This window comes from Vulpes vulpes, unplaced genomic scaffold (assembly GCF_048418805.1).
Source record: "Vulpes vulpes isolate BD-2025 unplaced genomic scaffold, VulVul3 Bu000000738, whole genome shotgun sequence".
Classification (NCBI taxonomy): Eukaryota; Metazoa; Chordata; class Mammalia; order Carnivora; family Canidae; genus Vulpes; species Vulpes vulpes.
This window is the reverse complement of record NW_027325680.1, coordinates 47,682-336,039: the sequence shown is the minus strand read 5'-3', so window position 1 is coordinate 336,039 and position 288,358 is coordinate 47,682. Positions and strand designations below refer to the sequence as shown.

The following is a 288,358-nucleotide window of genomic DNA, read 5'->3' as shown; positions in this document are numbered from 1 at the left end:
ATATCTAGATGGTCCTGGGATGCTATACTGGGAAGGAAGACAGAAAAGAAAGGGAAGAAAGGGGACAAAGATGAGAAGAGAAGAACAAGAGAGATGACAAGATAGAAATAAGTAGGAGATGGAAGTGAGAGTGGGGGTGTGGAGGGTGTGACCTGGGACCTCCGGCAGGTTGTCTTAGTGTCTTAGAATCTCCCACTGTTTGAATTCAAAACTTACCAGGCCCCCTTACCAATTTGAATTCTTTTCTATAATTTTAAGAGTCAAAACTCCCACTATATTGTAGGACCCACTTTCCTATGGACCCAAGAGTGCCAGAGAACAATACTAATAACTAACATCCAGTCTATGCACATGAATCCCTGTGTGTGCAACACTATGCTTTTCAAAGAATGGTCACCTCTTTTCCTGTAAAAGCGTGGGCTCTAACTTCTTTCTAAAGTTCTTTCCAAATATCAATGTTCAGAGCAACTTCCAAATAGAAGTATTCCTATTCCCTCTGAGAAAATTTTAGGTGAGCAAACTGAAGATCAGAGAGGTTCTGTGACTTGCTCAGAGTCCCAGAGCTGGCGAGTGGCAGACCTGGGACCTTACCATCATATTCCTTTCATTAAAGATGATGACATTCAACCTGGGGAGGGGCATAGGAGGCCTGCCTTCATACCCCCCACCTCAGGTCTGCTTGTCCATCAAGTGTGCTGGTCCTTTCTCACAGTCAATGTGCCAGGAACTGGAATGTGAACCATGCTGTCAGAAACTGGCATTATTTAACCAAATTGTGGTAACACATCTGTGCATATTGAAAGTGTGCTCAGTGGGACTGCCTTACTGGTGTTTCCTGGACCAGACACCTTGTCTCAGGGAACAAATAGTCAAATAGAGACAGTGGCTCTGCCTCTGGACCATAATCTTGAGCCTTTCTCCACCCTCCCATTCTATAAATGGAGAAATTGAGGCCCAGAGAAATGAAAGAGCCTGACATGGTCATTCAGAGGCTACTGCCAGAGCTGAGACCACAGGTAGGAGCTGGTGGTACAAGGTAACAAGTCTCAAATGCATTTGTAAATCTACTCAGAACATTCACTAAAAATCTAGCCAATAATTGTTAAGTCACCTCCTCTTCCACATCTGGGCCATGGAAGACCAGGAAGATCTCCACAAGCTTCCTATTTGCAGATTTCTACCCCTTGGTGTGGAAAGATGGCACCCAAAAGCAGGTACTTCCTGAGACTGTCACAGATCAAAAGTCAGTGGAGTTTTCTTTGTGTGTATGCTTACTGAGTAATGATCCCATGATCACCTGTAAAACGAGGTTAGTGATTCCTACCACGCAGAGTGTTTTGTAGACCACTACGATAAACGCACTTAGAAGCCAGGTGCCATCGTTCATGTATATATACATAGGTAGAAAATGTACTTACTGTGCAAAAGCTTCATCAAGATAAGAAGCGTTTGCACAGCAAAAGATACAGTCAACAAAACTAAAAGACAACCTACAGAATGGGAGGAGGTATTTGCAAATGCCCTATCAGATAAAGGGGTATTCGAGATCTATAAAGAACTTATTAAACTCAACAGCAAAGAAACAAACAATCCAATCATGAAATGGGCAAAAGACATGAAGAGAAATCTCACAGAGGAAGACATGGACATGGCCAACACGCACATGAGGAAATGCTCCGCATCACTTGCCATCAGGGAAATACAAGTCAAAACCACAATGAGATCCCACCTCACGCCAGTGAGAATGGGGAAAATTAACAAGGCAGGAAACCACAAATGCTGGAGAGGATGCGGAGAAAAGGGAACCCTCCTGCACTGTTGGTGGGAATGTGAACTGGTGCAGCCACTCTGGAAAACTGTGTGGAGGTTCCTCAAAGAGTTAAAAATAGACCTGCCCTACGACCCAGCAATTGCACTGTTGGGGATTTACCCCAAAGATTCAGATGCAGTGAAACACCAGGACACCCGCACCCCAATGTTTCTAGCAGCAATGTCCACAATAGCCAAACTGTGGAAGGAGCCTCGGTGTCCACTGACAGATGATGGATAAAGAAGCTGTGGTCTGTGTTTACAATGGAATATTCCTCAGCCATTAGAAACGACAAATACCCATCATTTGCTTCAACGTGGAAGACACTGGAGGGTATTATGCTGAGTAAAATAAGTCAATCGGAGAAAGACAAACATTATATGGTCTCATTCATTTGGGGAATATAAAAATAGTGAAAGGGAATAAAGGGGAAAGAAGGAAAAATGAGTGGGAAATATCAGGGAGGGAGACAGAACGTGAGAGACTCCTAACTCTGGGAAACGAACTAGGGGTGGTGGAAGGGGAGGTGGGCGGGGGGTGGGGGTGACTGGGTGACAGGCACTGAGAGGGGCACTTGATTGGATGAGCACTGGGTGTTATTCTATATGTTGGCAAATTGAACACCAATAAAAAATAAATTTGTAAAAAAAAAGAAAATGTACTTACTAAATCCCGATCTAAAACCTTTTGAGGAAGTCATAGCTGCGTTCATTTTGCAGATAAAAAGCTAAGAAATCCTTTTAGAAAATGATAATAACAAAAACAACAGTAGATTTCACTGATGGCCCTGGATGAGAACCCAGTTGGTGCCAGTGGAATGAATCATAATGAAAACAGACTAGGAACCTGATGCCCACGTACCTCTGTGTGGCGCAGTCTGCTCTGAAGGTAGAACAAGGAGACAGTCCTCGGCACCCACTGGACTCGATGACCTGCAGCAGTGAGGGGCTCTGCTTCTTGGATGTGGGGTCTGTGAGGAGAGGGACAGGGTACCCTGTGGATGACACTTAGTAGGGACAAAGGATAAGAAGTGAAGGAAGGCATGAAGGTCCTTTACCACTGCCCACCCCAGAGCCCCAGGACAGGAGAGAGAGAGGGGCAGGGACAGGGCTTTGGGGCCGGAGCCCATCTCAGAAAAATCCCCATCGTTTCCTGGAAGGTGATGGTTCAGTGACCTGGGCCTGACAAGGCCCCAAAGCAGCCTTTCTAAGGAAAAAATAGTCCACATAAGGATGCATCCTTATCCTGCTGCAGGAGGAATGAGAGGGAAGGGAGGAAGAGAAGGGCAGGGGGGAGGAAGGGAAGGGAGGAGAGAGGAGGGGAGAGGGAGGGAGGTGAGAGGAAAGGAGGGGAGAAAAGGGAAGGAGGGATGTCTGGGGGCTGGCTAGGTGCCTGTGCCCAGGGTGAGTGACCCTGGATGTTGGCATGGGGGGGGGAGCAGGGAAGGAGAGGAAGACTCAGAGATGAAAGGCACAGCTGCTCTCATCCTCTTGTCCATTCCGCTCTAATTTCAAGGTGACAATGGAACGCCTTGGAGGTGAAGGCACTTTTTCAAAGCGATCATTCTCCTTTGTATTCTGGACCATGGCCTTGGCCAGGGTGGTGGGGAGAGAAGGAGGGGTGGAAGAAGGAGCTCTCAGAAGCCACACTTGCTCCCAGGTCAGAGAATCCTTAGAGCCCATCCCAAGGGACAGTGGCCACACAGTCAGTAATAACAGGCTGTGTCCTTGGCGTGTGCCGAGAGAGCAGATCTCAGATGTCCACATGCAAACGCACAGAGGCAGCCCCAGGAGGTGATGGCCATCTTAATTAGCTTGATGGAGGTGACCATTTCACAATACGTAGGTGTATGAAAGCCTCACATTGTGCACCTGAAATAAAGACAATTTTTGTCAATCACACCTCAATAGAGCCAGAAAGAATAAGCGTAGGGTCCTGGTGGAGGGTCCACCCTCCCTCCCTCCCTTCCTAAGCTTCTCTTCTTCCTTCAGGATTCCTGCTCTTTCTCCCCCAGGCAGCCAGTCCCCTTGGATGCCAGCCCTCCACTGCACCAGTCCTAGGAAGATTCCCACAAACCCAGTATGGCTTTTTCCTTAAGAGCTGCAAGCGTGTTTGAGTAACAGTGGAGGCATTTCTGGGGATGTGTGCGTGTTAACAGGGGCGAAGGAAAGCATCTGAAGGCCAAGACAGAAGCCTTCAGGACTCGGCAAAACTCAGAAATTGCCAAGGGGAGGAGGGCGGGGGGTGGGGGTGAGGGGGTGACGGGCACTGAGGGGGGCACTTGATGGGATGAGCACAGGGTGTTATTCTGTATGTTGGTAAATTGAACACCAATAATAAAAAAAATATTAAAAAAATAAAAATAAAAAAAGAAATTGCCAAGAGCTCTTAAAACATTAATAGTCTTCTTTCTTTCTTTCTTTCTTTCTTTCTTTCTTTCTTCTTTCTTTCTTTCTTTCTTTTCTTCTTCTTCTTCTTCTTTCTTCTTCTTCTTTCTTCTTTCTTCTTCTCCTTCTTCTTTTCGTTCTTCTTGTTCTTCTTGTTGTTGTTCTTCTTCTTCTTTTTCCTCCTCCTTCTCTTCCTCCTCCTCCTCCTCCTTCACTCTTTTTTTGTTACTATTTGGTCCCCCTTTCCCCATCCAACAAAAAGGAAAAGGGAGCACCATTATCTGACCAACATCATCTTAGTCAAACTCCACAAAAATCCCCCCAGAGGAAGTAGTAATGGCCACAGATTTGCAAGGAGGAGACATGCTCAGAAATGGGTGGTTGATGGAAGACAGGTGGACAGATGGACGATGTGGTGGGAAGGCAGCAGGGGAGGGCAGGGCTGAGCCCTGTAGCCCTTCTGGCTGGGTCCTAAACACAGGCTCTCTGCTGTATCAGGATTTCTCCAAATATGCCCGCTAACAAAGATCTACTGAAGCACTAATGAAGGTTCTAGATTCCAGGGTCTCTCCTCTGGGGATTCCGATTCAAGTTCGGGAAGCACTACACTAAACCGCATCAGGAGAGCACTGTGCAAAACAAAATCCCGGAATCAGAGGCTGGCCCCGCAGGAAGGCCAGGGAGGGAGCAGGCCTGGAGGTTCCCTCCACAGGCCCCTCCCGGCTTTTGGTGAGCAGCAGGGGGCAGCAAAGAGCTTCTGCGCTTGGGCTCCACTGAGGCCACAGTAGGATCCTGCAGGAGGGGTCACTGGGTGATTTCTGGGGGCGCAATGGGGCATCAGTGGCAGGGTCTGGGGCCAGTTGGTAGGCAGGGTGCAGATCCGGAAGGATAACCTGCGTCTCGCTGCAACAGAAGGTGGGGAATTCCTGAACAGGTTCAGCTGGGAGAAGTGATAACTCTCCTTTGTTTCGGGAAGTTCATTTTGGCAGCAGCCAGGCAGGTTCTGGTCCTGGCAGGTGGGGGAGACTTAGAGCGTGGGTCTTCGCCTCTTACTGCACATGCGGCGTCGGGCAAGCCACCGAACCCCCAAGCCGGTGTGAAACCCCCAGTTTGATGTGTGAAGTGGGGCAAGATAGCATCCACTTCATGGGTTGTTACTAAGTCAGTTAATCCTCCTGGAGTGCCCTGTAGTGTGTCTGCCAAAAGCTTAAAGACTGGCCCAATGTCAACGATTCGTGGTGTCTTCATTGCACCTGCGGGGACATTTGTGGTCTCATTGACAGCACGTGGTGGGAGGCCAGGAGGGTGGTGGGACCATTTCCGCAGACCAGACAGGAAATGAGGAGGAGCAGATGTGCTGGGAGATGAGCCTGGGCCCTGAGATCATGACCTGAGCCGCAATCAAGAGTCAGACCCTCAACCATCTGAGCCACCCTGGTGTCCCTCGGAATATATTCTTGAAAACAGCTTTACTGAGGTATAATTGATGCACAGCATGCTGTACATAGTTATTGTTACAGTTTGATGAGTTTGGACACCTGCATACACCTGTGAAGCCATCGCCACAATCAAGGTGATAAGCGTAACTGACACCTCCCAAAGTTGCTTCCTGTCCCTTTGTTTTCCCTTTTTTGTTTGTTTTTGGCATAAGTACCCTGCAGTTGAGACCCATGCACTTGACAAGTTTGTTCAAGTGCACAATACACTCTGACAATGGGCATAGGGTTGTACTACGGATCTCTAGAATGGATTCATCTGGCATAAGGGAAACTTCAGCCCATCAAGGTTGTGGGGAGGGGAAAGACCAGAAGAAGGGAGGGGTGGTGATGAAAGCCTGCTGCTGGGAAGGTAAAGGCCTCCGTAGGTCTGGAGACAGGGATGATGTCACCCCGGGGAGGAAACCAGGCGGCCTTGCTAAGCATCGCTTCAGTATTGGGATGCATGAGGTTCGGTGATGAGTGGGGAAAAACTCAAGGTGAAGAAGAGGGCATCCTGTCGGCCTCCAGGGAGGTCAAAGGCTTGCTTATCTGGAGGATCTCAGAGTTGGGGAGTGGTGGGGAGAGAATGAGGTCAGAGGTGGGAGGGTCTCTCGTTGGGCTGTATATGCGTGTGTGCAGTTTAGACAGTTTCTTCAAGGCAGTGTTTGTGTTCCTGAATGTTTATTAGATGTCTCAGATGTATAGAAGATTACAAAAAGCAATACCATGTATTCAGTAACAAATTTTGCTGCTGATATTTGGCCGTTCTTTTTTTGTTAAGATTTTATTATATATCTATTTTATTTTAGAGAGAGGGAACAAGTAGGGGGAGAGACAGAGGGAAAGGGGGAGAGAGAATCTTAAGCAGACTCCACGTGGAGCACAGACCCTGATATGGGGCTCAATCACAACCTTGAGATCATGATCTGAGCCAAAACCAAGAGTCGGATGCTTAACCAATGGGGTTACCCAGGCACCCTGATATTTGACCATTCTGTTTCAGGTTTCTTCTTTTAAAAAAAAAATTTAAAGATTTTATTTATTTGTTAAAGAGAGAGAGAGAGAGCAGGAGTGGGGGGAAGGGCAGAGGGAGAGGGGGAAGCAAGCTCCCTGCTAAGCAGAAGAGCCAGATGTGGGGCTTGATCCCAGGACCCTGAGACCATGACCTGAGCTGAAGGCAGACACTGAACCGACTGAGCCACCCAAGCACCCCCTAGATTTATTCTTCTTAAAACACACACACACAAGTTGGCAGAGATCACAACCCTCCATGGGCCACCTTCAGAGTCCTCAGGACTTCCTACCTTTAAAGAACCATATTATCCCCAGTGGCCTACCATCCACATGGGTGTTCTTATACTGATTTTTAAATAATTGACGTGTTTAAAGTCTGTAAATGTGACCTATTAAAGTTTTGTTCTGTGACTCCTATTTTATCTCTAAGAAAGTTCATTTTATTTGAGGGAGAGCAGAATCCATCACCCCAAAATATGCCTCGTTGGCATAAGGATTATTTTAGGCTGATCATTTTTAAGAAACAGCTTCTCTGTTTTTTAAGTTACAGGAGAAGCTTTGAAAGCCGAGGGCAAGTTACCTTTTCATAAGAGACTTTTGCACGTACTGGGGAGGTATCCATTTGTGAGAGTATCTCCCTCTACATACCAGGAAGAGGATGACCAAATCTCCGGAAACTCTTATCAAAGGAGAAGGCACAGACATACACCTGCAGGATAGCCATACCCTTCCTCACTATTTTGCCTGGAAACCTCCCATAACTGATGACCACCCCACCGCCAACATCTTTCATCTTTAGTGGAAGATGGTATTTAAGGTGGTGGCTTCAGCCATCTGGGGATTTACTGTTTCCCTGAGTCTCCCCTTTGTGGACAGGAGGTGTACATGTTATTAAACTTCTGTTTGCTTTTCTCCTATTATTGTATTTTATTACGGGGGGAGGGAGGGTGTCTTAGCCAAGAACCTAGAAGGGTGGAGGTAAAATTACTTTTCCTCCCCACATGCTCCTATTTTAGAGAGAGCTGTCTTGCATGAATATGTGTTTGTTAATCCTTTTCGTTTCCCATGTGAAGTTGCTCACTCCTTTCCTCTCCTTTAACATGTAAATATGTTGAATCTCATTGCTAGATTTTCTGAAATTGAGCCATCTTTTTCTTCTTTTTGCAGAAATATGTTTCCATTTCAAACAGTTGCTTTTAGAGGCCAATGACCTTAATGCGCTCTGATGGAGCTTTCTGTTGCAGTCGACCAATAGCCATAATTTGTAAGAGCTGCCACGTGTCTTTAGGATAAGACAACATTCCTAAATATCTAATTCTCATTTATAATTCCTCAGTGGCTCTATTTAGCTCACTGAGCTTCAGGCTCCTCTGAGTGCCTCCGTCGTGGCCTTCACATTTCATGATCCCCTTTTCAAATTTATCCCCTTATGTCTGGCTTCTGTCCCAAACCTCTCCTATCCAGCCCATCATCAGAGCTTGACAGTTGTCATCCTTAAGTGTGTCTTGAATCCAGTCCCTACTTCCTATATTGAGAAACCTTTCTTTCGCTCAGGCCTCTGAGCCTTGCACATCGGGAATCAAGAATAACTATTGTCAGGCGTAGACAGGGCTCTGTCACAGAATTGCTCGAAATCCTGGGATGGATCCCCTGCCCCATAAAATGAAGGCCAAACTCTTTAATACCACATGACCATGTTCCTGTCTGCTGGACACAATTCCCTGAAAAGAGCAGAGGACAATCTGCAGCACACACCTGTGTGCATACCTGTGGCTGCATTTTGAAGCCCCTTCTCAAAGGGAGTCCCTCCTCTGTGAAGGGAGTGTGGGTGTGTGAGCTGACTTCTACATGGGGATCAGATTGGGAAAAAGGCCATGTGTCCCCGCCATGGTGACTCAAGTCAAGTGCATGTCTGCTGGGTCTGGAATTCTCCTGAGCATATATTTTCAGGAGTGCTACATGTGTATCTAAATCCAGGTATCCCTGTGATCAAGTTGCCATCACCGCCAGGTTCCACCTGTGAAAATAGGCCCATCTGTGTCTCCTCCCCATGCTTATCATGGTGCTGGCATCTTCTTCACATCTGGGGACCACCGAGGCCCTGCCACCCAGTCTGTCACTCCCCATCCCTCATTCCTTTGAAATTGGGAGCCCGATTTCAAGGCAATGCCTCTCACCATCACTCCCATCACCATAGAGCTGTTCAGAAATGCTGGCACCTCTCACCTGAGGCAATTCTTAGTGTCTCCCTGTGGGCACTGTCCTCCAGGACCTTTGGGAGGAGGCATGGTTACAAAGTATAGAAGCAAGTTGCATATAATAGACTCACTGAAATCTCATCTAACTGGCCCCAGGGCCTCTGGGGCTCCATCAGGGGTGCCCCTGCCCACTGACCTCTAAGGGTGTTTGCTGATGTTGAGCACAGTGCTCATTTATCTAACCAAGCACAGAGCAACTGCCACACCCAATGTATTAAACCCTCATCCTGCATGAGTGCCTCTGTCTGTTCAAGCGGCTATTGCAAAACACCACAGACTGACTGGCTCATCAACTCCAGCTCTGTTGGCTGGAAGGGGGTTGAGGGCAGCATGGGCAGGTGAGTGACTCTTCCAAGTTGCAAACTTCTCACTGTGTCCTCACACACTGGAAGGAGTAAGGGTGGTCTCTGGGCTTTTTTATGAGGGCACTAAGGACTTTCATGAAGCCTCTGAACCTGTGACCTTGGCACCTGCCAAAGGGCTCCAGATCACCTCACCATGGAGGTTAGACTTCATTATATGAATGCTGTGGGACCCAGATGCTCAGAGCACAGCAGCCCCACATCACTGCATTTGGTACAATCCAACGTTCTAGTCACCCCCGTGATCCAATGCCCCAAGAACACTCTCCTGCCTCAGACTGCATCAGCACGGAATAGTCCAGCTCTGGGTCAGACAGCATACAAGGGTGCACCTCCTCCTGCAGCTGGGCCTCCTTTTCCCCACTTTGGCCCCACCACAGTAAAGTTCTTTTTATCAGCCCAGAGGCAAAGGGTGCTGGGGGCTGTCTGGAGGACAGTTGGCATCCCCTGTGAATCCACCACTTTTTGTGAAGCCATCCAGAGTTTGTTTTGTTTTTTTGGTTTTTGGGTTTTTGGTTTCTTGGTAAATGCATTTGTAGATGCAGGGAGAGGCAGCTCCTGCACACGTGACAGAGGACTGCTTTCACTGCAAGCAATGTTCAGAGGAATGAGAGCTCAGTGTTCTCAGCCTCACATGAGCCTGTGTGAATGTACCATCCCCTGGGGCGGCCCTCTCTTGTCATCCATTCTGAATCCTCTAACTAATTGAATTATCATGCAATCGTCACTCTGAATCAGTGGCCCTTACGGACTCTGGGCTTGACCTGCTGCTGTTGGGAGGTAAGGGGTTACTTTGCAATTGCCATGGAGACTTTCTGGTTTTCTACCCCACACAGTTGAGAACTCAAGGCTTTAAGTCTGTCATTTTTCTAGAAAGGCTCTCTAGGCCAGCCCAAATCTGCCAGCACTTTCAATCTTTCCAAACACCACTGTCAGCTCAGTCACCGAGTGTTCTGGTCACTTACTGCATCCGTATCTTGCCCTCCACCTGCGTGCATCATGGCAGGGGCAGAGGAAGTCCGCTGCGCACATCCCATCACCGTCCCACGGCTGCAAAGATTATACGTTCCTGTGTTAAATAAGTCATCAATGCAATCTCGCGGTGCAATTCCAGAATGGTCTGTTTCCTGGGGCCACTTCTGGTTGCAATAACTGGATTGTTCAGGGTACTGCATACCCACGAGGTGCATGAAGGTATTATGAACTATTCTCAGAGTTTTTCCAACAGAGGACAACCTCGTGCTTAGCGAAGCTCTCACATTACAGTCAAAGGTCAGCTCCTTGAGAAAAGGACTTTCTGCAGGTGTTTTAAAATCTCATCTTCCTGGGGTATAAGCAGTGCCCTTGCACGCAGCAAGAGCTCAGGTGATGTTTGATAAGGAGTGAGGAGATGACATAGGAGCCCAAGCAACAGATACAACTCCAAATCAGAATGCCACAAAACATTTTATGATCACAGATCTAGTAACTAAAGAACATTATAAAAATAAGCTTTCTTTTATTTGAGCATAAAATTGACCCCAAAGTACCCAAATGAAAAAAAAAAAACTTGTATGAATTTTCACAAAGTAAAAATGGCCTGTGTAATCACCATCTAGGTCAAGGAGAAAAATAAAGTAATAGCAACCCCTCAAAGCCCTCAGGGGGTCCCCTCAGTCACAATACCCATCCCCAGTGGTAACCACAGTCCCGACTTCTACTACCAAAGGTGAATTTTCCTGTACTTGAAATACACATGCACACTCACACACATGCATAATGGCACAAGCACACTTTCACACACACGCACATAATGCACACGTGCACATATAATACACATGCACCTAAGCTGACATGATCCCCACACACAATACATGTGCATACAAACTAACCTAACACATATACACACATACACACATGCACACACATACACAGTGCCACATGCACACAGGCTGACACGATACACAAACACACCCACACAGACACGCAATATAGCGTGTGCCCCAGTGCGTCTGGGTTGCTTCACTCAACACGATCTTTGTGAGATTTATCTATGCCGTTGTGCATGAGAGTATTTGGTTCTTTCTCATTGTTTCATGTTCCACCGTGTGAATATTCTCCATTTATTTATTCATTTCTCTACAATAAGAACACTGTTTTGTTGTGATGGTGCCACCATGGTAAATCCCACACATGGCTTCGGTGGATGAATGCTCTCATTACCTAAGAATAGAATTTCTGGGAAATGAAGTATTCATTTGTTTCATTTTTATAGATGTTGCCAACCAGTTTTATACAGTGCTTGTGGCAATTTCTGCTCCTGCCGGTTTAACGTGAGCCTTTGAAGATGACACATTCTCACCAGCACTGAATATTGCCAGTCATTTTTACTCTAGCTTTCTGGACATCGGAGGGCCTTTAGTGGGATCTCATTTTAGTTTGGCTTCACAGGAGTAAAAAGGCTGAACACATATTCATGTATATATGTTGGCCTTTGGGATAAAATTTTTTGCTGACTGATTTTTCAGTCTCTTGCCCATTTTTCTGTTGAAGTTTTTCTTTTTCTTACTGATTTAAAAGATTTATTTATTGAAGTTTTTCTGTTGAAGTTTTTCTTTTTCTTACTGATTTAAAAGATTTATTTATTCTGGATAGGAGTCCTTCATCAGATATAATCATCTTCTCTTACTTATGGCCCACATACTTGTCTCACTGGTATGTTTTGATGAATAGAAATTCTTAATTATATCCCAGACAAATTATCTTTTCAAAAATACTTAACGATGAGTGTATGTTTTCCCTACTTAAAATATCTTTGCCTACACCTGGCATTAAGCCACTCTTCAGTGTTACCTTTTAGAATTTATAACAATATTCCTTTTACATTTAGATCTGTAATCTATCTGAAATGAATTTTATGTATACGAGGAAAAAAAGGAATCAATATTCATATCTGAAAAAATATGGATATCCAATTGATCCAGAATAATTGTTTCTTTATTGCATTTATGTGCATGTTTGTGTTAGTGGAAATTTTATTCTATTCCATCCCCGTATTTGCCTGTTTTTGACAGTACTCATTATTGTACTGTCTTAATTATTTAACTTCATATAAATTTTAATATCTGATAATGGAAAATCTCTATGTTTGCTCTACTTCTTTCACATTGTCTTGGTTGTTTTGGGGCATTTGTATTTGCATAAAAATGACTCAGATAAATGAAGCAATACCCAACCCTGTTTTGAACGTTTTTATTTATTTATTTGAGATATATACATAGAGAGAACATGAGCAGGGTGAGGAGCAGAGGGAGAAGCAGACTCCCCACTGAGCAGGGAGCCCAGTGCAGGGCTCAATCCTGGGACTCCAGGATCATGACCTGAGCCAAAGCCACACAGGTGCACCATCCAATCCAGTTTTGAATTTACCTCATTTTAATTTTGTTTTTTTCTATGATTTTTGTCTCCCAAGTCTAATATTCTGGGTAGATTATCTATGCCAACCACCCCCTCAACATACACACACACACACACACATCCAGTGCATTGTACTTTCTGATACATGTGCCCTTTTGTGGTCTCTTTTCACATTGACCTTTGTCCTGGCTTGGTCATGTGACTAACTTTTGGCTCATGAAACACTAGCAAACATCATGGGAACTGAGGCTTGGTCTTAAAGAACACTCACTTTTGAATGCTTCCTTTCAGATCCTAGACTTCATGCTGTGAGAAACTCAACCTAGCTCCCTGGAGAGGCTACATAGAGAATCAAAGACCTGACTGAGGTCCCAGCCAACAACCAGCACTAACTGGCCACCTAGCCTTCCAGAAAATGGATCCTCCAGCCCTCTCTGAGCTTCTCTAGCTGGAGCCATGTGCCCAATTGCAGGATCTTGAGATAATAAACTATTTGGGTTAGATTAAACCTCTAAATTTGGGGGGAGTTTTCTATACATTCATGGAATGTATGTCTATATATAACATATGTGTGTACACATGTATATATTTGAGATGGCTTATTACACATCCACAGAATTGTGAAATGAAGTCTATATATAGATATATAGATATGTACGTCTACAATTCTAGTGATTCTTGGAGGGAATGTTGGTCTAATGCTTTTGCAGTTCAGTAAGAGAGGTGAAAATGTAATTGAAGAACAATTTTCCATAGCGGATGGCATAGAAGAATGATATGGTGGAAGCATCCTGAATAATTGGACACCAAGCCTCATTGATCCAAACCATTCAATAAAGACAGGGCAGGCTAGATCATATAAAATGCATTACGGTAATTGTAGTTTTGCTGATAATACAAGGATTGTGATTGTTCTCAGGTGCTTATATGGCTGGTGGGTAACAAGCCCTTGGAGAAATTGAACTGAAAATTGTGTTAATATATGTTATATATCATGTTTCTTATTTCCTATAATGGAAAGAGAACCTAGGGGAATGTATGCAGATGATATTATAAATAAATTACGTTTTTAAGATGATTATACCCTGAATCGACGTATTTACATTTTAGAAATATTTTTCAGGAACATAACAGGTCATTGTGTTCCAGCTAAGTAGTCTTTTTTCTACACCTTCTCTGATATTCCTAGTACAATATGGTGAGGATCCTTGAATGGATCTCAGATGGTTCAGATGTGCCATCAGCCATTTGAGACTAATAGCCATTAAAATGCTGATGTTTGCAAATTATAGACTTTACAAATAACTTAGAGCAATTCAAGTTTATCTTTGTAAAATTCTACTTGATTGTGTTTTGATGTCCCCTTAAAATCCTGTGCTGTACATTTTCTGCCTACCACTTCTCCCGCCCTGCACACTCCCCCTTTCCCACCTGGCTCTAGCTCACAGATGCTGACCTAAACAGAATGCACCAACAGGCTCCCCTGCCCTCTATTCCTGGAACAGATTTGGCTGGGGGAGCATTGTCAAGAGATCTGAGGGGGGAAAGTGATAAAAATCAGTTTTTATTCTTTTAACTCTCTTCCTGTGAGATTTCTGCAGGTTGACCATGTAGCCTGGCTCATGTCGCACCTCCTCCTAGATGATGCTCTCCATACAGCTTACCTTCTCTGTCCAGTAACTGTCCCCACAACAACCCTGCATGCCTAGGGATGGCTCACCACTCTTAACTAGCTTCACAGTGTGGACTTTCCCTCCTGCCCACCCACCCCCCATCCTGTCCACAGAATGAAATAGTTCCCTTTGCAAATTGTTCTCATGTAAATTTCCCTTGTATATATGGATGTCATCTCTTTCCTGCCAGGATGTTAAGGAAATTGAGATGATTTACCGTTTAGAATAGTTTATTGTAAAATCTGTTTTTTTTTTTTGAAAGGGCAAGTTTTTTTTTTTAGTACAATTTTTATTTATTTATTTATTTTTTATTAATTTTTATTGGTGTTCAATTTACCAACATACAGAAAAACACCCAGTGCTCATCCCGTCAAGTGTCCACCTCAGTGAAAGGGCAAGTTTTTGAGTGAATAAATAAATGCACAAGTTGAGGAGGAATGCTAACAGCGCCCTGCACCACCAGGCCTCATCCAGGCTGGACAGCCGTGAATGCGTTTGCACCTCCCACTACAGTTGCACAAGTGGTAGTGACCTGTTGGCTGAGGACACCAGCTGGTTCTGGCGGATGGAGAAAAGGGTGTCACCGTAGGGACACAAGCGTGGCCTTCAGTTCAGGTTATGATCTCAGGGTCTTGGGATGGAGCCCCACATCGGGCTTCCTGCTCATTGGGGAGTCAGCTTCTCTCTCCCTCTCCCTCTGCCTCTCCCCACTACTCATTCTCTTTCTCAAATAAATAAATAAAATCTTTTAAAAAATTAAAACATGAAAAATAAAATTAAAGTTCAGCCACTGAATCGAGTCCAACACAGCTTTTTAGAAGTAATAAATGATAATAATGGCATCTGTCCGTTATAAGAAATAGTGACTCCTAGAACTTCTGGGTGTCCACACTGGGAAGAGCTTGTGTGACCGCACATGTCCTTTCTTTGTATGGGAAAACTAAGGTCCAGGAAGTGGGCATCACTTTCCCAGATGATGGTGTGAGAAGGTCTAAGTGCTACCGCAGCAGGCTGAAGGCTTCGTGTTGAAGAGAATCATGCCCTGAGAATCTGGCATTTGCATTTTGACCTGCTTACCCACCAAGTAAACACCACACACCAAATGCACGGAAGCTCTGTAGAAATGAATGAGACAGATGTTGCTCCTGACCTCATGTGGCCTCCATCCTTAGGGGAAATCAGAAAATTAAAAGTAAGCCAAATAATTGTGATTCGTCTTTACTGCTATGCATGAGACTAGTAAGGACTAGCAGGGAAACCTACTTTGGGAAGCAGTCAGGGAACACCTTTCTGCAGAGGTGACGTTTATGTCCATACCCAAATGGTCCATTGATGTCACTACTCAAATGTTCTTACTGAGTGCCTACTGTGTACCAAGCACTGTGCTGTGTGTCCTTAATGAGTAAAACCTGCTATGGTATCTCAGTGGAAGAAATGATCAGTTTCAAAAAGAAGTTACTGGGGTGCCTGGGTGGCTCAGTCAGTGAAGTGTCTGCCTTCGGCTCAGGTCATGATCTCAGGATGGAGCCCCAAGTCAGGCTCTCTGCTCAGCGGGGAGTCTGCTTTTCTCTCTCCTTATGTCACTTCCCCCACTTGCTCTGCTTTCTCTCTCTTTCTCAAATAAATAAATAAAATCTTAAGAAAATAAATAAAAACTGAAGTTAGGGAATGACCTGGGTTATGAAGACAGCCAACATGATGCACTCAGAATCCACAATGGGGTGGCTGTGCAGTGGGAGAGGGCAGGGTCCCCTGACAAAGTGGTGCTCACAGTGGGACAGCAATCAATGGACAGAATAGGAAAGAAAGAGCATTCTGGGGCCCAAAACAAAAACAGAGCAAAAGCACACAGGTGTGCCAAGGTCATGCAGGAGACACATAGAAGTGTTTAAGGATGGAAAAGTCAAGGTGCTACAAGCCCAGAGCAAGAGAGGGAAGCAGGGAAGCAGTGACACAGGGATTTCTAGGTTCTGGTGAGAATTTTTGCTGTTACCCTTAAAGCACTGGAAAGTACTAAACAGCATTAGGCATGTGTATGTCATGTGAGCATCTGTATATATGTTTCTGTGTGTGTGCGTGTGTGTGTGTGCACCCAGATACAGAGTTTACTCTGCCCAGAGCATGTGTGAAAGAGGACACACATTACAGACTGTGGTGGGGGGGGAATGTGGCTAGGCAGTCAGAACAATGTGTGCAAAGGCCCTGAGATCAGAAGAGCTTTGTGTATTTCTTCGAGGAATTGCTAGAAGACCAATGTGTCAGAGCATGATGAATGGGGTAAAGGGGGTTTCTAGATGAGGCTAGGGATTGGACAGTGACCAGGCCATACTGAGCCTAGGGCCATGGGAAGAAGCCCTTCTGATAAGCACCAGGGGGCACTGATCAAGTCTCACGGTCATTACTCTCTAGCCATGTGACAGTGGACCAATGCCCGGTCTTCTCAGGGCCTCGGTATCCTCCTCTATGAAACTGGGCAGGCGTGGCCACCATGGCAGAGCCACCCAGAGGGATGAAACAAGGTGCTGTCTGCCAAGTGTCACCATTGAGCTAAGTCTGTGACTGCCATATGTACAGGCATCAGAATTGTCCAGGAGCTTGTTGACAATACAGACCCCATCCTGGTTCAAACTCAGGTCTATCGACCTTGATTTTGCAGGATTAGGCCTGGGAGCCTGTATTTTCAAACAAGCACACTGAGTGACTGGCGTTTGGAAGCCATTTGACAAGACACTCTTCAAGGGCCCTTAAACACCAAAAGGTCCATAAACCAGTGCCCGTAACTCTGGCTCTGGAACCTGCATAGATGTGACCTCTGGAAGTCCCCTCTGCTGCCAGTTTTCTACCTCAGCTTTGTGAGAGCCTCTGCAGATTACATGGGACGGCTTCTCTCCCTCCCCTTGCTTCCTAATCTAATTATCACAGCAACCAGATGTGACAGGCTCCTGCTCAGGCCCATTTAAACATCTCCAAGGACACTATTCAGGACCCAGGCCTTTTTATCATTTGCCAGGCCCTGACCCTAGAAGCCTGGAAGGTCTCCTTATGCTAATTAGCAATGAAATGTCTTTCTGCCAGAATAATCTGATTACTGGGCCCCAGAGCAGCTGTAGACTGTCACAATCAAACCCACATTGAGAGGGCACCTTACGGGGGCGGGGAGGGGGTTCAGCCCACTGGAATGGTATGCCCTCTTCTTCCATGGCTCTGTTTCCAAACACTTCTGTGTGTCTACTCTCATTGTATTTTTGAAAATGTAATGAATATAAAGGTGTCTTTGTTCAGAAAATTAAATGCACACATGCAAATTGATTTACCCATTTCCAATGCTCGTGGGCCAACTCAATCCACGGATGGCTCTTGCCCCACTTTACCTCGTCTGGTGGCTGACATGAGCCTGTCCACCCCTGGTAACTCACCGTGCACAGGTTATTATGTTGCTTCTGGACCTTTCCTTGTAGTGTGCTTTTCTTTCTAAGCATGTGGGATTATACTATAGATGTTGTTCCTCATCCATTTAATAAACAGACACTTATAGGAAAAACACCCAGAACTTGAGATGGAAGACCTGAGCTCACCAACCTTCTAAAGTTGGAAAAATTCCTCTTTGAGATCCAGCATCCTGCCGATTGCCTGGTGAGATTGGGTGATATACCAGAGCGCTCCCCCCAGCAATGAAAGTAGTTTATAGAAACGACCTGTGCCGTCGTGCAGGGCTGACCACTCCCATGATGTTGATGGGATGACGGTGGTTGATATTTGTTGGGTACATACTTACTATATTCCATACATTGTCCTACTGGCTTAAAATGCATTAATTAATATGATCTCAAAATAACCCTGGAAGGTAGGTAAAAACCCAAGGATTATTTTGTAAATCATCTGGTAGAAAACCCTAGATAGAAATGGCATGACATTTTTATGGTTTTCATTTACTTCCTTGTTATGAATATTCATGTCTCCCTGCAAAAAATAGTAATGAGTTTTATTAGGGTCCTGTCCTTGACCTTTTTTGGGCATTTCACAATATTAGAAACATGCATTGTATTATATTAGACTTCTAAAACTTGAAAACATTCTGAATTGTGAAACATATCTGGGCCCAAAGATTTGCACTTTCTGATGCAGATTTGTTGACCTCAGGCGAGAGCCCCTCTTGCTTATCATGTCTTCTTCCAGCGCAGCTGTGCTTCATCCCAGTGTTTTCTTAACAAACATATTGCTCTATTCAGACTCCAGGAACAAGTAATCATTAAGATTTTTTAATACGCTTTTGGGTAAGGTGTCTGTCAGGGCTGGCACTGCCTTTAGGAAGCTGAATTACATTCGGAGAGCTGAACTGAAATCCCTACAAAGGAGGGAATATTTACAGAAGTACGGGAAGCATTAAGACAACTGGTACAGGATGCTGAGTCACCGCCAGACAAGCAAACCTGGGGTGCAGCTCTCCCCGCCAACACCATGCAAGGATGAGGATGGGACAGAGACTGATGAGACCCCAGAAGGGGCTGGAGTGGGGGAGGTTCTATGGCCAAAGTCAAATGACAGTCAGAGGGCAAGAAAGTTAGCAGGTACTCTTCTTAGGATCTGGTCTCACAAAGTGCAGTGAATGGCAGAGAAGAGTGGACAGTGGATCTTTGCGTGGAGAATAATCAGTGCATTCGAGGTCAAGGTCCCTCATGAGCTACCAACTGGTGTTGGGTGGTGGTTAGGTTTGTGAGATCTGAACAGAAGGGCTTGTGTATCGGTCAGCTCAGGCTGCTGTAACAAAATGCAGCAGGCTGGGTGGGAGCTCTCCTCTTGGCTTGCAGATGGCTGCTTTCTCTTGATGCCCTCAGATGGCAGATAGAGCTTTCATGTCTCCTCTTTTTATACAGACACTAATCTCATCAGGGGAGCTCCACCCTCATGACTCCATAATACCTAATTACCTCCTGGAGGCCCCACACTGGGGGATGGAACTTCAACATATGAATGAGAGAGGGTAGGGACACAGTTCAGTCCCCAGCACCTCCGCTGAACTTGAAATTCCCTTATGGCATTCATCAATTCAGCCATTTATTTAGAAATGTTTTGTTTTGGGGAATTTGTAATTGTTTCCATCTTATTTTTCTTTATTTCCTTCTCTGAAGCAGCATTCACAATGGGGCCCACGTGTGTTAATCCCTGAATCATAGCAATGAATCATCTTATGAATGAGGCAGCTGAACCATTGCACTAAATCATTGAATCAAGACTGAGAAAATTGTTCCTATGAAGATAGTGTTATATGATAGTATTATTCTTTTTATGAACTTTCTGAGATAGAAGTGAAACCATAAAACTGTCCTGGCATAAGACCCCCTCAAGGAGTTGTCCTCTGTAAATCTGTGAGCCCCTTCTTTGAAGAACATCTGCTGGTTGGAAATACTAACTGGGGAGTTGTATCTTTTGGCATCATGGGGGTTTGGAAAATGGTTCGGGGTAGAATCTGGAAAGGAAGGGATGCCCAAAAGGGCAGTGTCCATGGGGTAGGAGAAGGCAGGAAAGAGAAGGAAAGAAGCATAAAGACAATAAACCAGCTTTGGCAGAGACATGAGCAGGAAGGGAGTTTGGGGAAGTTAGTCCATTTTGTGAGTTGTGTATTATGTGTGTGGGATGCAATATAAACCCTGCTCAACTTGGAAGCTTTAGGAAAGTCTACTGTGCTCAGAGGCTTCAGTGTAAATGGATTATTTCAAGGAGTCCAAGTTCTGCTCTAGTTTAGCAGGGAATAAAAACTGGTCCAGCACATGTCAGCAAGAGAACAAAAGGACACCTATATAGCCTCTGTTTTATGGAAGAGCACCCTGGATTTGGTAAGTCATTGTCTAAAGTTACATTATTTGTAAGTGATAGAGTTTAAGGTTGAATTTTGATCTGTCTGACCTCAATGATTGAATTCTTTACACTCCTTTACAGAAGAAGTTAAAGTAGTCGAAAAGAGATAATTGCTATAAGGGGATAAAATAGGTGAATCATACAAAAATGCTTTCCTTGAAGAGTTATATGATAACCATCCCATTCCTGCTCAAACACCGAAGGTGACACAAAGCTCATTTCCCCTCCCATGGAGCCTGTTTAATTTTTGAAATTCCTTGGGGTAGAATTAATCCTGTAAAATAAAAAGAAATATCACTTTCAATGTTTGAAACTGAATCTCTCATTCGTAATTCAAAATCTTGTGGTAGCATCAAAGAAGTATTTTTTTCCCAAACTATCAGAAAGTCTTTCCAACTCTGAGACAGGAAGTCACAGCCACAATGACCCTTTTGTCCTCAGAGCTAAGCAACCACAATGTCGTGAAGAAATACCTGTATGATACCATTTCCAAGTTCCTTCTCCAAAGGTTGACTAATCCAGTCAGTGATCAGCATTTAGAGAATGGAAGCATTATTTGAAACAAGCACATTTTTAAAAACCGATGTGTTTGCGCAGGATATGAATTGCCAACAACGTGCCGTCTGCCGAGGCAGAGACATGCTGGGAGGGACCTGAGGAAGAACCTGAGATGCCAGCTTTTGGAACAATGAGGTGAAAACTGCCATCTGGTAAGTGAGAGAGAGAGCACCTGGGAGGTGCCTGGAGAAAGTGCTCATCTGCACAGAAGAACATGGGTCTGGTTCCCACACAATTAAGAGAGAAGACAAATCAAGTAGGAAGTCTGTCCCTAGGAAGGAAGTCGGCGGCCAGTGGGAGGGAGATGGCAATGCCCAGTGTGGTGTGGGGATTCCAGGGCTGGGGACATTGGTTGGCATGTCTTGCCAGGGAGGAATGACTAGAGGCATCATCACCATCTTTTTTATTTCCTGGCTCTGGTCCCTTCCTTGCTAAGGTCCCAAGTCATACTGAATCATTGTCAAAGTGCCCTCAGGTCCCCTGACGAGCATAAGGAAAGGCTATGGCCAAGGACCAAGGGGCAGACAGAAAAAGAACCAGTGACAAATTTCAAGAGGATTCAGCCAAAGAACCAGATGGCACAACATAGACTATAGGACAGGCTGTGAGTGGTTCAAGGTTCCAAAGAGGAATGAGAGCAATGGGCCACTGAAATGATAGCATTAAGGGCAATGGGGCTAGTGTGGCAATTTGATTACGGAGTCGAGTGAAAGTTGTAGATTTTCAAATATTCTTGGGAACATTGACGTATATTTCAGATATTTGCAGAGGACACAAACTACACTCTGGAAAGTGCCTCCAATTTTTCTCTTTGGTATCGTTAAAACATTATCTGTCACATAGGCAATGGCAAACATGCAATACCTAGTGATAAACTGAGACACACTATTTGAAAACAAAAGTTTAAAAATGAATAGAGAGCTATACTGTGTTCCTGGAGAGGCTCACTTAATTTTGTGAAAATTATGACTTGTCTAAAGATAATTTATACCTTGAATGTGGTGCTACCTAAATTTTACTATGATGTTATGCTAGTTGGCAAAGTGATTCTGAAGAAAATCTGAAAAAATAGACACAGGGTAATATCCAAGGCCACTGGAGGGGGTTCTAACCTGCCAGATAGCACATTTACTATAAACCTAAGATAATTGAAGTCCTGTGGTGCTGGTATAGGAGAGGGAAAATGTAATTGAAAGAGACATCGTGTATTATTTAAACTTTAATCTGTGGAAGGGCAGTGGTTCAAATTTGAAGTTAGAATGATTGTTTGATTATTTCTTAAATAGTATTTTAAAATTTGGCCTCGGGAAAAATTCTATACTCATGTAACATATAAAATTAATTGCAGAGAGAGTAAAGCTTTGAGTATGAATGATGTAGTAATAACAAGAAAGTAGAGATCTAAATGAAAACTGGTTTAAGTAAAATTTATAAGAATAAAATAGATGTTAGGGGCAAATGGGTGGCTCAGTTGATTAAGCATCAGACTCTTGATTTCGGCTCAGGTCATGTTCTCAGGGTCATAACATGGAGCCCCATGTCAGGCTCTATGCTCTCTGCAGTCTGCTTCTCCCTCCCCCACTGCTCCTCCCCCTGCTCCTGCTCATTCTCTCTCTCTCTCTCTCAAGTAAATTAATTAAATCTTTTTTTAAAAGGATAAAATAGATGTTTAAAAATCACAAAGAGAAAGTGGACAGAGGGGCACCTGGGTGGCTCAGTCAGTTAAGCGTCTGCCTTTGGCTCAGGTCATGATCCCGGGGTCCTGGGATGGAGCCTCCCTGAGCAGGGAATCTGCCTCTTCTTCTCCCTCTGCCCCTCCGCCTGCCCATGTGAACACTCTTCCTCTCTCTCTCTCTCTCTCTCTGCCTCTCTCTCTCTCCCTCCCTCCCTCCCTCCTTCCCTCCCTCTCATAAACGAATATAATTTTTTAAAAATCTGGACAGATTTACTAAATTAAATATTATTCATATATCTATATACATGATACCCAAGCATACTTATAGGATATGAAAAAAAAATCCCTTAAGTGGTCATGAACAATCACAGAGGTAAAACATTTAATTGAAAAAAATCATGAACAAGAGAATGTCTTTATTTCATGTCCAATAAGCACAGTTAATGATATATCAAGATATGAGTATTGGATATTGAAGATCTTGAATTCACAAGTTTGAATTCAACATTTAAACTGCATGTTTGAATTTCCTACTTTGTCTCATTATGAGAAGCTTTTCTTAAAAATCCATTTAGTCAAACCAGAGATCAAAAGACAATCACCTAGTTAACACAAAGGAACATCTACTTCATAAATGCAGAGCTAAAAACAAAGGTATTTTTTTTTTAAGATTTTGTTTATTTATTCATGAGGGATACACAGATAGAGGCAGAGACATAGGCAGAAGAAGCAGCAGGCTTCCTGCAGGGATCCTGATGTGGGACTCAATTGCAGGATCCTGGGATCACAACCTGAGCCAAAGGTGAACATTCAACTACTGAGTTACCCCGGTGCCCCACATTTGATTTTTTAATTGTTTTTTATTTCCTGGAAAATCTAAGTCATGAAGTATGTTTATTTTATGTCTCAGAATTGATGTTTCTGTAAGTATGGTCTGCTCAACTTGTCCAAGAGCTTGGCATTCTATATGTGAAGGTGTGTGCATGTGTGTGCAGGTGCAAATATATTGCAAAAAATTTTAAAGACGATTTAAGCATCCTGGATCACTTTACATTCATGAACAGTTGCACATTGTTAGCCCCAGATACAGGGTTGTGTTTATGATGCTACCATTATGAAATGTCCAGTTATGTTAATTTAATTCTTTCAGGTTAATGAGAAAATAAAATGAGATAGTTCAATATATAAGTGATGTGTTTGTGTTTCTGGTTAAGTAAGGGGGAACCTGTATCATGGTAAATGACATCATCAGTGTGTGTGTGTGTGTGTGTGTGTGTGTGTGTGTGTGTGTGTGTGTGTGTTTTCTATATTAGGAATGAGAAAAGTGGTGAGGAAAGCACCTAGCACAAAGAAGTAAGCCATGTCAAAATCTAAATAACCCTCCTGGTTAGAGATCATTGCTATGTTCATGTCATTTCAAGCAGGATTTTCTTTTATTTTAGCAAAAACAATTTTTACTATCTAATCAATGTGGATTATTTAAATTTTATTTGCTTTATGGCTTTATTAATGTTCCTGTTACAAATTTTATTTGACTTTCTAGTTGACTCAGAAAGTTTCTGCTTAATCTTCTGCACAAAGTAAAATAGAGCTTTCAGATTTCCTGTCTCTTTGGAATATAATGCATTGGAATAACTGCTGGATTATATCTCAGGATACCTGGGGGGAGACCCCATGCCCTGGCTGCTCTCTCAGGTCAGTTCTTCCACTTTAGAGATCTTAGTTTCTACATATAAAAAAGTGAGAGGTTCGTGTATGAAGTGTGGTTCTCAGATCTGATGGAGTATAAGTATCATGGAGGGAGCTTGAAGAACATGCACCTCTGTGGTCTCCAGCTTCAGAGAATATAGAGGAGCAGTTTGGTGCTCCCAGAGGCACTGCTTTTGAACCAGCACTCCAGGCCTATCAGCTGTAGGTGTATCTGGTCCTCAGGCCACAGTTATTATGCTGGACGCACGTCAGAATCACCTTGGGAGCTTTGAAAGTGATGTCTAAGCCCTCATCTAGAGCAGTGTAGACTTGCCAGGGCACAGATTTTGTTTGAAAAGCTCCCTCAGTGAGTCGGGGCAGTCAGGATGGACAACCACTGCTGTTCATAGATGTGTTAGATTCTTTACAGTTTGAACCTATCACTTAAACAGGTAGGCCTTGGTCAACTAATATGGCAGAAAAGACAGATCCCTGTGCTGGTGGTGCCAGACCCCATGTGACAGAATGATGAGCGGTAGGAAGGAGATGCAAGGGTGGATAGGAAGTTGAGTCCTTTACCATCATTCAGGTCACCTCAGTGAATCCTGAGTTGGAATAATTTTCTTATCATGTGTAACAGGTGAGGGAAACATTTCCACGGAAGTAACATGATTTATTCCAGGTCTTACAGGTTGCAAGAAGCAGAACAAGGATTTGAACCTACATTGGTTGGACCCAAAGCCCACCAACTGCATTCTACTGCCAATCAGAAGGCAGGTGAGAGGTTCCCTCACTATTTCTGGTTCACCTGGTGCATAATCCTAGAGGATAAATTATGTTTCCTCTAATGTCTCTGGGATGGGAAAACAAAACACACAATGAAACAAAGTAAAAACAAGATCATCTAATTGACTAAAGATATTTTGCATTTATATAAAATCATGATCATTTTAATGGCCATATAATCCTGCTTTATTGTTCGATCTCCACAGATTTGGGGTAGCTCCATGGAAGAACCTACATTCCATTTACTTGTGAGGCATACCCCTGTGCCAGAACCATGAGGATTGCCATGTTTCATGCAGTTGTATGGACCTGCCACACGTCTACAAAGACCCAAAGATGTGTTACTTAGAAAACCATTCCCTAGCATGTAGATCTTGGAAAATCTGAGAAAGTACATAGGTGAGTCAGACCACAGGATTCTGGGAATTTCTCAGTTAGGCACTGTTGGGAAATGTCTCGCCTACATACACTGCAAGTGAGCAGTGGCTTCCCTGGATCTGCCCTGGACTGCCTGTGTGTCTATGTGCGGGTGTGGGAGAGCTTGTGCATGTATATGTGGAGTATGTGTGTGTGTGTGTGTGTGTGTGTTCATTTCGACCATACTAGATATATTACCTGATCAATTTTCACACTAAATTCTAACCGGTGTGCCTTAGTCTTGTAGCCGAAACTCTGCTCATGGACCTGTCAGGTGCCAGACAGGATCACCTAAGCTCCTCAAAGCTTCCAGGGAGCCACAGACACTTCTGCTTGGGCTTCGGGGTGTACAATATAACACAGTATACATAGCTGTTTGGGCAACAATTGATACATCTGGGTCTACACAATAGCACCATATGCATTAGTCCCAAATTTGCATAAAATGGTTGGGGAGACTGTAATAAAGATGTTCAGTGGTCATCTCTGTGTGCTTGGATTTCAATCGTTGATTGTCTTCTTCCCTCTCTTTCTCTTCCTCTTGTTCCTCCTCCTCCTTTACTTTCTTTGCTGACCTAGATTTTAACTATTAGCTGCTGTGACCGTGTACACCTGTCTCACTCCTACTTATTTTCCAGAACTCCACATTTCTTCCAGGAGGCTTTCCCAGAGATCCCAAAGTAAGGTTTTCTTTCTGCTCTGTCCTCCCATTGTCCCACAGACCCCAGACCTCCTTACCTGATTTACAGTACTTCACTGCTAATTGTCTGTTTATCCCAATAGAGTATAAGTTCCTTGAGGACAGAGACTCTGCGATCATCCCATTGCCTGTTCAGTGTGTAACCTTGTCTGATACCTATTTGTTGAACTAGTGTCTATCCAACAAGGAAGCTACAACACAGAACATCTCCGGCCAAGGCTGTATTATGCTGTTGTGTGATAGAAGGAACATTAATAGTCATGACTCTGGTCCAAATCATAGATCTACAATTACCATTTTTGTGAACAAGGGCTATTTAATCACTTTGTGTGGCAGTTTCTTTACCTGTGAAGCTGAGGATGCTGATATATACTAGACAGGATGTGTGTAAGTAGTAAATGAGATGTGTACCCTCCTTCTCAAGCTAAGAAGTGAGGCATGGTTCAGTGGAAAATGTGAGGAGACAAATTATATGTGCCCAATATAAAAACTATATTATTTGTAAGCTGGATATCTGTCCTCTCAGCTGGCCACAAAATGCTTACTGAAACAATTGTGGTGCCACGGAAGAACACAGACACTTAGATGGTAGTTCTTCTTCTAAGTAGAAAGATTTTTGAAAGGAGCATTTCCTTCCAGATGAATCTAATCTTCTCTGATAGGGGGACGGTGCTCAGAGATGAAGATCATGATAGGTGTTATACATCTTGACTTGAGTAAAGTTATCAGTTCTTCCTTGCATGACACATCTATTCACATTAAACACATATTCTAAATGACAACTTCCAGGTACATACCAAGTCATGTTTTCTGGGATTATATTTTATAGATGAAAGCTGTCTACTCTGAGTACAAGGAAGGATTTTCTAAAAGGAGGGACTGAAAAGTTAGAATTCAGAACATCAGAGGTCTAACTTGACCCCTCTCACTGGCTTGGCCCTTGTAGCATGCCAATGCTCCCTGCAGGACTCCAGCTAAACTTCCTATGCTAGAGACACAATGTCTCCATAGCAGCAGCATCAGGGAAATAGGCTTCTGACTTGAATGACCTCTGAGTATATCTCTAAGCACAGTAGCAGTAGGAAAATACTTAAAAGATCATAATGGTTTCCATTTGCAGAGTCACAGAAAGAGGGTAATGCCAAGCATTGTATTAAACCCCCTACTTTTCTACAACCAACTGCTGCTGCTTTTGTTGGGACTGGTTTAGTGGACAAGTGTCTGTTTCTAGGAACAATGCAATAGTGTCTCAACCACCTCATGCATAACCAAGGTTCAAATTCCTAATGTCAGCCGCGACTTCTCCTTATATATTGTATGTAATTTCTGGTTGCTTCATCTTCATTCCCAATGGACATTACCACTCACCCACATTACTGGGGGATTATCCTCATTAGTATCTCCCTGCTATTTTGGCCAATATTCTGCTTTCAGGCTAGTTTTTACAGTTGTGATCACATTATTGTTCTATGGAATAGAGTTTCTGTAGTTCTCTACTGCCCCTGAAGGAGTCCACAGTGCTCTATATGCCCTTTTATGATCTGGCTCAAATCTACCCTCTTGTTCTCTGGGTAAATCACTCATCAGCCTACAGTCATTTCTTTAAAAATTCATGAACACTGGTTCTTTGGTGCCTCTGTAAGCACTATTTCCTCTACCCTGAATGCTTACACTTTCCATATTTACGCTTTCCCCAAAAAATATGACTAGGAGACAAGCCAAGTGCTCCTTTTTTATAAAAGCCTTCTCTGCCTCTCCAAGTTGGAAAAAATCTCCTCATTGGAACTTTAAAAATTCAGGTTCTCAGATTGGGTGAGTCCTCTCAGCTTTATAGGCTTCAAGCTCTCATGTTTGAAAATGATGGGAAAAAACTGTGATTTCTTTGCAGGATTGTTGGATAAATCACACTTATGAAAATAAATGAAGTGTTATTTATAACATTTATGAAAGCATAAAGAGCAATATTGTCCCTGAGTAGCTCCCACCCTGCAGAGCACAGCAGAAGTCTATGTAATAAACATTTTTGCTTTCATATCTCCAGTTGGCTCCCCTTTAAGGATGTGACACTTTGTCCAGGCCTCATAGAGGACAATTTATAACTGCAGAAGGAAGATATGGAGGCATTTTAGAGCAGAAAAATGTATCAACTGTTAAGCAAGAGAACTTCATTATTTTAGGCAAATTCAGTGTCCCAAATCTTCCTTTAATATGAGCGCAGACCCAAATTTGAAACGCAATGTAAGGAGTTAAAGGTCAAAACTGCTTTATCATTCCTTTTTTCTTTAAAGCAAATCCTGATTAAGTAAATCCTTGAATAATTCAAAGCTATAATTCATCAATGGGTCTTTAGTGTGATGGAAAAGGTTGATTTTAAGATTGTTGAATTTGTAAGACATAACATAATGAACAGGCAAGCAGAGGTGAAAAATGTGTCCCTCTTTACCCTAAATGAGCCTAGATATTTTTTCTTAGCTCAGATTTACAAGCATTTATGTTTCCATTACAATTTTTACTACCCTATTAGGAGACAATCATTCATGATGGAGAATTTGAGTGACAATTATGGAATCTCTGCAGGCCCACCAATATCTCATAGTCCCAAGTGTCTTTGATGAGCTCATGAGCTCCCTTCCTGAAGTCACTGATAAATATTTTAAATGCAACCTTGACGATAGCCTTGGAATTTCCTGGAAACGTTCTCTGATGAGTTCCCACGAATGAGGCAAGTGAGTAATGTACTCCTAATCTTTGTCCTGGGTAGCAATAGCAAGAGTGTAAGGCAAGAAATGATAGGCATTGTAAGGTAGAGGAACTTGTATAGCGAAGGGTCTGGAGGAAGAAATGCACATGGTATGTTTAGAAGAAAATCCCTTGACAATTTTCTTTCCATAGTATATTGATTTTTTTCATTAATTAATACAATATGAAGTAGAGCTCAGAGAATCCCTCAGTCTTATTTCCCCTTGTCTGTAATTGACACCAAGGCCTAAAGGTCTCCACTAAAGTTAATCATATTAAACCCTCAAAAGCCAAACCATTGAGAGGTCAGTTTTAGGGGGATACCATATCATAGGATAAGTACTCAAGTGAACACCATCCAAGAGAGATGTGTTATTCCCTAAGCTTATAAATCAGAAGTGGGTCTCACTGGGCTAAGATCAAGATGTTAGCAGGTTGTGCTCCCTCTGGGGACCCTGGGGAGGGGGGTCCATGCCCCTCCCTTTCCTTGCTTCTGGAGACTGCCCACACTCCTGGGTGCCTGGTCCCCACTCCATCCTCAGAACCAGCAGTGTGGTGTCACTGAGTCCTACCCTGACATTCCTGCCTCCCAGCCTCACCTATAAGGACCCAACCATAATAACTCAGAATGACCTCTCCATCTAAGATCCTTAATCTAAGGTCCTTTTGCATGTAAGGTAACATATTCATAGCTTCTGTGGATTAGGACATGCATCTCTGGAAGGCAGTTATTCTGTTTACCAGTAATATGTATCCTCTAACTTCATCAGAAGGGCAGAGATGAGAGAAATTATTTCTGTACTTGGAATCAGCAAGGACATTATTAATTCACTCAATGAGTCTATGTTGGGACAAGCATGGTGCTGGACTTCAAAAATAAGGTGAGGGAAATAGGTGTGCCATCTGCCCACACTGAGAATGCAATGTAGATGGAGGTGGAAATATCAGAAGATCACAAAATCAGCGTAGAACCCCACCATGTTGATGTCCAGGGAGCAGAGATACAGGTTGTTATGAGAATGAATGATATAATATGGGAAAAATCTGCCCCAGGCCACAGGGAAGTGTGTGCTGAGGGTCTGGTAAGGAGAGCCTGGAAAGGGTACAGAATGGAAGTCCAATGAGCCTGGTCCTTGGGGTGAGGTATGGGGCATTGTAGGGGGCTGGAGAGATAGGCCACAACCCCACCATATAGAATCTTGCAGGCTAAGGCAAGGATTTTAGTCTTCAAAGAAAAATGGGAAAGTAACGAAAGGGTTTACATCTTGGTTTGTGCGTGTGTGTGTGTGTGTGTGTGTGTGTGTGTAGATAGAACAAAAAAAAATAACATAAGGAGAATGGTGGATTTGGAAAAGTGGATCATATATACTGATTGTGTTGCCCTAAAGTTTTAAGTTAAAGCCCTACTCCCCAGTGCAATTATATTTGGAGAGGGCCTTTAAGGAGGCAATGAAAGTCAAGTGAGGTCATATCGTATTGGTGGGGCGCTGATCCAATAGGAGCGGAGTCCTTGTAAGAGAGGGAGACACAGGGCTGTGCATATGCAGAGCAAGGGAATGTGAGGACACAGTGAGAAGGCGGCTGTCTGCAAGCCAGAGAGGCCTCCGGAGGAAACAAGCCCATTGGCACTTGGATCCTGAGCTTGTAGCCTCCAGAACTGGGAGAAGATAAGGTTCCATTGTTGATGCCACCCAGGCTGTGGTATTTTGTTATAGCAGCCGGAGCAGACTAACATGGAGGGTCCCTGTTCTCTCCAACAATGTGGAGGCTCCTCTGAAGAGCTCAGGGTAGGAGAGGGATCAGGTCACAGATCTTGATAATAAGGCATCAGAAAAAGGGGACAACAGATATGGTAAGTAGTGATCAGAAGGATTTGCAGAGAAGGACACAGAGATTGCCCTACAAGTGTTTGAGTGTATGTGCTATGCATGGTGAGCTTGCACACATTTTAAAATCAACCAAAAAATAAATATGGCATAGAGAAATATACACAAGTCAGATAAAGAAAAAGAGTTTCAAATTCCAGGTTATCTGTACTGTATTAATCAGGGCTCTCCAGAGAAACAGAACCAAGGAATGTATAGATATTCCTTATAATAAGAAAATATAATAGGGTGTATAAATATATATATATATATATTTATATATGTTTATATATATGAATATAAATATATAAAAATATATATATTCCTTATAATCTTCCAGAGAAATAGAACCAAGGAATGTATAGATATTCCTTATAATAAGAAAATATAATAGGGTGTATAAATATATATATATTCCTATTATATAGGAATTCCTATTATATATATTCCTCATAATCTCTCTCTCTCACTGGATTTTGAGGGTAACCATATACCACATTTGGGAATACTTTTCAAATCCATTTAATGGGTAACCCACAGGCTGCAAGTTTTCAAGTGGGCCCTGTACAGAAGAAGGCTCTGCCTTAGATCTACTCTGTACTTTATTTCATTTTATTAAAGATTTATCTATTTATTATTTGAGAGAAAGAGAGTAAGCAGGAGGAGGGGGAAGAAAGAGAGAATCCTGAAGGAGACTCCCTGTTGAGCGTGGAGCCTGACGCAAGGCTCTATCCCAGGGCCCTGAGATCATGACCTGAGTCTAAATACAGAGCTCGCTTTAACTGACTGAGCCACCCAGGCACCCCCCTACTCTGTACTTTAGACTTTGAACCAGCTATTGGTAGGTCTGTGGCAATGCAGCAAGAAGCCTCTGGTAGGCCTAGAGAGAAACATATCAGTGCATGTTTCGAGGAATTTGAAGAAAGACCATGTTTTCTTTTGACTCCTGCCGTTCATCTAGGTTTTTGGTTGTACATATTTTTTCTCTTTTTTATCTTGTTTTCAACTAGGATTTTGTTTTATAAGGACACCAAGATGAGAGTTTTTAAGAGCCTTTCTGTTAACTACCTTGAGCATGGTATAACAATTTTGTAGAGTCAATAAAAAGTAAGACAATTTGATGCTATTTTAATGTTTTCCAGTTCCTTCCTAGACATTACATCATATGCCTTGTGATAACCCCAGGCAGCAGGTCAACATCTTTCTTTACTTCACAGATGGACAAACCAAGGTTCAGAGAAGCTGATTTGTCCTGGGAACAAAGGTAGTAAGTGGCTGGGTCTCTATCCTTGGGGCAGCTGGTATGGCAATAAATTAGACATAACCTGGAGAACCTTCCCAAAATAGCAGGAAATGCATCATGAGAAACCTGAACCAGCATATTACATGCATGTAGTTTCTTTTTTAAAAAAATATTTTATTTATTCATGAGAGACACACAGAGAGAGGCAGAGACATAGGCAGATGGAGAAGCAGGCTTTATGCAAGGACCCCGGTTGGGACTCGATCCCAGGACTCCGGGATCACTCCCTGAGCCAAAGACAGATGCTCAACCGCCGAGCCACCCAGGCGTCCCCATGCATGTACTTTCAATCTCTGCTGAGTCTAGAAATTGCTACAAGGTTTTCTGAAGGTGAGGGATCCAAAGAATGTCAATACATATAAATTCTCCTTGAAACTTATACACTGGCACCACCAGTAATGCTGAAGTACTGGGAAGAAAAAGGGGGGGTATATTAATCAATACAACGTGCGATGGTTATGGTTTCTACAGTTAAAGGAATAATTTAATGAATCAGAGCCTTCTGCCCCACCACCTAACTCATGCCCCCCATGTCAGAAGGACAGTCTCAGTTAATTGGAATTTTCTTCCTGATGGTGTCACTGATGCTTTTATTCACACAGGATCTTTCTTTATGGATTGCCAAAAGTTCCTATTGGTTGTTATTTTGGGGTATGAGGTATCTAAGAAATAGTCAAGTGCATTTCTCAGATTTTACATACTGTCTTTCTTGACCCTATGTTACCTGACAAAGGTTTTTAGAAATAGAACTTCCCATTGGTGATCAGAATTGGTCACACCACCACGTGCGGAGACCCTCTTCACTTCTTGGGTTGCATGACATCATAAGGAGACCATAATGCTTACGAGTGAGTTTCACATCCTAACTTAATATACATTTTACTGTAAATCCTGGTCCACATTGTCATCCTTTGGGCACTAGACATCTAAACCCCCCAAGCCCAGGGCTGCATGTATGGGAAGCAAAAAGGATACAGAGGTCTGGGTCCGTCCTGGCCAGGCGGTTGGCCCCTTGCAGATTTGTACTCTCATGGGTGGCCTGCCTCAGCTTTAGTGACAATACCTGCTCTACAGATCTGTCACCGTTGTAATCTTTAGATGTCCCTTTGTCCCTCGATGGTCATCTCCTATTCTAGCTAGTGATCTTTTATATTAAACTATCCACTTTCAAAACACTGTGTGGTTTCTGTCTCTTGTTTGGACACAGACTCTTGACTAATACAAATAGCTGTTGGTTTAAGGGACACACCTCATTTTGTGCTACAGCATCCCAGCCTTGCAGGGTGTTACCTCAAATCTATGTGCTGAGTCTCAGAAGCTTTGTCCATCCGTTTATCAAGTCAGTGATTTTATTTTATAAGGCACATGGTACAAAAATTAATTTCTAAGTTTTAGCTTATTATAAATTCTCCTTCACAGTAAAATGATTTCCTTGGTTACTGTCAGTGCAAAGTGGGACAGGATGGTAATGACTTCTACACGTTGCTGAAGGATGGTTCTGTTAGACTATTTCCTGCAGGGTAGACAAATGTGTATCCAGAATATGTCTGTGTTTCCATTAGAATAAATTGCTGCCCACTCCGCTGTGGAAGAGAAAAGTGCTACACCCACCAGCTGGTAGCAGGGGAATTGCATTTGGTGGTGACCGTGCAGTTTATTTTCCAAAGTAGGACACTTTTGAGAATGAAGAGGAGCTAATGGTATGTCAGGACAAGAGGGATGAACCAAAGCTCTGGGACAAATTTGAATGCAGGATCACCTATGAACTGGGTACCTAGCCCCAGTCTCTGCAGAAGACAGTCTCAGTGCTTAGCAGTAGCAATGCTCAGTGACAAATGCCCAGCTTGTCCAGTAGCAATCTCAGTGACAAATGCCCAGCTTGTCCAGGCTACACATAGTCTTCAACCCTGATGTCATAGATGTGTTTTGCATAGGCCTGTGGAAAAGATGCCAGGGTCCCTAGGGAAAGAGGCTGGCTGCCGTCCGTAGGATGTTTACCTCATCCCCCTGACTACTGAGGGCTTTCCCATAGGCTGTGTCTCTGGGTGCTCATTTAGTTTTGTCATAATATCTTCATTTACTGTGCCCTTTCTAAGTAATCCATCCATATTGTGCTCCTCTATCTGACACCTAATTCCTAATAGTTATTATTTTTTTAATCCCTGAGGAGCCAACCAATCCATTTGCAATCACTGTAGGCTATGCCTGTTTCAGTGCACAGTGAACATACAGAAATACTATGCATATTCTTCTCACTGAGATCACCTCACTACACACTGCCCTGTTAAGGGGCACTCCCATGGGGGGCTGCCTTGCAGCAGCCATGTGCTTCCTGTAATGGTGCCCCACTGTACACACTTCTTTCCCACTGTGTTAAGTGCCATTGCGGCACACAGGTCTGTAGGTGCAAGCTAGTGGAGAAGTAGTAGAGCAGCATGTACTAGCTCGGGCTGGCATGACAATGTATCATAGATGGTATTTGTTTTCGCACAGTTCCGGAGGTTGGAAGTCTGAGATCGAGTGAAGGCACGGCTGGGTTTTAGTGGCTTCCTTGAAGATGGTCACCTTCCTACTGTGTCCTTACATGGAGTGGAGGGTTGGGGGCAGGGAGAGACAGAGGGAGAGGGAGATATATATTTTTACATCTTTTTCCAATCATTCTACTCCATCCAAACATTGCACTAGAACTACGTATTAGTTGAGCCCCTGTAGGCGAGACAAAACAATGCAGTTGTATAAAAAAGTGAAGTACCTTTATTTCAAGGTTAGTCAAACGCTAAGAGCGAGCCTGCCATAGAAGATGGAACCCTACTGCTAATTTCATTACATCCTGATCTGTGTAATCATGGGGTTCCACTGTATTAACAAAAGCTTTCATTTATTACGCACTTGCTAAGGGACAGACCAGTGTCAGTACTTTTCATGAATTATCTTTCTTAATTCTCTTATCAGATTTATCAGCCCCCTTTTACACCAGAGGAACCAGATTCAAAGAGAGATTAATGAACATGCCCAAGGTCATACAGCTTATAAATAGAGATATAGATTTTATCCTAGGAAATCTTATGCAGAGACCATGATGGAAATGTCTCATCTGTCGCATAAAGAGATAAGGATAACATTATGCACTTAGGGAAAAAAATAAATACATAAAGTGCCCATAACAGGTAGGCTTGTTGATGGATACATTATCTGAAAAGCACTAAGAGCTTGGCACAAGGGTTATTAACATTCAAAGCCAGCTCTTGCTGCCAGCAGCAAAGTCGGGTGCCAGTGCTAGCATCTCCTTAGCAGGACCCCAGCCAATTGTAACCCTCCTGGTGCATCTGTGGTTGGCTAATTTGCTGGATAAATTCTGCCCTGGAAGCCAGGAAATCATCTTTGAAAATGAGCTAGAAGACCTTTTCCAAAGTTTTGCAGAACTGACCAAATGGCAGAGTTTTTCAGGTGCCCATTTGTTCATTTGTGTTACGGGAAAGAGTCAGGCTACAAACAAACAAACAATTGCCTATTATTTAACAGATGCCCTCCCACCATGTGATTCATGTATCAGCACAAGATACATATGTGTACAGGGCTGGGGGAAGAGTCTAAAATTTAGAAATGTATCTGAAACACATAAAGTGTGATTGTTATGAAATGAAATTAAGTAAATGGTGGGAGGCATGAGATCCTTTCCAACAGCTTGAGGTATAAAGTCATTACTTTTCTATCCTTCGCATACCCAGACCCCAGAAAATCCCATATCCATTCTCATCCAAAAACCTCAAGGGCATGACCAGTCTCAAGGTATTAACCTACTTCCCAATACTAGATAAAGAGAAATAGGAGTAACCTGGTCAAACCACAAGGAAAATTTCTGTTCTGGCTCTATAGCTTTCATGGCAGACTGAGGGGGTGCCCTGCACAATCTGCTCTTGTCCACTGCTTTTTGAATGCTGTAACGGACTGCACACTGTCCCTCCAGAAGATATATTGAAGTCCTAACCACTGGTACCTGTGAATGGGAACTTATTTGGGAAGGAGGCCTTTACTGATATAACCAGTAAGAGGAGGTTGTGATGAGGTGGGGTGAGTTGATGGGTGTTCTTGTCAGAAGAAAAGACTCAGAGATACAGAGGAGAGCACTATATGATGACCTAATCATGCCTGAAGTGGGGCATCTATACACAGGGGACACTCAAGACTGCTGGCAACACCAGAGGCCAAGAGAAAAGCATGGAATAGATTCTCCCCGAAAGCCTCAGAGTAAGCATGGCTCTTCAGTGTCGATCTCAGAGTTCCAGCCTCTAGAACTATGAGAACAAATTTCTGTTGGTCAAAGCCACCGGGTTGTGACACTTCATACAGGAGCCCTAGAATACTAACTGATGCCCTGCTAATGTGTTGCCCTACCAATCTAGCTCAAACTGACTTGGACCTGCTTTCTAGCTTTGTTTTGTTTGTTTTTGTTTTTGTTTTTGTTTTTGTTTTGTTTTGTTTTTCTGGTGAAGACAACCCCACTCTCTCCAGTGTGACATGAGACATAGTCATGGTTCCTTAAGCTGTTGAACTATTTAGGATATACTCGCATTCTCAATACAACCCCCATCCAAAAAAATAGGAAGGAAACAAAGCCCTTCCTATGCTGGGCCAAGGATGGAGAAGGGTTCCCAGCATGATAAAGGACAGCCTGCTACGCCCCAGGTCAGAATGGCCTCCCTCTGGTCCTTTTGTGCCAGAGCGGCTTCAGAGTCCCAATTCCATATGCACACAATAGTTGAAAGTGCTGGTGAGCACCCTTGGTTCCCAGGCCTCACCGTGGAACTACTGAGCCAGCCTTAGACTCCTTCCTACTCTCACTCCTCTGGAACTGCAGAATTCTGCTGGCAATTTCACCAAGATTGAAGATTGCCCATGGGATACACCTGAGATAACAACCTTATTGGCTTTGTCAATGAATTCAGTCCGACTTTCTCTGTTTCCTGACATCTATCTGGCTTCCACCATACTACCCTCTGAATGATGGGGTGCGTGCCTGACTCATCCAGTAAGGCTGAGAACAGAAAGCACAGGGCAGCATGTGCACAGGAATTTGACTATCTTTAGGGAGGGACACACACTTCTCCAATCCAGGGAGATGGAAATACATGAAGGAGCTGAGTCTTCTGTTTCAGAAACTGGGTAATTTGTACTTCTAGTACAATGGTACGTGTCCACTATTTATTAGCTGGCCTGTAGTTTGTGCTATTGAAAATTGAGAATCTTGGTTTCTAACTAGCACCACATGGCTGATGTGCATCAAAATATGTCACTCTAGAAGGGACTGAGACCATGGCTCCAGGAACTTACAACTTAGATAACTGTAGTTTGCAGGACATCCACTTAAATATCAATTGCCATCACATTTCTTTATAAGTGGGTTTGGATTAATCATTATAACCAGCTGGTTTTCCATGGCTAAAATGAGTATTTAAACATTTCCATGCTCACTGTTCCATCTTTGACTCGTTATTGGTGATAGTTCTGGGCTTCAGCACTTGATGAGAAAAGCTAAAAATTATTGTGGCTGTTCTGTAATGATACACCTTCCAAAATGTTAGAGGAAATAGTCCGAGACACTCATGAATGTAAATGCCTCTACCACCTTGTGTAAACACACTGCATCTTTAAAAAGTGCAAGAAGGGGGATCCCTGGGTGGCGCAGCGGTTTGGCGCCTGCCTTTGGCCCAGGGCGCGATCCTGGAGACCTGGGATCGAGTCCCACGTCGGGCTCCCGGCACATGGAGCCTGCTTCTCCCTCTGCCTGTGTCTCTGCCTCTCTCTCTGTGTGTGACTATCATAAATAAATAAAAAATTAAAAAAAAAAAGTGCAAGAAGGTATTAGAGTTGGGTACATTTCAATAACCAAGGGAACAAATAGAGAAAGTCTTGGTGAATGTGGTCATATTTGAACTTTGTCTTGAGGGATGATTGTATTGAGGATAAAGATATTTGATATTCCAACTGAAGGAAGAAGGTGAAAGGGGGCAGGTGGGTGTTTTGGGAACGATGAATCATGGGCCGTGGCGCAATCAGGGCATGGAGAAGAGGGGAGGGTGGCGGGGAGGAAGTGGAGGTAGGGACAAATGACCAAGAACCTTCAAAGGCCCCAGGGAGTTCAGTTTGTATTTGGAAGGTAATGCTGAGCCTAGGAGAAGTAGGGCAATCAGCACAACATTTAGAAGGCAACCAGGAAGTTCTCTTTCATGGGGGGCGGAAGGGGGATATGAATTAGAAACAGAGCAAGCAATGAGGAAGTTTTGGAACTGGTCCATGTAAGTGAGAAAGAGAAACTGAACCAGCACTGCAGAAGTGAGAACAAGAGAAGGGAAGATAGACATTTGGGGAAAGAATCAGAAAACTTTATTTTCAACAATTATGTAATATGACCCTTTTGGTATTTTTCTCTTCCAGACCAGGCAGTTGAATCAAAGGGCATGCATAATAGTTGAAGGTATGTTGATGATTGACATTAATAAGATATTGTAACAATGCTTAAAATAGCATCCCAGGGTAGGAAACTAATTAGGAGTGTGTGTGATTAGAGACTCGGCACGGAAACATCATTGTTCTGGGGTTGGTTTTTGGTGATGGTTCCAGTGATGGCGAAGGGGATGGTACTGGAATAGGTGATTACAGAGTATCAGTGATATATCAGGCATTTGGAGTATATATTGTGGCCCTGATACTGCCAAACACTATTCTAGATGCTTAGGATACATCAGGAAATAAACAGAAAAACCCTGCCTTCTTCAAGTAGATATCTGAGAACTTCTACCAAGTACCCAAAGTGCTGGATAGAAAAATAAATAATGGGGAGCCCGGGTGGCTCAGCGGTTTAGTGCCGCCTACAGCCCGGGACTTCAGCCCGGGATCAGGTCCCATGTCGGGCTCCCTACATGGAGCCTGCTTCTCCCTCTTCCTGTGTCTCTGCCTCTTTCTCTCTCTCTCTCTCTCTCTCTCTTTCTCTGTGTGTGTGTGTGTGTGTGCATGTGTCTCATGAATAAATAAATAAAATATTTTTTTAAAAAGAAAAAGAAGTAACCCGTAATATCAGGAAGAGGAACTTTGGACATGGTCCTATAAAATTATGACCCTTGCTTTCTGTAACTCTTGAGCTCCTACCGTGTACCATGCCTGGAGTAAAAGCTCCCCATGCACTGTTCCCTTTGGTAGACACAGGAATTCCATCCTCATGGCATGGGAAGTGGGAGTCTCATTGAGGCTGGCCCCAGTAGGCACCACATCAATGCCTGGGGACAAGATCACCACCTCAACAGGGTGTGTACTTCTGAGCTTGCCAACTGAGAGAGCTTGTTTTTATTCTCTCAGACAACTATTATTTTTCATTTTGTTTTTTTTAAGATTTTATTTATTCATTTGACAGATAAAGAAAAAGCACAAGAAAGAGGAGCAGCAGGGAGAGGGAGAAGCCGTCTTCCCACTGAGTGGGGAGCCCTGGGATCATGACCTGCGCTGAAGGCAGACACTTAACCAACAGAGCCATCCAGGCACCCCTCAGACAATTATTATTGATATGCCATTTAGAGAAGCAGTTGAGGATACTAATAACCATATGATCATACTGTCATCAATGGAAGCCATAAAACCCAAGTCATCAAAGGGAAATTGGCATGTTTGCCTTGACATCAGAGACGGGAGGCTGACTGCTGGTCCAGACAGGACCTTGGTGAGATTAATGAACTCAAGCTCTGGTGCACAGCCTCATATACCTAGAGAACAGAACTTAGAGGGTTTCCAGGGCTCATCTCACTCTGCAAGATGACTTCTTACCAAGCTAATGACATGATACTGGATATCAACATCTTCATTTTCATGGGAAGACATAACTGCCAAAATAATCAGTTCATTTCCTCACGCTGGGGAAATCTATTCAGGAGACCAAATCACGAGACATGAAATGATGAGAGCTTATTTAACATGGGCAGAGATTCTGTGATGCATCTGGTGTTTGACATTTTATTTATGCCATCGCATTTCACTTGAACAAGGACCCTGCGAGCTGAAGTACCTGAGTTTGTGGAGTTTCTCTGCCTTTTCCAGAGTGGCTGTGTAGCAGAACTAGAACTTGAACACACCTCCGTCTGTCCACAAAGCAGTTCTCATAATGCTCCATTCTGAACATTTAAAATCTTCTTGGAGCTCCTTGATTAAGACGCTGAATTTTTTGAAGGGTATTTTTCACTCTTTCAGAGTGGGGGACAGAAATGCAGGGTGATTGAGAACATGGAGTCCAAAGTCAGAGTGTGGTTCTGAGCCTGGTCCTGCTTCCTGCATGGCTGATATTGGCAAATTAGGTCAACACTTAACAGAAGTGCTTTTACTACTATAAAAATGGGAGAAATTATAGCAAAGTGTCTGTCATATGGAAAGCAATCAATAAATATTAATTATTGTTTGCTTTTATACCCAGACTAGTTGTCCATTGTTTTTGAGGGGATATTTATGAGAACCAATGTTGGCCATGTTGAATAAAATAATTCTTCCTTCAGATAATCACTACACATGCTGGCTTCTTCTCCACTTATTTGTGTGTGTGTGTGTGTGTGTGTGTGTTTTTCTCAAGGATTTACACACACTCTGTCATTTTCCTCCTATATCTTTACTTCAGAAAGTTGTATTATGACATAATTCCATGCTGTGAATTTCACTTTCTGGAATCTGGGTCAGTCCATGACACTTCATCAGATGTGGGTGTTTCTTGGATGTCCCTGGCAGCCAGAGGGCCCAGTCACCTCCCATGGCAGTGCCCTCTGATTGTTGCTGGTTACACTATAGGAGCCTCTAAATTGTGTGGACATTCTCATACACAGAAAATACATGGGAAGTTAGAAAGAGCAGGGACTTTATGATCCTCCCCTGAAAGACTGAGATACTAAGACTTATGTAGAAGCAGGCCACTTGTCAGCAACTTGCTCTGGGTCATCATTCATTAGATTTGGAAGCACTCCTCCATACATGATCTGGGTGGCTTACAGAACAGCCTTGTGAGACAAGACATATAGGCATAGTCAACCCCATCTCAGAAGATGTATTGTCTGTCTCTGTTCTCATTCATTTGAGGAATATAAATAATAGTGAAAGGGAATATAAGGGAAGGGAGAAGAAACGTGTGGGAAATATCAGGAAGGGAGACAGAACACAAAGACTCCTAACTCTGGGAAACGAACTAGGGGTGGTGGAAGGGGAGGAGGGCGGAGGGTGGGGGGGAATGGGTGACGGGCACTGAGGGGGACACTTGACGGGATGAGCACTGGGTGTTTTTCTGTATGTTGGTAAATTGAACACCAATAAAAATTAATTTATTAAAAAATAAAATAAAATAAAATCAATTCCCAATGGGATCCCTGGGTGGCGCAGCAGTTTAGCACCTGCCTTTGGCCCAGGGCGCGATCCTGGAGATCCGGGATCCAATCCCATGTCGGGCTCCCTGTTTGGAGCCTGCTTCTCGCTCTGCCTGTGTCTCTCCCCCCCTCTCTCTCTCTCTCGCTCTCTCTCTCTCTCTGTGTGACTATCATAAATAAATAAAAATTAAAAAAAAAATAAAAAAATAAAATCAATTCCCAAAGGGATAAAATTCATTCTCCAAACAGTGTATGTTCTCATTCATTTGGGGAATATGAATAATAGTGAAAGGGAATATAAAGGAAGGGAAAAGAAATGTTGGCAAATATCAGGAAGGGAGACAGAACATAAAGACTCCTAACTCGGGGAAACGAACTAGGGGTGGTGGAAGGGGGGAGGAGGGCGGGTGTTGGAGGGGAATGGGTGACGGGCACTGAGGTGGACACTTGACGGGATGAGCACTGGGTGTTTTTCTGTATGTTGGTAAATTGAACACCAATAAAAATTAATTAAAAAAATTAAAAAAAATTCATTCTCCAAACTGGCACCATGGATTGGTCTCTGCCTGCCTGCCCAATTCATCACTCATGACACGCTGCCCCATTTCTATGGGCCACTCACACAGAATTGCTGGTAGTGCCCCACTGCCTATCTACCTGACCCTACTCACCCCCGTAGACCACCTTCAGGAACTCCCCTCAATGCACATACATGCACAGACAGCTAGTTCTCAGCTGCTCTGCTCTCATGGCCCCTCTTTGTGATGTTCTTTTGTGTACCTTTTCACCAAGTAAGTCTGCCCCCCTTTTTAGGTAAGATATAGATAGATAGATAGATAGATAGATAGATAGATAGATAGATATAACAGACCTTATTTTAAAAAAGGAAAGTTTTAGATTTATAGAAAAATTGAGCAGATACTATGGAATTTCCCTTTCCATCTCCCTTGAGTTGTTGTCCTTATCATTACCATCTTATGCTGGTGTGACGCACTTGTGACACTTAACGAGCCTGTATTACTACAGTATTATTAACCAAAGACCATACTTCTCTTTATCCCATGAGGTTCTATGGTGTTATTTGTTTTGTTTTGTTTTGCTTTGTTTCATTTTTTTAGAGAGAGAGATTGAGTGCAAGTGGGCGAGGATCGAGGAGGAGCAGGGGGAGAGATAGAATCTTAATCAGGCTCCACAAAGTGGGGCTTGATCTTATGACCCTGAGATCATGATCTGAGCCTAAATCAAGAATCAGATGCTTAACCAACTGATCCACCCAGGCACCCCAGTTCTATAGGTTTTGAAAAATGCATGTTATGAATCTACCTGGACAATATTATACCCCCAAAATCTCTGCTTTGTTTGTTCATCCTTTGTCTTTTCCCTAGAACTCCTGGAGACCCTTGATCTTTTTACTCTCTATAGTTTTGCCTTTTCATGGATGGATATAGCCCAGTTGGCTTAGATACTCAACTATTGAAGGACATCTGAGCTGTCTCCAGTTTGTAGTGATTTATAAATAAAGTGCATGTAAACATCTGTGTGTAGGTTTTTGCATGGACATAAGTATTCAAATCATTTGAAAAAATACCTAGGAGCACAATTGCTGAATCATATGTTGACTATGTTTAGTTTTATAAAAAAAGTCACTGTATTCCAAAATGGCTGTGCCAGTTTGCATTTCTACCACAATGAATGAGAGCTCCTTTTGCTCTGTATCCTTGTCAGCATTTGGTGTTGTCATTTTTTAAATTTTAGTCATTTAAATATGTATGTCTGTCTTGGTTTACTTTGCATTTCCCTAATTATATATGATATTTAGCATCTTTTTCAGATGCTTACTTGCCATCTGTATATCATCTTTGATGAGGTGTCTGCTCAGATCTTTTGCCAATGTTTTGACTTGGATGTTTGTTTTCTCATTTTTGAGTTTTAAGAGTTCTTTGGATATTTTGGATACAAATCCACTATCAAAAATGTGCTTTGTAAATATTTTCCCCTAATAAGAAGTATTTTTAATGCTATCTTACTGTTTCCTATTTAACTTTAACAATTGTCATTTATGAAATTATACTGTTCTACTAAAAGAAGTAAATAAAAAAAGTAGTTCAGAAGTGCTGTCCTTATCCCTGAGACCTCATTCCTTTCTCTCATTCCCCAAAAGCTGTTACTAGGAAGCTCTTCCTACTTCTGCTTAAAATTCAAATCAGTGCTCTCTGCTGCCAGAAACTATAACAATTTTGACCATTACCATCTGACATGGGGTGAGCACACAGTAAAGAGGTTTGACCAATATTGTTGAATATATGAATTTGTTCAAAATATTTAATATATTAAACTAGTCTTGGATATATAGATATATATATATATTCCTTGATAGATATGTATAGGAGACTTGATATTCTGCTACTGCAGACTACTTTTAAGACTCATTCAGGGATTTAAATTCTATCTCAAACTGTCACAAATTAATAAAATATACAAAAAAGAGAGAACATTAATATACCTAATCTAAAAATTGCCTTACATATACACATGAAACATTAAGAATTTTGACCAGGTACTCGATCACAAATAAATCTCAATAAGTTTGAAATAACTGAGATACAGTTCATATTCTCTGAGCACAATAAAATCATAAATGAATCCTAAAAATATAAAGAAACAAAATAACCTATAACCATTACAAATTAGAAAAAAAAAAAAAAAGCAAAACTACTCACAACTAAATGACTTAGAAGTTCTCCAAAATTTGCACATATGTTAATCATGGGATAGAGAAACTGACAGTTAATATTTCTTTTTTTTTTTTTAATACCTACCCTTTGCTTCAACATGGATAGAACTGGAGGGTATTATGCTGAGTGAAGTAAGTCATTCGGAGAAGGACAAACATTATATGGTCTCATTCATTTGGGGAATATAAAAAGTAGTGAAGGGGAATAAAGGGGAAAGGAGAGAAAATGAGTGGGAAATATCAGTGAGGGTGACACAACATGACTCTTAACTCTGGGAAACGAACAAGGGGTGGTGGAAGGGGAGGTGGGCAGGGGGATGGGGTGACTGGGATGAGCACTGGGTGTTATGCTATATGTTGCCAAATTGAAATCCAATAAAAATATGCAAAAATAAATAAATAAATAAATAGTCTTTTTTAAGTAACTTTTTAAAGATTTTTAAAGATTTATTTATTTATTTATTTATGATAGAGAGAGAGAGAGAGAGAGAGGCAGAGACACAGGAAGAGGGAGAAGCAGGCTCAACGCAGGAGCCCAACGTGGGACTCCATCCCAGGTCTCCAGGATGACACCCCGGGCTGTAGGCAGTGCTAAACTGCTGTGCCACTGGGGCTGCCCACAAATAAATAAATAATCATCTTACTGAAGATGGTGTTTGGTCAGTTTGCCTAAGTTATAGATTATTACAAATCACAGTTTTTCATCATGTTACACTTAAAAGAAGAGGTTTAGGATATCTCAGGAGTTTTCCAACATATTTCTTGAAAATATTTATTCTCAGGTTCTTCAAAGGTGCCCCAGAGGCTGATATGATGAGCAGCCACACTGGCTGGTCACCAGGAGGACCCTTCTCAATATAAGAATGATTGGACTCCATACAAATAGGCTCCTAACTCAAAATGATTGAAACATAAAGGAAGGTGCTATTGCTATAATTTAAGTCCAAGGGCAATGTGGCACTTCATGGTTGATTGACTCAGTGATTCAATGACATCATCAGGCACCAATGCATTATTTTTTTTCTCCCTTCATATTGCCATGAACTACATGGCTTCATTCTTAGTCTTAAAGTTTGCTGAAACAATACCATGAGTCACATACAAACACTAGGTTCAAGGTAAGAAAGAAGAGTGCTTCATGTTTGGTTTCTCTACTAGACATAAAGAAACTTTCCCCAGAAGCCTCCATCAACCTTCACTGCGTGAACTGGGCGTACTCCAAGTACACCTGCAGACAGCATAGGGTTAGCTTCCATTGAGGCACATTGCTGTTGATACTGAGTAATTGCTTCATGGTTCACCTACAAATGAAACGCTAGTGAGGCTGTGTGTAAATGTGTCCACTTAAGGTTTCATTGAATAAAAAAAAAAGCAGCCTTAAAAAAATAAGTAGGGAGACTACTGGCTTTATCTCAGAAATTATCCTCAATTAGTCTGCAGTGCATGACTATGCATACCTCAGGATTGTGTGAGACAATATATTTTAAGCTCCATGTAAGGGCTGGCACTAGACAGTGGTGGATTCTAAATTTGTTTCTAGGTCCTTGTTGGCTCAATTGGAACCTTACCTACTCCTTGTGCCATTGCTTCTGGGGCTCTTGGCAAAAAGAACATTTCCCTTTCCACATGAAGGAGTTGGAAGCCAACAGAACAAAGGGTACAACTGTGAGGGTGGAGAATCCAGAGAACGGAGTGCACAGTGACCCAGATGGCGAGAAGAAAGACAAGGTGGCTGTCCCAGTGAGAGCTGGGGCAAGGGTGGGCTAGAATGGGCCACACATCCAAGGTCATGTCACTGAGTCACACTTGGGATTCTTGCATTAACATGGCTATAAATAACATCCATGCCTCCAGCAAGTTCCCCATCCATAAGTGTTTCTAACCTTCTCCATCCAAAAATAAATATATAGCTTTATAAAGCATATGGTCTAGAACCCCAGAATCCAAGCTTATTGTTCATCTGGACAATCTTTCTACCCTAATTCTTCATTTTCCAAACAATGAGCAAGGAAGATTCCTCATTATTCTATTTTTCATTGATGTTTACGAAGGAAAGTGAAATTGACCTTTATCACTCATGATTATGAAATTTCAAATACTCATAGAATATAACAGCTGGAATTAAGGGCCCTTAGAAATCACGCAGCCTGGTTCTCATTTTACACACGAGGAATATAAAGGCAGTGAGTTTAAATAAACTATCAAAAATACAATGCTACAATACTAACTTGATGAGCCAAAGCTAGAGTCAGAGATTCCTGTTCTCCATCTGGAACTCTGTCCACCTCAACTACATGGGATTCACATTGTCAGTCAGAGGGACCTATAACATTTTAGCTTCTAGCTTGACTTCCCTGATCACTCCTTCATACAACACCATTGTGGGCTGATCCTGAGATCTCAGCCTGGATTTGGTAAGTGTGGCAAAGTTCTTAAAGAAATCAAGATAAACTAAGTTCTGGAATAGGTTTATTAATATGGGGTTAGAAAGAAAGGATATCCCAGCCAGAGTCAACAGCTTGAGTCAAGTCCCCAAAAGGAAAAGTTTGTGAAAAATCAGCTGCTTTAGTGTGATTGGAGTGGGGGCCAGAGGGAAGGGGTGATGAGATGGATATATCCTAAATGAGCCATTTTGGTCAAAATGCAGTACATCACATTTGGCCTAAATCATCCCTAAGCACTGGGTGTTATTCTATATGTTGGCAAATTGAACAGCAATAAAAAATAAGTTTATTAAAAAAGCAGAAAAATAAAAAATAAAATAAATAAATCATCCCTAAGGTTTGTTTACATGATCACTTTTGTCAAGCATAGGGTCAAAACAGTTTTCAATGTAAACTGTCACATAATAATATGAGATGGCAGAAGACAGAAAAGTAGATTAATATCAACACCTTAATCAAAGCAAATTAAAAATAAAATTCATGTTAAGCCATACAAACTGCCAGAAACTGTTTCATTTCCTGAGGAAAATTCCTTTTTTGCGAAATTCTATTTTTTAAACTCTAGTATATTTAACATACAGTGTTAGTTTCACGCATACAGTATAATGATTCAACAATTCCATACATGACTCAGTGCTCATCCTGATACCCGTGTTCTTCATCCCCGTCACCTATTCCACCCATCACCCCCACACACACACCTGCCCCCTGGTAAGGACCAATTTGTTCTCTGTAGTTAAAGAGTCTGCTCTTTGTCTTCTTAAAGGAAATTCTTAAATTTAAATTACCTTGTTTACTAACAAGGTAAACATGATAGGAATTGAAAGGTATCAGACTTTGTTAATATTTTTGAAGAGTTGTAGCATATTTTTTATCATTTCTTAAAGATTTTATTTATTTCTTCATGAGAGACAGAGAAAGAAGCAGAGACAGAGGAATCAGGCTCCTTGTGGGGAACCTGATGGGGGACTTGATCCCAAGACCCTGAGATCTTGATCTGGGCCAAAGGCAGACACTCAATCACTGAGCCACCCAGGTGCCCCTATAGCATATATATTTTTTTAAGATTTTATTTATTTATTCATGAGAGACACACAGAGAGACAGAGAGAGGCAGTGACACAGGCAGAGATAGAAGCAGGCTCCCTGCAGGGAGCCGGACATGGGACTCAATCCCGGGACTCCAGGATCACGCCCTGGGCCAAAGGCAGGCGATCAACCACTGAGCCACCCAAGCGTCCCCCTATAGCATATTTTAAAGGTAATTCTCTAACGACAATAGGCATTTTAGGAAACTTCATGAGAATTTAATGTAGATTGTGACCATGTAACACTGTCAAATGTTGATAACTTCATGAGGCCAAGTTCATATACAACTTCACAAATTAAGTTTTTTCCCTTGGAACTGGGGTGATACTCTTTGACTCTTTAACCCCTATCAACACTCTTGATGGGCCCTATGAAAGAGCCACAGATTTCCCAAATAGATAATAAACTGCTCAATTACTAAGCCCTGTTTCTTGACCTCCTCTCCACATGAACCCAGGTGCTTGCAGCAGCATGCCTCTGAGCATCTGAAAGGCCCCAGGTAAGCCCTATCAAAGGGAGGTCAGGGAAAGTGCCCCGGGACCAGGTGGACACTGTTGGTTTTAGTCATGGGGGAGGAGCCAGGGGTACATAAGGAGAAGACTGAGCCCTTCCTCATCTTGGTGGGTGGGGGCTGTAAGGCCATTTGCCTCAGTAGCTCTGTTCAGCAAGAATGGGTGCTGCGGGGTGCTTGGCGCTGCTGCGGGTACTGGGTTGGCTTGGAGAGGGCCTGTATGATTTTTCAACAGGGCAAAGTTCCTGCTTTTTCTTTATGTTCTTTCTCTGGCTGGCTCCACCCTGAGCCTGCTCTAACTAGAAGTTTCTATTTTCTACCTCCCTCTAACCAATGCAGGGGAAGACACAGAGGCCTCCTGGCTCTTTCTCTGAGGGGCTCTGGCTCTCTAAGGTCTGCTGCTGACCTCTCCCCAGAGGAAGTCTCCTTTCTCCTGAAGCCCCCACTTTATCTTCAGCAAAGGGACTCTGAGAATGACGTGTCTTTAGCTCAGTGAGCCCAGGTGACATCCAAGTTTCCCTTACTGGAAAAGAGGCAGAAAGGACATAATCTCCTAATGCTCGAGAACATAGCAGACCTGAGTCTGGGGGATTTGTCGTGGAAGCCAAGGCATGGGGTGGGGACATAAGGCTGCCATGGAGCCTGGGAAACCGGGTGTGGGAGTTCCGTGCAGGGAAGCCTTAGCCGGGGGAGGTGGGGGGCTTCTCATCTGTCTTCAATGAGGAAGCAAGCATGGCTGGGCTCTCTACAGACTGTAGAATTAAGAGGAAAACATTATCTTACCTGTTAATGGGAAGACTGGGCTACACTTCCTGCTCTCTCCTCTTCTGCATGGTGGGTGGTAGCTGTCCCTTCAGTGCCTAGAAAATAGCACCTGGAATTTATTAAGTCTCTAAGTGATCCCTTTTGTAGTCGAGGATTAAATAGCCGCCACTGCAATCTTCTCTAACCTTTATGAAGCCTTAATAAGGTCCGAGAGTTCAGCTTCAGCCATCAATGGTGGCTGATCAGCTGTGGGAGCTACGTGGCCTCTAAAGTGGCAGTGATAGGGGATCCCTGGGTGGCGCAGCGGTTTGGCGCCTGCCTTTGGCCCAGGGCGCGATCCTGGAGACCCGGGATCGAATCCCACATCGGGCTCCCGGTGCATGGAGCCTGCTTCTCCCTCTGCCTGTGTCTCTGCCTCTCTCTCTCTCTCTCTGTGACTATCATAAATAAATAAAAATTAAAAAAAAAAGTGGCAGTGATAGGCTTGAAAACTTGGGTTCTTAATTCAACTGGTTAAGTAGCTCCTTACAAATAAAGGAACCTGGACCAAAGTAGAACAAGATACACCTGTGGCACATGGGCAGCCGCTAGTACTGTTATTCTCTCAAACTTGCACAACTAAGTTCCTCTACCAATCCCTAAATAGATTGGTAGTTGCATTCTGCTACCTTGGGCCTGGGGTCCAAAGTGCGACAGCCCCATTGCCTAATTCTACTTCAATCTTGGATCTGGTCAGCCCTTCCTCCTGTGATCTCAGCAATGCTCCTTAGCCCTGTAAGGCTGTAGGGATGAGCTACACCTGGGTGCCCCCATCTTGGCTGAGGACTGCAGCCTCTCTGTGCGGGGTGTTGCTGCTCCTCCCAGACCTGTCACTTCCCCTTAGTGGGGGGTGGTGGCAGTCTGAAACCAGACTGCTGGGCAGAGGGAAGGTTTGAGACTAGGAGCATGCAGGCTAGGATTGCAGGAGACCGAACTGCTCTCGGGTTGACCCGATGTTGTCCTCGGGCAACAACTTGAGAATGGGGTGGAATATATCTCCTCTCTAGACTGACTCTGAACTGCAGGGACCATGGTGCCTTCTGGAGCTGACCTGGGTCAGTATAAAGTGTCCCTTAAGTGTGTAGAACCCAAATCTGACCTCACAGCATGACAGGCCAGCAAGTTGAGACCAGGTGTCAGGGTGAAGAAAGTGCTGTTGTTCAGACTCTGGTCCTGAAGACCCTCTCGCCATCTCTGCAGGCACAGGTATCTTGATGGAGATAGAACTAAAGGAAAAGCGGGCCACAGCCGTCCCTGGGCTTGAGTAGTTAGAGGCCCTCAGCTGGAGCTAAGGATGGTGCTGGTTCGCTTTCCAAATGCAGCATGTTCTGTCTTCATTCAGTGCCTCCATTAAGACCTAAAAGGCCCCTAGTTCCCCTGCCTGCTTGCTGTGTGTTCACAGATCTAACCTGGAATAGCAAGGGAGGGAGCCCAGACCCCTTGAACAACTGGGGCGCTGTCAAGTCCATCTGCTTCTCCTCTGCTGGAGGGTGCAGACCTGAAGGTTTGTGGAAGAACGCATGGACTCCTGTCCCCTCTACATCTTGTGTTGCTAATGCTTCATGACCCACCAGACCCCTTACAATTGTCGATCTACTGGAAGTGTGTGCTCAAAGACTCTTTGCTGAGGGTAGATGTGCTTAAGTCTGGGAGCCACAGAGCCAGAGTAGTAGAGACCTTTAGCCCCATCACTGGCTCGGAGCTGAATTTTTCAGAGTTCTGACATAGCCTGTTCTCCTAATCAGGACGATCCCACTTTGTTCTCTCCCCCACTCCCCACCCTCATCCTGATCATGTCGGGTTTTGTCCATGAGAACTACTATACTAAACATGCCACTTTTTGTGGTTCTAACAAGGTGAGTGTAGGACCTATCTAAACCATAGGGGGAACGGATCACGGACAATAGCTCAGCCTCAGCTTTTCTCATACAGCAATGAGGCTGAGCCACAGAAGGACCAGAGAACACCAAGGCTTTCACTCGGGCAATTCTTAAGTCTAGACAGGATCTGATAACAATGGAGACGAATTTACTTGGACCAAAGGACTCTTAATGCTCACAGTTCCAGTTAGTGACTATTGTGATTTCCTGAGACCCTACGTCCCCCTGGATTTGCCTTAACTTCCTAAATAGGTATGCGTTTTCTGTTCATGCAGGAAGCTCTTTGCAATAGTGAGCCTTGTCTCCTCACCTTGACTTTTGTTAATCTAACAGATGCTTGGTCCTGTCTTGGAATATGGCAAAGCATCTCCATCTCCATAGCAGCTCAGTCATCAAGGGGTAAAGACATGTTCAAGACAGAAGGAAGTCCAGATAGACTTAGTCCCTCCCCACTACCATGCTAGTTGAGTATCCTGGGGAACCATGGCCTTGGGACACAGGTGACCTGGGATGGTCTGGGCAAGCTCCCAGAATCTCAAGAACCCTATAGTGGAACAGCTGAGGGAGGAGGTGGATGAGATGCCAAAAGTGCAGTTCCTGCCTCCACCCCCAACCCAGGCCCTAAGAGGCAGGGTGCCCCTTGTGGAGAATACCTCAAGCATGACCTCCTGATGTTTTTCCATCCATGAACAGGCCCCTCATCCAGTGACTGTTCCTGTGTCCCTGCCTTACTTTGTCAGTTTGGTTCCCAGCTAGAGTGACTCCATACTTTTTTTATTCCATCTGGCCTGAGGACAGGAAGGACCAGAGGTGTCCAGGGGTACTAGAAGTATGGCCTGGAAGAGAAGGAGACAATGTGCAACTCAGAAAACCCTGGAACAAAATGCCGATCAATTTCCCTAAAACTTAAATTCAGTTAACATAGCGTACTACTAATTTCATGGGGAATATAAAAAATAGTGAAAGGGATCACAGGGGTAAGGGGAGAAAATGGGGGGGGGCGGGAATCAGAGGTTTGACAGAACATGAGACTCCTAACTCTGGGGTTAGTGGAAGAGGTGGGTAGGGGGTGGGGTAACTGGGTGACGGGCACTGAGAGGGGAATGGACGGATGAGCACTGGGTGTTATGTTGGCAAATTGAACAATATACAAAAGTGTACTCGTTTCAGAGGTAGTTCAGGGACCCCTCAGTTGCCTAGAACACCTAGTGCTCCTCACATTACGTGCCCTCCTTCACGCCAATCCCCTTCCCCACCAGCAACTGTTTCATAGAGTTGAGTCTTCTGAATTCATCTTATTTTTTCCCCTCTTCCCTTTTGCTCCTGTTTTTCTTAAGTTGCACATGAATGAAATCTTACTGTCTTTTCACTTAGCATAATATCCTCTAGTTCCATCCACATTGCAAACCATAAGATTTAATCTGGAATAATCCATTGTGTATATAGACCACATCTTTATCCATTCACCAGTTGATGGACTTCTGGACTCTTCCTGTTGTTTGGTTATTGTGGATATTGTTGCTATAAACAATAGGGTGCAGGGGCCCCTTCAGATGATCCTTGCACTGTTCTGGATACTTAAATCATCTCTTTGAAATCCTGGGAGCATCTCCTGTCTCAGGCTTATTCTATGGAGCTCATCTTTGAGGACCAGGGGCTCCTTTTCCTATACGTGTATGGTCTTGCAGTGGCTCTTAAGAGCCAGCTGGCCTTGGTATTCACATATGGTTCAGCATGTCACAGGGACATAATGACTGGGGGGCGGGGCTGGAGCTTGCTCCCCACAGGTGGCTGATTCTACTCTGGCCAGCACCGAATAAGATGCCTTGCTAAAGCTGACCTTTTAGGAAATTGGGAAGGTGATCTTATTTGAAACTACAACTTGGTGGACCTGTGTATCTTCAGTCGAATATTCCTTTCCCATAACCTGGGCTTTTCTGATAAGCCTGTCTCTCAAGAGGGGTTCCACTAGCTGGGGGGGGGGATTGTGTGTAAACCATTCTTGCTGAAACAAGCCTGAGGTGGGAATGTGAAGCTCCTCCACAGGTAGCATCCAGGACCGTCCTCTCCTTATCCACTTCTAGGCATTGCGCTGCAGAACCTTCTCCAGGCTACTCCCAACTGACACAGGCCCTATTATAGATCTTTAGGATGGAGCCATAAAAAGTGGAAGACTCCCCCTGTCTTAGATCCTCCAATAAGCAGACGTTTGTTCAGGTTTCAAGGTTTGTGTTAAAAGCTCGGGGCTTCTGTGGGGCCAACTCTACCCTCCACTCTGCTTCTTTCTGATGGGAAGAGTGAAGTCAGGGCAAAGAGACCTTTTCCTGACTACACAGGAGCCAGGAAGTAAGAACTGCAGACCAGTTGGGGAAGACCTAACCTTTAGGAAGGGGAGGGGATGAATAAGTCACATTTGGCTGAAGCCTTAAGGATGTACCAACTGCTCTGCCACTGGCCATGGGTGGGACGGGGCAACACTTAGCAACCTCTACTGAGATGAACAGTACTAGACTAAGTCTTAATGTATGAAAGCTACAAAGGAAAGCTGTGTCCTATCATCCAGGACTGGTCTATGTGGGTTTGAATCTTTAGAGTAGGGACTTCCTCCATATGATTTTAGTAAAGTACACTAAGTCTGGGCTGCCCAAGATCCGCCTGGAGAAATAACTTGGAGTCTGCTTACTCAAAGGGCTCCTTTGCTAACCAGCAGACTGGAGATAAAGATGGATTATGGTCTGCCTCCTCTCATGTATTTCTTCAGTTTGGTTATTAATTGGTTTAAATATTTGGCAGCTCCCACATTCGGGGCGTATATATTGAGGATTGTTAAGTCTTCTTGTTGGATAGATCCTTTGAGTATCCTTTGAGTAGATCCTTTTTTTTTTTTTTTGATTTTTTTCCTCTTTATTGCTAGACACAATGTGTAAACACATAAAACACCAGGGAAGGAAGAGATCCCAAAGACTTTTTTTTAAAATTACAAGACATAGTGCATGAACCAAGGGCATGGAAGGCAGGCCAGAGCCAGCAGACAGCTGGACTAAAGGCTCCTTTCCCTCTTCCCAGAGCCAGGGCAAGAGCGGGGGGTGGGGGGGGTGGCGGCCTCCACCAGTTGCCAGTCCACATAGGCAGAAGGCCATCCAAGGGAAAACTTTCTACCAGAGTCTTCTCCTCCTGGAGAGAGGGCAACACCCAGGATAAGTAAAAAGGTCTTTCCTTTTTCTCGGTTGTAGCCATCCAAGGAGCAAAGATGAGAAGTAGTGTCCTACATCACTTTGACCCCCTCCCCAGCTGCCCCCATACTTGGCATTTACCAAAGCCTGTCCCAGACCCTGACTAGATCCACCAGGTGCCCAAAGTTTTCTGGGGAGGGAAGAGGAGGGGAAGAGACTAGGTGTGAAAACAAACAGATCTTTTATTTGCAGTCGTCACTGGGGCTGTTTCTGGTTGCTTATTTGTTTGCTGGCCTGCTCTTCCAGCTGCATGGCCAGACGCAAGGCCTTGATGACATCTTGCAGGGCTGAGAAGTGCTTGGCTTGCTGGATCATGACAGACTCTGCCTTGTTCACGAAGGTCTCCAGGTCATAGTCTGGCTGTTCAGTCATCTCAGAGAGCTCAAGCCAACCTGGCCCTTGTTGTATAATCTCCTTGAGCTCCTCCATAGCCCTTTCCTCCAGTGTCCCTCTTCATCTCTCACTATAGTCTTCGGGGTAAATTTTAATTTATCTGATATAAGGATGGCTACCCCTGCTTTCTTTTGAGGACCATTTGAATGGTAAATGGTTCTCCAACCTTTTATTCTCAGGTTGTAGGTGTCCTTCTGTCTAAAATGAGTCTCTTGTAGACAGCAAATAGATGGGTCCTGCTTTTTTATCCAGTCTGAAACCCTGCACCTTTTGATGGGGTCATTAAGCCCGTTCACGTTCAGAGTTACTATTGACAGATATGATGACACTAAACTCATATCTATTCAGTCCTTGTTCTTGTGGATTGTTCCACTGAACTTCTTCTTAAAGGGGAATTTTAAGAGTCCCCCTTAAAATTTCTTGCAGAGCTGGTTTGGAGGTCACACATTCTTTCAGTTCCTGCCTGTCTTGGAAGTTCTTTATCTCTCCTTCTATTCTGAATGTGAGAGCCTTGCTGGATAAAGTATTCTTGGTTGCATGTTCTTCTCATTGAGGACCCTGAATATATCCTGCCAGCCCTATCTGGCCTGCCAGGTCTCTGGAGAGGTCTGCTGTTACCCTAATATTCCTCCCCATAAAAGTCAGGGACTTTTGTTCTCTTGCTGCTTTAAGAATCTTCTCCTTATCTTTGGAATTTGCAAGCATCACTATTAAATGTCAAGGTGTTGAATGGTTTTTGTTGATTTTAGGGGGGATCTCTCTATTTCCTGGATCTGAATGCCTGTTTCCCTTCCCAGATTCAGAAAGTTTTCAGCTAGGATTTGTTCAAATACATATTCTGGCCCTCTGGCCCTTTCGGCGCCCTCGGGAACCCCAATTAAACGTAGGTTTTCCTTCCTCAGGCTGTCATTTATCTCCCTTAATCTATCCTCGTGGTCTTTTAATTGCCTGTCTCTTTTTTCCTCAGTTTCCCTCTTTGCCATCAACTTGTCTTCTATGTCAGTCACTCGTTCTTCCACCTCGTTAAGCCTCGTCGTTAGGACTTCTAGCTTGGATTGCATCTCATTTAATTGATTTTTAATTTCTGCCTGATTGGATCTAAATTCTGCAGTCATGAAGTCTCTTGAGTCCTTTATGGTTTTTTCTAGAGCCACCAGTAGCTGTATAATAGTGCTTCTGAATTGGCTTTCTGACATTGAATTGTAATCCAGATTTTGTAACTCTGTGGGAGAGAGGGCTGTTTCTGATTCTTTTGAGGTGAGGTTTTCCTTCTAGTCATTTTGCTCAGTGCAGAGTGGCCAAAAACAAGTTGTATTGGGAAAGGAGAAAAAGAGAGAAGGAAAGAAAAGAGAAAAAGAAAAATGAGAAAGAAGAAATGAAGAAACACCACACCCCCGCCCCCGTGAGTGGGACCAGGCCTAACCCAGAGGCAGCCCATCCAGGCGCCTCCCATGAATTCAAGCAACAAAAACATTCTGTTTTTCCGAGATAAGAAAACTATCCCCCCCGCCCTCGCCCTGACTGGAAAGTCCCTGAACATGGTCGTGTTGACCTTCAAAGAAATCAATCATGTCATAGCCCGAATGCTATGCTACTCCCGCGGTTTTTTGCCTTTAAAAGATGCCTGTAATTGCTAATCGGGGCTCTGCCACCTCTGAGGCGGAGAGCCCGTTTGCACAAACGTCCAATAAACCCTCTTGCTTGTTGCATCTGCCTGTCTGGGGTCTTAGTCTCTGGGGCGTCCACCAGGACACGTTGGCACCCGTGAGCCAGGGTCCAACAGAAAAAAGGGAAAAAGAGAAGAAAAAGAGAAAGAAAAAGAAAGAAAAAAGAGGGAAAAAAAAGGGGTGGGGGAAGCAATTAGAAATCAAGAAGAAAGAAAGAAAGAAAAGCACAAAACAAAACAAAAACAAAAGAACAAAAAAAAAACACGGGGGAGTATCTTCCAATTCTGTATACTTTAAGTCCTTTGACTTCCCCTGGACCTGGTCCGTCTCCCTGGTCTTCTGGGGGAGGGGCCTGCTGTGATTCTCAGGTGTGAGGACTTGGGGGAGCTGCTCTACCCCTGCCTGGTGCAGGGCTCAGTGGGGGTTGTTCACCCCGTGAGGCCCCGGGAGGAAGCCACAGTGGCGGGGGCAGCTCTGGGACCCTGGAGTCAGCTCCCGCAGTAGCTCTGGGGCTCTCCGTCTGCAGGGCCTGGGGGCTCCGGGGCGGGGCCGCTGATCTGCTCAGCTCGGGGCAGGAGCGTCCTTGCTGTCCTGGGCCCTCCCGGCCTCTGCCTGTCCCGGGGGAGGCCGGATCCTGGGCTGTGTCCCGGTGCCCTGTGCTCCGGCGCCTGCGCTGTTGGATTCGCGCTCCAGCCCCGCAGCCCCCTCCGCGGAGCCGCCGCCCGAGCCCCTCCGAGCTGCTCCGGGTCCCGCCGAGCGCTGCAGCCCTTAGGGACCTCGGCGCATCTCCCGGGGCGCAGGTGCCTGTTAGTGTCCCCGGGAGCCCGAGGGCATCCCCGCCTTTCTGGGGATCCTGCTCCAATTCCCCGGGAGGCCTTTCCGCGGGGAAGGTTGGTGCAGCTCCTGCTCCTCCTGGACGGGGCTCTCCTGTCCTGGGGACACTCGCCCCGGCCTCAGCCCGGCTCCTCGCGGGCCCCTCTCCCTTGGAGGCCTTTGTTCCTTTATTTCTTTTTTCCCCCGTCTTCCTCCTTGATAGAAGCGCGAACTCTTCTCACTGCAGCGTGCCAGGTGGTCTCTCTCTTTTTTTTTTTTTTAAATTAATTTTTATTGGTGTTCAATTTACCAACATACAGAAAAACACCTTCAAATCATCCTGAAAATCTACGAAATCGGCCTGATATTTAAAGAGAGACCACCTGTCGTTTCTAATCGCTGAGTAGTATACAATGGAATATTACTCAGCGATTAGAAACGACAGGTGGTCTCTCTTTAAATCTCAGGCCGATTTCGTAGATTTTCAGGATGATTTGAAGGTTTTCTAGGTAACTTGTTGAGGACAGGTGACTTGGGGACCCTGCTCTTCCGCCGTCTTGCCCCTCCCCCTCTGTCTTGGTTTTGAGCAGTCCAGATGTGAGACTCCTACATGTTTTAGAGATGCTGTTTTGCTTCTACAAAATCAGGTTTTTTTTCCTGATGAAACTTGCCTTCAATTCAAGATTATGTCCTTAATCATGTAAGAAGACAACCTTCAGGTCTGGGTTCCAGTCCTGCTTCTGTATCCTTGGATCCAGATGTATCCTTGCCCCTGACCCATGGGTCTCCAAATCACTGAACAAGAGACTCTACCCCATACAAGCATCTCTCTCCTATGTCTCTCCTAACATTGCTGGGCTAGTTCTCAAAATTATCAGAAACCCACCTTGGGGTTCGAAACGTCTGCTGCAGGCGGTGTGGCCAGGCATCAGAAGAGTCCGTCCCTAACACTCTAGTCCACTTTAAGCCTCTGTGAATGCCAGACTAGACCTGACTAGAACACCAGTTGCCCTTCGAACAAAGACCCGTGACTAAGCAGAACTAATAACAATACCAATTTGAACACTGTTTGGGGGGGGGGGACTCGAGTAAGTGTGTATGGCACTCCTTGTATCCTGGGGACAGGACAGCACCTCTGGCAGGACAATGGGACTCTGAAAAAGGATCCCCCCCTACTACTTAGGACTTGGGAATCTGAAGCTGTACTAACAGGGGAAAACCAGTCCCTCCCTTGGTGTGATCAGGGCTATGTCACTGACATTAGCTCCACAACTACCCTGCCTGTGACGTACTTATGGGCTGAGGGAACTTCAGATTTTCCCATAAATCTCCAGGGGATGGGTCCAAACTTCTGTTGTCACATGAAGGGAAGTCGGGGACTGCCATCACAGAGCTTATGGTTGAGACCAAACACCCTCTCCCTTTTGTGATTCTATGGTGGTAAGAATCTAATAGTGTATTTGAGGATTAATTACACTGAGCTGAGTTGTAGATAGTTTCTATGAAGGTTTGCAAGGGGCCAATTCCTCTTCTGGGAGACCAGACTGCAGGGAATCAATCTTTGACAAGTCCAACCTCTGCCTTGCCTCTTCTACAGAATTATTTTTTTTTTATTTATTTATGATAGTCACAGAGAGAGAGAGAGAGGCAGAGACACAGGCGGAGGGAGAAGCAGGCTCCATGCACCGGGAGCCCGATGTGGGATTCGATCCCGGGTCTCCAGGATCGCGCCCTGGGCCAAAGGCAGGCGCCAAACCGCTGCGCCACCCAGGGATCCCTACAGAATTATTTTTAAAAACTGTTGATCACTCATGATTTAATTCTTCCAAAAGTGCAGAGTCCTTTTCCTAGGCTTTCTTCCAGGAATTGTGTTTACAAAAAAAGCCCTGTATCCCAATCTAAAAGATGGAGCTCTACTATGTACCAAAGATGTTCACTAGTTTCAGTCTGGTTTTGGAGTTCTAGTGTCTTCATCCTTGACCTCATGGTGATATGTAAGACTTAATCCAGAAGTTCAGTTGTTCTCTGTACTGCTCAGCCCTGGCTGAGCCTAACTTCCTAGGACCTCTAGGTTATGGCAACATGGCCAGTTGCTTTCCTGAAACAACCCTGAGGAAAAAGCAGCTTAGCAAATGCACGGCCCTCCTCCCTCGTTGAAAGCTGTTATAAAGTTGCTGTGCTAGAGTGGGATCTTGATTAATCCTACGAATGGTTGGAGGACACATCACGTCACCATTTGAAGGTGACCATTGAATGAAAAACACTTCAACATGGTCAGGATTGAGAGAAAAAGGTTTCTAGGGCTCAGGATACCTCTTGAGCAGGAAACTCCTCAGCTAGGACTAAAGCCTGCCTCTCTAAGCAGGAAGGTTACCTGGTATTTCACGGACTTTTATAATTGGTTAGGCATGGAGGGCCCAGACTCTCAGGATTCTCCGATGCCAGGAGCCTACAAGAATTGAGTGTCTACAGGCATCACACTGGGCAGTAGGGCATAGGAATTTGCTCAGCTTTATAACTAAGGAAGACTCTCAATGGGTGTTGAATGTCCTCTGTCACTAGGCCATGCTATCTAAGGTCAGGGAAAGCTGGAAGAGCCTATGATAAGAGAAACCTAAATTTAGAGGTTTGGGTTCTTCAGGGACCTGGTGATCTAGTGATCAAAAGGTTTATGTTGTGACTAAAAGATAGGTGTGAGGGGATAAACTACAGCCTGAACCTCCATCCTAATCCACAGCTTCCGTCTCTGAAACAACAAGGGTTAGGTGAGTGGCAGTAATGCAGTAAGCTGGATCTTCTGGGGAGGGTGGGCTCACTGGAGTAGATGTTCATAAGTCAATCATGTTATTCTAAAAGCCTTTTAGAGAGTAGGGGAGAGGGAGGAGGGGTCTTAAGCAGATTCCCAATGGAATGTGGAGCCTGACATGGGGCTCCATCTCCTGACTGAGATCATAACCCCAGCCATAATCAAGAGTCAGATGGTTAACCAACGTGAGCCACTCAGACACCCTTAAATCAGAATTTTTTTAAACCACTCATGGGACAATGTAAAGGTCCTAGAGCACAAACTCCACTTACTATACCTCTCCTGACTTCTATATTGGTTTGCTGAGGTTCCCATGACAAAAGAACAGCCTGAGTGGCTTATAAAACAGAAGTCTCTGTATGGTCTAGAAGTCCCAACTTCAGTTCTGACCAATCTGGCTTCTGGTAAGACTCCAATCTGGCTGGCTTGTAGATGGCCACTGTATCCTTCTGCCTTCAGAGAGTAACCCCTCTGGTGTCTTATAGGGGCACTAGTCCCATTTAATCAGGGCTCTACCAGTATGACCTCCTAGAACTCTACTACTTAGAGGTCCCATGTCCAAATACCACCACACTAAAAATCAGGGTCTCCACTCTCAAGTTTTGCGGATACAAACTTCCAGTCCAGAGCACTTGCTATTACAATTGTGAATTTGAACTGAGGATTTAGATCATTGACAACTTTGCATATCTCCTTAAATCAGTACCAATCCTAGTGCAGAACAGCAAGTGCAAATCTTCAGAACATTAAGATCACATCTGTAGGGAACTATATACCCTATATGCTGCACTATATATGATACATACAACATACCATTAGGAGTCCCTGGAAATAAGACCGGAAACTCTGGATGACAGCGAATTGGTACAAAGAGCCTTGGGTGTGTCTGACCTGGGAATCACTGAGCCAGTAAAAGATATTTGGTGGTCAACAAACATGTTCTGACTTATCTTTAAAAAGCTATATTCTTACCCTCACTCCCCAGAGCATTCTTCCACTATCAAGCCACTCCGACATTTCCTTGCTTCCTATTCTGGTCTAAGTCCCCATGTTATGCCTGGATTCTAGTGATTGTTTTGTCTCCTTGCCTCATCCTGTCCACAGCAGAACTCTTCTCCCACAGACCCGCAGTGACTTTTGAAGATAAATCCCAACCCTACACCACAGTTGTATCCCCATTGGAGTAATTCTAACCTAAGACCATAAGGTCCTTTTTGTAATCCTCACCCCAATACCCACTACATCTTTGAGAGAGGGGAGATGTTAATAAGCTTCAACCATACCAGTTTTCTTCCTTTTCTAAGGTGTTTTGGCATCCTTTGTTCCTGTCTGGAATCTTCTCTTCCTATACCCATACTGCTAATTCTGCAGTCCAGTCTTTGCTCACCTATTAGGAGGTCTACACTAGAGATTAAACATAAAGCTTACCCTGCCCCATCATGCTGACTGAAAATACCTAAAGGAATTCCAGTGGAGAGATCCATAAGTCCCATGAAAGGAATTTTTCAATCTTTCCCTTTTTGTATACAACTTTCTGCCAAGAACAGTCCTTGCACACAGAAGTCATGCCCTTGCAGTGGGAGTGGTGACCAGGGACCAACTAAGAATCAAGATGGGAGGAGAGAGGCAGACTTGGAAACAAATCAAATTGGACAGGAGGGTGATTATTTTTAGAATCTGATGGACCCTTGAACACCCTGAAGTTTAATAGTATTGTCTTTGTTCTCTGAGGTACAGATCTATCACCAGGTAGAAGGCTTATCAAATGAAAGTCTAGACCTCTTTTCAGATGGAGTGTAGGATGTGCTTCCAGCAGAGGCATTAAGACTTTGCAAGAAAGATTCATGTAGTCTCCACCTTCTGGCTGATTGAAAACTCAAGGTTCCCAGAAAGGAGGTGAGATTCATGTGTTCCAGAGCCCAGAAAAATGGAAAGCCCAGGTCTCCTCTTATGCCTATTTTTCTGGGATATCCATAGAAGACCCCCAATACCTAAAACGAATGAACTGAACTGATTTCCCTTGAGGTCTTGAGGTATTTAGGAAGTCCTGGCAGATTATCAGAACTTGGAAGCCAGTCTATAACTTTTGTGAACTAAGACCCACTGGGATTTAGAACTCCCATAAATCCATTGAGAAACAAATGGAGACTCGAATTTGTGAAAGTAGAAGTAACGACCAGTGTGGTTGTGGGAACAGTACTTCATTTTCTCATCTCCTAGGTGGTCTGACAGCTTTCTGGAAGATGCTGTGGAGATACTCTCGGCTTCCAAGCCTAGTGTAGCACTTTGTCTTAACCTTTTTATCAAGGCTCTTGGTAAGAGAAATATCTAAGACAAGTGCAAAAGGCATGGAGTTGGAATGGCTACCAAATCAATGCAAAAGAAATGTGGAAAGACAAGAAAAATACTTGGGACAAGTACAAAAGATCCAGGGAAACCCAGCTTACAAAACCTGGGTTTTCATCCAGGCTCAAAATAAGAAACCAAACAAAAATGGCAGCAAGACAGAAGTCTGGGATGACTTGCAGCACAAATGGGATGCAACAGATTTTATCTACTCAAGGAAGCCTCCTAGAGGAGGATGTGCTCTGTCTGGACAATAGGGAGGGCCTGCCTGTATATCCTCCCTCCCCATGTGTATCCTCAGCCTGTGAATACAGCTTCTCAGGGTCCTCATGTTGCAGGTGGGAGGCCACAGGAGCCCAAATGCCCTCATGCTTGACTCCCCTCCAGAAACAGGAGGGCTGGCCTGTATTATTAAATTGTAGAAGTGAGGCGGGTCGGGGGATGGGGTGATTCGGTGATGGGCACCGGGGGGGCACTTGATACGATGAGCACTGGGTGTTATGCTAGGTGTTGGCAAATCGAACTTCAATAAAAACATACTTAAAAATGTAGAAGCAAGCTCAACTCCAGTCTCACTCCCCATCTCTAACTTATTCAATTGTTCCCTATTGTCGATATCCCAGTGTCTAAGTTCCCTACTGGGAAATCCTCAGGTATCTCCATTCCTACCCCACTTCTCATTATTCCATCCTCTATTTGCCAGCAAAAATGGGTTGCTTTCACTGTTCAGCTTTTCCTCAGTGACCTTGAGGTTTCCAGTCTCTAGGCATTCCATCCTGGGTGATGCCCACTCAAATGGAGTGCCCTTCTCCCATGATACTTCAGTAATCAAGCTTTAACTGCTGATTCCCAGATGCCACTAAGTCAGAGCCACTAGGGACGAATCCTGTAAAACTATATAAATTGATAGGTTTCAAGTCTCCCCAGGTGACTAATAATCAGACCAGTCATCATTTTCTGTAATCATACTACCTGAGGTTTAGGTCAAACCTGGCCCATGGTGAGCATTGGATAAGTTGTGGTTATGGTAACATTATCCCACTGGGAATGAGGTATCCCTTTGTAGAAGAGGCAGGAAAGTAAAAACGGATCAAGTGACACACCTAAGGCTACACCTCAGTTAAGGCTGCAACTTGAATCTAGAGCTGCCTAACTGCAAGATCTGTTCCTCCTAAAACCTCACTGCTGATCCAGAGGGAGATAGCCCGCTCTCCTCAGAAGGCTCACAGCATCGCCCCGTTCTGCTTTGTCTGATGGGTTTGTGTACCTGTTCTTGTATCCCTCCCCTGGCTCCTGACAAGTGACAACTTCCCTTGCCCCACCTCTGTCCTGTCCCCCCAACCCCCAAGCATTTTGTCCACAGCTAGATACATCAGATATTCAATAAATGTTGAATCAAATCACTTAATCATATGGTTCTACTTTCGAGATTCTTCTGGAAAAGGGTGAAAGAAAACTCTCAATTTGGTACAGTAACTTTTCTCAAAGTTTTGAGTAAATATTCAAATGGCCATAATTCCATTGCAAGCAAGGCAATTACCAATATACCACTTTTTCCTGTATAAACAAGCAACATAACAAAAGGATTCCAAGTTCAAGATAGGTATTCTAGAAAGGTGGAAAAAGGCAAGTAGCTTAATCTTGCTGAAGTCTTATGATTTTCTAGATGGAGGAATTTAAACTATCTCAGAGCATAAGTGAAAAGGAAAAAACCCTTAGAAAGCATCTTGTGAGGGGAGAATGGATGATTCTATATGTAGGCAACGATAAAGAAAAAGAAGATCCTAAGGATGGACAAGAAGTTGGCAATGCCAGCATTACAGGCTCTTTAGGTTCCTAATAGTGTCTAACAGCACGGATCAGATGTCATTATCTGGATCCTAAACTCTGGTCAGCCTTATTGCTGTGAACCTAGATAAATTTTCATACTTCTCTAAACGGGAGTTTCTTCATCAGTAAAGTAACCATGATAAGAATTCTAGCAGTTATGGTGAAGACCCAACAAGAAGCTCAGGAGTGTGATATGAACCTAATGTCAATTAAGCTCATGGTGAAGCCCTAACCCCCTAAAATAGTGGTATTGGAGGTGGGGCCTTGGATAGGTGCCCTTACAGAGGCGATCAGCACTCCCTTGCTTTCCATCTGGTCAGGACACAGCGGGGAGGTGGCCATCTGCAAGCCAGGAAAAGGGCACTCCCCAGAATCCAGCCATGCTGGTGTCTTTCCCTGGGGCTCCCAGCCCCTAGAACCATGAAAAATAAACTCTTTAGGTCCCCTGGGCTGTGATATCTTATGGCAGCCAAAACTGAAAGCGAACAAAGTACTTAGCTCTGTGTCCTGGGGACACCTAGTAAACAATCGTAGTCCTAGTAAGACTACTTGTAGAAGTCCTAATGGTGGACTGCTTGCTATTTTCCTCTCCATGGAGTCCTATAGTTGGCTATAGTATCTGGCAAGTGTTCATGCAAGCTTTGTAGAAAAAAAAAATTTGAGGATGAGAAATGTATTCTTTGACACTTTTTTTTTCTCCTTTCACAAAACAGTTCTGTAAGGTAACTGTTTAAGCCCTACCTTCATAAGTCAAGACTTTTAATTTAATCTGGCATATAAAAAAATCATTAAAATGGTCTTGGGTGCTGTACTTTCAGTGCCCATCTGCTCTGTGCCCAGCATGTGGGGCTGGGAAGGATGTGTCCCCACAGCTCTGGGAAAAGGCTTTAATCTCCCAGATTATCCTTTTAAAAAAAAAGGTTCTTAAAAAAAAAAAAGAACTTCAATGGAAATGACCCATTCTTCCTTGGGAGCAGCTCCTAAGGTCTGTCTGTGAATCGATGCAGCAGGGCCTATGGCCCTGCCCCTCCATCCAGGTCCCTGTGCATGGGGGACACCTACTGCCACCACCCAGTAAAAGTCGTGTGTGTGTGTGTGTGTGTGTGTGTGTGTGTGTGTGTGTAGGGGCCAAGTGAATGGATGAGCTGCTTTAGATGAAGTTAAGGGGGAAGAAGGGACAAGCTGGAAAAGAGGCATTTTGCTTTTTAAGTCCCCACCCGGTCTCCCTGGCTCAGCCTGGAGGCCACAGCCTGAGTCCACATGGACGCTTCAGTTTACACCTACTCTGGGTTCCCATGGGAGCAGTCCCTGAATTGGCTGAGTGACGCTGGTCTTCCAACAGTCCATGATGAACCCAAGCAAAAACAAGCATTCCCCTCCCTTAGGTCCCTGGAGAAGGACACAGAACCAAAGAGGAGCAGCTGCCTATAAGCACCCTCCCGACCTGTCTCTCTACTCTGGACTTTCTGTCCTGCTAGCTTTGCTCTATTCCAGGCCCTTCAGATATTGGAACCTTCTGCCTCTGGGCCTCCCCTAGTGCCTGGCCTGGGTTCATAGTTCTTAACTTGCCATGGCTGCTGGGTGGGAGTCACCCCTGGATTGCCACTCTAGTCCCCTAACTGGCCTTCCTGCCACCGGCTGGCTTGTTTAACAGACTTCTGTGGCTGCTGGGTCTTTGTTCAGATAATTCACTGGCTCCCAGTTGCCCTCCAAGTAGAAGCAGGTGTTACCAGTGACCCCTGGGGCCCTGCACGATATAGGACATCTCCTGCTTTGCTTCTCTGTACAGCTGCTCTGGCTTCTCACTACTTTGTCTGACCATACGTGCTCCTGGATGTTGCCTTTGCACTAGTCTCTCCACCTGAACACTTCCCTGGCTATCTGCATGACCAGCTCTCTCCAGGACTTTCCAATGGCTCCTTGAGAAGCAATATCGAAGCAAGAAAACTACTTGGGCTCCTTACCCTGCTGTACTTAATTTTACTTTTTCTCTTTCCCACCTCCTTTCCTTCTTAAGCTTAACTTGCCAACCTATAACACCTGGTGCTCATCACATTATGTACCCTCAATGTCTGTCACCCAGTGATCCCATCCCCCCACCCACCTTCCCTTCAGAAATCCTCCATTTCCTAGAGTCCAGAGTTTCTATTTGTCCCCTCTAACTTTTCCTCAGTTTCCTTTCCTTTCCTTATGGTCCTTTTCACTGTTACTTATATTCCACATGAGTGAGACCACATAAAGGTCTTTCTCCAATTGACTTATTTCACTTAGTATAAATATCCTCCAGTGTCATCCATGTCCCTGTAAATGGGAGATATTCGTCCTCTTGGATGATGCAGTAATATTCCATTTTGTGTGTATACATATAGATATATACACATATATACCACATCTTTATCCATTCATCTGGACCCTCCATACCTTTCTCCAGAGTGGCTGTACCAGCTTGCATTCCCACCAACAGTGCAAGAGGGTTCCCCTTTCCTGCATCTTTGCCAACATCTGTTTCCTGCTTTATTAATCTGCATCCACATCTGTCATTTCCTTAGTGGTTAATTTTAACCATTCTGGCTGGTGTGAGGTGGTATCTCATTGTGGTTTTGACTTGCATTACCCTGGTGACCAGTGCTCTAGAGCATTTTTTTCATGTCTGTTGGCCATGTATAGGTCGTCTTTGGAGAAATGTCTGTTTGTCTTCCAATTTCTTGAGTAGATTCTTTGGGGTATGGAGTTTGAGAAGTTCCTTTTATTTATGAGCATTTTATAGGCTGAGTGTCCAAAGGCTAGATTAGCATGAGTGAAGTATGTGGGGAGCCTCCAGGTGGAGGAGCTCTCCATCTCGGTAGCTCCTCTGCTTCTCACTAGGTCTTGCTGGGGTCTTCCCCCCGCTCTGGCCTGGCCAGTCTCTATCCTCTCTCACTAGGCCTTTCCCACTCCCAGCCCTCTCATCTGCCTGGGCGAGGTCGTCCTTTGAGCACTCAAAGCACTTTTCAAGCCCCTAAGAGCTATGAGCAGACTCTGCTGTATCAGTTATTCCCATATCTCCTACTTTAACAGGAAGTAGGACTTGTAGAAAGTTTCTCAACAAACCTCAAAGCAGCTAAAAGGACAACCACATTGTAAGTGCTCAGCAGGTGTCTTCAGATGGACAAGGGAAGAGTTCAGACCTTCAGGCCAGCCTGGATTTGAATCCGAGAGAAGCACTTAACTGTATTAACCTAGAAAAGCTTGAGCCTCAGTTTCCCTGTCTTATAATGGGGATAATGTGATCCCTTACATGAATTGTTAGGATTGACCAAACCTATGAATGCAGGGAGGTGTGGGGGACAGAGTGCCTGGTGCATTAAAATCCTAGTGGTCAGAGGGAAAGAAGAGGGGGTTTGAAGAAATGAGGCTTATGTTACTCAATGTGGACTATTAGAAGCAGGAAGGGAATGGTTTTAGTGATCCATTGTTAGCTTTGACCTAAGAGTGGCAGGAAGGACATTTCATTCCCCCTTTCCCCCTACTTCTAAACACTTCAGACACTGGGCAGATAATAGGTATTTCAAATCTAACCACTCTCCCAAACCCAAGACCTAGGTGCCATTATTTGCATCTCCCATAAGGGGGTACAAAGAATCTGGCTACACGGAGCCATAGCTTGCATGAAGCTTGCATCGAAGCTCCCATATAGGCGTCTGGAATCAAGCTGATACTTCTAACACTCAGCCGGATACCTTCTTCTGCTGTGTACTGGCTCGGAAAGAAAGTTCAAATGTATTTGCCTGACTTGATCTTCAAAAATTACCTTGCATTTGACCGATTTAAATGAAAGCCATGTTTGCATTGTTGGGGGAGCACAGCTGCAAGTATAGATGGAGAATCCCACCTGGTTGAACCCATTCCAGTAACATGACAGCTGTGGGACCTGTATAGGTTACTTTTCTCTGAGGCTTCAGATCTCAGATATAAAGTGAGACAATAACACACCCTGAATGGTTTCAAGGATCCTACTAAAAATCTTAATATAAATGGGTTCATATCGTAAGTCATAATGCCTAAAGCAAGACACTAAATTTTAAGTCAAACTCCTGATTCTTGGCCATTAAATTCAAGAGATTTTAATATTTGCGGTAGGTCAGTTCTAGTTTACTCTTTTAAGGTGTGCCAAGCCACTGGCTGCTCACACAGCCCTGAACTGCCTCCTGAGAAACATGATTGACAGCAGGGCTTTAAAGGTTAAATACAGTTTCAGATCTTGCATAGTGATCCAGTAGTAGGACTGGAATTAGAAACCAGATGGCATTTTTCTCCATAACCCAGAATAACTGAATTAATGTTGTACAGTAATAAATGAAGCTTTGTTTCCTCCTCTCCATGAGGAATGAGTTCTGTTGCTCAAGACAGTGTAGGAAGAATTTGCAGGAGCAAACTTCCTGTAAGCATCAAGAGACACCTGGTGCCAGATGACACAGCCAGCCCCACTTATGCTCAACCACCTGATGAAGCCACCAGGGCCTTTTGCCCATGATGGAGTGTTTCAGGATGGGTATAGGACAAGAGCGGCAGGCTGCCTCTACTCCTCCAGAATCTTAATGCAGACTACTGCACAGAGCTTCCATTAAGAGGATGGTTCATTTTTCTGAGTTTGCCAAACGCAAGATCGGAGGTCTTATATATATATATTTTTTCTTCCTGCCTAGAAGTTGCTGATGCCAGCTTCACAATTCAATCCAATATAGATTCTTAGGGCGACTATCTTGTCAAAGGTCAAGTATTCTGCTCAGTGACCTGTTGCTAATGGGTATACCTAGACCTTGAACACGGAGCCTCTCATTTTCAACCCTAAGTACATTCTACTGCTCATGATCTTCATAAGCTCACTGCAGTTGTGCTTTCCTGAGTGGCTGTGTGGGAGTCGGTTTTCTCATGGTGGGACCACTTATCCTATATAACCATAGTCCTATGTCAAATTCTCGTGTGACAGGTGCCATGGTTTTGAACAGAACTAGGACTCTTGAGGATAAGAACAATATATACTTAAATGGCTTCTAATGCATGATCCACCTGTGTATCCGGCTTTTGGGAGGGGATTTTGGCAAGTGACATTTTGCAATAAACTTCCCTTGGAAAAACAATTCTTTTAACTATGAAGTTAAAATACAGTACATATGTTCTGCAGTGAAGTGGTAGCCTCCAGGGCTTTTATAACTGTAGGCAGCTTTCATGGAAAGCAACATTCCAGCATTCTGTGGGTAATAGGTTCAGGATCCCTCCTCATATTCATGTCATCTGTATGAATTATGTCTTAGCCCCCTACTGATCATTCAGAATGGCTTATAATTGAAAGATGGAGATCCTACCATACTCACATGTACATAATCACCTCTAATCCAGCCTTTAGCCATGCTTGACCTTTCTAATACTTGTATGAATGAGTCAATATCTAAGAATCCCATCAATGTCAGATTCCAGAAAGAGGTTCTAAACAACATAGCCATAGTTCAGGTCTCAGGCTGGGTACCAGGCAGGTTCAGGCTTAAGAATTAGAACCTAAAAGTTCCTCCCCACTCTTTTAATATAGGATAACTGTTATCTTCATAGGCATTTAGAAAGGTACCTCCTCTGAGGATTTAGCCAAAAATGCTGACCATCTGGGTGGATGAATTAGGGAAAAAATCCAATGTTGGTGTGGAGAGGGATCAGAGAATCACAATTCTAAGAGATAGGACAGTCACACAAACATGCCCTGGCTCTCCTCTAGTAGGCACTGTGAAAACGACTGTTCCACGACTCCCAGGAGTTGGGGAATGCCATTTTTATCCATGGGGTCTATGGTGAACATGACTAGAGTTAATATCCCAGATGTGCCCTAATGTTTAGACAAAGTCACTAAGATATCTGGAATTATAGCCCATCTGTTCAGCATGGACAGTAACATTGTTTCTTGCATACCCAGCATATGAAATGCGGTCACCTATGTGAAGATGCTCTTGGTGCCCTATACTATTCAGTTCAGGTCTAACTTCTCCAGACATACCTCGAGAGGTCCAATTCATGCTGACAGTGACCAGTGCCAAGTGCTGGCCCTAAGGTACCTTCATGTCTGCTTCAGGGCCTTTCCCAGGCTATAGGGAAGCAGGCCAGCAAGCAGACACATCCTGGGGTGTTTAAAGATTTAGGGTTCCCAAGGCAGTACTAGACAATGCTATACAGGAGACTCTAGGTAAATTCCCAGCCTGTTGGCTTTCTGAAATAAGATTCTGGAAGGCCTTCTGTAGCTCTCCAAATGGTCACAGCAGAATTTTGCCCCTACTGCCTATGGCAATGGTATTGGTGCTACGAACTGGCAAATATGTCTCCCTTCCTCACTGTTCCTGCTTCCTAAGACCACTTCCTAAGTCAACCACTGTACCAGAGCATTTTCCCCAGGTTCTGCTTTGGTGAGGACCTAAACTAAACATACCTGACTTTGGGAGTCCGCTCCCACTTGTAAAGATATTGGAACTCATCACCCCATTCTTCACAAAAAAAACCTGGATAGACTAAAAGCCCATTCTCTGTAAACCTAGTGACTTGTTTTAGGCGCATCAGATTTCAGGTGGCAGCTGTCCTGCAGAGATAGGCAAATCCAGACCATGCCAACCAAGATATGCTTAAAGCAGAAGCTGCTGGGGACCTGAGGTGGTACAGAGATGTAAGTGGTAATCTAGATGAATTTCTAGGAGCCAACTGCAGACTAGCATGAGAAGGAGAAATTTCTAGGGGCTCTACTTTGGGGGGGATTTTTCCCTGTGGGTTCTCTGTGAAAATCCAAGAAAGATTCCCCTTCCACCCTTCCAGTTCTGGCAGGGGCTGGGGAAGAGTTGTCATTATGAAATAAGCCCAGGGCATTCTAATAGCAAAGGACCCGTCTCCAGAGGGAAAAACTTTATGAGCATGTTCCAAACTTTCCTCTATTCTTGCCCCCTCTAGCTATCCTGTCCCTCAGGATAAGAAACATGTGGAGGTCACAGCTCATCAAGGGACTGAATGGTCCCTTGACCTCCCACATCTCAGGTTTACACTTGTGACAAAGGGATTGGAAATGCTTTCAGACTTGCTTGTATAAATATTTTCTGGATACTGATGCTGTAAATGACATCAGACAACCTGGTAAGGGGAAGATTCTGAACCCCTGTTTTCTCCACTGTAAAAACAAAACAATTTCTAACATGCTTTACTCATGAGTTCAGTAAGACGATGAAACCAGATATGAAAGTAGAACTCTAAAAGCTAAACAGATCTATGCAAATATTAGAGGGAAATACTCTCCTTAATCCCAGAGAGAAGGGGGCTCATGGAGTCTCTTCACCAGGATCACCTGGCCAGCTAGGATGCATGTTTTAGAACTTCTTTCCTCTGTCCATACCCCTGATCTTTCCAGGCACCCTCCCTCTACCTCTAGGTAGAGGGTCTACCTAGATCTCCCCATCTTCCCCACAGAAGCCTGATATCAAATTCATCACCCTCACTTTTCAGCACCTTGGGATCCAGGGACTGTCTACCTCAGGGGTCGGACCCTAGGGGTGGGGGGAAAGCCATGTGGAGATGCTCTAGTTTCCTTCAGTTCACTGTAAATATTCATCGTTAAAAGCTCAGAGAAATCACTTCGTTAGTAGTATGCAATGACCCTGTGCTAGAATATTTTATCTGCTTGGAAGAAGATACAAAGTAGGTTGTCTGAGTAGTGACTTGGGCAGATGTGAAGGTCTTCCATGTGATGCTGCTGATCAAAGGAGCACTAAAACGTATTGGGAAGACAGATCTGGGGTCTGATCCAGCCCAGTCATTGGAAAAGCTAGCACTAGCCGTTCAGCTTCAAGTGCAGGTCCCAGAGTCACGAACTCCCACCTGCTCCCCTGTAGAATGCAGTACTTATTTCTTATGGTTGAATTCAAACCACAGAAAAATAACCTGACAGTAGGCGCTAGGAAATAATTTATTTCACATCTCACAATACTATCTTGGGGAGAGGACCACATTCACAATGAGCCAAGGAATAGCATGCCTCTAAAACCCTGACCGGAGCATGTTTCCTAGCTGTCCTCTCTAAGCCAGGGCTTCTCAGGGTTTTACATGCATACAAATCACCTGTGGAGCTAGGTAGAGACGGATTCTGCTTCAACAGGTCGAGCTGGATCCTGAGATTCTACATTTCTAACAAATTCACATGTGATGCCAGTGCTCCTGGTCCATGGACCATACTCTGAATAGTGAGGGCATTTTAACAAGATATCCGCATGATTTGCATGTACAGCAAAGTCTGAGAAGCTGTATAGTACAGCTGAAGCTGTAGGCATTAAAAAACTTTTAGGAATATCCTGAGAGCTATGGCATGATAAGCTGTGGGCTAGCTTCTGGGAATAAGTCATTTTCTCAGGGGAGAGCTGATGCCATTATGTGCATAGAAACATTGGTAGTTCCCCAGGGTAGCAGACAAAGGATTATAATATAGCTGATCTCGAATATTTCCACATATGTGTTACTTAATCCTCACATTAACTCTGAGGCAGGGACTATTATAATTGCCAACTTCTAGATGAGGCTAATGGTTATGTTCTCAGATTCTACAGCTAAGTTTAAATAAACTTATTGTGTTCAAAGTTCACAGGTTTAGGCTGTCCTGAATCCCCTGGTTCAGCACTCTGACAATGATGAGAAGCAGAGGGGGGTCTCCATCGTGCAGGAGGGCCAATGACCTTGTGCTAGCATCCATGCTGGGCATTTCTGGGTCCTCTCTCCCCTGCACTTGAAGCTGAATGGCTAAGCCTCGCTGCTCCTGCTGTCACAGGCCCAATCCCCTTTCTCCTTCCTTTCCTGTTCTGCTAGACTTGGCTGACACCTGAGCATCAGAGGCTGGAAGGAAAATGCAGGCTACCTATTCTATCCCTGCCTGGGGCTGTGAGGTGTCTGAACTGAAAACTATGACATGCCCCTCCGCACCATGGACAGGATCTCCAGCACGATTATTCCCTTCGCATTTTGCCCCCCATCCCACAAGGCTACTTGAGGGCATATAAGCAACCAAACTTCTTTTCTCCTAAACCCTTTAATTATTGTAAAAATAGAAGGCCTTCAACCACAGTTATCCAACTTGATAACCATGAATAATGCACATTAATGCAGAGGCTAAGAATAGGAGATGGGGCTGCTGACTAAGTCAGCCATGAGTAACCAGAATCCAGGGGTTAAACTATGTGTGTGGGGACTTCTAAGAGCTATTTATCCAAATACACACCTCACCTACTCTTTCGATGTAGATACCATATAAAACATCAAATAGGTTGTTTAAAAATCCCTGGACCTGCAGCATCCCTTTGAACGCTGGGCTCCACCCTTCAGAAATTTCAATCTGTTTGAACAAATCCTCCAGGTGATTCTGATCTAAGAATCAGTTTTATTTCAACAAAAGGCTTTAAATATCAGTAATTTTACCAGACCTTGAAATGTCTCAGGATAATGGAAGGAAATAGTATTGGCCAATAGTACTCAACTGGGGTTGAGTGGGGCAGGGGATGGGGTGGTGGTTGGGGGGGTGTGGTTCTAGAGTCAGTCCCACTCAAGTCACCTGTTAGTTGTGGTCTTGGGCAAGTTGCGTCTTTAAAGAGTTGAGGGTTTGGCAGAGGGTCTGCTAATGCTCAGACAAGGATGTCACATAGTAATAGCTCAATGAACAATTATAATTCTCTCCATCTGATGTCCCCTTTTAAGCAAGAAAATCACTATCCTGTGCTACATGAAATCAAAGCATTAGCTAACCAGTTCCTCGTGGCCCACAAATCTTTGTCCTGCTATTGTTAATGCCCCCACTGTACGCACTCAGAATAAGTGAAATGGAATGTATGCCAGGTGTCCATTCCACACCACTTATTTTACTTGTATTGTTACTCCAGGGAAATGGAAATCCTCTTCCAGAGAATCGAACCCACTCACACCTATGCACTGCTGGGGGACAGTCTTTGAGGATAATAGCTACCTGAGTCCCTCTCTTCTCACAGCCCACTCACATACAATGGGTCAGTTGATAGCTTCTACTTCTAGCTCCAAAACTTCCTTGAATCTCAGATCTCCAATGGAAACTCACTTGAACCAACATCTGGATCTTTCTGTTTTTCAAAATCCCTTCAATCATGTGCTGCTCCCACTGTACGAGGAATCCCACGACTCTTTGGGATCTGACACACATCATGATATGCACCTAGCAAAGTAAGACCCAGGGCCTCCCTGTGGACGCTTTGTGGGTGTGCTGTTCGGAGGAAGAACAGCCTAGGGGTTGGCCCATGATTTCTGGTCTAATCAGAAGTTGAGTTGGCTGGAGACATCACCATCAGCTGCTGCCTCTGCCCTATGAGCCACAGACCAGCAGGGTGGCCTTTCTGAAATCCAATTCTTTTGTTTAAAGACTCCTCCACAAGAGGGCAGCCCCAGTGGCTCCGCGGGGGATGTGAGGCAATGTCTGGAGCTACTTTTGGTTTCTGTTACTGGGTAGAGGCCAGGGGTTTTGGTAAACATCCTACAATGCACAGGACAGTTTCCCTACAACAAAGATGTATCCAGCCAAAACTATCAGTGCCCAAATTGAGAAATCCTGAGCTAAATCCTGAACTCAAATGTCCTCTCTTCCAAGAAGCATTCTGGGCTTGTACCTTCTTCCCCAAGGGGCTTGCGTGCTCTTGCTCTGGGCTTCCATAGAGTAACCCAGAAGGCCATCAGAGCACTTACAACCTTTAAATTCATTAAATTACAGTAGCTGGTCACTATCTTCTAGATCAAGAAGTCCTCCCAGGAAAGAACCAACATTGGGTCTTTTTTTTTTTTTTTCCTTTTCAACCTCAGATGCAGAGTGTTCATCATATCAACTAATAGATGCTGTGTAGACCAAAGAAGTTAATTTCTAACAGAGGTTTGACACAGTAGGTAATATTTGCCCACTCAATGATACATCTGGAAATTATAACATACTTCAGTCCTGTTATAATCTCTTATGGTTAAAAAAAAAAATTTTAAGGGCACTGGGTGCCGTAGAAAATACAGGGCTCTCACCCACTGTGAGGAGTGGACTTCTGTCAAGGCTAAGCCGGGGGGTTGCCAGTACTCCTTGGTCACTATGCCAATGGCTGAATGGGGCCACTTGACCTTTGCTATGGACTTTGAGGCAGACAATCTTTGGGAACGATCCTTCTTTGCCTCTGATCTGAAGGCACTGAAGCAACACTTCAGTATTGGACAAGAAGTTTTTGGGACTTCAGGGAACCTGGATTTGGAACAAGTAGACCTAGACCCAGACTTGTCGGAGTAGTGGCACCACGAATCCTCAAGGGACAATATGAACCTACATCTTGCACAACCACCCTAATATGAGCTTTGGGTTTTCTTTCCTCGTTACATAAGTAGTCCCCCCTTAAATATGTGCTGAGCCTTGGCACCTGCTGTACAATACTCAAGCACCACCCCTAATACCATGGACATCCAGCATTTTGTTGGAACACTTGGAAAAGAAGCACCCTCTGGGACACAGAACAGCCCTGACTGTTGTTTTACCATACCCATCCCCTGTCAGGTTTATGGCCCCAGTGAAAACTGGAAAAAAACATAAAAGACAAACTTAAGGGTGTGCAATCCAAAATTCAGGCTGCGGCTGAGTCAGCTAACTCAATAAAATTCAGCTGAATTTCTTTTATTTGCTTACTGAACTTTTTCCAGTGTCACAAGCATGAAATTGGAGCATAAAATCCATATGAGGTTTTATTCATTGCCATATGCATTTTAGTGAAGATGCTGAAGAGGTGGCTTCTAGGTAATGCTGTTCCCAACCAAATCTGAGTTCTTGATCATTGACAGAAACATAGCTTTGTGGGACAGGTTATCTGCTTGTCCCCCCACATCTTCCCTATAAGTCTCTGGATGAACTCCAGAGTCTATTCAGGCACTCTTACACCCCTCCATAGATGTCCCTAGACCTGAGACTCAGCTGTGCAAACCTCAGGCCTGTTACTCCCCATTCTCAAATGTCAGTCTTGTCAAGGAAAAAATAGGATTTCATAAGCTTTCCAGCTGCTTATTTCAATGATTGTCCACTACATGTTACGGCCCACTGACTAGCTATGTGACAGCCGGCCATCCCTGTACCTAATTCTTAACATCTGCACTTGCCAAACATTAATGTTTTCCTCCTCTCAAGGATAGGGATCTCATAATTTAGAAGTTTAAAGTATTCACATTCCTTATAGTTGATTAGCACAGAGTAAGGATCTAATACATACTAGTCATAGATGAAATTAGCAAGAGAAGTGTTGGTAACAGAAAACTAAAATCGGAAATACAATTCCGTGGGGGCATGAGATTCCACAGTGATGAATTTGCTTGGCACACCGCAACTCTGAGAGAGGCGATTCAACAGAGAAGCCAACTCTGAGATGTCCACACAAAGCTCCCCACCTGGAAGAGAGTTTGCCATTCTGAAGTCACATCACATTTTGTCCTCACTCTTGCACAACTGGGAATAAACTGTATCTTTGTTGTTCATCATGTATTAGGATTAAGATCTTCACATAAAAATACGTGTACACCTTCGTGTAGAAGTACGATCATTTTCTTGTTAGCATAAGATACTAACCTCCCAAATCATTGTCCTGATGCATTAGTTTTTTCAATGTGTATATCCTTAGATGCAAGCAGGTACAGCTTTACAGTCTGCTCTTCTATTTGTACCTAATTGTGTATATTCCTCCACTTCTAGTATCCTCCTAACTCTACTTTTATGCGGCTGCATAATCTGCCTGACAAATAGAATTCTACTTACCGTTAGATTACTTCTAGCCTTTCATCTTCTTTATAAAGTCCTGTTAGATGACTTTTTTTCTGGATATGAACTTAAGAACTGTTATTTGCCTAGAATGACTTCTTAGGAGTGTGATAGTGGGTCAGAGAGGGTATGGCATACTTCTTTCTACTTCCTAACCATTCTTCTCGAGGTGCAGTAGACTTACAAGCATTCTGGTTAACCCCTAGGCTACTTTGCTCGCAGGACTTTACTGCCCCCTCCCTCCCTGGTGTGCCCTATGGCTTGGGTCTGGTTATTAGAACCATCACTCCTTTCCTATCTGTGAAGCAAGTATGGGATTATAACTTCCATGCAACTATCTTGAAATAAGTTATTTTCTTGCCTTGCTCCTTCTCTTCTTGGGTTTATGAGCTCCTGGAGGGTAGGACAAAGTTTTAGAGACCTGTGAACCTACCACTCTTCAGCACTCAACTGGCATCTCTCAAGAGAATAGACCCTTCACTTTGGGCGGGGGTGGGGGTGGGGGGCTTTAGCCAATTTCATCTAGTAAAGAAAGGAAAATATTGAAGTTAATGTAACTAATTTTTTAATGTGAAGCTAGGTGCCAAAATCTATTGGATTTCCTCAGGCTACTTCTAACATGCATTATCTGCCCTCTTGAATCTCCAGATCTAATTCTGAAGAAACAGACTCCAATTGCTCAGGCAAATAAGTGCAAGTTATCCTGCAAGTTAGCCCAGATCTATTACATGAGCACATGTTTACATGACAGGAGTCCCCCCTTGTGCTGCTTAGCTCCTAGAGCTACAGATTCCCAAGGGAAGTAGGATAGCTTAGATGATGGTAGTCTCCAGAACATCCCTTCATCAGGAATACCTGCATGAAGGACCCTGGAGTGAATACTTGGGCCCCATGCCCCTAGAGGGTGCTGCATGCCCAGGAAGAGGCAGCCATGCTGTCCTCTCCAGGTTCCTCTACCAAGTCTGGCTGTGGTCCTGAGAGCAGAGGGTCTCTCAGGATTCACTGGAATAGAACTCAATGGAAATAGCACAATTTAGAAAATGCAACCAAACCAGCCAACGCCTTTTTTTCTACTCCTAGATTCCCTATCCCAGTGGAATCCAGCCTCCACATCTAAACCAGAATGACTCTGCTGCCCCCACAAGGCAGCCTTGCATCAACATCCACCTGTGCTTGTTTGCTTATATTTCTGAGGATCCAGAGACTAAACATCTGGAAAGGGCCTACAGAAGGTCCTTGCATCCCATGTCCCCTTTCCCTGCCTCTCCAATGGAGCAGTCAACTCAAGGCAGAGCTGTTGACTAGATCTTAACTCATCATTTATCCTAAGAGAATAATATGAACAAGAGATAACATTTATCCTCCCAACAACCATGCAAGTAAGAACTATTATTACCCTTTTATTTTTAAGATCTATTTATTTTTAAAGGGCATGCATATGTATATGCCCAAGTGGGGCAGAGGGAGAGAATCTTCAAGAAGACTCCTCACTTAGCATGGAGCCCCACATGAGGGTTGGGGGGTGGCACTGATCCCACAACCCTGAGATCATGACCTAAGCGACCATCTCCTGATTTCAGCTCAACAGACTGAGCCACCCAAGAGCCCCTTATTACCCTCCTTTAAGAAGAAACAGACTTAAAACAGTTAATCTCAGTCAAAGCCAGAATGTGAAGACCAGTCTGTTTGGTGCCAGAGTCTGCTCCTTCCTACTGAGTCACTGAGCTGCCTTTTGGCCCTCTGACTACCCTGAGTTCAGTCTGATGTATGGAAGTCAAGATGTTCATTCGTTGGCTCGTTTATTTAGCAAATTATTTGCTTTATTATGGTAACATGCTCTACAGAAACCTGCATAACTCTAGTGTATATACATTTTGAGCTTGGACTCATGCGAACACCTGTGATACTGTCATCACAACAAAGGTACAAAACCTACCCATCACCTCCAAAAATTTCCTTGTGCCCTTTTGTGGGTTTTTGTGTGTTTTGGCAAGAACACTTAATGTGAGATGGATCTTCTTAATGCATTTTTAAGTACACCATATACTGTATTGTGAAGAACAAGTACCATGTTGTACAACAGAGCTCTAAAGTTATTTTGCGTAACAAACTTCTTACCTGTCAACCATCCTCTTCCCCTCCCCCACCATTCCATTCTCCGGGTCCTCTGAGAATCCTTATCTCTGTGGCATCAGCTGTAATGTTTTTCACTTTTGATCACATTTATTTGAATCTCTTGGCTGAGCTTCAAGTTTGTCAATTTTATCTTAAACAGCTCTTATTTCCATCCTTTTTCTAGTATTTCATTTATTTATGCTCTAGTCTTATTCCTTCTGCTAACTTTGGGCTCACTTTGTTCTTGCTCTAGCTCCTTGAGGTACCATGTTGGGCCGTTTGAGATCTATCTTCTTAATCTAGGCCTTTATTGTTTTAGAACTTTCCCCATGTACTACTTTTATTAACAGCTACTGTATGCACTTCTCTCTGAATAGACCTACAACATAATCTGGCATGAAGACGGACCCAAATGGTGGCAAATCTCACACCAGGGTTGTTCCAAGCACTCTACTCAAGACCCCAGAGGACAGAGGAACTCCCAAACATGGGTAGTGAGGCCCTCATCGGCAGACACCACTGAACTCGGGAGATGAGATTAGTTTCCAAAATGAGGGACTAGACTGAGGCATTGAACAGTAGCCTTGGAGCAAAGGAGGGAGAGCACCAAGGAGGTCCAATACCCTGGATCTGGGGGAGACAGAGGTTCTGAACCCTAGACCTGAGACGCAGCTGTGCGAACCTCAGGCCTGATACTCCCCATTCTCAAAAGTCTGTCTTCTCACTTGTAAAGAGAAAAATGAGATTTTATAAGCTTTCCAGCTGCTTATTTCAATAATAATCATCCATTGCATTTTATGGCTCACTGACTAGCTAGCTATGTGACAGCCGGCCCTCCCTGTACCTAATGCTTAACATTTACACTTACCAAACTTAATGTTTTCCTCCTCCTGAGGATGAGGATCTCCTAATTTAGAGGTTTAAAGTATTTGCATACCTTGTAGTTGATTAGCACAGAGTGAGGATCTAATACATACTAGTCATAGATGAAATCAGCAAGAGAAATATTAGTAACAGAAAACTAAAATTGGAAATACAATTCCTTAGAGGCATGAGATTCCACAGTGATGAATTTGCTCGGCACATAGCAACTCTGATAGAGGCGATTCGGCTGAGAAGCTCCCTCCATGCACATGAGTCACCAGCCGCCTCTGCTGGCCTGTGATGCCCCAGCCTCCACTTCTCCAGAGGGGGAGAGGGTAGGCTGAGACTGATCCTCGGGACCACAGGGTGATTGGGCTGGGGGCGGAGTGATTGTTCATCTGACAAAATGAGGAGTTTGGACAAGATGATGCATAAAGGCCCTCCCAGGTGGGGAGATCTGAGATTTGGCAGAGGCCCAGCCAGAGGAAGTGACTCACCCCAAATCATACAGCTAAGCCTAGGCAAAGTTTGAATTTAAACATTGCTTAAAACAATGCCCAACTACAAGTGTCCGTGGGGACCAGGCTGGAAATCGGGGATTTCTGGACTGCAGTGTCTCCTGCAGTACTTGGAGCAGAATGTGCTCACATGCAGGGGTGCAGGGTAGGGCCATGTCTGAGTGCCTGTGTTTTGAATGTGGTGACAAAGCAATGTCTGAAGCCCTCAGGAAGTTCCAGAAATGAAAGCGAAGAATGAGGGGGAGCAGGGACCTCTCTGTTCATCTAAAGGAGGCAAGATGGTTGTCTGTGCCCTGGCTAGTCAGACATGCACAGAAAAGATCTTGCAGAGCAGAAGCGCTGGTCCTCGTAGAACATAGAAGAGAGTCAGAGACCAATGCTTGTGCCAGAAGGTGCTGCTCTGAGCCTGGGAGTTCTCACCCCAAAGACTGCAGAATCACCCTCTGAGGCTGGGCCGTCCTCTCAGCATCCTTTGCCTGGGCCATACCTGTACATGTCCCGGCATTAAGAAAACTGGAATGGTATTATAATTCCTTAATAATAAAGCTCCCGATTCTGAGCACTGGTGATGTGCTTGGTGCTTTATGCTTCTGAGTTCTGTTGATTGGAAATGAGGATGAAAACTACCTTACACAATTTTTGTGAAATAAAAACACAAACTGCTTTTTTAAATCTAGGACCCAAGAGTTAGAAATCGACAGTCTTAAGAAAGGTCTGCCTGACTTTAAAAGTGTATTTTCTAGAGTCGCCTGGGTGACTCGGGTGGCTCAGGTCATGAGCTCACCATCATGAGATCAAGCCCCAAGACAGGCTCCATGCTCAGTCCGTTTTAGATTCTCTCTCCCTCTGCCTTCCCCCTGCCCCCACTCTCTCAAAATAATCTTTTAAAAGTTTTTCTAAGATACCAGTTTCTCTCAAGCTTCTTATCCTTAAGTCCTGGTTTAATACATAATGTGCAAATATACATATTATCAAGTATAGTCGTGTGGACATATATCTTCTATAAGCACAAATGCGTGTTCACTGTAAAGTAAGGAGAAAATTCAAATATTGGCACCATCACCCTTGGATAAATAATGTTAAAATTTTTGTCTGTGTGTGTGTGTGTGTGCACGTGCACGCACACAGTCAATGCATATTTTCTCAATTTGCGTTGTAAAATGAATATATGGTCTGTATGTCGCATATGATCACCTATTTTACCAAATACAAATTTGAATACTTGTCATGCTAGTCTAGTATGTGGTCATACAGCAGCTTAGTTCACCCACTTCCCCCTCCTTTCTCCCCAGTGCGGGGCATTTTAAGTGTTTCCAGTTTGATTCACAAATTAAACTGTTAAAAAAAAAAAAAACACTTGGGCAAATAACCTGAGATCAGCACACTAATATTTATCTTCCTGGACTTGTAATTCCACTTCTGTGGATACATTTAAAGGTTTTGGGAGTTCTTACAGCTATTGGTAAGTCTGCCTACAGGAAGGGAATGGGCTCGGCCCATCAACCTGCATCTCCCCACTGTGACAAGACAGCTTCTTGCCATAACTTAACAAAGCAGCACTTGGTGATGTGCTCCTATGTGATTAGCTAACGCGAGTGCCCCTATGGGCAGAGACACATGGCCCTGCAAGCTGTTGAAATCCTCTTGTGAACCTACAAGTCTCTGGATGCCAGGGAATTATTCAAGGTGGAGGCTCCCTGGTATGACTTCCTGCAGCCTAGCCCAGCAGGGAACTGGCTTTCCTAAAGAAGATGCTCCTTCTCCAGGCATTTGCTGTCCGGTTGGAGCCATTGCCCCAAAAGAAAGCAAACACTGTCGGATCAGTGCAATGGCGAGAAAGAAATAGCATTCATCATGTGCCTCTGCCCTTTGTAAACTCTCATGGATGATTGGGGCAGCTCTTTCCCTCCAGGAGGAGCTTCCTATGCCCTGAGATCAACAGTCATGAATGGTGTACTGAGTAGAAAAGGGGTGGCATTCAGCTCAGGAAAAACTGACAGGCACCTCGGTCAGGCCTCTTGGGGGTGGATGGTCACGGCAGAACCAGAAGAAAGAGGCGGAAAACACGTCCTCACGTACATCTATAAACTGTCATGTTAACCTCCTGTTTCCCAAACCCACCCCTACCACCAGGTGCTTCACTGTTTGCACTGTCCGTTGATAGGACCAGTCTCAGAATTTACGGTAACAGTGAAACTCCTTCAGTATTTTCCATTTTATGTGTGGGGAGGAGAACCCAAACTTTGTTACCCAAGATCCTTGAATCTTGGTGACCAACCATTTGCCAGCTATATTTCTCATCCCTCTTGGGTATCCCCTTGAAGTGCTGCTTCCAGTCATTTGGACGATTCTGTTCCTGAGTTCATTCTATCCATGTTCCTCCACTTGTTTTATAATTTGACTCTGCCTACAACCTGACAGCTGTGGTTCTTTTGCTGGAGCTGCCAAACGACCTGCCTGTATCGGCCCCATTTCTGGAGTGTTTATCAGAAATGCCACCCCCTGTATCGATTTTTTGCATGAGGACTATGGAGTGGCTGGAAGCACAGAGCAGTGCAAACACCAGGAGCTAAGAGCTAAGGGAGGCTGAATGAGATGCTAAGATCTGTTTGAAGGTGCCAGGTACCTATGGTGGCAGCCGGGATTTGGAAGGTGAAGGTGAAGTTCTTGAGTGAAGGGAAATGGAGGAGAAATAAGCCCACATTCTGTACCTGCTTTTCCTGCAGTCTATTGGCTGATTCATACCTCAGGGTAAGCATATGAGAATCCCACATAAAGGAACCGGCAGAGGACCGTTGCTAACAGGCTGAGAAACCAGCTGAATGAGAAATCTCACTTGTGGGGCAAAAGAGAGAAAAACAGTTTCAGGCTGTGGAGGCAGCCAGGAGCTGAGCCCACTTCTCTCTGCCCAGCTTCTCATGAGATCTTGGATATCAAGGCTCAGCTTTCTCTCAGAGCATAGGTGTTCTTCAAGGGAGAAGGGCAAGGATCTAACAGATTCATAAAAATACTGAAAAATGGGCTAACACTGGGCATAATCTCAAGGTGCAGAGAAGATAATGCTTGGGGTTCACCATCCATGAAGGAGAATGGGTCCTGGGAAAGCCACCAGGTTATCAGCTGAGACCCATGAGTCAGGATGACTCTCAAGCTTAAAAGAGTCTTACAAGCCTACAGAGCCCCTGGTTGTCCTCAGCCCCTGGTTGGCTTGGGCAACTTGACCCCACTCTGTCTACCTATTGGGAGGGTGATCTTCTGAGTCTCTTTGTTCCCCAGGCAATGTCGGACAGCTCTTTGAAACCTCACCAGATATGTCCAGAAACAGCATTAAAGGGGAACAGAAAGAGACCACAAGAGCAAGCTCCAAGGACTTAGTTATTGGAATCCTTAGACAAGGTCTCAAAAGGAGCTATAACAAGGATGATTCAGAAAATACACTGCACGGTGGAGAATTTCACCAGATAATGAATAGAAAAGAATAAACCTGAAATTTGGCAATTAAAGGAATTCCTTTAAGAATCAAAAGGGCATCCTGCCATTCGTTACAAGGTGGTTGAACAAGAAGCATATCCTGCTCTGTGAAATAAGCCAGTCACAGGATAGCACAGCATGACCCCACTTAGGGGCTGGAGGCTTGGCCCTGGGGGTTATTGCTCAGTTGAGTACAAAGTTTCATCTGTGCTAAATGAACAAGCTCCAGAAGCTCCTGGTACAGCACGGCATCTGCACCTCACAGTACTGTTCCACGTACTTCAAATTAAGAGGGTGGATTTCCGTTAAGTGTGCTTCCCACCAAAACCAAACCAAAGCATCCAACACCCTCCAAAATTTCCCTCGTGTCCCTTTTTTGTTTTTGTTTTTGTTTTTTTTAAGTATGTTACCTTGGTCGTCCTAATATCACTGGTGTTTGCATCTATCCAAACTTCTCAAATTGCACCCATTAAATGTGCAGTCCTGTGTACATCATACCTCTATGATGCTGTCGAAGAAAACCGAAAATAGAGGTGTTCAAAGGCACATTCAATGGAAAAATAAATGATCTGTAACACTCACTTCTCTCCAGGAAGCCATGAGGGAGAAGGGCAGAAGCTGAGATTTCCAACCAATTTTGGGCAGCAGCAGTAGTAGTAGTGGGTCAGGGTCAAGACCACGCTTCTGGTTACTGTGGCAAGGGGTCCCGTGTTAATATTTGTGCCTGAGTTGGCCACCCAAGCAAAACGACGGTCTGCAGTTTTCTTTCCTAACTCTGCTTTCCTTTTCTTTTTATATATATACATTTTAATTCCCTTGAATTTTTCTTATTGTTTGGCAGAGTTTAAATGTCATTATTTTATAGGAAACAGAGGAATGGGAGAAAGAACTGTACTCACAGTTCTGCATAAAATGAAAAATAATCTTAAAAAATTTTCATACAGGACATACTGTGCATTGGGAGAGTGGAGTGATTGGAGCATCACGGCTTTAGAGAGGCTGGCAGGGAGTCGGACTGCAAGCACCATCTCCGCCTCGCTGGGAGGCGCAGCCTAGTTCTGTAACCCTCCGGAGCTCACTGGCCCATCCTGATGTGGAGCTGAGGATGCATCCCCACCCCTCCAGCGCCACCTGAGAATGAACTGACATGAGCTGCATACAGCACCTAATGTACAAGTCAAAAGTGCAATGCCATCCCCATCATCATACTGTTGTACTTGTAATGGACTATCCTAATCCTTGTCGCCCCTCCGACAGGCAGGTGCTACAGAACTAGCCAAGCCAGGCCCGACCTCCCCAGGGCACATGAGGGGGCTGCCTGTCTTGAAAGAGTCCCTTGGCTTTATCTTCTGAGCGCTTCCTCTGCACCAAACGCCCTCCTTATGTTGCCTGTGTTTGACGTTTTCTTGTACCAAGAGGGTCTTTGATAGAGACCTTTGAGACACATTATTTCATAGTGAAGTGTGCCCTGTGTAGGGGACGGGTCCATGAGCCATGACCTTGGGCTTGATGGGGCTGCTCTCATCACAGAGCTTGGGGGACACTCTGTGTTGAGAAATGGTGGGCAGTCAGCAGCTGGGGAAGGGTTGCAGCCCTGAGTCAGGTGCGTGGCACATCCCAGGTCTGTCACCCTCAGCGTGTGGTAACTTGATGAGTTTCTAGACTTCAGTCAGATGACACAAATTCCTGACTATATTGTGTCTGAACCTTAGTTAACAGCCAATAAATCGGTTTTAATACATGACGATGATTTTACACTTATCAATATCACTGTCCCTTTCACAGAAGGAAGTAGCTTCTAATACTAAAACTCGGCCCAAGGCCTTGTTCTTTCATGTTCTTATTTCACCAGATATTTCTGAGTGCCTTACCATGGAGTGGAAGTGGGCAGCAAGACAAATTCCCTGCTTACATGGAATTTATAGAACTTATTTTGAGAGGAAACCAGAAATAAGCACAGTAACGAACACATGGATAATTTCACGCGGGGATAAGAGCTGGCATCGTTCAGCAGGAACAGGGTTTTGAGATTGATCGGGTGAGGATGGTCAGGGAGGACTTGCCTGGGAGGGGTTGGGGGGGTAACTATGTGTAGAGTCCTGAACACCTTAGGAGCAGGTCAAGCCATGATGATCCATGGAAGGGAGTTCTCAGCAGGGAGAGATCTGAAGCTGCTGGTAGAGGGAGGCCTGGAGGCTGCAGGGCCCCTTCCCATCACTGATTCTCTGAAAAGGACTACAAGCATCCTTTCAAATGGTCTTTTTCTAGATTGTACCATTTTCCAATGGAACTCATTATATCATGGTAGGTAGTTCTGGGACCACAGAGACACAGAACAAGGTGGGCTGTGTTCTTCTCCATCCGGCTCTGGGTGTGGGCAGCAGGAGACCATCGCAGAGCAGGGCTCCCTTCTGGCGGCCTCAGCCCAGGCACAGGACAGCTCCCCCTGGCTCTAAGTTCCCCTTCCCACAGGAAGGGGGAGAAAAGACAGGAAAGGCTGCATCTCTAGTGCATCTGACCACAATTTAAACGGGGGGGAAAGCTGCATTCCCTGCGTACTGAGCGGGAAAAGAAGTGTAGACGTGAAAACCTTTGAATAAGCAATTAACTGGGTGGTAGCACAGGGCAGCGAAAAGAAAGATGAATTGCCCGGAATAAAGGCCGGGAAGGAAGATGAAAAGTGTTCCTGTGGTAAAGGAACTCTGATGCAAGCCACCACGAGATAAAGAAGCAATTGTTTGATATGAGAACAATGAGGTGGCAACTCTCCAGGCCACAAAGGCAGACACCTCTCGTGGCTTCCAGAGGGACAACAGGTGCTTTCACTGCTTGTTGATGAGTTTTAGCTACGCTGTGCCCAGTGCCTACTACGTGCTCCTCTACTCCTCCCTGGACAGCCTGTGCTGAAACCTCTTTCCTGACTTCCTGGCAGGATCGGTTGCTCTAGATGTTCAGTGGCTCGGGATAAGGTGCCCAGGGGCGTAACTTTATTTCTCTCCCTCTTGCTGGTTGGTGAGCTCTGGAGGAGGCGGGAGTGGGTTCAGGGCTTTTACTCATTTCTAAAAGTGTGTTTTCGTTCTTGTTGGATGGAGACATTCTTTTTAAAAGGAAATTGGGAAGATAAGCAGATAGAGATACAAGAAAGGAATCCAACTGACAGTCATCTACTAAGACCTATTAGCTCAGATTCCAGTAATCCGTAGGACAGAAGTCTCTTCTCTCCAGGAGCTCAATATCTAGAGAGAGCAACAGATACGTAAAGCTGCCATTTCAGTATAATGGGTTAAAGGCTTAGCTGGGGGTGTCCTGAATGTTATTGGGGGTGCATGGGTTATTTTTCTTGGCCAGTTGAAAAATCGGGGAGGAGAGGCTTCCTGGAGGAGGCAAGGTCTGATCTGATTTGAATCTAGAAGAATAGATAAAAGCTGATCAGGCAAAGGAGTGGGGTGGGGGGGCACCATGTAGCGGCAGGCATGTGTGCAAAGACCTGAGGGCCTGACTGAATCTGGTTCTTTCTGCCAATTTCAGGGAGGCAGGGGCTCCTGGTAAGTGAGGTATGAAAAGGGGTTGGCCAAATCACCTGGGATGGAAGCAGAGGGAAGAGGTGTCCGGGCCAGATCAGCTCAGGCTGTTGGCCATGATGGGTTCCCACTCCCCACAGGCCCTGGGGAGGAGCAGGAGACCTGATCAGAGTGACATTTTAAGATGTCATTCCACAAGCCAGGTTTGGAGTGAACAGGGCAGGATGAAGCAGAGAGACCATTAGGACACTGTTGAAATATCTCCTGGTGGAATTATGGTGGCTTCATCCTAGGCAAGGGCTAGAAATGAGAAGAGCCAGTAAAGGTAGAGCAATTCAAAGCAGGGATCCATGGTGCAGGGTTGACAGTAGAGAATCCGTGATGTGTGGGGCTAAATTTCAGACTTTCATCATGTCTACATTTGTATTTAAACTTCAAATGAAAAATTTAAAATGACTCGCATTGTGCAAGTTGTATGAAATATGTTAACAACTACAAGTCAAAGAATTAAGAACAATTCAAGTGGAATCTTCTGATCTATGTAACTTTTAGGGCCTGATCCAAGAATATATGGGGCTCTTTGTTTTAAAAAATATATATATATTGGGATGCCTGGGTGGCTCAGCAGTTGAGTGTCTGCCTTCGGCTCAGGGCATGATCCTGGAGTCTCAGGATCGAGTCCCACATCGGGCTCCCAGTGAGGAGCCTGCCTCCTATGTCTCTTCTATGTCCCTGCTTCTGTGTGTCTCTCTCATGAATGAATAAATAAAATCTTAAAAAATATATATTGGGGAAACAGTACTAGTAAATATTGAGGAGTCTCATGCTCTGAGTAGGTACTACCAGGAAATATTCTAAAACATGAAACTTTTCTCCTGAGGTCTCTGCACAGGCTATGGTGTTTTTCCTGGCTTTTTCAATTTTTTTTTAACCTAGAACGACATTATTTGAGTGAATTTTACTGTTCATCTTTGTCGTCTTTGCAACGTGCGATGCTAGTTTTTCTTTTTTTTTCTTTTTTTTTCTTTTTTTTCTTTTTTAATTTTTTTAAATTAATTTTTATTGGTGTTCAATTTACCAACATACAGAAAAACACCCAGTGCTCATCCCGTCAAGTGTCCACCTCAGTGCCCGTCACCCATTCCGCTCCAACACCCGCCCTCCTCCCCCCCTTCCACCACCCCTAGTTCGTTTCCCCGAGTTAGGAGTCTTTATGTTCTGTCTCCCTTCCTGATATTTCCCAACATTTCTTCTCCCTTCCTTTATATTCCCTTTCACTATTACTTATATTCCCCAAATGAATGAGAACATACACTGCTTGTCCTTCTCCGATTGACTTATTTCACTCAGCGTAATACCCTCCAGTTCCATCCACGTTGAAGCAAATGGTGGGTATTTGTCATTTCTAATGGCTGAGTAATATTCCATTGTATACATAGACCACATCTTCTTTATCCATCATCTTTCGATGGACACCGAGGCTCCTTCCACAGTTTGGCTATTGTGGCCATTGCTGATAGAAACATCGGGGTGCAGGTGTCCTGGCGTTTCATTGCATCTGAATCTTTGGGGTAAATCCCCAACAGTGCAATTGCTGGGTCGTAGGGCAGGTCTATTTTTAACTCTTTGAGGAACCTCCACACAGTTTTCCAGAGTGGCTGCACCAGTTCACATTCCCACCAACAGTGTAAGAGGGTTCCCTTTTCTCCGCATCCTCTCCAACATTTGTTGTTTCCTGCCTTGTTAATTTTCCCCATTCTCACTGGTGTGAGGTGGGATCTCATTGTGGTTTTGATTTGTATTTCCCTGATGGCAAGTGATGCAGAGCATTTTCTCATGTGCATGTTGGCCATGTCCATGTCTTCCTCTGTGAGATTTCTCTTCATGTCTTTTGCCCATTTCATGATTGGGTTGTTTGTTTCTTTGGTGTTGAGTTTAATAAGTTCTTTATAGATTTTGGAAACTAGCCCTTTATCTGATACGTCATTTGCAAATATCTTCTCCCATTCTGTAGGTTGTCTTTTAGTTTTGTTGACTGTATCTTTTGCTGTGCAAAAGCTTCTTATCTTGATGAAGTCCCAATAGTTCATTTTTGCTTTTTTTGCATTTTTTTATTGTTACATATATATATTTTAATTTTAATACAGAGTCAGATTTTAGAAGCTGTACAAAGGAGAGCCAAAAACACTTTACACATTCATGATTAGCTTTAGTATTTTTTACGGTACATACTGAAAATGTTATTTACTAGTAAGGAATGCCAAGTGTGTCCATCACCATTTGAATAGCTTGTAGGGGATTTGTGATTTCTTCACAAATCTAGTAACTACCTCTAGGTGCTTTAAGGCCTCAAGAATAGCAGAAAGGTGCTTCTAGGTCAAAAGATAATGAAGTGCAAGCTCAGTTCTTTTGTAAAGTTTGTTTTCTTCTCGAATCTCCCTGTTAACAAGTTGAAGACTTAGTCGTATAGCTTTAATTTTTGTACAATCATTTTTCTTCCTCCAAGAGTATCCTCTCCATAATGCCTGAATTCTACTGATTGCATTATTAAATTTTTCCTGTTTTTTACGGAGGAGGAAACGGCGTAGTGCTTTCTGTATTACTGATGCAGCTCTATTCTGCTGGCTCATACATTCTGGAACTTCATGCTGACTTGTGAGGATGTTAGGGTATTTCTGAGCAAACCTCTTTTGCTGTAATCTTGTTCGAAACCACCTCTGGATACAGATGACTGCATTAACCTGCTTGTTAGCATTCTTCATAGACATGTGATGTTTATATGCTCTTTGAATTTTAAGAGCAGACAGGTGATAATATGCAGCTGCTGTGAAGTGAAGAAGTCTGATTTTGGTTCTTTGTTCTGAAATTCTTTTTCTTAGTAACCAACCACGCACTAGTGCTTGTAGAACAACTGTAGATTTTTTTAATTCTACATATTTTATCCTTTGACATTTTCCGGCCTTTCTGGCTCGTATATATCTCTGTATGGTCAAAGCAGCAGACTTCTGCCGGAGAAAGACCTGCCTTGCTTTGTATCTTCTAAAATTCGCTTGGATCAAACAAGCAGCTTGATGTCTTTTCATCATTAAGAAGTGTTCACGAGCTATTCTTCCAGAAAGTATAGCCCTCCATTTTCTCTGAATGATAATTGTTGATGCTCTCACATTCAGAAACCGTGTTCTCTCCCGTTTGGTGTAGAAGCAAACTTGAATGATTTTAACAGCTTTTAATACAGCTAGATAGTCTTTACGTGCTTTCCAATACCTATACCAGGCTTGAATCTTGCAGGCAGCTTTCACTTGATGTAAATATTTCCTGGCTTTATAGCTCCTCCACACAGCCTGGATTTTTATGGTGCTATCTTTAATTTTCTGAAACCTCCGTTTCTGTATAAATCCTCTCGTTCTAGCTTGAATCATGATAATGCTGCTCCTAATTTGTAAATATACTTGTCTTTGATGTTTTGTAGACAAAAAGGCTCGGTGGTGATTTTGTAAGACGACTGCTGCCTTCCTGTACAATAAAAACTGCCTTCTTGTTTGCCACGTCCTGAAGTACTGCTGGAGGGTCACCGCAGCTCTTTTCTGCTGGACAAACCTTCTCCGACACACGGCCATCTGAAGGAAGTACTGAATGCGCAGGGCACACTTCTGTGTTTCCAATTTCCTTGTGACCATCTCGCAGAAAGCTCTTTGAGTCGCTACTAGAGCCTCTCTCTGGGGGTACTCGGCCTCTTGTGAACAAGTGACCAGGGAAGCTCCACGCCACTTCTGAGTCCTAAGTGCTGAGCCGTGAACAGCTGCACACTGAGCTTCGGTTCTGCAAGAGCAGAAGGCAGACTGCTTAGCACTGGCTACCACGTTTACCTCCGAGAGGGTTTTCAGTCTCTCTTTAACCTTCATGCCCCTAAAAGCAGCCTGAATAATTCGCACAGACTTCTGAACTGCCAAAAAATGTTCCCTTTCCACTTTTACTCGGATATAGGACCTAAAATAATTCTGTATTACAGCAACGGCGGTTTTCTTTGCTTGATAATCGAGTTTGGCTCTGTGCATTCGGTAGAATGACTGAATTCGTGTGGCAGCCGGGTGCCTATGGTGCATGTCCTCTTGCACCTTACAACTTCTATATGAAGACTGTGTACACACGACTGCCTGGGTGCGCACTGCAGTTAGTGCCTGTATCGTCTTTGGACAAAAATTACATTTGCTCTCAAGTGGAGATAATGCTTCCTTACTTTGGAGGCTTTAAAATGCTTCTGAATAATAGTGGCAGCCTGATGCTGTTCCTGAATCGGTTTCCTTAGGATCATGTCCCGGAAATCTGCTTCAGTGCAGGCTGCTGCTGCATTCCTGAGTGCACTGTGTTGAAGAGCTTTCTTTTTATTTGCTCTATATTTTTCTTGTATTACTTTTGTAGCCCACTGGATCTCTTGGTAAAAAAGATACTGCCTATACATTCTGTATGTGCTTTGTATTAGGATAGCAGCTCTGTGTTTTTCCCTTAAAAGCTGTCTTGCTTTCATTCCCTTATATGCAGCCTGAATGATCAAAGCAGAACGTATCTGTCGAACAGAATTTTCTCTTTGCAATTTTGCAGCCCTGTATGTTCTGTAATGTTGCTGAATTAAAATGGAGGCATGTTTCCAGGTCTGAAATGTAACATATGTTCTGTGCATTCTGTAAGTGGCCTGGATGAGAACCGCAGCCCTGTGCATCTCTTGCAGCTTCTTCTTTGCCACCAGCCTTGGGTAAGATGACTGGATTGTAATGACCGCTTTTTTTAATTTCAAGAATTGGTGCAAGTGATGCCTGGCACAAATGGTGGCCCGGGATTTTCTCTGAACAAAAACAGTAGCTCTTTTGAGGGAAATGAACCTTTTCTTCATCACTAAAGATCTAAACGTGCTTTGAATAAGGGTCGCAGAGGAATGCATGTTTTTCAAATGTTCTCTTTGCCTTTGTGGATGTATCTTGCAAGAAGTTACTGTGGCCAAGTTCAAAAAGTGTTCTGCCTGTGTTCTCCTCTAGGATTTTGATGGACTCTTGTCTCACATTTAGATCTCTCATCCATTTTGAGTTTATCTTTGTGTATGGTGAAAGAGAGTGGTCCAGTTTCATTCTTCTGCATGTGGATGTCCAATTTTCCCACCACCATTTATTGAAGAGACTGTCTTTCTTCCAGTGGATAGTCTTTCCTCCTTTATCGAATATTAGATGACCATATATTTCAGGGTCCACTTCTGGGTTCTCTATTCTGTTCCATTGATCTATGTGTCTGTTTTTGTGCCAGTACCACACTGTCTTGATGACCACAGCTTTGTAGTACAACCTGAAATCTGGCATTGTGATGCCCCCAGCTATGGTTTTCTTTTTTAAAATTCCCCTGGCTATTCGGGGTCTTTTCTGATTCCACACAAATCTTAAAATAATTTGTTCTAACTCTCTGAAGAAAGTCCATGGTATTTTTTTTTTATTTTTAATTTTATTTATTTATGATAGTCATACAGAGAGAAAGAGAGAGAGGCAGAGACACAGGCAGAGGGAGAAGCAGGCTCCATGCGCCGGGAGCCTGATGTGGGATTCGATCCCGGGTCTCCAGGATCGCGCCCTGGGCCAAAGGCAGGCGCCAAACCGCTGCGCCACCCAGGGATCCCAAGTCCATGGTATTTTGATAGGGATTGCATTAAACGTGTAAATTGCCCTGGGTAACATTGACATTTTTACAATATTAATTCTGCCAATCCATGAGCATGGAATATTTTTCCATCTCTTTGTTACTTGCTCAATTTCTTTCAGAAGTGTTCTATAGTTTTTAGGGTACAGATCCTTTACCTCTTTGGTTAGGTTTATTCCTAGGTATCTTATGCTTTTGGGTGCAATTGTAAATGGGATTGACTCCTTAATTTCTCTTTCTTCAGTCTCATTGTTAGTGTGTAGAAATGCCATTGATTTCTGGGCATTGATTTTGTATCCTGCCACGGTACCAAATTACTGTATGAGTTCTAGCAATCTTGGGGTGGAGGCTTTTGGGTTTTCTATGTAGAGTATCATGTCATCAGTGAAGAGGGAGAGTTTGACTTCTTCTTTGCCAATTTGAATGCCTTTAATGTCTTTTTGTTGTCTGATTGCTGAGGCGAGGACTTCCAGTACTCTGTTGAATAGCAGTGGTGAGAGTGGACATCCCTGTCCTGTTTCTGATCTTAGGGGAAAGGCTCCAAGTGCTTCCCCATTGAGAATGATATTTGCTGTGGGCTTTTCGTAGATGGCTTTTAAGGTATCAAAGAAAGTTCCCTCTGTCCCAACATTCTGAAGGGTTTTGTTCAGGAATGGATGCTGTATTTTGTCAAATGCTTTCTCTGCATCTAATGAGAGTATCATATGGTTCTTGGTTTTTCTCTTGCTGATATGATGAATCACATTGATGGTTTTATGAGTGTTGAACCAGCCTTGTGTCCCGGGGATAAATCCTACTTGGTCATGGTGAATAATTTTCTTAATGTGTTGTTGGATCCTATTGGCTAGTATCTTGTTGAGAATTTTTGCATCCATATTCATCAGGGATAGTGGTCTGTAATTCTCCTTTTTGGTGGGGTCTTTGTCTGGTTTCAGAATTAAGGTGATGGTGGCCTCATAGAACGAATTTGGAAGTACTCCATCTCTTTCTATCTTTCCAAACAGCTTTAGTACAATAGGTATGATTTCTTCTTTAAACGTTTGATAGAATTGCCCTGGGAAGCCATCTGGCCCTGGACTCTTGTTTCTTGGGAGGTTTTTGATGACTGATTCAATTTCCTCTCTGGTTATTGGCCTGTTCAGGTTTCCTATTTATTCCTGCTCCAGTTTTGGTAGTTTGTGGCTTTCCAGGAATGAGTCCATTTCTTCTAGATTTCCTAATTTATTGGCGTAGAGCTGTTCATAATATGTTTTTAAAATCGTTTGTATTTCCTTGGTGTTGGTAGTGATCTCTCTGTTCTCATTCATGATTTTATTAATATGAGTCTTCTCTCTCTTCTTTTTAATAAGGTTGGCTAATGGTTTATCTATCTTATTAATTCTTTCAAGGAACCAACTCCCGGTTCTGTTGATCTGTTCCACAGTTCTTTTCGTCTCGATTTCATTTAGATCTGCTCCAATTTTAATTAACTGTCTTCTTCTGCTGGGGGTGGGGTCTATTTGTTGCTTTTTCTCTAGTTCCTTTATGTGTAAGGTGAGCTTTTGAATTTGAGTTCTTTCCAGTTTTTGAATGGATGCTTGTATTGCGATGTGTTTCCCCCTCAGTACTGCTTTTGCTGCATCCCAAAGATTTTGAACGGTTGTATCTTCATTCTCATTAGTTTCCATGAATCTTTTTAATTCTTCCTTAATTTCCTGGCTGACCTTTTCATCTTATAGCAGGATGGTCCTTAACCTCCACATGTTTGTGGTCCTTCCAAACTTCTTGTTGTGATTAAGTTCTAATTTCAAGGCATTATGGTCTGAGAATATACAGGGGACTATCCCGATCTTTTGGTATCGGTTCAGACCCAATTTGTGACCCAGGATGTGGTCTATTCTGGAGAAAGTTCCACATGCACTTGAGAAGAATGTGTATTCAGTTGAGTTTGGATGTAAAGTTCTGTAGATATCTGTGAAATCCATCTGGTCCAGTGTATCATTTAAAGCTCTCGTTTCTTTGGAGATGTTGTGCTTAGAAGACCTATCGAGGGTAGAAAGAGCTAGATTGAAGTCACCAAGTATAAGTGTATTATTATCAAAGTATTTCTTGAGTTTGGTTATTAATTGGTTTAAATATTTGGCAGCTCCCACATTCGGGGCGTATATATTGAGGATTGTTAAGTCCTCTTTTTGGATAGATCCTTTGAGTATGAGATAGTGTCCCACTTCATCTCTCACTATAGTCTTCGGGGTAAATTTTAATTTATCTGATATAAGGATGGCTACCCCTGGTTTCTTTTGAGGACCATTTGAATGGTAAATGGTTCTCCAACCTTTTATTTTCAGGTTGTAGGTGTCCTTCTGTCTAAAATGAGTCTCTTGTAGACAGCAAATAGATGGGTCCTGCTTTTTTATCCAGTCTGAAACCCTGCGCCTTTTGATGGGGTCATTAAGCCTGTTCACGTTCAGAGTTACTATTGACAGATATGAGTTTAGTGTCATCATGATATCTATTCAGTCCTTGTTCTTGTGGATTGTTCCACTGAACTTCTTCTTAAAGGGGAATTTTAAGAGTCCCCCTTAAAATTTCTTGCAGAGCTGGTTTGGAGGTCGCATATTCTTTCAGTTCCTGCCTGTCTTGGAAGCTCTTTATCTTTCCTTCTATTCTGAATGAGAGCCTTGCTGGATAAAGTATTCTTAGTTGCATGTTCTTCTCAGTTAGAACCCTGAATATATCCTGCCAGCCCTTTCTGGCCTGCCAGGTCTCTGTGGAGAGGTCTGCTGTTACCCTAATATTCCTCCCCATAAAAGTCAGGGACTTTTTTTCCCTTGCTGCTTTAAGGATCTTCTCCTTATCTTTGGAATTTGCAAGCTTCACTATTAAATGTCGAGGTGTTGAACGGTTTTTGATTTAAGGGGGGGATCTCTCTATTTCCTGGATCTGAATTCCTGTTTCCCTTCCCAGATTCGGAAAGTTTTCAGCTAGGATTTGTTCAAATACATATTCTGGCCCTCTGTCCCTTTCGGCGCCCTCGGGAACCCCAATTAAACATCGGTTTTTCTTCCTCCGGCTGTCATTTATCTCCCTTAATCTATCCTGTTCTTTTAATTGCCTGTCTCTTTTTTCCTCAGTTTCCCTCTTTGCCATCAACTTGTCTTCTATGTCACTCACTCGTTCTTCCACCTCGTTAAGCCTCGTCGTTAGGACTTCTAGCTTGGATTGGATCTCATTTAATTGATTTTTAATTTCTGCCTGATTAGATCTAAATTCTGCAGTCATGAAGTCTCCTGAGTCCTTTATGGTTCTTTCTAGAGCCACCAGTAGCTGTATAATAGTGCTTCTGAATTGGCTTTCTGGCTTGAATTGTAATCCAGATTTTGTAACTCTGTGAGAGAGAGGGCTGTTTCTGATTCTTTTTTTGGAGGTGAGGTTTTTCTTCTAGTCATTTTGCTCAGTGCAGAGTGGCCAAAAACAAGTTGTGTTGGGAAAAGGAGAAAAAAAGAGAGAAGGAAAGAAAAGAGAAAAAGAAAAAAGAGAAAGAAGAACAAAAGGGGGGGAAAGAAGAAAAAGAAAGGAGAGAAACAAAGGGGGGGTGGGGTGGAGGAAGCAATCAGAAATCAAGGAGAAAGAAAAAAAAAAAACACAAACCAAAACAAAAACAAAAAAACACGGGGAGTATCTTCTGATTCTGTATATTTTGAGTCCCTTGACCTCCCCTGGAACTGGTCCGTCTTGCTGGTCTTCTGGGGGAGGGTCCTGCTGTGCTGATTTTCAGGTGTTAGCACTTGGGGGAGCTGCTCTGCCCCTGCCTGGTGCAGGGCTCAGTGGGGGGTGTTCACCGGTGAGGCCCCAGGGGGAACAGCCGCAGTGGCGGGGCCAGCTCTGCAGCCCTGGAGTCAGCACCCGCAGTAACTCCGGGGTTCTCCGTCTGCAGGGCCTGGGGGCTCCGGGGCGGGGCCGCTGACCTGCTCAGCTCCGGGCAGGAGAGTCCTCGCTGTCCTGGGCCCTCCCGGCCTCTGCCTGTCCCGGGGGAGGCTGGATCCTGGGCTGTGTCCCGGGCCCTGTGCTCCGGGGCCTGCGCTGTTGGATTCGCTCCCGCCCGCAGCCCCCTCTGCGGAGCCGCCGCCCGAGCCCCTCCGAGCCACTCCGGGTCCCGGGTCCCGCCGTGCGTGCTGTAGCCCTTTGGGAGCTCGGCGCACTCTCAGGGGCGCAGGTGCCTGTTAGTTTCCCGGCAGCCCGAGGGCATCCCCGCCCTCCGGGGTCCTGCTCTAATTCCTCGCGGGCCCCTCCCCCTTGGAGGCCTTTTGTTTCTTTATTTCTTTTTCCCGGTCTTCCTACCTTGATAGAAGTGTGAACTCTTCTCACTGTAGCGTTCCAGCTGGTCTCTCTTTAAATCTCAGGCCGAATTCGTAGATTTTCAGGATGATTTGAAGGTTATCTAGGTAATTTGTTGGGGACGGGTGACTTGGGGACCCTCCTCTTCCACCGTCTTGCCCCTCCTCCAGCACAAATTTATTTTTCAGAGTCCTGGAGAGGGAAATCCAGGATTCAGTGTCTGGTAGGTATAGACCTGCTTTCTGATTCATAGACGGCTTTCTCACTGTAACCTCACATGGTGGAAGGGGTCAGAAATCTCTTTGGGGTGTCTTTTAAAAAGGCACTAATGCCATTCCTGAGGCCCCTACCTTGATGGTCTACTCACCTCTCATAGCCCCACCTGCAAATACTATCATCGTGGGAATTAGATTTCAACAGATATATTTTAGAAGGACCCAAACTTTGTTTATAACACCTGCTCTGCCACAAATACCCCAATTTGAAAAGTGCCTTTAAATGTTTGATTAACATCTGCAGGAAGAATTAAATCAAAACTGCTAAATATTGGGGCACCTGGGTGGCTCAGTGGTTGAGTGTCTGCCTTTGGCTCAGATAGTGATCCCAGGGTCCCAGGATCAAGTCCCGCGTCAGGCTCTCCTCGCTAGACTGCTTCTCCCTCTGCCTATGTCTCTGCCTCTCTGTGTTTCATGAATAAATAAAATAAAATATGTTTTCAAAAAGCTTTAAAAAAACCCTGCTAAATATTTTCCCAGTACTGTAATCCAGCCAAGAAAAGTTGAGGTGACATTTTTGATTAAGAAGTATTTGTTAGGTAAAGCAATGTTTTTTAAATGTCATTCTTCATTACAACTATATACTGTTGTTGAGATCATAAATTCTTTTTCCTTAGAATGCTTTGCTGAATCTGACATGTATAATCATCTAATTTCACTTATAAATAATTTCGATGAACTTCTGCCCTAATTATGGTCTATATCAATAATATCTTTTCTGTCCATGTTCTTTGCCTCCTTTCCCGTGTCTCTGCTGGAGAGAGACAGCAGAGTTCTATCCCCTGGATACTTCTCCTTTACTTCCATGGTACCTTACTATTATGTTCCTTGGTGGTTTTCAAGGTCGTACCTCCTGCTGTGCACTATTATGTACATTTCTGTCAGTGAGTGACAGCAAAGAGGAATTTCTGGACTCTTGATCTTGTTAAAGTCACTGTCACAAAGATCAGAATTAGAATCCGTTTCAGTTTATTGCCCACTAAAATCAGAAACAAACACGTTGTAAAAGCACACAGATTCATTCAAAAGAAGAGTAGGCGGACCAATTTTCAAATCTTATTAAAAAATTCTGTTATTCTAGAACTACAGGTTATTTAGAGAATAATTTGCTGGAGTACATACTTCCCATTTTGGGTCTTTGCTTTTTATTTCTTTACAACTTTGGTTTTCTAACAACTAAGCTAGTGAACATAGTAAAGTTGAAAGTGTCTTTGTGCAGGATTGTTTAACAGAATTTCTAAGAAATGCCTTTTACATGGCTTTCCTTTGAGGAACTTTATCACAAGAAATATGCACCTGATACCCACAAATCTTGGGGGCTATAAGCAAAAGGGCCAAATATTAAAGAGGATGTTCTAATTTTTCATTAAAATTATTTATTCCCAGTCTGAATTTTCCTTTATTCTCAGTGTATTTGGTATAGAATGACAGGATTTCTAAGAGTTAAAGGAAAATCCACTTTATTGTTTTTTAAATTTTTATTTATTTATGATAGTCACAGAGAGAGAGAGGCAGAGACACAGGCAGAGGGAGAAGCAGGCTCCATGCACCGGGAGCCTGATATGGGATTCGATCCCGGGTCTCCAGGATCGCGCCCTGGGCCAAAGGCAGGTGCCAAACTGCTGCGCCACCCAGGGATTCCGGAAAATCCACTTTAGATGTTTCCTTATTAAGATATAAATAATGTTCTTGCCACTGTGATCTATTGTTACTGGTTTTATTTCCAAAGGTGAGATTTTTTTGTTCAAAGAGGTTATGACTTACGGGGCTAGACATTTTGTGGAAAAGCTAAAAAAGTGATTGGAAGTATTAGATGAGTAAGATAGAGAATTCACCATATTTGGTGAAAGATAAGGATCAGACAGCAAAAATCAAATCGATTTTTGGAGGTATAGTCTTTTGTTGCAATCTGCTAGGCTGTTAGAATTAGAAAATTGTATTATTCCCAGTCTGCTACGAATGTGACTAGTTAGACTAAAAAAAAATAGTTTTCATGATTTTTCTGCTTTGATGTACATATTTCTTACATGATATTTTGCAATAATAAAGGACTCCCAAGGAGTTATTTGGTCTATTGTTATAATAATAGTTCTTACCTTACTGTTGAAAACTTTGCAAATAAAATATAACTAAAATCCTAATTTTAAGCATTAGCCATGGAAATGAGATGGGAATTTATGCATTTAAAATTTTATTATTAAAAAAAACAAATAAATAAAATAAAATAAAATAAAATAAAATACAATAAAATTTTATTATTTACCTTATGGCCTTGAAATGGTTTAATTTACTTGTGTATGTGTGTTTCCTCATCTGTAAAATGTAGATAATAAGCTAATTTGAATGTGTAAATGGTAATTATGCCATCTAAGTTGTAAAAGTAGAGGTTTATAGTAACCATATTAATAATATTTGCAAATAGGATAAAATATTTTTTCAGTTCATAAACTTTTAAAGAAGCAGTTAAGTTGCCAGTTGCCCTTCTTATACAGAGTAGGAATATTGTGGTAACACAATATCTTATGTAGTTAAATTATTGATTGCTGACAATATGAAGAAGTTAGGATTTTTTTCAAGTTGGTCAGTGTTCTTTATTGTTTTTTTTTTTTTTCAAAAATTGTCCAAACTACTTAGAGTTCTTGTTGTAGAAGAAAGAATGAAGGTGCAGTCTTTTGTTAATTAGCATTAGTATCACACAAATAGCCTTTTCTCATTCTTCTAGAATTCTTTCTAGAATTCTTTTCTTTTTAATTGTATTTATTTATTTGACAGAAAGAGTGAGAGAGAGAGCTCACAAGCAGGCAGAGCACAGGGAGAAGGAAAGGGAGAGTGTAGAGCTTGATCCCAGGACCCTGATGCTTAACCAACTGAGGTGGTTGAGGTGGTTCCAGGTGTCCCTAGAATTATTTTCTACTAGGCTCTTGAGTCTCACCAAAGACTCAGTACTCTGTTCATTTAATACTCAGTAAGTATTTTATTTGTTTTAAGCACTTAGAAAATGGAAACCAAAATCAATTAAGGCTGTATCCTCAAGAAGCTTATCCTTTAAATAACTTGGAGAAAAATAAAGAAAAACAATTACGGTCTAAAGTCATACTGTCACGATAAGGCTAGCAGGATCTTTCTGAGGTACATATGTGGTACCTAACCTATGGGTCAAGGTAAATTAAGGTCGTTTTATTGGTAGGCTAATATCTCAGTCGGTGCTTTGGATGAGTGAACATTGGCAGAGCCAATGTTGAATGGGCAACTACTTAAAGTCCATGAGCCAAGAGACGAATTTCACATAACCAGTTTATCAATTAGTTGGACCCAAGATTTGATCCATCTCATGGATCTTAAGCCTTTGTAAGTAGCTTGATTTTATCTTAAAGAATATTAAATGGTGCTCACAGATTTTACAAATTTCAAATATATACATGGTCAATTTTGTCTTTTAAAGCATTCCCTGGAAGCAATTTGGAGTATCTATTACAGGATGGATAAGACTAATGTCTGAGAGATGTAAAAGAATTTGGTAACTTGTTATGTCCAAGTTGAAGTGGCCAGTGAGCAGTTGAGTGCTCCGGTCTGAAGGTCAGAAAACATGTTGGCCTAATGTCATGCAAAACATTTTATGTCAGTGGTAAATTTATAGCCCCTGGAATTAATATCTGGATTATCTTTATTTCCAGTGCTCTTGGTATTCAAAGACAGTAGAACTGACTTGAGACCACCGTTTCAGATTCTAATATTCTGGAGAATCAGTCAGAAAACTTCTTAAGGGCTTTTAGTAAATATTTAGGCTTCTTGGCCTTATAGTTTCTGTCAAAGCTACTCAACACTGCTGTTGTAGCTGGAAAGCAGCCACAGACAAATGTAAATGAGTGGATGTGGCTGTGTTCCAAGAGAACTTTATTTACAAAAGGAGGCACATGGGTCTCTGGCTGTAGTTTGCCTTTTGGAACATGGCTAATAGAATTAAAACCATAATACTTTAATTTCAGTATATTTGGTGGAAGGAGTAGATCTTTAACTTTATTACATACCCTGAAATTGTTTCCCTTTGGTCTCTCTTTTTTTTTAATAGATATAATTAGTTTTACCATGGGCCATGGACAAGAAGACCAAATCATATGGTGATAACCCAGAACAAATATACTAGACATTTGGAATAACAGCATCTTAAACATTCATAATGATGAGCCAGTAGCGTTGTCTGTGCATGTGAAGTCCATAGATGCTTAACATGAGTTATTTTACCAAAAAAAACCCCAAATTATTCTAAGTTCTAAAAAATATATATAGCTTTTATATATATATATATACATGTCTGACATTCATTAAACTGATTTGGATTAGGTCTTGGTTGAGGTTGCTATTATTTTTCTGTCTTTTTTAATGGAATAGTACATTCTATTTTTCAGTTACCAACTCGAAGTGGATTAGCAACAAATTTTTAATTTCTCTAGTTAAAATAGGATACAATTATGACTTTACCATTAAATTATTTTCTTCTGGGATTTTAACTGAGTAAGAGTCTAACATTAATTCTAATTGCAGCTCTATTAAATACCGAAGAGAATGCTCTCCTACTAGTATGTATAGATGTATGGCCAGCAGAGGTAATTGCAAACAGCCACAGGAAAAGAAATGCTTTTAAGGCTTTGCTGAAACACAGATGCAAACAATGTGGCATAGTTGGAAAACTGAAATCGAAACCGCCGGCCTATCAACCTTGCATGCAGCTTTAAGAAATATTCTTTGCTTAAAAACAAACCTGAGTTGACTCTAAGCCCCAAAGAGTTATGAACAGAAACTAGTCTTGAAAAAAAAGGCTGAAGGTTATAATCAAAGGGCATATTTTGTGTGTGCCCAGTGGGGAAAGCACTTTGGAAACTACCTTGGCTTTTGAGCCACACAACCTTAGATCACTTTCACTGTCAGATAGAATGTCTGCAAACCTGGGGAAAAACATCAAAAGGGTCTCTCTCTCTCTCTCTCTCTCTTTCTCTCTTTTTTTTCTAGTGGTATGTGAAAAAATAAAGATAAGGTTTGAAATGTTTTTCTCTGAATTAGAGTTAAACATATGACGGATTCTGGCTTGGAGAAAAAAATGAAATTTCTTGAAGTCTAGCTTTTTGAAATGTAATTCCTATGCATAGATCGCAGGATGTATCTTCATAACACATGCCAGGGACATGGTCAAGGATGGAAATGCCTGGTTTAGTTGTCCTTAGTTTGATTAACTTTTGCAGAGGGTGACAATAATATCTACTGAATGCCAGGCTAATACGTGTACATTAAGATACATAATCTGATCTTCACCACTATATTTCAAAGTTAGTAATGAGTTATTTTTATTAATGAATTATAATTATTAATACTTCTAAAGAACCTATTATAATAATAAAATATTAAAAAGATGAAATATAAAAAGGAAGTCACAAATGCCACTATTTTAATTTGTCTACTTTGTTTAAATATACGAATGTCTTCCAGTGTTTATGAAGTTAGCAGCTTAATTTCTCTCACTTCATCTTGGCCATCCTACATCCTTGCATCAACTATCCCTTAAAGTATTTTTCATCTGCCAATTAGTGTCCAATAACATGTTGCTTAGATTTGAAAGTTTAATCAAATTCATTCTTTCTGCATATTTAATGTACATATAATTAGTGCTGGCTATATATTAGAGCACTAAAATCTTTTGATTTCTTTATGACAATGTCTTCTGTAAATGAGAGAAGCATAAATAAAATTCTAAGAAATATGAAAGAAGATCAAGAGAAATCCATTCACTTAACAAGAATTTTTAACCCCTACTCAAGTAGTTTGTGAGCTTATGGATATGGAAAGATGAATATGGCACAGTATATCTTATTTCAGAATGTCCAACTCTGGTGCAGAGCTCAGCAAGCTTTTCCTGAACAGGGTCAGATAATGAATATTTCAGGATTGTATTATATATCGCAGGTTCTGTGGCAACTCCTCAGCATTGCCACTGTTGCATAAAAGCATCCATAGACAATATGGAAACAAATGAGTACCACAATGGTAATATAAAAACTGCTTACAAAAACAGAGGGTCATATAGGGGCTAATGTACAAAATTTATCAACCAACCACTGGTCTCATGTGTAATAAGGAAATTATTAAATTTAAATGTGATAGTTCTAGAATAGAAATGATTAAAGGATGTAGAGTTTCAATTTCTCTGAGGGAAGGAATGCTTTACATAGAATGTGACATTTTAAGTACGTACTAAAATAATGTGTTAAAATTAACTAACTCGAGAACATAGAGAGTAGCTATTGAAAAGTCCCGAACACAAACCCCCAAAAGACCATCAAGTTCTTAAATCTGGCAATAGAACATAGCATATGTGCCCAGAGGTGAGGCTGGCAGTATTATCGGTGTCTCATATGGAATCCTCATGTATTTGGTTGGTGTTCACTGTCTAACCATCAATGATGTTGATTGACATCAAGAGAGTGAAATGACAGCTCTGTGTTAGGAGAATACTTCTGGTAAGACCTGGAAACTGAAGGACCTGGCAGTGGTCACCGGTCTGGCTGGCTTTATCAAACAAGATAATGGAAGTGTAGAATTTCTGGGAATTTGGAAGTAGGGTTGGATATTCCAGGAAACTTCAGAACAGATCAATATTTCTATGCTGTCTGAGAGGACTGAGCCTGGGAAAAATCCTTGCTTCTGAGATCAGCTGGTTCAGGTACTCAGGACACTGCCATTGGTGCTAAATTGTGTTTGCAGGCAATACCAACTCCAGAGTTTACTTGTTAGTTTTTAATGATGCAATACGATGAGACCCCTTAGCTAATTCCTACCCATAAGTATTCATGTGTGAATTTTTCTATTACTTCTTATGTATATTATAAAAACGTGCATTTTGTTTTTATTTTATTTCAAGAATGCAAATGTGGAAGAGGAGCTTATACACTTTATTCCCAGGTAGATAATGGTCTCATTTGATGGCAACGCACTCATTCAATTTTCAGTTGGATGTTGAATTACCTTATATTTTATCTTTGCTTTCCATATCTGGTCCTAATTGTCATGATGCTTCCTGCTCAGCTGCACACTAAGCCTACTTATTCTCAGAGTCATTGCCTGACACTGTTTTAAACTTCATCGGGAAGTTCTAAAGGTGGATTTTTCATTATATCAAATAGAAGAAAAAAATAGAGAGAAGTGGGGGCAGAGAAAAGACCGATGTAGAAATCAAAAAGAAAAAAGGACCTAAGGACCTACACGATAACAATAAGAGACAAAAATTAATTGACTTCAGAAGTTGAAAATGGAAACATAAGGAGTTAAAGATGATTAAAGCATTTTATTCTATATATTAGAATATATATACAACAAAATGCTTTTTTTTGGAAGATGCCAAGAAGAGTAGGCTTAGGCTCATGTTTTCCATCTCTGTACTTGTAGAATAGAGATAAGCCTGAATGAGGTATAGATAATAATGACTTTCTTCTGCATTTTAGAGAAAGGGTAGCAGGAAAAAGAGCAAGGAAGGTAGTATATTGAGATGAAGGGAAAAGAATATAAAGTGGGTGAAATTTCTTGTTGGGATGCCCATAGTTCTAGTTTTCATTGCTTGTATCAATGGTTCTAGTGTATCTGCAAGATTGAATTAGACCTAGATGTCAGGAACATTTTAGGCCAGGGCTTCATCTCAGAATGTAGATAAGTGGGCCTAAAGTTTCTCTCCTAAGAACTGACATTTCTTCCAGTATGTGGGCTTCCAGGGCTTCTCTAGTCTGATATTTTTAATCCCTCCCTGCTTACGCAGACACCTAGAAATGGAAGTGATTTCAAAAGATTAATAGAGAACAATATATACAAGTTATCTGTGAGTGATGGGATCTAAGTGGAAGACAGATGATTTTTTTTAAAGATTTTTATTTATTCATTCATTCCTGAGAGACACACACAGAGAGAGAGGCAGAGACACAGGCAGAAGGAGTAGCAGGCTCCATTCAGGAAGCCTGACATGGGACTCGATCCCAGGTCTCCAGGATCACACCCTGGGCCGAAGACAGCACTAAACCACTGAGCCACCTGGGCTTCCCTGGAAGATAGATTTTATCTAAATGATGGACCTATTGAAGTTACAGCTCAAGAGAAGTCAGAAGCCCCAGGTTCTAATTTCAGAATTATAACTACCTGAATGTGTAGCTTGGGTAATTCACTTAAACCTTTCTGATCATGTGTAAAGTAAGACAGAGCCAGATGATGGGATTCCAATCACTTTATTTATTTCGTTTTGGGTTTTTGTTGTTGTTGTTGTTGTTCTATTCACATTCCAGCCAGTTAACAACAGTGTAATATTGGTTTCAGATGTACACTTGAACTTACAACACCCAGTGTTCATTACAATAAGTGCTCTCCTTAATACCCATCTGCTGTCTAAATACCAATTCTTGGGCCTAATATTTTAATTTTGAAGGTATACAATTCATTGTCTGGCCAATGTTAAAAGCTACTATATTCCTTATTTCAACCCCCAAAGGGTCACAGAGTGAGGTGTTGACCCTCAACAAAAGAAAAGAGTAACACTTTTGTTTATGGAGAACTTCTCATTATGTTGGTAAACAGAATCTATCCCAACAGGGATTTTGAATAAAGTAATTAAAAATTCTCTTAATTTTTTAATGATTTTTTTTTACAGACACTTTAGATTTATTTATGTGAGAGTGGAGGAGGAACAGAGAGAGAGGGAGAGAGAATCTTCAGCAGACTCTGTGCTAAGCAGAGAGCCTCTCATGGAGTTTGATCTCATGACCCTGAAGTCATTACCTGAGCTGAAACCAAGAGCCATGCACTTAATTGAGTGCACCACGCAGGTGCCCTGAGAATCCTCTTTAAAATGTAAACATCACTATAGAGTTTTAGGTGTTAGTGAAAGTTGAGTAATGAGTAGAATTTGTATTTACTTTTTTTAAAGATTTTATTTATATATTCATGAGAGACACACAGAGAGATAGAAAGAGGCAGAGACACAGGCAGAGGGAGAAGCAGGCTCTATGTAGGGAGCCCGATGTGGGACTCCTGGGTCTCCAGGATCACACGCCTGGCTGCAGGTGGCACTAAAGCGCTGCACCACCAGGGCTGCCCTAAATTTGGAAATTAAACACCAGGTGCATTTTGGGGTGATGAACTATATTAAACATAATATTTATGATTATTGAAATTTATAAAGGATTCAAGGCTTGCAGGAACCTGAAGAACTACCTTTTCCTTTTTTTTTTTTTTTGTACCATTAATGAGGCTTATCTGAAGTCATCATTTTATTTATTTGTATTGGTACTTACGGTAAAACCCTCTCACAGTCAGAAGAAAAAGAATATTGTAACTGGTCCTAATTAGGAAAGAGGCCCCAGGAAACAACAGCAAACAGGTCTTTATTTGGATCAAGTAAACAAAAAGATAAGGATTTTGAGATTATAGCTATGGCTCACATAGAATTGAATTAGCTTGTGACGGCATAGTATACGTTTTAAGCTAAACTAAGACACACTGATTAGATATAAAAACCTCTTTTATAAAGAAAAATAGCCTTGCATTATACTATATCTGTCTATTAGGAGATGAAACTGACAGATAATTATTCTCTCCATTGACAATCTTATGATTAAGAAGTATTTTAATTGGTACTCTCAACTGCCATTAAATATGTGCTTCTATTGCATTTTTATCCTAATCACTGTCAGATATATTTAGTAAGCATCGGAGATGTACAAGACAACTAGGGAAACTTGTTCATAAATGGGGATTTGTTGTTTACTTTAAACAATGATTTATAATATAGAAATCTGGACTATCTGAAATATCTATCTTAAAGATGAATATTTTCTGCGTAATTACTTTTGATTATTATTAATTGAAACTGAGCAATATTTAGACAATCCTGGGCAAATCTGATCTATAGAAGTTGCCCATATTCTGAAGAAATCTAATAATGATGCAGAATCTTGGGCTTTAAAAATGTGATTAGTTCTCCAAGCACTTTTATTAACATAAAAAAAAGTTTTAGTAAATTTTGTCATTAAAATCTCTCTTCCAGAAACTAAAGACCAGTCTTGATTCCCTAAAAAAATTGTCCCATTTTTCTCTATTTTGCAACAGAACCACAATGAAGTAATTTGAGTATTTAAAAACTTGATACAATGCCTCATTCCTCATATCCGAGTCATTTAAATTCTTTCCTCAGTGCCTCTTTTCCACCAGACTGTGTCCAAGTTCAGCAGTTTAGTCCAAAAGTTTATTATCAGCCGAACTTCTGACTCACATAAGTGATTTTCAATAAATTATAATTAAATGTATATCAGAAGATTAGATCTGGTCAGAGGTGCAGTCTCTCTCTCTTCTCATAGTCTTCCTCTTCAATGTTATTACATATTCTTTCTCTGTCTCTCTCAATATATGTTCTTTCTCATGGCATTAACTGCACTAGAAGGAGGTCTTTCAGGGTTTCTAAAATCAAAGCTCTCCAAAGGGAGGAAATATTGTTTACTGGCTAATGTACTGAAAAAGTCAACCATAAGTATCTTATTATATTAAGATAAATAAAATTAAATATAAATCAAAATTCATTACATGGAGTCCTACATAGGTGCTTTATTGGGGTCACAAATTTGTCTCTATGAATTCTACTTCGTAATATAATACAGGAACATTTTTTATAATATTATTTATACTATTCAAAATAACATTTTAAAAAATATGCAAAGGATAAATGAAATCTTGTGTTTGAGGAAGAAATAATTATCTATCATAGGTTACTTTAAAATAATGCTAAACATTTAAATTTCATAATGAAACTTATGTATGTCCAGGCCCCAAAGAAGAGGAAGTAGTCGAGCCTGCTTGACAACTGAGGCAAAATAGGTGAGACAGAAATAGCTTAATAACTATGCCTAGTCTTGGTGCCAGGTGTGTAGTCAGTATGGTAAGAATGCATCCATCCTTAATATGTGATCACCCCCAATATTCAGTCAAATTCCTTATCTTCACTCTTGATACCACATTACCTTGGGCTTCCTTCATCAAGAAGCCTGTTAAATTGCACTAGCAAGAGTCCCCCCTACTCTTGATGATTTCCTCTTCAGTAATTTTCTATCCACTGAAACTTCACTCTACAGTTGTCCATAAATCTCCAGCTATCTTTGCTGTATCTGGAGTTGACTCTGGTCTTTCTCCCATTATAATACTCCTACTATAATAATCTGTAATAAAGTCTTTCTTACTTTTTTTTTAAGATTTATTTATTTATTCATGGGAGACACAGACTGAGAGAAAGAGGCAGAGACATAGGCAGAGGGAGAAGCAGGCTCCTTGCAGGGAGCCTGATGCAGGACTCAATCCTGGATACTGGGATGACGACCTGAGCCGAAGGCAGGCACCCAACCACTGAGCCACCCAGGCGTCCCTCTTTCTTACTTTTTAACCAGTGTCAGAATAAATATTTTATTTAACACCACCATATTTTCTCTCACCTCAATAATCCAGTTCTCATTCAATATTATGATCCAATCAATGTACCTTCTTCTTTAGTTTCTATTTCCTGTTTTCACTGAAAACATTTTCACCTAATCTTTTAGTAAATTTCAGTGCTCCCTTGTCCTGTCAGTCTCCCATGTCTAAGAAGGAAACTTTGAATCTGTATATGATAGACTGGATGTCCAATGGTGGAATCTAATGGTGGAATGTCTCTTGTCTCACATCCGTTCAATTTTAATGAAAATCTGATCCCACTACCACTCAAAAGGTGGTACAGGCTTTGTCACTGAAGTGTGGTCCTTCCTTTACATATATCCTGTTGGCTAAAATTCAACTATTATTTCTCATCAATATGCCTCAAGAATTGCTATGTGTTTCATATATCTATCTTCTAGATTTTCAAATAAATATTCAATTCCTTTACAATTCTGAGATTATCAATAAAAGTGAAAAAAATCACTAAATTTAAGCTTGTCATATATTTAACTTCCAATTTTACATTCCATGAAGCACATATCATTAACAATGACTCTCTGTTTATTTTTTAAATCCAAGATATAACCATAATCAAACATAGACAGCCTATAGACATATTCCTATGAGTAGGATCAAATTATAAGAGTCAAGTAAAATCATAAAATTGCTTATTTTGTGACAATGACCCAGTTCCTTTATTTCTAGATACATATTCGTAATTTTGTCTTGGGTCTTTTTTTTTTTTTTAATTACATGATACTTCAAAGTGTACCAAGAAAATACTTAAGGTTTGAAATATTACCTTGGACTTATGAAAGAAAAAATACGCATTATTTGTAGCTTATGTTCTATTTGTAAATGCTGATACTAAATATATTCTTAGGAAAAAATTTTATAAGCCAGTTGGAGACTGTCTCCACAAAGTGTTCTCCTTTTGTCCCTAAAATACTACCATAACTTATACAAGCACCATTTAGATCCTGCCTTTTAATCAGTGCATATTCAGTATCAATATTGGCTTTGTGGCATGTCAGTACAAATTTTGTTGGACCCTAGAGGAAGAAGTATGCGTGTAGATGACCACATTGCAACAGAACATTCTCATATTTGTAGGCTGAATTTGTACCTTATAATTATTGAAGACTAGACTTATGTGTTTGATTTTTTTTAGGTATTATGTATAAAACAAGAAAATAGCCTTTTATTGATCTTGTATTGAGTTATAATTTACATGCTTTTGTGTGCTGAATTGAGACTGCCTTAATTAACATGTTCCTTTGTACTGAGCAATTCCAAGATCCACAGGCAGCCACTTTTGTGCAATATTCAATGGTTCAGAAATGTATAGGAGTTCTAAGGGTACATTTTGCTTTGTAATAATCAGTCATTCATCATAATCCAAGAACAGATTTTTTTCCCTTCATGAAGTTTACCATATGCCGAACATTAGAAATGAAGTCAAATCATATCTCATTTCTGAGAATAGAATATTGTTTAGACATGACCACAACTTCCAAGTCTCTCTGATAAATCATCATACTGCATTAGGCAAATTAAAATATTAATTGTCTGATTCAGAATGTTATGATTATAAATCTTACAGCCAATTTTCTTTTGCATTCATCTCCTAATGCCCTAAGAAAGATAAAGCATCTGCTAAATGGAAACTGCTTTTACATGTAAGAGGAAATAATATTGATTTCTTTCTTTCCATCAGTATCTCTCATATAATATGAATTTGGAGACTGTACTTTATACTACATACTTTCAAGGCAAAAGATGGGTAGGAATCCTGGTGTCATTCTGAGAAAAAAAAAAAAAAAAAAAAGAAAAGAAAACCCGTAGGTAGTGTTGTAGTTTCTAGACTTAGAAGATAAATTTCTCATAGTGCTCAATTAGAAGACTAAAGAGAAAATGTTCCCAATGTTGGTTCCTTTTGAGTACTGTGAGGGGAAAATCTGTCTCATGCCTCCCCTCTAGCTTTTGGTGGCCTCACTCATTTCTTGGCTTGTAGATAGCATTATTCCTGTGTCTTCAGATCATCTTCTCTCTATGCATTTCTCTGTGCCCAAATTTACCCCAACTTTTATAAGGTCATAATACTGGATCAGAGTCCACTCTAATGAGCTCATTTTAACTTGGTTACCTCTATAAGGACACTCTTTCTAAGTAAGGTCACACTCATAGCTATTGGAGTTAAGACTTCAACATGTTTTTGAATGACACAATTCAATCCACAATAGGTAGTAAAAGGAAAAAGAAAAAACTGCTTAGCAATACACCCTGGGATTATAGTTGTCCACACCTTCTGAGAAAGGTCTACTGGCTTCATGAAATATTCAGGACAATATTTAGCAGACTTGTGTTCCTTCTATTCCTAAATAATGAGGAATTTTGCTAGACAATTTTGAAAATTAATTTATCTTTTGAGTTAAAGCATAAGAAAAAAATAGTCAGGGGGCACTTGGGTGGCTCAGTCAGTTAAGCATCTGCCTTCAGCTCAGTTCATGATCTCAGAGTCCTGGGGTCAAGCCCTGCTGAGCAGGGAGCCTGCTTCTCCTTCCTTGACATTAGTTTTGCAATGAGTTTTTGGATTTGACACCAGAAGCAAAGGCAACAAAAGCAAAAAAACCACATGTGTGAGGTGCTATCTCATTTTGGTTTTGATTTGCCCTTTCCCTATAATTCACTGATGTTCAGCATCTTCTCATATACTTTTTGCCCATTTATGTATCTCCTTTGGAAAAAAGTTTATTCAGGTCCTTGCACATTTTGTGATTGAGCTGTTGGTCTTTTTGCTATTGAGTTGTATGGGTTCTTTATATTTGTTGTATATTAACCACTTCTAGGATATATGGCTTGCAAATACTTTCTCTTTTTCCATAGGTTGTCTTCTCATTTTGTTGATTATTTCTTTTACTAAACAGAAACTTTACAGTTTGATGTAGTTCTATTTTCTGAATTTTGTGTTTGTTGCCTTTGTTTTGCATGTCAAATCTAAAAAGTCACTACCAAGACCAACGTCAAAGAGCTATTTCCCTACATTTTCTTTGTTTAGATGTTGCTTTTCAGACATTCTTGACTATATTGTAAACAAGTTTTTGTTGTTAAGATTTTATTTATTTATTCAGGAAAGACACAGAGAGAGAGGCAGAGACACAGGCAGAGGAAGAAGCAAGCTCCATGCAGGGAGCCTGATGCGGGACTTGATCCCTGACCCCAGGATCACACCCTGAGCTGAAGGCAGATGCTCAACCACTAAACCACCCAGGTGTCCCAACAGGTTTCCTTGTTTGTTTGTTTTAATATATTGTAAACATGTGAAATGTTCATATTGACTGCTTTAAAAAAATGAACCAGAATTTTATGTTGTAATATATAATAGTTAATATTTAACAAAGTACTTAAATACAGATATTATAATCTATATTTGCATGGATAAAGAAGAAAAAAGAAATGATAGGAAGTCTATTAAAACTTCAATGAATTATTTTGGTAACCGGGAAAACACAGCTCATCTCCATGTCATTCAACCTATAATGAAGATACACATCAATATAATTTGTTGATTTCAGGAAATTTAGGTGATGGGATATTAATAAAACTATGTATAACACATATTGTGGCACACTCTCTGTCTTGTGCATTCTCAATACTGTAGGGACTCACACTTCTGGTCTTCAACCAAGAATTTTAATTGGTTTACAGAAAAGATAGCACAGTGATTTAGTCTCTGTTGTATACTACAGTCCATTGTTTCTCCATGTTATTGATATGAGTTGGTCTGCAACCTTAGTACAATCACAATCATTCATGTTTTTGTGTATACTGTGGTTATCCTTAGCATTCTCTCTCTCTCTCCATATATATGGGCCAAGATGAAAGTTGTTATTATAACAATGAAATTTGTTATTCTATTCTCAAATATAGTACTGATTTTATTAGCAAAAAAATTGATGATTCAACTTTCTGCTACACAGTATACCTAAAATTGTATTCTGCATAAGAATCAATTCATATACTTATGTAATTAATAAAAAGAGAGATTCCAATGACCCATAACAAATAAATTATATCAGTACATATGGGATCTAGGCATTGATTCTCTATATTAAACAAATTACCACATATTCTGATTGTTTTCAATTTTCCACTATTAGAAATGATACTATAATGTATAGGTTATGTATAAATTCTTCTGTACTTCCCATTTCCTTGTGATTATATTCCAGAATAGGATTAGAAATATTACCAAAATTTAAAATTAGCAGTATAAGGGGTATAACACATTTGGAGGTTCTATGAATTTTGTTAAAATGATTTTTTTTCCTAGTAACTTAACCAATTTATAATCCCATCATCGAGTTAGTTGCATTCTTACCAACATTAAGAATTTTTACTTAAGGATGCCCGGGTGGTTCAGAAGTTAAGCGTCTGCCTTTCAGCTCAGGGTGTGATCCTGGAGTCCTGGGATCAAGTCCCACATTGGGCTGCCTGCATGGAGCCTGCTTGTCCCTCTGCCTGTGTCTCTGCCTCTCTCTCGCTGTCTCTCATGAATAAAAGAATAAAAATATTTTTAAAAAAAGAATTTTCACTTAAAATAATATCATATGGTTTATAGAATTTAAAAATACATACAATAAAGGCAAAATAGAATATTAATAATAAGGTAAAATTTTATTACAATAATGTGTTAAACTATCAACAACGGAGACATTACTTTAAATTTAGACCATGGAAGCTTCTGTGGAAAAGTTGAAACTTGGTAAGACTTAACAATCTCATAGGATTTTCACTGTAAAACATTAAAGAGTGAGAATATATGATTTAAAAAAGCAGTAATTTTTAACATACTGATTAATATATAGCAAATTTTTAGAGGTATTTAAATGTAAAGGTTAATGGCACAGATTCTGGACAGAAATGCTTTCTTCAAATCCAACAGTCAGTTGAGTATCTCTTGATTTGGGCTCAGGTCATGGTCTCAGAGTTGGGTGGACCAAGCCCCGAGTTGGGCTCTACATTCAGCATGGAGTCTGCTTGTATTTTCTTTCCCTCTCCCTCTGCTCCCCTCCTTCATCCACACAGCGCTCTCTCTCTCTCTCTCTCTCTCTATATATATATATATATATATATATATAGATAGATAGATAGATAGATATAGATATATATATAGATATATATCTCCTTCCCTAAAACAATAAACTTAAAAATGTTAAAGTTTGGGGTGCCTGGGTGACTCAGTCAGCTAAGCATCCAACTCTTGACTTCAGGTCAGGTCATGATCTCAAGGTCATGATATCAGGATGGTAAGACTGGGCCTTGAGTCCCACTCCTCACTTAGTGGGGAGTTTGCTGGAAATTCTCTTACTCCCTTTGTCCATTACTCCTCCCATGCCCACATGTGAGCTCTCTCGCTCTCTGTCTCTCAAATAAATAAATAAATCCTTAGAACTAGAATAAAATGTAAAAGTGTAGGGGGTGCCTGGCTGGTCAGGTGGTAGAGCATTTGCCTCTTGATCACAGGGTTGTGAGTTCAAGCCCCGTGTTTGGCAGAGAGATTACTTAAAGAGGAAAAAAAAAAAACTTTAAAATGTCAAAGTTCAAACACCTTAATGAATGCTATTGATTCTGAGATGTTATTGCTGAAAACTTCTCCAAATTCTATACCTATCTGTAAAAAAGCACTTAACAATCACTTTGATGTTCTTCAGGCATGCTCTTTTTTTTTTTCTCTCTTAAAACAGATCTTTTGGGCAGCCCGGGTGGTTCAGCAGTTTAGTGCCACCTTCAGCCCAGGGCATGATCCTGGAGACCCAGGATCGAGTCCCAGGTCAGGCTCTCTGCATGGAGCCTGCTTCTACCTCTGCCTGTGTCTCTGCCTCTCTCTCTCTCTGTCTCTCATGGATAAATAAAATATATATTTAAAAAAAGCTAAAAGGTCTTTCATAAAGGAGAAAAACTAAAATTACATCTTCACAAGAGTATAATGAGATAACTGAACACTGCTGAACACTCCCACCAGGGTGGTATCAGAGAAAGCACAGAGTCTTGTCTTTGACCATCACTTAGAGATTACAAGTACAACCCTAGTGTGGTATCACTAGAGAATACACACTAAGCCAGAAAGCCAATTCCTGCCAAATGGCAATGGAAAGATCTATTGCCTTAAGTATAGCAGAGGCCAAACAGTGAATCTAGACATCTATGTCTACCTGGAAATATCAAAATAATTTCACCTTCCTCCAGGTGAACTTGTGTCAAATGGCTAGCTAATACAAAAAGTTTAGAAAAGACCCAGTCTTCTGATACCCAAAATGTGCTGGTTTCAGTGAGAAATAACCTGTTATATCAAGAAACAAGATATCAAAATGAATGCAAAACATAATCAATAGATGCCATCATCAAGATGACAATAATGGCAGAATTATGTGACCATTATTTTAAACCAGTCACAACGAAAGTGCTTCAATGAGTAATTATGAACATCTTTGAAACAAATATAAAAATAGAAAACTTCAGCAAAGAAATAAAAGGAAGTAATCAATAAGCAGGAATACAGAAAAATAGAAATTAACCAATGTGAGCAAAAGAGAAAAACGAATTTTATTTTTTTTTATTTATTATTTTTTTAAATTTTTTATTTATTTATGATAGTCACACACAGAGAGAGAGAGGCAGAGACACAGGCAGAGGGAGAAGCAGGCCCCATGCAGGGAGCCCGACGTGGGACTCGATCCTGGGTCTCCAGGATCACACCTGGGGCAGAAGGCCGCACTAAATCGCTGAGCCACCTGGGCTGCCCTCTGTTGGTTTTTGAATAGAAATTAAATAATTCCCCTTGGATCAAATGGTCATATTTGAAACAATAACCTATGATTAAAGGAAAAGAGGATTATGGGGTATGATATTACTCTCAGACCCACTCTAACCATCAAGTACACATAAGGTTTCAACTCCAAAATAATAGGATATGGGCTGAAGCAGGCAAAATATATTTTTTACATATTTTTTCATTTATTATTTATTTATTTTTAAGTAGCTAGTTTGTTTAGCACTACCCAGTCACTATGGTAGAAAGTTAGCAGAGTGTAGATTTCTATGACAGAAAACTACTGGAAATCAGAGTGATCCAGCAGTGTGGTTTTGGGCACATGACCCCACTCAATGCTACAGCAGAAATCCAATTTGGAGCTGAATATACTTTAGGGGAGGCGAGTCCTTTGTGAGTCATAGGGTGATACCAAAACTCCTTTAAGATTACCACATGAATACGTAGGAATTTGAGAGTAAGACAAAACAGAGTAAACTGTAATCCATTAAAGTTTTCCAAAAATTTCTAGAACTCATTCATTCAATTTACTTCTAAATATATTACTCACTGTTCTTCTCTATTATTAGATGTTATACAAGAATGACTTAAAATAAGTGTGAGTTTCTTGATAATGCTGTGTGTGTTTTTGAAATGAGCATGAGGCCTGTACTATTGCAAGTACCAGTATATGAGATTGGTCAGACTGACTAAAGACTTGTGATGTTGTGATATCTCGTCAGACACAATTATGCTATTTCTAGTTGCCTCTGTGTGCCCGAATAGAGATAGAAAATCTTTATCCAGAATTATGACCAAATAAATGTAACTTCCCTATATTCTGAATTTTTATAGCATTTTATGCTTATTTAGAATTCTAATCTACTCTCTATAATTTTAAGCAAATAATTTTTTGAATTTTTTTACCATGAGGGGAAGAATATATCTTATTTATAACTATATCCTCCATAACACTTTATGCACATGCTGTGCCTAATAAGTCCACAAAAGAAGTTCCATTTGTACTAATTGATAGGATACATTTTTGGCAAGAAGCAGACTTCATTATTGTTTCCCTATAAGGAAAGAGTATTCGGTAGCCTTTGTGGCTCAGCAGTTTGGCACCACTTTCAGCCCTGGTGTGATGCTGGAGACCCGGGATCGAGTCCCATGTCGGGCTCCTTGCATGGAGTCTGCTTCTCCCTCTGCCTGTGTCTCTGCCTCTCTCTGTGTCTTTCATGAATAAATAAATAAAATCTTTAAAAAAAAAAGTATCTTGGATTCTTACAGCAGTAATTTTTACAGTAAAAATTATGTCACATCTTATTACTACCCAAAGAAGTGTATGTAAACCAATCTGTTCATCAGTCAATCTTAGGTATTCAGTTCTCATCATCAGCTCTATTAGCACTGTAAAAGATTCCTCTAACTCAAAAATTCCCATTATGGAACATTCGACTTGCAAGCTCCTTGTAGTGACTGTAGATGGCAGCATGGAAAGAAGCTCTTCTTTTTCTCTGAAAACCATACCTATATCATTTTTCTGCCAAAACTTACTGGCCTTTCTCTACTGTCATGGGGAGTTTTGATTTATGTAGCTCACTGTGAGGATTCAGTGAATAAGTCAATGCCAGTTCTGTGTACTTTCTGGTACACATATAATAGTTTGTCTGCCACTGTCATTTCCCTTTCACCTGACATTCCAAAATGACAAAAAGCAAACCACTGGTGATCACACACACATATGGCACACACACGCATACACATACATCACACGCATCACACACATGCACAGGCACCCACACAATGATAATCAAGACATATTAACCTTAAGAAGAAAGAAAGAAAAGCAAAAATATAATCAGTGTAAAAAGAAGAGAGTTAATGATCAGATTGCTTATAAGGCTTATAACTAATCCACTCCCCAAGACTTTCTTGAATTGTATTTATGTCATGATTCTTTTAGCAAAATGGAAATTTGCAACATATTTCTATTTTAAATATTGCCTAAGTTGAAACTTTCCAAAGTTGTCTAAAATCATAATGTTGAGAAATATTATGTGACTTCCAAAGATCCTTTAAACCATACATGCTTGAAATAATCTCTTTTAAGATGATTAGCTGCATGCACACACATACACACACGCACATCACTATGAGAATTCAGGAAATAAGTCAGCACATGTTCTTTTGTACTTTCTGGTACACAGAAAAAAGAATGGTTTCAGTGCAGATAATTTTTATTAAAAAATTTCTAAATGGTTATTAACATGCAATTACATGAAAAATTAGATGGATGTTTAAAACCAAGTGACTATTCATCCCAATAGGTTTCATTTTGAAGTAGTGTTTTATAGGTTCTACCAACAGATAGTTGTTTCTGAATCCTGGCTATACCACATTTTAAAATGTGGGACCTTGAAAAAATTAAAATAAAGTATGGAACCCTGGTCTAATTATGATCTCTCAACTCAGTTTTCTTAATTTTAAAATAAAGATAAGTAAGAGTACCTACTTTATAAGATTGTAATAAGGATTAGACATTAGTGCCACACTTAGTAAGCCTTTAATAAATGTAAACTATTGTTACTATCCTAATGAGTTTGCACAAATGAAAAACTGAAAAAATATAAATGCCTGGTTAAAAAAAAAAAAAAACAGTGGATATGCCGAATTATTTTCTTAGACAATACACAAAAATATTTTCAATTACTTTCTTCTCTGTGCATATGCAAAGGTGAAAAAAATAATGGTAGAAGAAAATAAATCAGTGAATAGATTACAATGTGACAGCTTGAATTCCTTAGCAGAGGAAGAGTACATAAACCCACTCCCCAGACATTGGGTGTGGCTTGTGATGTGATTTGCTTTGGCCAATGGAATGTAAATCCAAGTTTAGTCAGTAAACGTAATTCATACCAGTTATTTTAACAGATGTTTTAATAGGAATTAATCTCAAGAACTATTAGAAACAAATTTATTAGTTAAAAAGCAAAAGGAAACATTTATCACGGAGATAGCTATGAAAAGCACTTACCATCCCTAAAGCCACAGAATGAAAAAGGAAGATACCAATATTGTTAAAAATAGAGAAGTGTGGAGGGAAGACCTCATGAATGTAGAAACTCAGACTCCTGCAAAGTTTGGTTCTGGTAAGGCTTCTGGTAAAATCTCTACAGAGATTGAATGGAAAACCTGAAGAAGAAGAGACACTACTCACTTGGTAACTATGTCTTAGGAGTTCAAAAGGGGGGCACTGGTAGATGTGGAACATAGAATTCTAAGAAGGGGGACTTAGACAAGCTGGTGTGGGTGCCTCTGAGCAGGTACAGAGAAGCTATTTTTGGGAGATTCAGAAAAACTGCAGTGTGTGATCTATTACTATCAGGGTAATGAAGTATTGCTGGGGTTATCCACAGATTTCTTCATCCTCCCGATTTCTAGTGTCCCCTCTAGTTGGACAGCAGCTGACCAGAAGAGTTCTGTTTAGATTACATAAACTCTAAATGATTCGCAGATATAAGAGCAAGAATCTGATAGAAAACAACTGTTTTATGTCACTAAGTTTTAGAGTAATTTGTTACACAGTAATGGCGGATTGATAGAGATGGAGAGGTAGGTAGATAGGTGCATAGATACATGACAGATAGATGCCCATAAGGGCAAGAATTTTATTTGTCTTGATTATCTTTATATATCTTTTATTCTGTCTGATAAGTAGTGACAGTCAAAATAATCACCAACCAAATAAATATAATGGTTATAAATATTTGACTTCAGATATTTATACAATTTTGCATAGTTAAAATTTCCCAGTTATTAAATTTATTCCAAAATTTCATATATATATATATATACACACACATATGAATATAAGCATAATTTTCCTTACAGACTCTTGATTAGGGATATTTAGTTGGTTTCTAAGTTGCTTTCACTATAATGGTCCTGTAGGTAATATTTAACTACCTGCATGTAATGTATAATCTCTAAAAATTTTCAGTCAGGTTTATTTATAAAAGTGAAATTCCTGGGTCAAGGTCTACATGCACAAACACACATATGCATACCACATACATGAAGATACACACTAAGATATTATATGTAATTACACTATAAATATTACATATTCTGTTTAGAAAAGATGGCATTAAGTCTATGTATATAGGTAATATCTAGAACAGCTAATGTTTCCAATTACCATTTCACATTTCAGTCTATGCTCTTTTATTTATTTTTTTTGCCATATCACATGATTTATTAAACTTACAAATTTTACAATTTTTTTTAATTTTTATTGGTGTTCAATTTACCAACATACAGAAAAACACCCAGTGCTCATCCTGTCAAGTGTCCACCTCAGTGCCCGTCACCCATTCCCCTCCAACACCCGCCCTCCTCCCCCCTTCCACCACCCCTAGTTCGTTTCCCCGAGTTAGGAGTCTTTATGTTCTGTCTCCCTTCCTGATATTTCCCAACATTTCTTCTCCCTTCCTTTATATTCCCTTTCACTATTATTTATATTCCCCAAATGAATGAGAACATACATTGCTTGTCCTTCTCCGATTGACTTATTTCACTCAGAGTCTATGCTCTTTTAAAGCTATAGTGTATTAAAGAGTAAATAAACAAACAAATAAATAAATAAATAAATACAACTATAGTGCATGGGCTCATAAAATTTGTTTGGTAGAGATCACCTTAGTGATTTCAGAAATTTTGAATTAATTTATTTCTATCACAATTTTCACCATCTATAGAATAGAGATTACAATAATAATGTCTATGTATTTGTTTTGATGATTAAATTAGTTAAATTAACTGAGTACTTAGCACTAGATCATATTAGTTTTATTGATTTAGGGCTGACAATTTTAAAGAATATCTTCAATAGACATGGCAAAATATTCTACAGAATGTTTTTTTACTTAATGTTATTTCTATTACAAAAGCTACTGAAATTAATTTGGAGGAAAGCAAATCATGAATAATAAATAGATTATTTAGGTGATATGTTAGGTATTTTCACTGTGATTTATCTAATAGTTAGAAAATTTAATAATGCATTTGATTACATCTTCTGTTTTGCTGAGAATAAATGTTTCGATTCAAAAGTTGAAATTTTAGCCATTAGAATAAACCAGAAATGTCTTAGTTCTGGAGGGATTTATGGTTAGATCTCTAAAGATCTCAGAGTCCCTGAAATGAGGTAAAGGATGAACCCTCCTAGCCTTTTCTCAATTTAAGCTAAATTTTTGCCCATACTGTTGCTTATTTCATAGATACAAAGATAGGTGGCTCTTAGTACACAAGGTTTTGTGTGATGTCTTCTTTAGATTACAAAAAATCCTCTTTGCCTTAGACTCCCTGAAGCCTACTACCATTAACTCTTTTTTATCCTTGGAATGAAGGAATTAGTCCAGTTTAAAGCATATGCATTTTAGCCTCCGTGATGGGTCAGTCAAATTTGAAACAGATTCATTGGCAAAACAAAAATCTCTATTTATCAGAGAGTGGAAAACAAAACAAAAATAAAGTATGTTCATAGGCTTCCTTTAGCCAGCAAATCTCAATCTAGTTATCCTTTCAGAACTTAAAGAAATAGATGAACAATGGTTATGTTCAATATGATTTCTCTGCATGAGTTTAATTTTTGCCTGTGTCAAACTATAAATGGAAGAATGTAGGATCACATTGATTTCATGTCCCAGAACAAAATGTAAGTTTATACTGCTAGCAACAGCAGTACCATCTTCCTCTGCTTAATCCTATGTGGATTTTAAACAATATCCCTGCTTTTGATATTGTTGAAAGAATTTTACCTTAAGTAATGAAGGAATTAGCTAGTCCTTTCTTGGTCAACACAATTATTTCCTCACTCTCAACAGGAACATAATCATCATATCAACTTTTAATTGTATGACAGACACAAGTTATTAACTTACAGTTCAGTTTTCACTATTCGGTTCAAGCCATTCCTGCTACCACCATTCGTTATGGCCTGGAGATCCAAGATCATTTGCCAGGAACTCAGGAGAGGAGAAGTAAAGGATCTGGATGGGAATTGAAGGAAATTGGGTGCTACTAATTCTAGTATAAATTTACATTTGCATTTAGAACAATTTTTTTTTAATTGAGGATGAGGAGGAAAAAAAATAAAGACAAAGAAGCAACTGTAAGATACAGGATAAGAAATCTGACAACACTGACTTTCTTTAACTGTTAAAAACTAAGTTGGTAATAAGAAAACAAAATGAAATAAATTGGAGTGTCACATGACTGAAGAAGTTTGGGGACACTTAGATAAGGAGACACTAATGTGTTATCTTGGGACTGAAGTTTAACTTCAGTAACTTTATAAATTATGCCAAAAATAAATGTTTAGGTTTTAACAGATGATGCTAATAACAAATTAAGAATTTATTTTTTAATTTTTAAAATACTTTATTTATTTATCTGACAGAGAGCACAAGCAAGTGGAGTGGCAGGCAGATGGAGAGGGAGAAGCAGCCTCCTTGCTGAGCAGAGATAGGTCGGGCTGGATCCCAGGACCTTGGGATCATGACCTGAGCCAAAGCAGATATTTGACCAACTGGGCCACACAGGTGCCCCAGAAAGTAAGAATTTAAAAAGTAGATTTTGAGTCATCTATATGGTTCAGCCAGTCAGGCATCTAAGTTGGGCTCACGTCATGATCTCAGGGTCCTGTGATACACCCCTGCATTGGGTTCCCCACTCAGCAGACAGTCTGCTTCTCCCTCACCTTTTCTCTCTGCCTGTTCTCTCCCTTCTCTTTCAGTAAATAAAATATTTAAAAAAAATTTTAAGTAGATTTTGTTTTTGTATTAAACCTATGTTTATGTTTTTGAACTACTAATCCTGACACAGATAATCTAGATATTTTCAAGTAAATTCACATCACTTTTTCTATATTTAATTATGTTTGCTTAATTCAACATTCACAAAACATTTCTAGTCCAATTTGCAAACAATTAATTCTTTAACTGCTGCTTCAGATCTCTCACAAGTGCATACATTAGAGCAAGATTGCTGCTGGCACACAACACTTAGAAACAGGACCCTTGAGCTCATCAAGAATACCATGGTCTAGTGAATCATGAAAAGTATTTACAAATTTCTGATTCTTAGAGCAACATATTCATTGATAACTTAAAAAACTAGAGTCAGAAAAGTATCAGGAATCCAACTGAGAGGGCAAAAAAGGTCAATCAAGATAAGAAAAGTAAAACTGTATTTCTATACCATTCATTCTCTATACAAGCAAATGTACCACCATGAGAACTACCACTAGGAATGAATGACCTATGCCAAAGAGAATAGATAAGAAGGACATGGGCAGCTGAAGCCAGCAGGAACACAAATCTAAGCTCTACTCTCTAATTCTTCATCTTCAACAGGGGCTTCATCATAGTAAGTTACTGCTCCCCATTACCTAGTTACCTTCAAATATTTGTATTTATGAGGACCTGATATTTTTGGTTGAACCAAAAATATTAGATATGTTTGCACACTCAACTGATACTGGGTTGTGAATCTTGAATTCACTCAAATATGTACTTGGATCAATGAAATGTACTTGATGGTGTCTAAATATAGTCAGGAAATACTAGGGACATCAAGAAACAAAACTGCCTACTTGCCAAGTAAAATTCTATTTTTTACATTCCCAATCTCAAGCTAATGCCATCTGTATCAAAACTTAAATCATTGTTTTTGGCAATTTTCAGATATACAACGCTAAATGATTCTATTTAGAAAGTCAATTCATTTTTGAAAAAATATTTGGCATCTGACTACCTTTGGTGGACCCATCACATGACTATGCTTCATTAGATCTGACAATCCATGTATGCAAATGCATAGGCAATGCATTAAGGTATACAAATAAGAAGTGACTAATTATCATATCTAGTTTAATATGACATGAAAAAGAAAGCACACATTAATGAAGGTAACTCAATCCATAAAGTGAAAAATTTAGGAGAGTGTTCTCTGAAGCATTGATGACAACAAGAACCTAAGTTATCTATGAATTTATAAAATACTGGGAAAAGATTAAACTCTCATAATTAGTGGCATAGAACTTTCAGACATTTCATCCATCTTAATAGACAGGGCTGCTTCAGCTTACATTTTGTTTACATATGTTACAGTCCACTTTTTAAATGTTGCTTCCTTTACCTCATTTTAATTTTTTAACAGTTAATTTCCCCAAACCTATCAAATAGTATATATACAACTTTAGTTTATTGGTTTGAATGAAATAAATTTTACCCCGTGTCTCAGAGAGGAAATCCAAGAAAGAAAATCTTTTTCAGCTTTATTGAGACATTAATTGATATAACATTGTGCAAGTATAAGCTATACAATAGAGTGATTTTATATATGAATAAGTTGCAACATGATTTCCACAATAAGCTTAGCTAACCCATCTGTTATCTCACATAGTTACAACTTTTTTTCTTTTTTTGTGTGTGAGAAGTTTAAAAATCTACTCTTTTAGTAACTTTCAAATATATAATACAGTATGGTTAATGATAGCCACAGTGCTGTAAATTGCATCTTCAGCCTTTATTCCTCTTGTGTGTTTTGACTGTCTTCAGCCATTTCCTTCATTTCTACCACTCTCCACCACTGGGCAGTCACTAATCTAGCTTCTGTTTCTATGTTTTTTGTTTGTTTTAGAATCCACATACAGCTGAGATTGTCTTTGTCTGACTTATTTCACTCAGAGTAATGTTTTCCTAAGCAGGTCCATCAATGTTGTTGCAAATGGTAGAATCTCCTTTTTTTTACCGCTTAAGAATATTTCATATTCTTAAGTACACTACACTTTCTTCATTCATCCATTGATGGGCACTTAGCTTGTTTCTATGTCTTGACTATTGTAAATAATGCTTCAGTGAACATAGGAGTGCAGGTATGTTTTCAAGATAGTGATTTCATTTCCTTTTGATATATAGCCAAACATAAATTACTGTATAATATTTTGAATTTTTATGAAATCTCAATACTGTCTTCCTAAGAAAAATAATTTGATATCAGCATTAAATCATAGTGTCATAAAGAAATAAACCCCATAATAATGTGACACTTTAATGAATTAAATGCGTAATTGTCAAATATTTACTTCCTAGAAAATTTCCCTACCCATTCTTTCATGACCTTTAAACTCTTAAGTGTTTTACACTTAAAATTAATTATTACACTGTATTTAAAAAATCAAACTATTGATTAAGTATTCTTAAAAGTGGAAGTATGCTCTTAAAAATAAAAAAAGACTTTTCAGGTGTTAAAAATCATATGCTTTTTAAATATTTAATAATATTAACAAGCTGTGAACATGTATGTAATTAAGCAGTTGTTATAAAATCTCCATTCTGGGGGAAGTAGATTTAGAAAGTTTTTTTTTTTTTTTAGAAAGATTTTTAATTTTGTTCTAAGTTTGCTTAGCCTAATATATTCACACATATTTTAGAATACCTCCAAACTGTATTGTTTTTAAATATCATTTTATTCCTTGGTGTCGGCACATTATATCCATCCTTTGTGTTTGTTAGCTTCTCTTCCATTTTGTTAATTATTTATGCAAAGATCATGTAAACGTGTTTGAATTTAAATCTTCTCCCATTTAATTTGACTTGGCAATAATTAAAATTTGAAAGCAAACAAAAGTTGTTTATTTGGAAAATAAAAAGATTTAAAAAAATTTTTAAACTTCTTTATTTTATAAGATAAGAAGACTCCTATCGTTCTTGACTAGTAACTGAGATATTTTTATGTTTCCTGCTGTTAAAGTTTTGAGCATAAATATTGTATTTTTTATTTTATTATATCTAACTGGGTAGCAATCTTAGACTCTGAAACACCTGAGTATTGTAAATTTGTGTGTGCATGTGTCTTTGTGCTTGATTACAAATACATTATATCAGTATATCAATGTTTTATGCAATGGTATTTGGTTAATCATCTAAGTGTGGTGGCAAAAAAAAATAGGGGGAGTTGGGGTTTCCTTCAGCTCCATAAAAACAATTTTATTTTATTTTTTAAATGATTTTATTTATTTGAGAGAAGGTGAACAGGGGAAGGAGCAGAGGGAGAGGGACAAGCAGACTCCATGCTTAGCATGGAGCCCCATGTGAGGCCTGATCCTGTGACCCTGAGATCATGACCTGAGCCAAAAACAAGAGTTGAATGCTTAACCAACTGAGCCACGCAGGTGCCCCATAAAAAACAATTTTAAATAGTCAGAGAAAAGAGTCATCCTCCTTAAACACATCCTACTCCATCATATTGACACACATAGGGTCACATTACTTCATAGGCCAAAAAGCAGGACACCTAAATAACCTACCTTCTGTATAAAGAAAACAAAAATGGAGGGATCCTCATGTTTCACTTAGGAATTTTTGTCATTGCATTTTGTACTTCGTTATAGAACTAGTATATATGTGATTACATACAAAGATTTGAGATCATCCAGATTAGTGTTCTATTTTTGGTTCTGTCATTGAGCAAGCTTGGAAAATATAAAAATTGTTTCTGAATCTCATTTTGTTAATTGCAAAATCAGAGTAATAAAAAAAAAATCTCAAAAGTACTATTAATAATAATTAAATAGTCCATAAAAATTTCTTGGCATTTACTAGGCACTTCACAAATGGCAATTAATTATTATCATTGATGAAGTCCTAAAGGTTTACTTAGTTTAAAAAGTCAAGATATAGAATAGTGAGTGTAAAAATGGATTTTTTTGAAATATGTGTCTATAAAAACATATTGTTGCTAATTATGTGTAGGATATCTGAAGGATATATAAACAATTGGGCAAGGACTTGGGTGATTAGTAAATGGAGTAGGGAGGAGAATTACTTTTCATTGTAGCATTTGATTTTTGTACAATTTTGTATTAGTCACCTGCATATAAACAACCCCAAAACCTAACAGCTTTAAATGATGATCATTTTTTTCTATTTCAGGTACTGGATTGGTTGAAATTCAATTAATCTAGATTGAGCTAAGCTGGACTTGAGTCTAAGCTACATATTGGGTTCAGGTATGTTTCACCTATTTCTTATCCTTGGATTAGCGGGTCATACAAAACATTTGTTGTCCATGATGATACCAGACCTAGAAAAATGAGTACTTTCCCATGCATGTGTGTTTTCAGTTTTTGCTTATGTTACACCAGTTAATATTTCACTGGCCAAAGCATGTGATATGGCCAAGCCAAAATCTAGAGAAAAGAAATACAGTCCACTGACCATGGTCAAAACCAGTACTAGTGGAAAGAAGTATACTCCCACTTCCATGTAGGTGGTAAAAGGAATTGTTATAGCCTTAAAATTACATCATTTACTATGTCTATGAATGGATTACCTATTTTAAATACATATGTATATATACTCAGAAACAAGAAGAAAACAAAGCAAAAAATAGTAGAAAAAATGTGTGCCTTTAGTCCAACCACAGCAGAGAAATATCCCTAACGGTACAAGTTTCAGAATAAGCATTTGCTTATATAGTTTTTCCAGAGGTGGCAAAAGCACTTCATTTGAAAAGCTCATCATATATGGAGATTATCTAAGTAGCTAAGATGACCTAAGGAGGAAATTTTAAAAGAGGATGTTTTAACGTTGAAGACCCACTGATCTCTTACTCTAATCTTACATAGGCAATTTACTTTCAATAATACACACTTACAGAATAATTTTTGTTATTGTTTTTTAGCATATAATTTATGATTAAAATAGTTTCCCGCTTGTTTGTGTGTGTATGTGTGGGGGGTGTTTATTTATTTTGTGTTGCTATGGTTGGACATTATTCTGCTGCTCAAATATGCATTTTTTGCTCCTATTCTGTTTGCAGTGAAAAACAAAGCAAGGGGCAGCCCGGGTGGCTCAGCAGTTTAGTGCCTGCCTTTGGCCCAGGGCATGATCCTGGAGTCTCAGGATCCAGTCCCACGTCAGGCTCCCTGCATTGAGCCTGCTTCTCCCTCTGCCTGTGTCTCTGCCTCTCCTCTCTCAATCTGTGTCTTTATGAATAAATAAATAAAATCTTTAAAAACAAAACAAAGTGAGAACAATGGAGGCACCCTGCAGTTTTCAGGCAATTTTGTGTTATTTTTCTTCCACTGTGTTCTTATTAATCTTTATTAAGGATTAAGTAAATGCTAGATTTATTTCAAAGGTATCTTGATTTTCAGTATTTTAAAGCACATATATTAGATTTTTAAAAAATCAATTATTTGCATCAATGTCATTAAATATCATTACAGTGTTTTTAGCCTTAGAAATGTGTTTTTCCTGAAGGAGGTTTGAAAAAGTTTTTTCCTGAAATCATGTTGGGCTATAGGAAGCTGTGTTGTCAGTCATGAATCTATGAGAAGATACAGGGAATTACTACGGTTGAAAGATATAGAATGGAACACACAAGATTAATCCTAGTTCTACTTTGGCCAAGTCATTTACGTAGGTTATCTTTATTGCATATTCATTTACTAAATAAAGATATAGGGCAGCCCAAGTGGCTGAGCAGTTTAGTGTTGCCTTTGGCCTAGGGCGTGATCCTAGAGACCTGGGATCGAGTCCCACGTCAGGCTCCCTGCATGGAGCCTGCTTCTCCCTCTGCCTATGTCTCTGCCTCTCTTTCTGTGTCTTTCATGAATAAATAAATAAACTCTTTAAAATAAATAAAGATATAAAGTTTGACATCTCCATCTTAACATTATGTAAAATTCTCAAAGAAGTATGTGGTACATCCAGAATGGAGTCCATACGGCCACCAGAAGTGTCTACTTTACTATATTAGATGACCCAAATTCATGGTGTTAAATACACAAGTGTAGGAGTTGAAAGAAACACCATTCTACAAATGATGTAGAGCAAATTTTTTGGCAAAACTTGGTGACCAAGTAAACTTCAGTAAATCTGTCAAAAGCATACATGGGAGAGAAAAAGGAACCATTATACCCATAGTATAGGTAAAATTATTCAAAATCGGCTTGATCGTAAAAACTTGATAAACTAAAAAAACAATTGGAGACTTTGGGGAGTTTGAATGCACTTGATTCAATTTTGCACACTGTGTCTGCCTATCCCAGCATCAGTCACCAAGAAGAAGATAGTCATCTGCAAGTGAACAATTGAAAGAGGAATATGTCAAAAGATAATTGCATCAGAGATAAATAGGCAAGGAAGACTTTATTCAAAACTATTGTAAATAGAGAGATAGCCTGAATTCCACTCTATTGAAACAAAAGACGGGAGGTTAAATTTAAGCATTGATGTGATTTAGTGAATGAGTACTGAAGGATTTTAAGAGGGACACTGGTCAATGCAAAGCTATACTGTGTTTGCTAAGTAAGGTTAAGCTCCTACCCTCCCACAGCAAAGGGGGGATTTGGAGTGCAATCTTTCTTGATGATTACATTTTAAAAGGATGGCTCCTAGATCCTCGAGAAAGACATTTCTGGGTTTTACCAAATAAACCTAGCATGAGGCTGAGAAAATATTTACATCTTAAAGGGGCACAGATACAATTTTCAGTCGAAAGTTTTATCAAGTAAATGCTCTAAGAAAAGGGAGATCCAATGCCTGAAACCAGGAAGAAATATGTCAAAAGTTCAGGCAAGCTAAGAAGCACACTAAGGCTATCTTGATCAGATAATAGGATTTGTTCAATTAATATGGACATAATAGAAGAAAACAAGGAAAGTGATATAAGAGCTAAAGAGAAGAACAGACTCATTATCATGCGTAGTAAAATATAATAGGATAAAAGAGAACCAGTTCTTATCTTCAGGGAGTTTACTTACTTGTAGGAATATGATACACACACACTCACACACACTAATAACTTTACAGTAAGGCAAAATGGAATAAGGATTATTCTCAAAAGTGTTATAGAAGCCAAAGGGATAATGGCTTTCAGAATGATTTCATGAAGGTGGGTGGATAAAAAAATATGAAAATTAGAATTTGGTGAGAAAAACAGAGTATAGCATCCAAAAGAACTGATTTACTTTCCAGTAAAAATTTTTATGGGAATACAATTTTTAAAATACAATTTAAAAATGTCGAGGCTCCCGAGGGGTGCGTTCTGTTAAGTATCTGCCTTTGGCTCAGGTCATGATCCCAAGGTCTTGAGATTGAGCCCCACATTGGGCTCTCTGCTCAGCAAGGGGTCTGCTTTTCCCTCTTCCTCTGCCACTCTTGCTCTCTCTCAAATAAATAGAATCTTTGAAAAAATAAAAAAATTAAAAACCTGAATGTCTGTGGAGATTCATTTTAACATCTCCATTTATTTATTTATTTCAAAAATTTCCGGATGTGTTATACTTTTGTTAGCCATTTTGGATTCAAAGATAATACTATATCATCCCCTCAGATAACTTATAGATTCATAGGAAAACTGCTATATAAACACATAATACAAAAAGAAAGGGTAGATGCTGTAATAATGGTAAATAATATAGAGACACATCAAAGAAGGGAGTGTCTATGCCTTTACATCAGAAAAATTTCAAAGAGGTTGAAGCATTCAGAGGACAAATGCACTTTGTAAGAAATATTCTGGCAAATCAAAATAGGAAGAATACAGAAATTAGCAAGTCATGGGTAAAAGGGAGGTTGAAACCGGTAATAATAGAACGCAGTTTTAATTTTTGCTTTCTTCTAATTCATTCTCCAAAATGCATCTCCAAATATGTTTTAAGCTTTTATCTTTCTATCATCTATCTATCATCTATCTATCTATCTATCTATCTATCTATCTATCTATCTATCATCTATCTATCTATTTATTTGAGAGAGAGAGAGAGAGAGAGAGAACATATGAGCAGGAGAATGGGCAGAGGGGGAAGGACAGAAAGAGGGAGAATCTCAAGCAGACTCCACAATGAGCATGGAGTCCTACAAAGTGCTCATTTCAGAACTTGGAGATTATGACATGAGCTGAAACCAAGAGTTGGATGCTTAATCAGCTGAGCCACCAAGGCATCCTGGAAGTGATTATTTTAAAATATCAATGAGATCATGTCACTTCTCTGCCCTAACCATTCTGTGGCTTTCTGTTGTATTTTAAATAAAATAAAGGTTCATTTTCTTGGCATGCAAGCTCTCTTCATATTTTTCCAACCTCCAACTTAAACTCATTTCTAATGCTACTAATTTCCAAATTCCCTGGCCTGGTTTTAATTTCTAGCATGTACCACACTCATCCTATTTTCTGGTTCTTACACAATTGGATTCTTCTCATTCTTCAGCTTACAAGATTAACGTCACATGGCTATGGATAGTTTCTTAGAACATCCTATTTAATTTTCCCACCATCCATTCTTCTCAGTTACAACCTCAAGTGATTTCTGTCTTGAACTTATTAAATTCATGATTATATTAACCATTATGTATTTGTGTACTTTGTTTCTCTGGAAAGTGAATAGTTTTAAGTCTTTAACAAAGATTTCCTGAATGAATAAATGTACAGCTTTGTCTTAATTCTACAAGGGGGAAACAAGCAAAATATTGCATATAATATAATACGTATATTTTTATTTGTAAAAAACAAAAACAAAAACCAAAAAACCAAACAAACAAAATAGTGAAAAGTCAAAATAAAAACTAATAATATTTATGTAGGAAGACAGAGAACAGAGGGAGGGAATTATAATGAAAGATTTTCTGAGGGAATATTGTTATTAATTCTGACTTAAAACGTACAAACTTATTATATGTCACAAATAAATGTACATAAAAATGCAGGTCTGAAAAATTGAAGACAAACTAAAAGAATGGACATATACCAGTGATATAATCACACAGACAAAACAAATCATTTCAATAAGGTTCAAAACATTGTATTTTGGCCATATATTCTTAAAGGAAATGTTTACACACAAAGAAAACCTAAAGTACTTTAACTTTTTTCACTTGTATGGCTCTAGTTAGAATATCAGTATGGTTACTTAAAATTTGCATTATGTATATTATAGGATAAAGCAAATGAAAAGGTAATTTTAGAATTTTCAGTGTAAGAGAGGAGGATATAAATATAAAATTTCATAAAGTTAAAAAATACATAGTATTAAATTTGGTGTAAAGTATGAATTCATAGTATTTTTGTTAAAAAAAAAATTCCTAGGTCTGTCCACTGAAAAGGCCTAGAAGCTACATCAACTCAATGGCTCTGAACACCTTATGTACATAGCATGGCAACTAAGTTAGAGCTGCTTAGAAAAAATAGCTTTTTTTTAGGTTTACAGAAGAAAATGTACAAAACTAACATATAATAGTTTGCTATGCTAGAAATCAAGAAAGCTATCAAAGAGCAATGTAGTCATTCCCAAAAGTCAGAGTTGACAACCTTAAGAAGATCGCACTGTAAAAGAGGGGGCAATTTAAAGACCAGAGAAATAATAACACAATTAATTTAAAACATTAAATATATATTTTATACTCATAGTGTTAAAAATGCTTTTCAAAAAGCTAGGAAGCCAAAACAAGAAAAAAAACCTTTTTCATTATTGAGGATATTGAGTGCATCAATAATTTATCTAAAAAATCAGTAAAAATAAAGAAAAAATATTTCCCTTTCTTTAGAGAATGTACTTGATATACTAAATAATCTTAATTGATAAGAAAAATATTTACGTATGAATTCTAGTTAATAGAATATATTATTAAAATAGTTATTAGAATAGCTATATATATATATAGTTATATATAGTTATATATAGTTATATAGTTATATATATATAGTTATATATATATATATAAAACTATATATATATATAAAGGATAGATAGAATTGGAAATTCATCACTTTGCAACCACTACTCTAATACTCTAATGATTATATCAAGCAAGAATTATCAATGTATTTAAAAAACATCTTGTGAGAGCTTGATAGTTGTATTTATTCCTAAAGTTATTCCTAAAGTTAAAATCATCACCCCAAGTGTTATTTGTTGATTTCAAGATGAAAAAAAAATCATAAATTTGCAAAGGAGAGAACAAATTGTCACTTCCTGAAGCAATTTATCAACCACTAATAATGGCTGACCAGACATTATGTTTTTCTAGATAGGATGCAGTAGACACCCTGACAAAATGCTGAATGTAAATTTAATATACCTTCAGATTTCATTTCTAGTTTTCAGGAGATATAGGAGTTGGAGCAATAAAATTAAGTGACTCCACAAAGAAGTAAGGTAGGTAATTTTATAAAATAATTGATCTGGTCTTGTCAGGTCAACACTATAAAAAAGAGCCTTTTTTAAAAAAATAAAAGATATTAAAGAAAATAATAACCAAATGTGATACAGATATAAGCAGCCTGATTTGAACATTGAGTGTAAAAGGACACTTTTTAGACAATTGAGAAAATTTGAAATATGGAACTAGTGTTATATATAATACTAAAGACTATTGTGGTTTCAAAACATGTCCTCAAGTTTATTGGAAATTCTTCCCATTGAGAATTAGGGTGTATGTCCCCTCCCCCGATATGGGTAGGCTTAGCGCTGAGTAATCACATGGAGCAAAAGAATCACTTAGCTAAGCACTGCTCAATTTCTTGATCCAGAAATGCATGAACATAATGACTTGGCTGTTGTTTTCTACCAATAATACATCAAAGAAAGGATTTTTTAACAAAGAGTATATGACGGGAATGATTAACAGTTGTTAACTTTTTAGGTGGGTAATGGGACTAGGGTTTTGAAAATATACTTTTTATTGGAAAAACCAAAAAATTTACTTAAAGGTAAACTGTTTTTATATTTAGGATATGGATTAATGAAGCATATCTAAATTATTATAAATATTAGCTTTATTTTGTGCATATATGAGAGTTTTTGAATCATACTCTGCATATCTTTTTTTGAAAAGTTTATAGTACTTTTAAAGATCATCTACTGGGTAAAAAGTAAAGATTTCTGTTATAAATCAAAGCAGAGCAGGGGAGGAGGAAATTAAGGCTTCTTTTAATTTTAATACAATCTTAGAAAAAAGTAAAAACATCAGATTTGAAAAGGAGTTAAAAGATAGACTTGAGAAGAACTAAAAGTACAATGAAAAGTAGGAGATCAAAGAGATTCTCAAAAAATACAATAAAATCACTTTGTACTGTAATGATGTGTTTCACGTGGGTGTACCCTTCCACGGGTTTATGAAATCATTTGAGTAAGGATATTATCTTCAACTTTGTATTCCCCAGGGTTAGCATATTGCCTGCCATGCTTAGGGCATTCAGTAAATGTCACATAAAAGAAGAAAAAAGTTGTGGAAATTGGAATTTAAAAAAAAACTGTATATATTAGTCCAAAAATTCACCATCGCATTTATGAAGGTGGATGCATAGAAGGTTAAGCGTCTCTATTCAGGGTTCTGTGCCCTGGTCTGTCCATGTTGAAGTGGATATTACAAATATACCAGACATGACCTTCAAACTGTGGAATGTATGATTGGAAATGAGGAATGGAGAGAGAAAAATAAACATTATAAATTAAAGTAACTTTACCTCCCATTTGAAACAAATACAAATATTTTTAAGCCACATTATTATTAACTCACCATGTTAAAAAAAAGAACAGATACTTGGAGATAATTTTAACTATCTTAGAAAATAATGTTATAGGGACAGATAAACTTTAAAAAGTGAATTATGATAATAGCAATCATCACCATTACTGGCAATTATTGAGTATCAGGTACTTTACAATCATTATTGCTAATATATAACCCATTTCTGCAAATGATGCATTATTTTCATTTTCAAGATAAGGAAATTAAAGGTCAGGGGTTTAAGTATCATGCCAAGAATTTCACATGTAAAAATACTTCAGTACAAGTCACAACAGTAAACAAAAACTACACTTAATAAAATCTCCATTTCTCCAAGATAAAATTGAGTCAAGGAATCTTGCAGTTCATAAGGGGCTAGTGTTTGAGGTTTTTCTGACTCCAAAATACTTGGCAATAAAATCAAAGTGTAAGCCAATCTTCAATATGAGATCAAATGATGCTAACTTACATACACCCACTTATAGTTGTATTACCAAAAAGATCCCTGGAAAAATGAGAGGAGCTGATAGATTTTTTTAAATATATATATATATATACACATACACACACACACAAGGGAAAATAGAGGTTCTATAATGCAATGTGAAAGATGTTAGTTTTTCTGATCCTGCTATGGTAATAGCTGAAATTAATCTCTCAACAGCTGAGAAATTTGGCAGAGGTATTTGGAGGCTGAGAATGTCCCTATGAGAACAAGAAGAAATTTTTAAAAATATAAGAGGAATAATCAAGAATAGAGAATTCCTGTTCACCTTTCCAGCTGTCACAAAGTGGTGGCTCATATTTTTAAAAATGATATAAAGAAAATTCCCCAGGGAAGGAATCAAGCCAACAGCTTTAAAGAGTAAAATAGCTGCAGAAATCTTTAAAGGAGTACATAGACTGAGAAAGTCAGGGTGAGGACATGGAATCAGTAATCCAAATGGAAATAACAGGTCTGTAAAGATAGGATGGTGAGAGAAGAGAAAAACAGACAAGAACAAAGACACTTCCTACAGACATCTGAGGTTGTGCAGAGATAGAGTATGGAGAGTAAAAGGAAAAAAAAAGTTGCAGTTTAAGTTGGCACTAAAGAAAAACAATGGTGATACTTGTGCTCCCTAAATGATGGTAGCGATATTTATAAAGGAACTTCAGAAATAGGAAAGAAGGAGTCTGAGCTGATGCAAGCTGGCAACAAAATAATAAGCACTTGCTTATTTATTGGAAATGATCAGTTCAAGAACTAAGTTCAAGGAAGTAAGTACTCTAAAGAAATGTTTTACATATTTAAGCACATCTTACATATGATTTACTACAATATTTAAAAATAGTAAATGCAAACAGAATCTCGACTTGGTAATTTTTGAATATTGAAAGACTAAAAGTTGTAGACAATGAAACTGGACCTTGATTTCAAGAATTTTCTAAGCATAGCATAAAACATATGATAAAAAAAATAAATAAATAAAACATATGATAGGCACAACGGTAGCAAGGAGAAAAGCTATTGGGTTGAGGAATTTGAAGAGATACCATGCATTAAGAGGAAAGTGGGAAGAATATTAATTTTATTTCTATGAAGCAAATATTTGATCAGGAAAACAACAACACAAACAGTTTCTGTTTAAGACCATCTGTCTGAACACTGATGAAATATGTGAAGACATTTCCCAGCAACCCCATCAGCAGCCCATACGCAGTGGTGGGGGATTGTGTGTGAAGGGTGTATAGTGCAAGGTGCCAGAGAAATGAGACAAGCCTGCTTTTATAGCTTCTGTCTGTATGTATGGCCTGGAGACTCTTTTACAAGGAGATTCTCAGGTACTTCCAGGAAAGTAAAATACACAAGTGAAACTGGGACTCTAATATACACTCAAAAATGAATTTTATTTAATGCAGCTGACATTGCTTTTTACAGGAGGAGCACAGGTTGTAGACAGATATGAAGAGAGTTCTCTAGAGAACAGTAGGAAGTACAATTAAGCAGATCAATTAGCAAAACCATAAATGTGCTACCAGATGCAAAAGTGGCACTGTGGAATGTGACCATGCAGAGAGACTGACTCAAGGAGAACTATTGGCTTGCACTCTGTAGAGAGGACTGTGGTGCAAAACAAAACATGGAAAAGAAAAGCAAATGAAATGAAGGCAAAATCCACTATTAGAAAGTAGAGCAAGGCTGAACAAAGAGCTTCCAGGGATCATTTGTGTGTGTGTGTCTTAGTTCTATGTGGTCTCCTCACAAGCAGGTTACTCACGCTTCTTCAAGTTCCATTGCACACACAGGAGCAGCTTAACAGAGGGTTACGTACCTGTTTACAGGAGAACAATTACAGTTTATTGTTGTATTTTCCTGTGTCAAAGTGAACTGGAACATTACTTTGGGGAACAAATTTCACATTTCACTAACTCATGTGAAAGCATGAGCAGATAGGAATGCTTTCCGGAAGATAAATTTTTGAAGGAAGAAAAAGGGAAATCTTGAAAAGGATATGGTGAAGTACTCTATATGACAGCATAGGAGTATAAAAAGCCACTTAAAAAAGCAAAACCAGGAAAGTATCCTACTTAGAAATAACAAAGGAAATCTCTCTGTATAAAACAGAAATTGATGAGCTTGAGGATGAAGATATTAAAAACAGTTTTCAAACATCTAAAGGAAGTAGTAGAACAGAGTCAAAATAAAGTGGTCTTTTTGGAAGGAAAAGAAACTTCTGGTTAAAATATATATAATGTTCTGCCTGAGGGAACCAGGAGTGGAGGAGACCAGGGAACACACACTATGAAGTGCTTGAGAATCAGACGGCTCAAGTAATGAAAATAAATAATTGTAATGATGTCACATACACAAACATGCATACATGATAACCTGCTTACATGATATTTTACGTGAGTTGTTTGATGTTTTTAATAATCCTTCAGTCTAGTTATCTTAATTCCCATGTTGCAGGTGAAAACACTGAGTTTCAAAGAGATCTATCAAGATTTCCATGAAAAAAAAGTTATTAATCTCCCTTATCATCACTTTTGCCTATGGACTCCTTATTTATGGAAGTGGATACCTATATTTAGGATGAAATATAAAAGCTTGGGTTTTTATTTGGCATGTCTTTTTTTAACATTTCTTTCTAAAAATTCTTATTGTATTTTATGTAATTATTGGTCTGCATTTGAAGATAAATCAGGAAATAAAACTTTCTTTACCACCACTAGGTAGAAAAATACTGTGCTAGAAGACAAAATCATTCACTAGAAGGGCTAACCAGAGAAATTATAACATAAAAATAAAAAATAATAATTAGAAGAGTATTAAGGGAAAAGTGGTAAAAACTGGAGTGAATTCAATTTATGATAATAGATGTTACTTTTTAACATGTTTGTTGGTGTAAAACACATAGGTATCATATACACAGAACTTCTTAACATAGAGGGAATCCCACCTTATAAATAGGCTTCGATTTTCCACCTTACACCATTCTGGCATTATGTTAAACACTATGAGAGACATGGAGTGATAGAAGACTTTTGTATTCAGGAGTGAATAAAGGGGAGAGGGTGGTATGCACAGATCAGGGAATATAACTATAATTAACCCTGAACATTTACTTTTCATTAAATTATTCCATTAGTTTTGTATTCGTTCATTCACTCAACAAAGAATTTATATATTTATCTATACAATTATCTATAGCCACTAAGGAAACCAGTATGGACTTTCCATAATAAGTTAAAAATAGAACTATCATATGATCCAGCAATCCTACTTTGGGGTACATATCCAAAGGAAATGAAAATAGCATTATTTACAACAGGCAAGATATGGAAACAATATAAGTGTCACTTAATGGACAAATGGATAAAAAAAAAAGATGTGATATATATATAAACACATAATGAAATATTATTCTGCCATGGGAAAGAAGGAAATTCTGGCATTGAAGACAATATGGATTTTGAGGGCTCATGCTAACTGAAATAAGCCAGACAGAAAAAAACAAATACTGCATGATATTATGTATGTGTGAAATCTAAAAAGAAAAACAAACAAAAAATCCAAAACACAGAAACACAAAACTCATAGAAACAGAGAGTAGAAAAGCAGTTGCCAGAGATGGATCCATCTCTGGTAAGAGGGAAAAGAGGGAGAACTTAGTTAAAGGGTACAAACTTTCAGCTACAAGATAAAAGAAGTCTGAGCATCTAATGTGAAACATGGTAACTATAGACAACAACACTGTTACATAACTGAAAATTGCTAAGACATTAGAATTTAAATATTCTCACCAAAAACAAAATAAAACAAACTATCGTACCTCAGGGATAAATTATTAACATTTTTGTGGGATTCCTTCCAGTTTTAATTTTGTATATATACATATGTTCATATGCACACATGTGTATATCTTGTTATATATATATATATATATATATATATATATATATATAATTTAAGGACCCTTTGTCATCTTATAGATCATGAACAGTTTCTTAATCATTTAATAGTCTTCTATAATGCCATTTTAATAGCTATATATTTTTCCAGTACATGTGTGTATATGTGTACATGTGTACTATTAATTTAATAATTTCTCTGTGTTGGGTATTTACATCACTGTCAACATTTCACTACTATAAAAATGTTGTATTAAGCATACTTGAGGTGAACATGAACATATCTGTAAATTCTTCTTGTGAGGAGTCCCTAGAAGTCTAATTGTTACATATGATATTTTGCACAGTTTTCTGGTTTCTAATATACATTGGTATTTATATTCCTAAATCACACTACAGAAAAATTTGAACTTTTTTTTCAAACCAGCTGTTAAACATGAGTGTCAATTTCTTCACGCGCTTGTGAACAATGGGCACAATTAAAACTGTTTTAAACAACAACAAAACAAAATTTAAAAACTAAGGGAGAGTTTGCCCATTTACACTTTTCTTTTTTTTTTTTTTTCCATTTACACTTTTCAAACAAATTCCTACTGGCACATATATCTTTTTCTTTATATATAGTACATGAATCTCTATAGTATATCTCTATTCTCTCTCTCTCTCTTTTAAATATTTTATTTATTTATTTATGAGAGACACACACACAGAGAGAGAGAGAGGCAGAGACACAGGCAGAGGGAGAAGCAGGCTCCAGGGAGGGAGCCTGACACCGACTCCCTCCCGGGTCTCCAGGATCACACCCTGGGCTGAAGGAGGCGCTAAAACGCTGAGCCACCCAGGCTGCCCTCTATTTTTATCTTTGTCTCTGTATATTTAATATGTATTCTTATATCACTATTCCTCATTGATGAACACCTAAGCTCCTTACTCTGAAGTCCTAGGTTCCTCTGTTCCACATATTGGTTTCTGGGCTTTCAGTGACTCCGGGTCACCAAACTTTTCTACAATTGTCTGGTGAATTAAGTGGAAGGTATTTCATGAAAGAAAGGTGGGGGATGAAGATGAGAGTGGAAAGGAAGGCTGGTGGAAAAATCTTAGAAGGTGCAAAATTGGGAAACCACAGGGTTTGTGGCTGCTAGGGAGCCTTTTAGTGGAAAAAAAGGTTTATTTGGAGAATAAACCTCTGCAGAGAAGTGGTTCTGATGGAAGCAAAATTGCTAATTCACTCCTGAGCAGAACTCCCCAGACTCAGAGTTAACTAAAGAAAGAAAGAAAAAAAGTTCTACATCTGCTTGCATAAAATTATTTATAACTCAAAGTAGTGTTTGGAATTTCACCAAGAAAAAAATTATTATGGTTAGCGTGTACCCAATTTTCCAATACAAATAAACAGAAAGAGTTTGAGGTTATTAATCAATCATGTGTTGATACAGGTAAGTTTATGCTTATTGTTTTTTTCCCCTGACAAACATAAACTAAGTTACTCTGCAAAAAGAAAAATTGTGATTTGCTCTGAGTTTGCTTCTTGGAATGTGGATTACAGAGATATGTATTCTAATTATTCCCAGTGTAGGGATCTGAGGAAATTTACTGGACACTGGGAAGGAAAGCACCAGCATTGTAAGAAAATTGGAGAGTGATATTGTTGTTTCCAGAATTAACATGTCTTATTTCAAAACTGCCCCTAAATTTGTTGGTATGGGAAAGAAAAAAAATAGAGAGAGAGAGAAAACAGCACCTTCTCTGAGGTTCTAGATACCTGGTCCTGTCACTCAAAATACAGGTAATTATAATTATAATTTGAGAAAGTTAAATGACCTGGACTTCCTGGTAAGGCCTGTTTCTCTATCATTTGTAATAAGCATTCTATGGAAAGACGTCGTCCAATATTATATCAATGGATTTTTTTGTCTATTCCTGCTATTTCAAACAGCAGTTGTAATTCTTAATGGTGTTACAGAGAAAACAAAAGTCCCTTCCCATAAACAAGAAATTTTCAACCTGATTTTTAAGCGGACTGCTAATTGGAATATAAAGCATATTAAAATATGATGGGGACTCCAAGTGCCAGGAAAGACCAAAAGGGGGGCAAACTATTGGTTTATACATCAAATCTCAGGACACATCTTCAGCAAAAATCAAGGTCTCTGTGTATTTATGTGTGGTTTGAACAAGAAGACATCATACTAATTCAGAGCATAACTTTTTACTGGACGAAGACAAGTAATTTCTTTTTCAGTCATTAACCAAATAATAAATTATTTAAATAGGAGGTATTTAGATCCTGTTCACAGGTATGTATGTAGAGACTACCTATTTGAAAACAAGCCCTTTTTTGTGGGTTGAAAAGCCTTTCAACCCACAAAAATAAGCCAATCTCAATATTCTAACTACTCTTTTGTCTTTTATGCTAGCTGTTTTGAGATATATTTCATTAAGGTGAGTATTTTTCTCAAACGGATAAAATGAGTGAATAATGTTGGAAAGCAAGGGCAAAAGTAGCAATTATTTGAAAAAATGGCCTGTAGGGTGAATTAAATAGTTATATATATATATATAATAAAATGATCAATGATTTTTTGGAAAGAAAATTTTTCATTTGCTGATGTATGATTCTCTGTAATCTCTATTCCTAAAAAGACTACACCTGTAAATGGGGCTTCTGTCCAGCAGCCAAACACTTTAGATTTCTTTTTTTTTTTTTTAAACTACAGGTCAGAATCCAGAGTGTAAGTGTGAATGTGTGTGTCTGTGTGTGTGTGTGTGTGTGTGAGAGAGAGAGAGAGAGAGAGAGAGATGACAGAGACAGAAACAGAGATAAAGAGAGAGAGAGAGAGAGAGAGAGTGAGAGTGAGAAGGGGTGGAAGGAGAAAGAGAAAATATTTTGTTGCATTCCCCTATACAATGCAGTGCATCTTTGTTCTTTATTTGATTGCTATTTTATTTTCCTCCTCTCCAGTACCACATCGCTTTTTGTTTCTTTTTTTCCTCTGGGTATCTATATGTCGGCATATCTAACAACACTTCTTCACATTTGAAAGATGAGAAAATTACTAAATCCGCAAGTCCTTATATCTCATATAGCATCTGGCTTATATGGTATCTAGCAAATGAACCTAAACACCTTTAAGAGCTTAATAGTCTCTTTTTCTCCTAAATTTTAAAATTATTTCACAGTAAAACATTTTGGTATTTGGGAATGCATTTTAAGCTTCCCATTGAAAATCACTGAATGTATATCCATCACCTATGTATAACAAACTAAGCCAGAATGTTTTATAATTACTATTAAAATGGAAATCCCTAAGAATTAAAAATTTGAGACTTCCTTCTGTAAAAGTGATTAATTAAAATTTTGATCCTGAGTTTTCCTGATTTAATTTTTTCATAAATAGACAAATAGATATTTATATGATCTGCCAACTTCAGCTTCAGTATCTAGGGGGAAGTTGCCAGACAGGCATGTAATAATCATATTGGTCAATCTAGCTTGATTGCTTTCTTCCAGCAATGGGCAGTTGTAATTTCCTATCACATTTATAGTCAGTATATTTGAGAAAGGGCAAAATAGGTTAATGAAATCATTATAATTTCATTCAAATGATATATATTTTAAAAGCTCAATTAAAGAAACAGATACCAGGGCACCACATTTTATTTTGCCTTATGGAGACCACTTTGCTGTAGTACCTGTAAAAGATACTGAAAAAAACACATTTACCAGTGCTGAAATGAATGTGAAGTCATTATCATTACTAAACATATCCATAAAGTAAATTTATTGTGAAAAGGGATGATGGTTTTTTTTTTTTGAAATTCATTTGTTCTTTCATCTATTCAATGCATGTTTTATCAAATTCTACTCCTTTTAAGATGGCATAACTGGTTTTAAAAGAGTACTCAGGGGATCCCTGGGTGGCGCAGCGGTTTGGCGCCTGCCTTTGGCCCAGGGCGCAATCCTGGAGATCCAGGATCGAATCCCACGTTGGGCTCCCGGTGCATGGAGCCTGCTGCTTCTCCCTCTGCCTATGTCTCTGCCTCTCTCTCTCTCTCTCTCTCTCTCTCTCTGTGTGACTATCATAAATAAATGAAAATTTAAAAAAATAAAAAAAAATAAAAGAGTACTCAGAAGTTAGACTAAGCCAGAATTTAACATCATTGCTTATTATTTGTTTGATTTTAAGCAAGGTAATAAGTTTCTTTAATGATAAGTTTCTTTGTAAGATGGACATATTGATGTTACTATCCTCATTGTAATAAGGGAAAGAAATAAATATAAAACTACAGTGATATACAAGATGTTAATAAATTTTATTATCATTTTTATTGTTATTATTATGTTGCAGCCTTTAGAGCTGTGGAACAGGTAGAGTTGAATAGTATATTCCCTTCCCCTCAGCTTACTGGTGTCCAGGTAAGAAAGCAGAGAGATAATATTAATATGGTAATATTGTGTCAAGATATGACCTAAACACACTTTATCTAAATTAACTCACTTATATTGTCAATGATTGTATGAGGTGAAATTTGTGGGTGTCCCCATTGTACAGACAAAGAAATAGTATCTCCAAGTTATACAGCTAGTTAAAGCTGAGTTGGGGGGCAACTGAGTGGCTAGGGGTGCCTGAGTGGCTCAGTTGGTTAAGCGTCTGCCTTCAGCCCAGGTCATGATCTCAGGGTTGGGATGGAACCCTGCATTAGTCTCCTTGTTCAGCAGGGAGTCTGCTTCTCCCTCTCTCTCTCCTTCTGCCTCTGCCTACCACTCCTCCTCCTTGTGCTCTCTCTCTCTCTCTGTCAAATAATTAAATAAATAAATAAATAAAGTCTTTAAAAAATGCTGAGTTGGTATATGAATCGAGGCAGTCTGGATTCAGAGTCATTGTCTTTGTGTTTGTTTAATCCTTAACATTATAACTGTATGCTTCCTAATTCATACTACCTATGAACCCTTGATTCTTTGGATTAGAACAATACCTAGAAAAATCTGAGATACTTCAGAATCTTTCTATCAGTACTCTATTCATGGCTATGAAATCTCAGGTAATAACCATAATTTCTTCCCATAAAAGAAAGAGAAATGGCTGTCCCCAACCACATTCAGTGTTTTTCTTCTAGTTATAACTCAGCCATCAGGATATCGGTCTCTGCACACAAAATAACCCAAATTTCCAGAGTGAAAAGGATTTTCTCCATATTTTACAATTATTCTAACATCCCTTGCCCAAGATAAGCAAAATCCATAAGGGCATTCGGCCATGACCTTTCCCCCAAACACTACTGCTCCTTCTGGCACAAATAATCCATGTTCTTCACCCAAGTCATTTATTGCACATTTGCTCTGGACCCAGCAGCAGGAAGATAATGAGAGAAATTCAACGCTACTATCCCCACCTTCTGGAAGCTTACAACCTTTTTAAACAAATATGCAACCATAATGTATGACCTCATTATGGCATCATGAAAAAAGAATAATATCTATGTCCAAAACAAACTTGCATATATGTAAAATGGCACTTGGTTATAAATATAGTGCGTTCTGCTTATTTTAGAATTATTTTCTGCCCTCACTCAATGATAAAGAATCCAGACATTTTTCATTTCCATAGTGGGGCAGGGGAGGCATAATTCCTATTTCATCCTTATAGAGACAATGTATTTTCTGGGGAATTCCAGGTTTATGGGAGTATATTTTGACTTTAAAAGAAAATTGTTTCTCTCTTGGCAACACTTTAGACACCAAATATGTAGATTTTCTACACCAAGAAATTCTCCAATTTTCTGCAGATACCAATTACATGTCCTACAATTTATTTTAATTCCGTTACTAACTACCCAGGATCAGTATGCAGACCCCAATGATTAAAGCTTCAGACTGTCCCACCTCAAACACCAATCACAAGTAGTGGGTCCCCAGGTTACCCACATTTTTGCTGGAATTGGCTACAAATCAGAGATTCTTTTTTAAAAATAATTTATTTATTTATTTGTTTGTTTGTTTGTTTTAGAGAGAGCACACATACGCACAGGTGGGTGTAGAGGGAGAGGATCTTGAAGCAGATTCCCAGTGAGCACACAGCCTGACATGGGGACTACATCTCACAACCATGAGATCATGATCTGAGCCAAAACCAAGAGTTGGTCACTTAACCCACTGAGCCACTCAGGAGCCTCTACAAATCAGGAATTCTTATCCCTCCTCAGGTTTGATAATTTACCATAATGGCTCACAGAGCTCAGATAAACACTTAATTTACTGTTACCGGTTTATTATAAAATATACTATAAAGGATAAAAATGAATAGCAAAGAAGTGTATAGGGGGAGCTCCAGAAGACTCCCAAGATGAGGAGCTTTTTCCCTATAGAACTGGGGTGCACCACCCTCCCAGCATGTGGATGTGTTCAATAACTTTGAAGGCTCTCTGAATCCCATAGCTTAGGGATTTTTATGGAGGCTTCATTACATGGGCATGATTAATCATTAACTCAGTCTCCATTCCCTTTCCCCTCCCCAGAGGATGTGAGGATAGGGATGAGAGTTTGATGCTTCTAACCATCACTTCATCTTTATGGTGACCAGCCCACATCCTGAAACTATCCAGGAATCCACCAAGAGTTCCCACACTAGAACAAAAGATACTTTATCACATAGGAAAGATCAAGGGATTTAGGAGGACTGTGTAAGGTATTCCTATCACCCCATTACTCAGAAAATTACAAGGATTTCAGGAAGTCTGTGTCAGGAACTAGGGACAGACACTACATATATATTTCCTATTATATCACAGCCTCTTCACCATGGTTAGATGCAGTAACCATAAAGGAACCCTGCTCAGCTCTAACTTCAGAAGAACTTGCTGGAAGATTTTGTTTATTTGATAACCTCCAGCAGCCATACCTTCAGCTAAGTCATTACATTCATAGGAGACTGTGGTTTTTACTGGCTCTCTTAGCTGTTGATGGAGCACAAGGAAAGAGGAGAGTCATTTTGGTTGATGCAGGACCCTTCTAACAGTAAATCTTTGCTTGGAGCTTTTTGTAGGGTTGATCAAGACTTTCTGAGAACTATACTTCATCCTAAGTCTCTTCCCCATCCAATCATTGTCTTTCTTTTTTCTTTCAAAAATCATTGTTTGAAGCTCCTTCTCCCTATCCTTACTCTCTCCCCTATTTATCTTTCACAGTTGGTTATGTTATCCTCGTGTCTGTTTCCAGGAGGATCCAAACTGTCAGCAGGTCTTCCATTTTATTTGTGTCCTATAAGAAACATGAAATGAAGTCTGCAAACCAAAGTGAAAGCTCTCTCAGTTGAACAAAAGAATAGCTTCAGGGATCACCTACATCATTGGCTTCCCATTTTCATGTAAGTTTTGACATAAGTACTGTGTACTTACCTGTGGTATCAAGAATGCACTTAATATTGAATTACAATTAAATATGCTACCCATTAACTTCAGTTTTTACTGTGATTTTGTTCATGTATTTTGAGCAGAAATGTGGTGGAGGCTTAATCTACTTTCTTCTCTGATAATTTATAACTACATGCTAGCTCTCACAACTAAATGGAATTAAAAATAACATTACCAGGTGATTAAAGGGAAACAAAGAAAAATTGCAACTATTTTAAAGTGGTGGTTCTGGACTTTTTGTTTGTTTGTTTTTTGTTTGTCTGAACCTAGACTTCTGATAAGGGCAAAAAACAATCCTTTTTAAAATAATCTTTTCCAAAGATCAAATAATTTTCAAGGATGAAAATGAACAAATTCATAAATCAGAAAAAAACACAAGCAAACCGGGATGCCTGGGTAGCTCAGTGGTTAAGCGCCTGCCTTCAGCTCAGGGCATGATCCTGGAGTCCAGGGATGGAGTCCCACATCAGGCTCTCTGCAGAGAGCCTGCTTCTCCCTCTGTGTCACGCACGCTGGGGGCGACAACCGTCCAGGGATGAGAGTAAGGGAATGAGGAAAAGAAAAGAGACATAAACAGAGTGGGAGCAGGGGGACATATGGCCGGATTCAGCCACAATGCCACCTTTATTTGTATTATTCACTCTTTTATAAAGCAGGGTTGTTTAACAAGCAGGATATTTTAAGCTTAGTTCTCCAGACATGTCCTTTTACAGTAGACAGCAACAGTATGCGTCCTTGAGCCACAAGCCTTCAACAACAAGGGTGAGACAGGTGGGCCGAGGTTGGAAGAGTCAACAGAGAGCCATTGCTTGATCCATTAACCCCTTCCTGGCATGCGGCTCAGGTGGGCCGTGGTTGGAAGAGTCAACTGAGAGCCAATTGCTCGATCCATTAACCCCTTCCTGGCATGCGGCTCAGGTGGGCCGTGGTTGGAAGAGTCAACTGAGAGCCATTGCTCGATCCATTAACCCCTTCCTGGCAGGCAGCTCCCAACATATGTTCCCTCGCCAATTTATCACAAACTAAAGTGGTTTAAAACAATTAAATTTTATTATCTTATGGTTCGAGAGGTCAGAAGCTCAACATCAGTCTCACTGGGCTAAAGTCAAGGTGTTGGTAGGACTAGTTCCTTCTGGAGGCTCTACAAGAGAATCTATTTCCTTGGCTTTGTTAGTCTTAGAGGCTATACGTTTTTTCTTGAAATGTGGTCCCCTTCTCTATTTTCAAATACCATATGATTTCACTCATGTGGAATTTAAGAAACAAAAGAGGTGAACATAGGGAAAGGGAAGGAAAAATAAAATAAGATAAAAGCAGAGAGGAAGGCAAACTATGAGATGCCTAACTATAGGAAACAAACTGAGAGATACAGAAGGAGAGGTATATGGGGAATGGGGTAACTAGGTGATGGGCATTAAGGAGGGCATGTGATGCAATGAGCACAAGATGTTATGAGCAATTGATGAATCACTAAATTCTACATCTGAAATTAATAATACACCATATGTTAAATTAATTGAATTTAATTTTTAAAAAGTGTAATGACATTATATTTCCTTCACTGACAATTTCTTTTGTTACATTGCCATCTTTTATTTGACTTTCCTGCATCTCTCTTATAAGGACCCTTGTAATTACATTGGGTACACAGGATAATCAGGATAATCTCAAGATCCTTAAATTAGTTACATCTATAAGGCCCCTTTTGCCAGGTAAGGTAACATATTCATAATTTCTGGGGATTAGGACATATGCATCTTTGGGGAGGATATTATTCAGCCCATCATAGGCCAGGTGATGATTATTTTTAGCATTTTCTGCCAAGAGGCAAGGTTGAGTATATTATGTAGATACTTATATAACAAGATAGAAAACACTTGTCCTGCCTCATTTTCCTGGGATGAGTCATCCCAGATGGTGGGCCTGTTTTGGCTCAAGTGGAAAAATTCTCTGGAAAAAGAACTGGGCAAGAGGGGTACCTGGTAGTGGGAAATGCTGGCTATCTCCTCATCAGTTTCATTCTCTATCCAAGGAATCCCTGCATTTCCTTCTCTTCTCCTAAAGAGTTTTCCAAACCCAATTTGGGCAGTTGGACAGAGATGAGGTGACATTCAGAGCTCCTGATACTCAGCCTGAGATTCCAAAGCTAGGTGTCCAACAAAAGTTGTCAACATGGAGAAGTGCCAAATGTGAAGGTGGCCACTGGCACAGACCCCATGCAGGACTATGGTGCAGCCATTGGCCAGGGTGACAGGTGCTGGGAGCATAGGGAGGGCATCTAAACTTGGTTTCTGTGGCTCACAGTGCCAGACTGCTGGAATGGTGCCCCTGACTGCAGGGGGTACCAAAATAGGTGATGTAGCAGGTTTTACCTGAGGGCTATAATTTCCTAATTTGTGTTGTACACCATATTTCAGAAGTTACTGTTGGATTTGAGCTCCAGTTGCCTATAGCAATGACCTGCTCATATCTGTATGCTCTATTTACTTCCTTCCCTTCCCTATATCATTTTCTGCCCACCCCCAACCCGTGCAATGCTTCCTGAAATAACTTCCCAAATAAACTACTTGCACTTAAATCTTTCCTTTGGGAGTACTGCTGGGATAACACAACTAGAATATGCTATGACCAGAAATGGTAACGACAATGTTTTTAAAAGTCACTTCTTTTTGTCAAATATATATCAATTATAAACTTAATTTTTCATGTAATATCAGGTTTTTAGTAGCTGGAAAAACATGCGCTTTCCCTCCAAACACCTTTGTGTTACCCACTTTTTCCAAGTGTGTTTGTTTGCTTATTGTCTTTGTACTGTATATAGATGAGAGAATACAGTAATATTAATAATGCAAAAATCTATGGAGGATTGCTAAATGAAGTAAACAATAGAGGGAGAAATTCTCTAGAAATACCAGAAAATTAATGATGACTAAAAGACCACTCTGCATTGCAATTTGTTGATTGACCTCTAATACTTGAAAATCATTCCAGAAGAATGAAGAGCTAGTTGTGTTTTGCCCACTTGGCAAGATATTTTCTAAGTTCACTAGTACTGCTCTCCTGAAAGCCTGAATAATGTTTCTCCAGTACAAAGTCAAAATGCAAACTGGAGGTCAGAAAAAATGTTTGTTTCAATCAGATGAAAGGAGGTACTATTTTAAAACCACCTTCTTATTTATAAAGAAGGTATTTTCCTGTCCTAAGGCAAAAAAAAAAAAAAAAAAAAGGCCAGGGATGGAATATTCAGGAAAATAATTTATATATTTCAGGTATGATTTAACCTGTTTTGGTGAAAAAATAAAATCTGGATTTTTATCCACTGCCAAGGAACACTGTATATACTTTTTTTTCTTCCAAAAATATGTAGCTAAGTGCAAGAATAACATACATTTTACAAGTTTTAACTAGTCAAGCTAACAGTTTTCACAACATATCTTCTTCTAATATAATTACAAGGAAACATTTCATGTAGTGTGATTGTCACTAGAAAGATTCCAATTTAACTATAATAGCATTAGTGAGTAACCGGGCATGGAAATGAGCTGTACAAACTAGCACCATAAGGAAAAGATTTTATATCCACACTATTTAGAATGGGATCACTACTATCTTTGTGTCTCTGTGATTCCTAAGTTTCTCAGGTAAAAATAAACTTAACATAGTTAAACAAATAACATTTAAAATGAAAAATTCAAGTTTCTATTGAGTCAGAATTTGAGGCAAAGATACAATTAATGTTTCCTTTACCTACACTCTCCCCCATACACACATAACTAAAATCAATTAAGACCTATCGTCTCAATTGATAGTAAATTTCATATAGACTAAAATATGCTCATCCATTTTAAGCTATTCTTTTGTCTCAGATTTCCAGCACACTTGGTTACATACAGGTATAGATATAGATTAAGACTACATAAGGTATCTGCAATATAGGGACTTATGCAGATATGAACAAAGTGATGGAGGTAAATATTAATTGATTAATATTAATATTAATAATTAATTCTAATAACTTTTTGACGTATGACAAGGAGGTAATTCCCAAACTGGGAAACATTTTCATTATCTTTCCAACCCATGCATTCTGAGAGGTAGTTTTAATAACATATACCACTAATATAATACATTTGACTGTTTATTGATTGATTGATTTTTGTTTTATTTTATTTCTTTTTAAGTAGGCTCCACACCCAGCATGGAGCCCAACACAGGGCTGGAACTCACAACCCTGAGATCAAAACCTAAACTGAGATCAAAAGTAGGTCGCTTAACTGACTGAGCCACCCAGGTGCCCATAAGTTTGACTATAAAAAAATAAATGAAGTATTGTTTCTCTAAATCAAACCATAATAATTGAAGGGTACTAAATTTCAGTCTGTAGTGAGCTATTAATTAAAGATGAACATATCTGTGTATTTCAACAGAGCAGAAGGTGTTGAATTTCAGGAAATTTGCAGGCCTAGGAGATATTTGCATTTTTAAAAGGAATCACAAGAAACACTATTGTATGAATTTTACACCCACGGATCTCCTAAATTTTAAAATGAAACCAATAATGTGTCTTGTTCCAAAAGTATGATTGACTTAATGTGTTGAAGTTTTTTGTTTTTAATATATATAGTTTTTCCATGACCAATTAGTTGATATACAATGGCCTGTGTCTTCTCCTACAGTATGTGATACATTTTTGGTGAACATGCACTATATTTGCTGCTTCCATAATAAATCTTCAAGTTATCTAACAGAAAGATGTTTATACAATGGGTACAGATGGTATAGACTGACAAATTTTTAGACATTACTTCTTAACACAGTGTCTTTTAACACAGCTTCTCTGGAATGTTGCATATAGGAATTCTAGTTAGAGAAAACATATGTAAACTATGTCTTATAATAAAAGGTAATTTTTTAATCTTTATATTTGTTGTTTAAAATGGGATTGCTAATGTCTCTGTTTCAGCCTTTATGCTAGTTTTATTTTTTGAGATGTAATTAACTACAATAAAGTCTAATTTATAGTTAGAATTTGGTAAGTTGTGACAATATATAAACCTGTGAAACAATTAATACAATCAGGATATTGAACCCATCTCCATAAACTACAAAAATTTGTGTCTTCCCTTGGTAATCACAGTTCCCAACCAAGCTACCTCCAACCTTTCCTAGGCAATAACTGATTTTATTTCTGACATCTTTTATTGGTTTGAATTTTCTAAAATTTTCTTTAGTTAGATCCTATAGTATATGCTTTTTTGTGTGTGTCTTATTTTTTTTAAGATTTTATTTATTCATGAGAGACACACACAGAGAGAGAGAGGCAGAGACATGAGCAGAGGGAGAAGCAGATTCCCTGGGGGGACCCTGATGTGGGACTTGATCCCAAGAACCCAGGATCATGACCTCACCCAAAGACAGATGCTCAACCGCTGAGCCACCCAAGTGCCCCTCAGTTTTAAGATATTATGAATAATAATATTATGAATATTATGAATAAAACTATGAACAATTTGCATATAAATCTTCGTATAGGTATTGCCTTTTTTTTTCCTCTCAGGTATATGTCTCAGATAACACAGTAGTGTTATGTTTAACCATTCAAGGTTGAAATCTTACTATTTTTGTTTCCATTTTTCCATGTGTTCTTTGTTGCCTTTTTCTTCTCTTTAATTTATACTAATTGGATATTTTTATGAATTCACATATCACTTTTGTTCACCAATTAACTATAAATACTTATTTTAGTGATTGCAGGTTGATGGTAATATGTTTAACTTTTCAACACTTCAAGGAATATTAAACCATTTCATGTAAAGTGTGAGAACCTTATAATAGTATACTTCCATTTCTATCCTCATGGCCATTTGTTTTGTTGTCATACATTTATTTCCCCATATGTTATAAACTCCACACCACATTGTTATTATTTTTGCTTTAACGGTAAATAAGCATTTTTTCCAATATTTAAAATTGTCGTAAAATATACATGATATATTAAAATTGACCATCTTGAGGGGATCCCTGAGTGGCTCAGTGGTTTAGTGCCTGCCTTCGGTCCAGGGCAAGATCTCGGAGTCCTGGGATCTAGTCCTGCATCGGGGTCCCTGCATGGAGCCTGCGTCTCCCTCTGCCTGTGTCTCTGCCTCTCTCTCTCTCTCACTCTCTCTCTCTCTGTGTCTGTCATGAATAAATAAAATCTTCAAACACACACACATACACACAAACACACACACACACCTCCCTGTTTATCTACAAGGGCTGTGCAAATTTGCATTCTGATCAACAGTGCACAAGGGTTCCAATTTCCTGGAAAATATCCCATGTACACTTGAAAAGAATGATTGTTATTGGGTAGAGAACTCTATATATATGTTTGTTAGATGTAACTGGTTTAGTTGTGTGGTTGAAGGCCTCTGTTTCCTTCTTCCCTCTCCAAAGAAATCTCTTCTGATTTTTCTAATCATCATTGAGAGTGAAGTATTAAAGCATCAAACTATTATTGCAAAACTATTTCTCTAAGGTTTCTTCCAAGAAGAAAGATTAGATTACCAAGGGAAGACAACCTTGGTTTATATATTTTCATTGTTATTAGGTATATAAATGTTTATAATTTTGTATCATGATGTATGAACATTAATATATAATGTCCCTTAACTTTTATTACATTTGATTTAAAGTTTATTTTTTCTAGTGTTACTATAGCCACCCTCTCCTCTTTTGGTTACTATTTGCAAGGGTTTTTTCCATCTTTTCACTTTCCACACATTCGTGTCTTGGATCTAAAGTGAGTCTCTTATAGACAGCAGATAGTTTAACCATGTTTTAACCCATTCAGCCATTCTCTATGTTTGGATTGGAGAATTTAATCAATTTCTATTTAATGTAATTACTAATAAAGACTTCTGTCATTTTGCTATTTGATTTACATCAAATATGTCTTATAGCTTTTTTGTCCCTCATTTCTTGCATTACCATATTCTTTCATGTTTAGTTGATTCTTTTAGTGAAACATTTAAAGTCCTGTCTAACCCCCTTTTGTGTGTATTCTAAAGCTATTTTATTTGTGAATACTATGAGGATTATATTTAAAATTATACCTGAAACTATAATATGCTAATTTGAATTTGTCAATACTATATGAAAGCTCTGCTCCTTTATAGCTCTATCCCTATTCCTTTCAGGTGCTGATGTCACAAAATTACATCTTTATATGCTGTATATCCAAAACCGTAAGTTGATATTTTTTGGAATTCACCAGTTTTTTAAATTATGTAGCAAACAAAATGTGGAATTACAAACCAAACTTCCAATGATACTTTTAGACTAATAATTGTATTTTAAAAAGTTTTCATTTCTTAATCATATAAAAAACAGAAAGTAAAGTTACCAACTATTGTTACAGTAGTAATAGCTTTTGTAATTGCTTATATATTTATGTTTCCTGAAATCCTTGTTTCTTCATACATCTTTCAGTTACCATCTATTATATTTTCCTTTTGACATTCAAGACTCTAGTATTTCTTGCAGAGCATGTGTACTGGTAACAAATTCCCTCAGATTTTTATAAGACAAAAATCCTAATTTATGACATTTTTGAAGTACAATTTTTCTGGATATATTATTCTTGGTTTATACTTTTTCTTCCTTTAGAACTTGGAATATATCAGCTCAGTTTCTTATGGCCTCCAAAATTTCTGGTGAGAAATCTGCTTATAATTTTAGTGAAGATCCCTTATATGTGATAAGTCATTTCTCTTTTGTTACCTACAAGATTCTCTGGTTTTGGCTTTTGGCAGTTTGATTAAAATGGGTCTTGATATGGGACTTTGAGTTTATCCTGCATAGATTTGGTTGAGCCTCCTATACTGGCTTGAATAGTAATCTCCCAAAATATATATCCACTCAGAACCCATGCAGGTGACTTTATTTGAAAGTGGTGTCTTTGTAGATACAATCAAGTTAAGATGAAAACATAGTGGATTAAGGTGGAGCTTAAATCCAATATGACTGGTGTTCTCATAAGAAGAAAGAGATTTAGAAACAAATCCAAAAGGAGAGCACCATGTAAAGACAAAGGCAGAGAGTGGAGTGATCTATCTACAAGTCAAGTAATTTCAAGAATGGCCAGCAACCACCAGGAAAAAGGAGAGAACCTCCAGTCACCACCAATCTTGTCAACACTTTAATTTGAACTTCCAATCTTCTGAATTATGAGAAAATAAATTTTTGTTGTTTTAAGCTACCCAATTTTTAGTAGTTTGTTACAGTGGCCCTAAGAAACTAATAAAAATCCCCTTAGTCTTTAGATGCATAAGGTTGCAGCTGAATTTGGAACTTCAGTTGCAGACCTGTTGGAATATGTTTCTTTCACAAATTAGAATAGCAAATTAATGGAATCCTTATTTCCTAGTGATGAAGTTTAGGTAATGTGAGATTATATAGTGTCATGGTGTTTGAAAAATGTATGAAGAGTTTTAGGTTTATGTAGATGTAAACTCGGGGTCCTTGCTTTCTGTTGCCCTTTTAAGATGCGTCTAGGGTTACTGTACAAAAAGAAGGACTTTCCAGAGAGTGGAGACAAGGATAAAGAAGAAAAGATCTGAGAGCTATTTCTAAGGAGGAAAAAATGGCCTACCCCAATATTGAGTCCCTCCCTTATGTTTTCCAGAAATATTTCAGGATTTCTATGAGCCATTGTCTGCTATAAGCTTATCACTCTTACTCTTCCTTAAAATACTTACTTATTATGACTATCTGATATGAATTCACCATAATATTTTAGTTTAAGGAAATAAGTTCATTTTTATTGTATTATTGTCACTGTTACTATTTTCAATAACAAGCTGGCAATTTAATCGGGAGTAGGCAGATATGACTTAACCCACCTGAGTAGAAAAGATAACTCTAAGTTTCTACCAGCTATCTTGCTTTGTCTTTTTGCCAATAGAGATGTCCCAAGCAGAGATTGTTCCTTTAATCACAGTCCATAATGGAAAGGCATATAAAGCATATACACATATAGCTCCTGATTAAAAGTAAATGTACTTAAAATTACTAAAAGTAATGTTTTATGCCACTGACGTTTGGGGCTATTTGTTACCAAAGCAAATCTATCTAAAAACAGTCTTTAAAACTAAAAATGTAACAACTTTTACAAGACTAAGTTTAATGGTTGGCAGATGATTAATGGGTAAAATGAAATTTTGTAAATTTCTTCATCTTTCACAGCTTAGATGGAATATATATTGTTGTAATTGAAGTATCACAAAAAAATAAAAACTAGAACTATTACCATTTAATATTTCTTTCTTAATTCTCTCTCTTATTAGTAGCCTTAAGTAACATTTATTAGATTTAGCAAATGTGTATGCATTGTAATAGGACTTTATGGAAACTCGTATCATGGTTTGGAATCACTTTCCATATTTATGATTTGGAATCATTTTCCACATTCATGATTTTTCACATCCTTGTGATGTGCTCTGCGCAATAAAATATAAGGGAAATCACAGTGGATCAGTTATGCATTTAGGCCTCAAGTGTTATTGAATACCTCTGCATATTTTCTGGAACTCCTTCTATGACTATGAGAGAAAGCCAAAGATAGCTTATTGGAAGATGAGAGACGGGGGGGGGGGGATGCTAGAGCCAGCTCTTATTGACTTGGAGGAGCCAATCATGTGTTATCTTTTACAAACTTCACATTCAGCTAAATCACATCGTCGTTGCTAGACCAAAATTACCAAGGCTGAACACTGATCTGCCTTTCTGAGTCAAAATGTTTTCTCAATGTTATCTCTTTGTATTGGGGTCTTAATTCGGTAAATTTTTTCAACATTTGAAATCACTGAGTTTCTGAAATCTCTATTTTATCTTTTATTCCTACCTGCAAACTGGCCACTTTTTTTCAGTTTGCCTCTTTTTTTTTTAAATGCGTTTCTTAAAGAAATCACCCCAAACTGAAACATACTACCAATGCCAATCTTTAGATCTAAACATTTCTTAGTTATCCAGTCTTCCTTGTAAATTACTTCAAAAAAACAATTTTATCAAATATTTCACCAATGCAGTCTTTAACTTCTGATTAAAGTTGTCTTTTACAATCTGGAGAATTTATAAGCCAATGCCACATACTTTATTTTTTAAGGCAGCACTTTACTTTTGATACTATGAACTGGGAGGTTTGGCTCAACATTATACTCCATCAAGAATATAATTTGGTGACGATTCTACTGTCTGCAGTGATGTAGATTGCTGTGGTAGTGAAAGGGGACATTGCAAACTATGTCCTACTTCTTAGAGGTTTCTATTCTAAGAAGCACATGACTTTATATAATGTGAGGAGTGGCGAAGAATAATACTATCATTTTCTCAAAAAGAGGGAAAGCAAAAATCTACAATAACATTAATGATTACTACGGTAGCTATTAAAAGAAGAAATAATAGAATATCACATATACCAGATCTAAAGAATGACATGATTTGAGGAAGAAAGACATGTGGCTATTTGTTTTGGAGTACAATGATATAATCACATGCAGAGTGCAGAGTGCAATATTGGATGTGAAAAGAGAGCCAGCATCTGGATGCTGCACAGAAACAGTATCAATGACCAGTTAGTCTTAACAAGAGCAGCAGGGTGAAGAAAAGAAAACTACAGCAATATTCATATGAGTAACTACATGTCCTATTCCATTTTGGCATGGAAGGGGGCTCAGAATATCAAGATAACAAAAAGTAAAAGATGTATGCCTCAGTTTCATTCTTGGGATAGCTATCTGGCTAGTTTTGTGGGAAAGAAGGAGGCAAGCATTAAAATGAAAATGAAACTGAAGCTTTAAAGTTGGCCAAATTTTTGTTTATAATTGAAATGACCATAAAATTGGAAATGTGCACAAGACAGGTACTACTGTGGAGTTAGAAGGGAGATTTTAAAATATTGCCGAAGGCAGTGTTTGTACACAAACAAAATAGGTACAGCCATTTCTTATTATTGGTGGGTAGTTATATTCTATAAAGTGACCACACATGCCAAAATAGCAAATACAGAACCACTTTTCCTAAGGATAATGCAGGGATATATTCCTGAGAACTGATCACAACATCTTTATCAACTGATCAATATATAACTTTGTTTTATGTTTCTGTTTAAAAATACTTTCTTTAATATTAATATATATTGTTGATTGATTAACTTTGAATTAATGGCAAATAGCACTATCACTCTTGTCTGAATGGAGCTTACCACATGTATTTTCTTTGTAAGACACATTGTACACTTTTGCACATAGGAACACTAGACAGCACTTAAGCATGATATGGGAGACCGAAAGAAGCTTAAATATGTAAAAACAAAACAAAGAATAAAAACCAAAGTATGACACCAAATAGACTAAGGGATATGGCAGGAAGAAGGATTATTAGGTTGAGACTATTTCACTTACACGTGAGAAATGTTGACCGTACCTTGATTCTAAGGTTTTGTAAAAATGCAAAAGTCTAAGACTCTAAGAAGTGTTGTGAGAACAGAGCAAATAAGATATTTCTGTAGTTGGAGTAGTGAGTTCTAGTTTGGAGTTCAAGAAGAACTTTTCAAAGTTCTTTTCAAGAATAATTTTGAATAAATAATAAATGTATACATATATATTTGTATGCAAATGTATTTATAATTGTAAGAAATCATGAAACGTCAGGAATATAAAAAATGAGCTATCTCTCTTACTCAAGTCCTCCTACTATTCAGAACTCCTTATTGGATGACACATAGTGTTACAAAGAGGGAAGGAATCTAGAAGGACATGGCATTTGAACAGGGCTTTAATAGGTCTTCTGGATTTGGAGAGATGAAGGTGCATTAACAGTGCATTTATAGAGACAGTATGAGAAAATCTCGATTGAGGGGATCCCTGGGTGGCTCAGCAGTTTAGCACCTGCCTTTGGCCCAGGGTGTGATCCTGGAGTCCCGGGATCGAGTCCCACCTTGGGCTCCCTGCATGGAGCCTGCTTCTCCCTCTGCCTGTGTCTCTGCCTCTCTCTCTGTGTCTCTCATGAATAAATAAATAAAATATTAAAAAAAGAAAATTGCCAATTATACATTTAGTGAGAAGTTCTAAGTTACATGATCATATTACAATTCTCTTTTGAATCATGAGTTAAAAATGTCAAGGAGTAGAAGTTATATCAGTGGATCTCAGAAGTGTATTCTTAATTTCCCTTCACTGTTAAAATTGTTCCTTAATATCCCATGAAAATCTTTACCTATTAATTTCATCCTAGTGACTTATTTTAGTAAGAAAAGGATTATATAAGACTACAAGAAAGCCAAATCAAACAGTAAAAAGAAATTAATAAAATACAACCTTGTTTGAATTTAACTGTTATTTCTGATAGTTTCAAAAACCTTTGGGGTTTTAAACAAACTCAACTGAAATAGTTCTACAGTCCCATGAAGTAGGTGCAGGCATTATAATCTCTATATTACAGCTGGGAACCTTGAGGCACAAAGCCATTTAAGCGATATGTCCGAGGTCACTGAGCAAGTAAGTCACTGGTGAGGCCAAAAATAGACTCCCAATTCTTCAGCTAGTTCTTTGTTCAGAAGACCATATTGGTTTTTTTTATTACCCCAAGGATAAAATTTAGCTTTATATCAGAGGATATTTCTTCTTACATGCCAACCAAAAAATCAACATTTAAAAAAATCATTAAATGGGGATCCCTGGGTGGCACAGTGGTTTGGTGCCTGCCTTTGGCCCAGGGTGCGATCCTGGAGACCTGGGATCGAATCCCACATCAGGCTCCCGGTGCATGGAGCCTGCTTCTCCCTCTGCCTGTGTCTCTGCCTCTCTCTCTCTCTCTCTCTGTGACTATCATAAATAAATAAAAATTTAAAAAAATTAAAAAAAATAAAATAAAAAAATAAAAAAATCATTAAATGGATATTAAATCAAATCATATTTCATGCTTGAGATTTTCAAGCTACTCTCAGAAAAGTGTTTTCTTGTTGTTTAAGAGGAAAATACCCATACATAGTTTTTTGCTGTCATCATCTCAATTCATAAAACTTTTCTCCCTCCCCTAAATATTTAATGACTCTATTTAACTATGAGTATGTTCTGGTTTCTGCACAATGAAATGCAAGCCATAGTAACTGGCTTTGCCTCCAGACAGCTGAGTCAGCAAGAAATCAGAGAGCCTATAGAAACCTTTTTATTTCCTATCAGTTTTTCAGAGTTTTAAGCCATTGAAATATATTGAAAAAATCTGGGAGGGAACTAAACCATGCAAATTAACCTTACATCTGCTTTATACAACTCTTGAACCTCCAGATTTGTAATTCCTTATCTGTGGCTGCTCAAACAATTTTCTGGTTCATAATGCTTTCAGTGCCATGGTAGGAAAGGAAAGTGGATTATAGTCTGAAGCACATGTTTGTCTAAAAGTGCTTCTATTTTTCCAGTCATGAAAAGAATATTTTCCCCCTCTTGTGGGAATCCTCGAGAGCTAGAAATTCTATGTTTTAAGTTTCATATCTACGCATATGGATTTTGTGGAAATGATTTTATAAAGTTCAAAGTTGTTAAATATTTTAAAAGAAATGTATGCTCATACACTCTAAAAAAGGACTATAGATATATTTATCTCTCTTTATACAGTATGCGCCTATCACATATAAACTCATATAGACATACATTTACACAAATGTAACATAGGCCATTTTAGAATTACAAGCAATTATAATAATAGATAGCATTTACTAAGAAATCACCTTTTACCAGACACTCTGTGAAAGTTTTTGTATATAATATTTTATTTGTCCTCATTACATTATAGAGTGACTATTATTATTACTTTGACTTACTTAACAAGGAAACTGAGACACTAAGAGCATATGTCAATTGTCCAAAGTTACACAGCTTTTACGTGGGACAACAGTGTTGGAAACACAGGTGGTTTATTTTTCCTACACTGCGTGTGAATAGAAATTATTTGTGGACATGTGAGTAAAATAAAAATGTGTAAAGTCTAGAGCTTTAGTCAAAATTGACTAGATTCATAAACTAAGATCTAGAAAAGAGAAATGTCTTCCATAGGTTGTACAGTCAGTCACCCAGGTCCCAAATCTGGAAAATGGCTCCGATAGCATTGCATTATTGCTCTCACAGTTGTCATAATGAAATGATGTCATAAATTGCAAAACAGGTAGGAACTATCTTTTATATAGATAGCCATTTTTTTTTACATTTTTTCAGCTGAGATAATTTTTAAAATTAGGTAGATGAAATATTTTCCACTTGTTTAGTTTTCTGTTAATGTTTATAAGACAATTGCAAAGGATATATATATATATATAGGGATTTCCACTTTCCTATGGCTAGTGTTCAACAACTTTTCTCCACAGCCATTTATTATTCAAACTCTTTCTCCATAAATGTCACAGAAATAGCTTAAGACACTCGGATATCTGAAATGCTACCATCAGTGCAACATCTTAGTATTTATCTTAGGGTAATCTTTTTTGGTAGGTTTTACACTCTTTACTCTTCCCTTTCTCCTCTGAGTTTGTCTCCATGTTATTCTGGTCACACCTGCAACTTTTAAATGTGCTTCCTCTCACTTCTGTGTGAACAGTTCTTTAACAAATATTGATGTTCTTAATTTTTATTCTATAGCCTACTATTCTTAGTATAAACCACCCCATGGTGGAGGGTGATCATATTTCCCATAATAAACATATTTGGATAATTCTGTATGTGAATGACATGCACACACATACACAACAGAGGACAGTGAACTTCAAATTCCACTTGTTTACTGTACTTTCTCAACCATCCACAAAGAAGGGTACAAAACACATACCAATGATGGTCAGAGGTAGCCCCACAGGGATAGAACACCTATACAGAGGTCGAAAGCTCCAGAATGATTCAGTTATGTGACTGTATCTGGAATAATTTCTTGAAGTTCTATTTTTTAGTAACTATCTTCATGTGGTACTATGTTGATAAAATTTCCTGCTAAAGGTTAATTAAAACAAAACAAAACAAAACAAAACAAAATGAGAAACCAGTTTCAAAAGCTTCTCTGATCTCCCTTGGTTTCTGGACTTACCTCACTTTCCCATTTAAGGCTGACTTGCTACAATTTAAAAGTTTACTCTCAAACTCAACAGTAACATTTCCTCTCTCACCTTCCCAACTGTGTAGCACAGATTAGTCTTACCTTGAGCTAATGAAAGATGGAGTTAAGCAGAGAAAATTATGGTCTGTCTTTCCCAAACTTCCCTTCCCTCCTTTTGTGTACTGAGGCTTGAGTTAGGAAAGGGAACTCCAATATTTTCTTACTCCCTAGCGTGGGATTGCAGTCTTTTCTTTGCTTGATATAATTATTATATTCCTTGTCTATGAGCTCCAAAAAACCATGACAAAGTATTTGTGTGCAGCTCCCCTAGGCATTTTTACATTTGTGGGTTTGGCCCCATCTCTCAGCTGACCCTTAGCTGATGAATTCCTTTAATGTTTAATGTCCCTTTTGTCCCTTCACTCCTCAAATCTGTAGGTGTCATGGCAAGGCTATATCCCCCAATTGTATTTGCCCTTCAAGGTCCCGAGGGACCCTGCAGAATGCTTCCCCTGTATCCTTGGAGAAGGTGTTTCTGCTCCTTCTCGTGTCTGCAGCTTACCCATACGCACACATACACACATTCTCTCCCCCCTCTCTTTCTTTTCTCTTTCCCATTCTCCTTCCTTCTGTTCATTTAGCACAGGAGGATTTCAGCAATCCTTGTTCCAAGCACATGTATAAACAAAGAATGAAAACTGTTTCCTCTTCTTGAAGCCTTTACCAAACTTTCAAAATAAAATTCATAGAGCCCCCTTCCATGTCCCCAAAGTGGGGAGGCTTTCCATGAACAGCAATCTCTGCAACATGTCAACCATAGTATTATTTTCCAATGTTCATTCTATAGTAATTGGTAGGGATGAATGAGCAGGGTTAACGTGTGTCCTTTCTCTAACTGGCACCTCTCAACAATTCCAATTTCTGGTGGTTCTCTGAATTTAGAATGTTAAGTATTTAAAACAAGGTGCCGTCAGCTTACACCATAAGTCCAGAATACAAGAAACCACCCACATTTTGTTACACTGGATCAAAGATGATTCACCAGAGAGAAAGCAGTGGTTGCAAAGGCCCTTAAGTGCCATTGTCTTCTGGCATCTTAACAAACTCTGACTTCATCTTTGACATTTAACTGCTGAAAGTTTTTAAGCCCTGTGTCTTCTGCCCCACAACTGGCTAAGCTGATAAGAAAGGCTGGGTGCTCCCTCCTTTGGCACGAGTAGGAAGTTCCAACCATGCAAGTCCCAGGAACATTCAAGGGAACATTCACTCAAGCAGATCCCTTAATTTCAGGAAAAGCCTAACTGGTCTCTTTTATCTGTTATCTCCAGGCTCTGCTTTTGGACCTGCTCGTGAGATAACCGTTTTTTTTTTTTTTTTTTTTTTTTTTTTTTTTTTTTTAAGAAGGCTTCATTATGTGAGTAATAAACCTTTCTGTATCCTCTCTCTCTGTTTTGTGGGGTTTTTTTTGTTTGTTTGTAAAAAATCACTTTTTGTTTAGGTATCCATGACATGTAACGTCATGTTGCTTTCAGGTGCACACATAATGATTCAATATTTGTATATATCATGAAATGATCATGATGCAGACTCCTGACCGCACTCCTGCCAAGGAAGAGAACCTGCCCCTGAAGCAAGCCCGGGAATCATCCTTATGATGATCCTTTGAGAACGTACCTTGCAGAAACGTAGTAGGCCTGGAGGGAGCTGACTAGTTCCCGATGAAGACGGCCGCCTTGGAGCACTCCCATCCCCAGCTGAGGAAGCTCGACGGGGCGTCAGTTGTCCAACGTGTCGTGGAGGCCAAGCATCTGGGCAGGCAGCCCCAACTGGTCGAGGGTCTGACTAGGGGCCCAGTCACCCCACAGTGCAGCACATCCCTGGACAATGGAGGGAGCCGGTCCTGTCACGGCAGGGAGGTGCCCCTGGAGATCTGGCTGGAAGCCCTGGAGGAGGCTCCCCACATCCAGGACCCGCCCCGTCATCCTGTGCCATGGAGCCGGCCGGCAGGTGCATGTGCTCTGCCTGCCCAGGCCTCCCCACGCAAGCAGCGCGGCCTCCCTGAGGAGAACGCACACGCCGCGAGGACCCGCCAGATCTGGCGTCTTCGGCCCACGGCCCAGACCCGGGCGCTCTCCCCCGGACCGCCAGGAGCGTCTCGTGTGTGGACGAGACCCAGGACAGGCGGCGGCTCACGTCTAGGACACCGCCGAGGAGGGGCGCTGCGTGCGGCCAGCGTGCGTGAGGCGCGTGTGTGACGTGCGCCTGTCGTCCCTGTACGCCGTGCGCGCTGACGTCACGCAGCGCGCCCTCCACGCCGTCACACACGTGGCGCTGCCCCTGTCGGGTGTGGGCCGGGTCCGTGCCAGCCGCTGTGCAGCGCTCAAGCTCGACGTCCTGCCCTGGATCCTGATTCCAGGACGTCAGAGGCCACAAAGGCCTTCACAGCAGGTACTGATTGGGCCCATGGGGGAGGGGACGGCGCACCACACCCTTCTCCTTCGTTTTCTTTTTTCCTTTTCATTTCTTCAGAGGGAAACTGAAACACCTTTTCTTTTCTTTTCTTCTCTTTTCTTTTCTTCTCTTCTCTTTTCTTTTCTTTTCTTTTTTCCACCTTTTCTTTTTTAAATGCACCAAGAGGTTTATCTGTGTGAACAGCTCATATGCATTTCTCATACGGGAAGAGGATGAAGCAGGTACACATGTTCTTTGAACAGAGATTAGAAGGTAGAAACTCCTGTGTGGGGTCACCATAAGCACCCCCAGCTACAGTAGTACCATGGGAATAATAAGTTGGATGTGGTGAAGACTGTGAGGAAAATAAAAAAATAAAAAACCACTTGAATTGAATGTGGCATAATCGGGCTTAATATCCTACCCAAAGTTGAGGTGGCACCAGTGTGGGGGTACATCCCACTCCCACGGGGTGAGTGAAACTGGCTCTGCACGGAGGCTGGCGAGGGACCACTACCACAGTCTCTGGCGGCGGCCGGTTCCTTCTTCTAATGCCTTTTTTGGTAACTTGGTTCTGCTGCCTACTGGCAGGCTTTCACGTGAGCTGCTGAAGGACGGTTTGTGCTTTGAACTGTGTCGCATCGTGCTACATTGGCCGAGCACTGCAGCATCTCCCTGACAGATTCAGCTGACGAACACGGGCAGGTTCTGTTAATTGACATTTAAGGACAGGAGTATGCAATTAGGGGCCTCCTTAACACGGCTGTAGTTCACGTGTGTTGTCTGGGAACTATCCTGGTGTCTCAGGCACGATCCTCTGTCTTAATTCTAACATAAGCCGTAACTGCCTCTAACTCAAAGGAATGACTTTCATCCTGTGACCATGGATTGTGCGTCTCAACCTGGCACTGGTTGCCATTATAGGATGCACTTAAAGGAAAGACTGTAAATGAATGTGGACCCATCAGTGGTTGCTGATGGGGAGCAAGAGTAGTCACTGTGTAGCATACTGAAGACCACACTCCTAAAACAAATAACACACTGTAACTTTTAAAAGTGCCTTTGTCTGTGTTGCAAAAAAAATCCATATAGTCTGGAATATAGGGAATAATACCCATAGTGCCCTCATGACACAGCTAAGGGGCTATTCAAAACCAATCTCAGTCGAGGGTTCTTAAACCCAATAAAGTTAATATTGCCATGGAAAAGCCTCTAACTCTATGACACTGATTTGTTACTCTCTGGATGAAGAAACTTAATGTGAGCAGGTATAGATTCTGGATTCCCTCAAAGTATATCCAGAAACTACAAAACAAAACATAAACCCAAAAACCAAACCAGAGGTCCACAGTTTACTAAATTGGAGATCCAGACTTCACTGGAAATTCAAAATTTACTGAAAGAATTTCTACAACAAACAGATAAAAGAGTGCTAATTAAATTTTATGTCTTTACAACACAGGTACTGAATTAATTTTAACATCTGCTCACATACATCAATTGAAACATTTCATACCCTTTATCTGTACTGAAGCTCAAATTTCAGTTATCCTTGGGGATCCTACTAAATTTCAGTAAGGTATCCCTTTAAGGGAAGTTACAAAATATAAATTGGGGGGGGGGGGTAGTATGCTTCACTGTAACTGTCAGAGCTATTACTTTGCTTAATTCCCCATTGTCAGAATACCCATTCACCTAAAATATCCCGGAGTGGCGTGGGCTCCAAGCCAAACAGTAATAAATTAAAATTAAGCTAAGTATTTGGCATTCACAATTAGATTTTTAAACTGGGCTCCGCATCAACCTTTCTACTCAATTTCTGACATTTTCTGGTTTGAGAAACAGAGGTTTCTGGTTCATTTGGTTGAGCAATGGCTTCAACAGTGTGCTTCTTTTTAATCCACACTGCCCATTCAGTGCCACTGACAAACTCAGAGTGGCAAGAGAGGAAGCCCCAAAACAGGCCATGAATGGAAGGTCTCACATGGATGAGGTGAAAAAGGATCAGGTCCGTAGTGCCTTTGGTTATTCTCCATCACGTCATTTCAACCATGGAGGATCTTACTCCTTTAGTTATAGCTACTGGTAGTCCAGATTTTGATGCGGCATCGATTTGGTGAGAATATTTGAGGTGGCAAGTAGGATGTGCTGTAGAGTGGAGGAAGAAGGAAGATGAGGATTCCCAGGAATACCATGGAAGTAAAGGATACTCAGTTTGAATTTATCTGTACAGAGAGTAATTCCTGAATCAGGACACTTAGGCTACTTTAAACTTTCTCTACCTAAAGGCAGAGTGTAGCTTTTCGCAAAGGTTGTGTTTGTGTTCAATTCTCCTCTCTGAGTAGCTTTTAGAGAAGGTTGTGTTTTTGTTCAGATGTCTGTGATCAACCTCTCTTTATTCAAAACCACTTGAGACTCAGTTTGATGAATTTAAAGTAAGGAAGATTTATTTAAAAAAAAGAAAATACAGTGCTAAAAAACTAGGTACAAAAGAAATCACTACCAGGTGTAAGATTGAGGTGAGTTGTCGACTTGAAATAAAACAGCACATTTTCATGCAACTGTTTATTGGTTATTTCAAGATTCTAAATTTAAGATAGTAAATGATCCTTCTTGGGTCACTGTTTTTTATTAAATAGGTAATACAGCAAATAAAGATCATTTTTAACAGCATGCTTTTAATTTTACAAATAATGATTCTCAAATAGATAATCTTATTAATTTTATTTTTCTATTCTTAATAGAACATATGGACATGATTTGCTTTTCAGTTACTCAGGAAGTGTTTATTGAGTCTCTACTATATTTCTATACCAGAAAAAAAAATAAAAAAGGTAACACGAGGCAGAAAAATACTGAGGAAAATAATAAAACACAAGCGATGGACTATGATCTATATTAAAATACTTTTAAACTATTTCTGTTTCCCCAGAGATGTTAGATATACACAAATAGTAGCTTGTGAACCTTTCTCAGAGCCATCATATTTAAATAAAATGAGTGACTTTTTATCTGTCATAAGTCTGACAGAGACACATACTATTGATTTCTTCTCTCTGTATCTCTAATGCCAACCTTGTCTGCTAAATGATGGGATCTGTAAAGATTTGATAAACTGGTGTTTAGTTAATGTGAGCCAATAAGGAAATAACTCTTATAAAATGGAAACACATAGAAACATTTCTATGTATTAAAAAAAGTAATTAAAAACAGTATATGTAGCTCTTTATTTTTTTATATTAATTTTTATTGGTGTTCAATTTACCGACATACAGAAAAACACCCAGTGCTCATCCCATCAAGTGTCCGCCTCAGTGCCCGTCACCCATTCCCCTCCACCCACCGCCCTCCTCCCCATCAACCAACCCTAATTCGTTTCCCAGAGTTGGGAGTCTATTTTCTGTCTCCCTTCCTGATATGTCCCAACATTTCTTTTCCCTTATTTTATATTCCCTTTCACTATTTTTTATATTCCCCAAATGAATGAGAACATACAATGTTTGTCCTTCTCCGATTGACTTATTTCACTCAGCATAATACCCTCCAGTTCCATCCACGTTGAAGCAAATGGTGGGTATTTGTCGTTTCTAATGGCTGAGGAATATTCCATTGTATTCATAAACCACATCTTCTTTATCCATCATCTTTCGATGGACAAAGAGGCTCCTTCCACAGTTTGGCTATTGTGGACATTGCTGCTAGAAACATTGGGGTGCAGGTGTCCCGGCGTTTCATTGCATCTGAATCTTTGGGGTAAATCAGTGCAATTGCTGGGTCGTAGGGCAGGTCTATTTTTAACTCTTTGAGGAACCTCCACACAGTTTTCCAGAGTGGCTGCACCAGTTCACATTCCTGCCAACAGTGTAAGAGGGTTCCCTTTTCTCCGCATCCTCTCCAACATTTGTGGTTTCCTGCCTTGTTAATTTTCCCCATTCTCACTGGTGTGAGGTGGTATCTCATTGTGGTTTTGATTTGTATTTCCCTGATGGCCAGTGATGCAGAGCATTTTCTCATGTGCATGTTGGCCATGTCCATGTCTTCCTCTGTGAGATTTCTCTTCATGTCTTTTGCCCATTTCATGATTGGGTTGTTTGTTTCTTTGGTGTTGAGTTTAATAAGTTCTTTATAGATTTTGGAAACTAGCCCTTTATCTGATACGTCATTTGCAAATATATTCTCCCATTCTGTAGGTTGTCTTTTAGTTTTGTTGACTGTATCTTTTGCTGTGCAAAAGCTTCTTATCTTGAAGAAGTCCCAATAGTTCATTTTTGCTTTTGTTTCTTTTGCCTTTGTGGATGTATCTTGCAAGAAGTTACTGTGGCCAAGTTCAAAAAGTGTGCTGCCTGTGTTCTCTTCTATGATTTTGATGGACTCTTGTCTCACATTTAGATCTCTCATCCATTTTGAGTTTATCTTTGTGTATGGTGAAAGAGAGTGGTCTAGTTTCATTCTTCTGCATGCGGATGTCCAATTTTCCCAACACCGTTTATTGAAGAGACTGTCTTTCTTCCAATGGATATTCTTTCCTCCTTTATCGAATATTAGTTGACCATACATTTCAGGGTCCATTTCTGGGTTCTCTATTCTGTTCCATTGATCTATGTGTCTGTTTTTGTGCCAGTCCCACACTGTCTTGATGACCACAGCTTTGTAGTACAACCTGAAATCTGGCATTGTGATGCCCCCAGCTATGGTTTTCTTTTTTAAAATACCCCTGGCTATTAGGGGTCTTTTCTGATTCCACACAAATCTTAAAATAATTTGTTCTAACTCTCTGAAGAAAGTCCATGGTATTTTGATAGGGATTGCATTAAACGTGTAAATTGCCCTGGGTAACATTGACATTTTCACAATATTCTGCCAATCCATGAGCATGGAATATTTTTCCATCTCTTTGTGTCTTCCTCAATTACTTTCAGAAGTGTTCTATAGTTTTTAGGGTATAGATCCTTTACCTCTTTGGTTAGGTTTATTCCTAGGTATCTTATGCTGTTGGATGCAATTGTAAATGGGATTGACTCCTTAATTTCTCTTTCTTCAGTCTCATTGTTAGTGTATAGAAATGCCATTGATATCTGGGCATTGATTTTGTATTCTGCCACGCTACCAAATTGCTGTATGAGTTCTAGCAATCTTGGGGTGGAGACTTTTGGTTTTTTTATGTAGAGTATCATGTCATCGGCGAAGAGGGAGAGTTTGACTTCTTCTTTGCCAATTTGAATGCCTTTAATGTTTTTTGTTGTCTGATTGCTGAGGCGAGGACTTCCAGGATTATGTTGAATAGCAGTGGTGAGAGTGGGCATCCCTGTTTTGTTCCTGATCTTAGGGGAAAGGCTCCCAGTGCTTCCCCATTGAGAATGATATTTGCTGTGGGCTTTTCGTAGATGGCTTTTAAGATGTCGAGGAATGTTCCCTCTATCCCAACACTCTGAAGGGCGTTGATCAGGAATGGATGCTGTATTTTGTCAAATGCTTTCTCTGCATCTAATGAGAGGATCATATGGTTCTTGGTTTTTCTCTTGCTGATATGATGAATCACATTGATGGTTTTACGAGTGTTGAACCAGCCTTGTGTCCCGGGGATAAATCCTACTTGGTCATGGTGAATAATTTTCTTAATGTGTTGTTGGATCCTATTGGCTAGTATCTTGTTGAGAATTTTTGCATCCATGTTCATCAGGGATATTGGTCTGTAATTCTTCTTTTTGGTGGGGTCTTTGTCTGGTTTTGGAATTAAGGTGATGCTGGCCTCATAGAATGAATTTGGAAGTACTCCATCTCTTTCTATCTTTCCAAACAGCTTTAGTAGAATAGGTATGATTTCTTCTTTAAACATTTGATAGAATTCCCCTGGGAATCCATCTGGCCCTGGACTCTTGTGTCTTGGGAGGTTTTTGATGACTGCTTCAATTTCCTCCCTGGTTATTGGCCTGTTCAGGTTTTCTTTTCTTCCTGTTCCAGTTTTGGTAGTTTGTGGCTTTCCAGGAATGCGTTCATTTCTTCTAGATTGCCTAATTTATTGGCGTTTATAAACAACTGTTTATAATATGTTTTCAAAATCGTTTGTATTTCCTTGGTGTTGGTAGTGATCTCTCTGTTCTCATTCATGATTTTATTAATTTGAGTCTTCTCTCTCTTCCTTTTAATAAGGCTGGCTAATGGTTTATCTATCTTATTAATTCTTTCAAAGAACCAACTCCTAGTTCTGTTGATCTGTTCCACAGTTCTTCTGGTCTCCATTTTGTTGAGTTCTGCTCGAATTGTAATTAACTCTCTTCTTCTGCTGGGTGTAGGATCTATTTGCTGCTTTTTCTCTAGCTCCTTCATGTGTAAGGTGAGCTTTTGTATTTGAGTCCTGTCCAGCTTTTGAATGGATGCTTGTATTGCGATGTCTTTCCCCCTCAGGCCTGCTTTTGCTGCATCCCAAAGATTTTGAATGGTTGTATCTTCATTCTCATTAGTTTCCATGAATCTTTTTAATTCTTCCTTAATTTCCTGGCTGACCTTTTCATCTTTTAGCAGGATGGTCCTTAACCTCCACGTGTTTGAGGTCCTTCCAAACTTCTTGTTGTGATTTAGTTCTAATTTCAAGGCATTATGGTCTGAGAATATGCAGGGGACAATCCCAATGTTTTGGTATCAGTTCAGACCCGATTTGTGACCCAGTGTGTGGTCTATTCTGGAGAAAGTTCCATGTGCACTTGAGAAGAATGTGTATTCAGTTGAGTTTGGATGTAAAGTTCTGTAGATATCTGAAATCCATCTGGTCCAGTGTATCATTTAAAGCTCCCGTTTTTTTGGAGATGTTGTGCTTAGAAGACCTATGGAGGGTAGAAAGAGCTAGATTGAAGTCACCAAGTATAAGTGTATTATTATCTAAGTATTTCTTCACTTTGGTTATTAATTGGTTTAAATATTTGGCAGCTCCCACATTTGGGGCATATATATTGAGGATTGTTAAGTCCTCTTGTTGGATAGATCCTTTAAGTATGATAGATTGTCACTCTTCATCTCTCACTGTAGTCTTCGGGGTAAATTTTAGTTTATCTGATATGAGGATGGCTACCCCTGCTTTCTTTTCAGGACCATTTGAATGGTAAAAAGTTCTCCAACCTTTTATTTTCAGGTTGCAGGTGTCCTTCTGTCTAAAATGAGTCTCTTGTAGACAGCAAATAGATGGGTCCTGCTTTTTTATCCAGTCTGAAACCTTGCACCTTTTGATGGGGTCATTAAGCTGTTCACGTTCAGAGTTACTATTGACAGATATGAGTTTAGTGTCATCATGATATCTATTCAGCCCTTGTTTTTGTGAATTGTTCCACTGAATTTCTTCTTAAAGGGGTATTTTCAGAGTCCCCCTTAATATCTCTTGCAGAACTGGTTTGGAGGTCACATATTCTTTCAGTTCCTCCCTGTCTTGGAATCTCTTTATCTCTCCTTCCATTTTGAATGAAAGCCTTGCTGGATAAAGTATTCTTGGTTGCATGTTCTTCTCATTTAGGACCCTGAATATATCCTGCCAGCTCTTTCTGGCCTGCCAGGTCTCTGTGGAGAGGTCTGCTTTTACCCTAATACTCCTCCCCATAAAGGCCAGGGATTTCTTGTCTCTTGCTGCTTTTAGGATCTTCTCTTTATCTTTGGAATTTGCAAGCTTCACTTTAAATGTCGAGGTGTTGAACGGTTTTTGTTGATTTTAGGGGGAGATCTCTCTATTTCCTTGATCTGAATGCCTGTTTCCCTTCCCAGATTCGGAAAGTTTTCAGCTAGGGTTTGTTCAAAACATATCCTGGCCCTCTGTCCCTTTCTGCGCCCTCAGGAACCCCAATTAAACGTAGGTTTTTCTTCCTCAGGCTGTCGTTTATTTCCCTTAATCTGTCTTCATGGTCTTTTTATTGCCTGTCTCTTTTTTCCTCAGTTTCCCTCTTTGCCATCAACTTGTCTTCTATGTCACTCACTCGTTCTTCCACCTCGTTAAGCCTCGTCATTAGGACTTCTAGCCTGGATTGCATCTCATTTAATTGATTTTTAATTTCTGCCTGATTGGATCTAAATTCTGCAGTCATGAGGTCTCTTCAGTCCTTTATGCTTTTTTTAGAGCCACCAGTAGCTGTATAATAGTGCTTCTGAATTTGCCTTCTGACATTGAATTGTAATCCAGATTTTGTCACTCTGTGGGAGAGAGGACTGTTTCTGATTCTTTCTTTTGAGGTGAGGTTTTCCTTCTAGTCATTTTGTTTAGTGCAGAGTGGCCAAAAACAAGTTGTATTTGGAAAAGGAGAAAAAGAGAGAGAGAGAAGGAAAGAAAAGAGAAAAAGAAAAAAGAGAAAGAAGAAAAAACAGGAAAAAAGAGAAGAAGAAGAGAAAGAAAAAGAAAGGCAAAAAAAAGGGGGTGGGGGAAGCAATCAGAAATCAAAAAGAAAGAAAAAAAACCACAAAACAAAACAAAACAAAAAAACAAGAACCACGTGGGAGTATCTTCTGATTCTGTATACTTTAAGTCCCTTGACTTCCCCTGGAACTGGTCGGTCTTGCTGGTCTTCTGGGGGAGGGGCCTGTTGTGCTGATTTTCAGGTGTTAGCACTTTGGTGAGCTGCTCTGCCCCTGCCTGGTGCAGGGCTCAGTGGGGGGTGTTCATCCCGTGAGGCCCCAGGAGGAACAACCGCAGTGGCGGGGCCAGCTCTGCAGCCCTAGAGTCAGCTCTTGCAGTAGCTCCGGGGCTCTCTGTCTGCAGGGCCTTGAGGCTCCGGGGCGGGGCCGCTGATCTGCTCAGCTCGGGGCAGGAGCATCCTAGCTGTCCTGGGCCCTCCCAGCCTCTCCCTGTCCCCTGGGCGCAGGTGCCTGTTAGTGTCCCCGGGTGCCCGAGGGCATCTCCGCTCTCCTGGGGTCCTGCTCCAGCTCGCTGCAAGACTTTCCCCCCGGGTGCATCTCCTGCTTCTCCGGGACGGGGCTCTCCTGTCCTGGGGACACTCGCCCCGGCCTCAGCCCGGCTCCTTGCGGGGCCCCTCCCCCTTGGAGGCCTTTTGTTTCTTTATTTCTTTTTCCCCGTCTTCCTACCTTGATAGAAGTGTGAACTCTTCTCACTGTAGCATTCCAGCTGGTCTCTCTTTAACTCTCAGGCCGAATTCCTAGATTTTCAGGATGATTTGAAGGTTATCTAGGTAATTTGGTGGGGACAGGTGACCTGGGGACCCTCCTCTCCTGCCAACTTGCCCCTCCTCCCAAGATCCCTTTAACATAACGTAAGAATCTTCATAGAGTATGCCATATACTCAACAACTGATATTCTCAAATCACTGGTGTTTATAAAAGGACATCATAGAATTCACTTTAGGTAAAATCCACAACAGAAAATTTATGTCTCAAGGAAAAAAATTATCTTGTGGCAATTTCTTTTAAGCAGCCTAGAAATCCTGCTCCAAAGAAATCATGACTACATGTTCTTACTACTAATTTTATTTGAGTTATGGGTATAATATAATAATTGTATTACATATATTGTATGCATTATATATAATATACATACATTTTAATTGTATAATTATTAATTCTAATTATATATAATTATGGGTTATAATTAAGATCAAATTAAATTTTTCATTAGGAAATTATTGTTTAAATGCGTAATTGCATTTTTATTTTTATTTTTATTTTTTTTTCATAATTGCATTTTTAATGTTGATTTATAGAAACTCTGGGTATCTCCTCTCTACATTTAATATTGAAATATTTTACATCGATGGTAGGTTTAGCATTAAATGGAAATGAAGCTAAGCAGCTGTTGCTAAGATTAGCAGTCACCAGTTCCTAATGTTTTTGTAGCTATAGATGCTTCTATGTGTATGCTGATATATATTCATACATATTATGTCATACAATTTCAGAGGTTATTTTGGGGGGGTGCAGAACACATTAGTTAAAATGAATCCAAACACATGGATACTTCTTTTTGATACTTTACTTTTTAATAAAATTGACAATCATTGAAGATATATGACATGTAAACCACAGTATTTTCTATTAAAAATACCAATATGAATAAAATATGGTCCCTGAGCTCTAGGGCATCAAAATTAGGGGAATAATCAATGTATGTAACTAACCATACCTCATAGTTATTAGGCCAGTGACAGTGATGGTGGCAAAAATAATTAGTTCTTTCTTTGACATTTGGAATGGCTATCCACGAAAAGGCAGGTCATGAAAATGAGTATCATTCCACTCACCTGAAATAGAAGAGAAATGTGAAAGACCATGAGTCAAGCAGATACAAATAAATAGGGACTCTGCTTTATTTATGTTTGCATCATTATGGAGTAATACAGTTTGGGGCATAAAGCCAATATTTTAAAAAGTACAACATATTAAGGTTATAGGCTCACTAAGACAGAAATAGAAGAAAAAGTTGGTAGAATGAATGTTGAAATGACATAGGACTTAAGAAATAAATTAGGGAAAGGTTTTTATTGTCAGTAAACTCTATTAAAATATACAGAGTCTTTCCAGTAGGCAATATGAAGTTCTGGAAAGTATTAAACTGTGATTTGCTATGTTTTAATCTATGAAATATTTAGGTAAAGAAAGTGACAACATGACTTGCATATTACAAAACCAAGGACATGATGTGTAAAGGAGGCTGTTAGTACTTCCAGTATGAGATTAGGACAGAATAGATGAGAGGAAGGTGGAGAAAGTAGGGTCAAAACATATTTTGAGAGAAAATCAACAGTAGATTTTTGTCCAAAGCATTGAGTTCATTTATTTAACAAACATTTTATCAATCTTTATAATATGCAGGAAAATGCAATCCACAGTGGATATATGACTCAACCACTATCCTTAAGGAGCTAAAAATTGATTACAAATTTATGAGGCAGAAATATCAAATTATATTCTAAAGTGACTTCAGTCAGCTATATTCTAATCTAGGTGTTTCCATTTTGAGGTCTTTTAGAATGCAGATTTTTCTTTCTATTATATTTCCTTTATGAACCTGATCTTTAAATTGTATCTGTATTCCTTCAAAAATGTGGAAGCATAATAATAAATACTGCCTTATCCTTTTAGCATATAAAGTAACATATAGTAAAATGCCATGCACATCCACAAAGTAATGGAAAATACATAATCAGTCCAATTGTGCAAGGGAAGCAAATCAGGTAATGATTTTTGAGAGTTTTTCTTCTTTATGCACATTTTAGTGAATGCTCTTGTTATTTTTAAACACCATGTAGGAATGTTACCACTTACATGCAAGAGGTTAGAACATTTGAAAAATGTTTGTGAGTATGTATATATATATGTGTGTGTGTATATATATATATATACATGTGGTTCATATATGTATATAATTTCTTGTGTAGAACATGTCCTTTTACACATTCAACCAAAATATAAGATGCTACTTTTCTTTCCTCAGCAACACTTTAGTAAATTCAAGTAAATGTGAATTTACATATATGAAAACTATAGAATTTCTAGTTTTTTTATAATCTATAGTCAGATACTTATGTAAACCACAGCTTTGTATAATGAATAATATACTGGAACTTCTACCATTTGAACAAATGATTATTATTTCTTGGTTCTAGTATAGGCTCCTTATAAATCTTTCTAAGGACCTGTTGCTTGATGGGTGAGGAAAATACATTAAAATCTGATTTTATGGAAATTTGATTTTTATATTTCTGTTGTATTTCAATTATATATATATATACATATATATATATATATATACATATATATATATATATATATATATATAAAACATCAAAATAGTGAACTTCTTTATATTCTCTTCTACACAAAACTGTCAGTAATTTTTGTCTTTCTTTCTAAGGTTTTGCATTATAATGATTCTATAAATCTTTCTTAACTCCTGCAAGGATGGCTGATCTTTAGAATGCATTGAAAATGAACTTGTGGGACAGGTAATTCCTATGTGGCAAACCTATTTGCACACTGCCATCAGCATGCAATGACAAGATATAAAAACTGTCAGAGCAATTCATGTGAAGAACATCACACCAAATAACATCATAGAGGACCTGTGTAACCAATAACACATTTTTCCTGATCTCTTTAATGCTACACATATAATAAATTATTCACCTGATTGTATACTATAAAATATATATTTTATTCAATGTGTTTCTGTAAACAACACACACACACACACACACACACACACACAGACCACAAAGTTTCCAATGCATTAAGTTCTAGTTAGAAGAAATATGAGACACAGGCAGAGCCATAGACTCCCTGATACAGGCAAATCTTTTTAACCCATGGCACCACTGTAGTAGTTGTAGCCAGCAATTCCACAGACACTTAAATCTAAATTAGTTAATGGTCCTTGTCAGCATCCTGCAGTTCTAAGGATGCCACAAAGTATTTTCTTTCTTCCAGTCACAGAGAGCCTTGACTGGAATGAAGGATATTGAGGAAGTAGGGCATGTGTCATCAATGAAATATATTGGATCTCTAATGTACATCTCCTAGAAACCATTATTAATCCCAAGTTCCTCAGCCTGAAAATCTAGTAGCTGCCAAAAGGAAATAGTGGTAGTGGCCATTAGAGTAACCCAGGCTTAAAAGTAAATGTCTTCCAGGCATGGACAATTGATAGCTGTAGCTCAAACTGAAAGGTCTACTTACTATAGGCCTATTTTGAAACAAAACTAAATTTCAAAAAATGCAATGATTTTATTACATTGCAGAGTCTAGTTACATGTGTTGATCTATTGAAAAGGAAATATTTATCTGCTGTCTAATCCTGAGGAAGTTACCAAACATTTTTGGCCCCAGTTTCCTCTTCTCTAAAATGAGGATTTAATGCATTACCTATAAATTGTTATGAGTAAATATTTTATGTATTTTTAAAGCCCATGGTGCCTGGCACATAATGGGTATACAGAAGTGCATGGCAAATGGAGTAAAGATAGAGTTGGAAAAGCTGACCAGAAAATTCAGTCCAAGTATCTGTTTAACTTCTGCCATGAGGCAGATGTAGCCCTCTCATTTAAGGCTCAAGATTCTTAGACAAATTGCTTAATCTTGGTAAACCTCATCTATTAAATGGAAATACTACTTGTCTCATAGTGATAACCCTGAGAATTAAAGGTGCAAGTACCTGTTATGTAGTAGATTGAACAAAATGGATATTCAGCATGGAAGAGGTAATATTATTTTAGCTTCTATTGTTACTAATTAGTGCTGGGCTTATCTCTAGGTTTTTTTTTCCCTTGTCATCCTTGTGACCTATGTTGAACCTGATGCAAGCTTCCATCAACACTTTAATAATAGCAAAAGCCTTCCCAAGCAGTGCTTATGCAGCACAGGCCTTATGGAAAGGAAACTGTTAAAAAGAAAAAACCTCAGGATACATTTCAAGAGGCATGTCTGAAAGTATAACACAGAAAGCTACTTAGAATCAATGACTTTTGAAAAGTGGAGAAGACTTACTCTGGTTGAATTCAACTTAGAAGTTGTTCTTTTTCTATCAAAAGCAGGAGCCAAAGATTTATAGAATGAGTAAGATGCAGGTCCATACAGCACAGAGGTATGGTTAATGATGTCTCTACAGTTGAGCTTGAAGAGTAAGCAGTTACAAACCGAGGGAATGAAGTTAGTATCCAAGCACCACCATAAGAAAATGACCATCTTGATTCAGATTAATTTGCTGAGAAGAGGGATCCCTGGGTGGCGCAGCGGTTTGGCGCCTGCCTTTGGCCCAGGGCGCGATCCTGGAGACCCAGGATCGAATCCCACGTCGGGCTCCCGGTGCATGGAGCCTGCTTCTCCCTCTGCCTGTGTGTCTGCGTCTCTCTCTCTCTCTCTGTGATTATCATAAATAAATAAAAAAATTAAAAAAAAATTTAAAATTTGCTGAGAAGAAAGCGATCAGTTGACAACAGAAAACATTGGTGAAAAATAACATATTCTATACAGGATTAGGTAAAAACATTGATCTTAATCACATATAGCCAAAGAGTACCAATTTCTTTATTTAAAGAACTGCATGCGAACACGATAGCTATGCTGAATATTATGTGGCATTATTTGAGTGACAGTGTGTATACCATGTACATATATATCATGTGCATGTGAATTGCGCAAAACTAATATAGAGAATATAGAGGCAAGCAAAGAATATGTTTGAAGGGTTAATGAGGAAAATAAAAAAATTAAAAAATTGAAGGATCATGTCAAGGACATCACGGATAAAGGACAAATGGAAGAAAATATGACAATTACAGGAGAGTTAACTAAATTTCCTGTTGCCCCTTCAGTGGACTACAAGATAGAAGCTTGAAAATAAGCATAATTAAAAATCTACATGAATATAAGTGAGACCACAGATCCACAAACAGCCACGATAGCATTGTTGAGATAATCTTAGGTTACCAATAAATGGAAAGCCGCATAATTTCAAATACCATAGTGTAAAAATCCAAGAATCTTATTGTAGTAAAGAAAAGGGAGAGCTCTAGAATACATTGAAACTGAATTCAAAACAGGACAATCCATTCTAGTTGTTTTATTTTTTTTTTACCTTGAGCATTTTAACCCTATAATCCTTATCAATTTGTTTAAGAAATTATATATTCAATGTGTGTCAAGATACATGATGAAGATGTAAAAGCCACATTTCCTATTTTTAGGGAAATCTAGTGAGGTAAGGGAATAGTGAGCAGATACTTTAGTATACTAAAGTATTATAAATGCTAGAGGGGGCTTTAATCAAGGCATAGGTTTAAGGGATTAAATGTGGTTAGGTATTTAGGTTAAGTAGATGGGGTTAAATGTGGTTAGGTATTTAGGTTAAGTAAAATCTTAGCTAGACTAAGAAAGCTGAAATTAACTAGGTGCCAAATGTCAGAAGATTATTGTTTGAAGATGAAGCCATCTGTTTAAAAGGTATAGAAGTATATGTAGAAGATGGCACTTTAAAAATTCCAAATATGTCCATATGAATAGAATGCAAGGATGGATGAGTTGAAACAGAGCAAAAGCATGTCATGATAGGTAATTTGGAATTAATATCAAATCTGTAGGAAGCCACTGATGGATTATGAACAAGGAGTGAGTTTTAGAAAATCTGTTGGATGATGTAGTAAATGTGTTTGATGCTGTGCCCAGATAGCTTTTTCTAAGCAGTTGAACCTATTCCTTCTCAGAACTGTTGCTGCTGCTGTGTTAGCTGTCCATGGCTCAGAGTTGCTCCTTTTTAAAAAGTGTCCTCAACCATGGTGACCTGACATACACAGAATGTTATGCTCCCCCTGCCCAAAGGAGCTCCATAGGCAAAACGACTAACAAAGAGATATACAAGGTTGTACAATGGGAGCACTAGCCCTGTGGAGTAGTTCATTCTCCAGCACAACTTGAGGATGGAAGGTGGGCTTAAGCAGAGACCACATCTTGGTTTAGCTCTTCTTTCCTGCTTTATTTAGAATCCGTCATTTCTCTTCTCTGGATAGCATCCCCTCAGTGAGCTGTTTGCACATGAATTTCCAAGAAAGAATTAGCTTTTAGAGAAACCAACCCAAATAAGTCATTTTATGTATAAGATGAGCCAGAATAGAAAACAAAACAAAAAATTACAGAAAAGAGTTAATTCTAAAATCCAAGTATGTATGGAGTTCTTATAAAGGTGAGAAATAATGAGGACCAGAATAAAGGAATAGAACTTAAAGTAGAATAGATAGGTATAATTGCCAAGATTGTTGAAGACTGAATTGACAGGACTAAGAGATATGGGCTAAGGAAGAAAAAAATATATAGAATAGGTGTCTGCATTGGGGGCAGGAAATGAGATCAAGGATGAAATAGAAAAAAATAGAAATAGAAAAATATAAAATCAAACAAGAAGTTCCTGTACTAACATAATTATGGGCTATGAAGTATATGATTAACGCTGCTTTCAATTTTCATACCATTGAAGTTGGAAAAAGAGTGTAAGAGATCAAAGCAAATGGAGGAAATTTGATAGAGGAAGAGGTTATACATTAAGTTTTGGATGCATTCAGTAGAATGTTGAAAATTCTAGACTGGACTTGAGAAAACTGACAGCAATATATTCATCTACAATGAGAAGGTACTTACCCACACTTGGTTAACTCAAAAAAAAAAAAATTATTCTACTCTATATGCAAAAACACTAGGCTCTGCCCCTAACACATATACCCAATAAATTTCAATTTCCCCTTTTCATTCCAATGCCCTATTCCTGTGATTGAATCTGACTGTATATTGACAAATAGAAAATTCTGTTACCAGTTTGCACAATTTGCCTTATTCCCTAGTATCAGTGTTCTTGAACTTGCTGTTTGCTACTGCTCAACTTTTCCTTTTGGGTCAGGTATCTACTTCTAAACTAAGGACTCTATTAGCCTCAGGCCTTTGGTTTTACTATTACCTGATCCTTTCAGCCAATTCACTACAGGTTTTCTTTGTATCCTATCAATGATCAATAAACAATTTGCCTTAACTGCCAAATATAATCACTTTGTCAATCAGTGTATCCTATGTTAAGCTTACAATCCTAAATTCTTTGTGTGAGTGGGGTTAGGTGGGAGGAAAACTTGCCATTCTCCATGAAATTCCCTAGGCTGTAGTCACTAGAATTTTATAGTTAGCAGAGATACAAGGTAAAATATAATAGATATTTAAATTGTTTTTAGTCCCTTAATATAAAGAAGAGGAAACCAGGGCCTGATGAATAAATGGTATATATAAAGTACACATGTTAACTCAAAAAAAAGTAGACTTATTATTATATTTGGATTGCTATAGCTTCCTGTTTGGCTATTTGGATGTCATATAAGTGAATCATGGCCACAACTTCATATAGGGAAGATCCAATTCCAATAGCAGCATTACAGGCCAAAAAAGCTCGTGGACTGTACAGAAACAGTAAGTTGAAGAAAGATATCAAACACATGAGCCAGAAAGAGACTTCGCAATGAGCACATGGTAGCCAAGTCTAGTTTAAGAGGTCCTGGGAAACCAGAACATGATACCATGATGTTTCTTTTAATCTAGAACAGATGTTATGCATATCTCTCTCAAGTCAGATCATTAAAGGCAGATATGGAAACTAGAACCTGAGTGGACCGAGAAGAGATTGAGATTGTGATGCTGACTCATAGTCTATCCTTCTGCTTATAAGTATGCTTATAAAGCCTTGCACATCCTCCATGTATACACACACACACTACACAGGACTCATCTGGAAGAGATAGCTATCTAACAAAATTTGCTGTGTCCATGTAATTTATATCTTTCACAGTATTTTAAAAGGGTTAAACAAAATTTTTGTATTATTTTTTTGCCTATGACTAATGCTAAGAAATAGATTTATGTCATTACACAACATGAGTGTGCAGACTTTCACATACAAATAAAACTGAAATAAAAATTATATTACTTATCCTATTTCTATTTTATTTTCCATTCTTTCTTTTTTCTCCTTTTTCAATATTCCTCTTCTTTTTCTTCACCTTCTTTCTCCCTTTATTTTCACCATTTGTTCTTTCTTTTATTCTTTTATTAATTTTTTTCTCTTTCAACTGAACAAACTAAATTAATTTCATGAGAAATAAAATTATTTCATGACCCTCATGAAAAAAACACTGTTCTGGGGACCTGACTAGATATAAAGTAGCATTTTTTTACTCAATAAGCAAGTAAATTGAGAAAAATATGGAATTGCTAGGAATAAAAAGGGGATTTATTAAAGTAGTTTTGGGATAAAGACCTAGTTCCCACTTTGTTGGGGGAATATGATAGCTGAAGCTAGAGTAGAGATTTGTACAGACAAGAAGATTTACAATAAAAAGAGAATAATTGAAAACATAAAATTGATATATTTTCATTTCACCCTTAATTAATGCTCCTTTTCACTCTTCCACTATTAAGGCTAAATCATAAATTTTATCACCCCTAGCTGAAGGACATAGGATTGTGATGTCCTTAATAAGATAATAGACTTGAAAAATCTATCTTTAAACCAAGAAAATTGTCTTTTAATTTACTTCATGCTTCATTAGTAAATCTTGAAACAGAGTTGTGGAAATAAGTCATAAACTCTTTACTATAAAGAAGATAATGTGTCTGAGATTCAGGATTAGCCATGGACCTTGAGTGGTAAGGAAGAAAGATGTCAGATAACACCTAATTTTCTTATATGTATGATTTATGGTCTAAGAAAAATGTCCAGATCTTTCCTTTATGTGTCTTGGTACTCAGAAAGGAGGTTTCTATTGTTAGTGGTTCTACACACCATGCAGTGAAATTAAGAAAGTATAGTTAACATAGCAGAGATAAGAAGGTGATGAAGTTTTTATAAGAAAGCATTAAGGATGGAGTAGCATAATCCTTAAATTGTATGTATTTTAGGTAATTCAGAACTAAGTTTAGGTCCAGAAAGCCTACTATTTAAATTTTTATGAGCGTGGATATCCAGAACCAACAGCATGGATGAAGAACATTATAATGTTCCTATTAGAATTGAAGAAAGTCTGTGTCTTCAAAGGAGCAGCCAATAAACTCTACCAAGCTCAGGGAGATCAATTAACAGCAGTCCCACAAACCAACTGTGAATGCCAAATAATGTCCTGAGAAGACCACTCACCTCTCAAAGACAATCAAACCTATAACCAAGAACCAGGATAAAGCTTTAGAGTTCCCCTGTCTCTTACATTTAAAGATCATAAAAATCCTTTCTACATTCCCTTAGAGAAGAGCAGAAATAATTAAATTCTGAAGATTAAAGATTATGCAAGCTACAATTTCAGTTTATTAGAGGTGACAAAATTATATATTGGTCAGGACTAAATTCTTCCTGAACCCAAACATAAGGTTCATAAATTTCTGGTCAATTTAATCAAGACAAAAGACCAGCAATTTCTCTATACATACAAGTTGTAGTATAATTCATTTTGAGACTTCACACATATCGGAGAGTTAACTTTTGTGATCATGTATAATACTCAAGCCCATATACTGAAATAAAGTTAATATTCCAGAGAAAGCATTTAAATCTATTGTCATTTTCAATTAATCCTTTTGTTAATAAAGCATAATACCACAGATGTATACATTCTCCATTTAGTATGTTTTTCTCCCAAATAAAAGGGATTACCTTCAAGACTGCTCAAATGGCTAATCCACTTATGCTGGGTTTTGCTGCTAATCTCTTGCTTAATTTTTTGCATGTTCTATAAAGAATGCTACTACGTAGAATTATACTGATGGGAAAGGATTCTTAGGTCATAGAGTGATTTCCTTTGCTGAAACATATTCTAAAACATAGTTATTTGTCAATACTAATATGTATCTCAAGATTTACAATATTAATTATGCCACTGACTAAGCTGAATTTAAATGTAAGAATATTTGGAAAATGAGACCACCTCTTTATCAATAGTCCCTTTATACCTTTCCACATTTTTTACCAATTCATTGAAATAAGAAATTTTTAATTTATTATTAAACTTTTAGTATTTTTCTGTTTTTTTAACATGACATTTTAGCCAAAATATGAACTACAAGTACACATTTTATTCTTCATATTGAGTCATATGGGATAAATTCATGACTTGTAACACTGATCTAGAATAAAAAGCTTGTATGTCCACATGTGCAGACACACCCCTGAGAATCCAGAGACAGATTTCAAAAGTTCACATCTAAATGAGTTGTGAGATCAGGATTGTATTATTAGATCATGTGGCAAAGAGAGGTAGTACTGAGGAGGTCACCATTTGAGTAGTGAATAGATGTTCACGAAGGAACAAACAGCAGATATTTGTGGCATTCTAGGCCAGAGAAAAATCAAATGGCAAAGTTCTGAAATGGGAGTGTAACTTTTGTGTTTGAAGACTGGCAGAGATGTTATGTTGTTGGTTTGGAATGATGATTAGATGAGTGAGAGCAGAAGTAACTAACTAATAACCATATTGTACCATCCTTGGCTTTTACTCTGAGTGAGATGGAAAACACTGGAGGATTTTGAACAAAGTAACTTATATTTTATCATGATCAATGTGACTATTTTATTAAGAAAAGATGGAAGTTCAGAAGGCAGGATACCAGTGGATGCCATTGCAGTTCCCAAATCATTGAAGAGTCTTGGAAAGTTAGAGTGTTCATTCTATATTTTCCTGATTTTCCTTTTTAAATTGTTTTAAACTTATGATGTATTTATTTATTAAATTACATTTTTAAATGATCATATGTATTTCGTCATGCACATACTTCTGAGTTGAATGAACATGGTCACTGACCTCAGTGATGTTGGAGATTAGAAGAAATACTTTAACAAATATATTCATATTACATAATAATTGAGAAATTATATGTCCAGAAGATCCTCTTTGCTCAAATAACTTGAATTAAAATGAGCAGGGGGCTGTCAAGATAATGATAGAGGCAAAAAAAGATAAAGAATGTCAAAAGACTGTGAAGACACAGAGAGGGAAAAAGATCATGGTATATTCCAGAAATTTAATGAAATCAAAGTGATTGTGAGCACAGGGTATAACGACTAGAAGGCTAGAGATGAAGACAGGTATCAGACAGTAAAGGACCTTTAGATTATTGTGTTAATTTTTTATTTTATCAGAAAAGAAATGAGACTTATTGAAAGAGTTTGGTAAAGAAGTTATTTCATTTATTTTTAAAATTAATTACTCTCAGAGCTCTCTGTGGAATTGAATGGGGATACAGAAACAGGATTTGACAAAAGGAAATGAATAAAAGAATCATTGCAGAGATCTGACAGTACTTGATTTCAAGATCTATTATAAAGCTATAGTAATCAGGACAGTGTGCTATTGATGAAGAGTAGACAAATGGATCACTGGAATAGAATAGAGCCAAAAAATAGACCATATTAAAAAAAAAAGGCAACTGATCTTTGACAAAGGAGCAATGTCAAAACAATGGATAAGAAGAAAAAATTATTTCACTCCTGAAAAGACTACCTTATTGTATGATTCCAACTATATGACATTTGGAACAGGCAAAGCTATGGATACATTAAACTTTGAATCAGTAAAACACGAAAAAAACCAAAACAGTTGTTCATCTATTTTCTTTCTTAAATTCCACATATGAGTGAAATCATATGATACTTGTCTTTCTCTGACTACTTTTGCTTAGCATAATACACTCTAGCTCCATCCATGCCTCTGCAAATGGCAAGATTTCATTCCTTTTGATGGCTGAGTAATATTCCATTATATATTTATATATGAATTAATAAGAGGGCGTGTGTGTGTGTGTGTGTATCAGTCAATGGATATTGGGCTCTTTCCATATTTTAGCTATGGTTGATAGTGCTGCTATAGACATCAGGGTGCATATGCCCTTTTGTTTTGTTTGGTTTTAAGATTTATTTATTTATGATAGACAGAGAGACAGAGGAGGCAGAGACACAGGCAGAGGGAGAAGCAGGCTCCATGCACCGGGAGCCCAACGTGGGATTCGATCCCGGGGCTCCAGGATCACGCCCTGGGCCAAAAGCAGGCGCTAAACCGCTGAGCCACCCAGGGATCCCCGCATATGCCCTTCTGAATCAGTATATTTGTATCCTTGAGTAAATATCTAGTGATGCAATAGCTGAGTCAAAGGGTAGCTCTATTTTTAACTTTGTAGGCAACTTCCGTAGTATTTTCCAGATTGGCTCCTCCAGTTTACTCCTACCAACAGTGTAAGACGTTCCTTTCTTCACATTCTTACCAAAATATAGATTTAGTCCATATCCACTCTAAAACCCATCTAGTTTTTGTTTGTTTGTCTCAGAGAAACATACTGCATTGACATACTGTATTTAAAAGTTGCAGAAAGCAAATTCCAAGAATAGCAAGGGGCTCCTGAAGAAGATGTGAGAGAATGTACCTAAGCAAAAATAGGTAAGGATTATGAAAATATAGTTACTAAGATAATATGTTACTCATATAAGAATAGGCAAATAGTACCATAAAATAGAGGTCTCTCTGTGCCTCTCATGAATAAATAAATAAAATCTTAAAAAAAACAAAGATGGAATATTGATGACAAGTATTTGAAATATGTTTAATTTTATTAGTCACCTAGAACACATAAATTAAACTGTAATTTTATACCTATTTATGAACACATACCAGTTCACAAAATCTAAAAGTATGATAATACCACAAGTGGTTAAGGAACTGGAAGAACAATGCATTTATACAAGTCTGGTGATGGGAATTTTTAAAACTATTCTTCTATTTTCTAATAACATTGAGAACAAACATACCCTAAAATCTAGAAATCCTACTACTCCATATATACTCTAGTAGGTGTTTGGCAGAAATGCACCTGGCAACCAAAAATATTGTTCATTGTAGCATTATTTGTGACAGTAAAATATTACAAATAGCTCAAATATCCATGAGCATTTGAATGCATTAATTTGTTTTGTGTATTTTTGCAATATAATATTATAAAACAATGAACATGGATGAGTTGTATATATAGTTAAAAAATAAATACTTCAGTGAAAAACATGAGTCACAAATGAATCTATTTTAGCCTGAATCTATAAGTTCATAAAGTTTGAGACAAAAATAAATAAATATATTTTTTCGGCATGCAAAATTTTGTGGTAAAACTATAAAAAGTAAACAATGACAGATGGAACTCTATTTTAATAGTAATTTTTGAAATGTAATTTACATATCATACACTTCCTTAATTTAGTGTATAGTTTATGAGTTTATTAAATTTATACAATTGTGCAATCATTACCACAAACCAGTTTTAAAACTTTTACCTCAATCCACTGTTACCTTTGTGACCTCCAAAGTTAAACAATATTCCAACCACAGTTCCAGGAAATAAAAGATCTTTTTTCTATCTCTATAGTTTTGCCTTTTCTATAAATTAGATATAAATTAAGTCATATAATATGATAGATTTTGTGTTTGGCTTCTCTCATTTAGAATGATATTTTTGTGATCTATCTAACTTACTGTGTTTATCAGTGTCCCTTTCTTTTTACTGCTGTGTTGAATTCCATTTTAATGGAGGTTGCATTGATTCTATAAATCAATTTTAAGATAATTTCCAGATAATAGTAATAACAAGTACTTTTATATCATAAGTATGATATATCTGTCCATTTTTAGGTCTTTTTTTCTGTCAGTAACATTTTATATACTTTATTGATATTGTATGTCATTTGTTCCTATATATATTTTTGTCATGCTATTGTTGACTTAATTACTTTTCATTTCATTTTTTTTATTGCTAGTAATACACTTAAATACAGTTGGTTTTCATATACTTATTATGTATCTTATGATGTTGCTTAATTCACATACTGGTTATATTTTTTGTAGGATCTTAGGACTTTCCACATTCAAGGTGATGTCATTTAAAAATAATAAAAGTTTTATTTCTTCATTTCTAATCTTCATATTTTTCTTTTCTTATTGCCTTTTTCCAGCCAGGTAATTTAGTACAATGCTGAATAGAATTGATGAGAAGAGAAACTAGCTTCTCAATCTTAGGGGGAGAGTTTTTAGTCTTTCGTATTTATTGTGATGTTAGCTTCAATTTCTTTGTAGCTGCCCCTTATGAGATTGTGGAAATTCCCTTCTGTTTCAAGCCTTCTGACGGTTTTATCTGAATGAATGTTATATTTTGTCAAATGTTGCTTTATCTCCTTTATGCTTTCAAAATGACTCATTAAATGAATTTTTATTATCCTTTATCTTGCATTCCTCTTGGTTAGAATATATTATTATTATTATTATTATTATTATTATTATTATTATTAGATATTGCTAGCTTTTTCCATGAATATTCTGTTAAGAGTTTGTGTATTGTTGTTCATGAAGGATATTATTTGGATTGTAGATCAAGTACCAGGAAAATTGTTTATGCATCATATTTTTTTGTTATTTTTAGTTTTTAAAATAAACCATTATAAAAAATGATCAGTGGTGAGAAAAGATACTTGCAAATATACAGGTATATCAAATAAGCCTTGACTTATTTTAAAAATGGGATGACAATTTTGAATAGGCTATTATAAAAGCAAATGAACACTGGTTGTTAATACAATATGTTGGCAAATTGAATTTAAATAATTAAAAAAAGCAAAGGGATTAATCTGTGAGAAAATAACACAGACCATTAAATGGGGAGACTTCATGTTAAAACACTCTAAGTTCCTTGAATTGTTTAAGAGAATGGCTTTGCTTTCCGGTTACAAGCCTTTCCTTAAAAGGCACTTGTAGTGCAGAGTGATTTCTGCTCTTGCATGAATGGCTTCTACTGTCTCCTGCATGGGCAGCAGTATTCCATGGCCATCACCGACCCCCGTCACCCTAATTTGGGTGTTTCCTATTAGTTTCCCAGCATCTCTGTAAAAAAGTACCACAAATTGGAATGGCATAAAACAACAGAAATTTCACAGATCTGGAGGCTAGGAGTTGAAACAAAATGCCAACATGGCCATATTCCCTCTGGCATCTATTGAAGTAATTCCTTCTTCTTGGAGGACACAATTCAACCCATGCCAGATGGTATACTCAGTGAAACCCTTCCCATAAATATCTTTCTCTGCTTTGAGGACAGATTTCTGACAAGTTACAAAAGGATGGTTTAGAGCAAATTTCAGCAATGTGGTGCCACACCAACGTCTCTGCCTTCCACTGAGGATTGTGCATCAGTAAAAGTAGAGTGGAACCTCATCCTTGAACACCTCATCTCAGCCTTAAGCTTAGTGGTATATCATAATGTATGCGTGTAGCAATATATTAGAATGTATTGTGTATGATGTGACATGATTATCTGGTATTCCTATATTCTTTAAGAGTTTTATTTACTTTCTACTAGCCAATCTTTCTAATTTGAGACTCCTGCTATGATTACTTACATTAAAATTTTTCTATTAAATTATATTGTTTTCTCTCTTCAGATTGTAACCAAACTTATATAATACTAAAGAGATATAAAGTAGTATAGAACATCTAAGTAATAAAAGGGAACATGGAATGTAGAAATATTATCTTTAGCACATTTTGTGAAGGCAGTAAAGCACAAGAAAAGAAAACAAGTTTTATATATTAGGGTGTTTAAGATAAAATCAAGGAAGTCTGTAGTGGCAGTATATATATATATATATATATATATATATATATATATATATATAAAATCAGCTAAAAAAGAAAAAAAATATTCTAGTTGAGTTGGAAAAAAAAAAAGCAAAGCCATACCAACAGGGTACTTGCTTTCTATAGGGAATACTTTAAAAATATTTTTTAAATAATAGAATAAAATAAGAATGTAAGAATGTATCTCAGGAAAAAGTAAAGAAACAATGTTGTAGTAAATCTAATCCTTTTATTACCAAGATAAAATAACATTTACATTGCGTATATGAAATGCAAAGTAACCTTAAATGTATATAAATTAATATACTGTAATCAAAGGGAGAAATTGGCAAGTTCATAAACAGAGTAGGAGCACAACACTACCCTCATCAACTAACATGTCAATTGGCAAGATAGAATATGTTAATGATATAGTTCATAAAGTATAAAATGCACCAGAAAACTTTAATTTTCACAAGGAAGCAGCTTAATAAATTTTCATACAAATCAAATTCACTTTTGCAAACATTACCTGAATCAAGGGGTTGAATATCTGCATCTGAAGAGGACTCCTTATATCACAACCTCCCCTCCAGTAGTGACCAGTATCTTGATTTTTATGAGTATAGGTAAGTTTTGCTTGTTTTTTTTTTTTCTGTATATAAATAGCATCATAAGTATGTGTTTTTATTTATCTTTTGTCTCTGGCTTCTTTGGCTCAAAATTATACTTGTAAGATCCATCAATATTTTTGCAAGTACTGGCGGCTCATTTGTTTTTATTGCTTTTACAACATTACATTGCTTAAATAGATTATAATTATTTATCCATTCCAAACTTGATGAATATTTGTGTAGTTCCCAGAGTTGTTTTCTCACAAGGACCATGTATATTGAAAATGTTATTGTGTGTCCATATCTTTGCCAACATTAGCATTTTGCTTTATGGTTTAATTTTGTCATCAAATTCAATCTTCATTCCTATGATCACTAAGGAATTAGAGCACCTTTACACATATAAATAGGGCATTGCCCATTTGGATGTCCCATTTTGTGACGTGTCTGTTCAAATTTTTTCCTCTTTTTCTACTAATAAATGTAATTTTTTTCCTTAACTTCTATGGGTTCTTCAGAAATTCTTCATACAAGATCTTTCCCTCTAAATTATGTACTTAAAAGTGTCTTTTGATGAATAGAACTTAATTTGAATATAGTTCACTTTATTTTTCCTTTAAGCTTAACCCTTTTGTTTCCTATTTGAAAAAACTTATTCAAAACTGATTATTATAACATGTAAAAGCCTTATTATTTATTATTTTGCCTTTTCACAATTAGATCTACAGTCCATTTAGAATCTATTTTCTTTCTACGTTGTGATTCAGAGGTCAAAATGTGTGTGTTTGTGAATGCGTGTGTATATTTTTGCATGACTAACCAAATGGCACAGTTCCATTTATTGAAAATACTATTCACAACCTTTTTAAATGGTATTGTTATTTTCATAATACAGGCTCTCTTAGATCAATTTCTGTAGTCTAATTCCATTGGTAGGATTATATTCCCTTATATCAATGCTATCCCATCCTGTTTTTATTCCCATACCTCTATTGTCAGTCTTGATGTCTGGTACTATTGTATATAGAAGATTTGACCAAAATATTCAACATATTTGATCAAGTGGGCATTTAGTCATTCCCACTTCCAGGTGTTAAAGAAGTTTTAGTTAATTTAAGTACATGAGGGGAATTATTTTTTAAGTCACCAAGTAATAGTCTAAAGAAAAATAATTTACCAGGAATTACAACAGACTGTATCATACAAAATATTTCTCTGAACGCAATTCAATAAACTTTTAAAATAATAACAAAAAAGAAAACCAGATTTTATTTTGGAGACTTCCAACCACAAGATAAATAATTTATGACATAAAACATCTTAACGGGAATAGTAAAATGTGTAGAACTGAATAATAAAGAAAATAATAAATGCCTAAATGTGTAGCATGCCTCTAATGCAGTAGTGGTACTTAGAGATAAATATAAATATTACATAAATAAAATATAAAAAGATGAATTTAAATAAGCTAGGCACTCATAAGAAAGACAAAAAAAAGAAAGAAAAACAAAAACAAAAAACAGTAAACCCACCATAAAAGGAAAAACAAAATAAAGCCAAAAGCAGCTACAACTCTGTGAAAAACCAAGAATCATTAGGCATGATAAAAGCAAGTAGAAAGATTTTTTATTCAAGCAATCTTCACAAATTCCTAAGCAATGTGTATTATTATCCCTACTTCATAGAAAAAAAAAAAAGCTGGGCCTTGGAAAGTGTGTTAAAACCAGTTAATTCAAATAGTAGGTGTAGGAAATGGAGTAAAAACCCAGTTCTAGATCAAAAGTTGCAATATGTACTTGTTTGAGGAGAATATTTAGGGATGCCTGAATCACTCAGTGGTTGAGTGTCTCCCTTTGGCTCAGGGCATGATCCTGGGGTCCTGGGGTTCCTGGGATCCAATCCAGCATTGGGCTCCACCTAGGAAGTCTGCTTCTCCTCTTGCCTATATCTTTGCTTCTCTCCCTGTGTCTCTCATGAATAAATAACAATAAAATCTTCAAAATAAAAGAGAATATTTAACTGGACATCCTCATGTTTATCATTATTTTCAAACAAGCAGACATCACCAATATTTAACAAGCCTAGTTTTGGGAAGGTAAGAATTAGAAAAGACAATACCACAATTCTTAAGAGTAAAAGTTATCAGTAATGACGATTTTCTTTTGGGAAAATTCATCCTCCAGCAAAACAGCAGTTGGATAAATCAGAACAGTGCATATAGAAGCAGACATGCTTCTGGGTGAATATATATGAAATTATCTTCCTGATTAGAGTTTTATGGACATAAATCTTCTGATATGAGTGATGATATTTAGCCTATTGTATAAGCATTAATCATTAATTTCAAATAGAACACTATTACTTAAAAAAATACTCAAAGTATTGTGTAAATGCCCTTTTGCAAAGACAGAGCAAACTTGCAAACGTTTTACTAAAATGTTACACTGAAATTGAATGCCTACCACTTATATATCTGCAGTAGTCAAGACATGAATATTAGCAGGTATGAACAAACAGAAGAAATCAGTTATTTGTGTATTTGGAGGGACTGAAACAGAAATTCAAACAAAACAGTACTTTGTAGGTTGATTAGGTTATGCCCAGATTTTTTTTTTTTTTTTTTTGGTAGAAGTTGGATGGTGTGCTGGTCTGAATTTAAGCATAAATCACTGAAATGTAAACACCCTAAGTAATACTAGGGAAAAATAAGTTTGCTTCTTCTTCTCTCTCATGCACACACAGTCACACTTTGGAAACTTAAATATTTCAAAGAACTTAATGAGCCCATTTAAGTATTCTCTAAAATGTAATCAGATAAAAGTAAGCCATATATTAACAGACATGAATTTAAATTCTAGATCTATTTTCCAAAATGAAATAAAGTTTCATTCATTCTGCCTTAAAGATTTGTCCTTAAACTAAATGAAGAATTGTCACATTAGAAGAGAATTCTAAATTTTTTTGTTCAAATATCATGTCTAGAAATTCAAAGTATTTAGAAGGTCTCAATAAAAAATATGAACTAAGGATAGAGCTAGAGAATTATTTACAGCTTCTCTTAAAATTCTCCTCATAGAGATTCTTCTTTATATTCACTTTTATTTTGATTTTGGTTTTCTAGCCTAGGCTATTAAAGTATATTTGTCAGAGACTTGTCTAAATGTTTCCTTCAAAATTTTATGATGAGGAATTCAAATTAGAAATGTAAAATTATAATTCTAATATATATTAGGTTTTGGCAGAGCATAATATCATTGAAAATTCTGGTCACTAAGAAGCTACAAAAATAGGACTACCCACCATCCCTGTTCTGGTACAAATTTCTAACAAATTCTTAGATGATATTACTATTGCTGGTCCAAGGAACATATGCTTAAAAGCACCAGTTTAATAAGATGTTAGTGGAAAGGCTGAAATTTTAAGAGCCAGTGACTGGTTTGCAAATCTCTCTCCCCCTCTCCTCTCTCTTTCCCATCCACCATGGAAAACTGCAACTTCCACATACTGGCCTCTGTGTTAGTAAGCCTGGATCTCAGATGGAGGAGACATGGAAGGAGAGCCTGGGTGATAAAATACACATAGCATATATTTAATAAGAATGAGAATTCAATTTTGTTGCTTCAAGTAATTAAGATTTACAAGTTGGTTTTCTTAGCATGCATAACCTAACCCAAACTCACTGAAAATTATGCTTTGCAATTTTTTTAAACATCAACATTTAAAAAAATATAACTGACTATAGGCAGGAGAAAATAATTTCTATATCTCTTTCTTTTTCTTAATTGTCTCAGAATTAAATTTGAACTCATTTCCTTAAATTAACTAAATTAAACTACTTTCTACCTTAATTTCAAAGTATATATGAAACAACTAAGTAGGCAATTATGTATATTAAAATGAACTACAAAAAAAAAAATAAAATAAAATGAACTACACATTTTTACATATAAAATTTGATAAAAATTGACTTTAGTATTATTTGGTAAAAATATGATTTGGGGGGATCCCTGGGTGGCTCAGTGGGTTTAGCACCTGCCTTCAGCCCAGGGTGTGATCCTGAAGACCTGGGATCGAGTCTTGCATCGGGCTCCCTGCATGGAGCCTGCTTCTCCCACTGCCTGTGTCTCTGCCTCTCTCTCTTTCTGTGTCTCTCATGAATAAATAAATAAAATCTTTAAAAAATATATATGTTTGGGATTTGAAGAAATTTGTTGACCGGTTATTTGAATGAGCTAGGATAATAATTGCCTAACAGGAAAAATAATGCAGAAGAAAACTATAGTATATCGAATACAAGACTTGGAGAATCTAGGAAATAAATGATTAATATTGTATTTTCAAATAAGGAATTTCAATTGATGAGTAAATATAATATTGTGGTTACAGAAAGTTTTTCATTTTTTTCCTCAAGTCATCATCTACAAGGTAAGGAGAATATTCTAATAAATAAAATATATACCAAAAAAGGTAGCATTTTTTTTAATTAACTTTTATTGGTGTTCAATTTACCAACATACAGAAAAACACCCAGTGCTCATCCCGTCAAGTGTCCACCTCAGTGCCCGTCACCCATTCCCCTCCAACACCCGCCCTCCTCCCCTTCCACCACCCCTAGTTCGTTTCCCCGAGTTAGGAGTCTTTATGTTCCGTCTCCCTTCCTGATATTTCCCAACATTTCTTTTCCCTTCCTTTATATTCCCTTGGGGAATATGAATAATAGGGAATAAAAAGGTAGCATTTTAAAATGACTCCAGAGTGCTGATTTTTTTTTTTTTTGCTCAAGCCACAGGCCTTTTTACTTTAGAAATACAAAATTGAAGAATCCATCATATCTCATATTTTGTGTTTTGGCATTCAGATAGTAGTACTGGAAACATTTGAGCTACCATGGAGAAAACACCCTTTTCATTTGACGTACCTTGAAAAATCAAATTATACATATTGAATCAGATTAATGAGTCTTAAATATCTTCCAATTTCTTTTAGGATTATATCAGCACTATGAGACCATTCAATTCTGAAAGATTAAAGTACAAATACCTATAAATTTAAAGGACAATTTTTCATTGTTAGATTTATCTGATTAGACTACAACAAAAAACTGCATATCAAATGGCTGTTGAAGAAAAGAATACTTTTGCTTTTCCTCTCAGCATTGCTTTATGTTATTAGATCACTGCTTGTAATTTCTGTACTTAAAATTTTTATTTAGCAATCAAAAAATTTGGTATTGAAATATTATTTTTTGCCTTAATGGTATGTTTGTTCATATTATAATATATAGTGCACACTACATGATGTATATCTCTTATCTAATAATTCAATTAGAATAAAGTTCCTCTATCATAAAATAACTTCCTTGAAATAAGGTGGAATCTTCAAATTATTAAGGAGAATTCAAGTAACTTCTAAGGACTCTTGGTCATGCCATTTAATTTTAGAGAAAGGGAAAATGTCCAATCTGACCAATTTTTCAACATTAGGGACTTTTTTTTTTTTTTTTTACAATGTAGAGGTTGAGAAAACACTCATAAAATTTCATGTCATTTTCTACCATGGACTTTCTGTAAATCTCTTAATTATTTTGTATAAGGTACTATTCTAAAATAAAAATTTATTTTTCAAAATGTTAAGCATTGTTTATGTTCTATACACAATTCCCACACAGAATTATGTAAGAATATAATTCTTTTGTATTTACATATACATGTACCTTATGTGTATGAATGTATACATATGTAAATTATATATGCAAAAATAGACATATGTGATTTTATTGGGCCTTTATTCGGCGTTTGAAATAAATAAATTCTAGGAGTGCCTTGGTGGTTCTCTCGGTTAGGCATATGACTTTGATTTCAGATCAGGTAATAATCTCAGGATCAAGCACTGTGTTGGGCTCCTCACTAAGCAGGAATCTGCTGGTGAGTCTCCCTCTTCCCCTCTTCTTTTGCCGTCCCCCTGTTCTCTTTCTCTCTCTAAATAAGTCTTTTTAAAAAAAGAAATACATATATTCTGTCTATTTTCATTTGGATATATATTTTGTGAATTTTTGTTTGTTTCTTTATTTTCAGCACTAATTTATGTTCATCCATCCATTAATTATTTTTCTAATTAAGTTGAACTCATTACTAATATTCCACACAGCAACTTGCCTAATATAGCTTGTCTAACAAAATTATAAATGTGTGATATGAATGTAGGTAAAATTTACACATCCTCTATTTTATATTCCCTTTTCAATTTGTATCTATTTTAGACATTTTATAATGTTTGGTGATTCTTCTCTCAGTTATGTGCTTAACAGTTTCACTTCATCCTTGATTTTAATACATTCGTGATCCCACCCTTACTTAGTAAAATATAATAGAGAAATTCTCATATTTTTTAAAAAGATTTATTTAGTTGAGAGAGAAAGCATGAGCAGGGGTAGGGGCAGGGGGAGAAGCAGGGTGCCCACTGAGCAGAGAGACTGATGCAGGACTCAATCCCAGGACCCTGAGATCATGATCTGAGCTGAAGGCCCATACCGGAGTCACCCAGGTGCCCCAGTTCTTATCTTTTTATATAGCTAGACCATTCAGTAGATTAAAAGGATAAAATATAGAATTGCCCCAGTAATGCCCCATAAAGAAATTTCCAAAGTAATGCCTTCATGACCTCATTAATGGTTGTAAGTATAATACGAAGAAAGTTTAAAAATATAGATTTCTTTTACTGTAGTGATTTTTAAACTACAGTGATAAAGATTGCACCTATTACTGACCAAAATCGAGAGTAAAAAGCCCTAGTACAGATTCCTGTTGACTTTATGAATGTAAACAAAATTGCCCGTCATTTTTTTTTAATATCCATGTGGTTTTAACATAAGACATAGGTAGATTTTTTAAATGTGTACTTACTTTTCTTCCTTCAATTTTAAGATTTAATTTATTTATTCATGAGAGACACAGAGAGAGAGGTAGAGACACAGGCAGAGGGAGAAGCAAGCTTCCTGCAGGAATCCTGATATGGGACTCCATCCCAGGACTCCAGGACCATGCCCTAGGCCAAAGGCAGGCGCCTAACCACTGAGCAACCCAGGCATCCTTCTCGCTTACTTTCTTAAACTACTACTGATATCATATATATGTGCTGTGTTATTATATAATAAACATATTACATATGTGTGTAAATTGAGATTGCATGAATTTAGGAAACTAATCATTTTGATGATGTTGAAATAAGATGTATTTTTTTTTTGTATAAAATAGTAGGAGTATTGAATAACAAGAATTTATTCTGCAACATGTTGAATTATACCCAGAAATGTTATCATCTATACTGTTATGATTTTATTGGAAGAAATAATATAATATTCTTTAATATGGGTCAGCTAATAAAGTCCATATGTAAAAGGGAATGAAATGGAAATAAAAGAGAGTTTTCCAATGAAAGGGAAAAACAAATATTTAACAATAAACTAAATTTTCCTTGTAAATCATTCATTTTATTATGTTTTCCCTGAGATTTATCAGAGTTCATTGCTACTAATTCTGCCAAAATACTCAATAATCGAGATTTAATCCTAAGAAGTATCAAGCAATTAAGATACCTATCACCTATTTATCAATCTATCATTTAAATATTACTAAATGCATGCAATTAACAATACTAAATCCAACTTGATTATTTAAGATTAACAAGTTTTTTTTCCACATATCAATATTCCACACTCAATTATTTATAAAACTATTTTTAAACCATGCATTTTATTTCCTTGAAGATTTCTCTCTTTTTTTTTAAGATTTTTATTTATGTATTCATGAGAGACACAGGCAGAGGGAGAAGTAGGCTCCATGCAGGGAGCCCAATGTGTGACTCCATTCCGGACCCCAGGATCAGGCCCTGAGCTGAAGGCAGAAGCTCCACCACTGAGCCACCCAGGCATCCGGAAGGTAAGATTTCTTACAAACTATGCCTACTATGGTTTTCAAGGTTTGGATTCTTATCAATTTCTTACAGGTTTTGAGGAAATGATTTATGTATGAATCAGGTTAAAATACTTCTGACCTCGATTGTTTTGATATCTAATAGTATTTTTAATTAAAGAGTAAGCTTTATTTTTAAACAAATTACAGTTTATACACTTGATGATACCAAAGACCAGTATTTTTTAATTATATTAATTTGAAAAATAAATTGAAAACAAAAGACTTTGTTCCAAATCAGAGTCAAAATTATGAATATACTTAAACTTTTTTTGTATATCAACCAGATCGTTAAAAATGAAAAGACTAATTACATTTTGCGTGACTTGACACTATCTTAATGATTTCAGATATTTTCTGTGATTTACAACAAGTAAAAAAAAAAATCAGACAAGCATGTGAATAAATGTATGGCAAAGACACTTTTAAGAATTGGTCCTGGGGATCCCTGGGTGGTGCAGCGGTTTGGCGCCTGCCTTTGGCCCAGGGTGCGATCCTGGAGACCCGGGATCGAATCCCACATCGGGCTCGCGGTGCATGGAGCCTGCTTCTCCCTCTGCCTGTGTCTCTGCCTCTCTCTCTCTCTCTTTGACTATCATAAATAAATAAAAATTAAAAAAAAAGAATTGGTCCTAATTTTATTACTGAATTTTTACATAAAATTAAAATCTATCATGCTTCTGAAATAACTGAAAATGAAAGGCAGTAGAAGCTGAGAGTTTTTAAGGATTTTTTCTGGCAGTCATAATTTCTGTTAAAACCCTCATAGATCTAGAGATAATTGAAGAGTTATTTACGTTGATCCAATTTTTAACACTTTTTAATATTTCAAATATTTAGTTTGCAATTGGAAAATAAAAACTCATATGTTACCTTCTATTAAATGAGGAATTTCTGTTTGGGTTCCCCACCTGGAATTAAAAGCTTCATTGTTTTTTTTTTTTAATCCTTATAAATGTAAACATTGAACTACAATGCTCTCAATCATTCCAATATAAATGGGTTTTTCCAATAAACATATGGATTACCTTTAGCCACATTTTATAGTTAAAATTGTGTAAAATATACCCCTAAATTATGTATTCCCTCATAATATATTTATTTATTTACTATTGTATATATTCCGTGTATTATGCACTTACCACGTGACAAACAGTATGTTAAATACTTTTTATTTTATTTATTTATTTTTTAATTTTTTTTAATTTTTTAATTTATTTATGATAGTCACAGAGAGATAGAGGCGGAGACACAGGCAGATGGAGAAGCAGGCTCCATGCACCGGGAGCCCGATGTGGGATTCGATCCCGGGTCTCCAGGATCGTGCCCTGGGCCAAAGGCAGGCGCCAAACTGCTGCGCCACCCAGGGATCCCTAAATACTTTTTAAAAATGATTTCCTGTAATACTTAGAATAACCCCTGAGGTAGAGATCCTCACCCTCAACTGACATCTGAGGATTCTGAAAGTCAAGAATTGTGTGACTTACTCCAAATTGCTCAGCTATTGTCAGAATCAAGATTCAAACCCTGGTGTCTTAATGCTAAAGCTCATCTTTTTCATCATTATAGAATACACTTGTCAAGATTCTTGAGAGAGTTGCCGACATTTACTTTCTGCTTCCTCTCTCCTCAGTTATTTGAATTTGGTGTCTATTTTCACCAATCCATGGCTAATGTTCCCTGTACTGCTACACAGAACATCTGCTTTGACAAATGACCTCTCCAGTGCCATATCCATTAAATCTTATCAGTTTCTTTTTTTACTTAGCTGGCTGCTCTCAAAAATACATTTTTTTTAAGATTTAGCTTTCTTTTTGTTTTTCTAATTCTTTTAATATATTGATTGCTAATAGGGAAATATGACAAAAATTTTAAGGTGTCCAAGAGTAATTAAAGGAAATGCTGTCAACTTTTGTAATGTGATTAGTTTTATTCCCTATAAAGTGTTCCTTAACGTAATTGATGCAAGAGTGGACTAGAATCTTTCAGTCTTAGAGTCTAATTTGGATACATCAAGAGTGAATGGTTCAATAAAGAAGTGAATAACTTTTCATCTTGAACATTAGTTTTCCCCCAGAAAAATGATATAGAAGGAAGCTTCTGACTCTATACCATGTAATAAAGTGGTTACGTACAATGTAAGCTGAAATATGGTGATGTCTGGTGATTCATGATAGTCATAAATTTCAGAAATCAGACAGCATATGCAAATATATAATTTTAGGTGCCTCTAATCATCCATATATTTTCATCACTTTAGATATGGTAATAAAAGATGTAGTATAGTTAAAATAAATACATTTGCCTTTAAACCACTGTCTATTGATTTGATTTTATATTTTCAGTTAATAGCTACTTAGCCTATTTTTACAACCCTCACCTATAAAATAGAAATGCCTTTAGATTTATGACCCCAATAAAGTAATTTGAAACAGCAAACACTCTTTCATATTTTTCATTTATTTCTAGCATTTTTACATAAATTTAAATATAAAGTGTCATTTTAATATATATAAATGTAAATATTTAAAAATAAAATTATTACCCTTTTAATATAACTTGATACTTGGCAATAAATATTTTTAAACTATATCAAAAAGCTCATCCTTAACTGTGGAGATTTTACTTTACCAAAAAATACATGTATACTTTTATACAAGTGTAATGAAAATTTTTTATCATAGTATAATGCTATACTTTGTAGTTTATTTTTTAAGATTTATTTATTTGTTAAATAAATAATAAATTCTAAATTATTTGCTCAGATAGTCCTTTAATACGATGTATATTTTATTTTAAAGGTATAAAAAGACAGGCGCCAAACCACTGAGCCACCCAGGGATCCCCTGTAGTCTATTTTTTTTATTTTTCTTCTTTTTTAATTTTAATTTTTATTACTATTATTTTTAAAGATTTTATTTATTAATTCATGAGAGATAGAGAGAGAGAGAGAGAGAGAGAGAGGCAGAGACACAGGCAGAGGGAGAAGCAGGCTCCATGCAGGGAGCTGGACGTGGGACTCGATCCTGGGTCTCCAGGATCAGGCCCTGGGCTGCAGGCGGCGCTAAACTGCTGAGCCACCTGGGCTGCCCCTATACCTTGTGTTGTTATGTTAATTTCCTTATACCTTTCTATGAAACTATGGATTAAAAATTGAAAAAATTTTAAGAACTTTTCTGCCTATAAGGTTCTTAGTGTTAATTTTTTTAGTTACAAATGAATCATTAAAATTGTTAGTAAAGGGGATCCCTGGTGGCTCAGCAGTTTAGCCCCTGCCTTCCACCCAGGGCTTGATCCTGAAGTCCTGGGATCGAGTCCCGGGTGGGGCTTCTGGCATGGAGCCTGCTTCTCCCTCCTCCTGTGTCTCTGCCTCTCTCTGTCTATCATAAATAAATAAAAATAAATAAATATTAAAATTGTTAGTAAGTAATTCATCAAGCACATAATATGAATTAAACTTTTACTGGAAGTGCATTTCTGCTGGGCAAATATTTTTATTAATTATTTTAATTAGTTATTATCTGTAAATAGATGTTATTCAATGCTAAATGGGATAGTGTTCTTTCTGTAATCATATTTTTCACTTTATTTTTCACTCATTTTTCATGGTACAGTGTTAATAAGTGGGAAACCTTTTGTCACTCCTATAAGTGTTCAGGAATTAGATTTTCATAACATTGTCATTCAGTTATTTGAATTACTTCTTTAAAAAAAGCAAAAACTAACGTAGGATTCATCATAAAAAATAATTTATTCTTTTAATTTTGCCTAAGGCAAAGAATGAATATTATCTGATTTTTATAGATTTTACTACTCAATAAATAGTTAAGCACTTTCCTAAATTCTTTCTTCCCCCTTGCTACTGGAAACACCCATTAATATCTGCCCCAGATAATCTAAGGCTTTGAGAACTTGAGATATCTGCAGTCTGGCAAAATCTAGAGAGGTAAGAAGGAAAAGACGAGGACTATGTCTATAGACCGAATTTTTCTTCCACATTCACAGTTATGAAAGATTTTACCTAATAAAAGGATGTATAATGGTATGGAGAGAATCCAGAACTGCTACACTATAGAAGTAACATTAGAATAGGGAGTGACTTAACGTTTTCTCAATATTAACAACATCTATTAATATTTTCATAACCTTGTCAACACAAAAATTATCTGTGCATAGTTGAGCCTCTTATGTTTACAGAAATATACATATTTATCCATATATCTTTTTATACCTTTAAAATAAAATATACATCGTATTAAAGGACTATCTGAGGCAAATTATTATTTTTTGCTTAACACTATATCATGAAAAGTTTCTATATCAATATAAATGCTCTTTCTATACAATCTTTTTCATTTCCTGTTATACTTTTCTGTTTTAAAGATCTAGAATTGAGAACATTTGAATTTGAAGCAATATTCAGAATTCACTTACATCAATTTTTTTTTTTTAATTTCTGTAACATAATTATTTCCCAAGGCATCTTCCTTCCATTTCTTTTCTGGAATTCTCCAAATCATTTCTCATCTCATTTTTATTTTATTATTTTTTAAAGATTTTATTTATTCATGAGAAGCAGGCTCCATGAAAGGAGCCAGATAGGGTACTCAATCCTGGAACTCCAGGATCATGCCCTGAGCTGAAGGCAGGCGCTCAACCACTGAGCCAATCATGTGTCCCTCATCTCACTTTTGTATGTCTTATCAACTGTATTTGTCATGATTTTTCAGAGAAATAAAACCAAGAAAAAATATATAAATATATGTGAGGAGTTTATTATGGGAATCAGCTTATGTGATTATGGAGGTTGCAAAGTTGTCTGATCTGCCATCTGCAAGTTGGGGAACCAGGAAGTGGTATAATTCAGTCTGAGTCTAAGGCCAAAGAATGTGGAGGCCACTGGTGAGTCCTGGTCCTCGCTAAGTCCAAAGGCCAGAGAAAATGGATGTCCTAGTTTAAGTCAAAAGACAAATCTACTCTTCCTTTGCCTTTTTGTTGTTTCTGCCCCCAGCAGATTGGATGGTATCTACCCACACTGGGTCTGTTCATGTTGTTTACCAATTTAAATGCTAATCTCTTCCAGAAACACCTCACAGACACATCTAGAAATTATGTTTTAGAGGATTTCTGGACATCCCTTAGCTCAGTCAAGTTGACACATAAAATTGACCATCTAATCATCCATTGTTATCTTGCAACGCTTCTTGGAATAATTTTTCATGGCCTTTTTTCTCTGTTATATTTCTTTAACATTAGTTATGCATTAGTGCATAACTTTTTTTTTCCAGAAGATTTATTCAGCTTCCTAGAGCAAATTGTTTTTTAATATTCATTCTTTATGTGACTCATGTTTTAGATTCTTTTCCCTATTATTCTCTTCATGCACAGTAAAGTACCAAAGTAATTTTCAGTTACTTTTGTCTCATTTATTTCCTTCAGTATGAACTACAAATCCACATAAGCATTACCAAAATATAGTTAATACCCTCGTTGTGTCTTCTCTCTCTTCAACATTTCCTTTGAAGAAAATAAGAAAATTTGTCTGTATTATACTTAACTAAGAGACAAATAATATCTTTTTAACAATAAATACTTATTGGACATTTGAGATATCATTAAATCATCAAGATCATAAGATAGTAATATACACAGTGTATTTCAAATATATTATTAGAAGTTTGGGGTAATTTCAAGATTTTGTTATATGATACTTTTATGAAGTTTTACAATATTCCTATGAATGAACTAAACAGGTAATGTTGTTCTTCCTTAGTTGCCCATTATTCAGTTTATTTATTGAAATTTAAAGCCTTTTATTCATTAATTTGTCTCATCTATGTTTTGTATTTACTCAGTGAAATTAATTTCTTTCTTTTTTTTAATTTATGATAGTCACAGAGAGAGAGAGAGAGAGAGAGCGAGGCAGAGACACAGGCAGAGGGAGAAGCAGGCTCCCTGCAGGGGAGCTCAACCTCTGAGCCACTCAGAAGTCCCTGTCACATAAAATCTTCATCACACTTGGGATATCTCTGACTTCTTTTGCTTCCAGCCCTAGAAAGTTCTATGCTTTAAGGGCTCAAGATTACACTGTGCTGATTAGCATGAACTCCTTATTTTAAAAGTCTTAATCATAATTGTATCTGGAAAATCTAGTTTGCCATGTAACAATATACTCATAGATTCTAGGGGTTAGAGTGTGAAACTCCTTAGGGGGACTTTTTTTTTTTTTTCCTACCACACAAAGGTGGCCATGAACAAAATCTATCAGTGCTTTTGCCCAGAAGACATGCAAAGACATGAGAAATTCATGGAAAATTATCTCTAGCTCTGCATAGAGGTGAAAAAAATTCACCAAAGGAAGCATTCCAAAATGATAAAATTTAAAAAAAAAAAGAATAAGGAAAGGATAGTGCTACTGGAAAAAAAATACATGTAACAGTGTCAAATATTATATTCAGGTAAAGTTAGATACTAGATATTTGTTCCTTTGATTTAGTATTATAAAAAGTCATTAGTGACTATTTAGAATCAATTTTGGTGGTATTTTGGGAGGTATGCTAAATTGCACTGGGAGTTGGAGTAGATACTTAGTGAAGAAGAGATACCAATAAGTGCATACTACCTTTGGCAAAGCTTATTAGTGAAGTAAAGGACATCAAAAAGTTTGAAGCTAGGACTAGAATCAGTGGTGGATTTTTTTGTAGGGATGTGTGTAGGTGGGGGGACAATTGGGCTACCATAACAAAATACCACAGATTGGGGGACTTAAACAACAGAAATTACTTTTTCAGTTTTGGAGGCTGAAAGAAAAAGATCAACAAGCCAGCAAGGTTGATTTTTAGGCATTTTTACAGTTTTGTTTTTCTGTTCTTGGATATAACCCACTAGAAATCTGTCATCAAATTTCTAGATTATAAAGTTAATATGACTTTTCTTTATGATTTAGCTGCACAAGTTTATTTTTTATAAAGATTTTATTTATTTATTCATGAAAAACACAGAGAGAGAAAGGCAGAGACACAGGCAAAGAGAGAAGCAGGTTCCTTGCAGGGATCCTGATGTGGGACTCGATCCCAGGACCCCAGGATCACGGCCCGGCCGAAGGCAGGGGCTCAACGGCTGAGCCACCCAGGCATCCCAGTTTATTTTGTAATTTGCTTTAGAGATAGAAATTTCATTTTGAACTTAATTTTATTTTGTTGTAATGTGAAACAATTGTGTGTTTCCAAAGTCAAATCCATGAAAGGTTTCCTGTGAAATCTTCTCCAGTGTCAATTGTTGCGGTCAGATGGACCTATCAAACATTTTTATGCAGAGCAAGAACATGTATTTTGAGAGTAAATTCTTGGTGCCATTTATCTGTGTTCTCCATTCTGAAGGCCATCAGAATTCCCCATAGTTCACCTTTTTCTTCCCACATGGGTAGTGATACCACCAGAGTGTAGTTATTATTGGTGATTTGACACCCTTCACTCATAAACTGATCCCCTCCACTTTATAATCAAAGGTTTTGTGAGGCAGATAGTATTTTTCAAAGGTGATTGTACATATTATACACACACACACATATATGTACTGTGGTGGTAAATGTTTAACCAACTGACAATATATGGGCGGGAGGAGGCTATAGCATTTGTTGCATTTTGTCAGTTTTCGTGGTGTAAATACTACCACCATGCCTGATCTCAAACTATCAATGTGATGCTGCTGAAGATAGAGTTCGGAAGTAATGCTAACCATCAACCCACATGACTTAACTCCAACAAAAGCTGATCCTAGGACATATGTTCTACTTTCTTTTTTCTTTAATATTTTATTTATTTATTCATGAGACACACACACAGAGAGGCAGAGACACAGGCAGAAGGAGAAGCAGGGAGCCGGATATGGGACTCGATCCCGGGTCTCTAGGATCACACCCTGGGCCACCGGGCTGCCCTATGTTCTACTTTCTATGTGATATCTTATTCCTCCATTGAGTTGGTAGAGATTAAATTATTCTCTTTGAACCTAGGCAGACTTTTGTAATGACCTCAACCAGTAGGTTATAGCAGAAGTCTACATGACTTCTGAATCTAGATCACAATAAGCAATATAGCTTCCTCCTGATTTTCTTTCTCTTCGAATATGCACCTTGGGAGCCCCAATATATGTAATCTAGCTACTCTGAAGCTGCCATGCTGGAGACAGTATATAGAGTACCCAAATAGAGATGGAGAGACATTTCCTCAGCCTTTTGTTTTTTCAAAGAAGGAAATAACTGAGCTTCCAGATGATTTCAGTCCCAGCCAACATTCTCAAGCAAGAACTACTTAGTGAAGCACAGTCTACTTTTAGACCTGTGAAAGGTACTAATACATTGTTGTTGTTATTGTTGCTTTAACTTAATTTAGAAGCAATTTTAGATTTACAAAAAATTCGAAAATACAGTATGAAGTATATCATTCAGCCAACTTCCTAAAATTTTTTTAAAGATTATTTATTTATTTATTTATTTATTTATTTATTTATTTATTTATGATAGACACAGAGAGAGAAAGAGAGGCAGAGACACAGGCAGACAGAGATGCAGGCTCCATGCTGGGAGGCCGTCGCAGGACTCCATCCTGGGACTCCAGGATCCTGCCCTGGGCCAAAGGCAGGCACCAAACCACTGAGCCACTCAGGGATCCCCAACTTCCTCAAATTATTACTACTGTCCTTATTGGGTCCAAGATCCAACCTCGAAACCCATATTATATGGCTTTGGATTGAGGGTGGTTTGTTATAGTACCTGGATCATTATTCCTAACTTTTGGCTAATGAGAGTCCATTTATGTTATTGCTGTGATGGATACCTTCTGTTTTAGCCCCTAGATCCATTCTCTGTACTTTTCTCTAAACTTTCCCCTCTGTGATATGGATCCTTTTGGTTGAGAGCCTTATGTATTGAAGATGCAACTTTTCTATCTGACATAAGTGAAACCAATACTTAATGGAAGAGGAACAAGATCATTATAAAAGCATTCACATTTAGGAAAGGGAACAAATTTGCGTAGTCATTTCTTTAAGCTCGAAGCTCTGTGGCTTCATCCAAAGTGATCATTGCCGAAATTAACTCTATTTCCATTTCTACTTTGTTTCAGGTAATAGGGATTTGGAGAAGCCCTAAGGTCATTTAAACTCCTGAATATTCACTTCCTATTTTGAGTCCAGGCCCATGATCTTTTATAATGCAGATCTCTTACAAACTTGGTAGTTTTCTTTTCTTTTTCTTTTTAATGTTAATTATCTAACAGTTATTTTCTATATATAATTCTGTGATTTGCAATAAGACATTTTGTGTGTGTGTGTGTTCTTGTCTACATGCCTCGTTTTATTCTCAACTAGATTGGACCTCACAAGCTTTGGCGAGAGAGTCTCATGTTTAGTGAGCTATTTATGTTAAAATAATCAGATATATTGGTGTCATATTCACTACTTCAATTCACCAATTTTTAAATTTATAATCCTTTCTATTTGATCTTTTTTGCACAACTGAGTTTTAGTTAGATTTAGTTTACATAACTATTTCCCAACTTTAATTTTCACCATTTGAGGTTAAAGGACAGTTGCCCCTTCCACATTTATTGATTCCTTATTTCTGGATTATTACTGAGAATTTGTGCCCCTTCTTGCATACTGGCCAATTCTGAACTTATTTTTTGTAATATTTTTAAAAGGTAAATGACCAAATATACTATTGTAATTCTAAAGACTCTTCCCTAAGAACCATGAATTATCTGCCATCAATATTATTATAGGATAATTTACCAAATATGCCCACATAATAAAACATATATTGCCATCCTTCCAGCCTCTGATATAAGTGTGTTTACTGCCTCACCTCTAAGCCAAAGCCACATATTTCAAGTTCTGGCTGTGGAAATACTCCAGTAATAGGTACCTGTGTTGAGGTACCCCCAAAACATCCCCAGACACAAGGTTTTGCTGGAATTCCATTACTCATTGTTATCTTCATGGTTATAGTTTATTAGGGGAGAAAAGATACAGACACAATCAAAGAGAAAAAAATTCATGGAGGAAAATTCAAAACAATACAGGCAAGAACTTCCAGGCACCCATCCCAGTGAAGTCACAAAATACATGCTTAACTTCTCTGAAGTGATGTGTGACAGCATGTGCAAAGTGTTGCCAACTAGGGAAGCACATTTGAGCTTGATTGTTCAGTTTTCCTGGGAGTCAGTTGTAGGAATACAGGGCCTGAGTACTGACCTCTGTTATTCTAGCTCCAAACCCCTGGAGAGAAAGTAGATTTTCACAATAAATTACGTGTTAGTATATACCATCTGGACAAACTGGTACACTGTGGGTCCAGGCTTTAGGCAGGCTAACATGCCCTTACTAGAACATTCAAGAAGCTTAGTTCTCAGGAGCTGACCAATGGCCAGTCCTGAAAATAAGCCTTTCTTTAGAAAATGTACATGTTTGAGCAACCCAGATCTGCTGTTTTTCCTTTCCTGAATAGTACCCTTTTCTGTATCTGTCAGAATAGGCTGGGAGTAAAATTTGAAAGGACAGAAGTAAAATTTCAGTGCTTTAGTGCATTAAAATCTAATTCTTATTACTGCAACAAATCCTTGTAGAGTTAGTTGGGAACTCTATTCTATTTCATTCTCATTTAGAAGGTTGGGGAATAAAAAAAAATCTACTTTTAAAGTTTTAGCCTAGAAATGACACACATTTCAGTAATAAAAGTAAGTCACATAGTAATAGCTAATTTTTTTCAAATAGCTTAGAAGTAAAATTTTACCCTGTATACAGAGAGCAGAAAGCTATAAGGATTGGTGGATGCTACTAATGACTTGTATGTTATTATATTTATAATTAAAATGTGATTATTTTACCTATACAGTGTATATAAAATATGTAATCATATATATTTTATGTTTGTACTAGTGTATTATTATATTTGTTTATTGATTTTACAGAGGTCTCAGAGATAATTCTCACAGTTTAATATCACTTCTGAAGTTAGCTATTGAATGTACAGTACCTTTCTTTTTTTTTAAGATTTTATTTATTTATTCATGAGAGAGGCAGAGAGAGAGAGAGAGAGAGAGGCAGAGATACAGGCAGAGGGAGAAGAAGGCTCCATGCAGGGAGCCCAACGTGGGACTCGATCCCAGATCCTGGGATCAGGCTCTGGGCCAAAGGCAGGTGCTCAACTACTGAGCCACTAAGGCATCCCTGTTTTTATTTTTATTTTTTAAGGATTTTATTTATTTATTTATTCATGAGAGACACAGGGATAGAGGCAGAGACATAGGCAGAGAGAAGCTGGTTCCCTGCTGGGAGCCTGATGCAGGGCCCTGGGATCATGACCTGAGCAGAAGGCAGAAGCTCAACCACTGAGCCACCCAGGTGCCCCTGTACTTTTCATTTGAATGACTATATGAAAAATATTCCTTTTACTTACAAATCTGTAGGTTTTCCATTCAGGACCAAACATTCCATTTCTTACAGAAGCTGAAGTTTGCTTTTAACAAGTTGCTTTTGACCTTCTTAGGGGGCTAAAGTGTTAAATATTAAAGATCACAATCTGCCAGAAACAGATTCCTGTATCCACTTAGGCTTTGTGTTGAGATTCCAAAGGCCTAAATTTTAGGAGGGAGGGTAAATACAAAGTAGATAAACTTCCATAGAATTGTGGCCCAAACATGAATTCTTTGAATCTCTGAATGAAATAGATTTGGTATTTCTAGTACTTTTAGCCTAGCCAATTACAAAAGTAAATTTTATCTGAGGAAGATAACATTATCTGTAGGTATATGACATAGCTCTACAATTTTTCATATATAAGGTATCAAATTTAATAAATAAAAAAGCTGGGATGCCTGGGTGGCTCAGCGGTTTGGCGCATGCTTTCAGTCCAGGGCATGATCCTGGAGTCTCGGAATCAATTCCCACATCAGGCTCCCTGCATGGAGCCTGCTTCTCCCTCTGCCTGTGTCTCTGCCTCTCTCTCTCTCTCTGTCTGTCTCTCATGAATAAATAAATAAAATTTTTTTAAAAAATTAAAAAGCTAAATGAGACATCACACTAGTAAAATAAAACAAAAATAATGAGAATAACACCAAAGGTTAAATAACAGAGTCTAATTTTAGGCTTACCACCAAAATAATATTACAAAATACATAACTAAATTTAATACAGATAAAATGGTTACAGAAGTTCAAAATTGTCTTGTAGTTATTTAAGATATTAAATCTACCTATAAAAACACACAAAGAAAACTGAAGGCCTAGATGGTCCCATCCTTGAATTATACCAATTATGAAATAATGCCAATATTATAAATTTTTTTTCAGAGAATGGTTAATGAAGGAATATTTTTGATTGTATTTTATAAAGCTGGTATAATATTCATATTGAAACTTATCAAGAATTATAAGAAAGGAAATGTGCAGGAAAATTTAATGATTATGTAAATATAACAGGTTCTCGTAAACTGAATCTAATGTAGGCACTGTACAAATAAGCAGGTATTACCACATATATTTTATTTGGTTAATGATTGAAAGAAAAAGATATTTTTGATTTTTAAAATATTTTTCTAACACATATTATGGAAGTTCGTCCTGGAATATATCTAACAGTCTACTTCTCTTTGAAGAGAATAGCAGAAAGATTAAGATATCTATACATAGACATTTCAGTCACCTTTTTGTAGGTTGTGCTACTACTTTCACTTTTCTCAGTCTTGACAAATTGTCTTTGCTTAATAAAAGACAAGTATGTTTCTGACAGATGTCATCCTTATAATGCCAAGATAAGTGGACAAAAGTCCATGTATAAAGAATGGAGAAATATGTCATCTGATTAGTTTTCTCAACTTACCTGTTTGTTCCATTTGTTCGTTTATTTCAGTGTACCTGTTTTTTTCTATGGCATTTTTACCTTTTCCAAAATAAAAGCAAACTGAACTGAAAATGTCAAGAGTATCTGAGAAAATGAAAAACGACAAAGCTATACAACATGGCATACTTTTATGGCTAGTTCTCTAATTTGAAGGTGCAGAGACTGCAAAGTAAGAATAGGATTTACTTAAGAGGATAAATCAAAATGGAATAATTTACAAATGCATTTTCCTGTAACACACTCATTTGGAACCTATAATTTAGCCAGAGCAAGTCCATTTATATTCAATTACAAGACATCTGTAGGGAAATTGGTATGAAATCAAATTCAATATATGTGGGAAAGCTCTTAGAAATCATTTGCTTCCAGTGTCACCAAGGAGTTTCCTGGGACTTCTTGGAACACCAGGATGGAGAGGAATTTCACAGGATATTACTGTTTCCTCAGAAATTATTTAAGGAGAACACATTGTCATGGGAACTTTAAGTGGTAGATTCATTATGCAGCATAAGTGGATTTCAAATATAATGCAAAATTTAATATCCTAACTAGATTTTTCAGTGGGACTTTTGTATTTGTGTTGTATTTTAGAGTTGGGATAGAAAAACTGACATATAATTCCATGTTATAGGTTAGGCTCTTGGGAGTTATATAACAAATGAAAATATATGGCATCTGCCCTTGACAGATGGTACTTAATTCTGGAACTAAAAAAGTAATAATAATTAAGAATTTAAGGGGAGCCACTCTACATATTTTGTCAGAGAACTTACTTCAAACCATTTCTATATTTATTGAGCTCTGCACCTTACAACTGCAATTTTGTTAGACAAACTAATTCCCCATTTTTTGGAGAACATTGACACAACATGATAGGAACTCACTTGCCATTCTCTTTCTCACAAATTTTATGGTATCTTTCCCTTTCTTTCTTTTCCTTGATTTCTGTAGAATATTTATCATTTCTTCTCTCCAAGGCAAATCACTCTTCTATCTTAGGACTGTCTCCTTTCTCAAGAGTTTTGTTTTTTATATCACTTCCTTCTTGGCATTTTATACTCTACATCTCCACTTAATAGTTATTTCCACTTGCTTTTCTAACTTTATTTAAGTCTCTCCTATCCTGATCAAATCTTTCAGTCCACAACCATTCATTCTTTTAATCATTAAACTTCTTGAAAGATCAGCCTATATAATCTGTTTCTATTTCATCACCATATACTCATCTTTTAATCTTCTATAATAACACTTCACTATTCAATCCTATATTTGTAACTGCTCTTAATGGGACAGCAATATAAAGTACTAGAGAATTTTTTTACTCTCTATCCTTAAAAGCCATTTGTAGCCGTTTGCCATTCTTTCTTCTGCCATAGCTGTTATTTTCTTGTTTCATTTATCTTCGGTTTATTGTTACATCTAACATCCTAGTTTAAATCTTCATTCCTTACAGCTGAATGGTCAACACTGATTTCTAACTATTGGGGTATCCTTAATCTCTATGTCTTCTAATTCAGTATGCACAGTTACTAAATGAATCTTTCTGAAGCATTTATCTGATAAGTAGTATAATGTAGAACACATCTGCTGAATTCCCATTGTTTACAGAATAAAGACTAAAAGGCATTAACTTGTTTTTCAGGCACTCTAGTCTGATTCCAAATCATTTTACTGATTTTACTTTTTACTACTTCTTTTCATGAACCTTAATATCTTGCCCATATGTTTGCTTGTTTATGCATTTGCTCCCGTTTTTCTGTAAAGCATCTATCCTTTATAGCACATTCACAATTCCTTCTGATTCATCAATCCTTCCCTGATGTTTTAAGCAGAAGAATATATGCTTTCTCTTTTTAATTTCCTTTAAAAAATTATTGTTTATAAAATATAGCAAGGCAATAGTGATATATGAGAAACAACATAGACATAAAAATTATAAAAAATATTTTGTGCCATATTTTAAATGTAATAAGTTATAATATCTTATTAATATAGTATCCTATTTGACTTTAAGATTTTTCTGGCTTTCCTCTCTACAAACTAGTTTATTAGACTATCCAACTATATAACTAGTCAACTTTATTTTCAGTTAATTAAGTGAAAATAATATTGGTTCTCTTGGCAAATACAAGATTACAAATAATTTTTGGTAATTTTTAATGTTGAGAAGGATATTCCTGCTGATATGATGGATGATTTTTTTTTAAACTGTTGAGTTTAGGGAATTTTCTATATATGTAGATTTTAAGTTCTTTATCATATATGTAGTTTTTAAATATTTTCTTCCATTATGTACTTTTTATTTTCATCCTCTTAGCAGAATCTCTCATAGAGAAAAGCAAAAATTGGGGGATCCCTGGGTGGCTCAGGGGTTTAACGCCTGCCTTTGGCCCAGGGCACGATCCTGTAGTTCTGGATCGAGTCCTACGTCGGGCTCCCAGCATGGAGCCTGTTTCTCCCTCCTCCTGTGTCTCTGCCTCTCTCTCTCTATGTCTACCATAAATAAATAAATAAGTAAAATCTAAAAAAAAAAAAAATAAAAGAAAAGCAAAAATTTTTAGTGATATCCTGTTTATCATGTTTTTCCTTTATGGATTGTATTTTTTTGTGTTATGTTAGGAACTCTTCACCAAACCCAGGTGATCAAGATTTTCTCCTATATTTTCCATTACAGTTTTATATTCTTATGCTTTATATTTAAATCTACAATTTATTTTGAGTTAATTTTTGCAAAGTTGTAAGATTTAAAGTTTTTTCTTTCCGGGCATCCTGGGTGGCTCAGCGGTTTAGCGCTGCATTTAGCCCAGGGCCTGATCCTGGAGTCCCAGGATCGAATCCCATGTCGGGCTCCCTACATGGAGCCTGCTTCTCCCTCTGCCTGTGTCTCTGCCTCTCTCTCTATGTGTGTCTCTCGTGAATAAATAAATAAAATCTTTTAAAAAAATTTCTTTCCTCTCTTCTCTCCTTTCTTCTTCCTTTCTCTGCTTTCTTCCCCACTCCTCCCTCTTTTATTCTCTCCGCCTTTCTCATTCTCCTTTCCTTTCCTTTCCTTTCCTTTCCTTTCCTTTCCTTTCCTTTCCTTTTCCTTTTCCTTTTTTCCTTTTCCTTTCCTTTCCTGTCTTGAATAAAGATATCCTATTGTTGTAGCACTTAGTTGTTAAAAAAAATCCTTCTTTTGAATTGCTTTTGCATTATCATATAAAATCAGTTAGCTATCCTTGTGTGTAACTATTTCTGGGTTCTTTTTTTAAGATTTTATTTATTTATTCATGAGAGACACACACAGAGAGAGAGAAAGAGGCAGAGAGGCAGAGACACAGGCAGAGGGAGAAGCAGGCTCCATGCTGGGAGCCGGACATGGAACTCAATCCCAGGTCTCCAGGATCAGGCCCTGGGCTGAAGGCAGCACCAAACCACTGAGCCACCAGGGTTGCCCTATTTCTGAGTTCTTTATTCTGTTTCATTGATCTGTGTGTCTCTTCATTCCTCAATATCATGCGCTCTTGGTTACTGTAGCTATGTAATAAATCTAAGAGTAGTTAGAGTGAGTCCTCCCACTTTATTTTGCTTTTCTAAAATTATTATAGTGATTTTAGTTTTTTTTCCATATTAATTTTAGAATAATCTCACCAGTGTTTACGTAGTATTGCTAGAATTTTGATGGGGGGACGATTGACATCTTCAGTGTGTAGAGACTTTAACAGACACAGCATATCTTTCCATTTATCTAAGTCATTTTTTTTATTTCCTTCAATAGTATTCTGTAATTTTCAGCATGTACATGTTCTGTTAGCTCTGTGTTTAAGTATTTCCTTACTTTTGAATTATGTAAATAGTTTTATATATCTAATTTTTCTGCTTCAGTGCAGAATATATAACTACAGTTGATTTTCTATGTTGATATTATACCTACATTTTGAAGAACTCACTTATTAGTTTTAAGAGTTATTTGTAGGTTCTTTGGAATTTTCTATATAATCATATCATTTGCAAATATTTTACTTATATGTCAATAGTTACATATTTCTACTTTGTATTAAATATGAGAGTTGTAGTGTATACCTTCACTAATTTTATTTGCTTTTTGTTTTTTTTAAAGTAAGAAAATATTTAAATTCAATTAGCCAATATAAAGCATATACTTATTTTCAGATGTAGTGTGCAATGATTTATCAGTTGTGTATAACACCTGGTGCTCATCAGATCACATGCCCTCATGAATGCCTATCAGCAAATTACCCCATTCCCGCATTCCCTACCCCTCCATCAACTCTCAATTCGTTTCCTATAGTTAAGTCTCATGGATTGTCTTCTTGTCTGATGACTTCCCATTCAGTTTTCTGTCCCTTACTCTATGATCCTCTGCACTCTTTTTTATATTCCACATATAAGTGAAACCATATGATAATTGTTTTTCTGATTGACTTAATTTCACTCAGCATAATGCCCTCCAGTTATACCCACACTGATATAAATAGTAAGTGTTCTTCTTTTCTGATGGCTGGGTAATATTTCAATGTATATATACACCATATCTTCTTTTTCCATTCATCTGTTGATGGACATTTCAGCTCTTTCCACAGTTTAGCTATTGTAGACATTGCTGCTATGAAATTGAGGTGCAGCGCCCCTTTGCTCACTACATTTGTATCTTTAGGGTAAATATCTTGTAGTGGAATTGCTGGGTCATAGTTCTAGTTTTAACTTCTTGAGGAACTTCCATATTATTTTCCAGAATGCCTGTACCAGTTTGCATTCCCTCCAATAGTGCAATAGTCTTCCCCTTTCTCCACATCCTTGCCAACAGTTGTTGTTTCCTGTCTTCTTAATTTTAGCCATTCTGACTGGTGTAAAGTGGTGTGGTTTTGATTTAATTTTAAAAACGTGTAAGGACTGAACTTTAGTATTTCACATTAATAGTCCTCAATAAATAATTTTGGATGAATTGGATAAAATTTTCTAATTATCTAATTCATATCTATATAAAACATAATATAGTAGAGTGAATTGTGAATTATTCTATTGTTATATTGCATGTAAACCCCCAATATTTGGGAATTTTCCCAGCAATGTGTGGAATTATATCTGCAATGGAGTCTGTGGATTCTAATATTGTATAACAACCCCAATTTATTATGAATGGGTTGTACTTGTCAGATTCCCGATTCTGTCATTTGTCTGTTATCCTGGTGCTAACTGTACTAAGTGAATTGCCAAAGGACTTCAACAACTTTTAAAATGGGAAGTCCATGCTGTCATTTCAGATCTATTGAATTAAAATCTCTTGGTCCTGAGGCTCTGGAATATTATTTTTAAAAATCTCTTTAATTTTTAAAATTATGTATATTGCATGATTCCATTTGTATAACATCTATGAAATAACATAATTACAGATATGGAGGATAGTTTAGTAATTGCTAAGGTTTGGAAGTAGACAGGGGAGCAAGGGAATGTGGTTGTAAAGGAGTAGCATGAATGAATTTCATCATGGTGCATTTAAGTATCTTGATTATGGCAAAGGTTACATGAAGCTGCACATATGATAAAGTTGCATGAAATGCACATGCATGTACACATACACACACACAACACACACACGCTAAGGCACTTATAACTGGTGAAATCATATTAAGCTCTGGATTATAGTAATGTCAATTTCCTGGTTTTGATATACTGTATTCATGCAAGATGCTAATATTGGGGAAGGCCGGGTAAAGGGTTCATAAGACTTCACTGTATTTTTCTCTGAAACTTCTTGCAATTCTGCAATTACTTTTAAAAATAGAGTTTAAAAACAAAAAATCAAAACAAAATCTTCTCAGATAACTTTCATGCAGCCTCTTGACCCTGTCTTGGCTGGCATTTGGGAGCCCCTTCATAGGAACCTATTGAGGTAATTCATGAGGAAGTTGCATAAACATTTATCTCTTTGATGGTAAAAATATTATAAAACTGTCATTAAAAATATGTGACTTTTAGTTTGAGTATCACAGAATCACTGTCAGGCATATGTTAGAAACATACTGCTTAATTTAAAATTAATCCACCCATCTCTTTCTGTTCCACAATGGGCTGCCCAGACCTTTCATTATAGTGATAGAAGATAAAATGAATCTCAGACTCCCCACATTGGTAGATAATATATCCTGGGTAAGCTATAATTGGTAGTCATTTCAGTATTGAGGAAGGTCACTGGATTTGCATGATTATTCTTTTATTGTGAATGTTTAATTCACATTTGATCCTATGAAGTGACATCTTTGGTTCTCTGGTTCATAATCCCAATGGGAGTTATTCATTAGCAGTGGGTAACAAGATGAACTAACAAGATGAACATGAGTGCACAATGTCATTTCTTACTTATAAAAACAGTGCAATACTGGGATTCATGGTGAGAAGAAGAATGTGTTGATACTGTGAGATAAATCTCTCATTATACTCAGCATCCCAGCATGGTTAAAACCTTTCATGGGTACTACATTAAGTTTTGGCTCTGCAACTTAAAAGGAACTTACAGAGGATTAAAAGAGAGTTCCATAAATGATTAAAGTATTAAATATATGACCTCCAAAAGAAGGTTAAAGGGACTGTAATTTTTTAGCCTAAAGACTAAGAAGCCAAGAGATAAGTTAGAATTATCTGTTAAGAACATTACAGGCACTGTATGTTGGTAAATTGAACACCAATAAAAATTAATTAAAAAATTAAAAAAAAAAGAATATTACAGGCAATTATATGGAGAATACTATATTGTATTCTCTAATTCTTCTCAACATGCCTGGAAGAGCTGAACATAAATTGTAGCATAAGGAACTTAGATTATATTTTAAATGGAATTTCAAGAAAATTAGGTCTTTTAGATATTTAAAATTATTGTCTATGGGTATTGTAGCAATTCTATCATGAAAGTAAATAAAAAGAATATTCAATCAAATTATATCTAATTGAATTGACCTACTTGAAGGAGTCCTGGGGATGAAGTGACTTTTCTGTCAGAGAAACCCCTCAGGTAAGAGTTGCTGTAAATAATGTCACTCATATTGAACAGCAACAACAATTAAGGCACTTACATAAATTATATAAAGCATATATGTCTCTTTTTGCAATGGTGGAAAAAAATGTTTTCTGATCAAATGAAATGCTTTCGGACTCCCTTTATGGGAGTCAATCATAAGCAAAATTATACTCTTTATCTGCGGAGTCTTTTCTTGAGCTCCCATATAGTATATTTATCTACTTTCTACTTTAGGAGTGTCGTGTTTTCCTTTTCTCCCTGTCTCTTCTCCTGTCCTTGTGGAATCATTTGTTTATGTATTCTACAAATACTTACTGAATATCTAATATGCTACAGGCACCCTGTTGGCTCTGAGGATACAGTGAAAAAGAGTAAAACAAGGCAGGAATGACTAGAGTCATCATGGAGCTGACAGCCAAGAAAGCATACAGAGAAGTAAACAATAAAATAAAAGATGCAAGGGGACCATGTAGGAGAGATAACTGACTTGTTAAGTAAGGATCACTTGATTGTACTTATGTGGTTCTATTTCTGGGCTCTACGTGCTTTTCCATTGGTTTATCTATTATTTTGCTAATATACAGTGTCTTGATTATAACTTTATATAAGTAATATATAAAGTAACATATATATAATTACATATAGAGTATATACATGTATATATATACATAATAATATTTCTCCTTTTAGTTCTATCAGTATTCATGTTTAGTAGCCCTATTATTTTGTGTGTGTGTACACACACACACACATGCACACAAACTATATGTATATATGTATATTATTCTTGCTATTATATCCCTTTGATGTGTCACCCCTTTTTATCATTGTTTTGGAGACTACCTTTTCCTGATATTAACATAGACAGTCCAGCTTTCTTATTTACTGTTGTATATTGTATCCTTTTCCATCCTTTTACTTTCATCCTCTTTATGTCTTTGTAATTAAGTGTGCTCCCTATGGATAACCATAGTAGATTCTTGCTTTTGTATACCACCTGATTATTTGTGCCTTTTGACTGGAGTGCTAGTCCACTTATATTTCATGTGAGTACATTAGTCAGCTTGAGCTGCCATAAAAAGAATACCATAGACGAGGTGGCTTAAACGACGTGTATTTATTTAATTTTCTCACAGTTCTAGAAGCTAGAAGTCCAAGATCAAGATTCTGGCCAATATGATTTCTGGAGGGAACTCTCTTCCTGGCTTGTGATGGCTGCCTTCTTTCTTGCTGTATGCTCCCTTGGTCTTTCCTCAATGAGTGTACAAGTGGAAAAACAATGGAGGGTGGGAAGGAGGGAGGAAAACAGGGAGAAAGGGAGGTCTCTGGTATCTTTTTTTATATTTACAATAATCTTGTGGGATCAGAACCTTAGAGTCCCCATCTTCAAATACAGCCACACTGGGGATTAAGGCTTCAACATATGAATTTTGGGAGGACCCAAACATTCATTACAAAACAGTGAGCATTGTTTTTGTTTGTTTTGTTTTGTTTTTACTTAGGTCTGCTCTTTTGCTATTTATTTTCTGTTTGCCTTATTAGTTTATTCTTTCTATCTCTGGACTTTGTGATACTTTTTTTTTTTTTTTAGTGTTCTACATCTAATCAATTCAGTGAATTGCTTTAAGTAAAATGGTTAATTCTTAAAATAGCTAATTCCCTTCCTTCATATCATTTAATTATTTTTTTAAAGATTTTATTTATTTATTCATGAGAGACACACACAGAGAGAGGCAGAGACATAGGCAGAGGGAGAAGCAGGCTCCATGCAGGCAGACATGGGACTCAATCCCAGGTCTCCAGGCTCAGGCCCTGGGTTGAAGGTGGTGCTAAACTGAGCGAGCCACCTGGGCTGCCCTTTCTTCCCCCTTTTTTATTGTTACTTTCATCATTCATCTTTTCCTTGAACTACTTTTAAGATTGCATTTTCTACCACTGTGTTAGTTAATATAGAAATTAATGCACATATACCTAATATTTCAGAGTTTAAATTTGATGAATATATTTATACACCAAAACACAAGAGCTTAACAAAATGTAAATTCTGACTTTCTGTTGTATATTACTGTTGTTATTTGGCATAATTAATCTTGCTGTTGTCATTTTAAGTTCATAAGACATTATCACTGATTTATACTCTCTAAATATGTTTAGATTTACCCATATTTTTTCCACTTTCATTGATCTGTATTTCCTCTTACATCTCAGATAGTCTGCAGCTATATTCCTTCTGCTTGAAGTAGATTCTTTAAACATTCCACAAAACCTCAAGCTCTCTCCATTTATTTTATTTTTAAAAAAGAATTCCTGGAAGTATCTTTTTAAACCTTTGTGAATGCATTTTTTTTTTTGCATTTGAATATAGCATTCTAGGTTGTGGCAAACATTAATTCTCATCAATTTTATATTTTTTTCTCGTTCAGGCACATAGAAGACCTTACCTACATTTGGGTAGGGGCATATTAATATGGGTCTGCATACGGAGATATGAGAATAAGAGATTGGTATCACTGTATTGTAAGAAAAACTCAAAGACATTTGGGCAATGGATAGTAAAGGAACTTGTGGCAAAGCTAGGAAAGATCATAATTCATTTTTTGCAGTGGCAGAAACCTTAGTGGAACTGTGGTCTGCCCAAGGAGGAAGCTTAGAATGTGAATAATGTTAGGAAATGAGTTTGGACAACAATATGAGTAGAGTGTGTACATTTTATTTGCTGTCTTTAGCAATGTAGTACAAGAAAGAGAATAGCTTGGGAAAAAGTAAGTAATTTTGTATGTAGAAAGGAACGGTAATATTGAGGCTCCATAAATTTGGAGCCTTTCCAGGTATAGAAGAACCAACTGCTACATAAGGTAGTTGAAAATTCTTTTGAAGGAAAGTCTTCCAGTGAATCCCTTAATTTGTTTAAATTGCCTATGGGTAAGAATGAATTTTAATTTCAATACACTCTCTTTGCTTCCACAGCCATCCATTTCTTTTAAACAATGGTTTAGCTGTGATTTATCTTGTTTTTGTAGCTGTTAGACTTCCTGCGACCTACTTCCTCTTTATCAGTTGTATGAATTTTCTCCTCAAAACTTTTTTTTTAATACACAGTTGTAGTGTTAAACATTTCTTGAGTCTGGAATTAAAAATCTTGTGACCACTTAAGTCTTCAAATAACCCTTGACTCACATACTCTTATAAGCAGAGAGTGGACTGAGAAGGCCAGGTAGCTTCCAAGGAAGAAAGAATATTATCCAACAACCACTTTAGCTAAAGCAAAAGAGAGTGTGACTCTCTTAGAGCAGGTGTCAGCAAAATTTTTTGTAAAGAACATAGCAATATTTTAGCCTTTGTAGGACTTATGGTCTCTGTTACTACTACTTAGTTCTGCCATAAAAGTAGCCACAAACAATATTTAAATCAATGTTTGCAGCGGTGTTCCACTAAAACTCTATTTAAAAATAAATTTGGCCAAGGGCTAGTTTTCACCCTAAGGCTGCAGTTTGCTGACTGCTGCTCTAGAGATTGAGCCAGGCATCATGGGACAGATCTGTATAGAGTTACTTTCTAAACAATGGAAACAGGACCTAATAATAATTCCTGTTAGGAGGATCATGACTGCCCTAGCATAGTATGTCTCTGTGCCTTTGCATGTCTTCCATTCTTCCCTTCTCTGAATGGGTGTAATTATCATCCCTCTTAAGCCATTTGATATTACATGTAAGTGCAGGTAACTTGTTTATTTAAATTACAACAGTATGACCTAGTCTATCATGGCTAAATAGAGTGACAGATTATAGTCTTTCTTCCTATTGACAGTGTCATTTTACTGTAATTTTACATATTTTACATTGCTTATTGTGCCTGAGAACTCTTTTTTATGAATCTAAAGGCTTTACCTTGGAAGGTAATCTCTCTCTCATTTTAGGATTCTGCTGAAACTCACATTTTCCCCCATACAGATATCTGCTGATTTCTGTTTTACTTAAGCTGATTGTGATTTGTTGCTTTTCTTGAATCTTTAGCTGTTTGTCTTTTGTTCATTTACAGAATTCTCACAGCTATCTATCTTTTTCTCAGGGCCATTCTCTTTCTCCTCTCCTACAGCAACCATGAAGGGACTGTAGAATCATCTTGTAGTATCCTATTTGTCTTCTACCCTATCTTTCAGATCTAATATCTCTTGCCTTACTAGGCTGTGTTCTGGAAATTTTCTTTTAATCTTTTTTAACCTTTAAAGCTACCCATCCCATTTTTAATTTTACTTACTATATCATTCAGTTATTATGATGTCAGTTACTATTTCTAGAATATTTATGATTATTTTTGAAATCTTCTTAATCATTTTTCTTACTTATATTTCCTACAAATGTATTCAAGTTTTTCTTTTTTCTTTTGAACTTATTAGGCACAGTTAATAAATTGTATGACTGATTTTAAAATTTACTTACCAAGTGACTTGTTTATGCGTGTGAGTTTTGCCTTGAATTGCTTGTTTCTCTATGCAACCTAATCTGTGACCATTTTTAGGTATTCCTTGACTTGAGTTTCTCCAGACAGATTTGCATTTGCTATGGTCTCCTGCCTAGGGCCACTAACAACCAGGATCACTTTAAATTTTAATTCTGCCTTTGATATTTGATGTTTTTGAGAGAACCTACAGGTAGCATGTTGGGATGAAAAGTCAGTGCTAGAGCTATTTCAGGATTTTGAATTTTCAAAAAGGATTTTTGTTTATTCTGTCAAAGTTCAGGTAATTGAGCTTCCCTTCTGCAGCTACCTCAGCGCAGCTTATTTCTCGCTGAATCTTACCCCAAAGGTGTACCCTTTGGAATGCTAAATTCTACCACAGATATCTTCAGGTTTTCTACCTCCTCCCTGCCTTCCTGTGTTCAAAAGTCAATTCAGAAGCCTTTGGTCCCAGAGGAGAGTGAATAACCCAAGGGTAAAAGCCACCTTCACCTCTCACTTTTTTCCCCTTAAACAGGATTCTGTTCTCACTTCACTTGTGGGTTTCTTTCAGTGCCCTTCTGCAGTGTTTAGAGACCTACCTGGGTGTGTTTATTTCCATCTGTCATTTTGTTCCATCTGGAAAACCATCAGAGTATATAAGATGCCATCCTGCAGGAGACAGAAATTCATTCCCACCACTTCTCCAATTTATAAAGTGCTTTAACTGTTTGCCTTGTGTTTGCCTTCTGCATGATTTATGAAAAGAAATGGTGTCTCTCTTGTTCACCAGTACGTCCAGCACTCAGCAAAGAGCCTGGCCCAGGGCAGCTAGTGGGTAATTGTTTGCAGAATGGATTACTTGAGTAATGAGACTTTCTTCATGTCACCAGATTGTTTTAGACCCTAAAGGCTGCTGTTCCTTTTGTCCAGCACAGGTGTCTCTGCCCATCTCTTCACTTTTCTCTCTGGTTCTCCCTTGAATCTCATGAATAGCTTTTTTAAATTAAGTTATGAAAGAGCTAACACGAGCGCTGCAAGTGTCACCATGCATGGCACATCGTTGAAATTCAATACACGGCAGTCATGACCTGCTTTCTCCTAAGTCCTGTCTCACCCATGTCCCAGTTCTGTTTCAGAGTCTGAGATACACATTGATCTCTCCTATGGTTTATGATTTAATTTTGGTTTGATTTTAATGATTCTCCTGTATTATAAATCATAGAAATAACACCTACACATCAGGCAGTAAAATTGTATTAAGCAGCTACATTGTTTTCACCTGTGGTTATAAAATTTCTGCTGAAAGATATATGTAATGAAATCTGTCTCTTCATTAACAAACATATTATTATGACCTATCAATATCTTTTCCAGATCTTTGGCTCTGTTATATATGAGGCACTCAATAACATGATGAATATTCAAATAATATATTATATTCAGGCAATATTGACTTTTTGATAAAAAAAAATAAGTATCTCAAAGATCTCAAGTATCTTTCTGTTTCAATAAACACTAATGTGTATTGTCCTTTGTGTTGTTCAAACATATTTACTCTGTTTTGGAAAGTGTAACGATAATAGAAATTTGAAAACTTTTCTCTATTTAGAAATTCTCATTTGGTAAGCAATATAGTAGTAATGTTGACCTTTAATTCTGCTTGTTTTCATTTTAAATATTCTATATAATTTCCCTTATCTGGGAACTTTTCCTTTGGTTTCACTAAGTCCATAGCATTTACCCTTTTGGGGATACTTTTCCCATTTATTATAGACATATCTACATGAAGTATAATTGTTAATTTGCTTGACAGGATTAATCTACTGAAAAACCAAATGGCATTTTACAAAATAAAGTTTTAGATGCACTGATGTTACACTAAACAAATAAATGCAATTTTGGATTTCACTTGTTTCTATGATACTGTTTCCTTGATTTCAAAGAATATCAGAGGGGATCCCTGGGTGGCTCAGTGGTTTGGCGCCTGCCTTTGGCCCAGGGCGTGATCCTGGAGTCCCGGGATCGAGTCCCGCGTCAGGCTCCTGGCATGGAGCCTCCTTCTCCCTCCTCCTGTGTCTCTGCCTCTCTCTCTCTCTCGCTCGCTATGTCTATCATAAATAATAAATATTTAAAAAAGAATATCAGAAAATATGAAATATATCAGAAAAAATTATAGAAAGAAGTTGAAGCACTTCTTAAAACAATTTATCAGGAAAAGCATGATCTTAGACAAGTGTATTATGGGGCAAAATTTCAAAGCAAGATGTAGAGTTTTAATTTAGCCTACCTAGAACTTGTTATGTGTAATGGAAGAAGTAAGCTTTGTTGGGAAAGACCAATAGAATCTTTACCAAAATGAATTATCAGTGAGGCTTTTAAGGAATCTATGCCAAAGAGAAAGGCCAAAATAATTTATATACTGTCTTGTGAATGTGTTATCTTAGAAGATAATAATCTGGTGTTCAGGAATCCAGGTTCTGTACTGGTGGCATTTTTCAAATTCAATAACTCTTTAACATCAGGAATCTGAATTATTGTCTATTAGCAGTGAGACCCTGACCACATAGAGCAAAAATGAGATTCTCTATAAAGAAGATGGGTGGGGAATGCGGTCTCAAATAACTAAATAAGGTTATAAACTGGTCACTACAGTGCTCAAAGGGAACATAGACACAAGCCTAGCCACAAAAATTTAGCTCAGTGAGGAAATTTTGTTATTTGTAAATTTTGGATATTGATTGTTTTGTATTTGTCTTATTGACAATGTTCTAATTCCATATCCTATCCTTGGTGACTCAAATATTCTCACTTTGGTTTTCATCCTATCCCACTGGCTGCTACTCCTCATACAACACCTCTGCGTGTTATACTTTCTCAGCTGAAGCTTTTAATGTTAGCACTTTTCAGGTTTCAAGTACAATATATTTCCAGTGTGGGCAGCTAGGGTGGCTCAGTGATTTAGCACTGCCTTCAGCGGAGACCCAGGATTGAGTCCCATGTCAGGCTCCCTGCATGGAGCCTGCTTTTTGTTCTGCCTGTGTCTCTGCCTCTCTCTCTCTCTCTCTGTGTCTATAACGGATAAGTAAATACAATCTTTAAAAAAGTATGTATAGGGGATCCCTGGGTGGCACAGTGGTTTGGCGCCTGCCTTTGGCCCAGGGCGCGATCCTGGAGACCCGGGATCGAATCCCACGTCGGGCTCCCGGTGCATGGAGCCTGCTTCTCTCCCTCTGCCTGTGTCTCTGCCTCTCTCTCTCTCTCTGTGACTGTAATAAAATAAATAAAAAAAATTTAAAAAAAATAAAATAAAATAAAAAAGTATGTATATATTTCCATTTTAAGACCTAGGGATTCTATGCTTTTCCATGTCATAAATATATACTGATATTTCCCAAGTGGGTTTTAGATGCTTATATTCAGTAGCTTATTTGTCATATTCAGTTGGGACTTTCAAACACATCTCAAACTTGGCAGTTATAAAAGAGAACTCTTCACTTCTGCCCAGAGACATATTATCTCCCTAACATTCACAGAATTATTTATTGATACTAGCAATCTGACTAAATGTTAAATACATACCTGACATTAACGTTCAAAATCTGACCCTAGACTACCATTCTTTTTATTGTGTATTTCCTTACCCAGCCTATATTTAACTCCAAAATATTTGCTTTTAATGCATATGGACCTTGATCATTTTCTAGTTACTCTATTTTTCCAGTTGTCTTCTTGCCTCTGACCTGTTCCATTTATCTTGGATAAGCCAAAATTAATGTTTAAAATAGCCAAAATCAGTTTATTCATTTGGTTTTATTTGTATTCACATACGGGATTTGTTTTTCTCAATCTGACTTATTTCACTTAGCATAGGACTCTCTCAGTCAATTCAAGTTGTCCCAGATGGCACAATCTCCTCCATTTTATGGATGCATAATAGTTCATAAACCTATATGTATATATACCACGTCTTTCTTATCGATTTGTCGATGGACACTTCTGTTGCTTCCATACCTTGGCTGTTGTATATATTGCTGTAATAAACATAGGTGTGCAGATATCTTTTCAAATGAATGTTTTCATAATCTTTGGGTAAATACTCAGCAGTGAAATCATTACATCATATGGTATTTCTCTATTTAATTTTTTTGAGGAACCTCCATACTGTTTTCCACAGGACTGTACCAATTTAAATTTCTACCAACAATGCACAAAGATTTCTCTTACTCCACATCTTCACCAACACTTGTTATTTCTTGTCATTTGATAATAGCTATTCTGACAAGTATAAGGTGGTAGCTGACTGATTTTGATTTTAATTTCCCTGACCAGTGATGTTGAACATCTTTTTGCATGTCTGTTGTCCATATTCCATTCTTTGGAATTATGTCTTTTCAGGTGCTTTTCCCGTTTTAAAAAATTTTTATTTATTTATGATAGCCACAGAGAGAGAGAGAGAGAGAGAGGCAGAGACACAGGCAGAGGGAGAAGCAGGCTCCATGCAGGGAGCCTGACGTGCGACTCCATCCTAGGTCTCCAGGATCATGCCCTGGGCTGAAGGCAGCGCTAAACCGCCAAGCCACCCGGGCTGCCCCCCTGTCTTATTCCTAACCATCGAAGAAAAGCTCTCAGTTTTGCACTATTGAAGATGATATTAGCTGTGGGTTCTTCATATATGGCCTTTATGATGTTGACGTATGTTGAGGATTTTCATCGTGAATGGATACTGTATTTTGTCAAGTGTTTTTTTCTGCATCTACTGACAAGTTCACATGGTTCTTATCCTTTTATTAATGTGGTGTATCACAATGATTGATTTATGAATATTGAATCATCCTTGCATTCCAGGAATGCACCACTAGATTGTGGTGATTTTGTAATGTATTATTGGATTCATTTTGCTAGTATTTTATTGAGAACTTTTGCATCCATGTTCATCAAGGATATTGGTGTGTAGTTCTCTTTTCTGGTAGACTCTTTATATGGTTTGGTATGAGCAAAATGCTGGCCTTATAGAATGAAATTGTAAACTTTCCTTCCTTTTCTATTTTTTGGAATAGTTTGAGAAGAATAGGTATTAAAACTTGTTTAAATGTTGGGTAGAGTTTGCCTGTAAAGCCATCTGGCTGGGGCTTTTTTGTTGATTGGGAGTTTTTTGATTACTGATTCAATTTCTTTACTTGTTATCAGTCTCTTCAAGTTTTATATATTTTTGTGTTTCAGTTTGAGTAGTTTATATGTTTCTAGGAATTTGTCCATTTTTTCCCATTTTATCCAATTTATTGTCATATAGTTTTTCATAATAGCTCTTATAATTATATTTCTGTGGCATTATTTGTTTGTTTTTCTTCTCTTATTTGTGATTTTATTTATTTGGGTCTTCTCTCTTTTCTTTTTGATAACTATGGCTAGAGGTTTATCAATTTTAATAATTTCTTCAAAGAGCTAGGTTCTGGTTTCATTGATCTGTTCTACTGTTTTGTTTTTTTTTTTTTTTCCGGTTTGGTTTTTTGTTTGTTTGTTTGTTTGTTTTTTAGTTTCTATATCATTTATTTCTGCTTTAATTTTTATTATTTCTTTCTCTCCATTGGCCTTAGGTTTCATTTGTTGCTCTTTTCTAGTTCCTTTAGGTGTAAGGTTAGGTTGCTTATTTGAGATTTTTCTTGCTTCCTGAAGTAGGCCTGTATTGTTATATAGTTACAATCCCATTGACAATTATGTAAAAAACAATAAGATCTAAGAATAGGGCAGCCCCAGTGGTTGAGCGGTTTAGCACCGCCTGCAGCCCAGGGCGTGATCCTGGAGACCCCGGGATCGAGTCCCACGTCAGGCTCCTGCATGGAGCCTGCTTCTCCCTCTGCCTGTGTCTCTGCCTCTCTCTCTATATATATATATCTGTCTCTCATGAATAAATAAATAAATAATCTTTTAAAAAAAGGTCTAAGAATAAAGTTAAGGTAGCAAAATATCTGTATTCTGAAAACAGAACATTGATTAAACAAATTAAAGAGGACACAAATAAATAGAAAAACATCCCATGTTCATGGTCAGAAGAAAAAATATTGTTAAAATGCCTATATTACCCAAAGCAATCTGCACATTTAATGCAATCTCTGTCAATATACCAATAGCATTTTTCACAGAGATAGAGCAAACTATCCTAAAATGTGTATGAAACCACAAAAGACTCCAAATAGCCAAAGCAACCTCAAAAAAGAAAAATGAAGCTGGAGGCATCAAAATTCCAGACTTCAAGTTATATTACAAAGCTGTGGTGATCAAACAGTATGGTACTGGCACAAAAATAGACACATAGACCAATGCAACAAAATAAAACCCAGAAGTAAACCCCCAATTATATAGATAATTAATCTTCAACAAAGCAGGAAAAAATATCCATTAGGAAAAGACAATCTCTTCAACAAATGATGTTGAGAAAACTGGACAGCAATATGGAAAAGAATGAAACTGGACTACTTTCTTACATCATACACAAAAATAAATTCAAAATAAATTAAACACCAAAATGTGAGACCTGAAACCACAAACAATATTAGAGGAAACACAGGTACTAAATTCTTCAACATTAATTGTAGAAACTTCCTTCTGGATGTCTCCTGAAGCAAGGGAAACAAAAAGCAAAAATAAACTATTAGTACTCCATTAAAATAAAAAGCTTCTTCACAGTGAAGGAAACAATCAATAAAACTATAAGGTAACCTACATAATAGGGGAGATATTTGCAAATAACATCTGATAAAGGCTAGTATAAAAATATATAAAGAACTTACAAACCTCAACACCCAAAAAAACAAATAATCCAATTAAAAATGAGCAGAAGACATGAATAGACATTTTTCCAAAGACACACAAATGGCCAATAGACACACGAAAAGATTCTCATATACTTATCACCAGGGAAATGCAAATCAAAACTACAATGAGATATCACCTGTCAAAATGGTGAAAATTAACAACACAGGAAACAACAGATGTTGGTGAGGATATGGAGAAAGGGGAACCCTGTTGCACTGTTTGTGGAAGTGCAAACTGATACAGCCACTCTAGAAAACAATATGGAGGTTCCTTATATTTTTAGTATATGTGCTGCTGAAGCGAGCACTGGAAGTTCCTTATAAAGTCAAAAATAGAATTACTCTATGATCCAGCACTTGCACTACTAGGTATTTACCCAAATAATACAAAATTACTAGTTCAAAGGGATACATGCCCCCAATATTTATAGTAGCATTTTCTACAATATCCAAAGTATGGAAACAGTCCAAGCATCCACCAACTGATAAATGATAAAGATGTGACATACATATACAATGGGTTAATACTCAGCGATGAAAAAATAAAATCTTGCCATATGCTATGACATGGATGGAGTTAGAGAGTATTATACTGAGCAAAATAAGTCAGAGAAAGACAAATATGTAATTTCATTCTCATGGGGAATTTAAGAAACAAAACAAATGAGCAAAGGGGGAGAAAAGACAAAAAGTAAGGCAAGGTGAACCAAGAAACAGACTCTCTCTCTTTTTTTTTTTTTTAGAAACAGATTCTTAAATATAAAGAACAGATGAACAGATGGTTACCACTGGGGGTGGGGGGGGAATGGGCAGATGGGTCAAACAGATGATGAGGATCAGGGAGCACAATTTTTGTGATGAGCACTGGTTGTTGTATGGAAGTGTTGAATCACTATATTGTACATCTGAAACTAGTATAACATTGTATGTAATATTTCACTGGAGTTTATTTTTATTTTTTAAAGATTTATTTATTTATTTGAGAAAGAGAGAGAGAGAGAGTGAAAGAGGATGCACCTGCAAGTGGAGAGAGGGGCAGAGGTAGAGTCTTCAAGCAGACTTTCTGCTGAGTAAGGAGCCCAGTCCTGGGTTGGATCCCAGGACCCTGAGATCATGACCTGAGTGGAAACCAAAAGTCGGATGCTTACTGGACTGAACACCCAGACACCACCCAGAGTTAAATAAGAAGTTTAAAAAAAAAAAAAGAAAAAAGAAAAAGAAAGAAATACTGAGACTAAACAAGAGACCCATATTTATCTTCTAATTCCATGGTTTCTAATAATTAGTAATCTGAGTCTACAGCCCAGACATAACACAATCCTCTTCGTATGCATTCCTGCTTTGCTTTGAGCCTATCAACACAACTTCATTTATATTTTACCTAAACTGCCCTTCCTCCTATATCTAAAAACCCTGCCTCTTCCTTTGGTGAGAGGCTACACTTTGTGTTTTTCCCTTGCCCATGCAAGAATTAAATCCATTTTTGTTTTTAAGAATGGGATTGATTCATAATTTGGCAATTTGGAGAGCCTTTATAGATATTAATTTGAAAAATTTTGCCCAATAGAACCTTGAAATTTCCTATATAAGCAGTATAAATTCTAGTACCGCTCCTCCTTTTTGAGCCTTTTATTCATGGTGCAAGTTCCTTTGGTCTTTTCATGTTAAGTAATTAATTTAAAGGTAATCTGAATACTAATCAATATTTACATCTCCATATAATAAATTTAGCAGAATTAGTTTTATTAAGAATTAATAAACACTATGGAGATTATTCCTCTGACTTTGACTCTTTAAAAGAGTTCAACAGATGAACCTTTATTTTTACTAAGTAATACTTCTTATCTTCCTTTATGTTCATTTTATATTATCAAGTATTGTTTTGTGGTTCTGTGGTTTCTTTGTCCTGAGTGTCATAATTTTATAGGACTTAGTTGATAACATTCTTCACCACCATTTCTGCAGTCTTGAGGAAAACAGCAGGTATATGTGTCTTGCGAGGCTGGTATGCATTTTCTGAAGCAACCACTTTGCCCTGAGTCCATGTGAAGAATTCTCTATCTTAACTGTATAAAGGAGTTTTTAATATTATGTATTCATGTTTTCTCTTTTTATTGGAAATCTCACCAATTTTATTAGTGTTTTGAAAGTGCCAGCTTTTGGCTTTTTGATTGTATTTTAATTTCCATACTCTTTAATGTCATTAATGAGAGGGTATTTATTACTTTACTATTATATTTCTTCTATTTTCCTTTTATTCATTTTTTAGATTAAATTTCCTTTTATTGCTACTTTCTGGGGAGAATAATTAGTTCAATTATTTTCATCCTTTCAACTATTTTTTTAAGGATTTATTTATTTATTTGAGAGAGAGACAGAGAGGACAAGCATACCCTTGCAGTAGAGGAAGGAGGGACAGAGGAAAAGGGAGGAAGAAAATCTTAAGCAGACTCTGTGCTGAGGGCAGAGCCAGTAGTGGAGTCTGATGCCAGGGCCCTCAAACCATGATCTGAGCTGAAACCAAGAGTCAAACACTTAACCAACTGCACCACCCATGGGTCCCTCAACTTTTTTTCTAATATAGACATTCAAGGATATCACTTTTTCTCCAAGATTAGCTTTAGAAGGTACCCTAAGGCTTTAAGAAAATATATAACTACCATTAGATCCAGATATTTTCTAATTCTGATTATTATTTCTTCACTGTTCAGGAATTTAGTGTTTTATATCTTTCATATTTTTTTGAAAACTCTCAACTATAATCTCTTTGAATATTTTTATCTTCTCTTTTTTCTCTGACTCCATGTACACATGTTTATTCATATATTTTCCATTTGTTGTATTTCCATTTGTAGTTTTCATCTTTTTGTTTTTCTGGATCTTATTATGATTATTTTTATTATTGCCATTTTCCAGCTTGCTAATATTCTCTTCATCCAACTGTACTTGACTGCTGAATCCCTTCATTGCATTCTCATTTTTTAGTTTTAGAATTTTTTTACCCTTTTATAAAGGCTTCTAGTCCTTCATCAACTTTCTCAGTGTTTCATATCATTGATTATATTAATATTATATACTTAAGGACTTTGTTTCATGAATCAATTACCTGTCTTTCCTATGAATCTCTTTTATCTGAAATTTCACTCTATTCTTCATGATCAAGTTTGATTCCTTATCATATATGATGTTAAAATTATGGACAAAAACTGAAGTTTGGATGATACCTTCCTTTTGAGAATTTATATTTTTATCTTGCAAGCTGCTTAAGTCCTGGTACTCAAGTACACCTGAAAGCAATTTCAGAATTGCAATTAATTGAAACTAGTTATCAGTCTTTTCATGAACTTCTCTACCTTTGCTTTGCCCTTGTTACTAAGTTTTGGCTACTTAATTTTCCTAAAGGACAGACATAGTTTCATAATTTTCTCACATTTGTAGTTACTGGACTCCCAATTAGTTATATTATTCCTATTCCTACAAGACTCTTGAAAGTTTCAATTAGCTTCTTAATCTAATCACTTTATTTCAGAATTGTTAGATTCCCATACAAGAAATACAGACTCAATGATACTTTCACCTTTTTGAGTGTATCTATTCTTCCCAAATCTTGTCATCACATTTTTCACTACTTCATAACTCTGTGATTCCTTTGGTTAGATTATCTATCTATCTATCTATCTATCTATCTATCTATCTATCTATTTTAAAAAAAGGAAGAACAAGATTAGAACATTTGTATTTCAATACACAGGCTGGGAGCTACATATGCCACTTCTACATGCATTTCTTTAGATGTATTACCTAGACTGCAAAAGAATGGGAAAATTATCTAAAATATGGATGTTTCAAGGATTCATCTACCTACTAATAGTATGTTAATTAATTTGAATCAAAGCTCCCACTTAAAACTGAAAATGCTGATCAAGAGTTTTAAAATATCTAACCAGGAGGCCTGGGTGGCTCAGCGGCTTAAGATTTTATTTTATTTACTTATTAATGAGAGACACAGAGACAGAGGCAGAGAGAAGCAAGCTCCATGCAGGGAGCCGAATGTGGGACTCGATCTGGGGTCTCCAGGTTCACGCCCTGGGCAGAAGGCAGGCGCCAAACCACTGAGCCACCCAGTTTTATAGAAAATTCCCTCTCCTTCAAAGAAGGAAGCCTCCTGTCTGTCTTTGGACTCAAGCTGCAAAATCAACTCTTCCTTAGGTCTCCAGTCTGTCAATTTATCCTGCAGACTTGCGGTTTACCAGTGTCCATAATCACATAAGCCAATTCATAAAAAAAAAAAATCTTTTTATGTACATACACACATTATACTGATTCTGTTTCTCTAAAACTCTTGACTAATATACAAATACTTTTGCATGTTATGCCCAATAAACTCATCTGGTAAAGCCACCTCAAAATTTTAAAATAGGAAAATAATAATCATATGACTAAATAAGCATTTCAAATGATACATTGAAAACTCTTCTTATGATTATTCTTCATATCATTTATTTCTTAAATATTTTTAAATGTTTTTCTACATCAAATTGTTATATATTGCTTACTTTGTTTTATGTAACAGAACATCCATATATTTCATTACATAAAATGCATATAAAACATTGAATATTCAGTCATAGGAATTCAGCAAAAAATAAAGCTGTTTGCTTCCCAGTTTTCTTTTGAATTAGAAAAATCAACATATACATTCACAAATTCAGAACTAATTAATAACTCTACAAAGTTTTCCATCTTTATACTTCAAACAATATAAAATCATGGTTATCTATGATAATCTGTAAAAACTGTAAGGCAATATTAACTATCAATGAATGGAATTATATTTATATTTAATAAATATGAAAACTTTAAAAATACTTTGCTTAGTCTCAATTACAACTTGATGGAGAGATGCATCTCTCTACTATTTAAGACATTAAAAATATTGCTATTAAGAATAAAAATAAAAAATAATTTTTAAAACATATTTCTTTGCACTACTATGGAAATGTAATGAGTCACAATATACATAACCAAATATGTTGAGAAAAATTTATTCTTTCAGAACACATTCTTCAAAGAGCCTAATGATTGTACTTAACTCAGGGTGCTATTAGCATTAACGGAGATTAAAATAATAAAAATCATACTGTTTTTTAACAATACATCTGCCATTTTTGAGAAGCAATCATTTATTTTTTTTATTTTTTTTTAAATTTTTTTAAATTTTATTTATTTATGATAGGCACACAGTGAGAGAGAGAGAAGCAGAGACACAGGCAGAGGGAGAAGCAGGCTCCATGCACCGGGAGCCCGACGTGGGATTCGATCCCGGGTCTCCAGGATCGCGCCCCGGGCCAAAGGCAGGCGCCAAACCGCTGCGCCACCCAGGGATCCCAAGAAGCAATCATTTATAAAAGAAATTTGAATGTGTATTCTTCCAGGACCAGTAGAGCGAGAGAGCAATAACTCACATATGGAATTTCTTCTCGAATTTCCATATATCTTATAAATTTTCCTTTTACGGGACGCCTGGGTGGCTCAGTGTTGAGCATCTGCCTTCGGCCCAGGGTGTGATCCTAGAGTCCCGAGATCGAGTCCCACATCGGGCTCCCTGCCTGGAGCCTGCTTCTCCCTCTACCTGTGTCTCTGCCTCTCTCTCTCATTTTCTCTCTGTGTGTCTCTCATAAATAAATAAACAAACAAACAAACAAACAAACAAACAAACACATTTTGATCATTACCATTTCCTTAGAACTCTTGAATGACATCTCTCTGCCTTCAGAACATGGTCCAACGTTTTTAACAAGGTTTAGAAGGTTCTTCAGTGCCTTGGCCCAGCAAATTTATCCACAAGGATTTGAGAAAACACAAGTTTGAGAGGTTGTACTGCATCAGTACTGACCTAGCCAACACTCTGATATAGAAAACTGGAATTTCCTTATTTTATGAAAAGGGTGAAGCAAATATATTCTTAGGCTTCTCTTTCTAAACAGACTGTTGCTCCTAAACCCTTCAAGGGGTCCTCTATTGCAAATGAGGGTACACTCGTGTGTGTGTGTGTGTGTGTGTGTGTACGTGGCACACACACTATCACCCCATCCTCCTCCAACTGTTTAAATTATTTTATTTCTCCTAAGGTGACATCTTTCTTTTGCTTCAGAGAATTAGCTTATGATTTGCAATGGATTAGAGTACTTCGCTGCAGTTGTCCTTGTTGCACTGTCTTATGCCTCCTCTGAACTCTAGATATTCTTACTCATCATTCATAGCTCAGTTTAGAAGTCACTCCCTTCTAACTGTGGAATAACAGGTCTCTTTCCTCTATTAATTTGGAAGCTCCCTGAGAGCCCAGGACATTTATGCCTTTGTATTTTCAGTATCTAGAGCAGCATTTGACCTGTAGGAAGGGTGCTTAATAAAGTTAGCTTCATATTAGTAAGAACCTAGAATATTTTAAAGTGAAATTATTTTCACCTTTTTTCCCAACCTATGGTTATTAATAGATTTCATGGAGGGATGTACAATAATTACACTTTTAATTTCTTGACTTACCTGTTCAATGTAACATCAAAATAGAGGATAATTGATGGATCTAAGTATTGTTCTGCCCTCACACTCATCAATCATCATTAACCCCTGATATTTTCTGAGTTAATGATAATCAGGTATCATGGCTCTTTTATTTTGGCTCACATCAGTTTCCTTTCCTTTTGAAACATAAATACATAAACCTCTAACATAAAAAAAGAAAAACGGAAATTTGAAAGACAAATGTCAGAAAATTTCCCTACAAAAGTGTTGTCACTGGGGAGGTACCCCTCCCCCCTAAAAACAGTGTTGTTACTAAAATTTAGGAGATATTTTTATTTTTTGGTCACTGCAGAAATTATAAAAAATATGAAGCATTTAAAAAGATGCCTTTTATGACCTTACTTTATCTGTTTTTTAAAAAATATTTTTTTAAGATTTATTTATTTATTTATCTATCTATCTATTTATTTATTTATTTATTTATTTATTTATTTATTTATTCTTGATAGAGTGGCAGAGACACAGGCAGAAGGAGAAGCAGGCTCCATGCCGAGAACCCGACGTGGGACTTGATCCCGGGACTCCAGGATCGCGCCCTGGGCCAAAGGCAGGCGCTAAACCACTGAGCCACACAGGGATCCCCTAAAAAATATTTTTGATAGAAAAATTAATCTGTATTCCACAAAAGTAATCAAAGAAGTTATCTTCTTGACAAAAGTAGAGAACAACAGTATAATATTTAAATCTTTGCTTTACGTTCCAAAAAGTGTGTTAAAATTCTAGTGTGACAGTAATTTTCAAAAACAATGTAAGCTGTTAAAAGATTATAGGAATCCCTCCCCCAAGAAACAACCAAGTTTTGTGCTGAACAATAAAAATACATTCTTTACTATTTTAAGTAAGTAAATAAACTTAAATAGAAATGAAGATAATATAGTCATTGGTTACAAGGAAATTTAGTATACTTTATATGTGGAGCAAAGGTCTTCAAGCAAAATTGTAGTATGTACATCCTTTAATATTTATTTCACTTTATGTATATATATGTGTGTGTGTGTGTGTGTGTGTGAAATACTGAAATGTATCTACTGATTTATATACCTACATATGTATGTGTGTGTATTCAAAAAGGCCCTTTTTAAGTCAAGTTCTACACTACCTGGTTTTCGAATATCTCATCCTAATGTATCATGTACATATTCTTGTCTATCTTGGAAGTGACAAAAGAGTTTAAAAAATTCTCTAAAGTTTGAGTGATGAATTCTTCTAGGTTTGTATTATAATTTCCTTACTATTTCTTGGTTAAAGTATTTACACCCATAAATTTTCCTAGTGATTTCCTTGGAGTTTCACATTATATTTGTTTTAATATGGATCATCAATCATTTAATGCATACCAAAGACTCTAGCAATTCCTTCTGAAGTTTGAAAACTTGTAAAAGTTTAAAAAGGAGCAGTTAATATCTATATCCTTTGATAATGTTACCATAATTATCTCCTGTTTCGAATCAGACAACAAACTGCTTGGCCTTCTCATGCAGTTTCTTTTGTAAAATGATGTGTTGGAGTAGATGATATTTACAAAGGTTTATGTTTCCAACATTCTATCATATAAAATTTACAACACCTTTCCCTTTTTTTATTTTGATTTATTTATGATAGTCACACACACAGAGAGAGAGAGAGAGAGAGAGGCAGAGACACAGGCAGAGGGAGAAGCAGGCTTCATGCACCGGGAGCCCGATGTGGGATTCGATCCCGGGTCTCCAGGATCGCGCCCTGGGCCAAAGGCAGGCGCTAAACAGCTGCGCCACCCAGGGATCCCACAACACCTTTCCCTTAACATTCCATACTTGTATTTAAATAATTTAGGGAGGTTCATTTATTGATTGATTTTTACTTTAGTTTTGGTTTCCTCTTGTGCATATCTTCAGACATGGAATCCTCTCTGCTACTGGGTTTTCCTAGTCCTGCTGTTGAATGAACAATTCAGTAAGAACCTTATTAAAAGCTAAAGGAATTGGATGTGCAACAATGTGGAATCTCAATATCCCAGGAAAAAAAAAAAAGACAAGTTCTTAGCGGGAGAATCAATAGGGAACAAAAAAGTGTAAAAAATTGTGAATACAGTCCCAGGGAGAGGAATCAGTGGCTCACGCAAAGACACAGTGCTGACCACATTAATCAACTGGAAAAGGTTCAGAGAAAAGACTTCAGAATTCCCATAAAAATGGTAGAAGTTCAGAAAAGGCTTTAAGAAAATACTCTGAGGTTGATTCATCTCCCAGAGGGCATAAGACAGCTAAATGAGGAAGTGCTCATAAAACAAAGAGATAAAAGAAAACACAGTCTGAAGGATCTCTCTACTGCACACTGACCCAACTTACCACCTCAGAAGTTTTGTTAGACCATTGATGTTAAATAGCTAAATAGAGGGAAAGGGACATCATATTAAGCTAAGTCTCCCAGAGAAAACATGACTCCTGAGGCTGAGGAAAGCTCTTACAGCTATACCAAGTTTTATTTTATACCAAAGCTGTAGGGTAATACCTTATAGAATTTTAAAATGTGCACCATGCTCGGGAAATTCCAGAATACTAAGAAGCTCTTTGTAAACTGGTAAATATCTCGCTCCTTTCTCAAGCCTAACAATGCTTTGAAATTCAAGAAACCTAAAAAAAAAAAAAAAGGAAAACAAAAATAAAAACAAAAAGCCTGATTTAGGAATGCTAAAGGAACAAAAGACAAAACAAGATTGAAATATCTAAATTGTATGATCCATTTATTTTAAAAATCCAGAATGGGAACCACCAGGGAATGTATGAACACAGACCTATTTTAATGTAGATGGACAAAGACAGACATGCAGAGATAAGAAAAGATTTGGTAAAACTCAAGGGAATGTTATTTCTGTCTTGACTTTAAAAAAAAAACAAAATGTCCCTTTTCTAAATTTACAGAGTTTCCAATTGTTTAGAGTTGAAGAAAATGGGATCCCTGGGTGGCGCTGCGGTTTGGTGCCTGCCTTTGGCCCAGGGCGCGATCCTGGAGACCTGGGATCGAATCCCACATCGGGCTCCCGGTGCATGAAGCCTGCTTCTCCCTCTGCCTGTGTCTCTGCCTCTCTCTCTGTGTGACTATCATTAAAAAAAAATTACATTTGGTGTCAAAATCTTTTTTTTAATTTTTATTTATTTATTCATGATAGACATAGAGAGAGGCAGAGACAGAAGCAGGTTCCATGCGGGGAGCCCGACGTGGGACTCGATCCTGGGACTCGATCCTGGCACTCCAGGGTCGCGCCCTGGGCCAAAAGCAGGCACCAGCCCGCTGAGCCACCCAGGGCTCCCCACTTGGGGTCAAAATTGAATGTCCTATAATCTCATGAAAGAGGACGAGAGAGAAAGGGAGAAGGAGGAGGGGAGGGAGGGTCACTGGAGAGAGAAGGAGAGAGAGAAAGAGAGAGAAAGGGGGGATTATCTGAGATGAATATAGATATCCTGTGATAAGCAGAAAACAATGTGGCAGATCTCCGATAAATGAAAATCTATATTCAGAGACAATATTTACAGTTTAAAATTTAAAAGTGTTCTTATATTCTCCCAGTCATCCTACAGGCATATTTTAATGTTTTAAGAGAGGTCAATTGAAGTCTCCAGTTTATCCATTCATAAATAGCGTTCATGAATATTCAGTAAAACTTAAGGCAGTATATATATTTCAGTAAGAGTTAATATTTCTTTTGCAATGGAACCTTCAGTTTAGAGTGCTAACTTCTGTAAACCTTAAGAAAACACTTCAAAAAAAAAAAAGAAAAAGAAAACACTTCAATTTTCCATAATAAAATAAATAATACAAAGATAAATGTTAAATAGCATAAATTCACCTTTTATACTCCAAATGTTAGACAAAGTAAAATGGACTCAATCTTGATACATGACCCTAATTATAAACAGTTTGACACTCTAGATTTGAAAGAGGTTAAAATTATAGACATTTATTTACATTGTATAGTGGATGAATAACAGAATTAACTCATTGAACTACAATTGAGTTGTCTTCAGAGAAAATGGCACTAAGAATTATAAAGGAATAATAAATTGACCTATGACTTGTCCTCCACATGAATAGTTAGCTATGAGATGTCATGAAGATGTCAAGAAATGCTCAAAATCCAATTCATTTTAATTGAAACAAATAATACATGATTAGGTCTTTTTAGAAGGCCGTAAAAGGACAGTGTATCTAAACAAAGAAAGGATATCACAGTGTCTGATATTGAAAAAAATTGGCAAACAATGTTTTAATTGAATTTATACTTATTGTTTTAATTTGTTAAATAAGATCATGTGACTCTCCAGTTATATACTTCGTGGATTCCTTTTTTTTTTTAACTTGAAACACATACTAAGTAGCTTAAGAGCAAAAATAGGAGTAAGGAAAGGATTTATTCTCTTTTTTTTTTTTTCATTCATGAGAGACACAGAGAGACAGAGGAATAGACAGGAGAAGCAGGCTCCATGCAAGGAGCCTGATGTGGGACACGCCCTGAGCCAAGGCAGATGCTCAACCACTGAGGCACCCAGGAGTCCTGAAAGGATTTATTCTTAAACCTTGTACCTTTTTTTGAATCATATCACAATTCCTAAAAAGTTATTTTTTTTAATTTTATTTATTTGAGAGAGAATGTGTGAGAGGTGGTAAAGGGCAGAGGCACAGGGAGAAACAGACTCCCTACTGAGCAGGGAACCCAATGTGGGGCTTGATCCCAGGCCCCAAGATCCTGGGATTGTGACCTGAATCGAAGGCAGATGCTTAACTGACTGAGCCACCCATGCACCCCAAAAAGAGTAATTTTTAATACACCAAAATAAGGCAAACCACTTTTGCTGTTGTTTGTTAAATAATTTTCAGTTTTCAGTTATTAAATTCCAATTTCTTTTACATAAATCCTTCACAAATAATTAAATGAAAACCAAAGCTGAATTTCCTGCCAGACTTATTATTTAGCTGTACATTTTGACCAAATTATATCTTGCCTAAATCATTTTTCTTAAGGAACTACTGTTTGAATTATAATCTTATAAGGTAATGTAATACATATAATAAACCAAATATAGAATTAAATAATAATAATTCTGATATCTTTTTACATAGCAATGAAGTTAGGTTAGCTCATTTAATGGTTCCAGAGAATCCCCTAAATTTATGTTCTCAATAAATTAATTGCCTAGTCGTTATTGGTTTTAAATACATTTTAAATAGGTAACACCATGCCACCATTCCTCATTATTCAGTTATCAATATTCCAAACGGAACAGTTTAAATTTCTCTGTTAAATTGTGTGCTATTCATCTGTGCAGTTGAAAACTTCAATAAAGATTATTCATTTGCCTCTCAAATACTGATTTTAATCTTACACATAGTTATTTGATTATTTATAAGGCAACTGTGATCATTTAATCCAGATACTAATGCAAGAACAATTTTTCTAAGTAAGTGATGGAAGTTTTTGCAATTTCTCCTTGGAATTATCTTCACAGAAATACTGGAAAGGAAGGGACTGAGGGGAATTAAATCACTTAATAAAATAGGAAAATAACTTGTGATGACTAGTAAGTTCATAGAATGGTGTCCACACATTTACATGCACATATCTGCACAAGTTCTCTCCCTTTCCCACATTCTCTCCTTTCCGCCACCTCATGTCACCTTCTCTTTTTCATCCGTTCATCCATCACCACAGTTATGAATGTATGTATGTATGTATTTTCTATCCATCCATCATTTAACTATCCATATATATCTATATATATATATGAAAATCATTACTAGAGAAAAACAATCCAAAATTTTGGTTAATAAAATTAAGTTGGAAATTTGCTTCAATATAAGGCTCTGGAGGCCATCAATATTATGCATCAATTGGTATTTATCTATATAGATCATTACATTTTTAAGACAGAAACTCTTTAATTAAACTATACAAATGCCCCAAACCACTGTTACACCTAAATAAGTTTACAATTATTCTAATAACAAATATCCTGTCAGTGTCTTCAATGGTCGTGTGTCTTAAAATTGTTTTTACAATATGTTTTAATCAGGAACAATCACAACAACAACAAAAAGTCAATAAAATGCCATTCACATTTCTCTTGAATTTCTTATAATTTATAATTGTCCCTAACTCTATACTGATTACTTCAAAACTCTTTTTGTTTTGTTTTGTTTTGTTTTGTTTTAACTAAGCCATTTATCCTATTGAGTTGTGATTTTGCCAAGTTTCTCCATGAAGTTTCTTCAATATATTGGTATGTGTCCGTTATTTTCTTAAAATGGTTGTTAATTCTAGAGTCTTGATCTGATTTTGATTTTTTGGTCTGTTTTTTTTTTTTTTTTTTTTTTTTTTTTTATCCAAGGTTATGTCATGGGTGACATAGTCTTCCATCAGGAAGCACATACATGGAAATCATTATTTTTCCTATTCCATAACAAAATAATAAATTTAGCTACCTATATCCATTACTTCATTATGGATTGCAAAGTGTTGAAATTCTAATTTTATCATTCCAACTTCATGTTTAGCTGGACACTGCAAAAAGCAATTTTACCTTAAAAATCCTTTGCCTACTCTGAGGCAGAGTTCGTACCAGGAAGGCAAATTAAAAGCTTATTTCTTTTCATTTCCCAAAATTCAGAATATGGAGTTGCTTTCTAGAATCATTCAAAGTGGCATCTGTGTTATTACTATACATATTTAAGTAGCACAGTATCTTGGATTCAGATGTATTTAGTATGTATGTTTAGTATAATTATTCCGTGTCTTGATGCTCAAAATTGTGCCATCTTTGGCCACTGAAAGCAAATGCATGACAGCATTTATGCCTTCTTGACATGACCTCTGTGGCAGTTTCCTCATTTTCTGATATGACAAAGCATTTGTATATTACTTGTCACAAAACTGAAATCAGTTATTTCTCCAAAGAACCCTCATTCATATTAGGGGGAATGATATTAAGAGTCTAGAATCTGCCAATAGTGATATTCATTGCTACTAAATTGGTCAGTCACTGTTTCCATTCTTTTTCAGGGAATAGAGCTAAAAAATACACATACATATGCACATTGATCATAAGTTCATCCTGATATTCCTAGATAATGTATGTGACTTTGGATTTTTACTTAACATTTTTATGTCATACTTACGTGTTTTTATACTTAAAAACAGGGCTCATAATCAAATTCTCATTATTACTAATTTGCTTTACATGCATTTTTTACATGTATGCCACTTTCAGAATAAAAATACCAATATTGCTATCAATAATATGATTAATGAGAACAGTTTATTTATTTATTGCAGTTTTTTTTTTCTCTTTAAGACATACCTCATCAGACTACTATATTTTAAAATTACTTGATATATTTAATTCATACGAGCTATGCGACCAGCTTGGTATAGTTAAATTCATTTGTTTTATTTTACTTTAACTGTTTATTTTTAATTTTTTTTATTTAAATTCAATTTAATTAACATACAATTATTATTAGTTACAGAAGTATAACTTAGTGATTCATTAGTTGTGTAAAACACCCAGTCCTCCACATATCAAGTGCCCTACTTAATGCCTATCACCCAGTTATCCCATCCCCCCACTCACCACCCCTCCAGCAACCCTCAGTTTGTTTCCCATAGTTAAGAGTCTCTTACGGTTTGTCTCCTCCTTTGTTTTCATCTTTTAAAACTTTTCCTTCCCCTGCCCTACTTTCAGCTATTTTGTTTCTTAATTTCTACATATGAGTGAAACCATATGATATTTGTCTTTCTCTGACTGACTTATTTCACTTAGCTTAATACCCTTTAGTGCCATCCACATCGCTTAAATGACAAGATTTCATTCTTTTTGATAGCTAAGTAATACTCCATTGCATATGTATACTATATTTTATCTATTCATTTTTCTTTTTATTTTCAAGATTTTATTTATTTATTCATGATAGACACAGAGAGGTGGAGACGCAGGCTCCATGCAGGGAGCCCAACACGGGACTTCATCTCATGACTTGGGGATCATGCCCTGAGCCAAAGGCAGATGCTCAACCACTGAATCACCCAGGCATCTCTCTATTCATCTTTCAATGGAAATCTGGTCTCTCTCCATATTTCAGCTATTGTGGATATTGCTGTTATAAGCATTGGGGTGCATGTGTGCCTTGGAATCACTATGCTTGTATCCTTTGGATAAATACCTATAGAGCAAATAACAGGTTGTAGGATAATTCTATTTTTGACTTTTTGAGGAAACTCCATTACTGTTTTCCAGAGCAGCTGCACCAGTTTTCATTCCCACCAACAGTGGAAGAGGGTTCCCCTTTCCCTACATTCTTGCCAACATATGTTGTTTCCTGAGTTTATTAATTTTAGCTATTCTGACTGATGTAAATGATATCTCATTTTGCTTTTGATTTGGATTTCCCGGATGCCGAGTGATGTTGAGCATTTTTTCATATGTCTGCTGACCATTTTTGTATGTCTCATTTGGAGAAATGTTGTTCATTTCTTCCACCCATTTCTTCACTGGATTTTTTTGGTTTTTTGGGTGTTGAGCTGGATAGGTTCTTTATAGATTTTGGATACTATCCCTTTATTTCATAAGATATTTGCAGATACCTCTCCCATTCCTTAGGTTGGCTTATAGTTTTGTTGACTGTTTCCTTTGCTGTGCAAAAGTTTTGTTTTTGTTTTGTTTTGTTTTTTGTTTTTTGTTTTTTGTTTTTTCTTTGTTTTTTATCTTGATGAAGGCCCAATAGTTCTTTTTTGCTTTTGTTTCCCTTGCTTCTGGCAACATGTCTAGTAAGAAGTTGCTGTGGCCGTGGTCAAAGAGGTTGCTGCCTCTGTTCTCCTCTACAATTTTGATGGGTTTCTGTCTCACATTTAGGTGTTTCATCCATTTTGAGTTTATTTTTGTATATGCTGTAAGAAAGTGGTCCTGGATACCTGAGTGGCTCAGCAGTTGAGCGTCTGCCTTTAGCTCAGGTCATGATTCCAGGATCCGGAATTGAGTCCCACATAGGTCTCCTGCAAAGAGCCTGCTTCTTCCACTGCCTGTCTCTGCCTCTCTCTCTCTCATTAATTAATAAATAAATCTTAAAAAAAATAAAAGAAAGAAAGAGGTCCAGTTTTATTCTTCTGCACGTGGCTCTCCAGTTTTCCCAGTACCATTTGTTGAAGAGATTGCCTTTTTTCCATTGGATATTCTTTTCTGCTCTGTCAAAGATTAGTTGACCATATAGTTGTGTCCATTTCTGGGTTCTCTATTGTGGTCCATTGATCTACGTGTCTGTTTCTGTGCCAGTACTACACTGTGGTACTGTCTTGATGATTATAGCTTTGTAATACACCTTGAAGTCCAGAATTGTGATGCATCGTGCTTTAGTTTTCTTTTTCAACATTCCTTTGGCTTTTTGGAGTCTTTTCTCTTTCCATACAAATTTTAAGATTATTTGTTCCAGCTCTGTGAAAAATGTTGAGGTTATTTGATAGGGACCACATTGTGTGTGTAGATTGCTTTGGGTAGCACAGACATTTTAACAATATTTGTTCTACCAATTCTTGAGCACAAAATGTTTTTCCATTTCCTTGTGTCTTTCTCAATTTCTTTCATGAGTGTTCTATAGTTCTCAGAGTACAGCTCCTTTACCTCTCTGGTTAGATATTCCTAGGTATCTTAAGGATTTTGGTGCCATTGTAAATGGAATTAAGTCCTTGATTTCTCTTTCTTCTGCCTCATTGCTAGTGTCTATAAATGTAACTGACTTCTGTGCATTGATTTTATATCCTGTGACTTTGCTGAATTCCTGTAATAATTCTAGCAATTTTTGGATGGAGTCTTTTGAAACTTTAACATACAGTATCATGTCATCCAGGAAGAGTGAGAATTTGACTTCTTTGTCAATTTGGAGGCCTTTTATTTCTTTTGTTGAGGCTAGAACTTGCAGTACTGTGTTGAACAACAGTGGTGAGAGTGGACATCCCTGTTATGTTCCTGATATTTAACTCTTTCGGATTTGCTTTTTTATATGATTTGGTTTTAAAATTGTGGAAAATCTGTATAAAAACAGAAATGCAACTTTTCTTTTTCTTTTTTTAACTTTTCTTTTTTTTTACTTTTGAGATCTGTGTTCATTTATTTTTTCTTTTTCTTTTTTTTTATTGAGTTCAATTTAGAAATGTGAGTTTTCTTTATGTGCTCTTTACTCTGTTCTCTGTCTCTACTTACACATGTGTACCCTTTTTATTTTAATTTATTGGCTTATGTTTGTGTAATTGTTTTTAATACACACATGCATACTTGTGTCATCCATCCTTTCTTAGATAAAACGGAAGCATACTTTCACACATTGTCCACCTTATTTATTTAAAAATATATCAATATCAATGCTTATAGCTTATTTTCATTCCTTGTTAGGCTTCATAGCCTTACATTGGGTACATAGAATTTATTCAATTAATCTCTATTGAAGGAAATCTGAATTGGATATATTCATTTACTATTGGTTTAAATTCTTTTCCTAGCTTTATTCATTACATATTTAATTTCATTTTTTCTTTTTATCTTTTTAATATAAATCTATTTACTATAATTTTTCTCATAACTTGGTTATGCTATAACTTCCAGTTGCTTTTCTTTGACTATTTCCAAAATGTTCTGAAATTTTAGTATTTTCCTTTAGGCCCAACAGTTGATTAATAACAAGGTTTTAATTTCAATTTGATTTTTGTTATGGATTTCTAATTTTATTGTATTGTGATCAGAGAATGCTCTGTCTAATATTGATTTTTTTATTATGAATCTTCCTTGATTGTTTGAGGTATAGTCAATCTTCATAAATATACCATTTGCAATTGAAATCCCAAACAAGAGAGAGAACACCATCACGGCTACAGAAATTGCCTTCATGCCCCTTCGCTTTCAATTCCTGTATCCATTTACCCAGAGAAAACAATAATACTGATTGTTTTCTGGCACATGCTCACCTGGCTTCCTCTACCAACTCCCCTAAATGGATCATACAATGAGTAGTCTAGTGTGTAACACTATACACTTCCTTCCAAATATTCCTAACATAAATTTTAGAACTATAAATTTACTCAACTATTTTAATATCTGTATCATATAGATTTTGATATGTTATGCCTTCTAGATCAAAATATATTCATCTTGTGTATCTTTCTGTAGATGTGCATACAGGTGAGAGAGGGATCTTTGATTTCTGAATTATTTATGTGTATAGTTAAACTTAACAAAATTTGTAGTTTTAAGAGACATGTTATTGATTACTGTAATCGCACTTTATTTCTACAACTAACTCTGTAAAATATTTAGCTTTTTAAATTACTTAACATTTGCTTTAACTTTCATCAAGTAATGCATCTTGCTGAATGTACCATGTCTAATTGAAATGATTGCATATCATGAAGTTGTTAGGTTCAATATTCTGTAGATCACAATCAATTCCAAGTGATTGACAGAGTTTTTCTCAGAGTTTCTATGTTTCCCTTGTTTTTTCACCCCTGGTTGTGTTTATCAATTTCTGAAAGGCAAATTCAATATCGCACGATCTGCTTATGATATATTGTAGATCTCCGTATCTATCAATTCTTGTTTCACAAACTTAGAAGCTCTATTATTTGAACATATATATTTTTAATTGTTTGATATTTCCAAATATTTCACCTTTCACCATTATGAAATACTGCTCTTTATCTCTTGCAATTTATAGTTGTCATGAAATCTACTTTTTTCCCATATTATTCTAGTATACACAGTCTACTTAAGCTTCTTATACTTTGGGTTGGTATGTATTTTTCTATCCAATTACTTTCAACATCTCCATACCATTTTATTTAAAATGCATCATTTGAAAAAATAAAAAAAAATGCATCATTTGCAGAATTATACTTCTCCATTCTGTCATCATTACATTTAATTGGTATGTTTAGTTCATTACTACTTAGTTCAATTAAATTTTTTTTTTATTTTTTTTATTTACGATAGTCACAGAGAGGGAGAGAGAGAGAGAGAGGCAGAGACAGAGGCAGAGGGAGAAGCAGGCTCCATGCACCGGGAGCCCGAAGTGGGATTCGATCCCGGGTCTCCAGGATCGCGCCCTGAGCCAAAGGCAGGCGCCAAACCGCTGCGCCACCCAGGGATCCCTACTTAGTTCAATTATTGATGAGATTAGATTTAATTTTAGAATCTTATTTTATTTTATTGCTTGTCATTATCTTTTTTGTCTCATTTTCTTGACTTCTTCTGAACTACTGGGAATACTTTTAGACTTTCATTTTAGTTAACCTGAGAACATTTTAGATAAAAATATTTGCACAAATTTTTGGTGCCTACCCTATGGACTAAAATATGCTTCCATAGGTTTTTGTAGTCCACAAGAAATAACATATTTACATTGAACAGAAAATGTGGAAACTTTGTGACTATATATAACAATTTACCTACCTCAAGTCCATTATACTCTACTTGTTATATATACATGTGTTATGACTACATACGTTCTAAACCTCACAAGACAGTAATATAATTTTACCTCAAAACAGTTATATATCATTAAAAATCTTAAGAGCAGGGGATCCCTGGATGGCTCATTGGCTTAGCGTCTGCCTTCAGCCCAGGGACATGATCCTGGAGTCCCGAGATAGAGTCCCATGGTTGGGCTCCCTGCATGGAGCCTGCTTCTCCCTCTGCCTGTATCTCTACCTCTGTGTGTGTGTGTGTGTGTGTGTGTGTCATGAATAAATAAATAAATAAATAAATAAATAAATAAATAAATAAATAAAATATTTAAAACATATTGAGAGGAAAATATATTTTATTCACAATTTTTTGTTATTATTTCTTCTAGATTCAAGTTTTCATTTCATATCAGTATTCTTCATCTTATCCTTATTTTTTTATTTTATTATCTTTTTATCCTTCATTAAAAAAAATTCTTTTAGCATTTCTTAAAGTACAGGTTTTCTGGAAAAAAAATTATCTTTGTTTCTTCTACTTGAAAACATCTTTATATCAATTTCATTTTTAAAAGACATTCTCGGCCTCCCGACGCCGGGCGCAGCCGAGCCGGGGGCCGAGCCGGGGGGCGCCGCTGGGGCCGGGCCGCGGGCGCGGGGGAGCGCGGGCGGCGGCGTCCTGGGCCGGCGCCCGGGGAGGCCCGTTCCGGGGGCGGAGCGCGCGCGGCCGAGCCCGGGTCCGCGGGCAGGAGCGCCCTGGGCGCCGGCGGGACGGGCGCGCTGACGAGGCCCCGCAGCCCCGGCCCCGCGGCCCCGGCCCCCACCCCCGCCCCGCACGCGCCCCGCCCGCCCCGCCGCCTCGGGCCGCCGAGGTCCTGCGGGCGGCGCGCACCATGAGCGGCGGCGAGGTGGTCTGCTCCGGCTGGCTCCGCAAGTCCCCGCCGGAGAAGAAGCTGAAGCGCTACGCATGGAAGAGGAGATGGTTTGTGTTACGCAGTGGTCGCTTAACTGGAGATCCAGATGTCTTGGAATACTACAAAAATGATCATGCCAAGAAGCCTATCCGTATTATTGATTTAAATTTATGTCAACAAGTTGATGCTGGATTGACGTTTAACAAAAAAGAGTTTGAAAACAGCTACATTTTTGATATCAACACCATTGACCGAATTTTCTACTTGGTAGCAGACAGTGAGGAAGAGATGAATAAGTGGGTTCGTTGTATTTGTGACATCTGTGGGTTTAATCCTACAGAAGAAGATCCTGTGAAGCCACCTGGCAGCTCCATACAAGCTCCAGCTGATTTACCTTTAGCTGTAAATACAGCGCCACCATCCACCCAGGTGGATTCATCCTCCAGTGTTCCACCTCCTCCGTATCAGCTAATTAACCTACCACCACACCTAGAAACTCTTGGCATCCAGGAGGATCCTCAAGACTACCTCTTGCTAATCAACTGTCAAAGCAAGAAGCCTGAACCCACCAGCCAAGGGTCATCTTTTGTTTCTGAAGAAGGAGAGGAATACCTACTACTAGAAGATTTTGAAAGCAAAACGATTCCATTGCAAACACATGCTGATTCTGCAAAATCCACCTCTTCTGAAACAGACTGCAATGATAACGTCCCTTCTCATAAAAATCCTGCTTCCTCCCAGAGCAAACATGGAGTGAATGGCTTTTTTCAGCAGCAAATGATGTATGACTCTCCACCGTCTCGTGCTGCCTCTGTTTCTGTAGACTCCAGCCTTTATAACCTGCCCAGGAGCTACTCCCACGATGTTTTACCAAAGGTGTCTCCATCCAGTACCGAGGCAGATGGAGAACTCTATGTTTTTAATACCCCATCTGGGACATCAAGTGTAGAGACTCAAATGAGGCATGTATCTATTAGTTATGACATTCCTCCAACACCTGGTAATACTTACCAGATTCCACGAACATTTCCAGAAGGAACTTTGGGACAGACGTCAAAGCTAGACACTATTCCAGATCTTCCTCCTCCTCTGCCACCGAAACCACATCCAGCTCATGACCGATCTCCTGTGGAAACGTGCAGTATCACACGCACGGCCTCAGATACTGACAGTAGTTACTGTATCCCTACAGCAGGGATGCCACCATCACGTAGTAATACCATTTCCACTGTGGATTTGAACAAATTGCGAAAAGATGGTAGTTCTCAAGACTGCTATGATATCCCACGAACATTTCCAAGTGACAGGTCTAGTTCACTTGAAGGCTTCCATAACCACTTTAAAATCAAAAATATATTGACAGTGGGAAGTGTATCAAGTGAAGAACTGGATGAAAATTACGTCCCAATGAATCCCAATTCTCCTCCACGACAACATTCCAGCAGTTTTACGGAACCAATTCAGGAAGCAAATTATGTGCCAATGACTCCAGGAACATTTGATTTTTCTTCATTCGGAATGCAAGTTCCTCCTCCTGCTCACATGGGCTTCCGGTCCAGCCCAAAGACCCCTCCCCGAAGGCCAGTTCCTGTTGCAGACTGTGAACCACCTCCCGTGGATAGGAACCTCAAGCCTGACAGGAAAGGTCAAAGTCCTAAAATTTTAAGACCCAAACCCCATGGTTTAGAGCGAACTGATTCACAAACCATAGGTGACTTTGCTACAAGAAGAAAGGCCAAGCCAGCGCCTTTAGAAATAAAACCTTTGCCAGAATGGGAAGAACTACAAGCCCCAGTTAGATCTCCCATCACTAGGAGTTTTGCTCGAGACTCCTCTAGGTTTCCCTTGTCTCCCCGACCGGATTCAGTGCACAGCACAACGTCCAGCAGCGACTCCCACGACAGTGAAGAGAATTACGTGCCCATGAACCCAAACCTGTCCGGCGAAGACTCGAATCTTTTTGGCAGTAACAGTCTTGATGGAAGAAGCAGTCCTATGGTCAAGCCCAAAGGAGACAAACAAGTGGAATACCTAGACCTGGATTTAGATTCTGGGAAATCCACACCACCGCGTAAGCAAAAGAGCAGTGGCTCAGGCAGCAGTGTAGCTGATGAGAGAGTAGATTATGTTGTGGTTGATCAACAGAAGACCCTGGCTCTGAAGAGCACCCGGGAAGCCTGGACGGATGGAAGACAGTCCACAGAATCTGAAACACCAGCCAAGATCGTGAAATGAAAATAATTGCTTTGCTGTTTCTGAAAAGAGAACTGAATTGTAAAGATAAATCCTGTTTTACTGAAGATGACTTGACACTTCTAGGTAGATCCTCAACTGCGTAGCATTGAAGTCAAAAGACCTTTCAGACATAAGCAATTTAGACTGTAAATGGTGCTTTGTGGTATCTGAACAATTCATAATGTGTAAATAATGTGGGAAAATAGTATTGTTTAGCTCCCAAAGAAATCTTTGTTCCATAGTTAACACACTTGTAGTATTACTGTATTTATGCACTTTTCATTTAAAACGTTGGTTTGGGTATTCCCAAATGTTCCTTAACATAATTCCTTTGGGAGTTCTTGTTTTTCTTCACACTACTCAATATAACAATACTATATACAATAAGTACAACAATACAATATAACAGTAAGTTAACTAAGCTCCTCTTAGATTTGGAAATTGCTCTTTAAACTGCACTCTAACATTACAATGAGAAGTGGATCCACAATTTACCTTTCTACCTGGGTCTTCAGGTGATAGCCATTAGCTTAAACTACAGAGCGTAGTTGGACTCATCATTCACTCCCTTCCAAAATGCTGAGGACAATATATGTACTGATGTCAGGAACTAATTCTCTGGTTCATGTACACTTAGTTTTCAACGGTAGAACTTTGTTATGTTTTGTTAACTACAGTGTTTTTGGTTCACTGAATGAAGATTCAGCCGGGTGGGATCTTGCACCTTGTAAAGACTGAATAATTACACTCAGATAAGCCTGCAGATCACTTAACGGCATGCGGTGATGATGTGCTCTCACACCTGTTAACATGTAGTAAACTACACATTACTTCAAAACGTAGGTTATATAACTAATCAGGTACGTACCAGGCACTGATGTGCTAATACACTGATCAGGATTAGACAACAAGCTTTAGTTGTGTTCTTCTAAGTCCTAATACTGGTTTCCAGTTTGGACTTAAAGAAACATTCACTGTTAGTTATAGCAACATACTGTGATTTTTTTAAATTAGACAGTAATTCAGATTTATTACTCTATAGAATGAAATTCTATCTTTTGACACCATAGTGCCCTTTCTATAATTTTTTAACTTTACTTTGTATTCTTCTTGGCCTTATATTTAAATCCCTATGCAATTAATATTTTATATCTACATTTTTAAAAGAAAATAGATGTTCTATAAGTGATTCTCATATGTAGCACCTATTGCTTTTCCGGTAAAAGAATTAAGGATTTTGTACTGTGATTTCTGTTCACCGCCCTAATTTGAGAAATACTGAAACATTGCTATAATGTGAAATCTTATAGTTACAGATCTCTTCCAACCAGATTTCTGAAATGATCAGAGAAATTATATAATTCTGTCTCACGTATAATATGGTCCTGTGACATGGATATCAAAACCACAAATTTTGTATGGTGAGACTACAATTATATTTATCTGTTTGGGCTTTGCCGTGTAATTTAGAAAACCGGTGTAGTTGTTTGTTTGCTTGTTTTTTTTTTTTTTTTTTAACTAAGTTACATACAATCTCTTACTGATTTGAGACTTACTAACAGCTTCTGGAGGGGGCAGAGATAGGAGTGCCCACGGTTGAGGCACGACTCCCTCCATTCAGACCTCTGTTACCTGAACACACAGCTGTGCCCTGATTTCTGGTCTTTGGCCAGAGTTCTGTGCCTAATCAATGTAATGGGTTTATTTCCCCATGAACTAAAAATGTTCATAACAAGATGAATTGTAGAGTAGTAACATGTGATGCTTTTAAATGTTTGCTTCTTTTTAAAGAAAAACTAAAACCCAGAAATGAATTTTCAGATGGAATTCTAAATAAAAAGATTGTTTGAATTTGGTTTGTGCAAGCTGTTTTGTAATGAAATCACAAATTAAAATCCAGAATTATTGAAATGTGCCTAAGCTATTAAAACAACACAGTTGATGTGTGAAGATGTTAAATTGTGTTATGTGGAAGATAAAACATCTTTTCAGATTTATAACAATAAGTATATTCATGAAGTACATTACTAATTCAAGAATGGAAATCTTGTTTAAAGCTGCCTATCAGAAGAGTCTAAAGCAAATAGACTGATGTTTTTAGTGTAGTTTTTCAATTTTTTACAAGTTATCTTTTTGGAAGATCTCCAGTACTCTAATTTGTAGAAGTTTTCCCACTGTGCAGAGTAATTTAAGAATTGAAATGTATCAAGCAATTTGTTTTAGAAAATGAAATTATGTTAAACATTGTATTAACAAATTAAAAGACCTTTTCTTATGGAGCATTATTTTCCAAACATTTTTAGCAATGGAATCTTTCTTCAATAAAATTTTGTGTAACTCCAAACAAAAAAAAAAAAAATAAAAATAAAAAAATAAAAGACATTCTCAGTGGATGCAGAAATCAATTTCGGTGGCACTTAAAAAATACATTATTCCATTGTCTTCAAGCCTATGTTGTATCTGATAAGAAGTCAATGATAGTTCAAATCATAACCCCTTGTGCAAGACATGCTATTTTTTTCTGGCTACTCTGAGGATTCATCTTGATTTTTCTCTTTAACTTTGATTTTAGTGACTTGACAAGATGCCTAGGTCGTTTTCTTTGTTTTTATTCTACTTGTGTTTTGCTCAGCTTCTTAAATCTCTAAATTTGTATCTAGCAATACTTTTGCAAAAATTTCAGACACTTTTTTCAATTATGCCCCTGTGTCTCTCTGAGAAACTGATTACAGATATGAGATATGTTAGAGTTTTTAATATTGTTCCACATGTCCCTAAAACACTGTTCACTTACTTTTCAATCTTTCCTTACTCTGAATTTGCACAGCAAAAATCAAAACAAACAAAACCTGAAATATTTTATTAGTCTAGTTTACATAATTGATATTAAAAAATCAAATGTTTTTGATGGCATAACATTTTAGCAATAAAAATGGTGAAGTTTATTAGTGTTCTCACATTCAGATAACTTTAATCTGTCTACTAATTTGTACATGTATATATTATTAATCTACAACAGACACTGGTAAACTATGGCCCATGCACTGGCCATCTGTTGCTTCTAAATAAAGTTTTATTAGGTTACAGTCACATCCTTTTATTTTCAAATTTTCCATGGTTGCTTTTGCACTACAATGCCAGAGCTGAGTAGCTGCAACAGAGACCATAAGAAACAGACACCTATGGGGTACCTGGGTGGCTCAGTCCATTAAATGTCTGGCTCTTGTTTTTGGCTCAGGTCATGATCTCAGGGTCTTGGGATTGTGGCCCAGGTTGGGCTCCATGCTCAGTGGGGAGTACGCTTAGTTTCCTCCCTCTCCCTTTGCCCCTCTCCCTGCACATATTCTCTCTCTCATAAATAAATAAATAAATAAATAAATAAATAAATAAATAAATAAATATTACTATCTGGTTATCTTCAAAGGAAAAATTTGACAACTCCTGATCTAGAATAAAGATAATTGAAAATATACCACATCTTTATATAAATGAGCTTAAGGCATTCAGATGTATTGTTAAAAACAAACTATAGATTATTTTTTTGGAATAATTTGCTAATAATTCATTAAACACATTCCAAATTAATAAATATATTCCTCCTAAGAAAACATTTCACCCATTATGCTTTAGAATATAAAAGACATTAGAAACATTAGCTTTTCAAATATAAAAAGAAAATGATCCTATATATATATATATATATATATATATATATATATATATACTTTTTTAAAAAGATTTTATTCATTTACTCATGAGAGACACAGAGAGAAAGAGAGGCAGAGACAGGCAGAAGGAGAAGGCTGCCCAATCACCAATATTAAATAAAATAGTAATAATTGAAACTTAATCTACTGATATCCATATGGGCTAATTGTTGTTTAAGGAAGAAAAATGTATTTTAAAATAACTTAGCAAGAAATCAGGAAATGTAGTAATTTTTGTCACGTGTCTCATCTGGATTAATTCACTTTAAAAATGGAAAATTAAAATTTTGGTGATATGGTAAATATACATTAAGATTTATAAAACCAATGAAGATGTTTTCCTAAAGAAAAAACTAGGGCAGCCCGGGTGGCTCAGCAGTTTAGTGTGCTGCCTTCAGCCCAGGGCGTGATCCTGGAGACCCAGGATCGAGTCCCACATCAAGCTCCCTGCATGGAGCCTGTTTCTCCCTCTGCCTGTGTCTCTGCCTCTCTCTCTTTCTCTCTCTCTCTCTCTCTCTCTCTCTCTCTGTGTCTCTCATGAATAAATAAGTAAAATATTTAAATAAAAAGAAAAAGAAAAGGCTAATAAGCATTATCATTAAAAGACAAATTTATGCAAATGTTTTTTTCAAAATAAATCAAAGTAAACCATACATAAGACATTCTTATAAATAAGATTTCAGGAGGCATCATTAGATTTCTAAGTACTGAATTTATTCATCATGTAAAGATTATCAAGCATTTTAAGGATATTAATAGGTGGGAGTGAAGATTCAGTGCACCTATCATGCACAAATAGATTACAGATTAAATCAATATATCATTTTATATGAATAAAAAATGAGTTTCTGAGAATGTTCAGAAGTTGAACAGAAAATAACTCTCCTAGTTGAAGATACTAATGTTTGGCTCATTACCATAGGAAAAGATCCAGAAAAATAGATTTCCTCAGATCTGTGGCTGGCAGGTTCTAGAATAGAAACTTGATCACATCAACAGGAAAGGAGATTCTAGAACATACTACCATGAATTGAAAATGCAATCACTTCATTTAGAGTAAATGGAGGAGACTGATGCGTACAGGCTCTATGGCAGTTGGCCAAAGTCAATCAAAAGTCACTTAAGATTTTAACAGTGACTGACTGTGTATACATTTCTGTAACTAGTACTGGCTATATTAAAGTCCTACTTAAAGGATTTTATTTATGTCAAAGAATTAAGACAAGAGCTAATATTTATGCAGTGCTTAATCTTCTTTAAGAACTGTTCTAAGTGCCTTATTTTTTTTAAGATTTTATTTATTTTTCCATGAGAGACACAGAGAGAGAGAGAGGCATAGACATAGACAGAGAAACAGGCTCCATGCAGGGAGTCTGATGTGGGGCCAAAGGCAGATGCTCAACCTCTGAGCCACCCAGGCATCCTTCTTCTCGGTGCTTTAAAACATTAAATTATGTAATCTTCACAAGATTTTGTCAGCTTCTCTATTAGCCCAGACCCACACCAACTGCCTTAGAAACTTGTTCTTAACTACTACTCCACTCCAAAACCAAATTTTAAAGAGATAAATATTTAATTATACAAAGTTTCAGAGTCACCAAAGCCATCTTCACTTCTCACACGAACTACAAGTCTGGGGGTACCCAAAACCACCTTCCAGTTTGATAATTTACTCAAGATTCACAGAACTCACTAAAAGCTATTATATTCACAGGAACTAATAGAGTGAAAAGATGCAAATTATAATCAGCCATAGGAAGAGGTTCATGAGATAGAGTCTAGGACATTTCCAAGTTTAAAACTTCTAATAGTTCTCTTCCAGTGGAGCTGTGAACAATGGTAACAGTTCCCAGGATTCAGGTTTAACAATATACATGGAATATGTCAACAAGGAAAGTTACCCAAGTCCTGGTATCCAGAGTTGTTTTGTTTTGGTTTGGTTTTAGATTTTGATTTATTTGAAAGAGATAGAGTATGAGAGGAGGAGCTGAGGGGCAGAGAGGGAGAAGCAGACTCTGGTCTAGCAGGGAGCTTGATGCAGGGCTTGATTCCAGACAGGACCCTGAGATCATGACCTGGGCTGAAGGCTGACACATAACCAATTGCACCACCCAGGTGCCCCATGGTATCCAGAATTTAATTGGATTTTGGTCATATAGACATGCCCATATGGCTGACCTAAGTCTAGCCTCTCCAGAGGTCCAAAGCTCCCACAATAAATATCAGTATACACTATCAGACATGTCCCCAGGCCCCCAGGCCGATAAAGGCATTTTATCAGGCAAGATATCCCAAGTAGTTAGAGATCACCCTCTAGAAAATGAGGACAAAAGTTCATCTCTCTTTGGGTAAGGTCAATTTTTAACACTCGTCCACTGCTACAGTTCATCTTGGTTGAGCTCTTCATGATCATACAAGATACAGAAGGATAATATATTTTCAGAGTTTAAAGGAAATAATAGAACTAAATGATAGAAACACAAGTATTATATCTAGTTGCACATTCCATCTTAGCCAAATCCACTACTTCTTTAAACTGCAAAATTAAAATCCTTTTCAAATTATTGCTGTATGATTTTGGAAATATGCTGCATATTTTCCTGTGCTTGAAAATGGAAAATATCTTTGGAAAGGAAATACATACTCAAAATGATTGTTATAATTTGTCCCCCTTCTGTCATATATGCAAGAGACTTCTAAGAAAGATACAACCTAAAATATAGTAACAAATAAGCATACTGCAATTTCACGTCTTAGGAGATTATCATTTTCCTAAATTTTGAATAACATTCTTATTGACAAAACATTCAGGGAAGTTGCAGAGGACAAGTATACACCCTTGCTTTGTAGTCAACATAAGGTACAAGGTACAAGAATGACAGAGTAGAAAAAGCACAGTACAGATTAGCTAGATTGTGAAGGCACTATTGGTGATACATTACATAAATATGTTCCCTAGCTTTATAAGTGGAAATTAAAAAGTAAATCCTTTAAATAAACTTACTGTTCCAAACTAACCACGGTAAACTCCATGTATCAGTGGAGAAATAGTCTTATTTGGATTACGTTATAAATGTGCATAAATCATATATTTTGCTTGTTCTGGATACTGTACAGAATGTGGTAATGTGGAATTTCCTTTCAATATTTGGAGTACAGCTATTAGGATATAGTAGCTACTAGCCTTCTGATGTCTTGCACTGAAAATCAAATGCATCATTTCGGACATTCATTTTCAACTTCATCTGCAAGGAGAATGGTATCATGTACAAGATCTGACCAATAGAGTGGTCACACAGATCAGATTATACTCTTACTACCACTAAAATTTCAAACCATCAACAGAATCATAATATACCATTCAAATGTTTCCAATTTTTTACATTTTCTAAGGCACACAGGAGAATTTCTTTTAGCAAGCTAATGCAACTAATTGGATATTTTATTTAATTCTAGTTTCATTAAGGTCATGTTTATAATGTTATTAATCAACTTCCTCAATTTTTATTAACAGATTAATGGTAAATAACACATTTTAGATTGTTTTGTGCATTGAACCTCTATTAAAAATATATTCAATCATAAATAAATAAAAATTAAAAAAAAAAAAAGGGATCCCTGGGTGGCGCAGTGGTTTGGCGCTTGCCTTTGGCCCAGGGCGCGATCCTGGAGACCCGGGATCGAATCCCACATCAGGCTCCCGGTGCATGGAGCCTGCTTCTCCCTCTGCCTATGTCTCTGCCTCTCTCTCTCTCTCTGTGACTATCATAAATAAATAAAAATTAAAAATATATATATTCATATAAAAAAAATAAAAATAAATAAAAATAAAAATATATTCATATTTCGGAGGTGTCTCATATAAAGTCTCAGAGGGGCAATTATTACCTCGATTTCTTAATATATTCCAATTCTTTGGCTAAACTTTAAAACTATAATTTCTGATTACTAAGCCAAAATCATATATTTTTAAAGGTATTGTATTGAAAATTTATCTCTTAAACCACATGGTGGTACTGAGGATGGGAGTGAGAAAACCACTCTTTTTCAAAGATATTTTTAGCTCCTGATTAAAATAAATGGTCATACAAAAGGTGGTGAATGAATAGATTTTGAATAAAATTAATTTAGATATATGTTATAAGACTTCAATAAAAGATATCTATGAGCTGCCTCAGGCTTGGGCAAACTGTTAAACATTTCTCATGATAACTAATCTAATAAACACCCAATAACAGAATGAAAAATTTAATAACAATCTATTAGTTCCCCTACTTTCACAACATTGATTCTGCTCACAGCTATCAAAGGGCAACTATCAGATATGTGTATCATTCAACACTTTCTTAAGATAACAGGAAATAGGAACTATAGGCCAAAAATAAAATGTAGGCTACAGTTGATGCTTCTAAATGTGTCTCACTTTAAATACCAAACTGGTACATAATTCTAAAACTATGAGAAGAAATTTGATTTAAGAGAAAATAATATATTTGTCATCTTACAGATTTTTATTTTTGTTTTTTAGATGGAAAGATTGCAAATGTATAAATTTGTATAAACTCTCTACAGGCAAAGTCAGGCAGACTTCAATAGCAGGGAAAATTCTTATTGGCAGTAAGTAATCAGTAAGACAGCCAGATGAAATGCCTTATTTTCTAATTTCTAATTTGAATTTTTTTTGTTTTCTAAAATATCAATATATTTGCATTATTATTTTTTACAAGTGTGACCACTTAACACAGTAAATAGATTACTATAATAGATTAATAGATTAGTGGTTTTGTTTTGCTTGAAGACTGATAGAATTCTCTTGTTGGAAGATGTTATTATTTTATTTTGTTTTGTTTTGTTTTATTTTATTTTATTTTATTTTATTTTATTTTATTTTGTTTTGTTTTATTATTTTATTTTTATCTGCCCCCTCCAAAAAAAAAATTATTTTTGGTAAAAGGTGTTGTGCCCAAGATTGCAAATCCGAGAAACCACCGAGGAGCCCACACCGATGCAAGTACACGAGCGTTTATTTACAAGCTCAAGCTTGGGTCCAAGTACACCCAACACAACGGAGCAGGGACTTGGACCCCAAGGTGGTTTCCAGCTTAGTTTTATCGGCTGGTCTAGGGGACCTCCAGAAGGGGTGGAGGAATTTCTCAAGTCTGTTTACATTCTGATATGGGGCTTTCAAGGGCATTAAGCACGGGGTGGGGGGGGGGCTGAGATGTCTGTACTTGTGCTAATGCTGAACTTGAGGTGAAATGGCCTTAATTTTCTCAGCCTCCACAATGCCCAAGAAGACATCAGCGTGTCTTTAAAATCTCCTCTTCCTCCTGTACAAGAAAGTATTTCCAGAAGTGAATTTTCCCATTTAATATTCAAACGCAGAAAACCTATTCTACAAGGTACTTCAATTGGTGGGACTTTAAGTGTTTTTTCCTCTTTTAAGTTTTTAGACAGTAAACAGCCCATGGGGCTATGACAAACACTATGACAAAAGAGTTGTTACATTTAGCCTTTTGATGGGACTTGATTGGCAACAAAGCTTGATGACATGCTTAAGCAACACACCTGAAGGTGAGTTAGGGACAGATGAGGCTAGGCAGGGCTAGGTAGGCAGCCATGGAAGCAGGCTCACAAAAATCCCCAAAATGCTGAGGTGTCTGGAAACCAGAGATAAGAGAACAAGCCAGACCACACTGCCCTAAGGTGTGGGTGAGGAGGGTGTCTTGTTCTAACACCTACTGTAACCAAAAAAATCATCAGACTCTAAAAAGGAAGAAGCCATTAAGGATGTTATCACTAGTCCTTACTCAATGGTGATATCAAGGGATATTTTAAAAGGATTTAGGTTCCCTGATCAGGCTTTCAGTAAAAGACCAACCCTACAAGCCCTCAGTGGCAACATTGTGGGGACCCCTCTCACTAATAAGAGCTTTCTCTGTATCTTTACTTAATAAGCTTCTATACTTTACTCACACTCCTGTGTCCTCAAGATTCGTTCTTTGACTCTGTGAGACAAGAACCAAGTTCTCTGTAACAAAGGGATCATATGTGAGCTAATACTTTGTCCAACCACTGTAGAGGTCCATTCAGATGAAGTTCAATCCCGTTGGTGCTGCTTGGCTATGAATGAATGAACACACAGTGGGGGTCCCAAAGCCTCTAGGGCTAAGGGCAAGCTCTTGCCCTTGCAGGCTGCATTTATTCAGTTCTCAGGCAAAAGCAGACAAAGCACGCCCTCTGTTTTTCATCCCAATCTACTTTAGAGGTTGTTTACATATTATCTGAGGCTAGGCCGCCCTTTCTCAAGGGATAAAAGGAGGAATCCATACTGTTTAAGGCCTGACCTTGCATAAGATAAAGTCTCCCTCTGAACCATCACATTCATGGCATCTTTGTAGAGGACAGTTCCTTCTGGAAACCTTCTTATGCAGTCATTCCCAAACACAATCTGGTGAGTGTTCGTTACCATGTGCCTTCTGTATTCTGCTTCCTAGTATTTCACAAAGCTCATTCTTAGGATGCACATCCTAGTTGATGCACAGCTTCACAACTCTGATTAGCACACTGCGGGAAGAGCAGCAAATTCCTGGTTAGTGAAGATCTTCAGACTGCAGCCTGGTGGAATTTTACGCTGTTGCAGGGTGCTAGCTCTATCTCTGAGGATACTTGGGGCTCTGCAAATGACTACAGCATCACTTTAGGCACTCGGTGAAAAATTCCCCACCTATCTAATATAAGCACACTCCTCTTCCTATATGTCTTCTTGTCATTTCTACAGTCACATTTTGGTTGATATTAGAGAATAACCCTATGCAGAACCTTTCTGGGTTTGATGGATCTGTGAAGCCATCTACACTGAGTGAGAGCAGTGATGCCTGAAAATTCTCTCCAACCCTCCGGTTTAATTCATAATATGCTACTGAACACCCAAAATGAGTAACTGGCTGCAAATTCAAACTATGGTTAACACAGAGAAAGTAGTAGGAGATAGTTCTGCTGGAGATCCTATATCCGTTCATCTGTTGATCATGTTTTTTCCAATTTCCATGATACATCCAGGAGATGGAGTTTCTGGGGTGTAATTACTCTGTGGCTCGGTTCTCACTGGGAAATTAGTATTTCCAGGAATGGAGCAGGTATAATCATCTAGAGGTGACAGTTCTATTAGGATTTCAATACTGGAAGCAAAACTTGTGTCTCAAATCTCTGGTAATAGTAAAGTGTAAACATACTTCAGATCTTTTTAAAGATTAAAAGCACATTCACAGTTTACAATTGCTTTGGTTTCATGATGCCTGTGAAGATCAGGCCAGTACCACGGTCAGCGACACATAAATGCTGCTGTCCTTTTCAATGGGATACTTGAAGACAACCATCAGGAGACCTGGTTTGCTCAAAGAAGCTGTGAAGGCCTGTCTTATCCCACTGATCTCTCACAATGGGTGTCCTCAGTTTCTGAATTTCAGAGCAAGTGCTTGGTATGGTAAGACATTTAGTATTACAATTTTGAGTGGTGATGGCTTTCTCAAGCTTATCTAATTGTCCTGTTTTCTTTAGTTTCTCTGCCAGACATTTAACTGCTTTCTCAAACCACTTTGTTTTTCCATTCTGTTCTCCTACCTGCTCATCCACATGATTTCTTCTATCCCAGCAGTCTCTTCACAACTGGTGGAGTGAATGGCAAATGGACATGTTTTTACTAAAGGCAGCAATCCACACTAAGGAAATATCCTTCTTTATCTAACCTAAAGTGCTGCTGAGCATCTGTCCTTCAATGCCTTGGCCCAAGGTCCCTTCCATGGTCTCTTGTCTGCACTATAGATAGAGGCCTGTTGAGGGCTGCTGCCCTGGTCCACCTTTTGTAGTCAAGCCAGGAGTGGACACTTGCTCACCTGTTGAGGAGATTTGGGGGCAGCCCCATGGAGTGCCCTGAGGACCAGACAAACCCAAACCCTGAGCAAAAGAAAGTTTCACAGAGGCTCTAATGCAAAATTTATTTTTTAAAATGTCAGACATTAGACAATCATTTTTAAATATTATAAAACAAACTTTCTTTGAAGTACACAATCAATAAATCACCATTTTGTCACATAAATCTAAGAACTTTTGTAAAAATCAACTCTATACTACTCTGATTTGAATTCAGATTTTTTAAAAATTCTAATTCCATTAAAAATCTAATTATAGTATAATAATCACAGCAGAATCCAACTTGTCCCTATGCCATCACATATACAAAATCTCCTACATTATAACTCAAATCAGTATGTCCATATCTGAAGTCATTTATCCTCCAGCCCAAATTTGCCAGTGCTGTTGCTTTTTCCTTTCACTTTGTCTAAATGAATGATTATCAACAGCAACTACCCTAACACCTAGCCCAGAAGCCTATGTATAATTATTCAGTGCCCCATTTCCTACCTCGTGCCAATATCTTACAAACTACATGTGCATTCTAGTTTCCAAACGCTCCCTAATTTTTCTTTTTTCTTTTTTTTTTTTTTTTTGCTCCCTAATTTTTCTGTTGCTACTTGCCACTAATTTCATCTTGCTATCATTAATTCTCTGAATTTCTGCAAGTTATCACTATTGCCTGACAAGTCATTCTCCACACTTCATTCAAATTATAATTCCCCTTCCTTGAAAATATTCAGCAATGCCATGCTTACTAAATTACCACGTGTCTCTTATTTGTTCCATGTCATGTAATTGACCACAGAACACTGAAAAACATTGTGATTACATATTTGTTTTCTCTGTGTTTAGGTATTTTTAAAATATTTTTTATTTTATTCATTTTAGAGAGAAAGAGCGAGAGCATAGCAGAGGGGAGGGTCAGAGGGAGAGGGGGAAGCAGGCATTCCCAGTGAGCAGGGAGCCTGATGTAGGACTGGAGCCCAGGACCCCAGGATCATGACCTGAGCTGAAGGTACACCAGATACTAAAGTGACTGAGCCAACTAGGCACCCCTGTGTTTTGGTATTTAAGAACACCATCCCTCCAGATAGACTACCTTCTCAAGGTAGATGACTTTAAAAGCATCCTGAATATTTTCCTATGCCTAAACACTGGAAAATATCTTTGGTAAAAATAGATAAATTACATAATACTCTCTACATTTACTAGCTGTGTAGTCGTGACCAAGTTACTTAAATAGTGTACCTCAGTTTTCTCATTTATTAAATGGAGATAGTAATATCACATAGGATTGCTATAAAGATTTCATACATTTATATGTTAAAGAACATAGAGCAGTGCCAGGAGCATGTTAAGCACTATATAAATATTAGCTCTTATTTTATAAATAGTGTAAGAAAATAAGAAATATTTCTTACCATTATCTAGGAAAGTAGTTATTAAAGTTGATGCTAAAATACTGTATATTAACAGATATACACACAATAAGTGAATTCATAAAGAAACTAAAAATGATTATTAAATGAATCAAAGATATTACCCATCCTCCCAAACCTGGAAGATATGGTAAAATTCTACATGCAGAGGCATTATAAAAAAAATTAAATACTCAATGTCAGTAATATTACATGTTATAAATATATTAAACTAAATAAATCTTTATCAGTTCTGTCATCTTGTTCAGAAAATAAACACAAGCAGTTTCGTTTCTACCATTTTTGTAATTGATTATATTCTTATTCAAGATAACCAAAATATCATGCCCTTCTATAACTAAAGGCATTAGGTTTCAAGACATAGATTTTTATCAATGACCATTAAGATAGTAGTGTTGAATTCTCTCTCATTCTTTATTTTACAAGGCATCACCCTATATTACTTTAGGATTATAATGGCCTTTGTACATAACTGAGCTACATATATTAATGCTACAGTTTTTTTTAGTGGTGCTAATGGAAGTCCTTTTATAAGTACAAAAACTCCACTGTGAAATTATCATTCAGATACAGACTAAAGTGTGTGAAAGACAAGATTAGACTATTAGCCCTCAAATATTTTTGTGAATTTCTTTTACCAGTCTCTTCTCAAAACATTATCCTAAAGCATCTTCTCTGGAAGAATGCAAGTTTTTATGATAGTAATTTGGAGTAAATATTTTGGAATGTGAGGCTCTCTCTGTAAAAGGCTGACCCAACAGTTTCTAGGCAGCCAGAGAGCAACAGAAGATGTCAATATACAATAACACTTAAGAATTCTCATTTAGAGTTTTTTTTGTGTGTGTGTTTTTACACTAAATGAGCCATACTTCTTGCAACCCCAATACTCTGCTGTCCAATATCTTTTCATCTAAAGACGTCACCTTGTGGAAGCCTGTTCTGGAATCTCTTTCCTACTGCTAAAACAACCCCAGGAGTTGCCATTCCCATTGCTTACTTGGGGAAAATAGACCTGCATTTCCTGACGGAATTTTGAATATACTTTCCATAGAAACTAGGTTATGAGTTGTGGTTACTAACAATAGAAATGTTGCAGTCAATATATTTCTCTATGACATTATGGTAAATAGTATTTGTGAACTTGCTTCAACAATTAATCACTTGTAAGGTATTGTTTATAAGAGGAATTTTAAAAATCTGCATTTCAAAGTGCTAAACTTCTTTGCAGGCAGCTTTTGGAACATAACAAAAATGTTAGTGGGGGAATATGCTAAATTTATATCCATCAATGAGAATATTCTACCATAATGTTGACCACAATATAATAAACTATTTGTTAGCTTTAACTGCACTGAATTCAGTGACTGAGAAAATTGAGTCTGAGTGTTTACAGCTACTTTTAATTTCTCATTAGTGCTTGTTTTAAAAACACAGGAACAGTGAAATACAGTGAAATACATCAAATACACTTGGCTAAAATCTTGAAGGGGGAAATTGAAACATCAAAATAATTCAACTGAAAAAAAATTAATTATAGATATATTTAATTTACTGAAAATATTACTAATGACTAACAGACCGCTAAAAGTTAACTATTGGGTGGTAGTAGAGAGGGGAATGAGTCAATACGTAAACTATTAAAAGATGAATAAATTTAGAATTTTTCTTATCAGCAAGCGCATATATATATATTAAAAACACTATTTTAAAAATCTGGCAAGAAAAAACACTTATTAAAGGATATTCACTCAAGTTCTTTCCATCATCCAAGAACCATGCTACAATTACTTTATTACAACATCTCAGGTTTTGAAATTTTATTAAGAATGAAAGAAATATATTGGAATTATAGGCCAGAACTTGGCAACAGTTATTTCTATGTCACCAACTCCTCCTCATCAATCAAGAAATTGTCAGTTTCCCCATGGAGTATATGAAGTTCAGATTGCCTAATTGTCAGTTTAAAAAAGACTTACTCTCTTTGAGATGATGAGGATGTACTTTCACTCTTGCTCATCATTTTCAACCATTTGACCAGATTTTGGTCTTTTCCTTCTGGAAATCTGTGCACACATGAAGTAACAATAAATGACAAAAAATGCCATAACTTTCTTTATATTCCAGAGATATGAGATCCCCCAAATGCTGCAAGCAGTAAGCATCTTAAAATAAACTCCAACATTCATTCATTGAAATAATTCAAATAATTTTCTTGAATTGTCCTGATAGTTTCCACGCAAATAATTCAACCTTTCAAGAACATTACTATAGACAAAAGATGGCTGCTTGCATTAATATGTAGTATATTCCTTACTTTGCAAGTTTTCCTAAATAACAAGCCTAAGAGTATCATTATCACTTAGCCAATATGTTACGTATCTGATACTATTGTCCCGATTCTAGAATAATAAAAACTATTTTTATATTTTGTCATTAGGTTTCCTTGGACTCACTGATTTTTTTTTAAATAAAAGTGCTAGCATTTTAATATAATGTGTATTCTGCATTTGTTCTTTGAAAATTCATGGATCATTAACATTTTATTTTTTATATCACAGGAAACTTTACAGTGTACAATAATTTTGAGGAAGATTTATTTGACTAATTACTTAACTATCATAAAACCCACTATAAAATTTCATACAAGCATGTGAAATTCCACACTGATCATTTTATTAAAAATATAAACCTATACATGAAAGTATAAATGTATGCATACCTATACTTGTATATACTTAAAATGTGGGACTTAATTTATTATATTGTATAGGTAGGGAGTCCATATTTAATACATTTGTATGCATATGGAAAGTAGGAGAAGGTGTTTTCTTCAAGATATTTCCTACAAGAGCACAATGTGTTGTGTTTGTTTATCACCTGCTGTGCTGCCACATGCCAATTCAGACTCTCCTCCCTTTTCACTTGTACAAACATCAAACAGAAGGACATTGAGTAGGATTATTTTATTTGAAATATAGTTCCTTATTACTGAGTACCACTGTAAGTCATTATGAAAACCTATTCATCTTTGAAGTTTTAGTTCATCTCCCACTTTATTTTTTTGGGGGGGTGGGGTGGAAGTGTTTTCATTAGAGCTTTGGTCAGACAGGGCGCAGCTGGGTCGGGCTCGGGCTTTAGCAGGTGCTTGGACGCTATCCAGCCCCAACCCACCCCTCTCCCAGGAAGCGCCACCCTGGAGCCAGAGGGCAGAGCCTCTGAGCATGGGCAGGGTCCTCACTGAGACCTGTCCCCAGTCTGGGGCGGGCTGGCGAGCAGCATCTCCCACTTTCTTAATGGAGCACTCTCAGATACTGAAAAGCCTTACTGAGGCTACTTTTCTCAGAAATGCACTGCTTTTAAGAATCAATAAGCCTGTCAAATGTCTCAATCCTTAAGTATCTTTTTTGATTGTTTAATTCCAATAAACCAACTGCTTGGTGGTGCTGTATCCCCATATGTATTCTTTTTACTTGGTATTTTGAAGAACTTATCTGAAGTATTTCTTGAATAGTTCATATATAATTTTCCCCCACTTCATTTGAGCTATAATTGACATATATCTTTTTTTAATTGACATATTTGATAAGTGATGTACAACTTGTTAATTTGATACACTTATATAATTGCAGAATGATTATTATCTTACCTTTACCTCCATCTCATCACAAAATTACCATTTCTTTTTTGTGGTAAGAACATTTAAGGTCTACTCTCTCAGCAACTTTCAAGTATGTAACCTAATAATATTAATTATAGTCACAGTCAATTCAATACTGTGAATTACATCCCCAGAACTTATTCTTTTATAACTGGGAGTCTGTACCCTTTGACCAACATCTCCCCACTTCTTCAATCATGCTCCTCCAGCCCCTGATAACCACCATTCTATTCTATTTCCATGAGTTCAACTCTTAAGATCACACAAAAGTAATATCATACAATAGTTCTTTTTCTTGCCTAATTTATTTCATTTTGCATAATGTTCTCAAGTACCATCCATGTTCTTGCAAATGGTAGAATTTCCTTCTTTCTCATGGCTGAATAATAGTTCATTGTGTGCGTCTTTATTCATTCATCTATTGATGAACACTGAAGTTATTTCCTTATGTGGGAGATAATGAATAATGGTAAACTATTTGACAAGAAAGCCAAGAATATTAAATAGGGAAAGGACAGTCTCACCAAATGGTGTTTGGAAAACTGGATATCCACTTATAGAAAAGTGATATTGGACTCTTATTTAATATCACTCAGAAAATTAATCCAAAATGGGTTAAACACTTAAACATAAAACCTGAAAACATATAATTCCTAGAGGGGAAAAAATAAAAAAATCTCCTTTACATTGGTCTTTGCAATATTTTTTTTTTCACATGACACCAAAAGTACAAACAACAAGAGCAAAAATCAATATGCAGGACACATCAAACTAAAATACTTCTACATAGCAAAAGAAACAACAAAATAAAAAGAAAACTATGAAATAGAAATATTTGGAAATCAAATATCTAATAAAGGATTAATATCCAAAATATATAATGAATTCATACAAGTCAATAAAAAAAAAAGTCTTGTTTAAAAATGGGCAGAGGAATTGAATAGATGCTCAGTATGACTAATGACCAGGGAAATGCAAATCAAAACCACAATGAGACATTACCTCAAACCTATTGAGATTATTGTCATCAAAAGGCAAGAGATAACAAACATTGGTAAAGATATGGAGAGAAGGGAACCCTTTATATATATTTTGGAAGGGACAGTGACTAAGTGGAATACTCTCAGAAAGGGTGACCTAATTGCAGGAAATCATGCTGGGTTAAGAAAATTTGAAGAAACAGGTCATATTTAGTCTGAAAAGAAGACCTAGAGGGCAATTTGATCACTGCATTGGTATCACTTAAGATGTTCTACATGAATAGAAGTCCAGGTTTATTTTGTGTTATTCCAGAAAGTAATAGATGAACTATTAATATCAATATACAATTGTATTTTAGAGGAAGGAGAAAATAGCCTATTGTCTAAGATTTAATTAGGTCACTGGACATCCTAGAAATTGAACAGTGAACCAAATGAGAAAATGTATCATGAAGGGATAAGGCTAAAGACCTAAGGAAAGATAATCATTAGTCAATAAATTTGAGTAAATTCATCAATATTCCGGAAATATCAAGCACCAATAGTGCAAAAATATAAGATTTTTCTATTTTTGCCCTCTAATTTACCACTGCCTCCCTCAGGCATACTTAATCCCTCTCCACAGTCCTTCAGAATAATGAGACTTAAGAGCTTAGTGGGGAACAACAGGAAACCAAGTAAGTCTGCTATCAACAAGGCACATGGCCCATCAGTTGCTTATCCTTTTCAAGTGGCTCAGAAGCACAGTTCAGATATGAAGCCACGTTTTATGAATTCCTGAGACTTACCTCATCTCCACAGGGCATGCAGTTGTCAGTGTTCCTGAAAAGATCTGTTTTAAGGTGAAATTTGAAAAGTGGCTGGGGTGAAATCAATGTTGGCCTATGGAAAAATAAATACCATAATTAACATTAACATTAAAATCTTGTACAAAAAAATTATAAGAACTTAAGTTCTTAAGTTACAACCACTTAGAGTTTATTTCAGTTGTAGAAAGTCTAATATTTTAGGAATAAATGAATTTAGGTTCTTAGGGAAGTAGTTAATAAATAAAAAGATGAACAAGAAACTACCTGGAAATGAAATGGAAAACAAAACAAAACAAAACAACAGTGTCAGCAGAGTCTCATTATAGCAAGGTTTCACAGGTGAACTATTCCAGATAGAAGATAAAACATAATAGATTAGTCATGCAAATGACTATTATTAATGTGACTTATTAATAAAACACATTTTAGCATATACATATACACAAATATCAAGGTAAATTATATTAAGGTAACTTAGGCAGCCTCCCTTTAGCACTTCAACAAAGTAATAAATCTATTATATATCCAATATTTCTCTCTGTTTTTTTCCCCATCATTTTCTGTTTCTCTAAGTAATACAATTGACTGCTTTGGTTGAGAACTTTTAATATTTCTGTATTTAATATCTATCTTATTTTGGTAAATAATTTCTTCTAATTAAATCAACATGCTTGTGTACTGCTATCTTCTTGTTAAACATTACTTGCGGTTTTAAGATATATGGATTGCAATCAAACATACAAAAAAAAAAAAAAAACGCTCAGTGCAATTAATTATTACCATTCATTTGAGTGGCAAAAATTAAAAAGATGGACCATACCAAGTGTTGGAGGAAATGCAGAAGAACAAAATTTTTGGTACTTTGAAAAGTTTTTAAAAATTAAATGACTTGATAGAGACTCAACAATAAACAAAGAGAGTAAAAAGAAAATAGGAAATAAAGAGGGGATAGATATTATCATAGACCTTAAAGACATTTAAAGAATAAAGCAAGCTCTTCCCTTTTGCAGCCATTGCTGAAAAACCAGTGGCCAAAATGATGTTTAATCCCTTTGTCACTTCTGACAGCACGAACTGTAAAAGATATTTAAGTCTTCCCAATATCACAGGAAGATTGTCTTCCTCTCTTTCTGAAGAGCTGAGATAGAAGTACAATGTTGGATCTATGCCCATCCAAAAGGAAGATGAAGTATAGGTTGTATGAGGACACTACAAATCAGCAAACTGGTAGAGTACCCCGGGTTTATAGGAAAAAATACATCTTCTACATTGAACAAGCACAGGAGAGACGGCAGTTGGCACAACTGCCCGCGTGAGCGTTCACCCTGGCAAGGTGGTTATCACTAGACTAAAACTGGACAAAAACCACAAAATGTTCCTTGAACATAAAGCCAAATCTTGCAAAGTAAGAAAGGAAAAGGGCAAATATAAGGAAGAAACAATTGAGAAGATGCAGGAATAAAGTAATCTTATATATGACTTTAAATACAAAACGTAAAAAATGAAAAAAAAAGGATAAAGTGAAAAATATTATAAACACCTTTTTGCAAATAAGTTCAATAACCTGAATAGGATAGATAATTCCCAGTAAACACCCAAAATTAAAGAAATAGAACGTCTGAAGAGACAGATTTTTTTTAAAGTCATAAATTATTCCCACAAAGAAAATATCAGGCCCAGATGGTTAAAACTATATCAGATTTTTAAGAAATGGAATAGATTTTCCGAAAATAGATGAGGGAGGGACAAAGTTTATTATAAGGAATATATTTGTGTCCTTTTTATGTACAGAGAATTAAGAATAAACATCTGAAGTGATGAAAATGTTTCTCCTTAATTTTTTTTTCATGGTTTCAGAAGTATGTGTTTTTCTAATATTCTAAGACACATTTTGAAGCATCAACTGTGACCTACATTTTACTTTGGCATGTATTTTGTGCTTACCATTAGGTTAAGGAAGTGTTGAGAGATGTACATCTGATAGTTGCCCTTTGATAAGTATGGGCAGAATGTATGCTGTGAAAAGGAAAAGGAACTAATAATTGGCTATAATGAAATCTTTCATTCTATTATTGGTGGTTGTTAGACTAGTTATCATGAGAGGTTTAACATTTTCTAGAAGGCTGAAGCAGCCCATAGGTATCTCTTCAATGAAGTCTTATAGCAAATAACTAAATTAACTTCATTCAAAGTATATTCATTCAACAACTTTTGTATGACCAATTCTTATTGGGAACTGAAGATATCAAAAAAAAGAAAAAAACGTAGATTCATCTCCTACTCCCAGTATCACATATGTTGTTTAAAAGAGGACTTAAATAAATAAATAAATAAATAAATAAATAAATAAATAAATAAATAAAAGAGGGCTAAGAGATGCTTTAAAAATTTCAATAAATACTATAGCATGCAACTACATGGAAAAAGCAAGCCACCTCATCTGGAAAAAATCAAGTCAATATTCAAGTCATGAGCTAATCCTGATGAAAACACAATTGATTAATGATTTTGACTTTTAATAATTGTTCTAAAATATTTTTGACAGTTGAAAAAATATTGAGTACCTCTCATAAACATCTTGCATAACTTTACTTAGAAAGCATTGTTAATTTCTCATGATATTAATGATCTCTGTTATCAATGTTTTTAATGACAGAATAGTAACAAAAATGAGGAGTAACTTAGTTCTTTCTTTTTAGCTTAATATTCTGATTGTTTTCAATTTTCCACTATTAGAAATGATACTATAATGTATAGGTTATGTATAAATTCTTCTGTACTTCCCATTTCCTTGTGATTATATTCCAGAATAGGATTAGAAATATTACCAAAATTTAAAATTAGCAGTATAAAGGGTATAACACATTTGGAGGTTCTATGAATTTTGTTAAAATGATTTTTTTTCCTAGTAACTTAACCAATTTATAATCCCATCATCGAGTTAGTTGCATTCTTACCAACATTAAGAATTTTTACTTAAAGGATGCCCGGGTGGTTCAGCAGTTAAGCGTCTGCCTTTCAGCTCAGGGTGTGATCCTGGAGTCCTGGGATCAAGTCCCACATTGGGCTGCCTGCATGGAGCCTGCTTGTCCCTCTGCCTGTGTCTCTGCCTCTCTCTCGCTGTCTCTCATGAATAAAAAAATAAAAATATTTTAAAAAAGAGAATTTTCACTTAAAATAATATCATATGGTTTATAGAATCTAAAAATACATACAATAAAGGCAAAATAGAATATTAATAATAAGGTAAAATTTTATTACATTAATGTGTTAACCTATCAGCAACGGAGACATTACTTTAAATTTAGACCATGGAAGCTTCTGTGGAAAAGTTGAAACTTGGTAAGACTTAACAATCTCATAGGATTTTCACTGTAAAACATTAAAGAGTGAGAATATATGATTTAAAAAAGCAGTAATTTTTAACATACTGATTAATATATAGCAAATTTTTAGAGGTATTTGAATGTAAAGGTTAATGGCACAGATTCTGGACAGAAATGCTTTCTTCAAATCCAACAGTCAGTTGAGTATCTCTTGATTTGGGCTCAGGTCATGGTCTCAGAGTTGGGTGGATCAAGCCCCGAGTTGGGCTCTACACTCAGCGTGGAGTCTGCTTGTATTTTCTTTCCCTCTCCCTCTGCTCCCCTCCTTCACCCACACAGTGCTCTCTCTCTCTCTCTCTCTCTCTCTATCCTTCCCTAAAACAATAAACTTTAAAATGTTAAAGTTTGGGGTGCCTGGGTGGCTCAGTCAGCTAAGCATCCAACTCTTGACTTCAGGTCAGGTCATGATCTCAAGGTCATGATATCAGGATGGTAAGACTGGGCCTTGAGTCCCACTCTTCACTTAGTGGGGAGTTTGCTGGAAATTCTCTTACTCCCTTTGTCCATTACTCCTCCCATGCCCACATGTGAGCTCTCTCTCTCGCTCTCTCTCTCTCTCAAATAAATAAATAAATCCTTAGAACTAGAATAAAATGTAAAAGTGTAGGGGGTGCCTGGCTGGTCAGGTGGTAGAGCATTTGCCTCTTGATCACAGGGTTGTGAATTCAAGCCCCATGTTTGGCAGAGAGATTACTTAAAGAGGAAAAAAAAAACTTTAAAATGTCAAAGCTCAAACACCTTAATGAATGCTATTGATTCTGAGATGTTATTGCTGAAAACTTCTCCAAATTCTATACCTATCTGTAAAAAAGCACTTAACAATCACTTTGATGTTCTTCAGGCATGCTCTTTTTTTTTTCTCTCTTAAAACAGATCTTTTGGGCAGCCCATGTGGTTCAGCAGTTTAGTGCAACCTTCAGCCCAGGGCATGATCCTGGAGACCCAGGATCGAGTCCCAGGTCAGGCTCTCTGCATGAAGCCTGCTTCTACCTCTGCCTGTGTCTCTGCCTCTCTCTCTCTCTCTGTCTCTCATGGATAAATAAATAAAATATATATTAAAAAAAGCTAAAAGGTCTTTCATAAAGGAGAAAAACTAAAATTACATCCCCACAAGAGTATAATGAGATAACTGAACATTCCTGAACACTCCCACCAGGGTGGTATCAGAGAAAGCACAGAGTCTAGTCTTTGACCATCACTTAGAGATTACAAGTACAACCCTAGTGTGGTATCACTAGAGAATACACACGAAGCCAGAAAGCCAATTCCTGCCAAATGGCAATGAAAAGATCTATTGCCTTAAGTATAGCAGTGAATCTAGACATCTATGTCTACCTGGAAATATCAAAATAATTTCAGCTTCCTCCAGGTAAACTTGTGTCAAATAGCTAGCTAATACAAAAAGTTTAGAGAAGACCCGGTCTTCTGATACCCAAAATGTGCTGGTTTCAGTGAGAAATAACCTGTTATATCAAGAAACAAGATCTCAAAATGAATGCAAAAGATAATCAATAGATGCCATCATCAAGATGACAATAATGGCAGAATTATGTGACCATTATTTTAAACCAGTCACAACGAAAGTGCTTCAATGAGTAATTATGAACATCTTTGAAACAAATATAAAAATAGAAAACTTCAGCAAAAAATAAAAGGAAGTAATCAATAAGCAGGAATACAGAAAAATAGAAATTAACCAATGTGAGCAAAAGAGAAAAATGAATTTTAAAAAACAGACTAGAATCCCATGCAATTACAGCAACAACAAAAAATAACATTCATCCCATTAGAGAAAAAGATGGTGGGGATAAAAATAAATGAATGTATTTGAGGAAATAATGGTTAAGAACTTCCCATTTTGACAAAAGACATAAAGCTATAGATTCAAGAAGCTATACAGGTTGATTACATTGGACTGCTTCCATCACAGAAGGGGCAGCATTTTGTTCTAACTGAACATTTTTTCCCTGCATACAATGCTTCTACAAAACCTACTATCTGTGGATTTGCAGAATTCCTTATCCATTATTATGGTATTCCACTCAACATTGCTTCTGATCAGGAAACTGTTCAGAGAAAATGAACTGCAGCAAGGGGCCAATGCTCATGAAACTGGTTGGTCTTATGATGTTCCCCACCATCCTGAAGCAGCTGACTCCATAGAAGTGTGGAATGGCCTCTTCGGGGTTCAATATAGTACCAGATAGATGGCAACATCTTGCAAGGCTGGGGCAAGGTTCTCCAGGAGCTGGTAAATGTTCCGAATAAGCTTCTGATATACAGCGCTGTTTCTCCAATATTCAAGATTCATAGGAGAAAAGGAGTAGAAATGGGAGTGGCATTACTTGTCTTATGCTAGGAAGGCCCTAGGAAAAATCTTTCTTTCTGTTTTCATGTCTTATACTCTGCTAGCCTAGACACCTCAGTTTCAAATGGAAGCCTATTTATAGTAGGAGACATAGTGATTCTATTGAACTGGAAGGTACGACTGCTACCTGGTCACTTTGGGTTCCTTATAACTCTGAATCAACAAGCAAAGGAGACAGTTACTAATGCTGGCTGGGGTGTGCGACATTGACTAACACTGGAAAAATGAACTGCAACCCCACAGTGGAGGTAACAAAGGACATGCAGAGGTACAGGAGATCCCTTAGGCTCCCCATTAGTATCACTATGTCCTGTGATGAAAGTTAATGGAAAAATAGAGTAATCCAATTTAGGCAGAACTACTTATGTCCCATACCCTTTAAGAATGAAGGTTTAGGTCATGTCACGAGGTAAAGAACCACTACTCTATAGTATATAAATATTTAGTATATATATATTGTTAAATTTATTGTTAAGTATTCAATTTTACTTAGCATCATGACATTAAATGATGTTAATTTTACTTCACAGTTAAATATTGCAAAATTTACTTTAAATACTGTTAAATAGGGATCCCTGGGTGGCGCAGCGGTTTGGCGCCTGCCTTTGGCCCAGGGCGTGATCCTGGAGACCCGGGATCGAATCCCACATCAGGCTCCCGGTGCATGGAGCCTGCTTCTCCCTCCGCCTGTGTCTCTGCCTCTCTCTCTCTCTCTCTCTCTCTCTCTCTCTCTCTCTGTGACTATCATAAATAAATAAAAATTAAAAAATAAAAAATAAAAAAAAATAAATACTGTTAAATATCATTAATTTTACTTCATAACATTTATTAATCCTGTAATCTTACAGGACATCAAGGGAGAGTGAAAAATCACCCAAGGACTTCTCATTCATTTCTGTTGAAAGGCTTAGTGTGTTTTGCTTATACACAGGATTGTTGTATCATGTTAGGTGAAAGTATGACCTTGTTATTGTATTTATTTGGAGATTAGGTATTCTTTAAAGAAATGTATATGGGTGCCAAATTGATAAGAGATAAACTTGGAATAATTAATTTTGTGTGTCAACACGGTTACAACGTAGTACTAAGATATTTAGTCAAACAACAGTCTAAATGTTTGTATGAAGGAAGGTATTTTTAAAATGAGATTAACAAAAAAAAAATAACAAAAAAAATAACAAAAAAAATGAGATTAACATTTAAATAATTAGACTTTGAGTTAAGCAGATTACTCTTCATAATATGAGTGGTTCTCATCCAATCTGGAAAGCCTTAGGAGAAAAAAGCCTGAGGTGCCCCAAGGGAGGGGGAATTCTGCCTTTTGACTGCTTTGGGATTTGAGCTGTAATATCAATTCTTCTCTGGCTCTCCAGCCTACTGGATATGCCATTGTTTTGTTTCTCTGGAAAACCCTGACTAATACATCATACAAGTAGAATCATACAGAATTTATTCATTTATGATTGTCTTATTTCTCTTAGCGTAACTTTTTTAAGGTTTATCCAGTTGTACCATGTACCAAAAATTCTTTCTTTTTAAGGCTGAGTGATATCCCATTGCATGTGTATAACATATTGTATATCTATCCCAACCATCAGTGAATGAAAGCAACTTGGGGTGCTTCCAATTTTTTGGTTAATGTGAATAATGCTGCTCTAAAGATGGGTACATAAATACCTGTCTGAATCTCTAATTTCAATTCCTTTGGGTATACTCAGATATAGAATTGCTGAATCACATGGTATAACTTCAGTTTTAACGTTTTGAGGAATTAATTGCTATATTTTTTTCCCTAGTAATTGCACTACTTTACCTTCCTATCAACAATACACAAAAGTTGCTATTTCTCCACATTCTAGTCAACGCTTACTTTCTGTTTTTTGTTTTGTTTTGTGTTTTAATAATAACCATCCTAATGCATGGTAAGTGGTATCTTTTTGTGCTTTTGATTTGTATTTCCCTAATGATGAGTTATTTTGAGCATCATTTCATATGCTTTTGGCCATTTGTAGTTTTTCTTTTATTTCTTTCTTTCTTTAAAGATTTTATTTATTTACTCATGAGAGACACAGAGACAGAGAGAGAGGCAGGCTTCATGCAGGGAACCCGATGTGGGACTTGATCCCGGGACTCCAGGATCACACCCTGGGCCAAAGGCAGGCGCTAAACCGCTGAGCCACCCAGGGATCCCCTAGTTTTTCTTTTAGAAACATCTATTTAGATGCTTAGCTCATTTTAAAATGGGGATTTGGGTTTGTTTTCTTTTTGTTTTCTTTTTGTTTTCTTTTTTCTTTGTCATCATAAGAGTTCTTTATATTCTAGGCATTAATCTTTATCATATATATTATTCGCAAATTTTTTCTCTTCCATGGGTTGCCTTTTCACTCTGTTGATAATGTACAATTATGCACAAAAGTTTTTACTTTTGACATAGCCCAATTTTTTATTTTTGCTGACTGTGCTTTTGGTGTCATAGCCAAGAAATCATCACCATGTCTAATGTCTTGATGGTATCCTGCATATTTTCTTCTAAGAGTTTTATGGTATTAGTGTTTTCATTTAGGTCTTTGATCCATTTCAAATTAATTTTTGTATATGGTGGGATGCCTGGGTGACTCAGTGGTTGAGCATCTGCCTTCAGCTCAGGGCACGATCCCGGAGTCCTGGGATGGAGTTCCTCATTAGGCTCCTCACAGGAAGCCTGCATCTCCCTCTGCCTATGTCTCTGCCTCACTCTCTGTGTCTCTCATGAATAAATAAAATCTTTTAAAAAAATTGTATATGGTACAACTTTATTCTTTTCAATGTGGATATCTAATTTTCCCAAAATCATTTCTTGAAAAGACTGTTCTTTCCCCACAGAATTATGTTATAAACCTTATCAGAATCATTGGAATATATATGTAAGGAATTATTTCTGGGATCTCCATTCTATTCCATTGGGGGGGTATATCTATCTATCTATCTATCTATCTATCTATCTATCTATCTATCATCTATCTATCTATCTATCATCTATATATCTATCTATCTATCTATCTATCTATCATCTATCATCTATCTATCATTTATCTATCTATATGTCACTAGCTTGTACTATTAATTACTCTAGTTTTGTTGGAGGTTGTGAAATCAGGAAATGTGAGACATCTAACTTTGTTCTTCTTAATTCAAAGTGATTTTAGCTACTTAGGTTCCCTTGACTCTTCAGATGAACTTTAGGATGGTATTTTTCTGCAAAAAAAAATGTAATTGTAATTTTGGTAGTGATTCAACTGAATCATGGATTGCTTTGGGTAGTATTGATATCTTATGGAATTTGAGTCAACCAGTCAATGAACAAGGGATGCCTTTCCACTTGATTGCATCTTCTTTAACTTTTTTCAACAACAATTTGTAATTTCTGTACACAAGTTATTTATTTCCTTGGTTAAATTCATTTAACCAATGAAGTGTTTTATTCTAAATGTTTTATTCTTTTTTGATGCTACTGTAAATGGAATTGCTTTCCTAATGTCATTTTCATATTTTTCATAGTTTGTGTACAGAAATGTAACTGATTATTTATGAGTTGATTTTGTATCCTGTAACTTTACTAAATTTTCTCTAATAGGTGTGTGAGTGAATGTAGCCTTTACAGTTTTCTACATAAATGACCATATCATCTGCATACAGAGATAGTGTGAATTTTTCCCTTTCCAATTTAAATTTTCTTTATTTTTATAGACTAATTTCTCTAGCTAAGGTTTCCCATACTACATTGAATAAAAGTGGCAAAAGCAAGTATCCTTGTCTTGTTGCTGATGTTATAGGATTATAGGAAAATATTTCAACTCTTCACCATTGAGTAAGATGTTTGCTGAAAATTTATCAAATATGACCTTTATGGTATTGATGTAATTTTCTTCTATTCTTAGTTTGTTCGTTGTTTTTATCCTGGAAGAGTGTTGAATTTTGTCAAATGCTTTCCCAACGTCAATTCAGGTGATGAGGCATTTTTGCTATTGTTTTTCATCATTCTGTTACTGTGTTATACTGACTGATTTTAGTATGCTGAGGCATTCTTCCATTCCAGGAATAAATCCTACTTGGTTTCTAATCTTTTTAATACACTGCAGGGTTCAATTCCTCCAAACCATGCCAAGCCATCATGGATAATGGTTTAGTTAAGTCTGAGTAGAAATCTCACAACATTTACTACCATTTTAAATGGCTTTCTCTTGGTTGGGCATTTTTTGTTGTTGTTGCTGTAGGTCTTTGACACACTTCTAGAACTTGTACAGTTATTTCTACTAGTCTCAAGTTGTTTGTTTAATGCTTTGGTGGGAGAATAAGGCCTGAAGCTTCCTAGTTTATGATCTTGCTGGTGTTTCCCAAATCTGTTAAATCTTTAAAAATGGTATTAATATATGCTAGCAGTTAACATATACACATTGCAATAAAAAATCCAGTATCATTTACAACCACATAAAAAATGAAATACTTAAATGTAAATCTAATAAACCCTGTTTACAACTTGTACGTGGCAAACTACATGAAGCTCTTGTAAGAAATGAAGGATATAAATAAATGGGGAGACATTCTCTATTCATGGATTGGAACACTCAACATAGTAAAAATGTTGATTCTCTCCAAATTGTTAATGCAGATTTAATACAATTGCTAGGATAATTCCAGCAAGACTTTTTTTTGTACATATGGGCAAGTTTATCATAAAATCTATATGAAAAGGCAAAGAGATAAGTGTAGCAAAATCATTAAAAAAATAAGTACAAAGGAAAAAATCAATCTACTAAATTTCAAAACTTGTTATACAACTACAGTAATCAAGAGTTTGTGGTAACACCATAGAGAAAGAAACATAGATCAATGAAACAGAACAAAGAATTCAGACATATCCCACCAATATTCTTAGTTAATTTTTGACAAAGGTAAAAAAGGCAATTCAATTGCGGAAAGATAGTCTTTTCAATAAATGGGATAACTGGACACCCATAGGTCAAACAACTCAGTCAAGAATCACACCTTATATAAAATTAACCCAAAGTCAATCATAGATTTAAACACAAAATGCAAAATTATTAGAGTATGAGGCTAATAAATAAATAAAGAGAAAACTTTAGAATCTAGAGCCAGGTAACAAGTTCTTAGAATTGAGATCTAAAGTATGATTAATAAAAAGATAAGCCTTATAAATTAAATTGCATTAAAATAAAAAAATGTTTACTATTTGAAATATTCTGGTAATAGAATGAAAGACAATTTACAGAGTGGAAAAATATATTTGAAAATCATATATCCAACAAAATGCTAGGATCTAGAATATATAAGAAACACTTCAAACTCAACAATGAAAAAAAACTAATTAGAAAATTGGCAAAAGATGTGAAAAGACATTTAATTAAAAGAATACGATAGAAAATAAGCACCTGGAAAGATGTGCAACATTATTAACTGTTAGGGAAATGCAAATTAAACCACAATGAAATATCATCCTATGCTTATCAGAATAGCTAAAGTAAAAAATAATGAAAGCACTTAATGCAAGAGAGAATGTGGACAACTGGATCACCCATACATTTCTGGCAGGAATGTAAAATAATATAACCATTCTGGAAAATAGTTTGGCTTTTTTTTTTTTAAACTAAACATGCAACTATCATACAGTCCCACAGTTACACTCCTGGGCATTTATCCCAGGGAAATGAAATTCATGTTTCCATCTAAACCTGTACAAGAATATTTATTGCAGTATTATTCTTAAAAGCCAAAAGCTGGAAGCAACCCAGATGTTCTCCAAGTGGTGAATGGCTAAGCAAACTTTGTTATATCCATAACAGGGAATACCACTCAGAAAAAAATAAGAACAGGCTACTGATACATTTATAAACCTGATGGATCTCCAGAGAATTCTGCTCAATGAAAGAAGCCAATCCCTAAATGCTTCATTTTATATGATTACATTTATATAATATTCTCAATCTGAAAAAAATTTTAGAAATGGAATACTTATTAGTGGTTGCCAGAATTTAAGGAATGGGTGATGGTGTGAGAGAAGACTATGGTTATAAAGAGTGATATAAAAGATCCTTGAGATGATGAAAATATTTTCCATCTTAATTTATCCCAATATTATTACCTGGTTGTGATACTGTACTATAATCTTGCAAGATAATACTATTGGGGAAACAGGTAAAGGTTACAAGGGATTTCTCTATATTATTTTTTAATTGCATGATAACCTATTATCTCAAGACATTATCTCAAACAGTTTAGAGAATGGCTTCATATTACAATATTACAATACAAGTTATCTATTATCTATTAAAAACTATAATAGTAGAAATATTTTTTAAAACATGAAAGTAAGATCAGTTGAGTGTCCTTAACTTACTTGTTTTATATAAGAAGATGAAAAAATAAAATGCCATATGGTTAAAAATCTTAACTTCTTTGTTGTGGAAATGACCTATAATAAAGAACAAAATATCAGAATTTCAAATTAGTTACAAATGTCATTCCTTCATTTGACTACTACAACATGAATATGCTGTTAAATGATATTAAAAGAATCTTGAAATAGGAGATTTTAACAACCAGAGTAAAACCAAACTAAATAAATTTGAAGGTTAATCTATTTTCCCATATTTTAACAATATTTATAAGACATGAAATTATATTTATGTCCATAAAACAATCTTAAATTTAATTTAAAATTTATATTCAGAAACCACTAAAATATGCTTGACATCACTACTCTAAACATATATATATTCCATAAAAGGATATCAGATATTAAATAACAGAAATAATTTTTGTATCTAAGTGGAGGTATCTTTTTAAATCTCTATTTTGTAAATGTCTTCAAAATTCTAGGTATCTTCCAATCTAATATTTTATGAAGTGACATTAAGGGCAGCCCGGGTGGCTCAGCGGTTTAGCACCACCTTCAGCCCAGGGCGTCATCCTGGAGACCTGGGATGGAGTCCCACATCAGGCTTCCTGCATGGAGCTTCTCCCTCTGCCTGTGTCTCTACCTCTTTCTCATTAATAAATAAATAAAGTTATTTTCTGAATCCTAGAGATGATCTTGATGCTATTCGTAACTTAAGGGAGGAGCAGTGAATACTGAAGTTCCTGTTCTCTGGGAATCATCTAAGATAGAAATTTCTAATCTCTTCTTCCTTCCTCTGTAATAAACCATAACTATTCAAAACATCAAGCAAAACCAATTCAAACAAAAAAAAACAAAAACAAAAACAAAAAGCAATTCTAACTACACAGGCTCATACATTGTCCTCCAATTTTCCTTATGCAGCATTTTTTTTCTATTTTCTCTTTCTCTCTCCCTCCCTCCCTCCCTCTCTCTTTCTTTCTCATATTGTTGCTTGTTAAGGTGAGCTTTATTTATTTATTTTTCTTAGTTTTTATTTATTTATTTTAGAGAGAGTGCAAGTTGGGGGAGGAGGAGAGGAAGAGGGAGAGAATCTCAGGGTAACTCTCTGTTGAGCACAGAGCTCCCCAGAACCCGGTGTGGAGTTCAATGCAGGGCCTCCATGTGGGGTTCGATCCCATGTATCTGAAATCATGACCTGAGCCAAAATCGAGAGTTAGAGGCTTAACCAACTGAGACTCCCAGGCGCTCCAAAAAGGCGAGTTTTAAATCCAAAATAACTATGCCCTTATGAGGAGAGACATAAAGACACACAAAACATAAAAACACCAAGGCAAGCAGAGATTAGAATGATGCCTTTATAAACCAAGGAATGCCAGATTTCCAGAATTCATCAGAAGCTGAGGACGACGCACGAAAGTAACCTCCCTTGGAACCTTTAGAAAGGGCATGGCTCCACCAACACTGTAATTTCAGACTTACAGCCTCCTGAAAGCTAAGAGAATAAATTTGCGCTGTTTCAAGGCAGCAATTTGGTATAGCAGCTCTAGGAAAACTAATACACATATTTTCCACATCTTTCAAGTTATTTATTATCTCAAGTCTCTCACAACACACCTTAGCCCCATTATTTTCACATAAATACATATTTTACTATCTGAAATAAAAATTCAGAACTTAACCAAAGAAAGTTAAGTCCTGCTTGGATTGCTTTTGGAGAGGTAGGAAGTAAAAATGGAAACCTTATTTTGTAGATCCAGCTCTTAATATGTCAGGGATGTCCAATTCAGTAATTGCCAAGGAAAAATTATAAGTCAAATAAAAGTGTGCAATACTGTACTATGAAACAAACTTTCAGAAATAACTGCCAACAACATATTATTGTTGAACCTACAGACATTTCAGCTTCTAATATGCTAACAGTACTGTGTTTCCTAGTCTAGAAATGGACCCAGGCTGAAATCTGGACCTACTGAGACTGGAAAGCCAATTCTATTACCTTTGATTCACTCAGTCTTTCAGTAATTTCTCAGGATTGAACAGATCTGGTGATCTGTTACTTGCACTTGGAAATGGACAAACAAGTTGTCATTTCTTTTTTTTCTTTTAAGAATTTATTTATTCATTCATTCATTCATTCATTCATTCATTCATGAGAGACACAGAGAGAGAGAGGCAGAGACACAGGAAGAGCGAGAAGCAGGCTCCATGTAGGGAGCCTGATGTGGGATTTGATCCCGGGTCTCCAGGATCAGGCCCTGGGCTGAAGGCCACACTAAACTGCTGAGCCAACCAGGCTGCCGTCAGTTTTCAAAATAGTGAGAAGAAACAGAAGACTGTCTAGGAATTCCTGAGAGGAGAAAAAGACATACTTCTTAATGGACATAACAAGATCCCCTCTCTGTTCAGGGATTATCAGAAGCACTGGACAAATTTATGGAGACTTGAAGGTCAGAGACAATGGTTTTTCTGACTGGTATGTCCTGGTTTTATGTAACAACGTCACCCGATAAATCTCATTTTTCACTTAGCCTTGTACCTTATTGTTTTTCTAGGTCCATAGAATTCTTTCTAATAACCATCTTAAATCTTCAGGCAAACTATGTAAATCAAATTTAAAAATATAATAAGGTATAATATCTCCCTCAACTGTCTCGTATTCTGAGACTCAGAAACACCAGCCTTATCTTACTTGCAAATTAACATAAAAAATTAAAAATGCCAAATGAGTTCTGAGTTTAGAGTGCTCAATTCTAGCTGTCGATGAAATTCTATAGAAGATGAGAATTCATCTGCTTTTAAGAAGAGGGATGGGCAGATAGAAATTTGCATGAAGAAGTTCATAGGGTAAAACTTTATGTTAGAGAAAAGATCTGTGTGGACACAAGAGGATCCGTGTGGATGAAAAGCTTATGCTTTCTCTATTACACTGGTGATATCCACTCTATTAGTTGATTAACAACTGGTGGCTTCTATATGCTTCACTTTAAGCATAAACAAAATGCAAATATTTAACTAAAATATATTTTTATGAATATGGATCAAGGTTTGCTTTTTTAAGCTTCTAAAATATCAACTTAACCAAGTGTTTAGTTATATAGCTATTCAACAGTTTGTCTTTTTATGGAACAAACATATGCCTTTTTAGAAACACAGAATTCTGTATTGGTACAAATACACTAACCCACTAAAAAACCTATTTTGCCAATAAACTGCAATACTGAAGTTAGCACTTTTTTCTTAGAAAGTATTTATAAACACCTCCTCATTAATATAATGGATAATATTATATATTAATATATGTTAATAAAATATGTATTTAGCTATATAGATATTTGTTTAGATATTTAAGTAAATAGATTTAATTTATATATGGAGGTAAACTAATATGTCATAAAAATCATGTGGTTATCTGGCAACACAAAGTTTATTATCAGGGTTATTGAGAAATCACAGAACCAAAGAACCAATGTTTTAGGAGGCTTAAGCAGCACTCCACGCAGCCACTGAATGTATTAGAGCCTTTAAAGAACTTGAAGGGGACATCCAGTTGGCTGAGCCCAAATCATGCGGCTATTCACAGCTCTATTTGGGTAGGAAAAAGGATAAAGCTTTCCCAAAGAGTATGCCAAGAAAGACAGTCCCCAAATTAGACCTTCAATTAATCAGAAGTGAACGCTTAACAGTCAAAAAGTAACTTTTTTCCAAAAACAATGCTTATAAAATAAACAGAAATGTATGCAACTTAATCAATCGGTTGCTAATTATAAGGCCAATGAGCTATTTAGCACTGTGCTAGTACCCTAGGAGCTGTACCATCGTTATAAAATTTTAGATCTTACCTAAGCAATCCTGCAATTTTATTGACTATAAAAAAAGTGACAGATATCTGCCTATGTGTATCTATCTATAAACTATTCAGCTACCTATCGTTCATCGTTGTCATCTCTATCCATTATCCATATAACAAACAGTATGAATGCTCCAGCCTGACAGATATATACACAATAAGATCTAAATGCACCTGTAGGATTGTTTGAAAAAGTGTCTATTTGCTTAAATTACCAAGATGTCTGTGGATCAAAATATAAATATATCTCTATGGAATATAATCCCTAATATGATTGAACATCTTCTTACCTCCTCAACTTTCAAAACACTCCTCCTTTTCACACTGAACTTTACTCATGCTACCCACAATTTCAGCTCTCAAATAGATAAAGCTCATTTTTTTCTGCCTAAAATACACTTTCTCTTACCCCTGCTATGTCTGGGTCCTTTCTTTAACATTTAAGATTCTCTGCCCATGATCATCGTTGCAGTGCTCTATGTAAAACTAATCTGCTTATTTCCTAGTTAGCTCTTCTTACGACATAACAGTATTTTTTTAAAAGGTTTTATTTATTTATTAATGAGAGACACAGAGAGAGAGACAAAGAGAGGCAGAGGCAGAGGGAGAAGCAGGCTCCATGAAGGGAGCCCAACGTGGGACTCAATCCCGGGTCTCCAGGATCATGCCCTGGGCTGAAGGCAGTGCTAAGCCGCTGAGCCACCCAGGCTGCCCGACAATTAATTTGTTTCTATGCTTATTTATTGTCTGACATTTGATAATGACAAGAGTATTGTAGCTTCTGTAGATTTTGACTGAATGGAATGTGGCACACAACATATTTATAAATTTTTTGTTGACCAGATGAATGAATGATGCTTTACGAGATCATAGGGCTAGATCACTTGTCTAAAACTTAAATATATAATTTTAAAAACTGGCTTTTATTCCAGAAAGAAAGGAGAATTATGGTAGATTTTCTAGAGCTACACAGAGGACAATTATGTTCAATTTATGTTTTGCACAGGTTTAATTTATGTTTTGCACAGGTTTAAAGAGTTTGATATACAGTCCATGCTAATACTGAAAATGAAATTTTTATGTGTTATTTTCCCCATTATTATTATATATTCCCCATCATCATTATTGGTGAGAGCATGTGGAAAAATGAACCATTTTGCTATATGGGGAAGGGATTAATATGGAATCCCTGTGGAATATTTTTGGAGGGTGGTTTGTCATTAGGTTGCCATAGGTAAAGTATAAAAACCTTTAGTTTTAGCAGGGGTAGAAATTTAACTTTCAGTTATATAGTCAAAAGTATGCAAGTAGAAATGTTTAGTTTTACATTAGTCAAATGTTGGTCTCAAAAGTGGAAACAATGGAATAATTTATTAATGAAGTGATGGCTAACGACATTGTTTATAATTGTAGGGTGTATTAGTATGTGACCATTAAAACAATTAGACTAGTATGTTCCAGGATGGGAAGATTGCCAGGCTATGCAGAAAGTTGATAATATACAAAACAACAGGAATATTATGATTTTTTCTGTGAAAAAGAAAAGAAAAAAAATCATATGTGTAGATACTCTGAATGTTTCTGGTAAAGGATTGAGGTAGCCGATACAGAGAAAGGATTTACTTTAATCCATATATCTTCTTGTTCTTATTGGTTGTTATTGTTAGTGTTTGTTGATTATATTTGTACTTAACTATATACAACATTGGAAAAAATTGCTTGAAAAATTGTTAACTCACCTGTGATGTATAGAATTGAAAAGTGGGGATTTGCTAGAATAAACCACCAATTCCACATAAGCCCCAACAATTTTATTTAAAGAAAATGATTCTTAATCATGTTTCTACAAAGGGGTCACTACAGAACGTTTAAATATACAGACTGTGGGACATCTGGGTGGCTCAGCAGTTGAGCATCTGCCTTTCACTCAGGTCATGATCCCGGGGTCCAAGAGCAAGTCCCACATCGGGCTCCTGCAGAGAAGCTGCTTCTCCCTCTGCTTATCTCTCTCTCACTCTCACTCTCTCTCTCACACACATGAATAAATAAATAAAATATTAAAAAAAAACACACAAATGGCTAGTTAGAAGGCAGATATGCTATATAAGCATCTGAGCATATGACCTGAGCATCTGTCGTTTTTTACTGAGCTCTTTAGATTAATTTTAAGAAGGAATTTAAGGACTGGCAGTGAACTTTCATTTAAAATATTTTAATAAGGGGTATTTCAGTTATTCTTATAACTCTGATTCTCAAACGACTGTGGTAGTTTGTTTAATATAGAGAATCAATGCCTAGATCCCATATGTACTGATATAATTTATTTGTTATGGGTCATTGGAATCTCTCTTTTTAATAATTACATAAGTATATGAATTGATTCTTATGCAGAATACAATTTTAGGTATACTGTGTAGCAGAAAGTTAAATCATCAAATTTTTTGCTAATAAAATCAGTACTATGTTTGAGAATAGAATAACAAATTTCATTGTTATAATAACAACTTTCACCTTGGCCCATATATATGGAGAGAGAGAGAGAATGCTAAGGATAACCACAGTATACACAAAAACATGAATGATTGTGATTGTACTAAGGTTGCAGACCAACACATATCAATAACATGGAGAAACAATGGACTGTAGTATACAACAGAGACTAAATCACTGTGCTATCTTTTCTGTAAACCAATTAAAATTCTTGGTTGAAGACCAGAAGTGTGAGTCCCTACAGTATTGAGAATGCACAAGACAGAGAGTGTGCCACAATATGTGTTATACATAGTTTTATTAATATCCCATCACCTAAATTTCCAGAAATCAACAAATTATATTGATGTGTATCTTCATTATAGGTTGAATGACATGGAGATGAGCTGTGATTTCCCGGTTATCAAAATAATTCATTGAAGTTTTAGACTTCCTATCATTTCTTTTTTCTTCTTTATCCATGCAAATATAGATTATAATATCTGTATTTAAGTACTTTGTTAAATATTAACTATTATATATTACAAC

The 288,358-nt window shown here is 37.8% G+C and overlaps 4 long non-coding RNA genes and 3 pseudogenes across 6 annotated transcripts; 3 read left to right on the top strand and 4 right to left on the bottom strand.

Moving 5' to 3' along the window:
• Positions 1–89,098: 89,098 nt before the first annotated feature.
• LOC140596582 (abnormal spindle-like microcephaly-associated protein homolog pseudogene) lies at positions 89,099–92,172 on the bottom strand (annotated as a pseudogene).
• Positions 92,173–143,064: 50,892 nt separating this feature from the next.
• LOC140596577 (uncharacterized) lies at positions 143,065–146,213 on the top strand. The gene is made up of 2 exons (XR_011998498.1): positions 143,065–143,178; positions 145,978–146,213. It is a non-coding gene; the product is annotated as an uncharacterized lncRNA (long non-coding RNA).
• Positions 146,214–163,626: 17,413 nt separating this feature from the next.
• LOC140596576 (uncharacterized) lies at positions 163,627–236,211 on the top strand. The gene is made up of 3 exons (XR_011998497.1): positions 163,627–163,739; positions 197,276–197,426; positions 235,661–236,211. It is a non-coding gene; the product is annotated as an uncharacterized lncRNA (long non-coding RNA).
• Positions 172,587–177,287, bottom strand: LOC140596581 (uncharacterized). The gene is made up of 3 exons (XR_011998499.1): positions 177,207–177,287; positions 173,848–173,965; positions 172,587–172,867 (listed from the first exon to the last, which is right to left on the bottom strand). It is a non-coding gene; the product is annotated as an uncharacterized lncRNA (long non-coding RNA).
• LOC140596575 (uncharacterized) lies at positions 177,532–272,512 on the bottom strand. Of its 3 annotated transcripts, none has more exons than XR_011998495.1 (4): positions 272,300–272,512; positions 269,322–269,415; positions 265,872–265,958; positions 177,532–177,579 (listed from the first exon to the last, which is right to left on the bottom strand). It is a non-coding gene; the product is annotated as an uncharacterized lncRNA (long non-coding RNA). The 3 variants fall into 3 exon arrangements; XR_011998496.1 differs by lacking the exon at positions 177,532–177,579 and adding an exon at positions 207,456–207,737; XR_011998494.1 differs by lacking the exon at positions 177,532–177,579 and adding an exon at positions 236,913–237,124 and having other exon boundaries at positions 272,300–272,511.
• Positions 248,562–253,128, top strand: LOC140596586 (GRB2-associated-binding protein 1 pseudogene; annotated as a pseudogene).
• LOC112911889 (mothers against decapentaplegic homolog 2 pseudogene) lies at positions 260,685–262,342 on the bottom strand (annotated as a pseudogene).
• Positions 272,513–288,358: the final 15,846 nt, after the last annotated feature.